The sequence below is a fragment of the Salmo salar genome, chromosome 13 (genome assembly GCF_965601325.2).
Source record: "Salmo salar chromosome 13, fSalSal1, whole genome shotgun sequence".
In the NCBI taxonomy this organism is placed as follows: domain Eukaryota; kingdom Metazoa; phylum Chordata; class Actinopteri; order Salmoniformes; family Salmonidae; genus Salmo; species Salmo salar.
The window spans coordinates 31932180-32220537 of NC_138303.1; the positions used below are offsets into that span (position 1 = coordinate 31932180).

At 42.4% G+C, this 288358-nt stretch overlaps 12 protein-coding genes and 3 long non-coding RNA genes across 27 annotated transcripts; 10 read left to right on the forward strand and 5 right to left on the reverse strand.

Moving 5' to 3' along the window:
- Positions 1–1385: 1385 nt before the first annotated feature.
- On the forward strand, positions 1386–33105 carry epha2b (eph receptor A2 b). The gene is made up of 17 exons (XM_014135356.3): positions 1386–1576; positions 2349–2428; positions 3630–4281; positions 16157–16312; positions 16566–16925; positions 17143–17270; positions 17569–17740; positions 23798–23897; positions 24494–24549; positions 24642–24767; positions 25483–25668; positions 25823–25884; positions 26023–26232; positions 26434–26583; positions 27338–27531; positions 28531–28686; positions 30020–33105. The coding sequence occupies exons 1-17, from the start codon at positions 1495–1497 to the stop codon at positions 30126–30128; spliced, it is 2979 nt and encodes a 992-aa protein (XP_013990831.1). The 5' UTR covers positions 1386–1494; the 3' UTR covers positions 30129–33105.
- A 3436-nt stretch (positions 33106–36541) lies between these two features.
- fam131c (family with sequence similarity 131 member C) lies at positions 36542–66301 on the forward strand. Its single transcript, XM_082959719.1, has 5 exons — positions 36542–36601; positions 61773–61863; positions 62806–62988; positions 65533–65631; positions 65831–66301. The coding sequence occupies exons 1-5, from the start codon at positions 36542–36544 to the stop codon at positions 66103–66105; spliced, it is 708 nt and encodes a 235-aa protein (XP_082815845.1). The 3' UTR covers positions 66106–66301.
- clcnk (chloride voltage-gated channel K) lies at positions 66296–84719 on the reverse strand. Of its 5 annotated transcripts, none has more exons than XR_001319956.3 (19): positions 84554–84719; positions 82913–83044; positions 82600–82728; positions 81800–81939; positions 81572–81649; positions 81411–81486; positions 81041–81166; positions 80393–80477; positions 76324–76425; positions 76066–76150; positions 75723–75884; positions 74871–74940; positions 74472–74582; positions 73880–74096; positions 72895–73028; positions 72203–72313; positions 72032–72112; positions 71813–71899; positions 66296–67960 (listed from the first exon to the last, which is right to left on the reverse strand). XR_001319956.3 is itself a non-coding variant. In XM_014135360.3 (19 exons), exons 1-19 carry the CDS (start codon positions 84717–84719, stop codon positions 67922–67924), a joined length of 2091 nt encoding a protein of 696 aa, XP_013990835.2. In that variant the 3' UTR covers positions 66296–67921. The 5 variants fall into 5 exon arrangements, 3 of the variants coding, with proteins under 3 accessions (XP_013990835.2, XP_013990834.2, XP_045549083.1); XM_014135360.3 differs by having other exon boundaries at positions 72243–72313; XM_014135359.3 differs by having other exon boundaries at positions 71996–72112; positions 72243–72313.
- A 4682-nt stretch (positions 84720–89401) lies between these two features.
- hspb7 (heat shock protein family B (small) member 7) lies at positions 89402–91358 on the forward strand. The gene is made up of 3 exons (NM_001141294.1): positions 89402–89786; positions 90660–90793; positions 90927–91358. Exons 1-3 carry the CDS (start codon positions 89621–89623, stop codon positions 91104–91106), a joined length of 480 nt encoding a protein of 159 aa, NP_001134766.1. The 5' UTR covers positions 89402–89620; the 3' UTR covers positions 91107–91358.
- Positions 91359–91994: 636 nt separating this feature from the next.
- On the forward strand, positions 91995–100907 carry zbtb17 (zinc finger and BTB domain containing 17). Of its 2 annotated transcripts, none has more exons than XM_014135365.3 (15): positions 91995–92161; positions 93864–94093; positions 94348–94527; positions 94723–95040; positions 95132–95221; positions 95421–95695; positions 95862–96004; positions 96395–96695; positions 96833–96920; positions 97464–97580; positions 97764–97884; positions 97970–98100; positions 98516–98788; positions 98978–99067; positions 99323–100907. In XM_014135365.3, exons 2-15 carry the CDS (start codon positions 93889–93891, stop codon positions 99694–99696), a joined length of 2706 nt encoding a protein of 901 aa, XP_013990840.1. In that variant the 5' UTR covers positions 91995–92161; positions 93864–93888; the 3' UTR covers positions 99697–100907. The 2 variants fall into 2 exon arrangements, with proteins under 2 accessions (XP_013990840.1, XP_013990839.1); XM_014135364.3 differs by lacking the exon at positions 91995–92161 and adding an exon at positions 92598–93466.
- A 355-nt stretch (positions 100908–101262) lies between these two features.
- On the forward strand, positions 101263–106608 carry ddost (dolichyl-diphosphooligosaccharide--protein glycosyltransferase subunit (non-catalytic)). The gene is made up of 11 exons (XM_014135368.3): positions 101263–101545; positions 102112–102222; positions 102332–102418; positions 102531–102634; positions 102840–102934; positions 103048–103141; positions 103273–103421; positions 103558–103705; positions 103887–104007; positions 105702–105808; positions 105974–106608. The coding sequence occupies exons 1-11, from the start codon at positions 101311–101313 to the stop codon at positions 106121–106123; spliced, it is 1401 nt and encodes a 466-aa protein (XP_013990843.1). The 5' UTR covers positions 101263–101310; the 3' UTR covers positions 106124–106608.
- A 298-nt stretch (positions 106609–106906) lies between these two features.
- On the forward strand, positions 106907–132332 carry plekhm2 (pleckstrin homology and RUN domain containing M2). 4 transcript variants are annotated; one of them, XM_014135369.3, is made up of 20 exons: positions 106907–107414; positions 108488–108594; positions 108705–108814; positions 109256–109355; positions 109460–109547; positions 109797–109962; positions 110426–110479; positions 113473–113746; positions 120053–120901; positions 122094–122163; positions 122770–122860; positions 124650–124714; positions 125491–125579; positions 125849–125981; positions 126293–126483; positions 127404–127469; positions 127800–127965; positions 130239–130418; positions 131364–131480; positions 131638–132332. In XM_014135369.3, the coding sequence occupies exons 1-20, from the start codon at positions 107355–107357 to the stop codon at positions 131773–131775; spliced, it is 3114 nt and encodes a 1037-aa protein (XP_013990844.2). In that variant the 5' UTR covers positions 106907–107354; the 3' UTR covers positions 131776–132332. The 4 variants fall into 4 exon arrangements, with proteins under 4 accessions (XP_013990844.2, XP_013990845.2, XP_013990846.2 ...); XM_014135370.3 differs by having other exon boundaries at positions 127800–127959; XM_014135371.3 differs by lacking the exon at positions 110426–110479.
- Positions 132333–132573: 241 nt separating this feature from the next.
- Positions 132574–145098, reverse strand: LOC106566866 (tripartite motif-containing protein 16). Its single transcript, XM_014135373.3, has 8 exons — positions 144356–145098; positions 139981–140076; positions 139415–139648; positions 136853–137003; positions 136626–136685; positions 136482–136544; positions 136312–136365; positions 132574–136196 (listed from the first exon to the last, which is right to left on the reverse strand). Exons 1-8 carry the CDS (start codon positions 144968–144970, stop codon positions 135646–135648), a joined length of 1824 nt encoding a protein of 607 aa, XP_013990848.1. The 5' UTR covers positions 144971–145098; the 3' UTR covers positions 132574–135645.
- On the forward strand, positions 140535–149930 carry LOC123723845 (uncharacterized). 2 transcript variants are annotated; one of them, XR_006758550.2, is made up of 5 exons: positions 140535–140962; positions 146394–146578; positions 146805–146912; positions 147001–148702; positions 148841–149930. It is a non-coding gene; the product is annotated as an uncharacterized LOC123723845 (long non-coding RNA). The 2 variants fall into 2 exon arrangements; XR_014380028.1 differs by having other exon boundaries at positions 146805–148702.
- Positions 149931–151411: 1481 nt separating this feature from the next.
- ano11 (anoctamin 11) lies at positions 151412–169674 on the forward strand. 3 transcript variants are annotated; one of them, XR_014380027.1, is made up of 9 exons: positions 151412–153463; positions 153761–153852; positions 155144–155240; positions 158100–158234; positions 163813–163950; positions 164326–164422; positions 165059–165531; positions 166129–166232; positions 166317–169674. XR_014380027.1 is itself a non-coding variant. In XM_082959992.1 (9 exons), exons 1-8 carry the CDS (start codon positions 153218–153220, stop codon positions 165508–165510), a joined length of 987 nt encoding a protein of 328 aa, XP_082816118.1. In that variant the 5' UTR covers positions 151412–153217; the 3' UTR covers positions 165511–165531; positions 166129–169674. The 3 variants fall into 3 exon arrangements, 1 of the variants encoding a protein (XP_082816118.1); XM_082959992.1 differs by having other exon boundaries at positions 165059–165171; positions 165442–165531; positions 166129–169674; XR_014380026.1 differs by having other exon boundaries at positions 166129–169674.
- Positions 169675–179072: 9398 nt separating this feature from the next.
- arhgef19 (Rho guanine nucleotide exchange factor 19) lies at positions 179073–206717 on the forward strand. 2 transcript variants are annotated; one of them, XM_082959991.1, is made up of 16 exons: positions 179073–180548; positions 193559–194218; positions 194431–194886; positions 195072–195213; positions 195358–195443; positions 195690–195946; positions 196348–196508; positions 201799–201951; positions 203457–203586; positions 203774–203848; positions 203995–204084; positions 204365–204528; positions 204742–204900; positions 204992–205071; positions 205298–205402; positions 205615–206717. In XM_082959991.1, the coding sequence occupies exons 2-16, from the start codon at positions 193561–193563 to the stop codon at positions 205770–205772; spliced, it is 2874 nt and encodes a 957-aa protein (XP_082816117.1). In that variant the 5' UTR covers positions 179073–180548; positions 193559–193560; the 3' UTR covers positions 205773–206717. The 2 variants fall into 2 exon arrangements, with proteins under 2 accessions (XP_082816117.1, XP_013990851.3); XM_014135376.3 differs by having other exon boundaries at positions 179075–180833.
- Positions 206718–206837: 120 nt separating this feature from the next.
- On the reverse strand, positions 206838–217159 carry LOC106566871 (pleckstrin homology domain-containing family N member 1). Its single transcript, XM_014135379.3, has 11 exons — positions 216693–217159; positions 214536–214635; positions 214053–214196; positions 213843–213929; positions 213633–213711; positions 213323–213459; positions 211071–211217; positions 210525–210611; positions 210236–210311; positions 209981–210057; positions 206838–209733 (listed from the first exon to the last, which is right to left on the reverse strand). Exons 1-11 carry the CDS (start codon positions 216785–216787, stop codon positions 209626–209628), a joined length of 1137 nt encoding a protein of 378 aa, XP_013990854.2. The 5' UTR covers positions 216788–217159; the 3' UTR covers positions 206838–209625.
- Positions 217160–224589: 7430 nt separating this feature from the next.
- Positions 224590–232617, reverse strand: ttll10 (tubulin tyrosine ligase-like family, member 10; the record flags this gene model as incomplete). Its single annotated transcript, XM_014135380.3, has 10 exons — positions 224590–225592; positions 225908–226001; positions 226122–226238; positions 226441–226581; positions 227121–227292; positions 228071–228257; positions 231495–231580; positions 231870–231990; positions 232206–232324; positions 232439–232617. Coding segments are annotated over 10 exons (2052 nt in total), but the record flags the coding sequence as incomplete, so codon positions are not given.
- Positions 232618–250008: 17391 nt separating this feature from the next.
- Positions 250009–257996, reverse strand: LOC123726206 (uncharacterized). The gene is made up of 2 exons (XR_006758552.2): positions 257556–257996; positions 250009–255074 (listed from the first exon to the last, which is right to left on the reverse strand). It is a non-coding gene; the product is annotated as an uncharacterized LOC123726206 (long non-coding RNA).
- On the forward strand, positions 254756–264939 carry LOC123726207 (uncharacterized). The gene is made up of 2 exons (XR_014380029.1): positions 254756–254880; positions 264340–264939. It is a non-coding gene; the product is annotated as an uncharacterized LOC123726207 (long non-coding RNA).
- The last annotated feature ends 23419 nt before the right edge of the window (positions 264940–288358 follow it).

Genomic DNA, 288358 nt, shown 5'->3' on the forward strand with positions numbered 1-288358 from the left:
TACCCAGCCGCAACAACACACAGCAGCAGCAGTAGAAAGTGTGGACCGACCAAGGGAGCATGTGTGAGAGCCTCATCTGTTAGTCTGATTACCTCCTAATACCCTACAGATTTGTAGCATCGGCAGGTAGCCTAGTGGTTAGAGTGATGGGCCAGTAACCGAAAGGTTGCTAGATTGAATCTCCGAGCTGACAAGGTAAAGATCTGCCGTTCTGCCCCTGAACAAGGCAGTTAACCCACTGTTCCTAGGCCGTCATTGTAAATAAGAATTTTTCCTTAACTGACTCGCCTAGTTAAATAAAGGTTAAATAAAAAAATCTACAGATGTCATAAATAAGCCAACTTTGATCAATTCTTTCTAATTATGCTTTTAGATACAAATGTCAAATATATGCCAACAATCCTTCCTGCAAAGGACTATTCCACGGATTACATTTTGTGAAAATTCCCAAAACCATTGTGTTTTTTGTCTGGGTTTCATGAGGAATCACTCTTTTGTGGCATTTCATAAGGCTCCAGGCATTCTCCCTGGTGTGAGAGGGCTTTATGAAACCAGAGCCCCGGGGTAAGGGGAGGTCGGATGGGGAGGTCGGATTCGCACATGGCTGGGGCCCGTCTGCCGGGGAAACAGAGAGAAGCCCAATCTTTTCCCACAGAGTTGGGCCCACAGGTGTGACCCATGCAAAATCAATGTCATACTGTATTGTAATAATTTATTGTGAAGACAGCGCAATCAATGGTAAACATTTACCAAGAAAATCTAACAGGTTGACAAAATATTCAGGAGGTTTTTAGTGAAAACTACAAGATACAGATAAGCACTCATAAATCACATAGTTACACTGTACAACAAATAATGACGGTGACAGGTTGACTCCCAAATTCATTTGCGAAAGAGTTGCTAGGTGATTGATTATTTAATTTCCTATGTTCATACTCATACCAGCACACCCTCCCACTCCCCATTCTCCCACCTCTCTATCTTTCCCATTGAAAATACAGATGTTTCACTTCACTTATATTCATCAAGAGTATGGTATTTCAAATTCTAAAGCCAATTAGTACAATTATTTGCAATTTTATTTCTCTTGACTTTATGGATTCAGTTGTCTTTGCTTCAGATTCTAGATTATATGAATATGATAATAATGTGATTGATAAACTTGTATCATGAGTTTCATGCAGAATTCTCTCTTCTTATTTTTGTACACAAAAAAAAAGAATCAGTAAAAGGTAAATAGGCCAACATTGTATTGATATCTGCTTTTCTTGTCGCTAAGGTAAATGACTGAGGCCATCAAAACCATAATGCCAATGTCACTTTTCTCTTTGCCACACCCCCTCCTTTATGGAATTGATGACATTCCAACAGGCGGCGTTGGTGACGTCCTCATTTGTGAATGAGGCTTTCGCGAGCTCACGGTTTAGTTGAGCAACTGATGAGAGCGTGGAAGGGTCCCAACCAAGCTTAGAAATAAGAAGAAAACATTCTCAAATGGATTCCCGTGGAATTAAGCGCTTGTTGTTTTCCTATGTATTAATTAACGGTATATGTATTACACTGCAAACTAAAGAAGGTAAGCGAAAGTCTTGACTACTTTTCAAACTTTGGCAACTATTTGAAATCAAAATGTTCCTGTTGCAAGAAGTATATACTACTCTGTTCAAGAAGTGGATGTTTAAAGCACAGGGCAAGAACATGGGCTATTGATACAATGTCGCAACTTGTAGAAGTTTTTAAGTTTGTTGATTTTTGACCAGAAACTGTTTTTAATGCAACCCCTTATACTTTTTTTTTTAGATGTTCAAGTTTCGCCCGCATTCGATTCAGTATCTATGCTGATCTCTTTATCAAGATGAGGGTGTTGAGAGCAGTCTTGCTACATTATAGAGTGCCACTACCTGTTGGAATATTGAACTTTTATATTGTCTCCTGATCAATAAGATTGCAATAAGATATTGTGAACATATTAAATATAACAATATAAAATGAATAATTATCTGCATGGTTGGGCTGAATATTCATGCCTGGTACCACTTATTGCGCAGAAAAGTTGAATGATGGGAAAGTTAGGATATTCCATCTCAAGTTACTGATTACACCCTAAGCTTCCTTTTTAATTGTGAAAGTCACTAACATAGGCCTATGTTTGAGCCTCACTTGAGGAAGTGTAGGGGATTTAGACAATTACTTTTCTTGGGGTAAGATATTAGAGTTCAAATGATAATTTGCTTCTTTCTATTAGGTATTAACTTCAAAATGTACATGTCCCAGCTTTCTGTGGTAAGTAAATCACATTTTAGTAGGTTAAGACCTGTTTGATTTAATTTTACTTTTCCCCTCTGCAGAGGTGCTGTTGGATATGAGGGCATCAGGGAGTGAGCTAGGCTGGCTGACCTGGCCCTATGAACAAGGATCCAAGCAAGGGGTCAGTATCCATCTATTCTTTCCATTGCCCTGTCTCTGTACTCTTCTCTTTGGGGTAGTATGGAGAGGGTAGCACATAGTATGCCATGTCTGACTTTCTTACCTTCACACAACTTTAACAACTCTTATTTGCCAGTATCTACTTTTCTGGGTGCTATAACTTGGTGCTCATGCATAAACATTACTAAAAGTGTAACGTTCAAGTTGAATATGTGAAAGGGTCACATTATTCTAGTGGGGGTTGGATTTTAGATGGCAGCATGTCAGGACTATTCCAAGGGAGAAAATGGTAGCTATAGCAAGTGTGGTAGAGAATACTTGTGGTTTTAAGTCCCTCATTTCAGAATTGTATGTAAGGGTGCAATTGACCTAAAGTTTGGAGCACATAGTGCTTTTTGGGAAATGTAGATGTAGTGAGTTAAATTGGCTATCTTTTTCTCATGAGGAGAAAATGTGTTGTCTTTCGTCACAGTAAAACACAACAGATTATTGTTTTTTGCTATCGTGTGCTTTTGTGTAGTATGTGTGCTTGGGTCCAATTTTGTTTAATTTACATTTGAGTGGTCATTCACATTTGTCTCTCCCTTGTTCAGTAGAGTTATGGAGGCGCTCTCTCTCCTGTTGCATGCCCCCGTTCATGTGATGCCACACAGTCAGCCAACAAAGCACATTCCTTTAATTAATAGCAGTGGTAACATGCAGAGAGAACCCCGCTGTGGACACATGTATTTCAGCAGTCACTATTAAGCTGAACGTTGAAGACTTCTCACTAAAATGTCGAACTTCTGTGGCAGCAAGAGTTGGATACATGGATCAACATATGTTGCATAAGATGTTGACAGACATTGTTGACAGACCTCTGTTATTTCAATGGCATTGTCAAAATCAGCTGGCTTCAATCCTTTGCTAAGGCCTCGTCTTATCTCGCCACTCTTATGTCTTAATATGTTCCTTTGGGGTCTCCCTCACTCTCTCTCACGCTTTCCCTTTGTCTCCTGTGTTCAAATTACAGGAGGGCCGGGGGTCTGGGAACTCATATAACACATTAAGGCACACCATTAGCATTTAAGATGTCAACATGGGCAGTTGGGCACCCCCCCATAAGCATTGAACATTTTAACTTTGTTCCAGCCCACTATTAGTCATGTATCCCCAGAGTCAGTATGTGACTGGAGTCCTGATGGTCTGTCTGTGTGTTTCAGTGGGAGGTGGTCCAGAGGAGTCTGAATGGCTCCCAGTTGTACACCTACAGTGTGTGTAATGTGGGCGAGCATGAGCAGGACAACTGGCTGCGCACCACCTTCATCCAGCGCCGCCCATCGGCCTCTCGCGTCTTCGTGGAGCTGCAGTTCATTGTGCGTGACTGCAACTCATTCGACGGCTCGTCGCTCACCTGCAAGGAGACCTTCAACCTGTTCTCCTCTGAGTCGGACGCCGACATCGGCACCAGCTTCCGCAAGGGCCAGTTCAAGAAGGTGGCCACAATCGCACCGGACGAGATCACCAGCCGCAACGAGCTGCGCATCAACACAGAGACGCGGGTGGTGGAGAGCCTCAGCAGGAAAGGCTTCTACCTGGCCTTCCAGGACATTGGGGCCTGCATGGCGCTGCTCTCTGTCAGGGTCTACTACAAGACCTGCCCGGCCACCATCAAGAGCCTGGCAGCCTTCCCTGAGACAGTGGCGGGTGGGGGGGTGAACCAGGCCCTGAGGGAAGTGGCGGGGGCCTGCGTGAAGAACGCGGTGAGTGAGGAGTCGCCCCGCATCTACTGCACGATGGACGGAGAGTGGGTGGTGCCTGTTGGACAGTGCCAATGCATGCCCGGCTACGAGGCCGTCAACGACACATGTCGAGGTAAGGTATAATGTTCCTGTGTTCTCTTGGCTCACTGACAGCTGGGCATTCTGAGAGCTGGCCTCTATCCTCTCTAGCATCATGGACTCTAATGCTGTGTTTGCCCGTGCGTGCGTGTGTGAGCTGACGTGAGTCTACATAGAGATATTTAACAGAAGGTGTTTACCATTTGTGTTGGTTATAAAACATGCATGTCAGTACATTATCCCTGACCTTGAACCCAAACTACAACTAAAAAAACATTGTAACAAAATTCAGCTACTCGTAGGCCATGCATGTGATGTGATATCAAATGTATCAAGATAAAAGTACTTTTTATTATACTTTTAAGTCAGACATTTTCCTCTTAACTAAAACGGGTTTGTGAGGTGCCCAGTTTTGGGAGTAGCCAAGCTTATCAGGACCCTCGTAAGCTAGTTTCCTACTAATTTGTCATTCATTCTCTTTTGTAAGATACTCATAGGTAGTCTTACCGTCACTCAACCCCTGGGCTTCGTAGTTACATTGCAACCATGTTGGATCTCCTCATCAGGCCCTCTAGCCTATATTCTTCTGAGTCCTGACAAAATGACAGATGTTGATCAAAGATGGGAGGTTCACAAGGCAAACTCAGAGACTATACTGGTGATGAATTTACTTCTTCTAGGTGGCAGGGGAGGAGGATGGGAAACAACCCCCTCTGGTTGTCTCTGACTTTGTTGGTTACATGCATCAGAGAAATATGCATTCCTTAAGCCATTGGGCATGCTCTCTCTCTCTCTCTGTCCTTCACTCTCTCCTTCACATTCCACTTTTCACTCTCTCTCTCTGCTGTGAGAGACGAGGTTTCAACATTTGAGGGTTTTGTGAGGTACTGCAGCAGGGTGTGTGAGAGAGTGTTGGCATGCTCAGGCCTGTTGGGAGCTGTTCTGTGATGGAGCGCCACAAAACTATCATCACCTGAACACTAGGCATGTTACTGCACCACTGATTTTGGAACACACACACACACACACACACACACACACACACACACACACACACACACACACACACACACACACACACACACACATTTTCTCATCTTCCCCTCCATTGGTATGGACATTTCCTGTCATTTTATTTCTGTCAGGTCATAGTTTTAGATGAAAGGATAGTGGGGTGGGTGAGTGAGAAACACTCGCACACAGAGACTGAGAAAAGTTGTGATAAAAAGGTGAGGAATAGAATGTAACGGCAGAACAGGGAGGTGCAGTGTTGAGCTGAAGGCACTGGCTCCCCTTGTCCTCCCCTTCTTCTCCACTGCATTCCTCTTCATTTTCTGAGGAACCTCCCAGATTACTGCAGGTCTGAGGAATTCCTTAGGGAGGACTCCTGCAATGCATCCCAAATGGCACCTTATCTAATATAGTGCACTACTTTTGATTACAGCCCTATACATGGGGAATAGAATGCCATTTGGAGTGTACTCCATCTTACAGGACAATGAATTGAAGTGTTGGATTGAGAAAGGGAGTGGATAGAGTCAGATGGATATATTCATTCCATGGGAGGTTGAATACAGACAGCTGCAGTGTAAATTGAATGAGCTTGGCATTTTGAGATGAAAAAACATGGATACAACCATGCATGCTGTACACACACACACACACACACACACACACACACACACACACACACACACACACGCGCAAGCAAGCATGCCTACGTATGCATGCATACACACACACGCGCATGCACGTACCCCCCCCCCCCTCCTTTTCCCCCATGCTATGTGTTCCAGTTGACTCACTGTTGACATTGACACACTTTTCCTCCTTTAAAAAGAACGCCCTTCCTTACACAATCTGCACAAAAGTGCACATACCTTGTGTTACCACAGAAAGATAAACATTTGGCCCAGCTGCTCCTTGGATTGTGTTGAGCTGTCCATGCCCACACCCTGTCACCCACAGTAAGGCCGTGTGCACACTCATCCCGGAGCTGGGCAAATATGACTTAGGACCAACTATATGTGTTCCAAATTGCAACCTATGGTCAAAAGTAGAGCACTATATTGTGAATTGGGATGCACACTCAGTTTCCAAATGCTCGTGTTTACACACAGTCAATGTTGGGCTCTTTTTTTTTAGAATACTTTCTGTTGGAAAAATCCTGATAGAACCAGTAAATGAGTTCTGGTAAGGTTATTTTCTCCCAAAGGAGGAGTTCCCTTTTCCAGTAATCTAGGCCTAGCTTTCTTCCCCCTAAAGTGATGTCAAGTTAAACTGTCGGTGACACTGAAGCTGAATGACTGTGCCTTCTATGTGATGAGTGATTTGTGTGGGTAGTAAATTACTTGGGTGTGTGTTTTATGTGCAGTAAGTACTGGTACTGCCTGCATCTTTGTCTTCCTGATAAGATAAGAGTATCTTAAATAAGACGTCTCAGTCATTCTTATTCCCTTGTCTGTTCCTACTAGCACTGACTTTGCTGATAACTTCTTTATTGAGGAAAAATGTACTTACTACAACTGTGATATGTGGTAGTCTCACCTAGCCATCTTAAGATGAATGCTCTAAATGTAATGTAAAATCCTGCCTCCATATTTATTTTGCTCCTTCTGTTGTTTTTTCTTTCTTTCCCCCTCATTCATTCATTCTCCTCTCTCTACATATGTTGTTGCTCCCAGGCTCTACCCCCCCTCTTTTCGCATCTCCATTTTCAAACTCTCCTTTGAGTTTATGATCATAAGCAACATCATTACTGAGTTTTTATTGTAACCAGCTACAAGATGACCACATTCCTTCTTGTTTTTCTATTGCTCTCTGAATGATGGTTTTATTATGGTTGGCCAGTGTGCAGGTCCTGAATGTGACACTATTTGAATCGCAACATCCCGTTTCACACGACCCATATGTGACTGACTATTTAGACTTTGCTCTGTTCTGTGTATGCTAGTAAACAAATACGTTTTTTTGCTTATTTGACAACTGTCTCTTAAAACGATAAACAGACCCTAAATTTGAACAGTATTCCATATATGTATCCCACAGTTTTGGGTGGATACACTTACATGCAGCAAAAACTGTTGCCATTCTTCACATATTGACCAAGAAACATAAACCTATAATCCTGATAAAATGTGAACTGAAATATTTTAATGTTTTGAATATGTTTATTGGGATTACAGCCTTGATATATGACACAGACGATTCAGTGAATACGTGACAAAACGAGAGGATTCACCCCAGTTTACTCCCTGGAGAGTCATTATGAAGAAGACCAGCACAATTGTTATTTTGGTGCAACATAATATCAGCAGTGCAGACTCTGTTGCTGGAGCCAAGGAAGGAAACCTCTCTGGGAAGCTCTCTGAGACTGGTTTGTTGTGACATTTTGTTCCTGATCAGATGGGGTGCATACGCCTACAATGTTACATACACTTTATGTCCCTCCTTGCGATCCATAGCTTAAGTCATCATTATGGATACTGTGGATTTACTAGATTTACTTGGCCTATGATCACATTGTGTTCATAGTCCAAGAAATCATTAAGGATCTTCTTATCAGACTAGTTTTGCACTTTCAGCATGCTCATATCAAAGCGCCTTTCTTTCTTACCCTTTGGAAATGGGGAATGGGGAGGTTTCGGGAGATTGGCTGTGATTACTTTTAATGTGATTCTGTGATCTTGTGCCAAGTTGATGTTGACCTCTCACATGGAGGTTCAGAGCGTGGGCTAGAAAATGGAGGGACTGAGTAAATTGCCTCTCGACAGTGTCGTGCACTATCATGTTGAATTTTGTGCCCATTATAATTCAATGAATTCTATAAGAGATGACAGGAAACTGAGTAGTGGCCAATATTTATCTAAATTGTGCATTTCAAAATGTTTTACTGATTTTTGAATTGATGGAGCAAGTTTAGCCTTTTGCTTTAGAATTCATTCAATAGGCCTGTATGTTGTGGTTGCAATGTCATATGTCAAATCCTATTGCTTTTCTGATCCAGACGTACAGTTCATAAGTAAATAAGGGTTATGGTTAGAAAATCGTAGGAAGCACTTAATATGGCATAATAGCATTGGCTAGTCATGAGGATGCGCAAAGCTGGCTCTTCTCTGGGCATATGTAGGCCAAAGAGAATCCTACTTTCTGGTATGGCTGACAGTGCAACAGCAGAGTAACTTTAACAAAACACAGAGCAATAAACTTTTGGTGTCTGTCTCAGTGTTCTCATTCAAAGACATTTGTGCCATTTATTATAACAGTATCCAGACATACAATTACTCCCAGGTGGCATGTAGCTCCATTTCCCCCTATGTTGGTACTTTGCTGAAAAAGTATTCCGGGGCATGTTTTTGGTGCATATTTCCTCTGTATGGCATTCCTGTGCAACGTGGTTGGGCCGTGGAGATTTGTGTATTGTGCTGCCGGTGTGTGAGCTCAGCTCTTTCCGTCCCCCCACCGGACAGGACGGGCTCCAACGGAAACCGGACGCCACCTAATCCTCAACCACTCTCCAACCTGTTGGCTCAGGGCTTTCTATTGTTGCGCTGCAGTCAGTCCCCCCCTTTCACTCCTTTGGTTTTTGCGGCCCACGGATAAGTCATTTTGTTTATTGGTTCATTAATTTGGCCTCTTAACAGGAAGCAGACACGTTGGAATCCAGCTTGCGTGGCCACCTGGATGTGTGGCCTTGACTTTTAGGAAAGGCAAAGGAAGTGTGTCCTAGATGACTGTGGTGGCTGTTGTTGGGCAGGGTAGTCGAAGGCCAGGACATGAATAGAAAGGAAAGAAGAATATTATTTAATCAGACCATGACATCTGTTTTGTGTTAGACCTCTTTGTTGGTTTGTGTGACGGTTGTTTTAATGCATGCATTGCTGCTTTCTCACTGTTTGTACCCCTTTCTCATTCCCATTTGCACTCCTCTCACTTCCCCTGTTCTCTGTGAACAGCACGAGGGAAGAGGAGTGTGAAGAAAAAGATATTAGGGAATTTATTGTGTTTTGTTGACAACCAGATGAAAGCCTAAGTGGAATTGTAAAACAGATGTAATTCCCTTACAGCTGCTCCATCGGTCACCTTATCCTTTTGACTAATGTCCCCCCACACCTTAACCCCCCCCCCCCCCCCTCTCCCTCTCCGCCCCACTCCTCCATCTGTGACCCCATGGCTTCATTTTACCACTACCCCTCCCCCGTCGGATACACACATTGTTCTACTCAACCACCCCCAATACACCTATGACAAGTTGTCCTGCACATGTAAACATGGCATTAGTGACATCACATGGGAAAATGGGAGCAGAAAATACATTTTAGCAGATGCTGTTTTCCAGAGCAACTTAAATAAGTGCATTCAACCAAGGTATATGAAACTACCACATATTACAAACATTGCAAGTAAAACCTGCTTCAAAATAGCCGATACCTGCAAAATCTGATGGATGCTGACTTTTCCCTGGATATCTACAATTAGTCATGATAATGATCTCAACATTGTTGCTTTTCTGGAGCTTTATTTTTATACCCTTTTTTTGTCTACTCCCCCTCCCTGCGAAACAAGCTGTGGTTTCCCCTTTCTTGCTCCTTCCTTCCCCCTCTCGCTCCTTCCTTCCCCCTCTCGCTCCTTCCCTCATGTCTCTCCTGTTTGTTTTAGTAGGCCATCAACTCCCTGTAGTCGAGGACAATTTTACTACTACCCTGGAGCAGACATGACCCCCCCTCTGCTTTAAAACCAAAAGAGCCCAGGACTTGACTTAGGCTTTTTGTTTTGCTCCTCTCCTCTAGCGCACCCCCACTTTATTCAAGGGCTTGAGGGCTTTCTGTTGTCCGGCTGCTGTGTACCCATTCATCCATCCATTCGTCCGTGCATTTATCACTATCTCCATCTCATCCATCTTAACTCCGGCTGACAAACCAGCCCACTCAACTCCCAGAATCCACCAGGACCCGCCAGTCACTCACTATAAACAAACGCACAGGCTCTTTAGGCCCAGGGCCTCTCATGACAAACAGGGCCTACATCCCAGGGGATCCCAAAGGGCAAAAAAAGGAGGCATTCTCACTTAGGTTTCTCAGCTGTCTGACTCTTAAAGAGGTTGACAGACTTTTATTTACTTGAGAAATGCACCAGGTTTTCCTCAAGACTCTTACTCCCTGTTCTGTTCTTTGTCAACAACATTTCAGCTCACTCCCCTAATTTTTCCCTGGACTCAATCTGTGGCCTTCTTCCCTCGCATACTTTGATTGGCTGCTGGAGGAAGGAAGCTCAGCGTCAGCCTCGCGCTTCCTGCTTCCTGTTGTGTCCAACAGCAAAAGACGAACCACTCTCTCACTTTCAGAGGAACATTCCTTTACCCTTCTTAAGTTCCTATTCCTCCTCAAAAACGAATCAGCTGGTTGTCACCGATACCTCTTGATCACATTCTTTGGATTCATTTCCTATGATTGTGTCAGTTTACACATGTGCTGACCTTTCTAGAGAAAGGCAGTAAAGGAAATGGGCATGAACTATATGGTCTCCAGGCTAGAGGTCTTCACGGGTCCAAAAAGTTGCCTTTCCCACCCGACCTGATATGCATAAATATATATATTTTTAAACTGAGACACGTTCCCGAAATGGACCCGAGTACAGTCAGACCCGTGGGAAACACTGGGAAATGTTCCCAAATAGACTCGTGCTAGTTTCAGCTCTCTCCCCTAATTTTTCCCTGGACTCAATCTGTGGCCTTCTTCCCTCGCATATTTTGATTGGCTGCTGGAGGAAGGAAGCTCTGAGAGTAGAAAGAAACCTGGCGCTGCCAGCACCATCAATAAACAAGCGGCATTGGCCAAATGATCCACAGTTGCGTGTTCTTAAACTGCCTATATATAACAAATTACAAAAACGATTCGATGTGTAGCATATTAAAAACATTATAGCCGATTTATTTTTTTATTATTATTTTTTTTAGTTATGAAACTGTTTCCTCGCGTTTCAGCTGCCTAGTTTCAGAGATTTGAGCGCTAAATGCATCAGGCCATTGCCAAGGCCTAGGGCCCGTGGACTAGGCCTGCCCTGGCCATACCACGATATTGACGTCCGGAAGGGAGCTAATTTGTTAATTTTCTATCCGAATATGATTCATAAGGACAAGCCTTATATTGTTCGATTAAAGGAGTAACTCTGGTAGGCCTAAAACATTCTTCCTCACCTCAAGTTCAACTGTCGGAGTCCGATGGAGTGCCGGTGCTCACTGCCTTCATAGGCCTGCAGTAGCTACATCAGACAAAAGTTTATTGACTTTATTAGGGTAATTTCAAAAGAAAGTAAAGTAATTGTTTATAGGGAAAATACGAAGAGGTTATTATATTGCAGCATTAAATTAAGTTTTGCATCTTGCCCTCTTTGGTTTTTCCTTTTCATGGTTTGAGTGAAGGTAGCATAGTAGGCCTACCGGTATTTATATTATTGCAGCAAACGCCTTTACAGCTGCAACTTAATTTGGCTAACGAAAATGTCTAAACAGAATGAAACCTTTGATTTGAACAGGCTAGCCTATATTGCAACTATTACCAACAAATGTCCTACCCAACAAATAACATCAATAGGCTAATGCTATTTATTTTACAACAGACCAACTTTTAACCTAATGAAGCTCTGTCTAATTGTTTTGTTTAACAAATGTCTTAACAAAATGAAACAAAGCACTCTTTACATGGGCTATTTAAAGAACTGGTTTAAATTATTTAAATAGGCCAATAATTAGTAATAATAATGACCAAACAATTGATAATAAATACGGAAATGTATAAATGAAAGGTAACTTCTCATCTTTGTCCACTAAAACTTGTCCCCAAGGACATTCCTCTTGTCGGCTTCTTTTCACAATACAGTTTTTCCTCGAACTTTTTTTGTTTGTTTTATTTCAAAGAAAAAAGTCTCCCATCTTCAACAGTAGTCTGGGCCAAGGCTCCTTTCACTCGCTCTCCTCAGCAGCAGGCACGTGATGCGAGCAGCCAGAACCAGTTTCAGCTGGACATAAGCTATACATTTTATTGAGTTGCAGTTGGCTGAGACAGTTCTCATCACACAAACACTAACGGTCCAATCGCGTCCAGCCGGTAAATCAAATTAAGCATTTCTCGAACAGCAGCACACAATTTTTCAGCATCAGCACACAGGCCTAGTAACGTAGCACATCCGTTGGTGTGAATCTACTCCTCTCCCATTCACCCGGCTTGGGGAGAAAGGGGTGCTAATTGCACATCCAGAGACCAGTGGCAATTATATCAGACCTGAGCCAGATCCGAGACAAACGTCAGAATTTAGTACAGTCCCACTCGGGTCCCGGGTCGGCTCTCGGAATTTTGGGTCAGTTGAAACCGTGAAGACCTCTATTCTAGGCCCATGGGCCTCCCGTTGGGTGGTGAATTCTGGACTGCTTGTTGATTACAGAGTCTGCCTCTTAGTGTAAGGCCATCTCACCACAGCCCTGACCATACGCATTGCAGCCACTTTTTTATTTTATTTTTTTCTGCCGCTGCTGTGCAAAAAGAGCATATTCTCCTCTATTCAGTTGCCATGTGGCATTTCTACTATTTGTAACAAGTGTTTTTTTTTTTTCTTCCCCTCTCTGGAGTTTAATGGCCTGGCATTCTCCTGCCTGCTGGTTGCTAGTGAAAGGAGATGCTAATGGCTTAGCTGGAAACCTTTGGTGAGGCTGGAAGGGAGTAGCAGAGAGGACAGAGGAATTTGGGGATTATGAGAGGGGAGGCAGAGGCCTATGAATTGGGGTTCGAGACAGCAGCTGTTTTGTTTGCCCACTCAATGCAATTCTCCTCTCACTCCCCCTTTTTCTTCTTAAGTCTCCAGCAGGATTCGATACCCCTGTCTTTCTATCAATCTACTCCCCTTCTGTTTCTCTATCCCTCCATTTCTTTTTTGCCTTCGAGGTGGTGTTAATGAGTAGTTGTGAATGTTCTAGAAACAGCATGCAGAGAAAGAGAGAAGGGTAACATGAAAGAATGAGCAACGTGCAGGCTGCATGCAGGACATCAGTCACAATCCAAATTCTTTTCATGCTAGGAATTCTCTCAAACAAAGATTGCACCACGTTTGCTGTAATGTATATCCTTTGTTCACCTCCTATTGCTGACAAATGGCTTGACCGCAACTTGGAGGCCCCAGAGAGACAAAAAACGAATGGAGCAAAGGAAGGGGAATGTCTCAGTCACTTGAGTTAATACCCTCAAAATAAATAAAACACAGGCAGTTTCTTTCAGGCAAGTGTGAGGTTACTTGCAGTTTCCAAGTAAACTTCAGTCAAACTTGACCACAACTAAGACGGCAACTGAACAAAGCTGATATTTTTCTGAGAATAGACATCTGTTTCTTTCTCGACTTGTCCCTGTGTTGTCTTTTGGATGCACACACTGAAACCATCTGTCATTTATTCTTGACATATTTCACCTTTCTCAGGTCATTCCTCAATTGCCTGTAAACTCTCTTTCATTTTAGCATTCTCTCGCACACACACACACACACTCCAACTGTCCTTTTTTCTAACACCTTGTTACCTACTTTGCACACAGTCGCTCACATCAAACATATCATCCATCTACATGATATCGTTCATCTATCCATCTGTCTTAAATTAGGGCCTCAGACTCTTCATGTCTGATAAAGCAATGAAGTCAACCTAGGTAAAGGGAGCTGGCTAAGGAAGAGCTGCTATTTGAGATTATTGGGACACAGCCCTGTACCGCAGGACCTGGAAATAGAAGAACCAAAGTAAGGTGTGTGTATGGTGAAGAGAACAGTAATCCTTCCACTGAAGTCAGATTTCCTCTCCAAGTGTGTGTGATCATGTAAGGGGATATAGCAAGGACATGACCAGCAGCCATTGGAATGTTTTTTGAGCGTTTAAGGGTGGCCTTCTCATTTTCACTTTCCTCCATGAGACCCTCAGAGATTTCACGCCGTCTTACTCTGATTCCCCTACTGTTGGTGCACAGCTGGAGCCTACCTACAGCTCTCCCACTATATTCTCCCACGTGTGAAATCAGCAGACATCTAATCTAAGTGATACTGTTTCATATCTGCACAGGGGTCTTTTTAAAAGACGGTTGAATTATGCACATAATGGTTCCGCTCAGTTTTTCATTTTCTATCTCTTTCTGCCTTTTCCCACTTGATTCTGTCTTGCTCTCTGTTTTCTCTCCTCGTGAAGTATTGATGGCTGACATACTGTCCTGGAATGTGGGACGACCAGTTGTATTAGTTTAGAGCAATGGAGAGCGAAGGGGGATGGTTTAAAGGAAGTGTAGGAGTTCAAAGTACACTGAACAAAAATATTAACGAAATAATGTAAAGTGTTGGTCCCATGTTTCATGAGTTGAAACAAAAGATCCCAGAAATGTTCCATACACACAAAAAGCTTTTCTCTTAAATGTTCTGCACAAATCTGCTTTCCAAGATAATCCATTCACCTGACAGGTGTGGCATATCAAGAAGCTGATTAAACAACATGATCATTACACAATAAAAGGCCATCCTAAAATGTGCAGTTTTGTCATACAACACAATGCCACAGATGTCTCAAGTTTTGATGGAGTGTGCAATTGGCATGCTGACTGCAGGAATGTCCACCAAAGATGTTCCCAGAGAATTTAATGTTCATTTCTCTACCATAAGCCGCCTCCAAGGTCGTTTTAGAGAATTTGGCAGTACGTCCAACTGGCCTCACAACTGCAGACCACGTGTAACCATGCCAGCCCAGGACCTCCACCTCCGGCTTCTTCACCTGCGGCATGGTCTGAGACAAGCCACCCGGACAACTGATGAAACTGTGGATTTGCACAAACTGTCAGAAACCGTCTCAGGGAAGCTCATCTGCGTGCTCGTCGTCCTCACCAGGGTCTTGACCTGACTGCAGTTTGGTGTCGTAACCAACTTCAGTGGGCAAATGCTCACCTTCGATGGCCACTGGCACGCTGGAGAAGCGTGTTCTTCATGGATAAATCACGGTTTCAGCTGTACTGGGCAAATGGCAGACAGCGTGTATGGCGTTGTGGGTGGGCGGTTTGCTAATGTCAACGTTGTGAACAGAGTGTCCCATGGTGGCCATTTGGTTATGGTATGGGTAGGCATAAGCTATGGACAACGAGCCCAATTGCATTTTATCGATGGCAATTAGAATGCAGAGATACCGTGACGAGATCCCGAGGTCCATTTGTCGTGCCCTTTATCTGCTGCCATCACCTCATGTTTCAGCATGATAATGCACGGCCCCATGGCGCAAGGATCTGTACACAATTCCTGGAAGGTGAAAATGTCCCAGTTCTTCCATGGCCTACATACTCACCAGACATGTCACCCATTTGAGCATGTTTGGGATGCTCTGGATCGATGTGTAGGACAGCGTGTTCCAGTTCCCACCAATATCCAACAAATTCGCACAACCATTGAAGTGGGACAACATTCCACAGGCCACAATCAACAGCCTGATCAACTCTGTGACTGTCTCGCTGCATGAGGCAAATGGTGGTCACACCAGATGCCGACTGGTTTTCTGATCCACGTCCCCTACTTCAAAAAATATATCTGTGACGAACAGATGCATATCTGAATTCCCAGTCATGTGAAATCCATAGATTAGAGCCTAATCTGCACCAAAACTCCTACTCAGATGTAGGAAAACACTGTATTAGTCATCTACGTAACAATGTTGTGTTTGTGTCCCAAATAGCACCCTATTCCCTTAGTGCGCTACTTTTGACCAGGACCCATAGGGCAGTGCATTATATAGGGTGCCATTTGGGTCATACACTGCATGTTTTCCTTGCCATATTTTCATTTGCAGTTTCTCAACTAGTTCCCCTCAGGTTCTCATGAAAGTCTCCCCTATCTGTGTGTTGGGTTTTCAGATTGTCAGCCAGGCTTCTTCAAAGCATTTGTGTCCAACGACGCATGCGAGCTTTGTCCTGTTAACACCAAGCTGCTGAGCTCCGGGGCACTGCTGTGTCTGTGTGCAGATGACTTCTATCGTGCTCCCGATGACCCAACTACAGGGCCCTGCTCAAGTGAGGACATTTTGGAAAATTACTTTTTAATGCACTGTCAACATTGGTGGATCCTACAGTGAAAACAAATGACAGATTTACTTTTCATTGTGCTCAGTGCTCTCTTGACCAAAAAATAATGACACTAAAAAGATTAGAATGACCGTAAGCAAGAGAAAGTCCCAGAATGCTACAGTTTTTAACATAATGTTAACGACGACATTAATCATACATGAACTAACATGCTTCTATTTTCCTGCTCCCGTTTTCTCAGGCCTGCCCTCAGCACCGCGAGAACTGGTCGCCACGACCACCCAGCTGGCGGCGGGCAAGCTGCAGCTGTCATGGAGTCCGCCGGAGGACACGGGCGGCCGCAGTGACATCAGCTACAGTGTGGAGTGCCGGCGCTGCGAGGGCACCGCGTGCCAGCCATGCGGGGAGAAGGTGCGCCTTGAGCCGGCCAGCTCAGGCCTGATGGACACCAGGGTGGAAGTGAGCGAGCTGGAGCCCCACCTCAACTACACGTTCACCGTGGAGGCCCACAGCGGAGTGTCGCTGTTCGCCAGCCAGGGGGCGCCACGCTCCAACAGGCCCCCATCCACCAGCACATTGACCACTGCCCTGCACTACACAGGTGGGTCACTGTACTTGGGGGTAATATTGGTGGTGGTAGTAGAAACCTTTTATTATGCATCAACTGAAATGTAGTTGTATGGCCTTATACAAGCACGATCGCTAAATACTCCATCAAACATAATACAGTGAAAGCATTTCAAAAGCTCTTGGTTAAACTTGTGAAGGACATTGCACAGTCTCTGAAATTGTTAATATCTCTCCCCCTCCCTCCTCAGACCCTCCCAAGGTGACGTCCATGCGTCTGGACGAGCGGAGCCTCACCAGCCTTTCCCTGTCCTGGGCTGTAGCCCCCCGCAGGCCCATGCCCCAGCCCACCCGCTACAAACTCACTTACCGCAAGAAGGTACAGTAAACCATCCATGCCAAACTAGCTGGTGAAAGTGTTTGCAATGTTCTATTTACATATGTCTTTTGATACATAATATAACTTAAAAAGGGAATTTTGTGGTAGTGCATGAAGAAAGGGGGGGAAAAGGAAAGAAAGAAAATGAGGGGTTTCGGGGATGATAAACACCACAGGGGGAGCAATACCGCATAACAAAACAGTGTACCTTATTATTATGATTCCTTACCAAAAGGCATGTTGGTTCACTGTGTTCTCATCTTTCAATTCCCCACCCCTCCTTCTCCAACTCTACCAGGATGACAATCTGGATGTGACCACGTACACTGTTCTGATTCTGGAGAAGAGCTCTGTGCAGATCAGTGACTTGTCCCCAGGCACAGCCTACCTATTCAGGGTACAGGCCCTGAGCCCCGAGGGCAGCCCTGGAGAATCCAGCATAGAGGATGAATTTGAGACCCTGACTGAAGGTAAGGAAGATGGCCATATATCAGGTTAATAAGGAGAAGGGAGAATGAAGGGATGCTAGAGTATTTGAGATGATTGGGACACAGCCCCATACCTCAGGGCCTTGAAATGGAAGAACCAGTGTGAGATGGTGGACCAAACCTGATGTAATTTAGAATTAAATTAAGATAAATCCACACAACTAAATAAATGGGCAAGGGAATACAGAAATACTGACATGCATTCGTTTTCTATACATATCTACATATATTTCTTTTTTTGTATTCAGTTGAAGTCGGAAGTTTACATACATTTAGGTTGGAGTCATTAAAACTTGTTTTTCAACCACTCCACAAATTTCTTGTTTAACAAACTATAGTTTTGGTAAGTCGGTTAGGACATATACTTTGTGCATGACACAAGTAATTTTCCAACAATTGTTTACAGATTATTTCACTTATAATTCACTGTATCACAATTCCAGTGGGTCAGACGTTTACATACATTAAGCTGACTGTGCCTTTAAACAGCTTGGCAATTTCCAGAAAATGTCATGGCTTTAGAAGCTTCTGATAGGCTAATTGACATCATTTGAGTCAATTGGAGGTGTACCTGTGGATGTATTACAATGTCTACCTTCAAACTCAGTTCCCCATGCTTGACATCATGGGGAAATCAGCCAAGACCTCAGGGGGAAAAAATGTATACATCCATAAGTCTGATTCATCCTTGGGAGCAATTTCCAAACGCCTGAAGGTACCACATCTGTACAAACAATAGTATGCAAGTATAAACACCATGGGACCACGGAGCCGTCATTCCGCTCAGGAAGGAAGAAGTCACTGCTCCAAAACCGCCATTAAAAAAAAGCCAGACTACGGTTTGCAACTGCACATGGGGACAAAGATCATACTTTTTGGAGAAATGTCCTCTAGTCTGATGAAACAAAAATAGATTGGTTTGGCCATAATGACCATCGTTATGTTTGGAGGAAAAAGGGGGAGGCTTGCAAGCCGAAGAACACCATCCCAACCGTGAAGCACGGGGGTGGCAGCATCATGTTGTGGGGGTGCTTTGCTGCAGGAGGGACTGGTGCACTTCACGAAATAGATGGCATCATGAGGTAGGAAAATTATGTCTTGAGATGTTGCTTCAACATATCCACATCAGTCAGGAAGTTCAGGCTTGGTCACAAATGGGTCTTCCAAATGGACAATGACCCCAAGCATACTTCCAAAGTTGTGGCAAAATGGCTTAAGGACAACAAAGTCAAGGTATTGGAGTGGCCATCACAAAGCCCTGACCTCAATCCTATAGAATATTTGTGGTCAGAACTGAAAAGGTGTGTGCGAGCAAGGAGGCCTACAAACCTGACTCCCTTACACCAGCTCTGTCAGGAAGAATGGGCCAAAATGCACCCAACTTATTGTGGGAAGCTTGTGGAAGGCTACCAGAAACATTTGACCCAAGTTAAACAATTGAAAGGCAATGCTACCAAATACTAATTGATTGTTTGTAAACTTCTGACCCACTGGGAATGTGATGAAAGAAATAGAAGTTGAAATCAATCATTCTCTCTACTATTATTCTGGCATTTCACATTCTTAAAATAAAGTGGTGATCCTAACTGACCTAAGACAGGGAATTTTTACTAGGATTAAATGTCAGGAATTGTGAAAAACTGAGTTTAAATGTATTTGGCTAAGGTGTATGTAAACTTCCGACTTCAACTGTGTATCTATCTATAACGAGTAAAATAGTCATGTTTGTATGTGGCTGCTATGAAAGTGAACTGTCTTTGAGGGAAATCAGTGGTGTATTCATTCTGCCGAAAAATGTTTCTTAAACGGAAGCAAACAAAACAGGCATCAACATACCTGAATTTGTCCAATAGAAACCTTTCGTTTGCAACTGTTGACGGATGGAAATTTTATACATGTGCTTTCCTGAAAACGAATTTCTGTGTTCTATTCATGTCCTGTTCTATAAACCAATTTCTGTGTTCATGCAAGTGGCTGACTGAATGAATCTTCACTATGAGTAGCTGCAATTTGGCAGTACGCCCAGACCTTGTTTTTAGAGCGACGGTTTCAAGGTCTCAGCTTCGAGAGAAGAAGCCTCATGAGGTATTGGTCGGCCACATGAATGAAACGAAATGGTAACAATTAATTAATTATGCTAAATCATGCAAATATACCTAGTCTGTGTATAGCCGTATATAAGACAACTGCTGGGACTGCCCAAGCAGAGCTCCTGATTGACATGTGTACTATGGTGCATTGAGTTGGTTGGAACCTTTCCAGCACGCTGACAAATAAAGAATGATTAAATTAAGAATTTCTACACAGACTAATGATTACACCCTAGATCAGCTAGATGCAGGCAATATTGTGCAAGGCGGTATTGAATGTGTTAATGTCTATCACCTTCATAAGTCAAATTCTTCCCTCGACCTGTGCACGTACATTGAAAACTTTCATTAGGTTGTAGCAACCTCATGATGGGTTTTGGGAATATTTGAGTATCATGTAGTAAACTAAAGCTATCAATGTTACATTGAGCTGGGTGAATGGAATTTGAATGACAGTCATTCAATATGCTGTAATAGAAATAAAGCCATGCTCAATTTTAATTTGATTTTTCTGCCTCATCTTAAACGGCACTGACCGCCACTGGTACTGTAGGCTGATGCATATGAATCTTGTATCCATTAAATGGGGTAAGGCTGTACATTGCAATATGAATGTCCAATACGCATAATGGACTGACTGGGGAGATGATTTCCCACAGTCAAAGCCCTGCAATATGAGCTACAACGATAATATTTGGTAATCCCCAAAATGTTGCCTTTGAAAGCCTTGCTAGTTGCATCCTTACTCCGGAAACTGTCTGCTGATAGCTGACAACAGGGTGGCAGGTTTTCCTGATGTGCTGCACAAGAGTTCCATAGCCCAGCAGACTCACCTAGAGGAAAGTGGGATGGACACATGTTAGTTTTGTCTGGGAGACTCTTACAGGGAGGAGAGAGCATGAGTACAGTAAATCCAATCCAACCAGTGGCTATGTGTAATATGTCATCACACAGGCAGACTGCCGCAGTGAAGGAGATTTACATGGTGCATCAGGTATACTATTCGGAGTGTAGCTCGCTTCTCTGAGCTCTGGAGAGATCGCAGGTAGTTGGTCAGAAGGCTCTGGAGGTCCTTTGACCATTCTGTCTCTAGCACCTGGAGAGAGATGGATAGAGGTAGTCAGTGCTAGAAAGAAAGCCCCGACCTCCCACTGGCCCAGGGCCTCCTGCCTAGTATCGTGCAATGTAAAGGAAAACAATATCATGACTTACTGACAGTGCTGCATGTTCCTGCTGGTAGCAAGCCTCAACATGGATGCAGAGGAACTCTGGAGCTCTGTCAGAGTGACCATTGCGTTCTTAGTCACCTCCCTCGATTGCTCAGTTTGGCCGGGCGGCCAGCTCTAGGAAGAGTCTTGGTGGTTCCAAACTTCTTCCATTTAAGAATGATGGAGGTCACTGTGTTCTTGGGAGACTTTCAATGCTGCAGATTATTTTTGGTACCCTTCTCCAGATCTGTGCCTCGAAACAATCCTATCTAGGAGCTCTACGGACAATTCCTTCGACCTCATGGCTTGGTTTTCGCTCTGACATGTACGGTCAACTGTGGGACCTTATATAGACAGGTGTGTGTGCCTTTCCAAATCATGTCCAATCAATTGAATTTACCACAGGTGGTCAATTTAATCAACCAAGCACTGTATGTACATAACAATAGATCGGATTTAAAAGTATGCATGCCATTTTGTGACAACAGCTATGACAAATTACATGGCATACATGTGAATTTATAGCTAGCTAAGATATTATTTTAAGTTATGGCACCACATCTCACTAACAATTGCTAAGGAGAACAGCAAATTACACTGTGGCTAATCAGTATTGTGGCTAGCTTCACATAGGTGACTTATTTCATCATGACAACGTGCTCCTCCTTATTTGACTGTAGTTAGCTAGCTTATTAAGAATACACTTGCTTAGCTAGCAAACATGCATTGCGTATGTCATGCCACGATCCTGCTTGCTTTACATCTGACAGATATTTAGTTAGTTAGCTAGCTAAGAATGGTTTATGATAATTGCAGTTTAGTTCATTATCTAGCTAGCTAAGTGTAAAACTGAGAGTCTGGCTGTAAAATGCAGCTAGCTAGCCAACTCGACTTTATCAGTTGTAGCCAAGCTAGCTAGCTTGATACTCAGTAATGTTAGCTTACCATGCTGTTCTGGCCAACTGGACATTCCTCTCGCCCATCGCGGTCGACTCCTCCTTGCCTACTCCTGTCTCTTGGTCTTCTTCTAGGTTCAAAACTATATGGCTGTAGTCCGGTGGCTTATTGTCAAAAGCAACCCACTGCTAACACAGGCACCTGGTACAGGAAGGCAGCCAATGGCTCAGTGTTTCAAAACCTTTCACCTGTTTCTATGTCGAGCAAGGACAATGTTCCATTAGTTATTTTTGTGTGTTTTTATGATGCGCGTGCGGCGCAGCATATAATTAAGCAATAAGGCCCAAGGACGTGTGGTATATGGCAATTGTGGAGGCCAGGTCATGTGATGCAGCACTCCATCACTCTCATTCTGGGTAAAATAGCCTTTACACAGCCTGGAGGTGTGTTGGGTCATTGTCCTGTTGAAAAAACAAATGATAGTCCCACTAAGCCCAAACCAGATGGAATGGCGTATCACTGCACAATGCTGTGGTAGCCATGCTGGTTAAGGGTGCCTTGAATTCTAAATAAATCACACAGTGTCACCAGCAAAGCACCCCCACACCATAACACCTCCTCCATGCTTTACGGTGGGAAATACACATGCCGAGATCATTCGTTCACCCAGACCGCGTCTCACAAAGACCTGGTGATTGGAACCAAAAATATCCAATTTGCACTCCAAACCAAAGTGCACATTTCCGCCGGTCTAATGTCTATTGCTCGTGTTTCTTGGCCCAAGCAAGTCTCTTCTTATTCTTATTGGTGTCCTTCAGTAGTGGTTTCTTTGCAGCAATTCGAACATGAAGGCCTGATTCACACAGTCTCCTCTGAACAGTTGATGTTGAGATGTGTCTGTTACTTGAACTCTGAAGCATTTATTTGGGCTGCAATTTCTGAGGCTGGTAACTCTAATGAACTTATCCTCTGCAGCAGAGGTAACTCTGGGTCTTCCTTTCCTGTGGTGGTCCTCATGAGAGCCAGTTTCATCATAGCGCTTGATGGTTTTTGCGACTGCACGTGAAGAAACTTTAAAAGTTATTGACTTTCCATATTGACTGACCTTCATGTCTTAAAGTAATGATGGACTGTCGTTTCTCTTTGCTTATTTGAGCTGTTCTTGCCATAGTATGGACTTGTTATTTTACCAAATAGGACTATCTTCTGTATACCACCACTACCTTGTCACAACACAACTGATTGGCTCAAATGCCTTAAGAATGAAAGAAATTCCACCAATTAACTTTTAAGAAGGCACACTTGTTAATTGAAATGCATTCCAGGTGACTACCTCATGAAGCTGGTTGAGAGAATGCCAAGTATGTGCAAAGCTGTCATCAAGGCAAAGGGTGGCTATTTGAAGAATCTCAAATATAAAATACATTTTCATTTTAAACACTTTTTTGGTTACTACATGATTCCATATGTGTTATTTCATAGTTTTGATGTCTTCACTATTATTCTACAATCTAGAAAATAGTAAAAATAAAAGATAAACCTTGAATGAATAGGTGTTCGAAAACTTTTGACCAGTAGTGTACGTTTGCTTTGAGGAAGAAATGTAGTAACATAAACAAAATTAAAGTGGGATGAATTATTTAAATAATTGTCTGTGTGCAATCGTTCATCCATTTATCTATTTATGTGTATTTATTTATTTGTGCATTTAATTATGCATTTAATTCTAATTACGGCAGCTTTTTTCTGTGTGTGTGTGTGTGTGTGTGTGTTAAAATCAGTGGTGCAGCTGTGTGTGTCAGTGTGTTACCATTGTGTAAGTGTTTATTGTTGTTGTGCCACAGTGCCACTGTCCCAGAGCAACACGGGGGTCATATTCGGAGCAGCAGTTGGCGGAGCAGCCATGTTGATGATTGTGGTGGTCGTCTTGCTCATACGCAAACGGTCAGCAACAACCTCCTTTTCCCCCCTCAGCGCCTCATCCTTTTTTAAAGCACATTCATAACACCCCTTCACTGGTTTCCTTTCTCATTCTTTTTTCCTTTGTCAATGCTTCAAATGGCCTTTCTTTCCTTTTAACCACCTCTCCACCCCTCTCTCCCCTTTTACTTTTGCTACTCTCACTCTATCTGTTATCCAGCACTCACTAGGGGAAAATTAGTGTTGAGTGTGGCTTGTCATTGCTCAGTGAGTGTACTCTAACAAGTAGGGATTTAAATTGAAGCGGGCCCAAGTGGCACATTGTTTTAGGATAAGAGCTGGTCGGCTCTTTCTGTAGAAGCTAGAGGTGACCCTGCTCCTTCAGCACACCGCCGTCTGTGTCCGTTGGTCCTTCAGGTCTGTCTCTGACACAGCTTAGCAAACACAGACAGGCTCCAGTCCTTTATCAAAGTGTTCCCTCCGTGAATCGAGGTGGCACACACCAATGACTTAGGCACCTTTTGAAACTAGCTGGAAATGAAAGGATAAAAAGAGAAACTGACCATTTTGGGGTTTTAAAGTGAGATGATAATTACTGATGTTTCTTTTCTGTTATTCAGGAGAAGGCGATCTCATACAAGACAAGGACCAGAGGATACTTACTTCTCTAGCTCAGGTAGACAAAAGAAAATAAGTACCCCCCCCCCCCTGTCTGTCATGTATTTGTATCGTTCTTTCAATAATGTCCATCTTCGTATTCTTCTCCAGAGCAACTGAAGCCACTGAAGACCTACGTGGATCCGCACACGTACGAGGACCCCAACATGGCCATCCTCAAGTTTGCCAGTGAGATCCATCCCAGCCATGTGACCAAGCAGAAAGTCATTGGAGCAGGTGAGTGAGAACCCAGTTAAAACGATGTGCTTAGGACAAAGGTGTTAAAGGGTTTTTCAATCCCGTAAATCTGTTTATTTTCAGTTGCATTAGTGCTACAGCTTGAGCTCTTGAGTGACAGTGGGTAGACCATCCAGATTAGTATCAATGGATTAAGTCCCTCACCATGCATGTTTAGACATAATTCGGTGTGGCAATTGCTTGGCTTCAGGGACCAGTGCTTTGTCTCAAAAGACCCAAATCCACAATAATAATTAAGATAAATACTCAGTTTCTGCTCCAGATACTTCGTGTTTAAGAGGCTATGCTATACTTCCTTGGGCCCAAACTCCTACTTCTCAGATGATGGGTTTATTGCAGTGTGACCACATCTGCCCTTTGAACCCCCAACCCCCCCCCCCTTTCCCACGACTGTGCTTGGCCTTCCCCTGTGTGACAGCTGATTCCCATGCTCCCAAACACGCCACATGTGTCAACCGATGAGACTCATATTTTTTTTTTTTTTTTTACACAATCCCACAATAACACACCTCTGTGAAAGTCCCCGGGGCAAATCTGCTCATGACCCCTTCCTTGTTTACTTTCCCCTTAACTAATTTCCCAAACGCCTGAGACTCGAGAAACACTGCAAGCCACATCCCTATAAAGGATAGTGCTTGAAATATTGCTCAATCTTGTCATTGGGTTTTAAAACCATTTTCCTCACCGCCTCTAGGGGAGTTTGGAGAGGTGTACCGTGGTATTCTGAAAGCTCCAGGGCGGAAGGAGGGGGCGGTGGCCATTAAGACGCTGAAGCCGGGGTACTCAGAGAAGCAGAGGCAGGACTTCCTGTCAGAAGCGAGCATCATGGGACAGTTCTCCCACCAGAACATCATTCGCCTGGAGGGAGTCGTCACCAAATGTAAGAAGGCTCTGTTAGCCTACTACCTGTACCAAGAATAGTATTCTCCTGTGAAGCATTCACTTTACCTGTCTATATATACATTCTATATGTATATATTTCCTGTCTGTTTTGTGCAATAGTTAACAGTATTTATGCCCTTTTTTGGTTCCAGTCAAGCATGCCATGATTGTGACTGAGTATATGGAGAACGGCGCACTTGACAAGTACCTAAAGGTGACTAGGCCTACAGTACATCGAATGCAAGTCACCTTTATAAGTGAAAGACATTGACTTACTACAGGTCAAGTTACCACAGCTTCAAAATATTTCTCTCTAACAGTATGTGTGTGTTACAATGTGTTTCCCCTTCAGGATCGTGATGGCGAGATGCCCTCCTTCCAGCTGGTGGGCATGATGCATGGCATCGCTGCTGGCATGAAGTACCTGTCTGACATGAGCTACGTTCACCGGGACCTGGCTGCCCGCAACATCCTGGTCAACAACAACCTGGAGTGTAAGGTGTCTGACTTCGGCCTGTCTCGAGTGCTGGAGGACGACCCTGAGGGCACCTACACCACCAGCGTGAGTTAACATTGCATGTTACAACGGTTGGCTTTACTCAGCTCTTGCTAACACTTTTGCCTTGTTAGCACTGTATTTCAGTGTAAACTGCTCAAAGAGGACTGTCATTGAATTAGATGTACCTTAATTGAATTGAACAAAAACAATGTCTTTTTTGGGCTCTGACCTGAGTGTATTGTACACTTGTTTCCCCTCCAACAGGGTGGTAAGATCCCCATCCGCTGGACAGCCCCAGAGGCCATTGCCTACAGGAAATTCACCTCGGCCAGCGACGTGTGGAGCTTCGGCATCGTCATGTGGGAAGTCATGGCCTTTGGCGAGCGGCCCTACTGGGACATGAGCAACTGCGAGGTACACTACAATGCTAATGCTAACGAAGTCAAACAAGGCAGGAAGCCTTATAGTTCCACTTAGAGCCACACTGCTAACACTAACCCATGAAGTAACAGCTAACGGGAATGCTAGTGCCGACTATCATAACAGCTCAGTGAACCTCAATTCAAGTGTGGGATCTCAATGACCCACTGCCGCACTTCAGATAGTCAATTCTCTATTAGATACAGAGGTACCATACTCTGGAATTATCTTCACATTGCCAAAACATCATCATCCCTCAGTAACTTCAAGCGAAGACTGGGGGTCAGCCTGATGAAACGAACTACTCAGTAATCTCCTCCATATAGCCTAATGCTCACACACACATATGCGCGCACACGCACTTACTTTTGATACTTAAGTATATTTAAAACCAAATACTTTAGAAATGTTACTCAAGTAGTATTTTACAGTAATAGAAAAATGACTAAAGTATCTTTTACTTATTGGGTACTTTTTCCACCACTGCTTTAAAAAATATATAATGTTTTTGTGGATTACTAATCAATTAATTTATACATTTATAATTAGTAGGTTTTATCTGTTTTAACAAACCTTTATTTTTGTACTTATGTATTGTATTTTTTTTTTGTGGTGTGGTTTTCATATCAGCCCTTGGGCTTCCAACCACACCTGCACACCGTTTAATCTTTTTTGTTTTTTTCCGTATTGTTGTCTTACTTGTTTTCCTTAGTGCGAATAAACTAAACCTCTAGCCTCTGGTTGTCAGGTGATGAAGGCCATCAACGAGGCGTTCAGGCTGCCAGCGCCCATGGACTGTCCATCAGCTGTCTACCAGCTCATGCTGCAGTGCTGGCTGCAGGACCGCTCCAAGAGGCCCCGTTTCCCGGACATCGTCAGCCTGCTGGACAAGCTGCTCAGGAGCCCCGAGTCCTTGAAGGCTATCGCAGACTTCGACCCCCGGTATAAGTCCTTTATTCTCTAGAAGGAAATTACACAGCAAAGTAGATCCATGAAACGGTGAAACCGAGTGGAGCACAAGAAAAAGCTAATTATTAGGAGGATAATGTGTGCATGTTTAATAATCATTTGTTGGGTGCTTATATTTGTCCAATTTCACACATGTACAAGTGTGTATTAACACTCATCTGTGAATTGGAAATGTGTTTTTTGCATATCCCATCAGACCTACTTTGGGCTCCCGAGTGGTGCAGCAGTCTAAGGCACTACATCTCAGTGCAAGAGGCATCACTATAGTACCTGGTTCGAATCCAGGCTGTATCACATCCGGCCATTATTGGGAGTCCCATAGGGTGGCGCACAATTTGGCCCAGCGTCGTTGGCGTTTCTTATTTACAATGACACAATTGGCCCAGTGTTGTCCGGGTTTGGCCGGAGTAGGCCATCTTATTTACAATGACGGCCTACTCCAGCCAAACCCCGACGACGCTGGGCCAATTGTGCGCCGCCCTATGGGACTCCCAATCACAGCCGGATGTGATACAGTCTGGATTCGAACCAGGTACTATAGTGATGCCATTTGCACTGAGATGTAGTGCCTTACAAAGTTCTGTTGCCTAGTTAAATAAAATAAAAAATCAACGGCAACTCTGGAGCAATTGGGGTTAAGTGCCTTGCTCAAGGGCACATTGATAGGTTTTTCACCTTGTCGGCTCGGGATTTGAATTAGCGACCTTTCGGTTACTGACCGAACGCTCTAACCACTATGCTACTTGACGTCTCTGTATGTGTGCTGGTGTCTGTGAACATGTTTTAGACACAAAAGACCAAGATCTGTCAGGTTCCTTTGTCAGTTTCCCCATAGCTGCACCAACCGTTTTTTTTTTATCTCACCGTTTCCTATCTCACCGTTTCCTCGCTGGATAATCACAGTCGTCTCTGTCTATTGTCGGGCAGCTGGTGATGATGATCGCTCACTCTGCCCTACATTCCCTCCTCCAGCGTATCCATCCGCCTGCCCAGCACAAGTGGGTCGGACGGCTCACCCTTCAGGTCGGTGTCAGAGTGGCTGGAGTCCATCAAGATGAGCCAGTACAGTGAGAACTTCACCTGCGCTGGAGTGGTCACCATGGACCAGGTGCTGCAGATGAAGAATGTGTGAGTAGTGTTTTTTTGTTTTTTTTAAAGCTTTTTATTAGATTTTTGTGGGACATTGTCTGTTACTTAATGAGATGATGATCATCAAAACAATTGATCACAAACAAGACAAATCTAAGATTGGATGAGCCTATAGGAATATATTAAATAGAGATGTATAAACTATTTGCACAATGTAGAACAACTGGTTCCCAAGCTAAGTCCTTAGTTTTCCAAGTGTTTGGGGTTTTTGATTTTGAAAAAGGAGCTTTCGACAGCCAGAGAACCGTTTACGGACAATATAAACTCTGGCCTCTCTACAACTCAAGAAAACTAGTGAGGTAGAAAAAATAATAGAGTGTGAGAAGGAGCAGGCTCGTTTGCGGTGGCCTTGTGGTGGTGACTTGTGATTTGCTCACTCCCCTCTCTCCCTCCCTTCCTTTTTTCAATTATTCCTCCATCCCTCCTTCGCCCACACCAGCAGCCCAGGGCAGCACTTCTGCAGCAGCCTGAAACCGCTAGTACTGGCTGTGTAGGGCAAAGGCCCTCATGGCTTATGCAACAGGAAAGGAGGAGGAGGAGGAGGAGGAGGATGAGAAGAGAGAACAGCCACTACACTCAGGGCAAGGTGGAGATAAGGGAAATTAAGAAAGCGTAGCACATTTGTGGATAAGGAGAGGACTTTGGACCAACGCACACCCCAAAAAATTAACAAAATACCCAGGCGAAGGCACTGTAACCAGAAATATATCACTCATTCAATAAACACAGTATTTGGGAGGTAGATAGTCTACAGAACATGTCTACAGAACATATCTACCGACGAGGCTTTCCTTTTAATCCTAAGAAATAGGGCTGTGCGGAAACGGGAAACCTCTTTTGAAGTGTGCCATATTCCATGGTGAGATTTTACGGTCCCATGCTCCATCTCTTGTCATCTGGAAGCACTCGACTGAACTATTTACGACACTCCCTCTGCTCGCCAGGCAACTGATTCATGGGCGAGATGGAGAATCTTCATTAACTAATTAAGACTGTAATTAAACCTGGAAATGAGGGACTTGGATGTGGCACGCCTTCACCAGATTCTGTCACGTGTGCCTGTCTGAGGGGTTTGCCTCATGTTTGCCCTTTCTTGAAAATGAGAAACTGTCCTCCTGGCTAGTCCCTAGAGGTTATTTTCAATAGGGTACTAGCTATGCTTTCACATCCAGTTTCATATATATTACCTAAAGGAAGGGAACACTGAAGAATGAGTTTGAAGGGAATCCAAACCAGGTCAAGGCATGAATTCCTCCGTTGCTATCCTGTGGCTCTATATCTGAATTGCTTTCTTGTGCTTCCTTTTTCACAGGGATATCAAGAACATTGGCGTAAGACTGCCTGGCCACCTGAAGAGAATTGCATACAGCATCCTGGGCTTGAAAGACCAGACCAGCACCCTGAGTGTATTTGCAGTGTGACCCAATGCTAGTGGGGCAGGAATTTAAGTTGGGCAGCACTCTGACTGAACTTTGAATTCTGTATTGGACTGGACTGGAGCGGAGCTGCGGGGACGGCTTTGGACAGACAAACTGAAAACTTCTTAGGGGCATGGTCTAGCCAAAAGAGACTGTACAGTACTGTCAATCTTAAAGATTTCTAACAGACTTGTTAAGCGTATCAACAACAAAAAAAGGAATGGAGTATTTTTACAGCAATAGATGTATTGATTAGACTGTGTATATATTATACTGTATATATGTTGTATTATCCATGTCAGTTGTACAGATACAGTTCAATCCACAATCTTTGTTAATATTTTGTTTGCATGCTTCCCCTCTCTCCCCTGAAACTAATCAAGTGATAAAGTCTTGTAATAGCTTGTACCGAGGTTGTCTCTTGTTTCCATAGCACCTAATATTGAGAAGAGAAAATTAAGAAGTCACAAAACCACTTACACCAAAGCAATTATTTGTTTGAAGTGGACTGCTGTGGCCTTTTGGGTATGAGTCTGGCGGTGTTGGTGCCAGTGAAATGCATTGTGGTCCATGTAATCTCTTGCTAAACTAATGAGAATGGACTCGAAGCAGAGAGTGTGTCTTAGTCCAGTTTGGGATGTTGTTGGCTACTTTTGTGCCTAATCTGGGCTTGATTTAGATGTTAAGCTATCATATGAATTTGAGTTTATATGAAAATAACGTGAAAAGATATGAGGTACTCATCATGTTCAGTTTAACTGGCTGCAAAGGGTTGTGTTAATTGATTGTGATCAAGAACATCACTTATATTGAAGCACTTAAATAAGTAATAATTGGGTTGAGTTGTCTCATCTAAAACATCTATCTTCTTGCCATTATTATTATCATCATGCCATAGGAAGATCATTTCAAATAAAATGAGGCAGCTGAAAGAATTTGTTTATATTTGGGTCGTTCCACGAAATGAGGTTCTTTTCGTCCCTTTGATATTTTAAGTAGACATTGTCAACAAATAAAAAGCATGTTATATTTAATATAGACCACATGGAAAATACAACAGATCAGATTTTTTTATGTGAACGAATACTTGCTAAAGTGCCAAAACACATAATTTTGACATGTCCCTCAGTTTATCCTCTTTGACTCCCTAGGAAGATTTTAACTCGCATAACCCCAACATTTGTCCAAATGTTTACCATCATTGTAAACCCTAGTTATTTTGTGGCTTTGACAGTCATTTCTGAAGATTATTATTTATTTAATGTCAGTGATTTCATTTTTTATTCTTATTTTAAAAAATGTATAAACACCTGTCCCTTATTTTATGGTAAACCCTATTATGTGAAATGAACTCTCGTTTTAATATGGTGAAACTATTCCATGTTGGAAAAAAAATTGTTTCAAAAGAGACCTTGAACATTTAATAGTAAAATCTGAAAGCAGGTGAGCTAGTTCTACTCATTTTGGCCGTTTTGTGTTGGAAAACTGATTGGGTCGAGTATAACACGTCAACCCTGTTACCCATGGATAGACAGGCAAGAAATCTTTTAACAATTTCATTGTTTGTGAAACTTGAATTCAATTGCCACTGCTGCTCACAAGCTTCGATTCCCTCTGTCACAAGGGGATTTATGGCTGCTTTAAGATTAAGTCGTCAACCCTGTTACTTTATTTGGCACTTAGTAGGCAGTTACTATAGTATTTTTTTTAATTTAACCTCTGAGATGGGTTTTAAAAAAAAATATATATATATATATTTATAATTTGAACATGTGCTCTTTATGACAGAATGTTATAATTATGTGAAATAAAACATTTATTTTCACCAAGTTACGCTACTCAAAAGGTACCTATTTGGTGGAACGACCCATTTTAATGATGGATTTAATTTTGAAAGGTATTGTGTCAAGTTTTATCAAGTCAGGATTACATGCCTTTTTTCAAAGTTGGTTGAAAATACAAATGCCCATTTTTTAATTAAATAGATGATTTAGGATTAGAAATGCTTGTTGCGATGATTTCAGAGAATGTAAAGTGTAGTTTGATATGCAATTTCAATGTGACAGTAAAAGTATTTTTTTTAAATCACAACTTAGATTTACTATTCTTTTCTTGTTCCAATTGCTTTATCCATATTTCTTATTTGGTGTTTAGTAACAAGTGTTTTATGGGATGAAACGATTTGCTTTGAGAATGCAGATACCATTACACTCGGTGTATTATTTTTCCTCTCAATGCATTTCATTGATAAAGTGCCTGTTTCTGGTAATGCCAAGAAAGTATCAGTTTTCTTCAGTCTTCATTGACCAGCTCATCCATATCCAATAGTTTTCCCAGATCAGAGCACAAACAGATCTGGTACTAACCTATATCCAAAAGACAGTGTGCATCATTTATCCCAATGCTCTAAAAAGATGACGGTTTGTTACTGACTCTCTCTTCACTACTTGACTTTTTGCTGTAACTTTTATGGACTGTCTTATTTCACATCTTATGCTCCTTGTTTCATATATGAATATAGAAGTCTATAGATTTTTTATATTAGTTTACTAGATTTCCATTTGGAAAAGGGATTTTTTTTTTTGGGGGGGGGGGTAGGGGTTTATTGCCTTTTGTATAATTGGACTTTGTAAGCATATTTTACTGCTTTTTCTAGGAAAATTACAAATTCTATGTTCAATTTAGGTAACTTTCATCAAAGGGATGTCCACTCTTACTGTAGCTGTCTTACAGACAAATTAACAATTTCTTGATTTCAAAAGTAAACTCTTTGTTTTATACTTTATTTAATAGTCTATTTATTTATTTTTTACTTTTATTTATTGACATAATTACACAGAGCTGGGATTTATTCGTAATTGAAGGTTGTCTTTGTCACAAACTTTTCGTTGCCTTTCATTCATATTTGATTCCATTCGTTGCCGTTGACCAATGATTGACGCGCCAAAAAACACCACTTACAATAAAGCCTGAAGTTTGATTTCCTTTTGCATTGTTCACTTATTGATTGTATTTTACACACACACAGTACTAAGGATTTCGACTTTCTGTATCCATGTTTTTTCTCCCAGATTGGCTACATGGGAAAGGATGTGTAAACTAAACCTGGATAGCATTTGAATGTGGCTGTTTACTCATTTTGAGTCACAAACATCTATTTGCTTATGTTAGAGTAGAGCATTACAATAACTTAATTCCAGTATTGGATTGATATGAATGCAGTTCGTGCCAACATCACTGAAATAATTTGAGATAGAAAGGACATTAGATTATCATAGCAAACTAACAGTGATGTAAAAAGCTAGACTTGATAACGGCTTAATCACAGTTGGTGCAAACGTTAAACATTCTCAATTTCTTGACGATTATCTTGTGTTTTTGTTTGTTTCAAAAGAGATGATATCTTGATCTACAATTAAATTACTTTCCCCATTTGGGAAATCACCAGCGTAGTATCAGAACTTCTCCCAAGAACTTTAGGCTTCTGTTAACTCAACATAATAAGACCGATCATGCCACTTACTCAACTGGCGTCATTGACTTTTCGAGATTTAAGATCTGTAATGAGTCCGGGTCAAAATGCAGATGACTGAAAACCACTGTGCCATGCAGTAAATTTAAATTGCACTTTGTGGTGTTGACCAAGCCTCTCCTAATCTCATTCAGGCTGACCCTGGGTCTGGCGCTGTCCATTTTGAATTAGCTGGGATTGATTAATGCAGGTAACAAAGTCTATAATGCCTTCCATAGATAAGATGAACATAGGAGAAAAGTTATGTAAATATTTAAATATGGAATTAATATAGCTGGGAAAGTCGGCCAACAAAGAACTAACAGGTAGACCGAGCATGGGAACAGTGATAGTCATGTAAGCATGACCTTGTCGTGGTCTTTGTCCTTGACTTAGCCTAGAACACAATGTGGGTTCTAGGACTCTTAGGTGAATGCAATGCCTAGAAATGGTCAAGAAAGTCTACCATTTTCCATCCTTAGGGTTCTCATATGTGGTGGAACCTTTTTTTTAAATGGTTCCAGAGGGAAAAACAAGAGCAGAACCACAAGCTATTTCTTTGTTAAATGTGTGTATCGATGTTTGTGTGGGAATCCATGTCAATGTATTTAAGCCAACAAACAGTTGCTGTGGCTACACAGACTGAGTTGACCTTATGTATTTGTTTTCTTATTTTTGTGCTGTGTCTGTATACTGACAGGGCCCTACACACTACGCACGCTGATACTCCAACACACATACAAACACTCACTTCATCATTTGCTCACACACACATAATATGCACATGCATTTATAATGACTCTACACACACTCACATACAATCATCATATATGGCGGCAGGTAGCCTAGTGGTTAGTGTTGGACTAGTAACCGAAAGGTTGCAAGATCGAATCCCCGAGCTGATAAGGTAAAAATCTGTCGTTCTGCCCTGAACAAAGCATTTAACCCACTGTTCCAAGGCTGTCATTGAAAATAAGAATTTGTTCTTAACTGACTTGCGTAGTAAAATAAAAAAAATATACACTGCTGCTACTCTGTTAATCATATATCCTGATGCCTAGTCAACAAACCCCTTTACATATCTACCTCTATCCATCCAGTATCCCTGCACATTGTAAATATGGTACTGGAACTGACCCTGTACATAGTATGCTTACTTACTTTATTGTGTTTTTCTTATTTTTATATCGTGTGTTTTTGATCTACCTTGTTATTTTTAGTATTACATTGTTATTGATTAGTGTATTCTTGGGTTTGGAGCTTGCAAGAAAGGCATTTGACTGTACTTGTGAAATGTGACATTAAAACTTGAAAGTTGTCAGTGACGGTAGAGTAATTTCATTGTGCGTTCGTGCGTGTGCGTGCGTGTGTGCATGCATATATTTGTGCGAAGCTTAGCTGCAGGCCACAATAGCATGTGTGGTGATTGTGATGAAGGCTGTGAGTCGATGCCTGCGAATGGGACACATGGTTAAAGTAAAGCCTACCCTGTGGATTCTTCTCTGTGGTGGCCCGCTGTGGCTTTCACTCTTTTTAGCTGTCCTCCTTTTTGTGGCTTTAAAGATGTCTCTGTACTTCTGGAAAATGGTCATTGTGGAAAATAAACGACTATGCTACTGTTCATGTATGACTTCTCCCGTCCACTCCTTTTTTGTTCTGCGTAGCTCTCATTTTCATGTGTGGATTCAAAACCGGCAACACCGTGGAATTTACATCCATACTAATTTTAGAGATGGGTTCCTGACCAAAAACACATCCTCCAATTTGTGTCTATATTGGTCTTCCTTCTTCTTTCAGCTCTCCCTTCTTTCCCTTACTCTCATGCTTTTGAAAATTATTCTCTTAAGTCTTTTCCCAATTTTCCAGTTTTCTTTGCATTCTCATCTAAAAAGTCCTATAAGATTATTGCAGTGTTTCCGATTGCATACATTTTTTGTGGTACTTTTACCCCTTTTTCTCCCCAATTGGTAGTTAGTCATGTCCAATCGCTGCAACTCCCCTACGGACTCAGGGGAGGCATGCATCCTCCAAAGCACAACCCTGCCAAGCCGCTCCGCTCACTTAACCCGGAAGCCAGCCGCACCAATGTGTTGCAGGAAACACCATCCAGGCAACTGAAGTCAGCTTTCAGGTGCCCAGGCCCACCACAAGGAGCGATGGGACAAGTGAATCCCAGCTGGCTAAACCCTCCCTTAACCCGGATGAGGTTGGGCCAGTTGTGCGCCGCCTCATGGGTTGCCCGGTCACGGCCAGCTGTGACACAGCCTGGGATCAAACCTGGGTCTGTAGTGACACTTCAAGCACTGCAATGCAGTGCCTGAGACCGCTGCGCCACTCGGGAGGCTAGTGTTTCTGATTGCTAGCACAATTAATGATTTAAATGGATGTCTGAATACTGAAGGTAAAAGCTACTTTTTGTCTCTGTTTTCTAGTACTAGGCTCGTGCCCCAGAGACACCTTTCCATACCGGGCGCGATACCAGAAAACAGAAACAAAAGGTGTCAGTCTGTGCTTCTGAAAAAGTCTTCACTCAAGAACTTCTTTTACCTATTTTACAGAATACCGTTTAAATGCCGTTTATATGTCTGTGGAGTCTCATTGGTGCTCCATCGAAGGAGGATTTTGCTCTGCAAAAGCTTTTAGATTTTAACAACACTCAGCCTGGGTGGTATAGTCTTAAATAGTTGTACATATGAGGTCCAGGTTCGGTCTAAATGATTTCCAATTTGGATTAGCCATTTAACCCCCTGGAGTTGATTGACGCACCATCTAAGTAAGTAACCCACAAAAAAAATCCCCATCAAAATCTGTCTTCTCACGAAAACGTCTGTATCGTCCGAACGCTTTGACCTACAAACTATTATGATCACCACTCTATGGAAAGGGGAGAGAGACTCTCCCAAACATGACGGAGTTCTCCGTTTCGCTCTGCGACCACCACAAGTGTCACGGGACTCGTCTGAAGGTAACCGGTACCGGTTAAAAAAAATGAAAGGAAGTATGAAGATAGTTTTGAGCCTACCCAAAAAAGGGGTAAAATGTATGTAAAGAAATAAAAATATATTTCCTGAGCTTTCTTATATCGCCTAGATATAGGACAGAGACTTCAAAACTTTGTTTCTTATGATTTATATTTTGACTGTCTTTTTTGCCATTTATGAATGTGTTATTCAGTGCATTTCTCTAAACTATAGTAGTAAAGGCCTAATTCAATATTCTATCAAATACATGTTTTATATATATATATATATATATATATATATATATATATTTTATGCCTAAAGGGGTCCTAAAATTCAAAATCAAATAGCTAAATGATTCATAGTATGACCATCTTAAAACAATTCCATATGTCAGCTTAGAACCCCCCACCCCTCCCCCAACAGTTTAGACTTTTAAGAATTAAGCCTCAATATTATTCACTCTCTCCAGTGTTGCTACCTCTGGATATAGGAACCTTCAGGGTTTAGCACATTTCACAGAAAACAAAGAAACACAAAAATTATAAAACCATTCTTCCATTTCTCTTGGTCCATAGTCTTGCGCAACTCCCCCCCCCCCCCCCCAATTTCCTCCTGTCTACATATGTTTTGGGGGCCATTAATCGTTGGTGCACAATGTGAACTCCACCAGATAATTACAGTCATTAAACCAATTAGGAGGCAGATGGAGGAGGAGGCTTCGTCTGGCCCTGAGGCCTCCTATCCCTGTTATCCAGGACTGAGCCTCGGCTCTGGCATCGCTTTAAGAACCAAGGGAAATTACTTCAGCCCAGTTTTGGATTAATGCAATTTCCTGACAGTGCAGCCAAAGACCTTGCCAATTTAGCTGCAGGCAAGGCATCATAGCCCAAAAGCCCACGCTTTTGAGGACAAAACGGCCATTTAGGCTTGTGTCATCGAAACGTGTCGTGCGGAGCTAAAAGTGCTACCCGTAGTTTTGGAGAGAAAGGGAAAAAAAGGGAGAAGTAGATTAGGAAAGACAGGAGAAGGGGGAAAAAGAGAGCAGTCAATTCTGTCCACGTGAGATAAGCCCCTTTTTTATGGCGGTATATGAGAGAGTTTCTAATTACGTGAGGCTTATTTGATCGAATAGAAGTTTCATAATGTTTAAGCTGTTACAAATGTACTGATATAAGTGGATGCACGTTGAATTCCAGCAACTTTGAGAAAAACAACTTAGTTGTGTCTGTTGTTCACACTCGCATCTGCGCTCTCATTGGCTAGAATGGTCCCACGTGATCTCACCTGTCTTCCATCATTGAGGACATGTATTCAAGCGGTCACTTGAATATCTTGTCAATATAATAGATAATCTTTCCAGTGGTTTTCAATTCCATCCTGCAATCGTTGAGTCAATGTTTTGGTTTCATTGTGCTAGGAACAGTAGGAGCATTATGCATGTTTAGGAAACACGGTTCTAAGCCATCAGCGAGTCAAATGGGGTAAAACTCTCCAGTAGCAATCCACATGTTGGGACAGCCACAGACACCTCCCTGTAAATCTTAGTGGGGCAAAAAGAAAGAAAGTGGGATGCATGCCAGCGAAGCCAGTACACAACACAGCATTAAACAATACATGAATTGCACTATAACGGTGATGAACGGTGCCCACAAACGGTTAGGGCCTACATAAAGCTGTCCCAACAACAGTCCCAACATCTTACCGCTGCTACACCTGGCTAACATAGGAGCTTTGTATGGCAGCGAAACAGTTAATTCAGCCTCATTTACTGCATTTTAAAAAAACATAGCTGCTATGACTGACTTGCTTAAACAAATGTGGTTTCTAATGACAATTGAGATGTACAATCTATGGCATAAGGGGACGACAAGCAGATAAGAGCAATACGTAATTTCGATTAAGACATTAATGAGTGAGCAAGGGCGGACATAGTCAATATAACTATTTGTATAGCACTTTTGAAATGTACAGTGACAGAATTCAAAACATGGGCCGTTCTTACAGTGTTCTCCCTGTACACCAACTCAGAACTGTAGGATAAATAAAGGGGGCACATAAGCAGACAATGAAAGCTCTTACAATATTCGATGATTACATTTCTCTAAAATGGGTTATAGGCTACATGTGCACCACCAAGTCAGAACAGTAGGCGAAATTAAGAGGGGTAAATAGACTAAATTATTAGGGTGAGGCACATGGGCTACTAACATCTTACTACACAACATACACTTAGTATTACTCTCTTGACTACAGTATACATATATCCCTGGCATATTAACATTATTTATGCAGCAGTATACAATATATTTTTGTATTCACCTTGTTGTGCTGTGCTCATTTGAACAGGAAGGTGGCGCTGCGGTCCTTCGTGGCCAAACTTTATCATCAAAGTCTGGCATTCTCTGGATTTATGGTACTTTCAAAACAACTGGGAACTCTGAAAAAAACAAGGTTGAATCATGATGACGTCATTGATCTTCAGGTCGTAGCTCTTGAAAGAGGCCGGATTTACAATTTCGAGATGGATGACCGTTCAAAATGTATTTTCCCAGTCAGAGCTCATTTATTCCCGACTTCCCAGTTGTCTTGAACTCACTGAAGTCAAGTTTTCTCAGTTCAGAGTTAACAGTTGTTTTGAGAGTGGCACAAATCATGCTTCCTTGACAGCATGGTCAATGTTGAATGTTTATCATTTTAAACACGGAAAATAGCCCATTAATCCCAGATTTGGGACCAAACAGCCACTGTCATTGATTCCTTCCAAACCACTCATTGTTGAATTTGCAATTTCCAACTTGTTGTGTAATGTTTATGTCCTATGGATGATGAGCACCGATACGTTTTATCTATAATTTCTCTTCATGTGACATGGATTAAAAAGGATTTGCCGACTTTATTCATGATGATGACTGCTAGCTAAGATTTTGAAAGTATGATGTTGACATGTATGATGTTGTCAGTCCAATCAAAGCTACTGTACATATAAAGTGATTTGACGTAATTTTATCTGTGGCCAATGACCTTGAACCTTCTTGGATGTGCACTTCTAATGTAAGTCTATGGCAGCACCCATGGGGCGAGAATTTCAATGTCTCCACTTAGACTTGGCGGTGACATTGTGTCCCCATGGGTGACAGAACACTGAGCCAATCATGGCGCAATGCTCAGTATTTTCTACTGGCTTGCCCCACCACCACAGAAAGCACTGAGCTAGGCTGAAACACATGCATTTTGGAGCTGCCTTACTTACTTTTATTTATTTTTATTTTAAAAAAATTGCAAAAAATGTGGGGTGTGTTGCTACTGTATGTTGGACACGTATCTGTACCCTTCGTTGTTTCAGTCAAATGTTTCCCAGTGGTCATATTGTTGTGCTTGGCCTATGTGTCGGTGAACTCTGAAAAGAGTGCAGTTGTGATGTTAGCAGATTGAGCAAATAACGGTCTTCATGGACAGTGTTTTGAATTATAGAACTTTTTAAATACAACTAGTAGATGGCCCCGACAGAGATGGTCGCCTCGCTTCGAGGTTTCGAGTCCTTAGGAAACTATGTGTTATAATTCAAATGTTATAATTCAACTTTCTCAAACATACAACTATTTTACACCATTTTAAAGATACACTTCTCCTTGATGTAACCACATTGTCCGATTTCAAAAAGGCTTTACAGTGAAAGCAAAACATTAGATTATGTTAGGAGAGTACATAGACAAAAATAATCACACAGCCATTTTCCAAGCAAGGACATGTGTCAAAAAAAAACACAGCTAAATGAAGCACTAACCTTTGACGATCTTCATCAGATGACACTCCTAGGACATTATGTTACACAATACATGTATGTTTTGTTCGATGAAGTTCATATTTATATCCAAAAACAGAATTTTACATTGGTGCCTGATGTTCAGAAAATGTATTCCCACCAAAACAACCGGTGAATGTGGACATCAATTTACAAAAATACTCATCATTAACGTTGACAAAATATATAACAATTATTTAAAGAATTATAGATAGACTACTCCTGGATGCAACTGCTTTGTCAGATTTTAGAATAGCTTTACGGAGAAAGCACATTTTTCAATATTCTGAGTACATAGCTCAGCCATCACAGCGAGCTATACAGACACCCGCGAAGTTCGGGGCAACCTAAACTCAGAATTAGTATTAGAAATATTCTCTTACCTTTGCTAATCTTCGTCAGAATGCACTCCCAGGACTGCTACTTCCACAAGAAGTTTTGTTTAAAACTAAATAATACATATTTATGTCCAAATACCTCAGTTTTGTTCGTGCTTTCAGAGCACTATGCAAAGGCATAACGCGCGAGTGCGGTACCAGAGACGAAAAGTCAAAATGTTCTATTACCATACTTAGAAGCATGTCAAAATCCATACTTAGAAGCATGTTTAAAATCAATCTTTATGGTATTTTTAACGTAAAATTGCGATAATATTCCAACCGGACAATAGCGTATTCATTCAAGGAGAAAAAGAAGGAACGGCGCGCTCGCGGGACCAAGCATATCCAATCCCTTTGTTGCCAGGCAGTCCACTCAGTAACTGAGCTCCTATTATCTGCCCAGTAACAGGAGAAGGCTGAAACAACTTTCTGAAGGCTTTTGACAGCCAATGGAAGCCTTAGAAAGTGCAACGTAACCCCACAGATACTGTAGTTTCGAAAGGGACTAGAAAGAAGAACTACAATTCTCAGATCCTCCACTTCCTGGTTGACTTTTTCTCAGGTTTTTGCCTGCCATATGAGTTCTGTTATACTGACAGACACCATTCAAACCGTTTTAGAAATTTCCGAGTGTTTTCTATCCAAATCTAATAATAATATGCATATTCTAGTTTCTGGGCCAGAGTAGTAACCTGTTTAAATTGGGTATGTTTTTCATCCGGCCGTGAAAATACTGCCCCCTAGCCCAGACAGGTTAAAACCTAAACTAACCAGAAACCATGGATAGAAGCCGGCATTCGCGCAAAACTGAAAGCACGAACCACCGCATGTAATCATTGAAAGATGTCTGGGAATATACCCGAATATAAACAGTGTCGATATTCCCACCGCAAGGCAATCAAACAAGCAAAATGTCGGTATAGGGACAAAGTGGAGTTTCAATTTAACGGCTCAGACACGAGACATATGTGGCAGGGTCTACAGGCAATGACGGACTACAAAAAGAAAACCAGCCACATCACGGACACCGACGTCTTGCTTCCAGACAAACTAAACACCTTCTTTGCCCACTTTGAGTATAATACAGTGCCACTGATGCGGCCCACTACCAAGGACTGCGGGACCCTCTCCTTCTCCGTGGCCGATGTGAGTAAGACATTTAAACGTGTTAACCCTCACAAGGCTGCTGGCCCAGAAGGCAACCCTAGCCGCGTCCTCAGAGCATGCGCAGACCAGCTGGCTGGTGTGTTTACGGACATATTCAATCGCTTCCTATCCTAGTCTGCTGTCCCCACATGCTTCAAGATGGCCACCATTGTTCCTGTACCGAAGAAGGCAAAGATAACTGAACTAAATGACTACCACCCCGTAGCACTCACTTTTGTCATCATGAAGTGCTTTGAGAGACTAGTTAAGGATCATATCACCTCCACCTTACCTGCTACCCTTGACCCACTTCAGTTTGCATACTGCCGCAACAGGTCCACAGACAATGCAATCGCCATCACACTGCACACTGCCCTATCCCATCTGGACAAGAGGAATACCTATGTAAGAATGCTGTTCATTGACTACAGCTCAGCATTGAACACCATAGTACCCTCCAAGCTCATCATTAAGCTTGAGGCCCTGGGTCTCAACCTCACCCTGTGCAATTGGGTCCTGGGCTTGCTGACGGGCCGCCCCCGGGTGGTGAAGGTAGGAAACAACATTTCCACTTCGCTGATCCTCAACACTGGGGCCCCACAAGGATGCGTGCTCAGCCCCCTCCTGTACTCCCTGTTCACCCATGACTGTATGGCCATGCACACCTCCAACTCAATCATCAAGTTTGCAGATGACACAACAGTCATGGGCTTGGTTGCCAACAATGACGAGACAGCCAACAGGGAGGAGGTGAGGGTACTCAGAGTGTGTGGTCAGGAAAAAACCTCTCTCTCAACATCAATAAAAAAGAGATGATCGTGGACTTCAGGAAACAGCAGAGGGAGCACCCCCCTATCCACATCGACGGGACAGCAGTGGAGAAGGTGGAAAGTTTTAAGTTCCTCGGCATACACATCACGGACAAACTGAAATGGTCCACCCACACAGACAGTGTGGTGAAGAAGGCGCAACAGGAGGCTGAAGATATTTGTCTTGTCACCTAAAACCCTCACAAACTTTTACAGATGCACAGTTGAGAGCATCCTGTTGGGCTGTATCACCGCCTGGTACGGCAACTGCACCGTCCTCAACTGCAAGGCTCCCCAGAGGGTGGTGCGGTCTGCACAACGCATCACCGGGGATAAACTGCCTGCCCTCCAGGACACCTACAGCACCCGATGTACAGGAAGGACAAAAAGATAATCAAGGACAACAACCACTCGAGCCACTGCCTGTTCACCCCATTATCATCCAGAAGACGAGGTCAGTACAGGTGCATCAAAGCTGGGACCGAGAGACTGAAAAACAGCTTCTATCTCAAGGCCATCAGACTGTTAGACAGCCATTACTAACACAGAGAGGCTGCTACCTACATACAGACTCAAATCATTGGTCACTTTAATAAATTGATCACTAGTCACTTTAAATAATGCCACTTTAATAATGTTTACATATCTTACATTACTCATCTCATATGTACAGTATATACTGTATTTTATGCCATCTATTGCATCTTGCCTATGCCGCTCGGCCATCACTCATCCATATGTTTATATGTACATATTTTTATTCCATTCCTTTACATTTGTGTGTATAAGGTAGTTGTTGTGGAATTGTTAGATTACTTGTTAGATATTACTGCACTGTCTGAACTAGAAGCACATTGTTTAGCAACAAAACCAAAGTGTGCGCAACTATGGGGCAAAACAGATGGGGTTGGCTTAGACTGTTGATAACAAGTAAACTGTATTTAGTCTCTAAATATTTATTGAAACACAAATACCTTTGCACAATGAGCACTTGTCTCTAAAATACATGGTTACAGTTGTTGGTTCGCTAGCTAGCGAATTTTAGCCATATTAGCAAAGACACTTCAAAACAAGACATGGTATAAATAACAAGATACAATGATTTGAAATGAGCCACCTACAATTCCCCACATGGCAGTTTCTTGTCATTGTTGCTAACTATCTGACGTTGTCCGCCAACCCGTCTATACACAAATCAAAGTCTATGCTCTATGCAAGTTCTATTATCATCAACAAAAAGTATCATTAGAAACTGAAAACAGTTTGTACTATCTCATTTTGGGGCGACAGATAGCCTGAAGCGTTGGGCCAGTAACCAAAAGGTTGCTGGATCGTATCCCCGAGCTGACAAGGTAAAAATCTGTCGTTCTGCTCCTGAACAAGGCAGTTAACCCACTGTTCCCCGGTAGGCCATCATTGTAAATGAGAATTTGTTCTTAACTGACTTGCCTTGTTAAATAAAGGTTAAATAAATAAACTTACATAGTAAGTCCCATGTTTACACTATAAGTGTAGCCTATCACCTCTTTGTGTTTCATAGTTAACATAGTTTTATAGTATCATGAAGTGTTTGAACAAGCTCCACATCAGACACCTAATTAAAAAAAGCATATTTGCTATTCACATCAGTACTTCACAAAGGCATGGTGCTACTCTGCAGATGTCTATGTTTATCTCTGACTCTCCAGAGTCAAAACCACAAAGTCTCTTTTAATTAACTTACTGATTAATTTGTGTCCATTCATTTGTGTTGTTTTTGGCGTCAGAAGCATGTCAACACACTGGCGACAGAGAGGAACATGGAGAGTCAATTCAAGCTTCTCAGTAATAACACACTCTGACAATAGAAAGTTGTTGATTTAGGCACTGGATTTGAGAATAGTTATTTATCTACGCTCCATAGAAAGAGGTTTACAAAAGGCGTGGGGTTGAGACAGGTTATGGGATAGAGGGGAGAGGACATGAGGAGAGTTGAGGGCCAGGCTAGTGCACTCCAGGGAATGCAATGATTGACACTTCTGGGATTTCTCCAGAAAACATATTCTTCTAGTGTATGTTTCAAGTAGAATCCTTGGCATAAAGTTTGGTGACGTGTGTGTGTGTGTGTGTGTGTGTGTGTGTGTGTGTGTGTGTGTGTGTGTGTGTGTGTGTGTGTGTGTGTGTGTGTGTGTGTGTGTGTGTGTGTGTGTGTGTGTGTGTGTGTGTGTGTGTGTGTGTGTGTGTGTGTGTGTGTGTGTGTGCGTGTGAGCGTGTGGTTATTTAATTTATTCAGTGTTGGAAATGCTGCACTTTTATCTGAATACCAGCAGAGGTCAGGCTCCTCCGACATACTAATCTTCCTCCTCTTCCACTCAGATAATATAACTTAGCCATATCGCCTTCAAAGCTTTGCTGCTTTAATCTTGCTACTTTAAAGGATATCTTTGCAGGCTCTTTTCAGTTAGCTGATCCTAGGAATGCAGGAGATTGTCAGTAATTACTCAATTTATCACAACTAATCTAGTTCTCCATCTTCAAATACATGTCATCACACATTCACCTCCTCCCTTCTTACCCAACTAGCACAGGAAAGCTGGAACACATAGAGTAGGGGGTTGTCATGGGAACAGGATTTTCCCAATGAGGAGGATTCAACCATTGCAGGGGATGATGTCATCACATGGAGACCCAGTTAGAACATTCTAAGGGTTTGTTGGCACTTTGATGGGTTGAGACAAAGTAGACAAAAGGAATATAACATGTTGGTCTTGTGGTAATTTCGCTCACTAGATTTTACAGCTATGCAACACTTGGATCTAGGAGTTTAGTATTGTGTAGACAGACACCATAAAACTCTATAATCTCAATTGGCAATCGCGGCTACCGTCATGGTTGCATGTGTATGATACATTACTGATACATTTGGCACTCAAATCCAATGTATGCTCATGGTCAATGTGTCTGAACTTTATTATTTTTGTATTTATTTTTTATTTAACCTTTATTTAACTAGGCAAATCAGTTAAGAACAAATTCTTATTTACAATGACGGCCTACCAGAAGACAAAAGGCCTCCTGCAGGGACAGGGGCTGGGAAATAAAAAATAAAAATAAAATAAAATATAGGACAAAACACACATCACGACAAGAGAGACAGCACAACACTACATAAAGAGAGACCTAAGACAACAACATAGACCTATCAAGCATATTGTCTGTGGCTAGATACTAGTCTAATCATATCACCACACCACAGTAGTGTTGTGAGCATAGCTCTATCTCTATATGTCTCCTCTCTCCATAAGTCAGAGGTGGAAGTGTGAGTGTGAAAGAATATTTCAGGATACACTCAGGTGCCTCAGCAGCCAAAGGGTGCATAGAGAATAAAGAGAGGGGGAGGAGAGGAGTGGAGGGGAGGGGAGGGACACCAAGGCGGCAGCAAACGGGCATTCAGGCTTTCCCTCATTTCACACTCTCCTCTCTCTCTCTCTCTCTCTCTCTCTCTCTCTTCCTCACTGTCTCGTTCTCCCTCCTCTCCAGTACGAGAGATGACAGGCAATGCTTTGGCATACTGCAAGAAATAGACCTGGCATATCATCCCTCTTTAGTTTACTTTGTTCTCGCTGCCCCTCAGCTTCTTCCTGGACCAGTCGTCATATTTGGTTTGTTTCTCTCTCTCTCTCTCTCTCTCTCTCTCTCTCTCTCTCTCTCTCTCTCTCTCTCTCTCTCCCCATATCCCAACATCCCTCTGACATGATGGTAAACCGATAACTGACCGGCCGTCTCGTCACCATGGGTGCCTGCCTATGCAAAGGTCACAAAGGTCAGTGCCTCTGTATGTCTGTCCCTCTGTGTGTCCGTCAGTCCCTCCTTCTGTCTATCCTCTCTGTCCAGTGATCTGTGTTGACTTATCTGTGCTGACTTGATATAAGGGAAAGGGGGATACCTCGTCAGTTGTACAACTGAATGTATTCAACTGAAATGTGTCTTCCGCATTTAACCCAACCCCTCTGATACCTAACCTTTGTTGGGAACGTCACAGTACAAATTTAGCTTTTTCGGAGATCAACGGCACTTTGAAAAGGAAATACAGACTTAACACTGTAGCTACTAGGTATGGTTATTTATATATATATATATATATATATATATATATATATATATATATATATATATATATATAAACACACATATACATACATATACAGTGTGGGAAAAATGTATTTGATCCCCTGCTGATTTTGTACGTTCGCCCACTTACAAAGAAATGATCAGTCTATAATTTTAATAGTAGGATTATTTGAACAGTGAGAGACAGAATAACAACAAAAAAATCCAGAAAAACGCATGTCAAAAATGTTATAAATGTATTTGCATTTTAATGAGGGAAATAAGTATTTGACCCCTCTGCAAAACATGGCTTAGTACTTGGTGGCAAAACCCTTGTTGGCAATCACAGAGGTCAGACGTTTCTTGTAGTTGGCCATCAGGTTTGCACACATCTCAGGAGGGATTTTGTCCCACTCCTCTTTGCAGATCTTCTCCAAGTCATTAAGGTTTCGAGGCTGACGTTTGGCAACTCAAACCTTCAGCTCCCTCCGCAGATTTTCTATGGGATTAAGGTCTGGAGACTGGCTAGGCCACTCCAGGACCTTAATGTGCTTCTTCTTGAGCCACTCCTTTGTTGCCTTGGCTGTGTGTTTTGGGTCATTGTCATGCTGGAATACCCATCCACGACCCATTTTCAATGCCCTGGCTGAGGGAAGGAGGTTCTCACCCAAGATTTGACGGTACATGGCCCCGTCCATCTTTCCTTTTGATGCGGTGTCCTTGTCCTGTCCCCTTAGCAGAAAAACACCCCCAAAGCGTAATGTTTCCACCTCCATGTTTGACGGTGGAGATGGTGTTCTTGGGGTCATAGGCAGCATTCCTCCTCCTCCAAACATGGCGAGTTGAGTTGATGCCAAAGAGCTCCATTTTGGTCTCATCTGACCACAACACTTTCACCCAGTTGTCCTCTGAATCATTCAGATGTTCATTGGCAAACTTCAGACCGGCATGTATATGTGCTTTCTTGAGCAGGAGAACCTTGCGGGCGCTGCAGGATTTCAGTCCTTCACGGCGTAGTGTGTTACCAATTGTTTTCTTGGTGACTATGGTCCCAGCTTACTTGAGATCATTGACAAGATCCTCCCGTGTAGTTGTGTGCTGATTCCTCACCGTTCTCATGATCATTGCAACTCCACGCGGTGAGATCTTGCGGCCCCAGGCCGTGGGAGATTGACAGTTCTTTTGTGTTTGTTCCATTTGCGAATAATCGCACCAACTGTTTTCACCTTCTCACCAAGCTGCATGGCGATGGTCTTGTAGCCCATTCCAGCCTTATGTAGGTCTACAATCTTGTCCCTGACATCCTTGGAGAGCTCTTTGGTCTTGGCCATGGTGGAGAGTTTGGAATCTGATTGATTGATTGCTTCTGTGGACAGGTGTCTTTTTTACAGGTAACAAGCTGTGGTTAGGAGCACTCCCTTTAAGAGTGTGCTCCTAATCTCAGCTCGTTACCTGTATAAAAGACACCTGGGAGCCAGAAATCTTTCTGATTGAGAGGGGGTCAAATACTTATTTCCCTCATTAAAATGCAAATCAATTTATAAAATTTTTGACATGTGTTTTCCTGGATATTTTTGTTGTTATTCTGTCTCTCACTGTTCAAATAAACCTACCATTAAAATTATAGACTGATCCTTTCTTTGTCAGTGGGCAAACATACAAAATCAGCAGGGGATCAAATACTTTTTTCCCCCCACTGTACAGTGCCTTCGGAAAGTATTCAGACCCCTTGACTTTCTCCACATTTTGTTCCGTTACAGACTTATTCTAAAATTGATTTAAAAAACAATTTCCCCAGCAATCTATACACAATAACTCATATTGACAAAGCGAAACCATGTTTTTAGAAATGTTTGCAAAATTATTACAAATAAAAACAGAAATACCTTACTTACATAAGTACTCAGACCCTTTGCTATGAGACTCAAAATTGAGCTCAGGTGCATCCTGTTTCCATTGATCATCCTTGAGATGTTTCTAAAACTTGATTGGAGTCCACCTCTAGTAAATTAAAATGATTGGACATGATTTGGAAATGCACACAACTGTCTATATAAGTTGACAGTGCATGTCAGAGCAAAAACCAAGCCATGAGGTCAAAGGAATTATCCGTAGAGCTCAGAGACAAGATTCTGTGGAGGCACAGATCTGGGGAAGGGTACCAAAAAATGTCTGCTGCATTGAAGGTCCCCAAGAACACAGTGGCCTCCATCATTCTTAAATGGAAGAAAATTGGGAAAACCAACATTCTTCCTAGAGCTGGTTGTCCAGCCAAACTGAGAAATCGGGGGAGAAGGGCCTTGGTCAGGGAGGTGACCAAGAACCCAATGGTCACTCTGACAGAGCTCTAGAGTTCCTCTGTGGAGATAGGAGAACCTTCCAGAAGGACAACCATCTCTGCAGTACTCCACCAATCAGGCCTTTATGGTAGAGTGGCCAGACAAAAAACACTCCTCAGTAAAAGGTGCATGACAGCCGTCTGGGAGTTTGCCAAAAGGTACCTAAAGCCTCTCAGACCATGAGAAACAAGATTCTCTGGTCTGATGAAACCAAGATTGAACTCTTTGGCCTGAATGCCAAGTGTCACATCTGGAGGAAACCTGGCACCATCGCTATGGTGAAGCATGGTGGTGACAGAATCATGCTGTGGCAATGTTTTTCAGCGGCAAGGACTGGGAGACTAGTCAGGATCGAGGCAAAGATGAACAGAGCAAAGTACAGAGAGATCCTTGATGAAAACCTGCTCCAAAGCTCTCAGGACCTCAAACTGGGGCGAAGGTTCACCTTCCAACAGGACAACGACCCTAAGCACAGAGCTAAGACAATTCAGTAGTGGCTTCAGGACAAGTCTCTGAATATCCTCGAGTGGCCCAGCCAGTGCCCGGACATGAACCCAATCGAACATCTCTGGAGAGACCTGAAAATAGCTGTGCAGCAACGCTCCCCATCCAACCTGACAGAGCTTGAGAGGATCTGCAGAGAAGAATGGGAGACACTCCCCAAATACAGGTGTGCCGAGCTTGTAGTGTCAGAGCCAAGAAGACTCGATGCTGTAATCGCTGCCAAAGGTGCTTCAACATAGTACTGAGTAAAGGGTCTGAATACTTATGTAAATGTAATATTTCAGTAGAATTTTTTTTTAATTAGCAAAAAATCTAAAAACCTGTTTTTGCTTTGTCATTATGGGGTATTGTGTGTAGACGGATGAAGGGGAAAAACAATGTAATCTAGTTTAGAATAAGGCTGTAACGTAAGAAAATGTGGAAAAAGTCAAAGGGTCAGAATACTTTACTTTAAACAGCTTGGGAAATTCCAGAAAATGATGTCATGGCTTCGGAAGCTTCTGATAGGCTAATTGACATCATTTGAGTCAATTGGAGGTGTACCTGTGGATGTATTTTAAGGCCTACCTTCAAACTCAGTGCCTCTTTGCTTGACATCATGGGAAAATCAAAAGAAATCAGCCAAGACCTTAAATAGTAGACCTCCACAAGTCTGGTTCATCCTTGGGAGCAATTTCCAAACGTCTCATATTGTGGGGGTACTTTGCTGCAGGAGGGACTGGTGCACTACACAAAATAGATGGCATCATGAGGGGAAAAAATTATGTGGATATATTAAAGCAACATCTCAAGACATCAGTCAGGAAGTTAAAGCTTGGTCGCAAATGGGTCTTCTAAATGGACAATGACCCCAAGCATACTTCCAATGTTATGGCAAAATGGCTTAAGGACAACAAAGTCAAGGTATTGGAGTGGCCATCACAAAGCCCTCACCTCAATCCTATAGAAAATTTGTGGTCAGAACTGAAAAAGTGTGTGCGAGCAAGGAGGCCTACAAACTTGACTCAGTTACACCAGCTCTATCAGGAAGAATGGGCCAAAATTCACCGAAATGATTGTGGGAAGCTTGTGGAAGGCTACTAGAAACGTTTGACCTAGCAATTTAAAGGCAATGCTACCAAATACTAATTGAGTGTATGTAAACTTCTGACCCACTGGGAATGTGATGAAAGAAATAAAAGCTGAAATCAATCATTCTCTCTACTATTATTCTGACATTTCACATTCTTAAAATAAAGTGGTGATCCTAACTGACCTAAGACAGGGAATTTTTACTAGGATTAAATGTCAGGAATTGTGAAAAACTGAATTGTTTGGAATGCGCGCAGAGGATTCATCTAAAATGCAGCGATTCTAGCTTTGGACATGGGGTCAATGAAGCTTACCGTTGCTGTCGGTGTGCTGTACCCGCGGGGTATGTGAGCATTGAAGGTGGAGTGGGACCAGAGTACTTACCGAGGGTGGAGAGTGCACCGGAGGAGGGGGGTTCCACAGTGGAGCGGAGGCAACTAGAGGCAAGTGACGGGGGACACGGTGGTGAGGACGATGGAGTGGCACCTGGGGAGGGGTGCTCCATGGCGACAGAGAGGCCACCGGAGGCAGGGCAGTGGGAAGATGGCAGCGCAATGGGAGGCGAGTTACAAGTGGATCGGGAATTCAATGAGGCCTTTGGGAAGAAGGGCTTACATTTTGTGCACTTAAACGTCCGAAGCCTACTACCGAAGATCGATGAGATACACCTGTTGGTTTTCAAATCAGAGGTGGGTGTCTTATGTTTTACTGAGACATGGTTGGATTCATCTGTTTGTGACTCAGAAATTGAGATAGGTAATTACTCTGTTGTCAGGAAGGATCGGAATCGGAACGGTGGGGGAATATGTGCGTTTGTAAGATCAGACATTGCTTTTAACGTCAGATCGGATTTAAACGCTGATCTGGAGATTGTCTGGCTGGATATCTGCCTTCCCAAAACCAAGCCGATTTTGTTGGGGGTGTGTTATAGGCCGCCCAAGCAGAATGCTTTCTCTGAAGGTCTTGAAATTGTGTTGTCAAACTGTAATGATTCCCTGTTGAAGGAAATAATTTTGTTAGGGGATTTCAATACTGATGTCTGCAAAAAGAATAGCCCAACCAACAATGTATTTATGCACTTTTGTAGATCACTTGCTCTGACCCAAATGATAAAAGATCCCACCAGGATATGTGAAACAGTGCAAAGTACAATTGACTTAATGTTGGTGTCTGATAAATCTAAAATATCGCAGAGTGGAGTAATAATCTATGGAATCAGTGATCATTTTATTACATTTTGCACAAGGAGGATTTTTAAAGTTATATTTAAGTGTCACAAAACCGTTAGAATCAGAGGACTCCAAAAATACTGTGTAGAAAAGTTTAGGGAGGAAGTGGGTAAAATTGACTGGTCATCTGTGCTAGATAGTGTAGGGGTAGACAGTGCCTGGGAAGCCTTTAAATGTAGATTCCTTGATGTGGTGAATGTGATGGTTCCCATTAGACGGGTCAGGGTAAAGCAGAGATCTAGCCCTTGGTTTAATCATGAGATTCTAGAATCTAGCCAAGCAAGGAATAAGGCCTTTAAAAAATGTAAGAACTCTCAAGAGCAGCATGATTTTGTCCTATATAAACGTCACAGAAATGAAGCAGAGAGCCGGATGGCTGAAGCTAAGAGGGATTACTTTGCTGAGAAAATCATTGAAAACAAAAATGACCCTAAAAAGCTTTGAAAATCATTTAAGGAACTAGGCTGTAGTAGTACTACCAAAAACAAACTAAACAGTATTGGACTGAACATGAAAAGGGAGATGGTCTATGAAAAAGCAGAGGTTGCCAATGAATTCAACTCTTTTTTTTTTACTTCTGTTGCCAGCAAGCTGGTTAGCCTGTTAGGGCTAGGGGGCAGTATTGACACGGCCGGATAAAAAACGTACCCGATTTAATCTGGTTACTACTCCTGCCCAGTAACTAGAATATGCATATAATTATTGGCTTTGGATAGAAAACACCCTAACGTTTCTAAAACTGTTTGAATGGTGTCTGTGAGTATAACAGAACTCAAATGGCAGGCCAAAACCTGAGAAGATTCCATGCAGGAAGTGGCCTGTCTGACAAGTTGTGTTTCATCTTGGCTCTTTTTATTGAAGACTGAGGATCTTTGCTCTAACGTGGCACTTCCTACGGCTCCCATAGGCTCTCAGAGCCCGGGAAAAAGCTGAACGATATCGAGGCAGCCTCTGGCTGAAACACATTATCGCTTTTGGCAAGTGGCCGATCAGAGTACTATGGGCTTAGGCGCGTGCCCGAGTCGACCGAATGCTTTATTTTCTTTCGTCTGTTTACCTAAACGCAGATTCCCGGTCGGAATATTATCGCTTTTTTATGAGAAAAATGGCATAAAAATTGATTTTAAACAGCGGTTGACATGCTTCGAAGTACGGTAATGGAATATTTAGAATTTTTTTGTCACGAATTGCGCCATGCTCGTCACCCTTATTTACCCTTTCGGATAGTGTCTTGAACGCATGAACAAAACGCCGCTGTTTGGATATAACTATGGATTATTTTGAACCAAACCAACATTTGTTATTGAAGTAGAAGTCCTGGGAGTGCATTCTGACGAAGACAGCAAAGGTAATAACATTTTTCTTATAGTAAATCTGACTTTGGTGAGTGCTAAACTTGCTGGGTGTCTAAATAGCTAGCCCTGTGATGCCGGGCTATCTACTGAGAATATTGCAAAATGTGCTTTCACCGAAAAGCTATTTTAAAATCGGACATATCGAGTGCATAGAGGAGTTCTGTATCTATAATTCTTAAAATAATTGTTATGCTTTTTGTGAACGTTTATCGTGAGTAATTTAGTAAATTCACTGGCAGTGTTCGGTGGGAATGCTAGTCACATGCTAGTCACATGCTAATGTAAAAAGCTGGTTTTTGATATAAATATGAACTTGATTGAACAAAACATGCATGTATTGTATAACATAATGTCCTAGGGTTGTCATCTGATGAAGATCATCAAAGGTTAGTGCTGCATTTAGCTGTGGTTTGGGTTTATGTGACATTATATGCTAGCTTGAAAAATGGGTGTCTGATTATTTCTGGCTGGGTACTCTGCTGACATAATCTAATGTTTTGTTTTCGTTGTAAAGCCTTTTTGAAATCGGACAGTGTGGTTAGATTAACGAGAGTCTTGTCTTTAAAATGGTGTAAAATAGTCATATGTTTGAAAAATTGAAGTTTTTGCATTTTTGAGGTTTTTGAATAACGCGCCACGGGATTACACTGGCTGTTACGTAGGTGGGACGATTTGGTGCCACCTACCCTAGAGAGGTTAACAAGCTGCCCACCAGTTCTGGTTTGTATGGAAGCAACCAAGTCAAGAAGTATTATGTAGAGTTAGGGGTTCAGCCAAACTCTTTTTCTTTTGCAAAGGTAGCAACAGCCAAAATAGTCAGTGTGCTGGCAGAGCTTAAATGCTCCAAAGCCACAGGCCTGGATAATATTCCTGCAAGGTTTCTAATAGATTCTGTTGAGCAAATTGGCCCTTGTATTAAGCATATTGTTAATCTCTCTCTTGAACAAGGCACCTTTCCCAGGGACATGAAACAAGCTAAAGTTATACCTCTGTATAAGAAGGGGATAAAGTCTGACCCTGGGAATTATAGGCCTGTATCTATCCTCTGTGTAACATCAAAGATACTGGAGAGAATTGTACATGAGCAAATGTATGAATATGTTAACAAACAGGGTCTAATGTATGATTTTCAGTCGGGTTTTAGAAAACCATACTCCACTGATTCATGTCTACTTTAGTTGACTGACTTCATCAGGAAAGAGATTGATGAGGGAAATCTGTGTGGAATGGTACTGCTTGACCTATAGAAGGCCTTTGATACAGTTAACCACTGTCTCCTAATCTCCAAACTGGAGGCACTGGGGTTAAGCAGTATCCCTCTAGGCTGGGTAAAGTCTTATTTATCAGGAAGGGAGCAAGTAGTAGAGGTTAATGGTTCACTGTCTCAGGCAAATCCAATGAGTTGTGGCGTTCCGCAGGGGAGCGTGCTTGGGCCTCTGCTGTTTTTATTGTATATTAATGATATGAAAGATGCTTGTTCTTGCCGTCTTTTTCTTTATGCGGATGACTCTACACTTCTGGTGTCTCACAAAAGTAAAACTATGTTGGAGAGCATACTTAGTACAGAGCTTACTAACATTAGCAAATGGCTTGGAGATAATAAGCTATCTCTGCACTTAGGGAAAACTGAAGCAATTACTTTTGGATCCAGACCTAAGTCGTGTAGGTCGTCTGAAATCAGAGTGGAGTTAGGGGGTGAGGTGCTGTTGACTACTAAAACCTCTGTTAGCTACTTGGGATGTATCCTTGATGGAAGCTTGGGAGGTGTGAGCATGGCCAATAAGGTGCTAGGGAAGGTTAATGCCAGGACTAAGTTTTTGTCTAGAAAGTCCAAGCTGCTTGATAAGGACTCCATGAAAGTGCTAGCTACTGCCCTCATTCAATGCCATTTTGACTATGCTAGTACTTCCTGGTTTGGGGGCTTATCTAAACTTTTGAAGGGGAAGCTCCAGATAGCCCAGAATAAGCTGATCAGGGTAGTATTGAAGGTGAGTCCACGTACTCACATAGGCAGGAGCTGCTTTCAGGAACTAAACTGGCTGCCTGTTGAGGCTAGGGTGTACCAAATTAGGCTAGGTTTGGTTTACAGGAATATTTATGGTCCTGCGCCCAGATATCTGAGTGATTACTTTCCTTGTGTTAGGGATGCACACAATCACAGCACCAGATCAGGTGTTGCTGATGTGTGCTTATACAGGTTCAGGAGTAATGCTGGGAAAGGTACTTTCTTGTGTACTGGAGCCTCAGAATGGAATGAGTTGCCTCTGCCTATAAAAACAACGTCCTCTCTGGGCAGCTTTAAAAATAAAGTTAAAATATGTTTAATGTCTTCTGTGCCCATATGAATAACCCCTATGATGTAACTGGAATGATCAAATCAAAATCAAATCAAATGTATTTATATAGCCCTTCTTACATCGGCTGATATCTCAAAGTGCTGTACAGAAACCCAGCCTAAAACCCCAAACAGCAAGCAATGCAGGTGTAGAAGCACGGTGGCTAGGAAAAACTCCCTAGAAAGGCCAAAACCTAGGAAGAAACCTAAAGAGGAACCAGGCTATGAGGGGTGGCCAGTCCTCTTCTGGCTGTGCCGGATGGAGATTATAACAGCACGTGGCCAAGATGTTCAAATGTTCATAAATGACCAGCATGGTCAGATAATAATAATCATAGTAGTTGTCGAGGGTGCAACAAGTCAGTAACACAAGAGTAAGTGTCAGTTGGCTTTTTCATAGCCAATCTTTGAGAGTATCTCTACCACTCCTGCTGTCTCTAGAGAGTTGAAAACAGCAGGTCTGGGACAGGTAGCACGTCCGGTGAACAGGTCAGGGTTCCAGCAGGTCTGGGACAGCAGGTCTGGGACAGGTAGCACGTCCGGTAAACAGGTCAGGGTTCCATAGCCGCAGGCAGAACAGTTGGAACTGGAGCAGCAGCACGGCCAGGTGAACTGGGGACAGCAAGGAGTCATCAAGCCACGTAGTCCTGAGGCATGGTCCTAGGGCTCAGGTCCTCCGAGAGAGAGAAAGAAAGAAAGAAAGAAAGAAAGAAAGAAAGAAAGAAAGAAAGAAAGAAAGAAAGAAAGAAAGAGAGAATTAGAGAGAGCATATTTAAATTCACACAGGACACCGGAAAAGACAAGAGAAATACTCCAGATGTGACAGACTGACCCTAGCCCCCCGACACATAAACTACTGCAGTATAAATACTGGAGGCTGAGACAGGAGGGGTCAGGAGACACTGTGGCCCCATCCGATGAAACCCCAGACAGGGCCAAACAGGTAGGATATAACCCCACCCACTTTGCCAAAGCACAGCCCCCACACCACTGGAGGGATATCTCCAACCACCAACTTACCATCCCGAGACGAGGCCGAGTATAGCCCACAAAGATCTCCGCCACGGCACAACCCGAGGGGGCCAACCCAGACAGGAAGACCACGTCAATGACTCAACCCACTCAAGTGACGCACCCCTCCCAGGGACGGCATGGAAGAACACCAGTAAGCCAATGACTCAGCCCCTGTAAAAGGGGTAGATGCAGAGAATCCCAGTGGAGAGATAGATGTTCTTCTTCTATATTTTTGTTTTATTATTTCACTGCCATACTGTGTTTGATCTTGTCTAGCCATCTTGTCTCAAGAGGACCACAATGGAAATAAGTCCCAGACTTTATTCAAATTTCAAATCAAACATCAGCTGATATTCTCAAAGTGCTGTACAGAAACCCAGCCTAAAACCCCAAACAGCAAGCAAAGCATGTGAAAGAAGCACGGTGGCTAGGAAAAACTCCCTAGGAAAAACTCCCTAGAAAGGCCAAAAACCTAGGAAGAAACCTAGAGAGGAACCAGGCTATGAGGGGTGGCCAGTCCTCTTCTGGCTGTGCAGGGTGGATACTATAACAGAACATAGTCAAGATGTTAAAATGTTAAAATGTTCATAAATGACCAGCATGGTCAAATAATAATAATCATAGTAGTTGTCGAGGGTGCAACAAGCACGTCCGGTGAACAGGTCAGGGTTCCATAGCCGCAGGCAGAACAGTTGAAACTGGAGCAGCAGCACGGCCAGGTGGACTGGGGACAGCAAGGAGTCATCATACCAGGTAGTCCTGAGGCATGGTCCTAGGGCTCAGGTCCTCCGAGAGAAAGACAGAAAGAGATAAAGAGAGAATTAGAGAGAGCATATTTAAATACACACAGGACACCGGATAAGACAAGAGAAATACTCCAGATGTAACAGACTGACCCTAGCCCCCCGACACATAAACTACTGCAGCATAAATACTGGAGGCTGGAGACTTTATTGTGTGTTATCCTCGATGATTTTATTCATGAGCATGTATGGCATTTAAGTTTTATGTGTGCTTGTTTTTTAAAATGGTCGAATTAATAAACTAAACTAAACTAAATCCCAGACCATTTTATTTGTAAAATACACGGAAATGTAAAAGTTTAATTTTTTAATGATCCAATACATAATGTAGTACATCATTTGGTTTTAATCCAGAGAGGTTAGAAAAAGTATCTAGATCCTCTATGAGGCTGTGGAGGAATCCAAACTGTGGATTTAAAAGAAAACATGAAACATCAGCGTAAAATGTTTTGTTTTTAAGCTCTGGATTTATAACCCCTTAATATTATTGTTGGATCTTATTTTAACAGCCAACATTTCAATGGCAATAATAAATAGATATGCTGATAGTGGACAACCTTGTTTTTCACCTCTTGACAGTTAAAACATTTCCGAGAAGTTGCCATTATTTAACATTTTACACCTAGGTGTCACGACTTCCGCCGAAGTCGGGTCCTCTCCTTGTTCGGGCGGCGCTCGGTGGTCGGCGGTCGGCGTCGCCGGTCTTCTAGCCATCATCGATCCATTTTTCATTTTCCATGTGTTTCGTCTTGTTTTTCCTCACACCTGGTTTCAATTCCCTCAATTACGTGTTGTGTATTTAACCCTCTGTTCCCCCCATGTCTTTGTGTGGGATTGTTTAGTGTAGTGCTTGTGCACGTTCCCCGTGAGCGCACAACGGGTTATTTTGTGCGCCTATTTATCTTGTTGTTCTGGAAGCCGTTGGTTTTGCTTAATAAATCTCTGGTTACTACCCAGTTCTGCTCTCCTGCGCCTGACTTCTCTGCCGCCAATTACGCACCCCGCTACACTAGGGTTACTATACATAACTTTAACCCATTTTATAAGAGATTCTCCAAAATTGAAATATTCCAGGCATTTATATATAAACTCCAGTCATGCTTTATGCTTTATCAAAGGCCTTCTCAAAGTCAGCTATGAATACCAGGCATGGTTTCCCAGATTTTTCATAGTGTTCTGTGTTTCCAATACTTGTCTTATATTATCTCCAATGTATCGTCCATGTAAAAAACCTGTCTGATTAGGATGATTAATATCCGACAATACCTTTTTCATTCTATGCGCCAAGCATTTTGCTAGAATTTTTTTGCATCACGACACTGAAGTGTAAGAGGCCTCCAATTGTTTAGGTACATTAAAGAGTCCCGCTTCGGTAATACAACATACTTTGGGAAAATAACTGCAAGCACAAATATAAGACCCTCACAGAAGACTGCAAAACAGCAATTCCAAGTAATGTTCAAGAAAAATATATGGGAGACTGAGGTTGGTTGTCTCACGGGTTGATTGTCACAGTGCTAATTACTGTGTAATATTTTTAAGGTTAAAATGTGTAAATTCTTTAAAAGAATTCATCCACCTAGTCAATTCTTTGAGGTAATTGGAATTTGTGTTTTTCATAGGTGAAAGTAAAAAACAAAATTGTTGATATTTTCTTTTTAAATATTTGAATTATGGTAGTATTCATGAACATATGTAAAACCTAAATCTAGGTCAAGCCATGTAGTAACTAGCATCTTAATTGGGGGGGGGTGGGGGGGTGATTGTCACATGCAATATGGGGGTTGGTTGTCATTATCGACTGTGTGTCTTTTTTGCAGTATGTGTGTGTGTGTTTGCATCTGTATGTGTGCGTGTGCGTGCGTGTGTTTGTGTAGTCTAGGGGGCATCTTGAGGGGACATCTACAGCAGTGGAGGCTGCTGAGGGGAGGAAGGCTCATAATAATGCCTGGAATGGAACAAATGGAATGGCATCAAACACATGGAAACTATGTGTTATATGTATTTGATACCGTTCCAGTGATACCACTCCAGCCATTACCACAAGCCCGTTCTCCCCAATTAAGGTGCCGCCAACCTCCTGTGAACTACTGTCCAAAATGTTTTATTGTCTCATACACCGGATAGGTGGAGTGAAACGTGTTGTTATACAGGATGAGTCATAGTAGTACGTCACCCCTGGAGCAAATTAGGGTTAAGTGCCTTGCTCAAGGGAACATCGAAAGATTTTTGACCTTGTCGGCTCGGGTATTCAAACCCTGGCCCAATACTCTAACCGCTAGGCTACCGGCTGCCCTCCCCACTTGCCCACAGACACTTCACTTTCCATTACTAGTGGGGGATGCAATTTGACCCCACAAGGACAACAGACTTGCTATTGGCTTCAAAGTGTAAACAGCTCCTTATAGAGTGTGATAGAGCCCATCTGCCTGTATGGATGGATGTGGGATAGATTTGTAAATCTTTGATCCAGCTGGGAGCGATTTGTTTATGCGTGTTTGTGTGTGTTTGTGTGTGCGTGTGTGTTCGTGACTGAAGTAAATTGATTGGGATCACTCTAATTCTCCTGCTCCCATGTTTCCATAGCAACAGCCAATTGTCTTGACAACAACTCCTGGGGGATCCCCAAGTGTGTGTGTGTGTGTGTGTGTGTGTGTGTGTGTGTGTGTGTGTGTGTGTGTGTGTGTGTGTGTGTGTGTGTGTGTGTGTGTGTGTGTGTGTGTGTGTGTGTGTGTGTGTGTACCATCTGATTACACAGACCCCAGAGAAAAGACTAGGACCGTATTAATTCATGTCCCTTGTAGATCTCATCAACATCAATTAACCAACACAGAGGGACCATGTTAAAGATTAACATTGTGCCAAGTGTCTATAGCTAAATGACTACATGTAGATTCAGCGCAGCTACCTCATCCTCTTCACAGGTACTCCACACGCACACATGCACACACGCCATAGATAACTGCTGAGGGGAGGACGGCTCATAATAATGGCTGGAACGGAGCAAATGGAATGGCATCAAACACCTGGAAACCATGTTTAATGTATTGGATACCAATCCACTCATCCAGCCTTTAACATAAGACCGTCCTCCCCAAGTAAGGTGCCACCAACCTCCTGTGACGCACACACACAAACACATAACACCAGTGTGTTTTGATTCCCTACAGAGTTCCAGAGTGGTCCCCAGCATCCCATGGAGGTACTGCAATACCAGCCTGTCAAGGTCTGTTCTCACACCACTGCTTAACGAAACAACATTGTTATTCCCAGACTATTTTCTGATAGCCATTATTTAACTACTGAAAGTTTAAAGATTGTTCCAGTCTAACATAGAATAATATCACCATAGAAAACGTCCCAATATTGCTTAAAAAAAGCATTCAGAATTCACTCTAGTCAAAGCCCCAGTGTCTGTCCAATGTCTAGTCGTGTCTTGTCATTGAATATCCATGAGTATTGATGTGTCTATTCCTCATTTTATATTTTGGTTGAGTTTTTGTTGCAACAATTTAATTGGATCACACTCACTTTTACGTGTTAGCGGGAGTGCAGATTAAGATCTTTAACTGTCACTTGTTTTCCTCGTTATCACCTCTTCCTCTGGGAACTGTGTAGCTTGGGTGTCTGTGTGCATGTGCGCTTGTGTTTGTGTGTGTACTTCAGTGGAGGCTGCTGAGGGGTGGATGGCTCACAATAATGGCTGGAACGGAGCAAATGGAATGGCATCAAACCATATGTTTGATGTATTTGATACCATTCCACCTATACCGCTCCAGCCATTACCACGAGCCTATCCTCCCCAATTGAGGTGCCACCAACCTCCTGTGGTGTACTTGTATGTATGCCTGTGTGTGTGCATGCATGTGTCTGTCCTTGTCAGTGTCTGTGTCTATTTGAGTGTACAGATGTAGGATCTTAATTTGACCACCCTGTTGTTGCAGGAAATGTCCTGCATAGCAGGAAATGCAAACTTATAGTGTATTCAAGGCTTATAAAATTGTAATTTCCACTTTAAAATGTCAGACTTGATTTGCCCTAACAAAAAATGTATTCACCCCTACAAAAATGTATATTAATTATAATCCACACTATAATTCACATTTCCTGTTGCTGCAGGATTATTTTCCTGCTGTGAGAAACTGGTCAAATTAAGATCCTACACCTGTAAGTATATTTGAGTGCATTTGTGTATTTCTATATGTGTGTATGTTCTAGTATGAGTGTGTGTGCCTTATGCATTTGTGTGAGTGCCTAAAGTTGCCCTGGTGTATTGTGTTGTGTTGTGTGTGTGTAGGGCGGCCACGCTCCTTCCAACGGCAATATGTCAGAGAAGAAGAGCAGCAGTAGTTATGACATTGGGGAGTTGGCCACTTCCTCCCTGATGGGTGAGACATGCTCAGATTGACTTGTCTGTTTATGCTGTTCTCAAGCTCTGTTTAGTTTTCATTATGAATCGTTCATTTGAGATGGAAAAGCCAGCCAGTCTCTCTGGGAGATTGCTAATGTAATTTCACTCGCCCCATGTGTCATATCTCTATCTCTATGCATGCACACACACACGCACACACTCACATACACACTCACAGACACACTCTCTCTCTCGCACTCTACTTTCCTAGTCTTTCCTCCCTTTGTTCTAAACTCCTTTACCCTTTCAACTGTTTACTTTTGCTTCACCTCTCCAGACTCTCCTGCTAGAAGGTAATCATTGTGGCTAATGTGTTCTGGCTTTCTGAACTTTTTCTCCAGAGAGAGCCCCCTTTAATCTTTTATAATCATAATATATTAATATATTCAATAAATAGAATGCTGAGGGGCTACTGTAACTGCTGAAAGGTTAATAGATTTTCCCTCTAATGAAGACTGCTTTCTTTGAGAAAAAGCAGAAAATTGCTTTGCCAAAAGGCTCTCTCAACTAATAAGAATTCATTAAATAGTTTTTGTAAGATCACCAGTGTCAGGTTGAATTTGAAGACGTATTGTATCATATTTAGGTTACTGGTAACATTCCCTCCCTTTGTAACCTTAATCATACTACAAAGTGAGGATATTGTAGTAGCTTCAGTCTTGCACTGTGAAAAACATTTACAGTCTCCATGGCTTCTGTCTTCGTTTCACCTTCATCTATTACTCTTCTTGAAATGCTCTCCCATTCTCCCCTACATGCCCTTTCCATTTTGACATCTTTCCTCTCCCACTTTTCCGTCCCATCAAGCCTTTCCACCTTTCCCCCTTATGTAATTTCCATCATTCCCTTCCCTGGTTCTCTCCCTCCTTTTTCTTCCCAAATACCCTTTCACCTCTCTCCCTCTCTCTCTCTCTCTCAGGACTGGTGGCGATGATCAAGGAGCACATCACCAAGCCCACGGCTATGGCCCAGGGGCGTGTTTCACACCTCATAGAGTGGAATAGCTGGGGGGGCAGGTGTGAAAGAGGGGACGACTTTCAGGAAGATGAGCAGCTCTATTCCCACCTGACCGACGAGATCAAGGAGGCCCGCTTCGCCGCAGGTTAGCAGAGAGGAAACAAAGCCTTGGGTATGTCCCAAATGGCACCATACTCCCTATATACTACCCTGGTCAAAAGAAGTGCACTATATAGGGAACACAACCCTTACATTTCAAGCTTCTGCCTCTAACCTTAGGAAACTCAGGACATAGACATACCTGATATGGGCAGAAAGCTTAAATTCTTGTTCACCTGCTTAGGATAGGGGGCAGTATTTTCACGGCCGGATAAAAAACGTAACTGATTTAATCTGGTTATTACTCCTGCCCAGAAACTAGAATATGCATATAATTATTTTATTTGGATAGAAAACACCCCAGAGTTTCTAAAACTGTTTGAATGGTGTCTGTGAGTATAACAGAACTCATATGGCAGGCCAAAACCTGAGAAGATTCCATACAGGAATTGCCCTCTCTGACCATTTCTTGGCCTTCTATAGCCTCTTTATGGAAAATAGAGGATCTCTGCTGTAACGTGACATTTTCTAAGGCTCCCATAGGCTCTCAGAAGGCGACAGAATGGGGAATGATGACTCTGCAGTCCCTGGGCGAAAAACAGTAGGGGATTTGGAAAGTGGTCGATCTGAGAACAATGACACGGGTGCGCGCGTGCATGTGACGACTCCATTTGACTTCTTTCAGTCTTTGAACGGATACAACGTCTCCCGGTCGGAATATTATCGCTATTTTACGAGGAAATCGCATAAAAATTGATTTTAAACAGCGTTTGACATGCTTCGAAGTACGGTAATGGAATATTTAGAAATTCTTTGTCACGATACGCGCCGGCGCGTCACCCTTCGGATAGTGTCTTGAGCGCAAGAACAGAACGCAGCTATTTGGATATAACTATGGATTATTTGGAACCAAAACAACATTGGGTGTTGAAGTAGAAGTCCTGGGAGTGCATTCTGATGAAGAACAGCAAAGGTAATCCAATTTTTCTTATAGTAAATCTGTGTTTGGTGAGTGCCAAACTTGGTGGGTGTCAAAATAGCTAGCCATGATTGCCGGGCTATCTACTCAGAATATTGCAAAATGTGCTTTCACCGAAAAGCTATTTTAAAATCGGACACCGCGATTGCATAAAGGAGTTCTGAATCTATAATTCTTAAAATAATTGTTATGTTTTTTGTGAACGTTTATCGTGAGTAATTTAGTAAATTCACCGGAAGTTTTCGGTAGGAATGCTAGTTCTGAACGTCACATGCTAATGTAAAAAGCTGTTTTTTTTTATATAAATATGAACTTGATTGAACAAAACATGCATGTATTGTATAACATAATGTCCTAGGAGTGTCATCTGATGAAGATCATCAAAGGTTAGTGCTGCATTTAGCTGTGGTTTTGGTTTTTGTGACATTATATGCTAGCTTGAAAAATGGGTGTGTGATTATTTCTGGCTGGGTACTCTCCTGACATAATCTAATGTTTTGCTTTCGTTGTAAAGCCTTTTTGAAATCGGACAATGTGGTTAGATAAAGGAGAGTCTGTCTTTAAAATGGTGTAAAATAGTCATATGTTTGAAAAATTGATGTTTTGGGATTTTTGAGGAGTTTGTAATTCGCGCCACGCTCTATCATTGGATATTGGCGAGGCGTTCCGCTAGCGGAACATCTAGATGTAAGAGGTTAATCTAATTGCACTGTCCAATTTACAGTAGCTATTTCAGTGCAATAATACCATGCTATTGTTTGAGGAGAGTGCACAGTTATGAACTTGAAAATGTATTAATAAACCAATTAGGCACATTTGGGCAGTCTTGATACAATATTTTGAACAGAAATGCAATGGTTCATTGAATCAGTCTAAATCTTTGCACATACACTGCTGCCATCTAGTGGCCAAAATCTAAATTGCGCCTAACTTGTAATATTACATTTTGGCCTTTCTCTTGCATTTCAAAGATGATGGATCAAAGAAATACAATAAAATGCATGTTTTTTCTTTGTATTATCTTTTACCAGATCTAATGTGTTATATTCTCCTACATTCATTTCACATTTCCACACACTTCAAAGTGTTTCCTTTCAAATGGTATCAAGAATATGCATATCCTTGCTTCATGTCCTGAGCTACAGGCAGTTAGATTTGGTTATGTCATTTTAGGCGAAAATGTAAAAAAAGGGTCCAATCCTTTTAAGATGAATACACTAACTGTATGTCGCTCTGGATAAGAGCACCTGCTAAATGACTGAAATGTAAATGTAAAATGTAAAACCACAGGTAGACCAGTGTCTCTTGTTCCTGGTTCACTTTGTCACTGATGCAGGGGCGCAACTTTGGTTTTAGAAGTGGGGGGGGCATATATAGATTTTTTTTAATCCTGTCGGATAAACACTCCAAACAGGCTATCTGACCACTCGGAGGTGTCCGCATGGTCCTAAAGCACACCGTTGCTTTGTTTTCCTATCACATTCCAATGATAAAACTGGGGGGACAGTTTTACCCCCGTCCCCAGTAAAAGTTGCGCCCCTGCACTGATGAGGGATGGAGCCGGGAAGCCAGCGGGCAGTCTTCTTACCCCTATGTCCCTTGGTTTCTCAGGAGTAGCAGAGCAATTTGCCTTGGCTGAAGCGGCCATGAATGTTTGGTCGATTTACGAAGGTCCAGAACAGCTATCCTCCAGCTTAGACCCTCTGCAAGGTACTGACCATTCACTGACCAGTTCCACATCAAAATAATCCTTGTCAAATGTGGAGGCTTCTTGTATTTAGTTAAATACCATTTCTAACCCATCTTTCCACTTCTTTGTTTCACTAACTGTTTTAGCCCATGTTGTCATGTTCTCTCATGTAATAACCCCTGAATGACAATTTATGTTTTGTCAACTTCCTGTCCCCAGACAGCCACGTCGTGTCTCACTTTCTGTTAGACGTTGGCAGCGTTGGGCTCCCTCAGCAGCTGTACAGTATCCACACAAAGGCCAACAACAACTACGATGCTGGCTACCTGGGGCCTCCACACCCAGTCTTTTCTGTTTCCCTCATGTCTCCCCCCTCTCAGCCAGACAGTGAGCGGTGCCCCCCAGAGGACGGGAGGACTGGAGCTTCAGAGGCCACCACCGTTCAACACGTAGACAGCAGCTCCCTATATGATGATGAGGTTTTTTACAACTAGCAGAACAGAAGAGAAGACACTGTTTGGCGGACACTTCCATCTCCACCTTTAAAAAGGGAGATAAAACAGAAGCACTAATTTTGGACCGGTGACTGATCAAAATTCATGTCTTCTAAAACACAAAATGAGGAATAGTTCTCAGAAAGGAGAGGAATAATCCCACCGCAAGGAATTGGGACGTAGCCATATCTGAGTGAGACTTTTTATTTTCAGTTGAAATGTACAGTTTTTAGACACAGATACACTGTACGTAGAACCACCTGTAGCCTTCGATAAACTTTTTTGAATGTACAACATTGTAAATTGTCAAATCATGTGAACCATGGAATTGTACATAGGAAAATACATCAGTAAAGAATCACTATTCTTCTTTGCGTATATATTGTGTACATTGTACCATAATACATTCAATTATGTGACAAGTATGGTGGAGTGGCTCGAACACATTGCAGTTTTTGATTGAATCCAATTTCAATTAGATGGACTGAAAAGATAGATATGGTAATCAGAAAAATTTGCCACAATGAAATGTCAAGCTTGAATTAGCGTTACACTCCAGAATGTCTCCATTCAGGGTCTTCCTATAGCTCTCTTGAGACAGGAGAGAGGGAGAGAGAGTAGGGTGGCAGAAATAATGTGTGTAGCCAATTATCTGAGTCCCCATCTATGATTAGCCATTATTCACATTTGTCTGCCAGGGAGAGAGGGAAGAGGGAGCAGAAGGAAGGATCCAGGGAAAAGAGATAATGAGAGAGAAAGAAGGAGAGAGAGACAGGGAGATAAAGGGAGACTAGAATATTACCGTTATCTCGCCCCTTGTTCTTTCAATGGACATTTACACAATGCTGTATTACACATTGGCTCTGTGCTTTTGTTCCCCTGTTGCAGCCATACAATGTACAATTGCGGAGATGGCAGAGGTGTAACTGTGTTAGAGCTGTCAAATCACTGAGCAGCTGCTTGTGGGGTCATTGTCACTAAGAAAGACCCGTCCCACTCGCGTTAGAAGTTCAGAACGAGAAAGTGTAGGCTATATATCAAATTGAAAATCATTAAACAAAATAATGAGGATTCCTATCAGCCTAATTGAGGTGTAGATTCCAGTGTTCAAACTTGTAAACAAGGCTGCATGGGATTTCTCTTAATGCGACTCCATTTAGCCAATGGCAATGTCCACTTTAGGTATAACACCGGAAGCCGCTTGTGGATTTGATAGCTCTAACACAGTTCCATCTGCTACACCGCCAAAACAACCACTATGTGTGTGTCAGCTACCGTGGATCTCATAGAATCTAGCCCTAAATCAGACCTGTACAACAATAATGGGTCCTTCTGCTCAAAGCGAAAAAGGACGTGAACAGAAGGGAGAAAATTGCTGTGAGCAACAGATAAGTAAATAATGGCCTGAAGCAGAAGAGAAGTTGTTTGCGGCATCACAGAATCCACTATTGGTTGAAATTGCTCTAACTCACAATAAGGCATAAGAGCACATGCTATATTCTGATAAATAACACACTAAGGCTAAGGGATGTTCTTGGGCACGACGTGTAATTACTTTGAATATCACAGTGTCCTTAGAGATATCTCTGGGTCAGTAAACAAGATAATCCAAAACAGCAAGGGAGTTACATCTCCTAACGACATATCAATAAGCTCTAATAACTGTTATGAAAAAGCCTTCAGCAGAAAATAACATTGGTGATTAGCAAAAAGCTTATCATTACAAAATTAAGACAAAGTATCATTATTAGTATTATGAGAATCAATATTGTTTGGCGTAGTTAGGGATAGGTCCTTGTTGGGAGTAGGTAATAGCTTAGAGGTCATCAGCCAAATCTGCCATCATTCTCTTCATCTGTGAGAAAGATATAACGAGATAAAGAGAAAGAGAGAGAGGGAGAGAAAACAAGAATGAGAGCTGATGGAGATGTACTGTATATGTATTAGTATGGCTGTGTATGGAGAAAACATACAGTACCAGTCAAATGTTTGGACACACCTACTCATTCAAGGGTATTTGATCATTTTTTTAAACTATTTTCTACATTGTAGAATAATAGTGAAGACATCAAAACGATGAAATAACACATATGGAATCTTGTAGTAACCAAAAAAGTGTTAAACAAATCAAAATATATTTTAGATTCTTCAAAGTAGCCACACTTTTCCTTGATGACAGCTTTGTACACTTGGCATTCTCTCAACAAGTTTCATGAGGTAGTCCATATTAAGTAAGTCCATATTATGGCAAGAACAGCTCAAATAAGCAAAGAGTAACGACAGTCCATCATTACTTTACGACATGAAGGTCAGTCAGTCCGGAACATTTCAAGAACTTTGAAAGTTTCTTCAAGTGCAGTCGCAAAAACCATCAAACGCTATGATGAAACTGGTTCTCATGAGGACTGCCACTGTCACACACCGATCTGTTTCACCTGTCTTTGTGCTTGTCTCAACCCCCTCCAGGTGTTGCCAATCATCCCCATCATCCCCAGTCTATTTATACCTGTGTTCTCTGTTTGTCTGTTGCCAGATCGTTTTATTTCGTGAAACCTACCAGCGGTTTTCCCATTGCTCCTGTCTGTTCTAGTTCTTGTTTTCTAGTTTTTCCCAGTTTTGATCATTCTACCTGCCCCTGAGCCTGCCCGCCATTCTGTATCTTTCTGTTGGGTCCAGAGACCAAGGCGATGGAGACCTACAGTGAGGGAAAAAAGTATTTGATCCCCTGCTGATTTTGTACGTTTTCCCACTGACAAAGAAATGATCAGTCTATAATTTTAATGGTAGGTTTATTTGAACAGTGAGAGACAGAATAACAACAAAAAAATCCAGAAAACCGCATGTCAAAAATGTTGATAAGTTGATTTGCATTTTAATGAGGGAAATAAGTATTGACCCCCTCTCAATCAGAAACATTTCTGGCTCCCAGGTGTCTTTTATACAGGTAACGAGCTGAGATTAGGAGCACACTCTTAAAGGGAGTGCTCCTAATCTCAGCTTGTTACCTGTATAAAAGACACCTGTCCATAGAAGCAATCAATCAATCAGATTCCAAACTCTCCACCATGGCCAAGACTAAAGAGCTCTCCAAGGATGTCAGGGACAAGATTGTAGACCTACACAAGGCTGGAATGGGCTACAAGACCATCACCAAGCAGCTTGGTGAGAAGGTGACAACAGTTGGTGCGATTATTCGCAAATGGAAGAAACACAAAAGAACTGTCAATCTCCCTCGGCCTGGGGCTCCATGCAAGATCTCACCTCATGGAGTTGCAATGATCATGAGAACGGTGAGGAATCAGCACAGAACTACACGGGAGGATCTTGTCAATGATCTCAAGTCAGCTGGGACCAAAGTCACCAAGAAAACAATTGGTAACACACTACGCCGTGAAGGACTGAAATCCTGCAGCACCCGCAAGTTCGCCCTGCTCAAGAAAGCACATATACATGCCCGTCTGAAGTTTGCCAATGAACATCTGAATGATTCAGAGGACAACTGGGTGAAAGTGTTGTGGTCAGATGAGACCAAAATGGAGCTCTTTGGCATCAACTCAACTCGCCGTATTTGGAGGAGGAGGAATGCTGCCCATGACCCCAAGAACAGCATCCCCACAGTCAAACATGGAGGTGGAAACATTATGCTTTGGGGGTGTTTTTCTGCTAAGGGGACAGGACAACTTCACCACATCAAAGGGACGATGGACGGGGCCATGTACCGTCAAATCTTGGGTGAGAACCTCCTTCCCTCAGCCAGGACATTGAAAATGGGTCGTGGATGGGTATTCCAGCATGACAATGACCCAAAACACACGGCCAAGGCAACAAAGGAGTGACTCAAGAAGAAGCACATTAAGGTCCTGGCCTACCATGATTCCTGACGTCTCCGCTTTCGTCGCCGCATGCACGATCTGTGCACAGAACAAGACTCCTCGGCAAGCTCCGGCTGGTCTCCTTCAACCTCTGCCTGTCCCTCACGGTCCCTGGTCTCACATATCCCTGGACTTTGTCACAGGTCTCCCCCCGTCTGATGTCTACACCGCCATCCTGACTGTAGTGGATCGGTTTTCCTAAGCCGCCCACTTCATTCCTCTGCCCAAGCTACCCTCTGCCAAAGAGACGTCACAGCTGATGGTGCAGCACGTCTTCCAGATCCATGGACTGCCAGTGGACATGGTCTCCGACCGGGGTCCTCAGTTCTCATCCCGGTTCTGGAAGGTGTTCTGCACACTCATTGGGTCGTCAGCCAGCTTGTCCTCCAGGTTCCACCCCCAGTCCAATGGCCAGTCGGAGCAAGCCAACCAAGACCTGGAGAGGACTCTGCGCTGCCTGGTCTCCGCCAACCTCACCACCTGGAGCCAGCAACTAGTGTGGGTCAAAAACGCCCGCAACACCCTTCCTTGCTTTGCCACGGGTCTATCACCCTTTGAGTGTTCCCTGTGGTATCAGTCCCCGCTCTTCCCTGAGCAGGAGGAAGAGGTCAGCATACCTTTGGCCCAGATGTTTGTCCACCACTGTTGTCGTACCTGGAAGAGAGCCTGGTCGGCCCTTCTCAAGACTATCTCCAGGTATCGACGACAAGCGCATCGCCACCGGACCCGGCTCCCCGGTATCGTCTCAGGCAGAAGGTATGGATGTCCACCCAGGATCTTCCCCTCCGGGTGGAATCCTGCAAACTCTCCCCCTGGTTTATCTGCCCTTTTCTCATCTACAAGGTCATTAGTCCCTCTGCTGTTCATCTTCTGTTGCACCATACCCTCCATATACATCCCGCTTTTCATGTTTCCAGAATTAAACTCATGTTTCACAGCCCTTTGTCTCCTGTTTCCATTCTGGACCTTTTTGCAACCTACCTGGATTACTGACCTCTGCCTGCCCTTGACCTGTTGTTTTGCCTGCCCCTGCACTTGTAATAAACTTTTGTTACTTTGACACTGTCTGCCTCTGGGTCTTACCTGAAATGTGATAGCCACAGGAAAGGAAGACCCAGAGTTACCTCTGCTGCAGAGGAAAGGTTCATTAGAGTTACTAGCCTCAGAAATTGCAGGCCAAATAAATGCTTCAAAGAGTTCAAGTAACAGACACATCCCAACATCAACTATTTAGATGAGACTGTGTGAATCAGGCCTTCAAAAGGACAATGACCAACACACCTCCAGGCTGTGTAGGTGCTATTTGACAAAGAAGGAGAGTGATGGAGTGCTGCATCGGATGACATGGCCTCCACCATCACCCGACCTCAACCCAATTGAGATGGTTTGGGATGAGTTGGACCGCAGAGTGAAGGAAAGGCAGCCAACAAGTTCTCAGCATGTTGCGGGAACTCCTTCAAGAGTGTTGGAAAAGCATTCCAGGTGAAGCTGGTTGAGAGAATGCCAAGAGTGTGGAAAGCTGTAATCAAGGCAAAGGGTGGCTACTTTGAAGAATCTAAAATGCTAAATATATTTTGATTTGTTTAACACTTTTTTGATTACTACATGATTCCATATGTGTTATTTCATAGTTTTGATGTCTTCACTATTATTCTACAATGTAGAAAATAGTAAAAATAAATAAAAACCCTTGAATGAGTAGGCGTGTCCAATCTTTTGACTGGTAGTGTATGTCTCATAGAATGTGTACCTGTCTCCATTCCTCTAAGTAGGAGTGGTAATGTCTATGTGTGTGTGTGTGCATGCGTGCGTGCGTGTCGGGAAGCACTCGTCACCTCTGGCCATGTGACAACACCAGATAGCCTCCCCCTTTCAGTCACAAACAAGCTCTCGCCACACAGCACACTGAGGATGCCATGAGCCTGACACAAGTGAGAGAGAAGAATTCACTGACAGATGAAACTGACACACGTCCAGCTGAGACGGAGGCTGGCCTTATATTGACACCAAACACCTACACAGATGACAAGTGTGTGTCTCCTCAAACTCCTCACCTCCTGGACAGTGGTATCAGGAGAGAGCTGGACAGAAACAGGCTGAATAGAACACATATCCACCAACTGTTTCTTCAATACCTGAAAAATAAAGTAATGGTTTGTCATGTTTAAAAACAGAATGTGACATCTTGTCAATTTCAAAACACCTAATAAGAGTGATAGACTTACATAGCATTCCTTGGTTTCCTGGCTGAATCAATCCACTGACCTTATTGTGGTTGTGGCATAGAAATGTCTGCAGGTCCGATCTGTTAATTGATCCCAGCAGAATCTGTGAGTCTTCAAACCAAGAGCGAAGTATGGGACAGGGACGAACACAATTAGTTATACAATACTGCAGTGTTATTAACTGCAGTATTGTGTAGCTATGAGAAACACAATACTCTTTCAAATGAATACAAATGAATACATACAAATGCCTCCAACTTATTTCATTGCTGTCATACATCTCATCTGACCTGATGGACCTTTTCTCACTTATTTCTTCTTTCCCCATCTCTTTTCCCAGCACTGTCATATCAAACTGAGACAGTAAAAGCTTTTACATAGTTCATCATTTCTATCTCATGCCCATAGCAACATGGCGACTGCCAGTTGACGTATAAGTGATAGTCGGGTTGCCATTAACTAATGTGGAATATTGTCACACTGACCCCGACTGTATGTAGGACAAAAAACCTTCCAACTAGGTTTAATTAAATGTTGTAAGTCTGTCCCAGTAAACAAGGCAAGGGAGGGCAGCTGTCGTTTTGCCATCAGAATCCCCCATGCGGCAAACTGCTGTTCTATCACCATCAGGTTGACAGGGGCTTGCCGCTATGCTAATTATCTCTACTAGTTTTTGAAGTGGGTACACTCACCCAGTGTGTCAACCACAGGGATCTGTGTCTGGCTGCAGGTGTTGAGAACCTGCTGAACCTGCGTTGGCCCAGCTGCCCTCTCCAGCACTGGACCTCTAGGACCCAGGACCTTCCCTATTGGGACAGAGGAGAGCCTGGGGGAAACAAAAGATCTCTCATGTCAATAACTGGGGTATTTAGTTTGATTTACTTATGAAATGCTGTAGTCCAATCATTTAAGGAGGAGCCATTAACGTGTGGGTAGCTGTAAAATGTTTGAGCGGTTTGAAAACTGTCATGAGAATTTTGAATCCCAATGATAATAACTAACAATCAATAAGCTTGGACTAATCCCCAAGGTTTGTAAGACACTGGGTTAATAATAATTAGTCAAAGACTCAGCTTCTGCAAAAGGTGCGTACAGTTTATTCAGAGAACGTTCTGAAGTCCATAATACAAAGACATCCATTTTATAGTTCACTCCCTACTTACGCACATACATACACACAAACAGTAGGTGGGATGTATCCCTCCCCAGAGTTCTCACCACTGTTTATCACTACCCAGCGCTGTCAGTTCCATTCCCCCGAGATTAGAGGAACCTTGAAAATGACTCCCTGTCCTATCATAAGTTTCTCAGAGTTCTAGCCAGGTCAGGTCATGCATAGTTCAATGGTTCTTGGTCTCTCCTTAGTCACACTGAAGCTTACCATTCTAATTCATTATACATGTTACAGAATCGAATGATTACTTTCAGGGTGGAATTTGTTTAGTCATTACCTTTAAGCAAATAGTTCCCTTATCAAAAACGTGTCTCCTTGATCAAATATTTGGTTTTCACATACACTTTCTGCAGTGCTTGTTGTTGAGCTACTGAGCTAAAACATTTTGTTGACAGAAAGTTGTGTTAAAAAAGATGTCATCTTTGAATAACCAAAATAACATTTTTAGGGAATGTTATGATAATGTTCTGTGCTAGCTGGGTAATGTGTCCTGTGTGACTCACCTTGGGCAGACCTTGAGCAGGGAGGGTAAGTGCGGGAGCTTCTTGCTGATGGAGAGGGCATCGTAGAAGGATGGCCGCTGCCCAGAGCGTGCTAGGGCATTGGCCACCAGTGTGGCGAGGAGAATGGGTGCGGCGTGAGTGGACTGGCCGGTCAGCTCCAGAGCCAGGAGAGCAGGGGACAGAGTGTGTGTGACCGCCCCTGAGAATGCTGCTGCACCTTAGATGATACAGCATGGACAATACAGTATAACTCATTGCCCATGCTTTAAAGGATGGAACCTTATGTCATCCATGTTTCTATCTCTATTTGACAGGTATGCTGAACACCCCAAACTCTTAATTTAGATCAAACAAATTAGAACTTAGCCCAGTCTGTTTGTCCTCTCTGGCCAAATCCTTATGGAATTGTCATGGCAAACATGTTTGGAGTGACAACAGATGCATGTAGGAGTTGGCAAGAGAGAACAAACAGAATTTCCCTTCTGAAATTATTAGTTCATCATTCTGTTTCCATCTGCTAACCATGTAAATAAAGATACCATTGTTTATATTTATCAATTTCAAATGACATGTCTGTATACAATTAGTTTACCAGCCAGTGCATAGCCTCCAGGGTTGATTGGATTCCTGTTCTGGTCTAAATAGACACCATTTAGGGACACATATGCCAATCCTTCCCCGAATAAACGTCCTATAGCAGCACCTGACCAGCAGCAACAAATACAGGGACAATTGTTAACATCAAAAATGTAAATGAACACACATTATTTAGTATTGGGTGGCGATACTCATCGGCAGTTTGGTCACATGTTTGGCCACATGGTTTGGTTATTCTCCCCTAGCCTAAGTGCCAGTCTGTTTGTGCTATCATAACATGGCTTTAACTATGGCTTGACAATGACATGGCTTGACAATGACAGCAATGGAGTTGTCATTAGCAAAAGAGCACAAACATATCTGGGACCAGGCTGACTTAACCCCTCTCACTTACCATAGATAAAGACAGGCATAAAGTATCCGGCTGGCAGGGGCAAGGTGCAAGCCAACACCAGCATCCACAGCTCCACAACAGAAACAATGAAAGACAGTGGAAGTCAAACATTCTGCTCAAATATTCAAGTGTTGCATTTCAACTGTCAGAATGACTGTAATTATTATGATATGAATAAGTCATAGGAATCTGTATGAGTGTGAAAATTGCCTTGAGAATCAGCTGAAATTTAACTATTTAAATGAGCTTTCCACAATTGAACCATTTAATTGAGCTTTTCCACAATTTTTTCCCCCCACATAAAAGCTTTTTCACACAGATGTACTGATTCACAGTCCATGTACAAAGCCAGAGTAGTGCATAACGGTCAAATTAATGTATAGTGCCAACCCCAAGGTCCGCCAGAGGGCGTAATTATGTCTTCTGTCGTTTTCTCCTATGGCGTTCCAACTTGATCTGCCCAGACGTGATACACTCGCGACGAACAGACACATAAAACATCCTCCATTCAGGCTGTAAATGTGTCAGTTTCCTCCTAAACTATCTTTAATTTCGAGCAGCCCTAAAAAACCTGTGAAGAATATGCAGACACTTAAGATAATGTTTTATGTGGCTGCTTGTCGCAGGGCTACACTAGTGTATAACCAGCTGGGCAGATCAAGTTGGGACGTCAGAGGAGAAAATGACTAAAGGAATAATAGCACCCTCTGGCGGACCTTGGGGCTGATATATTTGCAATTTGTTAACAGCATCTCTCGTGAATTCAAGATAAAGGTTTTGCAAATGTTTTCACATTATTCATATATAGATTCCTCTTTCAATTCTATCCATTATTATTTTCCTCCCATGTACCTTCATGAATAGGAAGAATCCCAGAGTGAGGTATGGATTCCCTGAAGAAATCCACTCTGACCAGGGACACAAGTTTGGCTGCAAAACCACAGAGGCATTGTGGGATTGAGAGGTCCACTGCCTGCTGTCCAGGAGGGAAGAGAGGAGCTGCTTAATGGTGAGCTGTGGTAGAAAAACAAAGCACCTTCCTTCAGCAGGGTTCACAGAAGAAGAAGAAGAAAAAGAAGAAGCTGGAGACTGGGAAGTAGGAGCCTTCCAACTTATCCATTCAAAATAACAATCCTGCGACAATACTTTCAATGTCATGTCTTGTCAATGTTGTCTCATAAAAAATCCTCCTCACCTTGGAAGCCATATATTGACCAGCAGAAAGAGGGAAAGTCACAGATGCCAGAAGGAACACCACCATAGCGGAGTATAGGGCCTTCCTGAGAGAGAGAGAGAGAGACATCCAAACAGCATCTTATTATTTCATGGAATGGATCAACAGTTAGATCAACATCCAACTTATCATCATGCGGTTATATGTTTTTGTGTAATATAAAATGGCTGATTCACAGAAAAATCTACAATGGAGTGTTTCTAAACACAGGTTGCTCACTCAGTCGACAAGACTTTGATTAGGATTTTGTTTGTCTTTATGAACAGCAGTATCCAACGGTGACAGAATAGGTAGACACAGCTACCTGCTCCGCACAGAAGCCTGATTGGGGAGATAAAGAAATACACAGTTAGAGCTGCAGGAGCATACAGTACCAGTCACAAGTTTGGACACACTTACTCATTCAAGGGTTTTTCTTTATTTTTTACTATTTTCTACATTGTAGAATAATAGTGAAGACATCAAAACTATGAAATAACAAATATGGAATCATGTAGTAACCAAAATAGTTAATATTTGAGATTCTTCAAAGTAGCCACACTTTGCCTTGATGACAGCTTTGCACACTGTTGGCATTCTCTCAACCAGCTTCATGAGGTAGTCACCTGGAATACATTTCAATTAACAGGTGTGCATTGGTAAAAATGTATTTGTGGAATTTCTTTCCTTCTTAATAAGTTTGAGCCAATCAGTTGTGTTGTGACAAGGTAGGGCTGGTACACAGAAGAAAGCCCTGTTTGGTAAAATACCAAGTCCATATTATGGCAAGAACAGTTCAAATAAGCAAAGAGAAATGACAGTCCATCATTACTTTAACCTCTATGGGACCGGCGGGACGAATTCGTCCCACCTACGTAACAGCCACTGCCAGCCTGTGGCGCGATTTTCAAAATCTTCAAAATCCTATTACTTCAATTTCTCAAACATATGACTATTTTACAGCCATTTAAAGATAAGACTCTCGTTAATCTAACCACACTGTCCGATTTCAAAAAGGCTTTACAACGAAAGCAAAACATTAGATTATGTCAGCAGAGTACCAAGCCAGAAATAATCAGACACCCATTTTTCAAGCCAGCATATAATGTCACCAAAACCCAGAAGACAGCTAAATGCAGCACTCACCTTTGATGATCTTCATCAGATGACAACCCTATGACATTATGTTATACAATACATGCATGTTTTGTTCAATCAAGTTCATATTTATATCAAAAACCAGCTTTTTACATTAGCATGTGACGTTCAGAACTAGCATACCCCCCGCAAACTTACGGGGAATTCGCTAACATTTTACTAAATTACTCACGATAAACGTTCACAAAAAGCATAACAATTATTTTAAGAATTATAGATACAGACCTCCTCTATGCACTCGATATGTCCGATTTTAAAATAGCTTTTTGGTGAAAGCACATTTTGCAATATTCTAAGTACATAGCCCAGGCATCACGGGCTCGCTATTTAGACACCCGGCAAGTTTAGCACTCACCATAATCATATTTACTATTATAAAAATGTCATTACCTTTTGTTGTCTTCGTCAGAATGCACACCCAGGACGTCTACTTCAATAACAAATGTTGGTTTGGTCCAAAATAATCCATCGTTATATCCGAATAGCGGCGTTTTGTTCGTGCGTTCCAGACACTATCCGAAATAGTAAAGAAGTGTCGCGCGCTTGGCGCAATTCCTGACAATAAAATTCAAAGTATTCCATTGCCGTACGTCGAAGCATGTCAACCGCTGTTTAAAATCAATTTTTACGTCATTTTTCTCGTAGAAAAGCGATAATATTCCGACAGGGAATCTCCTTTTCGGCAAACAGAGGAAAAAATCCCAAAGGCGGGGGCGGTCGGGGTCACGCGCATAAGCTAGTGTCTCTTGATGGGCCACTTGAGAAAGGCGATAATGTGTTTCAGCCTGGGGCTGGAATGACGACATTCTCTTTTTTCCCGGGCTCTGAGAGCCTATGGACGACGTGGGAAGTGTCACGTTAGAGCAGAGATCCTTAGTAAATGATAGAGATGGCAAAGAAGTTCCAGAAATGGTCAGACAGGCCACTTCCTGTAAAGGAATCTCTCAGGTTTTGACCTGCCATTTGAGTTCTGTTATACTCACAGACACCATTCAAACAGTTTTAGAAAATTTAGGGTGTTTTCTATCCATATGTAATAAGTATATGCATATTCTAGTTACTGAGTAGGAGTGGTAACCAGATTAAATCGGGTATGTTTTTTATCCAGCCGTGTCAATGCTGCCCCCTAGCCCTAACAGGTTAAGACATGAAGGTCAGTCAATGCAGAAAGTTTCTTCAGGTGCAGTCGCAAAAACCATCAAATGCTATGATGAAACTGGCTCTCATGAGGACCGCCACAGGAAAGGAAGACCCAGAGTTACCTCTGCTGCAGAGGATAAGTTCATTAGAGTTACCAGCCTGAGAAATTTCAGCCCAAATAAATGCTTCACAGAGTTCAAGTAACATCAACTGTTCAGAGGAGACTGCGTGAATCAGGTCTTCATGGTCGAATTGCTGCAAAAAAAACACTACTAAAGGACACCAATAAGAAGAGACTTGTTTGGGCCAAAAACACGAGCAATGGACATTAGACGGGGGAAATCTGTCCCTTGGTCTGATGAGTCCAGATTTGAGATTTTTGGTAGACTAGGTGAACGGATGATCTCTGCATGTGTGGAACTTACCGTAAAGCTTGGAGGAGGTGTGATGTGTGTGGGTGCTTTGCTGGTGACCCTGTCAGTTATTTATTTCGAATTCAAAGCAGACTTAACCAGCATGGCTACTGCAGCATTCTGCAGTGATAGGCCATCCCATCTGGTTTTCACTTAATGGGACTATCATTTGTTTTTCAACAGGACAATGACCCAACACACCTCCAGGCTGTGTAAGGGCTAGTTGACCAAGAAGGATAGTGATGGGGTGCTGCATCAGATGACCTGGCCTCCACAATCATCCGACCTCAACCCAATTGAGATGGTTTGGGATGAGTTGGACCGCAGAGTGAAGGAAAAGCAGCCAACAAGTGCTCAGCATATGTGGGAACACCTTCAAGACTGTTGGAAAAGCATTCCTCATTAAACTGGTTGAGAGAATGCCAAGAGTGTGCAAAGCTGTCATCAAGGCAAAGGGTGGCTACTTTGAAGAATCTCAAATCTAAAATATATTTTGATTTGTTTAACACTTTTTTGGTTACTACATGATTCCATATGTGTTATTTCATAGTTTTGATGTCTTCACTATTATTACACAATGTAGAAAATTTTAAAAATAAATAAAAACCCTTGAATGAGTAGGTGTGTCCAAACTTTTGACTGGTACTGTATGTATTTATATAGCCATAGCACAGACAGCAATGGGCAGTTGGAAGTCATTGAGAGAGAGGAAAGAGTGAAATGGAGGAGTCTACCCAGAGAAAAGGTATGGTGGAGAAAAGCTCATAGGTATAATGGTAACATATGGAAGCAAGACAAAGTTGAACATTTGCAATCTAATGAAAGGTGAACGACATCACTTACTCTGATGCAACGATTACATGAATAACAATGATTTTCAACCCTGTAGATGAACTATAGATATAGAACATGTAGGGCGGCACAGCCCCCGAAGTGACTCATCAACTGTATGCAAGGTTTCCTTTGTGTTGTCTTAGGAATGCTGCATTATCTCTCCAACCCCCATTTTGCCACATTTCTGTGATGCAGAGGTTTTGTCGTCTTTCAATCATGTAGGACTGATATCTGATTGGGAGTTGACTCACTTAACAAGTCAGATGCTTATAAAAAGTTATACGCTTCATTGTCTCCCTCTCTTTCGTTCCTGACCTGTGTTGGTGAGATACACTCTCTCTCTTTCTCTCTCCACCCCATGGACTCTGGTGGCATGGCCTTTCAGGCTATGACTTCTCTCTCTCTCTCTCTCTCGCTCTCTGGTCATGCCTAGAATAATGCTTTGTAATGCTTGTTAATGCTTTGTAACTTAAGCTTTATGCCTTGTTTGGGATTTCATTAATTTTACAATGATTTTAAACATCTGCCTTTGATATAGACAATTCATAATCCCTTCTTGATAGTCTATTCCTGTAGCTCTTTAAGAGTATTGGTTGCATATCGCTAAATCATTTTATGGAGTCAGATCATTTTTTGAATATACTTTGTCATATTAACTTTATAGTCGTATTATGGGTCTCGTGTGAGGTATACAGTATATATACGCATATCAAATATTACCCCACTACAGAAGATTCACCAACATGGTGACAAAACAGACTTACCCCAATATTGCAAAGACCGGAATCTCCAGTGGGTAGAATGGCAAATCATCTGAGAAGCTGGTTTGAAACAAGGCCTGAAGAGTCTCTGGAGGAGGCATAAAACACAATCTGCTACCCTATCACTCTATACTACTGCACACAACTCTCCCTTGGCCTTTCGTTATCAAATCACTATATAATGCATAAACAGATTCAGTACTAAAACAATTCCATTAGGCTTTGACCCTCATAGACGGGCTAGCTGAGAACGCCACGAAAATGATGCTTCAGTGGGGCAGAAGGCCGTGTGTTGTTGTGATTCTGGATGCCAGATAGTGATGACAAGAAACTTGTGGGGAATCATAAGTAACTCGTTTCAGTTAGTTTTATCTTGGTCTTGATACCATGTCTTGTTTTGAGGGGTTTTGACTGATGTCATGTCTATGCTAATATGGGAAAAAAATTCTAGCTCACTAACCAAAACAGTAACGATGTATTTGAGAAACAAAAAGTGCTCATTGTGCAATTTTATTTATGTTTTCAATAAATATTGGAGATGACTAAACAACCAATCAGTCTAAAGCTCTAAGGTATGGTGATAATGGAAGCCATCTTGGTCAGGGATACATTCCAAACATGTATTCGATTTAATTCTATTGGTCACCTCACCTTGCTCGCCGCTCCACATGGAGAGCAGATGGAAGGTGAGCGCTCCACAGGCTGCCGCAAAGAAGCATGGGCAGTAATCTTTAAGGGCGAAGTGAGAGCTCATCACCTCCACACTAAACAACACACCTAGGGGAGAGGAGGGAGTGAGACAGGGGAGAGGGTGTGGGGGATACGGGACAGAAAGAGAAAGAGGACGAGGATGAGCGAGAGGGGAAAGCGAGATGGGAAAGGATCGAGAGGAGAGATGTACATGTCAATTTCACACCTCAGAGAGAGACAGATGATGTGAGGAGATACATTTAAATAAAAGATACTGGAATTCTAATACTCTATGCTTGATACTGTATGGTAATGTGACTTCTATACACACCACTGATAGGGGCCCCGAAGCAGCTGGCTACTCCGACAGCAGCAGCCACGACCAGCATCGCTCCTTCAGTTCTCTCCTATAGAAAAAACATGGAGAAGAGGACATGAGTACACAACATATTGCCCATTTGTGGATTTTTTTCTTCTGTAACACAGTATTACCTCCTTCTCACCACGGAGAACAGTGCAGAGTTGGTTCAGATAGGCTCCCACCATGGTGGAGAGATGCACAAATGGACCCTGGAAGTTGGAACGGGGAAATAAACTTAGAAAAACCCAGGAAATGAATAGAGCGGGAAAAACATTATTTGTGTCTGTGTGCATGTGAGAGGAGAGCGAGAGGAGAGAGAGAGAGAAAGTAAAAAATAAGAAAAAAGAGGAGTATCATACCACTTTTCCCAGGAAGACAGTGCTGCCGGCTGCCAGTGTGCAGATGAGACCCACGTATTTGGCAAATAGGTTGGTGAGGGACAGGTAATGTGGCATGTCCACACCAGACAGTATGGTCCTCACCTCTGGAACCCCAGAACCTAAAGGTGGAAAGCCAAAGACAGGAGCCAACCAGGGGCTTAGACCTTTAACCTCAGTGGACCTGTGAGGTATCATTTTTTCCTACCAACATTTTTTCCCTACTCTGCACATTACTGTGATTTTGTACAAAAATGCAATATCATTATTCTTTTAAAGCCTGTTGCACAATGATATTTTACAGTTTTCTACTTGTGTTAGGACATGGTAGCAAAATGTTATACCAAACAAATGATGACAGACAAATTCTCAAGTGTTAGTTTGAATCTAAGCAGTCCTCATATAGCCTATAGGAGATGATGAATAGCTTGTCAATCCCTCAATCCCTAGGACAATGCCACTAATTATTTCAGGGTAGGTTGATCAATTCAATGATGTTTGACTTTTTCTGCCTGCCAGACGTATTGTTTCATAGGTTCATCGAATAGAGTGTTTGACTTTTCTGTTTGTCACTAATTATTTCATAGTTGGTTAATCGATAAGATCATGTTTGACTTTTTCTGTTGGCTACATCGCTCTAAATGTCATTCTGTGGATTTGGAAAATACCCCAATTATTTTATTTTCCTGTCAGTTAACGTTTATGTAACTTGGATAAAAACACCATGTTTTGACTTTGTTACGTTGTCATTAACAGGGCGGGACAAATGTTTCAACTCCTACCTGCTGAGAATGGACAGATGCTTTGAGAGAAAGATGTGGATAGAGCAGAGAGTGAGACTGGGTACAGGGTCCAGCACAGGAACTGCAGGAGACAGTGGCCCTCCAGCTGACTATACAACCACTGGTGAGCTACAATGAGAGAGAGAGAGAGAGAGAGAGAGAGAGAGAGAGAGAGAGAGAGAGAGAGAGAGAGAGAGAGAGAGAGAGAGAGAGAGAGAGAGAGAGAGAGAGAGAGAGAGAGAGAGAGGAGCATCACTCACACAGCTACATACTCTATACTGAATGTTTGTGTATATGTGTGTGTGTTTCTAACCTCGAAGCAGCTTTGCCACACTCAGGTCCATGAGAAAACTAAGGAAAGCGGTCAGAACCCCGAGAGTAGCGAAACAGTACCACTCCATACCCATCAGGGAACCCATGACACATCTGACCCTCACCAGACACTCTAGACAAAGAGCAGCATGTGTTAACTTAGCAGACTTACCACAGACAAAATGGTAACAGAACATGAAATAAGAGCGGATTACCCTTGAAGTAGGCACTTACAGTATTTCTCAATCCCGTACAAGCATTTTTTGGAACAATGTTGTCGATTTTCAAAACAGACTCCACAAGACATAGAACTCTGTGGTCTTTTGCAAAACAGTAAATGTGTTTCAAAATATACTTGCCTCAACACATAAATACATCATAAATAATCAAAACTGTATTATACTGTCAAAACTGCAAATACATTCAACAAAAGAACACAACTGCCTGCAAAAAGATTAATGCAACCATACTTACAGCATCTCCAGAGTCCAAGCAGACAAACCAGAAAGTTAGTTTGACTTTTAAAAATCCCAGTAGATCAATAAAAACAGTTTGCAGTCAGTAAATCAACATGATCAAAATTGAAAGTACAACTATCCAAAGTTGCAGAATTATGGGCAATTAGCCTAATTTTATGCGTATTTCACCAAACTATTTCATACACATCAAATCAAATATTATTACTTGTAAAAAAATATACAAAAAAGAAGCACATTGTGTGCAGGATTTATTCATAGGTATCATAACATTCCAATTCCATGTATTCAATACAAAGGCTGGTTTGCTAATAGTTTTGTAGACTTTCCATTGGCGCACAGAAACACAATCCACAATAGAAATAAGGACAGGTGAATACAATGGAGGAACACAACCAATATGAATTTATAGGCCTCAGCAAAGCAAATCTCTTTAATGGAAGGTCACAATGTTGGAGATGATGACTTAGGAGTAGGTCAAGTTACTTAGAAGTAACCAACTTTCTCTGCATTTCTGTATGTCCACAATATTGTAAAGAATCATAAAAATAAGACAGTCCCTATTGCCTAGATCTTTCCCTATATTGTACATTGTATGACACTACTCAAATGTGGTGATTTAGAATTTATTAAAGTAGTGTCGGAAACAGTGAACACATTTACACATATTTCTCTTCTGATGAAAACAATGCGTTAATATTCTGTGAACTAAACACTTAACAGTGGATTTTGTATTCACTGATGACATTTGTATTTTGCATAAGGTGAGCATTTGGGGCAGCAGGTAGCCTAGTGGCTAGAGTGTTGGGCCAGTAACCAAAACGTTGCTGGATCAAATCCCCTGGCTGACCAGGTAAAACTCTGTTGTTCTGCCCCTGAACAAGGCTGTTAACCCATTGTTCCCCGGTAGGCCGTCATTGTGAATAAGAATTTGTTCTTAACTGACTTGCCTAGTTAAATAAAGGTTAAAAAAACATGAGATATGCAAAGCAGTTACAAAGACAAGAAAATGATTTGATCTTTGCTGTTCTGCTATAGATACGTTTCAATAGAGATCCAAAAATTGCTTGTACTCAATTGAGAAAAACTATAACATTATATAGATGGGTTTAGCATCGATCGGCAGTAAAACATTTTTTTAAATGTAATAATCCCTTTTGCCTGACCTTTTACCCAGGAGCGGGACCGTTTCCATGGTTTCCACGGCTGCTCATCGGTGAGGATTAGGAGTCTTTGTCCCTCTATCGATTTGTCCCTTTGATTTTGTAGCTCTACGTCCTTTTCGTCTCCTTCATTGACTTTTGCTGAGTCAATATGTTGGATGCAGTCCATTTGCTTGAAGCTGTTTGTGGAGTTGTTTAAGTTCCACAAAGGTGTTCTGAATTTTCTATTTTATACAGTTGCCTGGGTATTTCAATGGTTAAACTGTGTATCTGTCATTTTATCATGTCATTTAATTTTAAACACCTGAACATTTCTGTACTAATATATATTTGAAAGAAAATGCATTTACCTAATTCACAAGTGTTCTGTGGACTAAAAGAATAACCAAAATCAAGTATGTCACATCAATTGAATAAAAATACAGAGGACTTGCCTTCAAGATGCCTGTGTGGTATTGGTGTGTTCTATTCACAAATTAGACCACTTCTAATGAATTACCATACTGGTCATGGGTGGAAGGCCCCATTTGGAATATATTAACAATTTGAAAGAACTCAATGTTCTCGTCCCAAATGGCACCCTATTCCCTTTATAGTGCACAACTTTGAGCAGGGCCCATAGTGCTCTGATCAAAAGTACTGCACTATATAGGGAATAGGGTGCCATTAGGAATGCCCTTCACCTGCCATTGCTGCAGGGTGTGTATTTATGTGGGAAAGGCAGTTTTCCTGAGTTTTTATTTGCAACTTTTGTACTTGATTGTTTCATATGCTTATATTATTCTAAAAGATTGTTGAAAACAGAACTAGCCTCACAGCGCTAACTAAATATAAAAAATGGTTTATACCTAAAAAAATTGGTTTATATGTTCTATCTCAATATGACTGAGACACACTGAGACACATGGCCAATGGGTATTATGTGTTTGGAAAAAGTCATATTTGCAACATCTAATATGGGTAACACTTCTTATGAAATATAATGCCTTCTGTCGTCTCACAGTATGACTTGCTATAAGCATTTGTAATAGCCCACAGTCCTTATCAAATCAAATCAACTTTATTTGTCACATGCGCCGAATACAAGTGTAGACCTTACCGTGAAACGCTTACTTACAAGCCCTTAACCAACAGTGCAGTTCAAGAAGAGTTAAGAAAATATTTACCAAATAAACTAAAGTAAAAAGAAATTTCAAGTAACACAATAAAATAACAATAACGAGGCTATATGCAGGGGGTAACAGTACCGAGTTGATGTGTGGGGGTACAGGTTAGTCGAGGTAATTTGTACATGTAGGTAGGGGTGAAGTGACTATGCATAGATAATAGACAGCGAGAAGCAGCAGTGTGCAAAAACAAATGGGGGGGGGGGGGGGGGGGGGCAGATGTCTCATAGCATAGAAAGTGTTACATCCAATATGACCCTCACGTTACCACTGGTGAGACTGTGAGTAGTAGAGCCAGGAAGTTATATGGGAGACAGTTGGAGTCTGGAGAGAGGTGATAGAAACAGAACACCTTAGCTGACCATCCGTATGTGTCTTGTTTGTGCATATAAAAGACTGCTGCTTTAAAGCTCCTCAGATGTCACAAGTCACTTTCAACATGAAAGAATGTGCATGAGAAATACAGGAGCCTTCGTGTAAAAGTTTGGTTTCGGGTCACCTGCTTTGAAATTGTTACTGGAATTTATTCAAGCAACCTGCCAATGTCTCTTTCTCTTTTCTCTCTCTCACCTCTGCTCAAGGTGACCCCCCCCCAAGGTGACACACACACTCAATGTTTTTCTTCCTCTTTCCCTTAAGCCCCCTTCAGTCACCCTTTTCCTTTAGTTTTCAATGAATACTCAGCAGTCAGTGTTATTTTACAGCTACCAGTACGTATGTGAATGACACGCCATTCTGATTTCTCAACAACTCTATACTGGTCTCCATGGAAACACCACCATGAAGTGAACATGAAAACTGATATTACAAGTTAGTAACTTTCATACATTGGTGTTTTTAAATAATTTATGAAGATTTTTAAGGCTGATTCCCTACCTGTCAATGTTTTTAATTAGCTGTTTTATGATTTTGTTATACTCTTGTGAATTCAGTTTTTTTACTAGATTACCTCTAGTTTTTCATGTTGTCTGTCTGTATTTGTGTAATGACTTGGTGCTGCCTATCTTGACCAGGACGCTCTTGAAAAAGAGATTTCAAATCTCAATGAGCTCTTCCTGGTTAAATAAAAAATATATATCATCTTTGTTGGAGCTCTATTGCTCTCTTCTATGTTTCGGGACCAGAGTCAGTCAGACACACAGTGGGACAAGGAGAATGGGAGCCTTACTGTATACACTAAGTATACAAAACATTGTTCTTTCCATGACATTGTCTGACCAGGTGATTGACGTGTTAAATTTCCCTAACCCACCTCCGCTCAAGGTGAAGGTAATTATTGGTCTGATGCATATGCAACCACACACACAAAGTTAATTTGTATCTTCCTCTTTCCCTTAAAGAGCATCTACCCCTAAAAAACAACTTCTCATTCAGAAAACAGCCTATGTGGCATCAATATAGTCAGAAACATTTATTCTACTGTCAAAATTGACTACTCATCCAAAACAGAGTTTTGAAGGTTTGTTTAAATGAAGGTTGGGTTTGTTTCAATCCTGCCCACATGCCCACAGCTGGCAGAACACAAGTAATCATCAATTTAGAGTGCAGCAGCACGTGATCCAATCATAATGCCATGGTACATTTCTTAATGAACCAAATCTAAAATGAGGCCAAATCAGGAAGTGCAGTTGCACTTTAAGCCCCCTTCAGTATTATTTTACAGCTACGTATGTGAATGACACCCTATTCTGATTTCTCAACTACATACTGGTTTCCATGGAAACAACACAATGAAGTGAATGTGAAAATTGATATTACAAGTTAGTAACTTCCATACAAATCCATCTTGGTTGGAACTCTAGTGCTCTAATCTGTTTCCGGGACCAGTGGCAGTCAGTCAGTCAGACACACAGTGGGAGAGTGAGAATGGGAGGGTTATATAATACATGGCAGCTGAGACAAACACAACCACATGCCCAAAAATAGGAATGATATTTGTGTGTGTGTGTGTGTGTTTATATGTGTGTGTTAGAATGTCTATGGGTCTATGTGTCTGTGTCGTGCACATTTCCCACTATCTAAAACACATGCCTTGTGCTGGTCATAGCTAATGGCGTCAGTGACCTCTCCAGAAGTGACTCAATGTCACTGATGAGACACATGAGTTACTGGGCTGTGTGTATAAGGTTCACTTTTAATGTGCGTTCCCTCTCTTAATGCCTCAGAACAGCACATGCTGAGAACGATAACACTCCCTCCCTCCCTGTCTTTTGCTCTCTCCCTCCCTGTCTCTCTCTATCTTCCTCCCTGTCTCTCTTTCTTTTTCTCTCAATCAGTCCTTCTCTGGCAAACTGCTCTTTCTGTCTCTGTTAGTTTCTCTTCCCAAATATCTCCCTCCATCTTTTTCCCTGTTTCCCCCACTCCCCTCCCCCTCTCTTCTCTCTCTCCAACTCTCTAATCTGTCTAGAATAGAAGCCCACTCAGACAGGTCTCTTGACTGGTGACATGGTCAGTCTCTGTGGGGAGGTGGTGAGTTGCTGAGCCGGATTTAGACGATTAGCAGTGGACTTAGCATTTACACTGATAGGATGGAATATGATGTGTCACTGTGCAGTAAATTATATAATTGGAATCACTTCTACATGACCTTAAAGGACAGAGCAAGAGACCATACAGAGCTTAACTTTTATTGCCCTTGATTCATGCATTATTTTGGGCTTCTCCTCATGGATTAAGGAGCAGTGAAGCTGAGAAAAGTAAGTCAATTAGTTAATTAATTGCAGACTGTTATTTACAACCATTTCAGTGGACAATGTTGATTTTTCAGGCATCATCAACATTGACGAGTGGCTCAAAGAGACTCAATCAGGAAAATGTTCCATTGATGTCCTGAATTCCCTACAGATATTAATAGCTACTGTGCCCTCCCAAACAATGTCACCTAATCCCTGGTGCAATCATCAGTCCTCCACCAACAGCTTTGTTTTCAGGCACATTCTTTCCACCTTGGCTCTTCTCTGAAGTAAAAAAAACAACCCATTGAAATGGGTAGATGAACAGTGTAGCCTACATACTAAGAAAAAAGGACAGGAATACAACAGGTTAGTTGCACTTTATTAATTAATTAGAAACAGCATATTTAGAAACTGATACACAGTAGTTACTTCATTTAGATATGAACCCCAAGTACTAATTGGTTCAAATTAGTTACCACTAGTTTTGTAATAGTAATTACTTGAAATAAGTATAATAAAACCAATTGTAACCAATATGTGGGCGAATAGCAGGCAACAGAAGTTTTATGGCCAAGAATACATGTTATGTAACCACTGATCCACAATATGATAAAATGCCATGACAAAAAAGGGAAGCTGATGCTTACAGAGAAAAAAACAGATAGAGGGAGAGTAGAGGAAAGAAGTAGATAACTATTTGGGGTATTGAGTGTCTGGAATGCCAACTGTTGACTCATCCCCTTCTCTTGCCTTCCTCTCCCTGTCTCTCTCTCTCTCTCTTTGTCAGAGCCCCTCTCTCTCTCTTAACCTCAAGCCCTCATCGCCCATAACTTTTCAGACCCCAGACCCGCTCTCTCTCTCTCCCTCACATGATAAATATAGCTCACTGTTATCCTTCAGAAACGCACACGTGACCCCCACCACACACAGAAAAAAAAAACATAGCTTGGATCCAAATATATAAGAGCCTGTATGTGAGACTGACTGGCTATGCTCGTGGACACACTTAACCGACACACTTATCCAAAAGACAGACACACATTTTTAAACAGTGGGAAAGTAAAGATAGCATTTTACGAACTACCCATAGATCTGCCCATTATCCACTTTCCCTCTGATGTAAACTGAGTGGACTGGGCCAAGACTGAACAACGAAGATATCTTCCCTTTCTCTCGCTCTCGCTTTAAAAAGCGGATCCTTTTCCCACCTCTCAGGCAGACAGCCATCAATGAGTGTGACCAACTCCTCTGCCTACCGATCGGAGCGCAGCTTCCAGCAGACCTCTTCCTCCTCCTCATCCTCCAACAACCCATACATGGAGAAGAGCAGGGGGCTCTTTGCAGAGGACTTTGGCTCTTTCATGCGTCCTGGAACGGATGCCTTGGGATTTCCCAGTGAGTTGATTTTACATGAATTCCCAATTGTGGACCAGCATAACATATATATATAGCTATACATGATATATTAGGTTGTAATATTCTACTTATTCCATACATATAGTATCAAATGCCATTACTGAATGAATTTGTCTGTGGATAATTCATGCTTTATTAGATGTGTCTCTTTGCCAGAACGTGTATTCATGTGTGTAGATTGCCTGCTGAACTCTCTATAAGGCTCTGCGGCATGTGCTTCCATGTGTTTGACCCGACAGCTTCTCAACAGGACAACACAGGGCAAATGGGAGGGTTGTTTGGTGGGTAGTAGCATTAGGGCAGGGCAGGGTATTTTAGTGCTGTGACTGGTATGCCCGTGCCTCCGGAAAAAGGAGGAGGTGGCTGTCGATGGAGGGAAGACAGGACTGGATGGGAGGGGGGATGTTGGACACACTGCCAGCGCCGTGACCTCACACACAGAGAATGACTGGGATGAGGCCTAGGAGAGGACGGGCCAGACTGGTGCATATCAACCAGCATACACACACACTGTCAAACTGGCCATCATGTTGTCAAAGCAGACAAGTAAGAGGCACCCAGGCAGCTCACACAGCGGAATGCTCATTTCACATTTGGGGACACACGTTAACTAATTTACATTCTAACACAACACTTTTTTATAATTAATGCATAGACGGTAAACAGGCCAAACCTTTGGACAGTGTGTGAATTTATTTTACATATGAATGTTTTTGAGGTGCATCTAAGGTTAAGTAAGAATGATAATCTTAGTTATTATCTAAGGATAAGAGTGATTGGGCTGCACTCAACCAGTCAAGAATGACTAGCTCTCAGTAAGCACATTACCATATGTCTTGGTTGTGTTTCCAGGTCGGACAGGGACAGCAGGGAAGATCAAGACAATGGGAGACAGCTACCAGTTCACAGTGGACGTCCAAGACTTCTCTCCAGAGGACGTCATTGTCACCACCTCCAACAACCAGATCGAAGTACATGCAGAAAAGGTGGGCATATCTCTTTTTAGTGACAACTAAATTCTCTGTGATTTTGAGAATTTTTTATCTAAAATACTTGAGAAATATTTGAGATATGAAAAATATCTTGGTCATTTTCTCATGTCTATCTTCACTTCAACAGTTGGCGGCGGACGGTACAGTGATGAACACTTTCACCCACAAGTGCCAGCTGCCTGAGGATGTGGACCCCACCTCTGTGACATCATCATTGGGCACCGAGGGAACGCTAACAGTCAAGGCCCGTAGAAACCCATCCAAGCATGAGCTCACACAGACCTTCCGCACTGAGATCAAGATCTAAGAAGACAGACTGGACTCTCCCATGAGCCATGACCCCTGTTCCCTCACTGCCTGTATTTTGTAATGCTATATTCTGTTTTCCTCATTTCATGTCGTTATCATTATATGTTCATTCTGCCCTTTAAGCTGGATCGTTTTTTTAAACGTCTTCCTCTTCTGCCATACCACATCCTCAAAATACCACATCCTCCAATAGCTGCCTTGGATTGACAACAGTTAGCCTCATTTGTTCTTGTGTTTTCCCAGTTACCAAACATCACCTCCACACATCACCTCCACACACACACACACAATGGAGAACGCTGGGGGGAGGATGACTCATAATAACGGCTGGAGCTGTGTGAATGGAATGGCATCAAACCATGTGTTTGATGTATTTGATACCATTCCACCTATTCTGCTCCAGCCCTTACCACGAGCCTGCACACACACATCCATCCATCAACTAAGTATTGCTTCTTCTACTGAACTCTGCAGATACTGCTACCATTGTACATTGTAATAGTTGTGTGAATAAAGTAGTTGATTGATTTTTCATTTAGAGAATATAAACGTTTATGTCCATCAATGTATGATGTTTCATGTTTGTCAATTCATTGCTCAGTAGACCTTGGCCAGTGTCAGAAAGAAGAAAAAGTGCACACCACACAATGGCCATCGCTAAATTTCTATTTTCTTACCCCTTTCAAACATTTACACCTAAGCTGTCCATTGTTTTTAGCATGTCATTACGAGAATTATAAGAACATATACAAGTTGAGGCACAACGTAGTAGTGAAAGAAGTTCTTACTGTGAGAACCATCTTGAATACGATCAGGTTTAGTGCGCCATCACATGGCCATTTTTAACACCATTCCACTGCGCGTGCGCATTATGTAAACTATACACCCGGCCACTATCAATCGATCAGAGAGTGGAAGATGGCGGTGAATCGAGTCTGTGGGGCTAGATCGATCACCGAAAAACTCGATTGAACGAATTCAACGGATTGTGGGAAAATATTACGAAACAACATAACAAGCGTTTGGAGCGGAGAACTCTGCGATTCTCGAGAGGTAATTTTAATGCACTCCTTTTGAAAGATGGCGTATGCTTAAAGTACAGATCGAGGCTCTAAGGACTAGCAGAAAGAAAGGCCTCTCTATAGCCAAACGCCATCTTGTTTGTCCAAAACATGCATGTCTAGACACGCTAAATTAATCCCGGATAGCGAGGGTAGAAGGATATAGGATTCGTAATCAATCTTCTGCATCGTCAAAAAATTAATTCATGATATTACTTAAATGACAAATTATTTGCGCACCATTTGTATAAACAGTCTGTCGCATCGATGGTTAAGCGAGGACTTTTAAACTGTCAATTGTCGATATAGGCCAACTCTGGCTTTTTTTGATAAGTTTAATATTGCATTACTATAATTTTTATAAAACAACAACACCATAGAGTACCACAGTATGAGCCATAATACCCATAAAACCTAGCAGTCAAACAGGGAAATGGTTCCAATCGTTTTCCCACCATTCATTTTTCCCCATAGTGGATTTTAGAAACATTTCAAATAAGAGCTGTGATTTGTGTAGGCTTACCCAAGCGTGACGTTTTGATAACTGTGGAAATCTCTCTAAGGTGCCTTTTATAAATATATTCGCCACCCAAAAAATAAATGCCAATTAGCTGCTAATGGGGCTATCATAAACTACAAATGCCATGATGATCTGGATGAGACTACCAAATCAAGGCAAGAATATCTGGATTAACCATCTAATGTTACCTACATTTTGTAATTAATAAATTGGCAAAACATTTTTTTATTGACAATTCTGAATGGTCTTGTGCAAGTTTTAAATGGACACAATACCTGTTAGCAAAGGTGTCAGCTAGAGATGATGTGTAGTTTTGCATGATGTCTACTTTGATGCTAATTAGCATTTTTGAATCTAAGAGTAAATAGAGATGAATATATTGATAAGAGTCACCTTGTCTGAGAGAGATTTACATGGTTATCAAAACATCACGCCAGGGTAAGCCTACACCCCTATTTGAAGTGTTTCTGAAGTCCCTTATGGGAAAAAATGAGTGGTGGAAATACAATTGGAACTGTTTCCCTGTTTGACCGCTGGGTTTTATGGTTATTATGAAACCTCCACTGTGGGGCTCTATATCTTCTGAGCCCCCAATTATTTAGTTGTCAGGAAATGTCAAATGAGTACAGATCAATCACCACCTTCCGGAGACACCTGAAACCCCACTTCTTTAAGGAATACCTAGGATAGGATAAAGTAATCCTTCTAACCCCCCCCCCCCCCCTAAAAGATTTAGATGCACTATTGTAAAGTGGTTGTGCCACTGGATATCATAAGGTGAATGCACCAATTTGTAAGTCGCTCTGGATAAGAGCGTCTGCTAAATGACTTAAATGTAAATGTAAATTACATATGATAAATGCACTGAGGAATAAACCAACCGTGAGTGATTATATCATAATTATTAGTCACATTTTAAGTGAGAATCAAATTGTATTTGTCACATGCGCCAAATACAACAACTGTAGACTTTACCGTGAAATACTAACTTTCAAACCCTTTCCCAACTATACAGTTAAAGTAAGAAAACAAAATAGTAACACAATAAAATAGCAATAACAAATCCCCTCTCCAGACATGTTTTTGTTTGAAGTTCCAAACATGTAGGTTAGTTTGACAGTGGTAATGTGTTGCCTCACCTGCTTGACTAAGTCCAATACAACTGTGTCAATAGCTTCCCAAGGCGCCCACTCTCCAGGATGGACTTTCCCTGGCACAGTGGCAAGGTTTTGGAACAGCTCAATCATCAGCGTCAGCTGGGCCTACTTTGTGACTGTACCTTCGTGGTGGACGGGGAGGACTTCAAGGCTCACAAGGCTGTGCTGGCTGCCTGCAGCGCCTACTTCCGCACCCTCTTCCTGGACCAGAAGGATGTGGTGCACCTGGATATTAGCAACGCAGCAGGTACATAGGCCTTTCCCAGGTTGATGAGTTAGGATGTCTGCAATAAGTGGATGTCTGCTGTTGCCCCTAAAAGTCTTGTTTGAAAATGATAACACTATTACAAATGATCGTATTCCCCACCTAAGACAAAAATATATGAAGGGAAAACCCTGAATTATTTGCTTTACCTTAACAAGACCATGTTCAACATCATGCTTAGGTTATCTGCCTCAGTCACAGCAGAGCTCATGGATCCATCCCTGTGTATTCTGCAGGTCTGGGCCAAGTCCTTGAGTTCATGTACACGGCCAAGCTGAGTCTGAGTCCTCAGAATGTGGAGGATGTGGTGGCGGTGGCCACGTTCCTGCAGATGCAGGAGATAGTCAATGCCTGTTCTGCCTACCAGTCTCTGGCAGTCTCCACATCATCCCAGATAACACAAGACTTAATTGACCGTGAGTACAGTACAGATCAGTTCACAAACAGTGGTTATTAGTTCACAGTCATTAGCATGTTCGCTTTAACAAGACCACTAATGTTATCAGTAAATTTTTGGGGGACAGCTGAAGCAAGCACACTGATTTTCTTCAGGAAATTTACCTTTTCTGGTTAATATTGTTCTCGCCCATAATTTCTTCCAAACCATAAAGACAAGATTGAGGAAGGAGAGCAAAACACGGAGAAGGAGCCATCAGAGACAAGTTCACATGACGAGGAGATCCCAAACCCCTCAGCAGAGGATGAAGGGCCAAAGGGCGTTCAGGAGGACCTGAAGGAGACCACCCCTGACGATGGGCTGATTTCCAGAAAGACCCCAGACAAACAGACCCCGGGGAGAGGAAGACCCCCCAAAACCTCCACCCACGCCACACAGAGAAAAGCTGCAGCTGAAAGTGAGGAGGTGGAGAGCGTCGCCAAAGATGTGCCTGAGTTTCAGGATGACCCCTCGGATGTGGACTACACGCCCAGTATGTGAATAATTTGTCTTCATACTTTTCATTGATGATCTGTATGTTTGATGTGCTGATGTGCTGATGAAGATTTATTTTGTACTTACAGAGTTGCCATTCAAGTCTGCAGCCGGTAGGTCTTACATGAGCACCAGGAGAAGAAGGACAAGGAGAGCTCCTCGGCGCAACCTCTCACAGGGTAAACAAACAGATTGACTGACCTTCCTAGGAGTAATTACAGATCTGCCATGACTGGATAGGTTAAAGCTACCTTGCTTTCTCCTATCCAATCATGTCGGATCAGTGACTACTTCAAGGGAGGATGGAAGGCTATATATTCTAAATATTTGACTGCAGTGGGCCGCAGTGTCTGATGGTTATGCAATTCCTATTCATAGATAAGGACTCCAATGAGGAGAGTAGCGCACCAAAGACAGTAAATGAAGAGAAAAAAGAGGTGGAGGAGGGCGAGATGGAGGAGGAGGAAGAGGAGGAAGAGGAGGAAGAGGAGGGAGGTGGTGAAGAAGAAGTAGAAGAGCAGGAGGATGAAGGTGATGAGGGAGAAGATGGCCAGGGGACGGAGAGCGGAGAGGAGAGGAAGCAGCTACGGTTGGGTGCTGTCACTGACCGCACCGAGTCACGGTCCTACGGCTCTGTGACTCACAAGTGTGAGGTGAGAACCGTGTGCTTGTTTATGTGTGTGGTTACTTTACACACTCTGATTAAACATGGAAATTATCAGCTTGAATGTTTTTTTCCTATCAAATAGAGGATATTGCATTTACACTCATGTAATTGGGGGTTGTGCATTTCTAACTTACGTACTATTTATTTTCTAGGACTGTGGAAAGAAGTTCACCCACACGGGGAACTTCAAGAGACACATTCGCATTCACACAGGAGAGAAACCTTTCAGCTGCCGTGACTGCCACAAGGCCTTCTCAGACCCGGCTGCCTGCAAGGCTCACGAGAAAACACACAGGTTCGTATCAAGCTCATCACCTGTCATTCTCATGGGCATAATGACAAACCAATCCCTTTGTCCTATTTCTGGGACCTTGTTGATGTTCTCTTTGCAGATCTGATTGGTTTACTTTCTCATTTTAGATTTGCTTGAAGAGATCTACCCTCTCTTAATGTTCAAAAACAAGACTTTGTATGACCGAGGCGATTTGTGCAACACATCCCCTTGTAACTTGTTGATAATAACGATGATCAAATTGATAGTGAATTAAAATCAAGACAGTCATAAAAATCACAGTTTCATTACATCAACATCCTCTCGAACCTCTCAGCACCTGAGTAAGTATAAGTAAATATAAGTAGCTATATCTTATTTAAATATATCTTATGTCTCTCTCTCTCTCCGTAGCCCCCTGAAACCTTACTGCTGCTCCTCATGTGGGAAGAGCTACCGGCAGATCAGCCTGCTCAACTTGCACCGGAAGCGTCACACGGGCGAGGCCCGATACAGTTGCAGGGACTGCGGCAAGCTCTTCACCACGTCTGGCAACCTGAAGCGCCACATGCTGGTGCACAGCGGCGAGAAGCCATACCACTGCGACTACTGCGACCGGGCCTTCTCTGACCCCACCGCCAAGATGCGCCACCTGGAGACCCATGATGCCGACAAGGGCCACAGGTGTCCGCACTGTGACAAGCGGTTCAACCAGGTTAGGACCACTACTAAAACACGACTACACTGATAGATGTTGTAGTGTTTTTGTACAACTCTGTAAATAGTTTCTCTCTATCCTTGCATTGAAATGTTGAACTGTACTCTAACCTGGCTAGTCCTCTGTTTGGACAGACTGGGAATCTAAAGGCTCACCTGAAGATCCACATCACAGACGGCCCTCTGAAGTGTAAAGAGTGTGGCAAACAGTTCACCACCTCAGGTAACACCAGACTAGACGAGAGGTGGACTTCTGGGCTTGTAGTCATTAAGCGTCTCAGAGAGTAGGAGTTCTGATCTAGGATCAGGCCCTCACTGTCTATGTAATCTTATTAATTATGATCTAAAAGGCAACACTGATTCTAATGAATAAGATTACTTGGACATGGGGGGATCTGATCCTAGATCAGCACTCTTACTTTTACACACTATGAACACAGGCCCTGGTCTCTCTCTGTGTTGATTTATATATATATATTTTTATATATATATATATATATATATATATATATATATATATATATATATATATATATATATTTTATTATTATTATATATATATATATATATATATATATATATATATTTTATTATTATTATATATATATATATATATATATATAAATCAACATTTTATATATATTATATATTTTATTATATATATATTATTTATATATATATTATATTATATATTATATATATATAATATATATATAACTAGTCTCTGGTCTTCATATTGGTATATAACTGTAGTTTTGTTTCCCAGGGAACTTGAAGAGACACCTGCGTGTTCACAGTGGGGAGAAGCCCTATATCTGTATGCACTGCCAGAGAGCTTTCTCCGACCCCGGGGCGCTACAGAGACACGAGCGCATACACACAGGTAACAGTCCTAGAAATTGATTTACATGACTGTTCACATGTACCTCTTACTTTGTACTGTGTAGCCTTAACATGTGTGTAACATAAACGGGTGCAAAAATAACAGCAAATGCCTGTGCAGTGCATCATAGGTTAGAGACTGTAATGTAACTGTAGTGTGTGTGTGTGTGTGTGTCTCCTGTAGGGGAGAAGCCGTGTCTGTGTCTGATCTGTGGGAAGGGGTTCACCCAGGCCAGTTCACTTATCGCTCATGTCCGCCAGCACACCGGAGAGAAGCCCTATGTCTGTGACCGCTGTGGTAAAAGGTAAACACACACACACACACACACACACACAGTATGATCCTATTGATATAACATAGAGCCGTTTATGTCCTCTCTCCGACTTCAGGTTTGTCCAGTCCAGTCAGCTGGCCAATCACATCCGTCACCATGATAACATCCGGCCACACAAGTGTCACATCTGCAACAAGGCCTTTGTCAACGTTGGGGATCTCTCCAAGCATATCATCATTCACACAGGTAGGAAGTACCATTGTGAGTGAGCAGAAAGTGAGGTTCCCTGGGAGTAGTGGATATTAATGCATATTCACCCCAGAAAGCTGTTTTTTTTTCTGGTTTTCAGGGATACAGTATTTTCAACTTCCGTTTTCCCTGAAAAATGGAAGTTGGGACTCTGCTCAGGCGTCTTTCTATGTCTGCTACTGTACATTAGGTTAATGGATAGTCAAAAAATATTATATAATTAAATATAATAAAAAAAATTGGAATATAGGTATATTTTGTGTATATTTCCAGTGAAGAAAACAAAGCTGTTGGGTATGTGGGTACATTATATCGCCTCTGTCTTTAGTGTCCCTCCAACCTCCTTACCCTGAGGTATAACATTAGTCTACATTCACCCTTCAAGTCATTTTTTCATTCCACCATCCCCTAGGAGAGAAGCCCTTCCTGTGTGACAAGTGCGGCCGCGGGTTCAACCGCGTTGACAACCTGCGCTCCCACGTCAAGACCGTCCACCAGGGTAAGGCCGGGATGAAGCGGCTGGTGGTTGCCGGGGGCGACAGCGACGACGGGGGTGACGGGTTTCACGGTGGGTCGGCCTCGGAGATGGACGACAATGAGATCAACATCGTCACCGTCACCACCGAGGACATCGTCACCCTGGCGACAGAGGCCCTGGCTGGCAGCGCTGTGGCCCAGCTGACAGGTCAGACTGATAGCATGCTGGGTAATGAAGTTCAGATAGGGGGAGGAGAATGGTGGTATGCAATGGATGTGACTGTAATAGGAATGAGATGAAAGGAATGTGGCTGTGTGAGAGTAAGAAAGAAATGGACTCGGAATAATTAAGAAAATTCTCCTGTTGTGCGTTTCTATGGATTCTGTCTGTTTCCAGTGGTGCCTGTGGCTTCATCGGTCTCAGCAGACGAGACAGAGGCTTTAAAAGCAGAGATCACCAAAGCTGTGGAGAAGGTGCAGGAAGCAGGTGAGACTGGCCAACACAGCATTGATCAGCTATTACTATTCATCACTTGGATAACACGGAATGTAATATCAGTATTTTTTTTGTTTATTAATTCGACCATTTAAAAAAAAACAAGCACACATAAAACTTAAAAAGCCATACATGCACATGAATAAAATCATCGAGGATAACACACAAAGTCTGGGACTATAGATGATACTTCCTTTTAAACACATACTGTACATCCTCACCATCAGTCTTCTCTGTCCTTCCCAGACCCCAACACTCAGATCCTGTATGCGTGCGACTCGTGCGGTGACAAGTTCCTGGATGCCAGTTCGCTGGCCCAACATGTGCGAATCCACACTGCCCAGGCCCTGGTCATGTTCCAGGCTGACTCGGACTTCTACCAGCAGTACACCGCTGCAACAGGAGCCACTGCCGTGGGGGAAGTTGTTACCACAACCTGGCAACCCACCTCTGAGCAGGTCATCCAGGGAGGGGAGCTCGTCTTCCACACCCGTGAGGCCGAGGAGGAGGAGGAGGGGGGAGGAGAGGGAGAGGTGGTGGCCCAAGCTGACACCCAGCCAGAGGGGAAAGATGAGGCTGTGACAGGGGGAGATGAGATGGAGTGTGAGAGTCAGGCTTAGGGAAGAAAAGTACATTGAAGAACTGATTATATCTGGTGTGCAATGACACCCCAAGTAACAGTGCGTTGAGTGAGTAATTAGTCATCATTTTTGACAATTTCCTGCCCTGTGTGGGAAAACGACAGTGAGATTTCTAATCACGAGTTTACATAATCATTAATAAACTGTCATTTGTAGAGATTTAGCAAAGCATTGTCAGCCTCATCTGACATAAGTTCCCCTAATTCTAGAATCTCTTTAGACGGTAGCAGTAGTATGTAACATGCTATAGTCAATTTTGCACTGTATGTTTAAAATGTATATTATGAAATATAGAAATGGGCTATTCATTTAGAAAATCTAAATGCAGTATATCCCAAGGTAGGTTGATACATCACACCACTTTTGTTTTTCTTCTCCCTGACAGTAAAAAACAGATAGGTAGTAAAATATTGCCTACAGATTCCTGCCTTGTTTTACTGAGATAGTGTAAATGTTCCTCTCTTAGTTTAGGTATTTTAGTGTACTTCATTGAAGTATTTTCATTAAAAGCACAAGTGTACATAAACTATTGATTGACTACTTTGTGTAGTGCTACTAGCATTTTGAGTGAGAAGGACTTGCTAAGTCTGTGCTAGAAATGTTGTATCTCTTTCACATTGCACGTCCATGGTCGACAGGCAAACAATGTAAATGCTGTGCACGTTGACGTTTGTTCTATTTCCTACTAACATATTATAATTACTCTTTGTGGAGAGAACTAGAAAACTGAAATCACTTCCTATTGGTGGGATCCATATGAGAAATGACAAGTTGTGGATTCATTCCACAAGTTGACAAGATTATTTTCCAATTGATCCCTGTGTAAAGCATGAAACAGCCCTGCACTGTCATTTTCTCAATGATTTGTAGCACTGACTTGGCAGGTATTAAGAAGTCATTAACTGACTATGTATGCTAGCCTATATTAGCATAAAATATGTTTCCTTGAGAAAGCTTAGTATAATGGCAGCAGGAACTCCTAACATTGCATACCAATGTGTGTAGATTTTGATTATATTCAGTCCTGGTTGATACTAGTTCATGCAAATCTTTTTTGTTGTTGAACAATACAGATTATGACATAGACCTAATGTTTTAAATTAAATCAATGACTGATTAAATATGGGGGGAGGGGGAGAATGTATAAAAACTACCAACTGATCAATAAACACGGTTACATCAAAACAGAACTGAGCTGCTCGTTTTTTTTCTTCACTGTTAAATGTATGTGGTTGAACCTAACACCACACGTGTTCCTTGGGGGAATAAAAAAAGTTCAGTAACACTTAAAACTGACCAGCATAATGCATTATATGTTGCATATTGGGACAAGAATGTCTGACCCACTTGTGTCTTTTTATTATGATTATGCACAGTACTGCAGATCATTTATTGACCAAAAAAATACAAACAACTAAGTATTCGCACAGATATTACAGAAAATCACACTCCCTCATAATAAAATAAAAGTGCACTGATCATGTTCATTGTCAAACTTGAACGTACGGTGGACGCGTTCTTGTGTGCGATTGGCTGAACCTTGAGGCCAAAGGTTGGTCTACTGCTAAAGCTGACGTCGGCTTATTTCCCAAAATGGCGACGCGGACATCAGACATACAAACGAGCCGGGGTAGTTCTACGTTATTATCCAATAAACGGACCGTAAGCATGGCTCAAACAAAATCCAGACTGTTGGGAAACAATTGTATTTTCTTCTTAACAATATCGTCTATGATGCACATGGCATTGGCTGACGGAAAGACACTCGTTTTGTTGGACAACCTCAACATCAGAGACACCCATTCAATCTTCTTCCGCAGTCTGGCAGGTGAGAAGGAATACTCATGCTTTTCTCAATCATTGATACTTAGGTAGCTAGTGGTTTCACAATATTACATTCAATAACAACGTGTTTTCATTAATTGGTTTTCGTTCAGATATTAATCTAAGTTAGCGCTCGTATCTGTCCACTACTAGCTAGCTAATCTTAGCTAGTTTTGTTAACGTTGCATAGGAAAATGTGTCACTGCTGGGGCGTGTGGCATTGATTTTGGTCAAATAGTAGATGGCTAGCTAACTCTCATTGTCGATGTTGAAGACGAAGATACGCGCTATCTGTCCACCTGACGATGTTAGGTTTTTGCACTAATTGTGATTGTAGTGTACTGCTGAGCTACATCCTGCACATTTTGCAGACCCCACTGCGCATGTGCTGTTACATGACGTTTCCCAAATGTACATCCAAGTCAATACACATTTTTAATACAAGCATCCCTCAAAGTAGTGAATTGTTTATATGCACTAGAAATGACTGGTTAACAGCCTGTCCTAGGGGATCAAATGTGTAAAGCAAATACATTTGCAGCGGGCTGATGTAGCTGTTTCTATTTGTAGATCGTGGTTTTGACCTTTCATTCAAGACTGCAGATGATCCGTCACTTTCCCTGATCAAATATGGCCAATTTCTCTATGACCACCTCATCATCTTCTCCCCATCTGTGGAAGGTTAGTTAATTAACATTGCAGTTCAACATTTTAGTGGCATTTCATAACTTTCCTCAGTGACTCTTGTTACAAAGTTTAAACTATTTAATGCATATTTTTTTCCTTGAAGACTTTGGTGGCAACATCAATGTTGAGACCATCACATCATTCATTGATGGTGGAGGCAATGTCCTGGTGGCTGCTGGCTCTGATATTGGTAAGTGCAAAAATGGATTATTCTTCCATGATGTGTGTAAAACCACACACTTGGGTTCTTCTTCATTTACACTGGAACTAGTGCCATTGTCTTGTCCTCTCTTTTGCCCTAGGTGACCCTCTTAGAGAGCTGGGCAGTGAATGTGGGATTGAGTTTGATGAGGAGAAGACTGCTGTAATTGACCATCACCATTACGATGTGTCGGACCCTGGTGAGGTAAGCAGAAGAGCTGAAGATAACATTCTAATGTAAACCTTTAAGCTGAAGTTTTTGCAATTGCTTATAGAGGCACAATGTATTTGCACACCTGTCTGGTAATGTAGACTTCTCAAGAAAAGATGTGGATTGAGTGTCCATTTGAATTACAGAGCACTTGAGGTGGGTTATGATCATAAGATGTAAATGTTTTTCCTTCCCCTAGCATACCTTGATTGTTGCTGATCCAGAGAATCTGCTGAAGGCTCCCACTATTGTTGGGAACCCCAATGACAAACCCATCCTCTTCAAGGGTGTTGGGTGAGTCTACCATTACAGTGGAGAACAATTATTGGCTCTTCTAAACAAGGGTTATAACTACACTGGTATTGGGTTGTTTCCCATGGTAAAGGATTGTCGTCATCTTCTCACAGCATGGTGGCAGACCCAGATAACCCCCTGGTCCTGGACATCCTGACTGGCTCCTCCACCTCCTACTCCTACTTCCCTGACAGACCCATCTCTCAGGTAATACCAGCACTGTTTCCTTCCTTATCAAACATTCTCCTTTGACAATGTAATAACTTATGTGCATGTATAAGGTGTTTATCCCTGGAACATTATATTTTGGTTGACACTATGTTCTCCTTTCTGGACAGTACCCCCATGCTGTTGGAAAGAACACTCTTCTGATTGCTGGACTCCAGGCCAGGAACAACGCCCGTGTGGTATTCAGCGGCTCACTGTACTTTTTCAGTGACGCCTTCTTCAACTCAGCTGTGCAGAAGGCCACACCTGGCTCCCAGAGGTAACACTCTCTCATAGTGCTTTTCATCATCTGCTCTGCAATTGCCTGCCCTACTTTTTTACTTTAATTGTCCAATAATCACCCTTGTATTTCTAGAAACGGAACTGTTTTAATTCCTGTCTTGCACCTCTTGAAGGTACGCTCAGACTGGGAACATGGAGTTAGCTGAGGCTCTGTCCCAATGGGTGTTCAAGGAGGCCGGTGTACTCCGGGTGGGAGCTGTTACCCATCATCCTGTGGGCGAGAGCACCCCTCCTGCAGCCTACACCATCACAGACCTTGTGGTGAGTCACTTAAGGCCATGATTTAATCTATGATGACAGTATTTAGCAATTTTTATGTTCATTTAACGGAACATTCAAAGTTGAAAATATGCCCGTTGAGCTCATGAGTGAGCATGAAGATATTAGTTTTTAGCTCAATCAAGTGGCATGGCATTGTTTCTGTCCCTTACTTCCGACACAGGAGTACAGCGTTGTTATTGAGATGCTGTCCAAGGGCAGCTGGGTTCCCTTTGACGGGAAAGACATCCAGCTGGAGTTTGTGAGAATCGACCCCTTCGTCAGGACCTACCTCAAGAAAAATGGTATGAACATTTCAGACATGACCAATGTTCTCTTTAAGCAGTCCATGAAGAAATCTCAAAATTCAACTTCTCTGAACTTGACTAGATTTTCACCCTGTTAGTTTGCAATATCTTTCAGATCAACGTTTCCCTCTACTGTGGGAATTGTGATCGAATCAACATATCAGCCCCTTTCAATGCAACATACCGAAATAAAGCAAACTATAAAATACTGTTTTTGTTGTAGGGGGAGCGCATCGAAATTAGGATTCTGCAGGCATTAGCGATTGCAACTCATGAGTAGCCTAGATGCGCTTGTTTTGACATCAAGGTGCAGAGCCCGTGTGCACATTTGTTGATATTCTTTGCTAGTTAGTGAGTTATTAGCTCGTTTTTGGTCCGCAATGGAGTGATTGCTGCCTACAAAATGCACAAAATGTGTACATTTCTAGACATCTTTGAAAAGCAAGTCCGGTTAAGAGGGACAGTATTGTATTTTGAGACAGGCTTGAAGAAGCTAATGGGCAGAGGGTAGCATACATTTTTGTCTGATTCTCTGTAATAATGGTATGGAAATAATGAATACAAGGTGGTTTCTTGCATCATACAATACATTTTGGCTAAAAAAAGTTAATGTCAAGCTCTGCATAATGTTTTTAAAAAGTCTCATGGAATGTAGGCCTACATTAAACACCACACATTGGCGGCTACTGTAGGCTGTGTCAGAGAATAGCTGTTTTCCATGTGAAAATGTTATGGGATGCCTTTTCTGTTTTTGATGGTAGGCCATTCTGTTAGACTTACATTATGATCAAATAGCCACCGTAGCTTAATTTGCCACTGTTAAAACGGTAACTTAAAGTGGGTACAGGCTCAGTGTAAACGCATGCAGGACGTTGCACAAAATGTTCACATTCAAGTTTCCGCTCAGCAGACCTGAAATATGCTCAGTGCACCTGAAATATGCTCAGTGCTGGCAAAAAAATAGAGGCAACATTGGACATAAAAAATAAATAAAAATCCATGATTATTTACATAATTACACATTTTTTGTTGTAATTCTCATGAGGCAGAATAGTTTTCCAATAACCCAAATCAAAGAATTGTGTGCATCCTTAAACCCTCAAAGTTCTACAGCTGCACCATTGAGAGCATCTTGACTGGCTGCATCATTGCTTGATAGGGCAATTGCTTGGCATCCGACTGCAAGGCGCTACAGAGGGTGGTGCGTGCGGCCCAGTACATCACTGGGGCCTAGCTCCCTGCCTTCTGGGACCTCTAGGGCCTTCCTCTGGTGGTGTCAGAGGAAAGCCCTAAAGATTCTGACTCCAGCCACCCTAGTCAGACTGTTCTCTCTGCTACCGATACATCAAGTCTGGAACCAACAGGACCCTGAACAGCTTATACCCCCAAGCCATAAGATTACTAAATAGTTAACCAATAACTCCTCACATATGGTGCTGTTACTGTTTGTCTATCCTGTTGCCTAGTCACTTTATCCCTAACTATGTGTACATATCTACCTCATACCCCTGCGCATTGACTCGGTACTGGTGCCAAGTTAACGTTACTCATTGTGTATTTATTCATCATGTTATTTCTGCATTGATGGGGAAGGGCATGTAAGTAAGCATTTCACTGTTAGTCTATACCTGTTTACGACTCATGTAACTAATACAAATAGATTTGAAATGCTATTTTTTTTCCCTTAACAGGAGATAAATACAGCGTCCAGTTTAAGTTGCCTGACGTGTATGGAGTGTTCCAGTTCAAGGTGGACTATAACAGGCTAGGCTACACACACCTGTACTCCTCCACTCAGGTGAGGGAACTGTTACATTAAAACATGTGTTTTGTAATGGAAGGCTCTTGAATATATCAAGGGCTACACCAGCTAATTCATTGTACCTATCACACTCTAAGAACACAGAATATAGTACTGAATTGTAAGAGGCTCATTTGCTAATGTATACATCCTCTCCCATAGGTGTCGGTGCGACCCCTGCAGCACACCCAGTATGAGCGCTTCATCCCCTCCGCGTTTCCTTACTACGCCAGTGTCTTCTCTATGATGGGAGGACTCTTTGTCTTCAGCATAGTCTTCCTTCACATGAAAGAAAAGGAGAAGTCAGACTAGGGTGATAAGTGTATTAAATTGGGAGGGAGGGCTGGTAGATAATGGGGTGAAGGTTCTTGGTTGCTTAAATTGTCTGTCAGCCTGCAAAAAGATTTGACAGTTAAAATTGTTGCTTCTATATTGGTTGTGGGGGCATTTAATTATGGCTTTGCAGGCCAACTTACTCAGCTTTTGTACTAAAAAAACCCCAAACTTTCATGTATAAAATAATCACTCAATTGATCTGTGAGCATTCTAAAATTCAGTTGGGAATTGTTGCTTCAAGATCTCAATATCAGGTGGAGCACTTGTTTGGAAACATTCTATGAATTATTCCCCCCCCCCCCACCCCCACCCACTTGTATGAGGATAAAAACATCTTGATGTGGAAGTGCACTGAATATTTTAGTTGTGTCTGATAAAATCTGTTTCTAGGGTAAGCCTAACATGTTTTCAACTACAAGGAAGTTAAAGTCCTTGAAAGCTACAATAAAATGTTGCCATGACATTATTAGTCAATAACATATCCTGCAGCTGGACAGAGCATATATTACAATTAATTTTGTTACGAAAGTATATCAGTTCCCACATCTGGTTACCATAATTTTGTTGGTGGTGACGTTGGTATGTCACGAGCTCATTTACAGGCGGTTAGTGACGTAGAACTTGAAATGGCTAGCTGCTGAGCTTATCATTGTCAAGAACTTATTCCTCCACTGGAATAAACATTAAGCCTGAACTTGCTCTCGCAATTTTACAATGATTAGTTTATCTACAGTAAAAGTACGTTTAAAGGACAATTCGGATATTAAAATACTGGGTAGCTAGCTACACCGAAAGTGTAAGCAACCTATGACAGCGGGAGATTCATTCTCTAGCGTTAAGGGTAACGCGTTGGCTAGATAGCTAGCAAGCTAACGTGTTAGCCAGTTTAGTTGAATTGTCTTTCGAATCGTTTCCGAGGCTAGTAATGACACCGTAGCTAGCTAACGTCAGCTAGGAAACTAGTCAACGTTAGTAGCTAGCACTTGCCATTGTCTTGTGTCCCAGTTTAAATACGGTAACGTTATCGTTACCTAGCCAACTGGTTGCTTGATGTTTTATGTTGTATGCTAGCCAATTACTGTACCAGCGTTAAATATATATGGCTAGCTAGCTCAGCTATTAGTTGTCTAGCTTTGAGAACATCAACAGACCACATCGAGACTTCTGGGAATCAGCTGACAGCTGCAGGCAGCTAAGGAGACCAGTGATGGATCAACTCAAAGTCAAGGACAGAATATTGGAAAACATTTCTTTGTCTGTCAAGAAGGTAAGACTGATATTAAGTGTCGTATGAACACATTCATCATGCTAGCATGATTAGCTAACTAACTTATTTGAAGACAGTAAACATGAGTAATACCCTAAGTTACGTAGTAGGCGTAAAAATAAACGCATGCTAGGATAAGTAGGCCTGGTTCATGAAAGAAAAACAGTTGATGAATATAAGGTCCTTGAAGCTTGTTTAGTTAGCTAACAAATATGGATTAAGTATATCAACATGGGTGTTTTGTTTACTGGCTAACGTCACTAGTATTGTATTGGTTAGTCGAGACATTCAATGGCTGGTGAAAACAAAGCACAGCACCACTAACTCTGCTGCTGCCTGACTGCGCATATCGATACTGTCATGTAATAAACTGTTGCTTCTAAAATTCTTTGTCATGGTCGATTCAGCAACCCTTAGGTAGCTAGCTAGGTCTATTTGAAGGACAACATATTGTTGCTAATTTTCTAAACACATTTCAATATACTTAAGATAAACATGAGTACTGTGAAAACATTGACATTCAGTATTTGACTTCTGGGTGTCTTCATAAATTAGGCTGAACCCTGTTTGAATGTTGACATTCATCCTTTGCATAAACCTGTGCAGTGTGGTAACATTGAGTCCCATCCTTCCAAAGTATTTGCACTGTGCCAGACGGCCACTGCTTTATAGGCCTTGCCTGATATGATATTCAAATCATCTCCTCCCTATATTTGGTTCATTCCTGTCCCCAGTATGTCTTGTGGTCACATTACCATCAGGGGACTGGAATTTATTACATTTCTACATTCCTGTATATTCAGTCAGTGCTGTTTCTGGTCTTTTCTGAGGTGACAAACAAATGTCTGATTTAAGTTAGTCATGGTAATACCGTTTAGGGGATCAGATATACTGTAGCATTTAACCAATTTCAGGCTCCATACTCCCATCAAAGCCTATACTGTCAGCTGTCAATATTTGATGCATGTGGTACTCTGCTCAGGGTCTCATGACTGGGGAAGAAATCACCATATTTCTCGTTTGGCTGTGGGCCTACTCACATCACTTCCACCTGTTTTGTGCCCTGACTGCAGTTGCAGAGTTACTTTGCTGCCTGTGAGGATGAAACTCCAGCCATCCGGAATCACGACAGGGTCCTACAGCGGCTGTGTGAGCACCTCGACCATGCTCTGCTCTATGGGTAAGAAGACAGAGAGAGACAAATCTTCTCAGTACATCCTAACTCTGACATTGTCTGTGATTGTACATTTTGAACTATGTTCTTCAACTCTCCTGTTTTGTGCATTGCAGGCTGCAGGATATATCCTCAGGTTATTGGGTCCTGGTTCTACACTTCACCCGCAGGGAAGCGGTCCAGCAGATAGACGAGCTCCAGCACATAGCAACCAACCTTGGGCGAAGTAAGAACACAACAATTTTCACCACATCTTACGCACACATTCACATCAGTCTTGTGGGCAACTTAAGAGACAAACATTTCATAGCAGTAAACACTAATACACACATGCATGCCATTACTGTTAGTAAATTCATTCTCTTCCATTTACTGTCATAATGTGAATGACATTGTTAGTGGTTTGGCAAATGTAAGTTCCTCTTGTGTCACATGCCAGAAATGTAGCACAAGACTGCTGTTATTTGAGGTCAGGATTACAGTAATTACCACTGTGGTTTGCACATATTTGTTTCTCTTTTTACAGAGAGGTTTCTTTGTAGGCCTACTTGTTTGACTTATTTGCAAGTTCAGGCAGGAAAGAAAGAATAGAGGGTGCTTGTAAAAATTATCTATTTATGCCCATGTCCCTCGTACTGAGCAATTCTTTTTCTGTTTTTCTGTGCAGGTCGTGCCTGGTTATACCTAGCACTGAGTGAGAGCTCCTTAGAAAGCTACCTCCGTCTCTTCCAAGAGAACCAAGGATTGCTGCAGAAGTATTACTTCAAGTGAGTCTTCTGACCTAAAGAGCATCATATTATGCCTTTTGACTAATGCGTGTAGCTAGTCTCCTTATTTTAAATACACCATTTGCTTTGAATCTCTCCCCCAGAAATGCATTGGTATGCAGCCATGATCACCTCACGCTCTTCCTCACGTTGGTGTCGGGACTGGAGTTCATTCGTTTTGATCTGGAGTTGGTCAGTATTAGACAGTTGTTTGAAACCATTAGAATTCACATCAATACCCCTAATTTACAAAAGTCCAACAGTTCAATGTTCAGGCTTTATTGTAACAAAAGAAGGTACAACTAGGCTTAACCAAATAATGTAAACAGAGTACATGGTTGGTGTGTAAAACCAATAAATAATTCAGTCAAAAAAGAGACATGTATAATGTAATATCAACAACACTCTCAAACCTCCATTGTTTTGTTTTCTGGGTGTTAGGATGTCCCCTACTTGGACGTGGCCCCCTACATGCCGGAGTACTACAAGCCTCAGAACCTTCTGGACTTTGAGGAGCGTCTCCCAAGCTCGGACAGCCTGTCTCTGCACTCTTTCACCTCCACCAACCTGGAATGGGATGACAGCGCCATCGCCCCGTCCAGCGAAGGTCAGGGCCTCCACCTTTCTTTTTCTTTCTTGCTTTCTCTTTCTCCACCTCGGTTTCAGTCTCCACCCACTCTCCGTCTTATGCGGTGCATTAGCCTAATTCATAGGCCGGTGTGTCAAGTAATGGGGTGTTGATGCTGAAGTTGGATCGATCAGGTAAACCCATTGTGGCTCATGGGTTATTACGTAGAAATAATAGTCTAGTGCTCACATTGAAGTGATTTTCATTGAGCACCAAACACAGTATGGTGTGAATGTTTTCATACAGTATCTCTCATCACTTTCCACAAACCATTGAGTCTTCATTTTTTTATTGTAGTTTTCTGTCTGCCTTGCCATACCTGTGTCTGTTATCAACATGTGTATCATATTTCTCTCATATGTCATGTTTTCAGTTTGTGCCATTGTCTCTTCTCTCTCGGGCCTTCCTGTTCTAATGTTGAGTCTTATCCCTCCTTTTTTAGATTATGATTTCGGTGACATCTTCCCCGTGTTGCAGCCAAGTGCAGACTGGGAAGGTGGGACATGGTTACCCCTCCCCTATCCTCTCTCTGTCTCCGTCCTCACCTCTCCTGCCACCCCCTTCCCCGTCTCACAGCATCATGCATGTCCTCCATCCCACTGTATGTGCTGAATGCATGCTGGTCCTCCGGTGTGTGTGTGTGTGTGTGTGTGTGTGTGTGTGTGTGTGTGTGTGTGTGTGTGTGTGTGTGTGTGTGTGTGTGTGTGTGTGTGTGTGTGTGTGTGTGTGTGTGTGTGTGTGTGTGTGTGTGTGTGTGTGTGTGTGTGTGTGTGTGTGTGTGTGTGTGTGTGTGTGTGGCCAGTGGTTTAATTGAAGTATCTTAATTGCAATATCAATACTGATAAAGAACAAGCAGCTAGCTAATGCTAAGAGGGAATGGTAGAGAAAGGAATCAAAGGGCTTTTGATTAATGTACTGCTAGTTTCTTGGGAAGTAGGCCAAATGGATTGGTAATGCTTTTACACTTGTCTTTGAAGACACCACTGAATCAAGCATCACTCCTCAATATCATTACATTTGTAGAGTACGACAGGATGAATTGCATAATGATGCCTAGATGTAAACATTTTATTTATATATATATATATATATATATATATATATATATATATTACACTGCTCAAAAAAATAAAGGGAACACTAACACATCCTAGATCTGAATGAATGAAATAATCTTATTAAATACTTTTTACTTTACATAGTTGAATGTGCTGACAACAAAATCACACAAAAATAATCAATGGAAATCCAATTTATCAACCCATGGAGGTCTGGATTTGGAGTCACACTCAAAATTAAAGTGGAAAACCACACTACAGGCTGATCCAACTTTGATGTAATGTCCTTAAAATCAAGTCAAAATGAGGCTCAGTAGTGTGTGTGGCCTCCACGTGCCTGTATGACCTCCCTACAACGCCTGGGCATGCTCCTGATGAGGTGGCGGATGGTCTCCTGAGGGATCTCCTTCCAGACCTGGACTAAAGCATCCGCCAACTCCTGGACAGTCTGTGGTGCAAGACATGCGAGACATGATGTGCTCAATTGGATTGGGGTCTGGGGAACGGGCGGGCCAGTCCATAGCATCAATGCCTTCCTCTTGCAGGAACTGCTGACACACTCCAGCCACATGAGGTCTAGCATTGTCTTGCATTAGGAGGAACCCAGGGCCAACCGCACCAGCATATGGTCTCACAAGGGGTCTGAGGATCTCATCTCGGTACCTAATGGCAGTCAGGCTACCTCTGGCGAGCACATGGAGGGCTGTGCGGCCCCCCAAAGAAATGCCACCCCACACCATGACTGACCCACCGCCAAACCGGTCATGCTGGAGGATGTTGCAGGCAGCAGAACGTTCTCCACGGCTTCTCCAGACTCTGTCACATCTGTCACATGTGCTCAGTGTGAACCTGCTTTCATCTGTGAGGAGCACAGGGCGCCAGTGGCGAATTTGCCAATCTTGGTGTTCTCTGGCAAATGCCAAACGTCCTGCACGGTGTTGGGCTGTAAGCACAACCCCCACCTGTGGACGTCGGGCCCTCACACCACCCTCATGGAGTCTGTTTCTGACCGTTTGAGCAGACACATGCACATTTGTGGCCTGCTGGAGGTCATTTTGCAGGGCTCTGGCAGTGCTCCTCCTGCTCCTCCTTGCACAAAGGCGGAGGTAGCGGTCCTGCTGCTGGGTTGTTGCCCTCCTACGGCCTCCTCCACGGTCTCCTGATGTACTAGCCTGTCTCCTGGTAGCGCCTCCATGCGCTGGACACTACACTGACAGACACAGCAAACCTTCTTGCCACAGCTCGCATTGATGTGCCATCCTGGATGAGCTGCACTACCTGAGCCACTTGTGTGGGTTGTAGACTCCGTCTCATACCACTAGAGTGAAAGCACCGCCAGCATTGAAAAGTGACCAAAACATCAGCCAGGAAGCATAGGAACTGAGAAGTGGTCTGTGGTTACCACCTGCAGAACCACTCCTTTATTGGGGGTGTCTTGCTAATTGCCTATAATTTCCCACCTGTTGTCTATTCCATTTGCACAACAGCATGTGAAATTTATTGTCAATCAGTGTTGCTTCCTAAGTGGACAGTTTGATTTCACAGAAGTGTGATTGACTTGGAGTTACATTGTGTTGTTTAAGTGTTCCCTTTATTTTTTTGAGCAGTATATAATTTTAAGGGGATTTTGTGCTCACCTTTATGCAATAAATTATGATGTGGCACTATTGTCAACATTTAATACGATTTATGGCCAGGTAAGTTATTTTCTAAGCAGAAATTTCTATGCACTGGTGAATTGTTAGATGTTGTCAATCATGTTTTAATGAACCACGCAACATGTTTGTCTTTGAAGATGTGATCCTAAAGCTAACGCAGCATTGATGTGGAATATTACTAATGAGAGCTGCATTGCCTGATGCAAATGCTACTCACTCTGTCTGGTGTCTACTGGCATATATGTGGAATGGTCTCTCTTTCTCTCTGTGGAAACATTGGAATGCATGTATTTGGTCTAGGTTCAACCCAGCCTTTATAGCTTTTGTCACCAACTGAAGCGTGTAGCACTGCATTCATTCACTTGACATAGGTTAACTAGTTTAATTTAAGTATTATTTCTCAAAGCAAGTCCTAGTATGTTGCATTGATTGACTTCAACAACATCAATTAGGCACCTAATTTGAACAGATAATGAAACATCCTAAATCAATTTAATAAACACTTGTGCCCTTATGTATACTTTATGAACTATATTGTACAGTAAGCTATGGTAGGATGGTTAAGCCAAGGCTTTTGCCACTTGACAAGCTTATGTCTGTCTTCCTGCCTGTGTGTCCTTCTCACGCTTGTGTGTCCTTCTCACCCCTGTCCCAGCCAAAGCACCAGTATCTATTCTCATTCATTTAAACCCAGAGTGTGTTCAGTAGCCTGTGGCATACTGTATGTGTGACTGTTCTGCTATTCATTTGACTGTCTGTGTGTCCCTCCACAGAGGGTGACCTCACCGACCCAGTCAGCTGTCCTCGCTCAAACGCCTCAGACCCTCAGACGGTCTTCAGTGATTCTGTGATTCTCCGGGCAGCCGCTGCCGTCATCACAGTGAGGGGAACGCCACCGCCCCGCAGCCCCACCTTTAGACACAACCCCTTCAATGAGTACTCGGACACCAACACCTCGGCCGATGTTACACCCGTCCACACAGCCAGCTGCCACCACGACACCAGGGACGACATGGAGAGCACCAGCAACGAGCTAGAGGTTATCAGGTACAGCACACACCCCTAACATTAGCCTCTGTGGCTAAAACTACATGGGAATTAGCCTAGTTAGGTGGTTATCAATTTGTTACCCATACTTTTCTCAGCCTCAACACAGAGCTTGGAGTTGTTGAATCCAATTGGCACATTATCACTTAACTTTAGCTTACAGACATCGAGATTATCAGATCAACAAAGCCCTCAGACACCCGACAAGGCCCAAATCCCCGTCATTCGCATGAAGAATACACGGAAATATCAGCGACTTAGGTCGGGTTTCCTTGTGAGGATCCGACGGCGAGTTGATAATCTGCCTCTAACATCAGTCCTATTAAATGGATGAGCTCCAATCAAGACTATCCTACCAACGGGACATTAAAAACGGTAATAACTTATGTTTCACCTAGTCGTGGCTGAACGACGACATAGATAACATACATCTAGCTGTGTTTTTGGTGAATCGGCAAGATGGAACAGCTGCCTCCGGTAAGACAAGGGGTTGTGGTCAGTGTCTATTTGTAAATAACAGCTGGTGCACGAAGTACCAAGTACTTAATATTAAAGAAGTCTCAAGGTTTTGCTCGCCTGAGGTAGAGTACGTCATGATAAGCTGTAGACCACACTATTTACCAAGTGTTTTCATCTATATTTTTCGTAGCTGTCTATTTACCACCATAAACCGTTGCTGGCACTAAGACCACACTCAACAAGCTGTATAAGGCCATAAGCAAACAAGAAAATGCTAATCCAGAGGTGGCGCTCCTAGTGGCCAGGGACTTTAATGCAGGGAAACTAAAATCAGTTTTACCTAATTTCTACCAGCATGTTACATGTGCAACCAGAGGAAGAAAAAAAAAACTCTAGACCACCTTTACTCCACACACAGAGACGCGTACAAAGCTCGTCCTCCATTTAGCAAATCTGACCATAATTCTATCCTCCTGATACCTATTTACAAGCAAAAACTAAAACAAGAAGTACCAGTGACTTGCTCAATACAGAAGTGGTCAAATGATGCAGATGCTAAGCTACAGGACTGGTTTGCTAGCACAGACTGGAATATGTTCTGGGGTTCTTCCGATGGCATTGAGGAGTACACCACATCAGTCACTGGCTTCATCAATAAGTGCATCGCACGTACATACCCCAACCAGAAGCCATGGATTACAGGCACCATATGCACTGAGCTAAAGGGTAGAGCTGCCACTTTCAAGGAGCAGGACTTTAACTCAGGCGCTTATAAGAAATCCCACTATGCCCTCCGACGAACCATCAAACAGGCAAAGCATCAATACAGGACAAAGACTGAATCGTACTACACCGGCTCCCTCGCTCGTCGGATGTGGCAGGGCTTGCAAACTATCACGGACCACAAAGGGAAGCACAGCCGCGAGCTGCCCAGTGACATGAGCCTACCATATGAGCTAAATTACTTCTACGCTAGCTTTGAGGCAAGCAAAACTGAAGCATGCATGAGAGCATCAGCTGTTCCGGACAACAGTGTGATCACGCTCTCCGTAGCCAATGTGAGTAAGACCTTTAAACAGGTCAACATTCACAAGGCCGCAGGGCAAGACATATTTCCAGGACGTGTTCTACAAGCATGCACTGACCAACTGGCAACTGTCTTCACTGACATTTTCAACCTGTCCCTGACCGAGTCTGTATTACCAACATGTTTCAAGCAGACCACCATAGTCCCTGTTTCCAAGAACACCAAGGTAACCTACTTAAATGACTATCGACCCGTAGCACTCACGTCTGTAGCCATGAAGTGCTTTGAAAGGATGGTCATGGCTCACATCAACACCATTATCCCAGAAATCCTAGACCCACTCCAATTTGCATACCTCCCCAACAGATCCACAGATGATGTCATCTCTATTGCACTCCACACTGCCCTTTCCCACCTGGACAAAAGGAACACCTATGTGAGAATGCTATTTATTGATTGACTACAGCTCAGCGCTCAACACCATAGTGCCCTCAAAGCTCATCACTAAGCAAAGGACCCTGGGACTAAACACCTCCCTCTGCAACTGCATCCTGGACTTCCTAACGGGCCACCCCCAGGTGATAAGGGTAGGTAACAACACGCTGATCCTCAATGCAGAGGCCCATCAGGGGTGCTTGCTCAGTGTCGTCCTGTACTCCCTGTTCACCCATGATCGCATTGCCAAGCACGACTCCCAACACCATCGCTGACATAACAGTGGTAGGCCTGATCACCGACAACGATGAGACAGCCTATAGGGAGGTCATAGACCTGGCAGTGTGGAGCCAGGATAACAACCTCTCCCTCAACGTGATCAATACAAGGGAGATGATTGTGGACTACAGGAAAAGGAGAACTGAGCACGCCCCCATTCTCAGCGACAGGGCTGTAGTGGAGCAGGTTGAGAGCTTCAAGTTCCTTGGTGTCCACATCACCAATGAACTATCATGGTCCAAACACACCAAGACAGTCGTGAAGAGGGCACGACAACGCCTATTCCTCCTCAGGAGACTGAAAGATGTGGCATGGGTCTTCAGATCCTTAAAAGTTCTACAGCTGCACCATCGAGAGCATCCTGACTGGTTGCATCACTGCCTGGTATAGCAACTGCTCAGCCTCTGACCGGAAGGCACTGCAGAGGGTAATGCATACGCACAGTGCATCATTCGGGCCAAGCTTCCTGTCATCCAGGACCTCTATACCAGGCGGTGTCAGAGGAAGGCCCTAAAAATTGCCAAAGACTCCAGCCACCCTAGTCATAGACTGTTCTGTCAGGTACCGCATGGCAAGCGGTACCAGAGCGCCAAGTCTAGGTCCAAAAGGCTTCTACCTCTAAGCCATAAGACTCCTAAACAGCTAATCAAATGGAAATCCGGGCTATTTGCATTGTTGTTGTCCCCCCCATTTGTATGCTGCTGCTACTTTCTGTTTATTAGCTATGCATAGTCACTTTACCTACATATTACCTCGAACAACCTGTGCCCCCGCACATTGACTCTGTACCGGTACCCCCTGTATATAGCCTCGTTACTGTTGCTGTTTAATTATTTTTTATTTTTCCATTTTCTTTTTACTTCAGTTTATTTTAGTATATACTTTCTTAACACTTATTTTTCTTAACTGCATTGTTGGTTAAGGGCTTGTAAGTAAGCATTTCACTTAGGGATGCACGATATATCGTTGAGCATATCGGAAGATATTAGCTAAAAATGGCAACCTCAGCATCGACCCGATATCTAGTTTAACGCCGATGTACAAAACCGATGTCAAAGCTGACGTGTATACCTATACAACGTAGGTAGATGACGTAATGACGCCATGAAAAGCACAGCGCTACACAGAACAAAAGCAGAAAAATACTAAGCACACACTTCCAACAACTAAACAAGTTCAAGTCGAGCAGTCATTTGAAAGAGTAAGAACATTTCTGCAAGACAACTCAAAGGTGAAATCCATTAACGCCAAGATAATGGAATTCATTGCCCTTGACAATCAACCGTTCTCTGTCGTGGATGATGTTGGCTTTCGTCGACTGGTCGAGCACCGGTACAGACTACCAAGTAGGTGCTATTTTTCAGATGTTGCCCTACCGGAGTTCTACAGTATTGTTGAAACGCATCCATGAGCTACTTGCTATGGGCGTCCCTGCTATTATCTTCACGACTGACATTTGGACCAACGATGTCAGCCCCATGAGCATGCTGAGTCTGACAGCACAGTGGGTCGACGAGGATTTCGTACTGAGAAAAGCCGTATTGCATGCTTAAGAATGTGCTGGTTCTCATACCGCTGCTGCCATTTCAATGGCATTTGAGAGCATGTTTGAAACTTGGAAACATGAACATATATAGTGAGGGGAAAAAAGTATTTGATCCCCTGCTGATTTTGTACGTTTGCCCACTGACAAAGAAATGATCGGTCTATAATTTTAATGGTAGGTTTATTTGAACAGTGAGAGACAGAATAACAACAAAAAAATCCAGAAAACCGCTTGTCAAAAATTGTATAAAATGATTTGCATTTTAATGAGGGAAATAAGTATTTGACCCCTCTGCAAAACATGACTTAGTACTTGGTGGCAAAACCCTTGTTGGCAATCACAGAGGTCAGACGTTTCTTGTAGTTGGCCACCAGGTTTGCACACATCTTAGGAGGGATTTTGTCCCACTCCTCTTTGCAGATCTTCCCCAAGTCATTAAGGTTTCGAGGCTGACGTTTGGCAACTTGAACCTTCAGCACCCTCCACAGATTTTCTATGGGATTAAGTTCTGGAGACTGGCTAGGCCACTCCAGGACCTTAATGTGCTTCTTCTTGAGCCACTCCTTTGTTGCCTTGGCCGTGTGTTTTGGGTCATTGTCATGCTGGAATACCCATCCACGACCCATTTTCAATGTCCTGGCTGAGGGAAGGAGGTTCTCACCCAAGATTTGACGGTACATGGCCCCGTCCATCGTCCCTTTGATGCGGTGAAGTTGTCCTGTCCCCTTAGCAGAAAAACACCCCCAAAGCATAATGTTTCCACCTCCATGTTTGACGGTGGAGATGGTGTTCTTGGGGTCATAGGCAGCATTCCTCCTCCAAACACAGCGAGTTGAGTTGATGCCAAAGAGCTCCATTTTGGTCTCATCTGACCACAACACTTTCACCAGTTGTCCTCTGAGTCATTCAGATGTTCATTGGCAAACTTCAGACGGCATGTATTTGTGCTTTCTTGAGCAGGGGGACCTTGCGGGCGCTGCAGAATTTCAGTCCTTCACGGCGTAGTGTGTTACCAATTGTTTTCTTGGTGACTATGGTCCCAGCTGCCTTGATCATTGACAAGATCCTCCCGTGTAGTTCTGGGCTGATTCCTCACCGTTCTCATGATCATTGCAACTCCACGAGGTGAGATCTTGCATGGAGCCCCAGGCCGAGGGAGATTGACAGTTCTTTTGTGTTTCTTCCATTTGCGAATAATCACACCAACTGTTGTCACCTTCTCACCAAGCTGCTTGGCGATGGTCTTGTAGCCCATTCCAGCCTTGTGTAGGTCTTGTCCCTGACATCCTTGGAGAGCTCTTTAGTCTTGGCCATGGTGGAGAGTTTGGAATCTGATTGATTGATTGCTTCTGTGGACAAGTGTCTTTTATACAGGTAACAAACTGAGATTAGGAGCACTCCCTTTAAGAGTGTGCTCCTAATCTCAGCTCGTTACCTGTATAAAAGACACCTGGGAGCCAGAAATGTTTCTGATTGAGAGGGGGTCAAATACTTATTTCCCTCATTAAAATGCAAATCAATTTATCAACATTTTTGACATGCATTTTTCTGGATATTTTTGTTGTTATTCTGTCTCTCACTGTTCAAATAACCCTACCATTAAAATTATAGACTGATCATTTCTTTGTCAGTGGGCAAACGTACAAAATCAGCATGGGATCCAATTTTTTCCCTCACTGTACTCCTAGCGCCAACAACTGACTGGAGAAATAAGCTGATCAACTACGTCTGCAGCAGACGTGATACCCTCTGTCATGGCATTGAAACTCCTGCTCAACAAAACTGCCGACACCAACCGTGGGGTTAACTTACAAAAGTACTCGAGGCTGTGAACAAGCGATTCGGTGGCATTCTCTCTGAGCCTCTACTGTGTCGCCACCATGCTTGGATCTAGGTACAAGGACAGCTACTTTGATGCAGACAAGAAACAGGGTTTACGTGAAATGTTACATACACAGCTGGACACGATGTAAACGGGGGACATACGTCAATGCCAACAAAATACGTTTTTGGTGTGTGTGTGTGAGACCTTTTATTTAACTAGGCAAGTCAGTTAAGAACAAATTCTTATTTACAATGACGGCCTACCCTGGCCAAACCCGGACGATGCTGGGCCAATTGTCCACCGCCCTACGTGACTCCCAACCACGGCCGGATGTGATACAGCCTGGATTCGAACCAGGGACTGTAGTGACCGCTTTTTGCCCTGAGATGCAGTGCCTTAGACCGCTGTGTGTGTAAGATAACTTTTTTACTGTACTAGAGTGCTTAAAAGGCCGCAAAAATGTTTCATATCTGTTATTGGTATCGGTTTTCTTTTGGCAAGGAAAATATCAGTATCGGCCAAAAATGTCATATCGGTGCATCCCAAATTTCACTGTTAGGTCTACACCTGTTGTATTCGGCGCATGTGACAAATATTTGATTTATTAGCACACACATACAGGTCAGCAAGCCTTGTAGCTCTATGGCTTGGGAAATGTGATTAATTTATCCAATGGGCCCAGGAAGAGTACACATGAACTACTCATTATGACGTGGTTGTTTCTTTTTCCACCAGGATGGCCAGACGAAGGAAGCCATCCAAGAAGCGCTGTAGCGTGAAAAGCTCCACGGTGAGCGGTGACCAGAACACAGTGGCCTTCGAGCAGGCGGAGGCAGACGAGAGAGCCCCGGCTGGATGTGAGGGACCAGAAGGAGACACCTGGAGCCCCTCTGTGGGGTTGCTGCAGGGCTCAGGGGCCGAGACGGTGAGGAGGAGGAGGAGGAGCAGCAGGAGGGGGGAGGAGGAGGAGTCAGAGGGCCTCCTGCGGCTGCCGGAGATGACCGACACCTCAATGGACAGCGTTGGCCAGCCCCTACGTGACGTCATGGACCGGCTCAACGGTGCTCTGGATGGGGGTAAGACCTGGGGGCGACCAGCTGGAGAGGAAGAGGAGGGGGAGAAAACCCAGCAGAGTTCCCTCCCCAGAAGGCCCTCCTCCGCCAGCCTTGAAGCCAACCCGCAGCCCTTTCGAGGGAATTCGATGGGTGAGCCGCCTGACCCGGAAGCCAGGGTCCCCCCCCTGCTGCGCCCTGCTCTGGCCCCGAGTCCCAACTTCCTGCAGGCCCCCCCGGCTCCTGCAGACTTTTACTGCTTTACCCCCAACTGTCCAGACGCTGCTGCCCTGCGTAGTGGCCACCATGACACTGCAGGGCATGGCCAGTCGCAGGCTAGTCTTGGTGGCCATGAAGTTGAGGCAGAGGCACCGCCAGGACAGGACCCCTCCCTAGAGGAGGAAGAGAGTGATGAGGAGGAAAAGGATGAGGCAGTAATGGTTGAGAATGGATTGGCTGCTGGAGAAACTGAAGAGGAGATGGAAGAGGACAGGTTCAGTCCAACGGAAAACTCTCATCCTGCAGAATTCAAGTGAGTTGAGGGTTACGTAACACATTTTTAGGTGAACCATGAATGAAACCTTTTTTTAATGGTGCAATATGTCGAATTTAGCTCACCTAATTTCTGGTTTCTAAAATGTTTTAATGTCCGCCTGATTTCAGTTTGTGACATAACAAGCAATGTATAGTAAAGAGAATCATTGTACCATCGAAACTACTTAGAAAAACATTTTTAATAACCAAAAATATTGTTTATAATATTGCTGTATGAAGTTGAAATGACATCCAGCCCCTAAAACTAGTGAATACCTCATGCTCTGCATTGGCTCGGGAATTGAACCCTGGTCAACTGCTTGGAAGGCAGCTATGCTCACCACTAGCAGCTCATTAGCCACATGGAGACATCGATTCATATCCTGACTGTCATTTTTGTGGAAAGCGAAAATTCTTTGACCAAACAGATCGTTGCTATAGGTGTATGATTATGCCTTAGGGTGCGAGAGGTCCCTGGTTAAAAATAATTGATCATTTTAATCAGTACCGGTTACCTTCAGATTAGTCCCGTGACACTTGTGGGGAACGTATGGCAAAACGGAGAACATTGTGACAAGTGGGGTCACATTAGTTTGTAGCCTAAAGATTTTTGGATTCTACAAACAGAAGTTGGCACATAGACAGTTCGGACTTCAGACGAGTACCCTCACTCGTGAGGGTCTCCCCTTTCCAGAGAGTGGTCATACGATTGTGTAGGTCAAACGGTTCGGAAGCTACAGATGTTTTTGTGAGAAGACCGATTATAGGTATGTCTCATGGTTTGACAAACACCGCTCTAGCTCCACCACCTTTCACTGCAGATGCGGAGGTGTAACATAAGCAGTTATGGAGGATTGAGACGGATACGATGCGTCTCAATCTCTCTAATTGAAAACTGATTGATTTTAATGGGTATTTGTTTACATTCATTTACTTTGATTCACGTACTGATGCTTAAATTGACTCAAAAGAAATTAGTTTCATTCTTTTTGAAGTCTTAAGCCTTTTGAGCAAAATGAAAGTAAAATGAAACTTACGGACGGGAAGCAATCGTAATGAAAGATGTATAATTCACATTTTTATCTGAAATCAGTCAGGTCGTACACCAAATTACACAATGGACCTTTAAGCCAATTTTTTTGGCAATTCTTTAGCCACAGTGGTGTGCTGATTCTGTGTGGCCGTTTCAGGGTGGACAACAATCACCTGCTGCTGCTCATGATCCACGTCTTCAGAGAGAACGAGGAGCAGCTCTTCAAGGTAGGCCTCTGTTTCACTGTGGTATATTATGTTGGGTGGGGGGGGGGGGGGGGTGTGTGTGTAAAGGCCATACAGTGTTATCATTTGAGCTTGTGCTCTGGATTTAAACACTCCCTTTCATGGATTTAACAATAGTGGAATTTCCCTCCAGCCAATGCTTCCCTCCAATACAAAGCATTTAAATCCTTGAATGGGAGTGTGAAACTGCACACTAGGAGAAGCATGGAGAATCGGGACGCTGCCACAGCCTCACAACCATGTCCATTCTAAATACATATCTGGGAAAAAATTATTCAAATATATTGGTGAATAAACAAGTGATATTAGTATGCTTTGCAGTGTATATTTTAAATTGAACCTTTATTTAACTAGGCTAGTCAGTTAAGAACAAATTCTTATTTACAATGACGGCCAAACCCTAACCCGGATGACGCTGGGCCAATTGTGCGCCACCCTATGGGACTCCAAATCATGGCCGGTTGTGATACAGCCTGGAATCGAACCAGGGTCTGTAGTGACGCCTCTAGCACTGAGATGCAGTGCCTTAGACTGCTGCGCCACTCGGGAGCGGTGCAGTCCTGAGTGTTTAGTTCTGTCTGTTCCCAGATGGTGAGGATGAGCACAGGTCACATGGAGGGGGACTTGCAGCCTCTCTACCTGCTGCTGACTGACTGTTACATCTACCTGCTGAGGAAAGGTGAGGGTTTACTGCTCATCACGCTCTCAGATACTCTCTTTTTTACTGTTTCTATCTATCTCTCTCTCTCTCTCTGTGTCTCTGTCTTTGTGTGATGGTCATTACATTTATTTTTAATGGCTGCCTTTGACTTTGCTTGTCATGCTTGTCATGCTCTATCCTATCTATCTACAGTACATTTGGAAAGTATTCAGACCACTTTACTTTTCCACATTTTGTTACATTACAGCCTTATTCTAAAATGTATTAAATACATTTTTTTTCTCATCAATCTACACAATACCCCATAATGACATAGAAAAAACAGTTCTTTATCAAATTTGCAGAATGTATTTAAAAAAAGTAACAAATACCTTATTTACATAAGTATTCAGACCCTTTGCTATGAGACTCAAAATTGAGCTCAGGTGCACCCTGTTTCCATTCTACAACTTGATTGGAGTCCACCTGTGGTAAATTTAATTGATTGGACATGATTTGGAAAGGCGCACCTGTCTATTTAATTTCCCAAAAACAAAGCCATGAGGTCAAAGGAATTGTCCGTAGAGCTCCAAGACAGGATTGTGTCGAGGGACAGATCTGGGGAAGGGTACCAAAAAATGTCTGCAGCATTGAAGGTCCCTATGAACACTGTGACCTCCATCATTCTTAAGTTAAAGAAGTTTGGAAACACCAAGACACTGACTAGAGCTGGCTGCCCAGCCATACTGACCAATCGGGGAGAAAGACCTTGTTCAGGGAGGTGACCAAGAACCCGATGGTCACTCTGACAGAGCTCCAGAGTTCCTCTGTGGAGATGGGAGAACCTTCCAGAAGGACAACCATCTGCAGCACTCCACCAGTCAGGCCTTTATGGTAGAGTGGCCAGATGGAAGCCACTCCTCAGTAAAAGGCACATGACAGCCCACTTGGAGTTTGCCAAAAGGCACCTAAAAGACTCTCAGACCATGAGAAACAAGATTCTCTGGTCTGATGAAACCAAGATTAAACTCTTTGGCCTGAATGCCAAGCGTCACATCTGAAGGAAACCTGGCATCATCCCTAGGGTGATGCATTGTACGGCAGCATCATGCTGTGGGGATGTTTTTCAGCGGCAGGGACTGGGAGACTAGTCAGTGTCGAGGGAAAGATGAACAGAGCAAATACAGAGAGATCCTTGATGAAAACCTGTTCCAGAGCGCTCAGGACCTCAGACTGGGGCAAAGGTTCACCTTCCAACAAGACAACGACCCTAAGCACACAGCCAAGACAACACAGGAGTGGCTTCAGGACAAGTGTCTCTTATTGTCCTTGAGTGGCCCAGCCAGAGCCCAGACTTGAACCTGATCTAACATCTCTGGAGAGACCTGAAAATGGCTGTGCAGCGATGCTCCCCATAAAACCTGACAGAGCTTTGAGAGGATCTACAGAGATGGGAGAAACTCCCCAAATACAGGTGTGCCAAGCTTGTAGCGTCATACCCAAGAACACTCAATGCTATAATTGCTGCCAAAGGTGCTTCAACAAAGTACTGCGTACTTTCCAAATGCACTGTAGATAGATAGGATAGAGCGTGACAAGCAAAGTCAAAAGGCAGCCAGCCATTAAATATTTTGCTCTGACTTGTGTAAATGTGATATTTCAGTTGTTTTTGCTTTGTCATTATAGGGTATTGTAATCAATTTTAAAATTAGGCTGTAACACAACAAGATGTGGAAAAAGTCAGGGGGTCTGAATACTTTCCGAATGCACTGTAGCTGTCTGTCTGTTCATCCCACACTCAAACGCTCACTCTCTCTTGCTCTTTCAGGTGCAGCGGAAAAGCCCTATACAGTAGAGGATGCCATCTCATACAATGAGTTGGACTTTGTCTCTGTAAGTTGTCTATACTGCTGGGATATGTTGTCTAGTGTCAGGATTGTCTGTGACTGGTTTCTTGTAATGTTGAATGGCTGCAAAGACACAATAGTTTTTCTTCAAGTTTTATCTTTAGGGTTGTCTTGGTCAATGTTTAGCTTCAGGGTCACAGTGTCACAACGTTCCTGAGGTCAGATGGTTCATGATGAGTTTACAAGGTTCACGTTGTCCCAGTCATTGTTTATGGGAATTACAACATGGCCGGCAATCATGCAACCAATTTGAAAACCTTTGACTCTGTGACTTTCTGTCATTCAACTATCTGTCATTCAAATGTTCACATGCAAATTGTAGTAGATCTTTTATAGGCATATGTGCAGCGGTAGCAATTTACCAAAAGTAAAATTACAATGCTTATTTTATGGACTAGACTCTTGTAATGAGTTTGATTTTCCAAATAGGGTTGATGCCACCATATAATGTTAGGCTATCAAGTCCTTTGGACTGTATGAGGGAAGTGCATGAAAGAAGCCTTGAAGGGATACTTTGAGATTTTGGCTATGAGGCCCTTTTATTTACTTCCCCAGAGTCCGATGAACTGACTCTGGGGAAGTGACCGGAAGTCTATGGGTATAAAAAATGAAAAGATGGCTTTTATATTGCACATTGCTGCAACAAGACCTCCACCTAAAAAGCTGATAGACAGAAGAGGGGAAAACGACAAGAAGGAAGAGTTACTGTCAATGTCCAGTCCACTAAGTTGTGCTGTGTTATTGTCTATGTCCGTCTCTCAGGTGGGCTTGGACCAGCAGACATTCCTGCTGGTGTGCACCAACAGAAGACGGCAGTTCCTCCTTGACACGGCCGACTCATCGCTTACTGTGTGAGTGCCTCCTGTCCTCTGCTCTCCCTCCTTCTCCCTGGCGGCATCTCCATAGTCTAAAGTGGCTTCCTCTCCCCATCTCCTTTCCTCCATCTGTGCTAATTCTAAAGGACTGGACTGTGGAAAGCAACTTCCTAGTTGGCATGCTCTCACTTATGTTTCCATATCAGTATGAGTGAAGGAGAAGAGAAGCAGAATAAGTCACTCTTTATCCCTCCCTCTCTCTTTGAACCCACCATCCTCTTTTTTTTTCTCTCTCTCTTCCCCAGCTGTTTTTTGGCAGCCCTGACGTCGGCCATGATAAAGGGGTGCAGGGAGCCCCCCTACCCCTCTGTGCTGACCGACGCCACCATGGAGAAACTGGCCCTCACCAAGTTTGTCTCCCAGGAGTCCCACTGTGAGGTGAGGACCACCAATTTTTGCTGTCTCACCTAGCTGGGCCTGCACACATCCATAATTTCTAAAATATATAAATAAAGACATTTCATTTTTAAAGAATGCCTGTATACTGATTTTATGCTCTCATGAAGTGAAGTCTTATTTTGATTGGAATCACATTACAATACACACTTAACTCTCATCAATTATGGATCTTATGGAGTGGTTATAGGCATAGCTATGACTAGCCACAGACATCACCAACTCAACACATGTACAACAATGTGTAATAGACAAGGGATACAATTGTGTAATGACGCGTTGTGTCTGTGTAGGTATCTCAAGTGATCATCCGCCTGTATTCTTTGGTCCACTGGGAGGACCCCATGGATGTGACTCTGGCCACCCAGACAGCCCTGGTGGGCACTGGGGACTCGTCCAGCACTAAAGAGGGCCCCCTACTCTACAGAGCATGCACCACCTACCTGGGCAAGGAGCTGTGGAAGAGCTGTTACCTCGTACTGAGGTATGTATTGGCAGCCATAGGCTTTTAGAGGAGCAATATGCTGAAATCACTCTGCCATTGCCTGGTTGCTAAAGTTCTAAACTGATTGCCTAATTTCTGTTTATGTGATTAAACAAGCAGTGTAGAGAACCATTGTAACGTCTAAAACTCTGTGTAATATATTTTCAATAACCAAAAATATTGTATCTTTAGCTGTTTTGAAGCTGGTGTAGAAAACCGAAAGTAAAAAAAAAAAGACGCAAAAACAAAAGTTAAGGACTGTAAGCATAAAAATAACGCCCATAAAACAGATCTATCGCATATAAGACTTTCAATAAGAATGACGGATCTATAATTCACATTTCTGTGTGAATTTGGTTGGTTTGCCCACAAAGCTACATATTGCACCTTTAATATAACCCTTATAATAAGACATCGTACTTACTTATAACAAGTAATAAAGCGTTATACCTGGATGCGTTTACCAGGAAGTGTTACTGATATATCTGCCTTCTATTACGTTTGTTATAGAATGTTATGTGTAACTTTACTTGAACAGGTTGAAGCACAGCTACAGTACCCATATAACATGTTACACATTCCTGTTCTTATTTTAATGTAGCTGCAATATTCAATGTACTAATATAATTATACATTTGCACATCTCATTGTGCTCAAAGCAAGATTATAAACTGGGTTGTTCAAGCCCTGGATGCTGATTGGCTGAAAGCCTTGGTATATGAGGCCATATACCACGGGTATGAAGCAAAACTACTTATTTACTGTTCTAATTACATTGGTAACCTTTTTAAAATGGCAATAAGGCACCTCGGGTTTGGGGGGCTAATGGCTTAGCCGTAGTATATTGTCCATATACCACACCCCCTTGAGCCTTATTGCTTAAATATATTTCAGTATGTGTTCCTCTTGTCCTTGTTCAGCAAAGGGGTTCTCTACCAGTATACAGAGAAGACTGATGGGACACCACTGATGTCCATCACTATGGGGTAAGGCATGCATGCTGTGTTACTGCAACATGTGTGTTGTCTGTTTATGATGGGATAATTTCCACAAGTGAATGGATCTGTGACTAGAGCTTTTATGGATAAAGTTGTTTGGACAAATGCACTTGGTTCAAACATAGGTGATTGCATTTATTTTGCTGAATTTTCCAAAGTCATAATTTTACGAAATACCAATAGGTCGGTATCTATCGCTATGAAAATATATATTTTTGTAAATAGTAGGCTATGATTGACTTTTCCTATTTTCATTGTTGTTTGACCATCTTCTGTGTGCTCTCTCCCACCCTTCCTCGCTCTTCATCGCTCTCTCAGGGGTGAGTACTGCGGAGGTTGCCGGCGCTCCAACAGCACAGAGCAGCCTCATGCCTTCCAGGTGATCCTCACAGAGCGGCCTCCTCTGGAGCTGAGCGCCGACAATGAGGGAGACATGGCCGACTGGATGCTGGTGCTCTGCCAGTCCGTCTCCAAAGGGGTGAGGGTGAGGGCATACACACATGCACACACGCTGCACTCTGACACAGATACACACTGCACCGTGAGAATAATGAGAGTGAGCATGGCCAACCGTGCAGATTTTGCCATGCTATTGCCATGAGGGGAAGAAAACCCTACTAGATTAAAAACATATTTTTGCATGAACTGTCCCACACCATGTCATTCCCTATCTCCCTACATTGAGTTCAGTTCCTCCAGGTTCAATCAAAGATTCACTGCAGAAAATTGATCTTTCTCTGATTTTTAAATCAGAAATATGTTTGTTTTCATTTAGGTCAGGGGTTTTTCTGCATATAATTTTTAAATTATTATTTTATTTATTTTTTTGTATCGTCTATGTCCAAACTTTTTTTTAATATTGTTTTTATATAAACATTTCCGGGATAGAAAAAGGTTTTCAGTGTAACCTTAAAACCTCTTACATCTAGATGTTCCGCTAGCGGAACACCGCTCCAATATCCAATGATGGGGCGTGGCGTGAATTACAAACTCCTCAAAAATCCAAAAACTTCCATTTTTAAAACATATGACTATTTTACACCATTTTAAAGACAAGACTCTCCTTTATCTAACCACATTGTCCGATTTCAAAAAGGGTTTACAACAAAAGCAAAACATTAGATTATGTCAGCAGAGTACCCAGCCAGAAATAATCAGACACCCATTTTTCAAGCTAGCATATAATGTCACAAAAACCAAAACCACAGCTAAATGCAGCACTAACCTTTGATGATCTTCATCAGATGACACTCCTAGGACATTATGTTATACAATACATGCATGTTTTGTTCAATCAAGTTCATATTTATATCAAAAACAGCTTTTTACATTAGCATGTGACGTTCAGAACTAGCATACCCACCGAACACTTCCGGTGAATTTACTAAATTACTCACGATAAACGTTCACAAAAAACATAACAATTATTTTAAGAATTATAGATACAGAACTCCTTTATGCAATCGCTATGTCAGATTTTAAAATAGCTTTTCTGTGAAAGCACATTTTGCAATATTCTGAGCAGATAGCCCGGCCAGCATGGCTAGCTATTTTGACACCCACCAAGTTTGGCACTCACCAAACTCAGATTTACTATAAGAAAAATTGGATTACCTTTGCTGTTCTTCGTCAGAATGCACTCCCAGGACTTCTACTTTACACCCAATGTTGTTTTGGTTCCAAATAATCCATAGTTATATCCAAATAGCGGCGTTTTGTTCTTGCGTTCAAGACACTATCCGAAGGGTGACGCGCCGGCGCGTATCGTGACAAAAAAATTCAAAATATTCCATTACCGTACTTCGAAGCATGTCAAACATTTTCTCGTAAAATAGCGATAATATTCCGACCGGGAGACGTTGTTTTTCGTTCAAAGACTGAACATGTAAAATGGACTCTTCACGTGCACGCCCGTGTCATTGTTCTCAGATCGACCACTATCCAAATCCCCTACTGTTTTTCGCCCAGGGACTGCCAGAGTCATCATTCCCCGTTCTGGCGCCTTCTGAGAGCCTATGGGAGCCTTAGAAAATGTCACGTTACAGCAGAGATCCTCTGTTTTCGATAAAGAGGCTATAGAAGGCCAAGAAATGGTCAGAGAGGGCACTTCCTGTATAGAATCTTCTCAGGTTTTGGCCTGCCATATGAGTTCTGTTATACTCACAGACACCATTCAAACAGTTTTAGAAACTTTAGGGTGTTTTCTATCCAAATCAAACAATTATATGCATATTCTAGTTTCTGGGCAGGAGTAATAACCAGATTAAATCGGGTACGTTGTTTATCCGGCCGTGAAAATACTGCCCCCTATCCTAAACAGGTTAAACGATTTAAACCAGATATAAAGTATGTTGAAATCATAATGGACCTAATATACTTTTTCAAAAAGATCTTTGAGAACGAACAATATTTTTGTCATGGCAAGGGCCCCCATTGATTTTGTTATGTTTGAGTCACTCGGATAGCATAAGCCATGGCAAAATGTGTAGAATTGCAGGAAATTAGCTTTAAAATAGCACATTTTCTCTCGGCCCCATGGAAAGATCTGTAGAATTGCAGGAAACTTGCTTTAAAAGCTACATTTTACAGCCAAGAGGAGGGCGTCTAAAACCGCGTCATTGGCCACGACCCTGCCACGCCCACCACCTAAGCCAGATTTTGGTCCAGAAAAAAACCTGTCGTTTTAACAGTAGCTCTGAACTACATAGGCTAAGTATATCTGTGTTTTTATCCATTAAACCTCCCTTCTGTCTTCAGGTGATCCCCCAGGGCGTGGCCCCCACACCGTGTATTCCTTGTTGCCTGGTGGTGACGGACAGGAAGCTGCTGACATGCCACCAGGACTGCCAGACTAGCTTCTTCCGCTCGCTGGGCGGAGCTGATCTATCTGACGTCACTGCTGTCAGCCTGGAGGATGACAAAGAGTACTGTGTTGTTGTGAGTCACCTCACGCCTGCCTTGTCCTCACTTGCCTGTGCCCTCTAGTCTTTTCTCTTTGTGTCTCAATTAAAATTGAATTTGTTCTATTGAACATGCCACCACTATAAAAGCATTTTAATTATATGAAGAATCTTGTAGATCAGTGGTTCCCAAACTTTGTTTGTAGTCCCGTACCCCTTCAAACATTCAACCTCCAGCTGTCTACCCCCTCTAGCACCAGGGTCAGCGCACTTTCAAATGTTGTTTTTTGCCATAATTGTAAGCCTGCAACACACACACTATTCGATACATTTATTAAACATAAGAAGGAGTGTGAGTTTTTGTCACAACCCGGCTCGTGGGAAGTCACCAAGAGCTCTCTGGGCACAAATAATAATAATCAATAATTTTGCTCTTTATTTAACCATCTTACATATAAAACCTTATTTGTTAATCGAAAATTGTGAATAACTCACCACAGGTTAATGAGAAGGGTGTGCTTGAAAGGATGCTCATAACTTTGCAATGTTGGGTTGTATTGGAAAGTCTGTCTTAAATAATTTTCCACACAGTCTGTGCCTGTATTTAGTTCTCATGCTAGTGAGGGCCGAGAATCCACTCTCGCATACAGTTGAAGTCGGAAGTTTACATACACCTTAGCCAAATACATTTAAACTCCGTTTTTCATAATTCCTGACATTTAATCCTAGTAAAAATTCCCTGTCTTAGCTCAGTTAGGATCACCACTTTATTTTAATAATGTGAAATGTCAGAATAATAGTAGAGAGAATGATTTATTTCAGCTTTCATTTCTTTCATCACATTCCCAGTGGGTCAGAAGTTTACATACACTCAATTAGTATTTGGTAGCATTGCCTTTGAATTGTTTAACTGAACACTCTCTTATGCTCTACTCTCTCTCTGTATCTCTCTTGCCATAATTATTATTATCTCTGTGTATAGGAGTTTGCAGTGGACAGGGCTCAGTTCCTGCCTCCCTGGGTGTTGTACTTCAGCGGATGTGAGGAGAGAGACCGCCTGCTGGGGGCGCTAGAGAGTGCCTGGAGAGACATTTTCCAGGTAAGGGAGAGAAGGATCGAAGAGGAAGGGTTTTGAGACAGGCAAGGATCACAGTAAAAAAGGATCAGCTCAATAACATGATTTCCCTATGTCTCTATCCCTCTTTTGCTCTTTGTCTCTCGCACTTTCTTTTTAACCCTCTTTTCATGTGATCCAGGTGTGTCTGCCTCGTAGGAGGGTGTCAGAGTCGTCGGTGCAGAAGCGTTGTGGCGAGGCCTTGGCTCTGATGAGGAGCGCCTGGCAGAGAAGTGACAGTCTGGCCCGGGGACGTGCCCAGAGAGAGCCCTGGTGCTGACAGACAGACAGGTGGATGGACAGATAGGACAAAAGGCTTTCACTAATTCTCCTATCTATTCCTACTCTACACATCAGGGCCGTAGTCAGTTGCATTCAAATGTTATCAATTCTGCAAGTGTATAGAAAATGTACCATTACTTTCTATGTGGATTTGTTCAATTGTCAAATTTAATTTCAACTGGGTGACTGAATTTGAATGGAATTCACACCAAACCTGTTACATATAATTATGACAACAGCCATATAGATAGAGGGAAACACACTCTCCGTTGTGCGTACATTATGAAGAGTATACGGTAAGTTAAGCATATGTGGACGTGTCTTCATGGGATGTTGCGAGACAGACAGCAGTTTGAATCTCCGTTCACACTCCTGGCCTTGCACAAATATGTATGTAGGGCAGTGACAGTCATGGCATTTTGGATGACGGTTATTGGTCAGGCAAATGACTGCGGTCACTGTTATAATCGTTTGAGTAGCAAAATGTTTTTTATATATTTTAAAAAAAATTCAAAAAATTCTCCTCTCCTTCGCTCCTGACTGCATGTGCTGTTGCTGCAGAGGGGGGGGGGGGGGGGGGGGTCATTGCCTAGGCAACTAAAGACTGTTGCTAAAACGTCTTGCTTGTTTCAGCAAGGAGCAACAAAGTTTCATCATGTTGTAAAGAGTCCATGTTACCTCTGAAACGGACTCAACTGCACAATGCCTGTGGTCCTGTCTTCAGTCAGCTCATTCAATGTAAAAAATACATTTTCTTTAGCGTTATTTTCATGACTGTCTTCATCCATAATCGCCAGTTACACGGTAGTTGTGCCAGCCATGTATGTATGTATGTATGTATGTTCTGCTTGACTTTCCTCTTGTCGTTGAGTCGGCCGTTAGGGGAGGAGGTGCACTCGTTATAGAATAAGACGTTCACTCACATATGAGGTTCTTTTGAACCTTAACCACCACACTACATGTATAGTGCGTATGTAAAGCGCGGTATAGTATTGACTTATATTTATATCAGTCCTTACGCAAATGTACATTGCCCATCTCTCCATGAATCCAGACCTACATTGATTTCGTCTTATAGGTTTGTCTGTTGTCAAATACCTCAAACAAAACCCTTCTCTCCCATGCAAAGGTTGTGATAGTTATTCACTTGAAGTGACATACACTATTAGTTACAGCACACATCTCTTGCCTTTGTTGGCCATCTTGGTTTACCATTGGGTTTTCCACCTTTTAGTTATGTCAGGTTGGATGGTCAAAGTTAGTATTAAAGTATCAGAGCGGAGAATGTTCTAACCTAGCATGGATACACTTTTAACAAGGATGAGAGGAGAGAGTAACTTGCTGTTGAATGCGAGATTGCACATTGCTTTTGGGTTTCAGCTGTGGTGGTTTTATTTGAGGGTACTGATAAGTTCATTGGGGTTCTGTGCGAAGTTCATGTTCAGTGGTGCTTTTAAATTTAAGCACAAATGGGAGCAAATAGTTGTTCATTTGAAACACGACTTATGTGAGTCTAATTGTATGCAATTTATAAAGGGGATATATTTGCTTTTATTTTTGTGTGGTTTGTTCTAGTCATTTGGCACACACCTCTATCTTTTATGAGGGGAGTATCTGTCATTGCACTGTATGTGTTGCAAGTGGCCTGGTCAAGATGTGGGATATGTCAATGTTAGTGTGTTCTACAACTAGTGGAGGTATCAGTGCATCCCTACTTTATTGCACAACCTGTAGTTTTATTTCTCTGGAAACTCTGTTGCGCAATGACAGACCATTGCTTTTAGTCCAGTAGTTATAGTACAACCAGTCCATATGCATTAGTAAATGAAGAAAAATCAGTTTGACTAGAGATGACACTACTTTATTCATATGACTTGTCATCGGATTAATCCAATTTACCCCTTACAATGTATCCCCCACATAATTTAATGCAAATCCTCACATTCATTTGTTTGACAATGTAGCTAATTATTTATGTTGACATGTTATGTGAAAGTAAGATTTTTGTGTTGCTGTTGACGAGGGGAATTTACCCAATGCTATGGCTATCCTGGAATTGCTCAAGGGCAGAGTGATGCTAAGACTCAGATTTGTTACTTTAAAAAGAATGCCAAACAAAAACCAGTGATTGCAAAGTTAAACAAACCATACAACTCTGCACAAGGACTACTTTTAACTATTTCCACAGAACATTTGACAAAAACACATCTACTTGAACAGTAAATGTGTTTGTCAAATTTTCAATTAACATTTTTAAAAGTTGTGGTTTGTTTAATTTTGCAATCAGTTTTTTGTTCACCATAGATTTTTTTCAAGTGAAAAATCTGAGTCTCAGGATCACTCTGTTACTGTGGAATTTCCCTCAATCATCAGGAGAAGGTTTCTGGAGGATTTCAGTTTCATTGCCTGTTGCTCCTAATAATCATGTCCTTTTTCATTAACTTAATTTGATTAGCGATAATGGCCTCAGGCCTTGTTTTGACCAAATAAAGCACTACTCTTGAATGTGGCCTTATACTGCTGCTGGCTTCTAATCGAACATGATTAAGAATCAGTGAAATTAATTTGCTGGGTTGTGAATACACACTCAATGTGTGTGTTCCCTGTCCTCCATTTGCATTATAGTAATAGGCGGAATTACTAAACATTCTCTGCTTTGAGCATTTTAAGTGCCACGTGGTCTTGCCTCTATTCTACTGTTTCTGTAGGCGTGGGAAGCCGACATCCCAGAATTTTGCATCTCAGGTTAGAAATGTTACAAATAATTTAAATGTAGTAGCCTAGATCCCATGCAGAAAAGACCCAACACCTCAAGCCAGAGAAACCATGTCCTCCATTTTAGTTTCAACTGACTTATGTCATTTTATATCCCATTTTTTTTGTTGGTACTTATCCCTTAGTTTTCTAAACAGTGGAGTTAGAGAGCTCACTGGAAGTAAGAATGTTGAAAATTATGTTCTAGAGAAATGTACAATTGCGATACTTAAGTCTTTGAAAAGTTTGTCAATATTTGATTGAGGAAAGGAAATATGAAGCATCTTGGATTCATATCCAGAGTTAAGTGAAGTTTGTCTTTATGAACAGTAATTTAAATGTTGGACATTGCTGGCCAATGGTGAATTACTTCTTTTGATTGACTACTTGTGAAAATAAAATCATTTTTACATTTGTTTTTATATCTATATATATTCTTTGTATTATGTTTAGCTGTCTTTTAATAATTTTTTTTAAATGTATAAAACTAATGGGATTGCTCTATTGTATGATAACCCGTGATCATCACACTAAAACCTGCATGTATTTGGTGTTTTTACATTGCTAATAACGACTGTACAAAAAAAGACTTGTGAATAGAACAACATGAATAAAGAAATTCAAACCATAGCTTTTCAACAACTAATCTTTGTTTTAATGACCTTAACACAGGTGTTCTAAGTTATTGAACAAAGTCCCTGCCGTCTGTGGATGCCTGGCTTCTAACTGTGACTATGGAGAGTAAGGACCAGGCTATTCTCTTAGCATCCGTTTTTTGGTTTCCTGTTTTGGTTCGGTTTAATTTTGCTGTGTTTTTGTTAGGATTTTAGTTTCTTTGAAATTAATATAAGGCGTCTTTGGAAGCGCTATCTATGTACCGGAATGTAACAGTTATTAACTGTGGTTACAACACCATGAGGGATACCATGTCCAGAAGCCCCCATAACCCCTTGGCACTTGTAGATCAGAAAGGATTGGATAGCTAAGGATAAGAAATATGGCACTGAGCAGCTTCATACAAAACAGATTGGGATCATTGTAGTTCTGAATGCAAAATAGCCTAATAATATGTGAAACAATCTTACAAGTCAGTTGCAAAGAGTGATTGGCATGTCTATGTCCTCAATTGGCAAAGTATCAATGAGGATTGTACCCCAACACCAAAACCAGGATACAGTGGCTCTGAGAAGTCCTCTGACAAAAAACTATGGAGCAGAATCATGGAGGAGTCAGAGATGCTGTAAAAAGACAGAGTTCCTGCTTTGTGATCTAAATAAACCCCTATTCTAGGGGATGAGACCTTGGCAGTGATCTTGGTTTCAATGTTATCGTGCCATGCTGAGTAATTGGTGTCAGAGCACTGTAAGCTCCATGACTTTACATTGTACCCCAGCCCACACTCTAGTCCCCTGCCTCCCCTCTGAATGCTCTCATAGGTCACTCCAATGAACACTCCTTTGCCTCTCCAATCTGCCTCCCAGTAGTAACGGGCACCGGTCAAGCCCTCCCAGCACAGCACTTGTTCCCAGAAGTCAAAGGTCTTCGGGAGACGTGACCTGGTCCTGGATTTACCTCTGGACTTGACCAGAGTCACCTTGCGGTTCTGGTCAGAGAAGCACAAGTTGTGGTGTGCTGTATCAGTGTCTAGAGTGAGTTGAAAAGCATCTGAACAAAGAGAGACAACAGTCTTCACTGTTCAGGTTATTCTCTTTCACATTCCTTCTTGTTATAACTAGCCTTACTGTACATGCAAAGCCATAACTCTGTCACAATGACTCACAGTGTAAGAAATCGGGTCTGGTCTTCGGAATTCCAAATGTGATAGCTCTGCTCACTGGAGAGACGAGTGTTAGTATTTTAGTTAACAGATTGGGCATTCGACTACTTTAGGGTCCACATTCAATAACGATAAGGATCCTTATTCTGCAATGAAAATAAAGATACACTTACTGCTCCATGCTCTTTGCAATGGCACCGGTGGCATTGGCTGGCATTCAGAATGGGCTCTCATCACTTGAAGAAAAAGTGGAAAATCCATGATTTTATTTTCATTCTTTGCTGTGCAGGAAAAAGGACTAGAGGCAAATGTCTTACCTTGCCTGCCCTGAGGTTTGGTCATGGGTACAGGAGATTCCAAAATGTCCACATTTGCAACTGCGAAGAGGATCAAGAAATGCCCAAATAGGTTATTGTAAGTTTGTATTCTTATATTATCTTTCCATTTAAACAGAACCTTCCGGCATTTGAAAATTCATAGACTGAAGAAAATTTCACCGCTGCCACCAATTTCACAAGTAAAACGTTTAGGTTACATTACTAACCTGCTTGTTCAATCTTTTCTAATAAGTCAACATTCATGTCCTCAAGCAGCTCCTTGAATTCAGTGATAATTGACATCACAGGTCCAAATGAATGTCTTTCACTGATAACACTAGGTTCACGATCCGGCAGCAGGCTGATGGGTTGCCACCTCTACAGAGACCAGAGAAGCATTAATCAATAAGTTATGTATTTTTTCTTTTGATATAATTTCAGTTTTTGGTCTCGTACCTTCCTTATTATGTACTGTTACGGAACCAATAACGGGCCTGCTAATATTGTTGCACTCACAAAGTCTAGAGTTCTTAGTTAACTGTCTGTAACCTGATTTGATGTGTGCATACATGTGAGAAGTAAACGTATGTGACGAGGTGTTGAATGTACAGTCGTGGCCAAAAGTTTTGAGAATGACACAAATATACATTTTCACAAAGTCTGCTGCCTCAGTTTGTATGATGCCAATTTGCATATACTCCAGAATTTTATGAAGAGTGATCAGATTAATTGCAAAGTCCCTCTTTGCCATGCAAATTAACTGAATCCCCCCAAAAAACATTTCCACTGCATTTCAGCCCTGCCACAAAAGGACCAGCTGACATCATGTCAGTGATTCTCTCGTTAACACCGGTGTGAGTGTTGACAAGGACAAGGCTGGAGATCACTCCGTCATGCTGATTGAGTTCGAATAACAGACTGTAAACTTCAAAAGGAGGGTGGTGCTTGGAATCATTGTTGTTCCTCTGTCAACCATGGTTACCTGCAAGGAAACACGTGCCATCATCATTGCTTTGCACAAAAAGGGCTTCACAGGCAAGGATATTGCTGCCAGTAAGATTGCACCTAAATCAACCATTTATCAGATCATCAAGAACTTCAAGAAGAGCGGTTCAATTGTTGTGAAGAAGGCTTCAGGGCGCCCAAGAAAGTCCAGCAAGCGCCAGAACCGTCTCCTAAAGTTGATTCAGCTGCGGGATCGGGGCACCACCAGTACAGAGCTTGCTCAGGAATGGCAGCAGGCAGGTGTGAGTGCATCTGCACGCACAGTGAGGCGAAGACTTTTGTAGGATGGCCTGGTGTCAAGAAGGGCTGCAAAGAAACCACTTCTCTCCAGGAAAAACATCAGGGACAGACTGATATTCTGCAAAAGGTACAGGGATTGGACTGCTGAGGACCGGGGTAAAGTCATTTTTTTCTGATGAATCCCCTTTCCGATTATTTGGGGCATCCGGAAAAAAAGCTTGGCCGGAGAAGACAAGGTGAGCGCTACCATCAGTCCTGTATCATGCCAACAGTAAAGCATCCTGAGACCGTTCATGTGTGGGGTTGCTTCTCAGCCAAGGGAGTGGGCTCACTCACAATTTTGCCTAAGAACACAGCCATGAATAAAGAATGGTACCAACATATCCTCTGACAGCAACTTCTCCCAACCATCCAGGAACAGTTTGGTGACGAACAATGCCTTGTCCAGCACGATGGAGCACCTTGCCATAAGGCAAAAATGATAACTAAGTGGCTCGGGGAGCAAAATATCAATATTTTGGGTCCATGGCCAGGAAAATCCCCAGACCTTAATCCCAATGAGAACTTGTGGTCAATCCTCAAGAGGCGGGTGGACAAACAAAACCCCACAAATTCTGACAAACTCCAAGCATTGATTATGCAAGAATGGGCTGCCATCAGTCAGGATATGGCCCAGAAATTAATTGACAGCATGCCAGGGCGGATTGCAGAGGTCTTGGAAAAAGAAGGGTCAACACTGCAAATATTGACTCTTTGCATCAACTTCATGTAATTGTCAATAAAAGCCTTTGACACTTATGAAATGCTTGTAATTATACTTTAGTATTCCATAGTAACATCTGACAATATCTAAAGACACTGAAGCAGCAAACTTTGGAAATTAATATTTGTGTCATTCTCAAAACTTTTAGCCACGACTGTACATGCGCCCATGAGACTTTAGGCCCAGGGCCAGCTCCTTCTTGACCTCTTGGTCGGCCAGTCCAAGCTGATTATTATTTGTTCAGATGGTGACACAACATAAATATGTACAAAAGAAAAAAACAAAGGCATGCCCATAGAACCAGCAGCCTCAGCTGTTCCAGCTGGAAAACTGACTGATGCTGCGTTTAGGTGAGTGATGCAAAAACCGTCATATCAGTCAGCATGGGGGACAAGAAAACAAGAGAGGGTGGCAGAAAAAGCAAGCCAGCGTGACGGTACGCGTTGCTATGGTGATTTCCGTTAAACAGTGCAAATCAACATCCAGCAGAAAACAACGCTACAGCAGAAGTTGAAATATTTTAACTCTGGCGGCAAATCCCGTCAACCGTGGCGGCTGACGGCATTCACCGCCAGCCTCAACGGCATTTACCGTCATATTCTCATTGAGAACAATGTCTACCTCGTACCATCTAAATGCAGCCTTAATTGCGTGCACCTGTCGGCTTATAAAGACTTGGCTCAGCATTGAGACCCGGTTGGCACTACCACCTGGGGGATGGAGGTGTGTGTGTGTGTGTGTGTGTGTGTGTGTGTGTGTGTGTGTCCCAAAGAGAAGTTACCTGGATAAAAAGTATGCTGTCTTGTGTTTGGGCGAGTTTCTCCAGATCGCTGTTTCTCCTTTGCAGTGTTGTTATGTCCTGTCTCAGTCGTGTCTCTGCTCTTGCTGCCTGAGCAGCCAGAGTCTTCTCCCTATTGTTGATGGAGTCCCTCACCTCTGCTCTCCTCTTTTCTAGGGAGTGGATCAGCTCAACGAAGATCATGTCACTGACCTCCATTGCAGCTTGTGCAAATCCCTACAGGGAGTGGGAGTACAGTATACAGTCAGACATGGGCTCTATTCCAATATCCACTCTACCATAGTACTACTTAGCAATGGTCCGGGCATGCATTCTAAGTGAAATGTTAGTATGAGAATGGGAACCTACATATCATATTCTGTTGAGTCGACAGCATCCTAGTTGTTTAGTCAATTATTTCATGTCATCATCAAGGCTCTATTTTGGAACATAGGGTATGTTAATGAGGACCATCCTCCTGCCTGGACAAGAATCCACTGGCACAGCATGCCGAAGGGTGGCAAACTGAATGGTGGCTCAGTAATGTTGTCTACTTTTTTGTAACTCACTTTAAGAGATCCCGCAGCATCTCCCAGTTGTGTCAGCAGCTCCTCTTTCATCTGGAGTTTACTGTTGGATTTTCTCTGTTCCACTGCCAGCAGTGCCTTAAGGCACAAACCCATACATTTCAGTTAAGAAGGTCATAATAATTCTCACCCCAACATGCAATATGGTAGGCCATACTGACCTAAGAACAGTAGGTTTGAGTTAGAACTGTATTCAAAACATTGCATACTGTCCCACACCTACCACTCTAGTTCCAACAGATCATACTTTAATTTACTTTAAATGTTCCACTTGTGCATATCTAGAGGTCTTGTTCATGGAGCTACTCATTGACAATATTTATCTAATTATCCACATACAAATGAAAACCCACCTGCTGCTTGACTCGTTCGGGCCTCAGCGGAGACAGTTTCGTGGCTTTTGTGTTCCTTGAGAACAGAAACACCCCTCAAGTCTGCAGTACATGTCCAGCGGTTTGTCATGCTGGGAACACAGCTTCTACAACTGCAGCTCATTGACCACCACACCCACCAGTGTGCTTACGGGGATGCAAACTAGTCACTTTTCGGCTGAAATTCTCCGTTTTGAATCCAAAATAGGTGACCTACGTGATTCGTGTAGATCCGATGAGAAAAGTTTGGGCGAGCGGGGTGTTGGATGACTACTGGCTGTATGCGAACGAGTGATGAGCGTTGGGAACAATACTGGCTGTATCCAAGGCTCAGCCAATCGTTCACATAAACAACAGAATGCAGCACGCGACTGAAGAGACAACCAATTTGCTGGTTACAGCATCAATGCGCGCTCTGGAAGACAGCGGGAGAGTGAAAAGGCAGTTTGTCGGTTAACTTACAGCAGCGAGTCTATCTGAACGATAAAGAAGAGGTAGGTGAGAAGCCTGACCACGGCGACCGGGGTGAGAAGGTGATGAAGCGTACTTCATGAGCTGTAACCGGAAAACCACTGGCATTTGGAAAGTTTTCGGTGAGGGAGAAAGTGTGGTGTACCAAGTATTGTTAGCATTGTTAATTCGAACCAGCTAGCAAGATACGTATCTGATAGCTAGCCAGAGAAATTATGAGCATTAGCCAACTTAATTGATCAAATAATTGAGTTTATGTTGTGAATATTAGCTGGCTAATAAAGTCAGACAGCTAACGTTACAACATCAGATGAGGTAACGTTAGTAACCTAACCAATTCGCTATGACTCCTTGCCGTTCCTCAAGTTTTAAAGCGTTAGTTGCTTACTGGATCTTGGCAATCTGTGTGAAATGTTAACTAGTTATAGTTAGCTAACGAACGAACTACTGTGAACAAATGTTTTCCCTCTACAGTATGTGGTTAATTTTCAGAATGAGAGAATTCGGTGAAAATGAGGCGTTGCTTGTTAAACAAGTGTAGCTGGAGCTGGGCCTTGCTTAAGCTGGATGCCACTATAGAAGTGAAAGGAACACCACACACTTTTTCAATACTGTGGATAAAAAGGGGTATGCCAGGTGTACTCTCTGCCTGAAAGAGATCAGTTATGCCAACAAAGGGTATCATGCTCTGCGGGCACATTGTAGAACAGATGTCCACAGACAGAAAGTGTGCAGTGTAGCCCAAAGATATTGCTTTTGTGTTGAATTTGACAGTAACGTGTGTGTGTGTGAGGGGGGATTATTAAATGTTTTACTCAGTGAACGTTATTTTTGCACACATGTAGCCTTGTGCACTTGATCGATGTCTAGTGGCCACTATTATAGAGCAAAAATAGAATGCATATTTGTTTCATTCTATTTCTACTTTAAAATGTTTTTTTCAATTTTTTATTTTACACAGAGACTGATCATGTAAATCATATTATTTTTTGTTTAATTAGTTAAAACCTGCATTTCCCCCAAGCAGGGATTTTTTTTTTTTTGCATGTTTCCGTGATCTTTTTGAGCCCTCAGCAGTTTGCATCCCTGGTGCTTCTGTAACAGATGGTTATCCAGGTGGACTCTAAGGTGAGGCTGGCAGTAGGACAGCTTACACTCCCGACAGGCCTTGACAGCCTTTGCCTTCCTCCCAGCCTCTACAAGAGTACTACACACCACGTCTTCAGTCAAGCAAAGAAATCTACTTTAGCTTCTCCACCATCTTTTCCAGCATTGAGTTCTTAGTATGGGGCGCCTGCAGAATGTCTCTCGACAATAAGGACAGAAGGAAACCTTGTTGCTGCTGCTGATACTACCACTCTCATCCAAGCATTTTCTGATACAGTCGAGACAGAAGTTGTGTCCACATGGAAGAGTTGTAGGCTCTGTCAGGGTGTTCAAACAGACTGGACAGCTAATGTCCTCCCTTGTCCACGGCTTAGAGGCCATTTTGTCACAGTGTATAAAATATATATATACACTGCTCAAAAAAAATAAAGGGAACACTTAAACAACACAATGTAACTCCAAGTCAATCACACTTCTGTGAAATCAAACTGTCCACTTACGAAGCAACACTGATTGACAATAAATTTCACATGCTGTTGTGCAAATGGAATAGACAACAGGTGGAAATTATAGGCAATTAGCAAGACACCCCCAATAAAGGAGTGGTTCTGCAGGTGGGGACCACAGACCACTTCTCAGTTCCTATGCTTCCTGGCTGATGTTTTGGTCACTTTTGAATGCTGGCGGTGCTTTCACTCTAGTGGTAGCATGAGACGGAGTCTACAACCCACACAAGTGGCTCAGGTAGTGCAGCTCATCCAGGATGGCACATCAATGTGAGCTGTGGCAAGAAGGTTTGCTGTGTCTGTCAGTGTAGTGTCCAGAGCATGGAGGCGCTACCAGGAGACAGGCCAGTACATCAGGAGATGTGGAGGAGGTCGTAGGAGGGCAACAACCCAGCAGCAGGACCGCTACCTCCGCCTTTGTGCAAGGAGGAGCACTGCCAGAGCCCTGCAAAATGACCTCCAGCAGGCCACAAATGTGCATGTGTCTGCTCAAACGGTCAGAAACAGACTCCATGAGGGTGGTATGAGGGCCCGACGTCCACAGATGGGGGTTGTGCTTACAGCCCAACACCCTGCAGGAAGTTTGGCATTTGCCAGAGAACACCAAGATTGGCAAATTCGCCACTGGTGCCCTGTGCTCTTCACAGATGAAAGCAGGTTCACACTGAGCACGTGACAGACGTGACAGAGTCTGGAGACGCCGTGGAGAACGTTCTGCTGCCTGCAACATCCTCCAGCATGACCGGTTTGGCGGTGGGTCAGTCATGGTGTGGGGTGGCATTTCTTTGGGGGGCCGCACAGCCCTCCATGTGCTTGCCAGAGGTAGCCTGACTGCCATTAGGTACCGAGATGAGATCCTCAGACCCCTTGTGAGACCATATGCTGGTGCAGTTGGCCCTGGGTTCCTCCTAATGCAAGACAATGCTAGACCTCATGTGGCTGGAGTGTGTCAGCAGTTCCTGCAAGAGGAAGGCATTGATGCTATGGACTGGCCAGCCCGTTCCCCAGACCTGAATCCAATTGAGCACATCTGGGATATCATGTCTTGCTCCATCCACCAACGCCATGTTGCACCACAGACTGTCCAGGAGTTGGTGGATGCTTTAGTCCAGGTCTGGGAGGAGATCCCTCAGGAGACCATCCGCCACCTCATCAGGAGCATGCCCAGGCGTTGTAGGGAGGTCATACAGGCACGTGGAGGCCACACACACTACTGAGTTTCATTTTGACTTGTTTTAAGGACATTACATCAAAGTTGGATCAGTGTGGTTTTCCACTTTAATTTTGAGTGTGACTCCAAGTCCAGACTTCCATGGGTTGATAAATTGGATTTCCATTGATTATTTTTGTGATTTTGTTGTCAGCACATTCAACTATGTAAAGAAAAAAGTATTTAATAGATTATTTCTTTCATTCAGATCTAGGATGTGTTGTTTAAGTGTTCCCTTTATTTTTTTGAGCAGTATATAAATACTGTTGTTTTATAACACCGGTATAGCATGAAGTTTTGTGACTAATGTTACCTATCAGGAAGTATAACATTCAGGACTCATGAGGGATGAACCAGTTTGAGACTTACTGGAAATAAGGCGCTCCTGACACGAATGAATGCAATGCTTTTAGAATGCAGTTGTACTGTGTACGTTTTTGCTAGTTTCTTCATTGTTGGCTGGTGGTTGGTGTCATGGTAACTGTATAAAGGATGACCTCGTAGTTTTTTTTTTTTATGCGCACAAAGGATCTGTCGTTCCTCCTCTTTTGTAAAAGCATGAGACCCAGCATGAGTGGCACTGACACTGTCTACCCCTCTCCCCATCCTATCCCTTTCTCAAATCTAGAAGCTCACTTACAATATTTATTTAGTTATCCACATACAAATGTCCTTTGGTTATGAAAACCTACCTGTTTCTTGGCCCGTTCAGTCTCAGCGGAGACAGTTTCATGGCTTTTGTGTTCCTCAACTGCACACAGAGAACAGATACACCTCCTCTCAAGTCTGCAGTACATGTCCAGTGGTTTGTCATGCTGGGGACACAGCTTCTCCAGCTGCAGCTCCTTGACCACCACACCCACCAGAGTGTGCTTCTGTAACAGAGGGATATCCAGGTGGGCTCTAAGGTGAGACTGGCAGTAGAACAGCTTACACTCCAGACAGGCCCTCACAGCCTTTGCCTTCCTCCTGGACCCTAGAAGAGTACACACGTCACACAACACGTCTTCAGGCCCGTCGTACGCATACCCAGGAGGTGTATCGAGTAAAGTAATCTTTAGCTTCTCCACCATCTTTTCCAGCATTGAGTTCTTAGTCAGTGTGGGGCGCAATCTGAATGTCTCTCGACACTGAGGACAGCAGGAAACCGCGTTGCTTCTGCTGCTGATACTACCACTCTCATCCCAGCATTTTCTGATACAGTCGAGACAGAAGTTGTGTCCACATGGAAGAGTTGTAGGCTCTGTTAGGGTGTTCAAACAGACTGGACAGCTAATTTCCTCCTTTGTCCACAGCTTAGAGGCCATTTTGTCCAAGTGTATAAAAAATAATAAATCCTGTTGTTTTATAACACCGGTTCAGCATGAAGTTTTGTGACTAATGTTACCTATCAGGAACTGCGGCAGCTTGTAACATTCAGAACTCCTGAGGGATGAACCAGTTTGAAACTTACTGGAAACAAAGAGCTCCTTTTGACACATGAGAATGCACTCATCACTTTTAGAATGCAGTTGTACTGTGTAAACTTTGGCTAGTTTCCTCATTCTTGGCTAGTGGTTGGTGTTATGTTTTAATGAGCACAAAGGATCTGTCGTTCCTCCTCTTTTGTAAAAGCAGGAGTCCCAGCATGAGTGGCATTGACACTGTCTCCCTCTCTCCTCCCATCCCCTTCTCAAATCTAGAAGCTTCCAAGAAGCTCAGCTTTATAACCCCACTCTGGCGATTTGTTAATATTTCACACTACCCCCACCCCCCTTCCACCTCTCTCTCTCCCTATGTTGTGACTGCGGTAATGGGGGAGGGGTAGAGATGAATCAGAACTTCTCTGCAATTTTGGGGCATGAAAAATCTATCCCCATCCAACTAATAAAGCCCCACCCTGGTCCCTTATGGTTAGACCGTATCTATGTACTGGTGTATTGGCACATTTGGCAATACTGATAAGTGACTTGGCTGTGAGAGAGGTGTGGCCAAGCTGAAGGGGCTGGGCTTCTTCTAATGGCAATAATTTATTATTCAGGAGTATGTGCGAGAACCAATACACACATTGTGTGTATTAATGAAGACTGGGGCAGTACACTACGACAGGAAGATCAGAAAACTCCCCTCCCATCTCATATGCCCTACAGCACTCGCCACCCCTAAGATAATGCTGGTCCTCTCCCTACCCTTTAAAATCTTACTGAGTAGGTGTTACATTATTTACTGGTGTAAGGGCATGTTTCTTCTGTTGAAAGGGATGGGGAAAAACTCTGCTGCTTTTTGGCTGGGAGGATTATGGTATACCACTCTGTTCGGCTCTGTCCCTGTGGAGGGAGGAGAGAATGATGCAGAGAGAGGAGAGAAGGCAGAGATTACTGCAGATCCACACATTCTTCCCTCCCATTCCCAGCCCCCTCCACGGAGGTAGAAGTATTATAATTTCCTTTCCCTGCTCCACTCCTCCATCTCTTGCTGGAATACCAAATCCATTCTTCCTCTTCATTAACCCCAATCTATCTCCTTAATGCTGAGTGCTAAGCAGAAATGCATTGGATTCCAGTTTTGCGGTCTTTGGTATGACTCGTCCGGAGCTCGAACTCCCAACCTTCCAATCTCAGGGTGAACACTAACCACAAGCCCACTGAGTTGGTCCAGATCCATGGTAACAGACAGTATAAAGAAAATGCCACCAATCAAATTGTAACCCGTGGCTTTGTCTGGCTGAACCTGAATCAGACTTTGTTCTAGTGTGGGAGGTGAAACAGAGAAAGCGTTGCTCCAAAAGAGGGGGAGATTGGAGACCCAGCAGTCGGAGGTCGGGGGCGGGCCAGAGGAGGAGAGAAGCAGGTCTGAATGGAGAAAAGGTTCAGCTGGCTCGATGGAGGGACAAATGAACCCAAAACCTGCAGATTGCCGGCCTGCTGCTGGAAAAGGTAACATTTGATGTACACTAGATCACCTAGCTCAACAAGAAGTAGTTAGACCTAGTTCCTACTTTCCCAATAACATTATATTTGCATGTTACCGTAGAGAGGACAATTGTTCCTTAATGCTAATGCTCTGACAGTTCTATGGTCAGTCTAATAATGCTTATGTGGCATACTGTACTAAATAATTCATTATTTTGTGACTGTTCTGTAATGATTTTTTGGCATTAAGAGGAGACAGCGAGAGAGGAAAAAATCCATCCATTATCTGAAACTTAGCGCCCCCTGGGATGTGTTGGTTTATTACGCAGAGGAGCTCATTCTAAGAGTGCCCCTACAGGTCAGTGCTAGTGCCAAATACAGTAGTATAGAATACGGTAATCCCGATACTATGGTGTGTTATGAAGAACATTGTTTTTGTGTCTCAGGCCCAACCAAACCCAGACTTCAACACGTCTGACCGGATCCTTCGGAAGCTATGCATTCCCAACATCATGGCTGAGTCCATGTCCAGCAGGCCACTGGACTACTACACTTGTGCCTTTCGCAAGTCATAATCTGTTACTGTATGTGTGCAAATGACTACAGGTTTAACCTGTTGAGGGTAGGGGGCAGTATTTGCACGGCCGGATAAAAAACGTACCCGATTTAATCTGGTTATTACTACTGCCCAGAAACTAGAATATGCATATAATTATTGGCTTTGGATAGAAAACACCCTAAAATTTATAAAACTGTTTGAATGGTGTCTGTGAGTATAACATAACTCATATGGCAGGCAAAAACCTGAGAAGATTCTGTACAGGAAGTGCCCTCTCTGACCATTCCTTGGGCTTCTTGACTCTTTTTATTGAAAACTTAGGATCTTTGCTGTAACGTGACACTTCCTACGGCTCCCATTGGCTCTCAGAACCCGGGAAAAATCTGAATGATGTCGAGGCAGCCCCTGGCTGAAAAACATTAGCGCCTTTGGTAAGTGGTCTATCAGAGGACAATGAGACTGAGGCGCGTGCACGATGAGACCCCATGTTTTTATTTTCTCTTTGTACCAAAACAGGGTTTCCCGGTCGGAATATTATCGCTTTTTTACGAGAAAAATGGCATAAAAATTGATTTTAAACAGCGGTTGACATGCTTCGAAGTACGGTAATGGAATATTTAGATTTTTTTTGTCACGAAACGCGTCGGGCGCGTCACCCTTCTTTACACTTCGGATAGTGTCTTGAACGCACGAACAAAACAGAGGACATTTGAACATAACTATGGATTATTTTGAACCAAACCAACATTTGTTATTGAAGTAGAAGTCCTGGGAGTGCATTCTGACGAAGAACAGCAAAGGTAATAACATTTTTCTTATAGTAAATCTGACTTTGGTGAGGGCTAAACTTGGTGGGTGTCTAAATAGCTAGCCCTGTGATGCTGGGCTATCTACTCAGAATATTGCAAAATGTGCTTTCACCGAAAAGCTATTTTAGAATCGGACATAGCGAGTGCATACAGGAGTTCTGTATCTATAATTCTTAAAATAATTGTTATGTTTTTTGTGAACGTTTATCGGGAGTAATTTAGTAAATTCACCGGAAGTGTTCGGTGGGAATGCTAGTTCTGAACGTCACATGCTAATGTAAAAAGCTGTTTTTTGATATAAATATGAACTTGATTGAACAAAACATGCATGTATTGTATAACATAATGTCCTAGGATTGTCATCTGATGAAGATCATCAAAGGTTAGTGCTGCATTTAGCTGTGGTTTGGGTTTATGTGACATTATATGCTAGCTTGAAAAATGGGTGTCTGATTATTTCTGGCTGCGTACTCTGCTGACATAATCTAATGTTTTGCTTTCGTTGTAAAGCCTTTTTGAAATCGGACAGTGTGGTTAGATTAACGAGAGTCTTGTCTTTAAAATGGTGTGAAATAGTCATATGTTTTAAAAAATTGAAGTAATAGCATTTCTAAGGTATTTGAATATCGCGCCACAGGATTACACTGGCTGTTGCGTAGGTGGGACGATTTCATCCCACCTTCCCTAGAGAGGTTAACCTGGCTCTGTTTGTCCCTTCTCAGGTTCCTTGGCTTTGAGGACCATGACACCTACTTCACTAACACACAGAGACACCGTATAGTGAGTGCATCCATTTACTTTTTTATATCTTTACACGTGTTGTGTAACGATGGACGTACCCCAGATATACACCCAGAGCGTACAAAACATTAAGAACACCTTCCTAATATTGAGTTGCAACCCCCCTTTTTCCCTCAGAACAGCCTCAATTCAACGGGGCATGGACTCCAAAAGGTGTTTAAAGCGTTCGACAGGGAGGCTGGCCAGTGGTGGAAAAGGTACCCAATTGTCATACTTAAGTAAATGTAAAGATACCTTCATAGAAAATGACTCAAGTAAAAGTGAAAGTCACCCAGAAAAATACTACTTGAGTAAAAGTCTAAAATTATTTAGTTTTAAATATACTTAAGTATCAAAAGTAAAAGTATAAATCATTTCAAATTGCTTATAGTAAGTAAATCGGACAGCACCATTTTTTTATTTTTTATTTATGGATAGCCAGGGGAACACAACAACACACGTACATCATTTACAAACGAAGCATTTGTGTTTAGTGAGTCCTCCAGATCAGAGGCAGTAGGAATGACCAGGGATGTTCTCTTGATAAGTGAGTGAATTTAACCATTTTCCTGTCCTGCTTAGCATTCGATATGTAACCGGTACTTTTGGGTGTCATGGAAAATGTATGGAGTAAAAAGTACATTATTTTCTTTAGGAATGTAGTGAAGTAAAAGTAGTCCAAATATATAAATTGTAAAGTACAGATACTTTAAAAAAAATACCTAAGTTGTACTTTAAAGTATTTTTCCTTAAGTACTTTACACCTCTGATGCTGGCCCATGTTGACTCCAATGCTTCCCAGAGCTGTGTCAAGTTGGCTGGATGTCCTTTGGGTGGTGGACCATTCTTGACACGCATGGGAAACTGTTGAGTGTGAAAACACAGCAGCGTTGCAGTTCTTAACACAAACCGGTGCGCCTGTCACCTACTACCATACCCTGTTCAAAGACCATTTGTCTTGCCCATTCACCCTCTGAATGGCACGCATACACAATCCATGTCTCAATAGTTTTAAAAATATTTATTTAATCTGTCTCCTCCCCTTCATCTACATTCTACACTGATTGAAGTGGATTTAACAAGTGATCTCAATTAGGGATCATAGTTTTCACTTTGTCAGTCTATGAAATGGAAAGCAGATGTTCTTAATGTTTTATGTACTCAGTTTAGGTGGACATACAGTGGGGGGAAAAAGTATTTGATCCCCTGCTGATTTTGTACGTTTGCCCACTGACAAAGAAAGGATCAGTCTATAATTTTAATGGTAGGTTTATTTGAACAGTGAGAGACAGAATAACAACAAAAATATCCAGAAAAACGCATGTCAAAAATGTTATAAATTGATTTGCATTTTAATGAGGGAAATAAGTATTTGACCCCCTCTTAATCAGAAAGATTTCTGGCTCCCAGGTGTCTTTTATACAGGTAACGATCTGAGATTAGGAGCACACTCTTAAAGGGAGTGCTCCTAATCTCAGTTTGTTACCTGTAAAAAATACACCTGTCCACAGAAGCAATCAGATTCCAAACTCTCCACCATGGCCAAGACCAAAGAGCTCTCCAAGGATGTCAGGGACAAGATTGTAGACCTACACAAGGCTGGAATGGGCTACAAGACCATCGCCAAGCAGCTTGGTGAGAAGGTGACAACATTTGGTGCGATTATTCGCAAATGGAAGAAACACAAAAGAACTGTCAATCTCCCTCGGCCTGGGGCTCCATGCAAGATCTCACCTCGTGGAGTTGCAATGATCATGAGAACGGTGAGGAATCAGCCCAGAACTACACGGGAGGATCTTAAAAATGATCTCAAGGCAGCTGGGACCATAGTCACCAAGAAAACAATTGGTAACACACTACGCCGTGAAGGACTGAAATCCTGCAGCGCCCACAAGGTCCCCCTGCTCAAGAATACATATACATGCCTGTCTGAAGTTTGCCAATGAACATCTGAATGACTCGGAGGACAACTGGTGAAAGTGTTGTGATCAGATGAGACCAAAATGGAGCTCTTTGACATCAACTCAACTCGCCGTGTTTGGAGGAGGAGGAATGCTGCCTATGACCCCAAGAACACCATCTCCACCGTCAAACATGGAGGTGGAAACATTATGCTTTGGGGGTGTTTTTCAGCTAAGGGGACAGGACAACTTCACCGCATCAAAGGGACGATGGACGGGGCCATGTACCATCAAATCTTGGGTGAGAACCTCCTTCCCTCAGCTAGGGCATTGAAAATGGGTCATGGATGGGTATTCCAGCATGACAATGACCCAAAACACATGGCCAAGGCAACAAAGGAGTGGCTCAAGAAGAAGCACATTAAGGTCCTGGAGTGGCCTAGCCAGTCTCCAGACCTTAATCCCATAGAAAATCTGTGGAAGGAGCTGAAGGTTCGAGTTGCCAAACGTCAGCCTCAACCTTAATGACTTGGAAGATCTGCAAAGAGGAGTGGGACAAAATCCCTCCTGAGATGTGTGCAAACCTGGTGGCCAACTACAAGAAACGTCTGACCTCTGTGATTGCCAACAAGGGTTTTGCCACCAAGTACTAAGTCACGTTTTGCAGAAGGGTCAAATACTTATTTCCCTCATTAAAATGCAAGTCATTTTATAACATTTTTGACATGCGTTTTTCTGGATTATTTTGTTATTCTGTCTCTCACTGTTCAAATAAACCTACTATTAAAATTATAGACTGGTCATTTCTTTAAGTGGGCAAATGTACAAAATCAGCAGGGGATCAAATACTTTTTTCCCCCCACTGTATATAGGCCTACCTACAGTGCCTTCAGAAAGTATTCAGACACCTTTACTTTTTCCACATCTTGTTATAGCCTTATTCTAAAATGGATACAATAATTTTTTCCCCTCATCAATCTGGACTATTAAGCGCATTTTTATTTTATTTTTATTTTGAACATAAATAAGCTGTACATGTCTATAAGCCGCAGGTGCCTACCGGTACATTGAAAAAAAATTACTTTACACAGGCTTTAACGAAACACAGCTTGTAACAAAAATAAATAGGCTTTAACGAAACACGGCTTGTAAAAAAAATCAAAAGTAAATTAGCAGTAAGCTTTAGTTGTCTTTTTGCACTGAGTCAATTCCTCACGCTGCTGTTTCCAATGTCTTATCATCGACTCATTAAGACCAAGCTCCCGTGCAGCAGCCCTATTTCCTTTTCCAACAGCCAGATCAATCGCCTTCAACTTGAAAGCTGCATCATATGCATTTCTTCATGTGTTTGCCATGATGAGGGTGACAAAATGACTACCGTAATCAGAATGATGAAGTTTGAGAGCACTCGATTTAATCTAAACAGTAAACCAAAAATTTTTTGACCTTAACCCGTTCGGCAATTTCATTGGTCTAATGAAAGCTTCATGCCGCCAAAAAACTGAGCATGTCACAGAATGTGATTTTTTTTTTGGGAAAAAAACAAATTGAAAGCGGGAAAAATCCATATATTAGCCGCGTCATTGTTTAAGCCGCGAGGTTCAAAGCCTGGGGAAAAAGTTGCGGCTTATAGTCCGGAATTTACGGTACACACAATACCCCATAATGACAAAACGAAAACAGGTTTTTAGAAAATTTAGAAAAGGTATTAAAAATAAACGGATAACATTTACATAAGTATTAAGACCGTTTACTCAGTACTTTGTTGAAGCACCTTTGGCAGCGATTACAGCCTTGAGTCTTCTTGGGTGTGACGCTACAAGCTTGGCAGACCTGTATTTGGGGAGTTTCTCCCATTCTTTGCAGATCCTCTCAAGCTGTGTTCGGTTGGAGGGGGAGCGTCGCTGCACAGCTATTTTCAGGTCTCTCCAGAGATGTTCGATCGGGCTCTGGCTGGGCCACTCAAGGACTTTCAGAGACTTGTCCCGAAGCCACTCCTGTGTTGTCTTGCCTGTGTGCTTAGGGTTGTTGTCCTGTTGGAAGGTGAACCTTCGACCCAGTCTGAGGTCCTGAGCGCTCTTGTAACAATGTGCGCTGAGAGTCGGAAGCAAGTTCAGGGAGTGAGTGTTTTAATAAATAAACACAGCATAATACAAAATAAGAAACACGAACAACGCACAGACATGACACAGCAACAGAAACAATAACACCTGGGAAAGGAACCAAAGGGAGTGACACATATATAGAAGTGATTGAGTCCAGGTGAGTCTGATGAAGCGCATCTGCGCGTAATGATGGTGACCGGTGTGCGCCATAACGAGCAGCCTGGTGACCTAGAGGCCGGAGAGGGAACACGCGATACGGCTCTTTAGCAGGTTTTCATCAAGGATCTCTATATTTTGCTTTGTTAATCTTTCTCTCGATCCTGACTAGTCTCCCAGTCCCTGCCACTGAAAAACATCCCCACAGCATGATGCTGCCACCACCATGCTTTACCATAGGGATGGTGCCAGGTTTCTTCCAGATGTGATGGTTGGCATTCAGGCCAAAGAGTTCAATCTGGGTTTCATCAGAAAAGAGAATCTTGTTTCTCCTGTCTGAGAGTCCTTTATGCATGATCTTGCATGTTTGTGTGTGCGGCAAGTGTGTTTGTATGTGTGCATGCGTGGATGCGTACGTGTGTGTGTTTCTCAGGGCCCCTTTGAGCTGCCAGAGTATGAGATGTGTCCAGATGAGCTCAACCAGAGGCAAGTCTTGTTCCAGTATTGGGCCCGCTGCTCTAAGTGGTACAACTACCAGCCACTGGACCACATCAGAGAATACTTTGGAGAGAAGATGGCCTTTCACTTTGTCTGGCTGGGTAAGCAGAATTCTTCATAGTACATCTGATACAATACCATATTTTAATTCTGTACTGTTTATATGGTTACACTTGTTGGTGAGGGCGTTCATGAAACTGAACACATCCAAAAATCTGAGATTTACACATCATACTCAAGAAGACTTCATTAAATTAATGCTACAATATATATTCTCTCTTATACCATGTCCATTTTTGTTAAGATATGTGGTCAATTTACCACAACAGTACAGTTTTGTGAGAATTCCCCACTGTGTTGTGAGAGAGAGGTTTTTGTCTCTCTGGTCCTCTCTGTAGGCTTCTACACAGCCTGGCTGCTCCCAGCGGTGGTGGTGGGGACCTTTTGTCTTTGTGTCAGGAGTCATGTCCATGGGCACCAACACTCCTGCGTGAGTCCTGAAACTCCATCACTTACAATGCTTTTCTAACACATTCATTTCTTTGCCTGTAATCAAGGTTCATGGTTTGAAAACTGTACAGTATAGAGCTCTTATTATAATTATCTTTACTACAAATCGAGACCAAAAGATCACTCAAAGGGGTGTTATTACAATATAATTACAGTATAATTTGAGCAACAGAGTGGCCTAGTGTAAGTCGTAGTCTAGAGCTCTGCAAATGTACAGGCTCAATTTAGTTACGCAGGCTGCCTGTACCAGTCTTAAGACATAATGTATTGCTTCGCTGTGTGTGTGTGTCTTCTTATAGCAACATCACCCAGAATGCATCACAAACTATACAAATTACATAATTGACAATTAACTTCAATAAAGGCATGAAAAAGGTAAACCAAAACATTTAGGAAATATATTACACATGATACATATCCACACATCAATCATAGTGGTAAACCATGTTTTAAACTTCAATACAACACAGGAATATGAACACATGCTTTAGCCTCCCCGCAACACTCAAACTATGCGCTCTAACGCACCCACTGTTTGACCATCAAACCTCAACCAGAAAGTAAGGCGTGTGTGTGTGAGAGAGAGTGAAAGCGTGTGTGTGTGCGCGTGCGCATGCTTGTGTGTCCGTCTATGCGTGTGTCAGGGGGAAAATAATAATATACTATATGCCATTTAGCAGACACTTTTATCCAAAGTAATGCGTGCATACATTTTACGTATGGGCGATCCCAGGTATCGAACCCACTACCCGTGCGTTTTAAACAACATGCTCTTCTAACTGAGCTACCATGTCTTGTCAATGTTCCCTGTGTCTCCAATGTGTTTCCATGGCAACTGCTGACCATTGTTTTCTCAGTAATCTCCGTTACCCAGTAGTAAAATGTGTGCATAACTTTGTCACTTGTTTTCTCAGCGTTTGTTTACACTCAGAATCTGTCCACGAGAGAATACTTTCTCAGGACCAGTGTTTGATGGCTTGGTGTAGACTCAGTCGATTTACCAGGCCATAAAGATAGGGAGTCTAAAGATCCAATAACAGAGCGAAGGAAGAAAAGCATTGGTCTCTTACAGGCCCAAAGACATTAGTGTAACTCTTCATGTGGATTAGAAATATCAATCACTGTATAAAAGCCAGAGAGCCTCTGGTGATGTACTCTGTAGCAAGCAATCAAGGGATAATAATAATTCAAATGTGTCTGAAATCGCACTCATTTCACTACTTTTGAGTGGTGAATTATGTGTATGTGATTCTGTGCCTGACTGTCCACAGCAAGGAGATCTGTAGCAGTGGGAACAGCTACCTGGTGTGTCCTCTATGTAAGACCTGCAAGCCCTGGAACATGTCTGATATCTGCCCCATGGCTAAGGTACTGTTTATATTTAGACCTAGGTCTCCTTTACAAATGTGCCCTGTATATGCCCTAACTATATATAAAACATCAAATCACCCAGAAAAACGGTTACATTCCTCCACAAATAAGTCCCCAATCAATACTTTAAATTACCCAAGCGGAACCAGAACATCAAGATGTAATGTATTTAGAATTTGTTCCAGGAATACGGTGCATTAAAACTAAAAGCAGATCTACCTAGCTTGGTGGAGACCCAAGGAACCTCGATTTATCCAATCCCGTGAACGGGTTACGCAACTCGGGTGTCTATACTTCAACAGCAAAGTTAGATAAGACTGAAGTTTATGAAGTAGGGAGGGCCTAGTAAACAAAAAGGGAGTAATGTAGAGATCTACGGGTCTTTAGGGAAGTCCAGCCAACCTTTTGATACAGGATGCAGTGATGAGGATCAAAACTGTCACCTGTCAAGAAAACCAAGGGTACTATGGTAGATGGCATCCAAAGGTTTAAGCAGCTGCACTTTAATAAATAATATCACCATAATCAAGAACAGATAAAAAGGTTGACTGAATAATCTGCTTCCTACTGCTTAGAGAAAGGCACAATCTGTTTCTGTAGAAAAATAACAACTTTAAATCTTAGCTTCTTAACCAGCTCATCTATGTTTTATAAATGTCAAATCCATATCGATCCAAATGCCTATAGTATTTATATTTACGGAAACACGTTCGATTGGAGAACCATCTAATGGCTAGTAGTAATGTAGTTAATCTTTAACATTCTTACGAGAGTTTGAAAACAACATGTATTTTGTTTTGCCTGTATTAAGCACAAGTTTTAAATCAAAAAGGGATTCCTGCATAGCTTTAAAATCTGACTGTGTAAGGACCGACGCCAGAGACGAGAAGCAGGTACGGGGAGTTAACATTTAATGAAGAACAGACATGAAACAAGACAGGCACAGCATCAGCACACGGGCAAAACAACGACATTCGACAATCAATGCAGCAGCGGGGAACAGAGATGGGGAACTGACATATAGGGGAGGTAATAAACAGGTGATTGAGTCCAGGTGAGTCCAATAATACGCTGATGCGAGTGACGTGGAAAGGCAGGTGTGCGAAATAATGGTGGCGTGACAGACTGTAGTTTTGACACATCCCGATCAACAATCGGGGCAATAGCATACATAATAGTATCATCCGCGCATAGATTAAGTTTACAATATTTAACAAATTGACCAATGGTGTTTAAATGGTGAAGATAGTAGGTCCCAAAAAGTGGTACACTATCATTGTGAATAGGCTTAGAAGTTCTTACAATGCCTCAATTGATTGCATTCTTTCCGTAATGATGCCAACTAATTTGTTGTGGCAGAGAGGAGGAAGTAAAACCCATCAGGAATTTGACAGTTTTCCAGAATTTAGCAGGGTTCCCATTACAATCCGAAAGACCGGTTACTTAATCAGATTTAGACTTTATGATTTGTCTTACACAATGATTCCTCAGTTGCTTAAAGCATGCCAGTTCAGGCCTAAGCTTCTGTTCCTGACCTTGACCCAAGCATCGTCTCTTTTATGAATGACTTCTGATAATTCTAAAGTGTACCAGTCATTCCATCTACTTTTAACCCTTCATTTTTTGAAGGGAGCATGATTATCCAAAAATAGTATTGAATACATCTGAAAAAAGGCTCAAAGCTAAATCAGGTTCAGGGATAGCTGAAAGACAATCAAGGTCACTAGAATAAAGATAATGTTCACTTAAAAAAGCCTGTTCACTTAAGTTTTTAAATTCCTCTTTTTGATGTGACAAGGCTTCGTTTTTTTTTTTGTGTTTTCACATCTCTGACACAAACAACTGGGCAATAATCATTAATGTCTTGGGTGAAGACACCAGTAGAAACATATTTCTCTGGTGTATTCGTTAGGATAAGATCAATCAGAGTTGACTTTGAAGGATCTTTAGGGTTGGGCCGTGTAGGCTTAGTCACCAGCTGGGTTAGGTTTAGATTGGGATTTTCAGGCTTCAGACAGACAATCATAATTTAGGTCACCCAGGATAATAACTTCTGATTTAATAAACTTGTTAACTCCTCGAGTGCATAAAGGTTAGCGGAGGGAGGATGGTAGACCCCTATAACAGTTCGATTTTTTATTTTTTTTTCCCCAGACAAAGGTTTAAATATAGCAGCAAAACTATTTGGGGAAGGGAAATAGTTTTCACTATAGAGACAGTGAAATGTTTGTCAGCTCTGAACACATAACACTCAATATAAAATATCAGAGTTCAGAATGTCCCCAGAGATCCAAGTTTCAGTCAATACCAGAATGTCCGGATTCATCTGCATAGCCCAGATTTTGATGTAATCCAGTTTAGGAAGTAAGCTCCTAATGTTCAGATGCATCAACCCAACTCAAACAAGCTACATTTAATAGGAAGTAACAAGATATGACACTGTCTGATGTGCTTATCTAAATCTTTTCAGAATACATACATTCACCTCTGCCAAATGTGTTGCTTTTATCACATTAATGAACAATCGTTATGGATATTTTATTTTAGCTGTCCCGCTAATAAATCCATAGATGGCAGGTCGTTGTGTGTAGGGTGCCGTCTCTGGTCACTAAAGATCCCATGGCACTTATCGTAAGAGGAGGGGTGTTAACCCCGGTGTCCTGGCTAAATTCCAAATCTGACCCTCATACCATCAGGGCCACCTAATCATCCCCAGCTTCCAATTGGCTCATTCATCCGCCCTCCTCTCCTCTGTAACTATTCCACAGGTCGTTGCTTTAAATTAGAATGTGTTCTCAGTCAACTTACCTGGTAAAATAAAACATGTAAATACATGTGGTGTGTCTGTGTTGGCAGGTGGGCTACCTGTTTGACCACCCCGGGACACTCTTCTTCAGTGTGTTCATGTCGTTCTGGGCAGTCACCTTCCTGGAGTACTGGATGGCCACCCTGGCTCACCACTGGAACTGCATGGACTTCCAAGAGGAGGAGGTCTGGATTAGAGCCAATTCATTAAAGGACTTTCATTTATTTCAATTCTATACTTTTGTAATTCTGTGATGTGTTACCGTACATACTGTAAAAACAGAGCTCAACGGCTAGCGGTCATCAGCTAACCTTAGCCTGGTCAACTCCTGCCAGTCTGCACAGCACTTTTCAACCCAGAGCTTACCGGACTGCTCTTTCTCCATCTCCAGTTTCCTACCGCAAGCTCTGAACCTTTTCACCTGGATCATCGCAGCTAGCTAGCTGCTATCTGAGTGGCTACCCCCCTGGCTAACGTCTCTGTCCCGAAGCAAGCACTAGTGAGCCTGGAACTAAACTCATGCTAGGCCCAGCCCCCGGCTAGCTTAAGAGGTCCATCAGCCACTCCTTTGGCTACAATACATATTTTGCCAATTGGCCCGGACCCCTTTTACTGCCGACATGGAGCCCTGCCGATTACACCATGACTGGTCTACCGGCGTAATCCGCCCGAGGGGTGTCAACAGGCTCCTCCGTCGCGACGTTCCCTGAAGGCCTATCCGCTAGCCGTGGCCCGCTAGCCATCTAGAGCATATCGGACTGCTAGCTGAAGAGGACCATTAGCCAATTTCTCGGGCTACAATACCTATTTTGCCAATTGGCCTGGACCCATTTACTGCCTACACGGAGCCCTGCCAATCCAACACGACTGGTCTGCCGACGTAATCCGCCCAAGGGGTGTCAACAGGCTCCTCCGTCGCGACGTCCCCTGAAGGCCTATCCACTAGCCTGCTAGCCGCGGCCCACTAGCTTTCTAGGGCAGAGCTGAAGAGGAACATCAGCCAATTTCTTACAATACCTATTTTGCCAATTGGCCTGGACCCTTTTACTGCCATTTCTTCCGGCGCCATTTTACCTTAGCTAGCCCTTTTGTTTCAACTCCCACACATGCGGTGACCTCACCTGGTCTAAATGATGTCTCTAGAGACAAAACCTCTCTCATCGTCACGCAATGCCTAGGTTTACCTCCACTGTATTCACATCCTACTATATCCTTGTCTGTACATTATGCCTTGAATCTATTCTTCCACGCCCAGAAACCTGTACCTTTTAGTCCTTATAGCCTTTAGCCGTACCCTTATCCTACTTCTCCTCTGTTCCTCTGGTGATGTAGAGGTTAATCCAGGCCCTGCAGCACCTAGCTCCACTCCCATTCCCCAGGCGCTCTCATTTGTTGATTTCTGTAACCGTAAAAGCCTTGGTTTCATGCATGTTAACATTAGAAGCCTCCTCCCTAAGTTTGTTTTACTCACTGCTTTAGCACACTCTGCCAACCCGGATGTCCTAGCCGTGTCTGAATCCTGGCTTAGGAAGGCCACAAAAAATACTGACATTTCCATCCCTAACTATTAACACTTTCCGACAAGATAGAACTGCCAAAGGGGGCGGTGTTGCAATCTACTGCAGAGACAGCCTGCAGAGTTCTGTCATACTATCCAGGTCTGTGCCCAAACAATTCGAGCTTCTACTTCTATAAATCCACCTTTCCAGAAACAAGTCTCTCACCGTTGCCGCTTGTTATAGACCACCTTCTGCCCCCAGCTGTGCCCTGGACACTATATGTGAATTGATTGCCCCCCCCCCCATCTATCTTCAGAGTTCGTACTGTTAGGTGACCTAAACTGGGATATGCTTAACACCCCGGCTGTCCTACAATCTAAGATAGATGCCCTCAATCTCACACAAATTATCAATGAACCTACCAGGTATAACCCCAAATCTGTAAGCACAGGCACCCTCATAGATATCATCCTGACCAACCTGCCCTCTAAATAAACCTCTGCTGTCTTCAACCAGGATCTCAGTGATCATTGCCTGTGTCCGTAATGGGTCTGCGGTCAAGCGACCACCCCTCATCACTGTCAAACGCTCCCTAAAACACTTCAGCGAGCAGGCCTTTCTAATCGACCTGGCCCGGGTATCCTGGAAGGATATTGACCTCATTCCGTCAGTAGAGGATGCCTGGTTATTCTTTAAAAGTGCTTTCCTCACCATCTTAAATAAGCATGCCCCATTCAAAAAATGTGGAACTAGGAACAGATATAGCCCTTGGTTCACTCCAGAACTGACTGCCCTTGACCAGCACAAAAACATCCTGTGGCGTACTGCATTAGCATCGAATAGCCCCCGTGATATACAACTTTTCAGGGAAGTTAGGAACCAATATACACAGGCAGTTAGGAAAACAAAGGCTAGCTTTTTCAAACAGAAATTTGCATCCTGTAGCACAAACTCCGAAAGTTTCTGGGACACTAAAGTCCATGGAGAATAAGAGCACCTCCTCCCAGGTGCCCACTGCACTGAGGCTAGGAAACACTGTCACCACCGATAAATCCACGATAATTGAAAATTTCAATAAGTGTTTTTCTACGGCTGGCCATGCTTTCCACCTGGCTACCCCTACCCTGGTCAACAGCCCTGCACCCCCCCACAGCAACATGCCCAAACCTCCCCCATTTCTCCGTCACCCAAATCCAGATAGCTGATCTCTGAAAGAGTTGCAAAATCTAGACCCCTACAAATCAGCTGGGCTAGACAACCTGGACCCTCTCTTTCTAAAATTATCCGGCGTAATTGTTGCAACCCCTATTACTAGCCTGTTCAACCTCTCTTTCGTATCGTCTGAGATTCCCAAAGATTGGAAAGCTGCCGCGGTCATCCCCCTCTTCAAAGGGGGAGACACTCTAGACCCAAACTGTTACAGACCTATATCTATTCTACCCTGCCTTTCTAAGGTCTTTGAAAGCCAAGTTAACAAACAGATCACCGACCATTTCGAATCCCACCGTACCTTCTCCGCTATGCAATCTGGTTTCCGAGCTGGTCATGGGTACAACTCAGCCACGCTCAAGGTCCTAAACGATATCATAGCCGCCATAGATAATAGACAATACTGTGCAGCCGTATTCATCAACCTGGCCAAGGCTTTCTCAACAGCCTTGGTTTCTCAAACTACTGCCTCGCCTGGTTCACCAACTACTTCTCAGACTGAGTTCAGACTGAGTTCAGTGTGTCAAATTAGAGGGCCTGTTGTCCGGGCAGGGTTCAATAATCGGGCCGACTCTTTTCTCTGTATACATGAATGATGTCGTTCTTGCTGCTGGTGAGTCTCTGATCCACCTCTACGCAGACGACACCATTCTGTATACTTCTGGCCCTTCTTTGGACACTGTGTTAACTAACCTCCAGACGAGCTTCAGTGCCATACAACTCTCCTTCTGTGGCCTCCAACTGCTCTTAAATGCAAGTAAAACTAAATGCATGCTCTTCAACCGATCGCTGCCCACCCGTCCAGCATCACTACTCTGGACGGTTCTGACTTAGAACATGTGGACAATTACAAATACCTAGGTGTCTGGTTAGACTGTAAGCTCTCCTTCCAGACTCACATTAAGCATCTCCAATCCAAAATCAAATCTGGAATCAGCTTCCTATTTCGCAACAAAGCATCCTTCACTCATGCTGCCAAACATACCCTCGTAAAACTGACTATCCTACCGATCCTTGACTTCGGCGATGTCATTTATAAAATAGCCTCCCAACGCTCTACTCAGCAACTTGTATGCAGTCTATCACAGTGCCATCCGTTTTGTCACCAAAGCCTCATATACTACCCTTTGGCTGGCCCTCGCTTCATATTCGTTGCCAAACCCACTGGCTCCAGGTCATCTATAAGTCTTTGCTAGGTAAAGCTCCGCCTTATCTCAGCTCACTGGTCACCATAGCAGCACCCACCCGTAGCACGCTCTCCAGCAGGTATATTTCACTAGTCACCCCCAAAACCTATTCCTCTTTGGCCGCCTTTCCTTCCAGTTTTCTGCTGCCAATGACTGGAACGAATTGCAAAAATCACTGAAGCTGGAGACTCATATCTCCCTTACTAACTTTAGCATCAGCTGTCAGAGCAGCTCACAGATCACTGCATCTGTACATAGCCCATCTGTAAATAGCCCATCCAACTACCTCATCCCCATATTGTTTTTTTTTAAATAATTTTTTATATTTTTTTGCTACTTTGTACCCCAGTATCTCTACTTGCACATTCATCTTCTGCACATCTATCGCTCCAGTGTTAAATTGCTAAATTGTAGTTACTTCGCCACTACGGCCTATTTATTGCCTTACCTCCCTAATCTTACCTCATTTGCACACACTGTATATAGATTCTTTTTTTTCCTATTGTGTTATTGACTGTACGTTTGTTTATTCTATTTGTAACTGTGTTTGTGTCGCACTGCTTTGCTTTGTCTTGGTGAGGTCGCAGTTGTAAATTAGATCTTGTTCTCAGCTGGCCTACCTGGTTAAATAAAGGTGAAATACATTTTTTTTTTTTTTGAACCTCATTTCAAATAACTGGTCACATACAGTATAATCCAGTTCTGTAACAAGGCCACATTTTTAAGTTTTACTATAGTATGCTGCAGTTCACAGATATGGAGACGACTGCTGTGCTTCCATACAGTGGGGTCGAAATTATTGACACTCTTGATAAAGATGAGCAATAATGACTGTATAAAATAAATAATTCAAATACTGAGCTACAGAATATTGTATGCTAAAATCATTTGGGAAATTAAATGATTTCTTACTAATACAACTACTCAGAGAAATAGACTTTGTTTAACATGTAATACTTTTTTCTCAAAAAGGTAGGGGTCAAATGATTGACACCCCTAAAGATTCATATAGAACTAGTCAAAAGTTTAGTATTTGGTCCCATATTCCCAGAAAGCAATGACTACAAAAACCTTGTGACTCTCCAAACTTGTTGGATACATTTTCAGTTAGTTTTGGTTGTTTCAGATTATTTTGTGCTCAATAGAAATTAATGGTAAATAGTGTATCGTGTCATTTTGGAGTAAGTTTTATTGGAAATGAGAATGTGGATGCTACCATGATTATGGATCATCCTGAATAAATTGTGAATAATGAGAGGGTCAAAAGATCATACCCCCAAGAGATGAGAACCTCCCCTGTTATTGGTAGTGAGAGGTTAGCATGTCTTTGGGGTGTGATCTTTGACCCTCTAACTTTCTCACTCATCATTATTCACAATTTATTCAGGATTATCCGTAATCATGCTAGCATCCACATTAATGTAGTAGTGCTCATAAAGTATTCTTATTTACAACAAAAGTGACTCTAAAATGACACAATACATTATTTACCATTTCTATTGGGCACAAAATAATCTCAAATACAACCAAAACGTACTGCAAATGCCTCCAACAGGTTTGGAGAGTCACATTGCATGCTAGGAATGTGGGACCAAATACAACAATTTTGACCACTTTATAAGAATCTTTAGGGGTGTCTATAATTTTGACCTGTACATTTTTGAGGAAAAAGGTATTGTTAAAAAAATATATTTCTCTGAGAAATTGTATTAGTATAAAATAATTAAATTTTGAAATACATTTGGTGCATCCATTATAGCTTGGTATTTGAATTATTTATTTTATATAGTCACTTTTGCTAATCTTTATCAATGGTGTCAATCATTTCAGACGCCACTGTATGGTGCATGGCATGTTTTTGTATCTAGAAGCGTCCGCGGCCTGAGTTTGCGGCCATGGCTCCGGCTATGGAGCACAACCCAGTGACGGGAGTGAAAGAGCCCTACTTCCCAGAGAAGGCCTGGCTGTCCCGCATTCTCACTGGCTCCATGGTCAGTATCATCATGGTAAGACACTGAGTTTTACTCTCTTCGTGTCCTTTGCTCTGTGTTTGACACCAGGGGTAGCCGGACCCCAGATCTGCCACTGACATGACAATGACAAAAGGAGTTGGTGTTATGGCACAAACAGATTTTGAGCAGTTATTCATTATCATGTGACCTGACCAGTTAACATTCAAAACCCTCCTTATAGACTAATGCAGAAAGCCTGAAGTTGTTCATAGCCAGGCCACACAGTCAGGGAAAACGTTGCACCCTAGTGATACAGAAAGGATGCCATTTTAGTGTACTGTATTTGAATGTGGATAAGGTGTAGTTGGACTAATGTTAATCTTATTCACCTCACTCCTCTTTCCTCTGTCTACCCTTGTCTGTCCCCAGTTGTGTGTGGTGATGATCTTCCTGGTGACAGTGATCATGTACCGTGGGATAGTGAGTGATGATGTACCGCACAGGCAGCGTTGTGCTGCGCACTCAGGTACAGTACAATACACTCTGCTCTGATGAATAAAACTGCTGACACTGGATCAGAATACCCTTCAAAACACCTGACAGTGGGTGACATCCTCCATTTAGCTAATGCCAGCAGATACGTTAGCTCAGATTGATACATTAGCTCAAATTTGCTGTGTGTGTTCCCTCAGGCAGGGAACATTGCCAATATCTCCAGCAGTTTGGTGAATCTGGCCCTGATTCTGCTGATGGGGCAGGTTTATACTGCGTTGGCACTGCAGCTCACTAAATGGGATAAGAACACAGACCTCAACCACATCCCTGTCTGCCTCAGCCAATGCACTACCAATCAATACATCTACCTACAGGAAATCTACTTCCTTGGGTTTTGATTAAGCGTCTGCGTCTATCCCAGTGGCCTCAAAGAGAAAACAGTGTCTATCAAATAAGTGTGAAGACTATTTAAACACAGCAGTATATTGAAAGTGAAGGTGTATTGTCCAAGATTCAAATGCCATTACAGTACAGCAGGTACATTTTGTTAAATGTTGTGCATTTCATGTATATTCCTACCCTCAAAGGTTTTTACCTTTCTCGTAGATTAAGATTTGTTTAAAGATTTTTTATGGATTGATTTGATTGTTTTTGGATGTTTGGACAGAGATGCACAGAACACAGACCCAGTACGAAGACGCGTTTACCTTCAAGGTGTTTGTGTTCCAGTTTGTCAACTTCTACTCCTCTCCCTTCTATGTGGCATTCTTCCAAGGGAAGGTGAGAATGGAAGGTACTGTTTATTATTGGATGATGTTACTGGTATCTGGCTGGTTTGACACTCCTGAAATGGCCCAACCAGTTGTATCAATTCCAATGGCAGGTTTGTGGGTTATCCTGGACACTGTGGTACCTTGCTTGGTATGAGAAATGAAGATTTCGTTTTCAGAAATGACAACCCATATTTGCATACACAGAACACACCTTTTCACGTTACCAGAATATTTATGTTGGGTGGATTTATTTTTGTCTCTACTTTGTGTGTTTCAGTGTGGTCTAGGGGGTTGTCTCATTGAACTGGCTGAGCAGCTTTTCATCATCGTGGTGGGGAAACAGTAATGTTCAGGAGTTTGTCATCCCGTAGGTTTCCTCCCTGACTCTCCTACTATTAACTTGAGGGCAAATCCTAGTTTCCACTTAGGTCGAATTTTCACTTATCCTAACATTGACATCATTAGATTACTAAGTGAAATTAGACTTAAGTGTAGGATTCGCCCCTCACTGATTCTGTCATCCTTTATCTCACTCCTTTGGCATGAGTGTAAATAGCCTGGTAGCACAATCTGCTTTGCTTTAGCCAACCGTTCTGTTGTCCATATAGCATTACAATGAAGATTGGGCTTAAGGACATATACATTTGGCTTGTAGTGTTTGCCTCTGATGTTGTTTCCTTGTGTGAGAGTCTGCACTGTCTCTGTATAGTGATAGGAACTCTGTGGGTGGTACAATGTGGCTTTAGTATAGCTATAGTGGTGGTGCTGAACAATGCTCTCAGCTATAGTGGTGGTGCTGAACAATGCTGTCAGCTATAGTGGTGGTGCTGTAGGTGCTGAACAATGCTCTCAGATATAGTGGTGGTGCTGTCTGCTGTAGGTGCTGAGAAATCCCTCTCAATTTGATTGTTCTTACACCCCTCTTCTCTCCTGTCCTCTTCTCTTCCTGTCCTCCTCTCCTCAGTAAGGTGAAGGCATGGCAACAGAAGAGGGCGCTGAATAAGGTGTGCGGAACGCAGGCATCCCAGGAGCCTCGGCGGTGGGAGGAGGACTATCAACTGGTGGCGTGTGAGGGCCTGTTTGAGGAGTACCCCTCATTTCACCTTCCTCGGTAGGGTTGCTAACCTCTGACATTCTCCATCTGTCCCACAGTGCTCCAGTTTGGCTTCATCACCATCTTTGTGACAGCGTTCCCCCTGGCGCCGCTCTTTGCCCTGCTCAACAACAGGGCCGAGATGTGCCTGGACGCCCACAAGTTTGTGTGCGAGTACAGGAGGCCCGTGGCCGAGCGTGCGCAGAACATCGGCGTGTGGTTCAACATCCTGGAGGCCTTGTCGCACCTCTCCGTCATCATCATCCGTCATCCTCATTTCTGTGCGACCCAGACTGAGGGAGAATCACTGTACTGCTAACTGCTGGACCGGTTCCATTTCACATCGATACAATGCAATCCATGTGCGCTGTTGGCCAGATAACTGATCTCTCTGCCTGCCTTGTCCCCGCCTGCCCTGGTCAGTCTCTCCCATTCTTGTACAGGTGCCCTTGCCACTCTCTCTCTCTCTCTCTCTCCCTGGAGCTTTGTTCGCCTACATCATACACATACATCGCTGACTTTTTATTGATCAGCGGTTGGGCTATTTGATTAGTGACTTTTAGGGCAATAAACAAACATGATTCTGTTGTTCATTTTGCTGGTGTCTACCCTTGGCTTTTACAATGTTGCCGATACTTTTCGAGCCCGTTGCACTGTGAATGAGGAAATATATGATTGTTTCTCCCTCGAGTATTGTGAAAAACCCCACGCTTGCTTCGGAAATGCACGCGAGAACTATGCACATTTCTCCTAAACAATATGGGAGAAATCGGACTCTTGCGCTTACATGTCAGGACTGTTCTCTTGGTATTAACCATGTCTCTGGATTTTACACATCTCCTGAAATATGTGGTGTTAAAGACTCTGACTATGGATTCTCATTCAAGTGCTCTGTCAATCCAAATGTTGTAACCCCCGATTTAGACTTATCAAGCCATTATCTTGCTGCTTCTATTGTCTGGAAATGTGCAGTTTAACCCAGGTCCTGACATTCTTACCCCTGCCGAATTAAGTAGTCAGAGTAGCCTGAAGTTTTTGCATATGGAGTCTTCTGCCGAAGCTTGATTTTTGTGAATATATGGATAAAAACTGCCGACCCTGATGTATTTATGCTTTCTGAAACCTGGCTTAAAAAAATCTGTTACAGACAAAAATATTAGCATAAATGGTTCCAATGTTTTTCGTACAGATTGTAAATCTAAGGGTGGTGGTGTTGCTGTATACGTAAAAGACAAGTTCTCGGTGGTCGTTCTGACTTCTGTTACTAAACCTAAGCAATTTCAATATCTGTCTTTGAACCTAAACCTTGGCTCATCTTTAAATATTGTTGTATCTTGTTGTTATAGACCTCCATCTGCTACTGTTGGCTCTCTGGATTGTATTTTCGAATTATTACAGAATGTCAATTCTGAGTTTGTCCTGATGGGTGATCTGAATCAGGACTGGTTAACGTCTAACTCTGATCAACTCAAAATTCTATGCAATACCTATAATCTCACTCGGACTGTCAACAGTGTAATGAGGTTGATATAAAATATCCTCTGATGTCCTCTTTGATTCGTTTGATCTTAACCAATACTCCTCATCGTTTTAATGCTTCTGGTATTTTTTCAAATTACGTAAGTGATCACTGTGCTATTGCCTGTGTGAGAGATGGTCAAATTCCTAAGGAATCTCCACGTGTTATTACAAAAAGAAACTGGAAGTGGTTTGATATTCAAGGTTTTTTACATGATGTATCTAGCATCGAATGGAATTAATCCCTCCCCCTTAACATGTATTTTTAACCTCACGCTTGATGTTAAGGAAATCCCCAAGTTATGGAAATCTGCTTTTGTACTGTCTCTCCTGAAAGGTGGAGATCCTTCGCTACTTGACAACTATCGACCCATATCAAAATTGTCTGTACTGTCAAAGGTCTTTTAGTTAGTAGGCAGCTAAAGGCCTACTTCCAAGAAAACAACATCTTAAATAGAATGCAATCAGGTTTTAGGTCTGGCTACAGCATTGTTTCAGCAACATTGAAGGTTTTAAATCACATCCACTGTGCTCTTGAAAAGAAGTTACATTGTGTGTGTGTGTGTGTCTTTATTGATTTGTCGAAGGCTTTTGACACCGTGGACCATGCTGTGTTAGTGCAAAGGTTAAAATGTTGTGGAATTACTGGTCATGCTCTAGATTGGTTTATAAATTACCTATCAAATCGTACACAATGTGTACGATGGTTGTAAATCTGAGTCCATGGAGGTGTGCTCAGGTGTTCCGCAAGGTTCTATTTTGGGCCCACTGTTGTTCATTTTGTATATCAACAACATTGGGGATCTTATTGAAACAGCGAATGTTAATTTTTATGCAGATGATACTGTTCTTTATTCAAGTGGTAATAGTTTATCTTTTGAAAATGCCCAAAGATCATTTAACATCATACAACAGAATCTGTATGATTTAAAGCTGGTTCTAAATTCAGGTAAAACAAAATGCATGGTATTTTCAAGTGCCAATCATGTTACTAATCATGTCATTGCTACATTGGCTGGACATACTATAGAGCAAGTTAAAGTGTACAAATATTTGTGTGTGTGGGTTGATGATAAGCTGAGCTTCACTGTGCATGTAGAGAACTTGATAAGGAAGCTCAAGCTGAAAATAGGTTTTTATTACCGGCATAAGGCTTGTTTTTCTTTTGAGGCCAGGAAGGAGCTGGTACGATGTACATTACTGGCGATTTTAGATTTGAGTGATGTTTTTTTATATTTATATATATATATGCAGGCCTCAACCACTACCCTGAGAGCGCTTGATTCAGTATATCATGCAGCCCTCAGGTTCATTACCGATCAAAAATGTCTAACACATCATTGTGATCTCTACAGCGCTGTTGGCTGGTCGTCATTGACCTTGCGTAGGCTTAAACACTGGTATACACTGATTTATCAGGCCATATTGGGTAAAATGCCATTTTATCGCTGTTTTTTTTTTTTTTGTCAGGTCGGTAAATAATTATCAATTACGGTCCAATTCTCATTTGCTTTTAACAGTACCAAAAATTAGAACAGGTCATGGTAGAAATAGTTTGTTACTTAGCTCCGTGGTTCTGGTATTCTCTCCTGAACATTTAAACATTTGATGATCTAGTTTCATTGGTGGAGTTTAAACTCTTGATCGATGTATATATCATAGAAGAGTGAAATTGTTTTTAGGCCAGCTGTTTTCAGTAGACTCGTGTTTTTAACTTAAAATGTTTATGTTGTACTATATGTGTGTTTATAGTTTTGTTTACTGTTGTTTTAGTGTATGTAAGTTGTTTTGTCTGAAACGTTGTTCCCCTGCTGCTATTGGACCAGGTCTCTCTTGGAAAAGAGATGTTATCTCAATGAGGAAAAACCTGTATAAATAAAGGTAAAATTAAAAAATCAAGTCGCATAGTGATGACCTCATCACCCGTGTGCTGTATTTTTTTCAATTCCAAAATTGGTCTGGAAATATTTGGTCTGATAAACTTACATTTTGTAATGTCCTTTTAAGCAGTATATTGAAAGGATTATAATATTATGTAGTGTTTTTATCATTTCTGTTCATTTTAATTTACTGTGCCATCTAAAATGCTTTTGTATGTCAATCTACCCCTTTCAGGCTTTCTTGATTGCCTTCACATCAGGTTTCTTACCGCGACTGCTTTACCAGTACAAGTTTGACAACAATCTGAACGGATACGTTAATTTCACTCTGGCCTATGCTCCGCCCAGCTACACCAGCCATCCTATGTGCAGGCAATAGTGATCATAAATACACACTGGAACACACTATAGTAGATATAGTATAGCTGTTGTATATACTTTAAGGCATAGTTCATTGAAATGTTTACTTATGTGATTCCGTAGCTTGACAGCGGTCTATGGAAAAGAAGTGACTGCAATCCACACTTTAGTTTTGTTAGACTAGCCACTGCCAACAAATGCTTATATTAGGATATTTATACCAATCCCCCATGCAAGTCAAACTCCCTTGTTTTAGCATGTTTTACATTTCATCTCAAGTCTTTCCAGTAGAGGGCAGAATTGGTGACGTTGACAATCCTGACTTGTTGTTGACAACCATGAATGTGTTGTCTGTAGATTAAAAGCCTTTAGGGACAACAATGGAAATTACACTGGTTTACTGGGAACTCCTGGCTGTCAGGTTAGGCTTCATCATCGCTTTCGAGGTATGTAAGGAACTGACTGTCTGTCTCTCTGTCATTATTTGCTTTCTACTTGCTCCTCTATTTAACCTGTGCCTTTTTGCATTCTCTCCTTATACTGTGCCCTGTCTGTCTTTCTATTCATTACTTGTTCTGTCCACCCCCTTATCTACTACCTGTGTATGTTATTTTGTACCTGTGATCATTTTAAACTTGCTAATCTTTGCCTCCCAGGCCTTCACATGGTATTTTACTATTTTATATTTTATCACCTTTACTCTATTGATACTACTCTCCTCAGAATCCCTCTTCTTCCGCTGAGGTTTCTGTCTAATTTCACCCTGTCTTCTTTTCCATCCCTCTGTCTCGCTATCTATCTATTTATCCTTCTTTACCTTCCTGTCACCCCCAATGTATGCTCATTTCCCTCCATCCCTCTCTCCAGCATGTAGTGTTTTTCTTCCTGCAAGCGATAGACTGGATGGTGCCGAATGTCAGTGAGTCTCTGGAGCTGAAGATGAAGAGAGAGCGCTACTTGGCTAAGCAGGGCCGACAATCAGGAGGCCCTGTTGGTGAGTCAGCATGCCCCGGCCTCCAGCCCAGGTCAGTGGAACATAGCGATGCTCACACCCTCACCACACACCCACTTCTTTCCTGCAAAGAATCATTGTGGTGGTCAGGTTGTTATTGCAAAAGAAAATGTGTTGTCATTTGTCATGACTTACCTGGTTAAATAACGTTGTGCCTAAGAACAGCCCTAGCCATGGTATATTGGCCATTTACCACACCCCATCGTGACTTATTGCTTATGTATAACACCCTTTTCCTCCTTCGGTTCAGTTATATTATGTTAGTGGTTACTTATTAGCTAGGGCTCCTGTTCATTTGAAACTACACACACATAAAGTGAGTCAATAAGGATATAAATTGGCACCCTATTCCCTATGTAGTGCACTACCTTTGGAAAGGGGACCCATAGGGATCTGGTCAAAGTAGTGCACTATATATGGAATAGGGTGCCATTTGGGTCACAGTCAGTATCTCATTGGATCCAGTGTACATTTCCTGGATTATTAAGGGTGGTGAAACCAGAGAGAGACATGAATTTATTGATTCTAAAGCTGCTGTATAAGTAGTGCAAGCAGTGGTGTTAATAAGTTACGTATTACATTACTACAGAAACCGATTTGATCTTCATAAATGAATTCCAAACTTTATATTCTTTTATAGACTTTATAGCCCCCCCGCACACAAACACAAAAACCCCTGGGCCTTAACTCAATAACATTACACTGCTCAAGTCAGCAGCAGCTAGCCTGTTTGCTCTGTGATTCATACTCAGTAAAAACACATGCATAATGTTTAAAGACTGGGCTCACTACAACAGTCATAATATGGCGATAGAAATGCTAAAGTGTTCAAAGCCAGACCCATATAACCTTAACCTAAGTTATTGCATCCATAAGACTTTTCCCATGGCATGTGTAGCCTCTCTCTCTCTCTCTCTTCGCATCCCATCAGCACAAGACTGGTGCTTGCTTGCCCATTGTTTCTCGTTGTGGTCCTTTTAAGTGGTGTGGTGGTGGGTGTGCATCCCCGTGTTCTGACCATGCCATTGTGGGAGTTTTGTTTCTTGTCGTGAACGTCCTAGATGGGGTGAGTAGAAATTCTCACTAATGCAGTCTGTTAAGCTTCTAAGTTATGTATATACACCGCTCAAAAAAATAAAGGGAACACTTAAACAACACATCCTAGATCTGAATGAAATAAATAATCTTATTAAATACTTTTTTCTTTACATAGTTGAATGTGCTGACAACAAAATCACACAAAAATAATCAATGGAAATCCAATTTATCAACCCATGGAGGTCTGGATTTGTAGTCACACTCAAAATTAAAGTGGAAAACCACACTACAGGCTGATCCAACTTTGATGTAATGTCCTTAAAACAAGTCAAAATTAGGCTCAGTAGTGTGTGTGGCCTCCACGTGCCTGTATGACCTCCCTACAACACCTGGGCATGCTCCTGATGAGGTGGCGGATGGTCTCCTGAGGGATCTCCTCCCAGACCTGGACTAAAGCATCCGCCAACTCCTGGACAGTCTGTGGTGCAACGTGGCGTTGGTGGATGGAGCGAGACATGATGTCCCAGATGTGCTCAATTGGATTCAGGTCTGGGGAACAGGTGGGCCAGTCCATAGCATCAATGCCTTCCTCTTGCAGGAACTGCTGACACACTCCAGCCACATGAGGTCTAGCATTGTCTTGCATTAGGAGGAACCCAGGGCCAACCGCACCAGCATATGGTCTCACAAGGGGTCTGAGGATCTCATCTCGGTACCTAATGGCAGTCAGGCTACCTCTGGCGAGCACATGGAGGGCTGTGCGGCCCCCCAAAGAAATGCCACCCCACACCATGACTGACCCACCGCCAAACCGGTCATGCTGGAGGATGTTGCAGGCAGCAGAACGTTCTCCACGGCGTCTCCAGACTCTGTCACGTCTGTCACATGTGCTCAGTGTGAACCTGCTTCATCTGTGAAGAGCACAGGGCGCAGTGGCGAATTTGCCAATCTTGGTATTCTCTGGCAAATGCCAAACGTCCTGCACGGTGTTGGGCTGTAAGCACAACCCCCACCTGTGGACGTCGGGCCCTCATACCACCCTCATGGAGTCTGTTTCTGACCGTTTGAGCAGACACATGCACATTTGTGGCCTGCTGGAGGTAATTTTGCAGGGCTCTGGCAGTGCCCCTCCTGCTCCTCCTTGCACAAAGGTGGAGGTAGCAGTCCTGCTGCTGGGTTGTTGCCCTCCTACGGCCTCCTCCACATCTCCTGATGTACTGGCCTGTCTCCTGGTAGTGCCTCCATGCTCTGGACACTACGCTGACAGACACAGCAAACCTTCTTGCCACAGCTCACATTGATATGCCATCCTGGATGAGCTGCACTACCTGAGCCACTTGTGTGGGTTGTAGACTCCGTCTCATGCTACCACTAGAGTGAAAGCACCGCCAGCATTCAAAAGTGACCAAAACATCAGCCAGGAAGCAGAAGAACTGAGAAGTGGTCTGTGGTCACCACCTGCCGAACTACTCCTTTATTGGGGGTGTCTTGCTAATTGCCTATAATTTCCACCTGTTGTCTATTCCATTTGCACAACAGCATGTGAAATGTATTGTCAATCGGTGTTGCTTCCTAAGTGGGCAGTTTGATTTCACAGAAGTGTGATTGACTTGGAGTTACATTGTGTTGTTTAAGTGTTCCCTTTATTTTTTTGAGCAGTATACATACATGCATACATACATACATACATACATACATACATACATACATACATACATACATACATACATACATACATACAGTACCAGTCAAATGTTTGGACACACCGACTCATTCCAGGGTTTTTCTTTATTTTTACTATTTTCTACATTGTAGAATAATAGTGAAGACATCAAAACTATGAAATAGCATATATGGAATCATGTAGTAACCAAAAAAAGTGTTAAACAAATTAAAATATATTTGATATTCTTCAAAGTAGCCACCCTTTGCCTTGATGAGAGCTTTGCACACTCTTGGCATTCTCTCAACTAGCTTCATGAGGTAGTCACCTGGAATGCATTTCAATTAACAGGTGTGCCTTTATTAAAAGTTAATTTGTGGAATTTCTTTCCTTAATGGCTTTGAGCCAATCAGTTGTGTTGTGACAAGGTAGGGGTGGTATACAGAAGACAGCCCTATTTGGTAAAAGACCAAGTTCATATTATGGAAAGAACAGCTCAAATAAGCAAAGAGAAACGGCAGTCCATTACTTTAAGACATGAAGGGCAGTCAATTTAGAAAGTGCAGTCTCAAAAACCATCAAGAGCTATGATGAAACTGGCTCTCATGAGGACCGCCACTGGAAAGGAAGACCTAGAGTTACCTCTGCGGCAGAGGATAAGTTAATAAGAGTTAACGGCACCTCAGATTGCAGCCCAAACAAATGATAGTCCTACTAAGCACAAACCAGATGAGATGGCGTATCATTGCAGAATGCTGTTGTAGCCATGCTGGTTAAGTGTGCCTTGAATTCTTAATAAATCACAGACGGTGTCACCAGCAAAGCACCCCCACACCATCACACCTCCTCTATGCATCACGGTGGGAACGATACATGCAGAGACCATCCGTTCACCTACTCTGCATCTCAAATTTGGACTCATCAGACCAAAGGACAGATTTCCGCCAGGCTAATGTCCATTGCTTGTGTTTCTTGGCCCGCAAGTCTCTTCTTCTTATTGGTGTCCTTTAGTAGTATTTTCTTTGCAGCAATTCGACCATGAAGGCCTGATTTCACACAGTCTCCTCTGAACAGTTGATGTTGAGATGTGTCTGTTACTTGAACTCTGTGAAGCATTTATTTGGTCTGCAGTTTCTGAGGCTGGTACCTCTTATGAACTTATCCTATGCAGCAGAGGTAACTCTGGGTCTTCCTTTCCTGTGGCGGTCCTCATTGAGAGACAGTTTCATCATAGCACTTGATGGTTTTTGCAACTGCACTTGAAGAAACGTTCAAAGTTCTTGAAGAATTTCAGTCTTAGAGTAATGATGGACTGTCGTTTCTCTTTGCTTATTTGAGCTGTTCTTGCCATAACATGGACTTGGTCTTTTACAAAATAGAACTATCTTCTGTGTACCACCCCTACCTTGTCACAACACAACTGTTTGGCTCAAACGCATTAAGAAGGAAAGAAATTACACAAATTAACTTTTATCAAGACACACTTGTTAATTGAAATGCATTCCAGGTGACTACCTCATGAAGCTGGTTGAGAGAATGCCAAGAGTATGTAAAGAATCTCTTTGTTTAACAAGAATCTCTTTAAAAATAATCTCCTTGTTTAACACTTTTTTTGGTTACTACATGATTCCATATGTGTTATTTCATAGTTTTGATGTTTTCACTATTATTCTACAATGTAGAAAATAGTACAAATAAAGAAAAACCCTTGAATGAGTAGGTGTGTCCAAACTTTTGACTGGTACTGTATATAAAATATTTTACAGTAAAGTTAATCAATCCATTAAAGACGTCTCGTAAAACGAGTTTAATGCTGTAACTCAGTAACATAACATGATAGAGCAAGCACCTTTGTGTCTACCGTCTGTCTGCTTTTGTGTGCTACGATTTTTCTCACCAAAGCTGTACACATGTTGTCTCTCTTTCCCCGTCCAAACTGTACTGTATGTCTCAAAGCAAGCGACGCGTCTTTTGGCAACATGAGTTAGGACTGCAATGCATAACTTATTTTCCAAGAGAAGCGGAACAGATGGGGAGGAGAAGGGAGGAGAGGTAGAGTGAGATAAAATAAAAATGTGTTTCCCTGTTGGCTCTCTGTCTATCCACTATGGTCAGTGTTTAGGTTTGTTTACAGCAGGGGTGGTCAAACTTATCTGCAAAGGACCGGTGTGGTTGCAGGTGTTTGTTCCAGCCAAGTGGTAACACACCAGATTCAAATGATCAATTTATCATAGTCTTTCATTAAGACTTTGATTAGTTGAATTAGCTGTGTTACTGCTAGGCACCTACATTGGCCTTTTGCGGGTAATATTGTGGTTTGCATCTGGTTTACAATATGTGAGAGTTGGTTTGTATTGTTACGTTTTTTTGTTGCTTTTCTATGAGCTGATGACTTGATTTCTGTCCTTCAAATATGATGATTTGTGATGTTGTTGTAATGTGTGTGTGTGTGTATATACACACAGGTATACTTACATATTTACATATGTGAAACTGGTCCTGCTTTTCTACACTATCACTCTATATTTGTAATGAGATAGACCTGAAACATATTGGGAATCTTGTTGGTACTGTACTATACGATTGAAGTCTTTCTACAAGTGTAACACGTTTTGTGCAAGCTGTTTTGCATTTCAAATTTTGTAAAATAACTCTGGTTGGATGAATGAGATACAGTACCAATAAGGTGTCAATCTGAAATAAATTCAAGTTCAAGATGCCAGAGAACTTTGTTGTTATCTTACCGAAAAATCTGCTCCCCTTTCCTCCCCACGCCCTCAGAAACGTAAAGTCCCCTCAGAAAAGGAGAACTCCAGCCAGATGAAATCCCTCTGATTTATTAGGAGTCAGAGAGAGACAGGTGTTCTGTTAATTAATTCTCTCCCCTCTTTTCCCTCTGCTCCTACCCACCCTTCTGAAATATTCCTGTGGCCTTCGGCGACTTCTCTTTCCTCCTTTCTCTCGCTCTCTCACCCCTCATTCTCTTTCTCTACCGCTGTAGCGTTCATCTTTTTCTTGCTATGCTTGCTGTGAGTGTGTTCCTCTGCCATTCAGCCTGCAGGAAGTGTGCGTTAGTACATGTCAGTTAGTGGAGTAAGGTATGCAACGCGGTCATAGTCTTCCACAGAGACTGTGCATTCCAGATGGCACCCTATTCTCTATATAGTGCGCTCCTTTTTATAGGATTCCGTAGGCAAAAAGGTGCTATTTGGGACATGGACATTGTACTAATGGTTCTCCCATTATACCTCAACATCACACTTAAAGTAACTGTCCTTTGAAAATCTAACTTTAAAAAGTACATATTCTGTTAACTCATACCCACATAATGTTGTTGACTCTTCCTATACTCGTATTTGTGGCCAAAGCAAACTTCTATGTCAAACTGCTGGCCAATCAGCTGTCTACTTGCATGAATATTTTTAATGACCGGTATACATCCACACCATTTAAACACAGAAAAGCTGCTTCCTAAGCTTCTTAACATACTTAATTAACCTATTTGGAAGAAATTATTTCACTCATTTTGTAATTAATTATAGGTCATATTTCATAGAAATCTGGAAACACTGGACATTTACTTAAATAGAGTGGGGAAGCACTCAAAGGCAGGGAGCGAGAACCCATAACACCACCCATTGTAACCTACTGAAAAGTGTCAACTTGTCAGCAGGGTTGGGTAGGTTACTTTCTAAACGTAATAGGGTTACATTTACTAGTTACCTGTCCAAAATTGTAATCAGTAACTTTTGGATTACCCAAACTCAGTAACATAATCTGATTACATTCAGTTACTTTTAGATTACTTTCCCCTTAAGAAGCATTAAAAGAAGACAAACATGTATGTTACCAATTGAACCACATCTATTGCAGGATAAATCAATGTTAACGTTTACATAGCTGGCCATATATGGATGTTACATTTTACTTTATGGGTTGGTTATGTAGGCTTCTTCTAACCCATCGCTTTCTATTACATATAATAATATGATTAAATGGTATCTTTACATTAAAAACCAAAGTCTATCAGAATTCCGGTCACGGGCCTCCCGAGTGGCGCAGTGGTTTAAGGCACTGCATCACAGTGCTAGCTGTGCCACTAGAGATCCTGGGTCGAGTCCAGGCTCTGTCGCAGCCGGCCGCGACCGGGACACCCATGGGGCGGTGCACAATTGGCTCAGCGTCGTCCAGATTAGGGGAGGGTTTGGCCGCTCTAGCGACTCCTGTGGCGGGTCGGACGCATGCACGCTGACACGGTCGCCAGGTGTACCTTGTTTCCTCCGACACATTGGCGTGGCTGGCTTCCGGGTTAAGCGGGCATTGTGTCAAGAAGCAGTGTGGCTTGGTTGGGTTGTGTTTCGGAGGACACACGGCTCTCGACCTTCGCCTCTCCCGAGTCCGTACGGGAGTTGCAGCGATGGGACAAGACTGTAACTACCAATTGGATACCACAAAATTGTTGATAAATACCAACAACAAAACTAAAAATAGAATTCCAGTCATTCCAATAAATGTTATACCCCTTGGTCTTCAAGAACAGGACTTGGAAGTATAGATTAGCCAAATTGTTTTACCTGAGCATCACACCCAAAAATAAGGACTTATTAGCCAGCCCTACTCTGTTGTTTATGATTTTGTTGTCATGGAGGACTGATTGGGCTCATTTGATTCGAGTTGAAAAATAAATGCTGCGTTCATGTAAATAGCACAACTGAAAAGTACTATTTACATGTGAAAAATTAATGCCATATGCTGCATTTGCTATAACCTTTTGTTGGTGACACTTTGATATCTTGATAATATGCAGCTGTTTAAAGGGAAAATCCACAGATGAAACAATAACAAAATTGTCGCCCACCTCTGTTTTGGTAAAAAGCTGAGGGATGGGCCTGGAGAAATGTAACCACTCTCAGATTAACAGAGCTATGGATGCAAGGACTGACCATCCATGATATCAAAATTGTTTTAACAATGTTATGAGGCTATACAGTGTTTTGTTTACATTTTACAAAGTTTACAAACATTGGAGAAAAACAAGCTTATATTTTGGGGTGTCATGGCGTGTGACAGTTGAACTATGAGGCTCATGAAGCATTTTAGTTATATTCTTGAAAAATCTCAAATATGAAATATATTTGTATTTGTTTAACACTTTTTTGGTTACTACATGATTCAATATGTGTTATTTCATCGTTTTGATATCTTCCCTATTATTCTAAAATAGAAAATAGTAAAAATAAAGAAAAACCCTGGAATGAGTAGGTGTCAACTTTTGACTGGTACTGTGTGTGTGTGTGTGTGTGTGTGTGTGTGTGTGTGTGTGTGTGTGTGTGTGTGTGTGTGTGAGTTTGAACATTTGTCCATTAGGGCTATGGATTAAAAAATGGAGCAATAAAAGCCCTACTTTTATTCCATAGGCTGGGATCTGCGCTGTGCAAGAGCCATTTTTCACTGGTTTCAAAAACAATGATTGATAGGCAGCTTAAACTTCTTGAATTGAACCATTATTGGGTTCAAATATACGTTTAGATTTGTGAACAGCCATCCACAACAACCACAATCTGTAAGTCACAAATAGCTAAATGAGAGAGCAGCAGTGTGATTCACATCAATTCACTATGTAGATATCAATAATAAGTGATATCCGTATCGCCGTAGACTAAACCACTGCTCTCATCCTTACCTCCAAGCGTTTATTCAAATTTGATAATCTTTGGATGTCGACAGCAGTCCTACCATTGGAAAACATCGCTTGGACTGTAGCCTACAAAAGCCTATTCCTGCTTTTTTCCCGCGATCCATCAAACCCATTTGGTGTGTCATCATAGTGGTCTCTGACTTCTGGTCAGACTCACTCAGGTGGAACGAATTTAAACTTGCGCCTTTTTTCAATGCTGATTTGAATGTCATTGAGAAAACAACAGACGTTTAAAAAAAAAATGTTTTGCTAACCTCCTTTCTGAATTTAAAAGTATTCATCTAGTTTTTCAAAAGTATCTGTAATCTGATTACAATATTTTTGCTGGTATCATAACGGATTACAGTTAACATTTTTTTTTGTAATCCCTTACATGTAACAGATTACATGTAATCCAATACTCCCCAACCCTGCTTGTCATGTAACCACAAACAAGTTGCCATTGTAAGATGGGATGTACAATATTGTGTAGAGTTTTTATGATAGCACATAAACTGGCAACTGAGTTTTATTGGTAAAATCTGGAAAACTGTTCAAATGAGGACAATTACACTTTCTCTCACTACTGCTGAGAAGAGGGTTGACCGAGGTAACCATTTTTTATGTTTAATTAGGGAGTTATAATGCTTGGGAGAGGGAGAAGCCAAGTAGTTCAGTATTTGCAAAGGCATGCTTTTCTTTCTCCAAACTGATACTTAGCTACTTACTTAATTGCATGGGCGCACACGCATACACACAGACACACGCCTGAGTGCACACCCTGTCTACTTCCCACCCCTTTTCCCGTCCTACTTGCCTTCTATCCACTTTCAGTGCATTTCTGTTGACACACAAGGATCCGACCCATGCACACACACACACAGACAGACAAACTATCACACATATTCACAGAAAGGAAAACATTTTCTCTCACGCAGATGGCTGCTTGCGCACTCTTCTCTCCCTCTCTTTCTATAAGCAGGTGTTGAAATGCAACACTAACTATTAGAGGCCGAGAGGGGGAGAGGGAGGAGAGAGAACGGGAGAGAGTGCACTTCCCCAACTGTAGCAGAGAGAGAGAGGGGACGAGAGGGATTGTCAACGAGGAGAGGGAGAGCAGAAGCCTAAAGAGGGATCTGCATGGTAAGTAACCAGACCAGTGAGCACTTTTCTTCGTTTAAAGTTCCTGTTTTTTGTTGGAGGGAGAAGAAAATAAAGATACAACGGAGGAGTCGGGACCGGGTCCCCTAGTTCCCCTTTCTGGACGAGTGGAGTAAAAATCGGAGGAAGACCCAAAGGGAAAGAAGCTGGGAGGGACACAAGGCAGTCATGGATAGCACATAGAGCCTCAGCCAGACGCTAGGATGGCCTGGATTCACACACTGTCGCTGGCAACCATCCAGTTCAGAAGCTACTGATACCCATGAGGTAGTACAGCCCATCTATCCATACATATTTGTGTATATCGCTCTGTGTGCAATGCAATGTTGAATTCAGTGAAGTGTACACTAACCAAGTGTGTAGCGTTGTTAGTTATTGTGACCTTCAGGTAAGGGGGGGGGGGGGGTGGATTTTGATGTTGCATATGAAAGTTAAGCTGTCCTGTTTGTTGGGGGGTGAGTCAAAACAGTGCCATGGTGCTGCTTTCAGACTGCGTTGCTGCATGTCAGATGCACAGATTTAGAGGTAGATGAAAACAAATAAACAAAAACACCCTCAATTTGACATTATATTAATATAATGTCAACTTGAGGGTGTTTTTGTTTTATTGTTATTTTCATGGCAATTGTCCTGGGAGTGTGTTCCTCCAATGTGCAGTCTGTTTCAATTACACATGGTGTGCCGTTGGAGTGAGACAGTTTGTGAGAGTTCAAGGGTACATTTTGAGTATCATAGGGGGTGCATTCTATACTATTTCACTGTTATGGAAATTAAACTTTATTTTAAAGTACATTTAACATCTCTACACATAATACAGTAAACTAGGCTCAATAAATAATAACAATCCCTGACGTGCACTGTAATCCAGAGAGACTGTAGTGTAGGTCTGCAGTATACGGATACATAATACATGTAAAATACACACGCATCTGTCAATGCATGGAGATACTTTAGAAACACCACACGTACAGACTATATTCCATTGGAAGCATTGTTTGCATCAATAATAGTTCCCTATCCTTGGGCATAGCATGGGAAATGAGGCTTTGCAAGGCTTTGAGGCTGGAGTGTAATGGTTACAGTAGGAGCTGTGATTAGTTGCAGGGCAGGTAAGTGCATGTTTGGAATATGTCGGGGGAGAGGATTGTTAAAAAAAAAAAACTGCACGGCGCCGCAGAGCGCACACACTCCTTTCAAGTCTTAGTCTACACCAGATCAGTTGGAGGCCCTCTCCATAAACCTTCAGGATCTTTCAAGTGACTGCACTGTAAACTGAGGAGCAACCATGTGTGTGTTTTTCACAGCAGTGTTTGTGCAGGGAGAGTGTTTTTCTCTCCCACGCTCTGCCTTCAGGTATGTTTGTTTGCCCATTTAACTCAGTGTCTCATAGGAACTGCAATCTAGCTAAGCTGTTTACACACCATCATGAGGAACAAACAAATGACTCAATACTGACATTCAACAGTTCAGCGATATAACTGTTTAGTGCCTGCCAGATTATGGTGTGCCTCCCAAATGGCACCCTATTCCCTATGTAGTGCACTACTTTTGACCAGAGCCTCTGATCAAAGCAAGTGTGCTACATAAGGAATAGGGTGCCATTTGGGATGTAAGCATGCTCTTATCTGCTCTGTTTCCCGAACTAAGTTTGATTTAGGCCATGTCCTCAAAGACTTCTAGTTTAGATACAGATTGATGTAGCACTAACGTATTATATTATTAATGGCTGTAGCGAGAGAGGGTGAACCAAGGTGGTGCGCGTAGAGAATACCCACAAGTCATTTAGTCTGTCTCGCTTATGACTAAGTGCATTGTCATTGGGAAAGGGCTGTGTTTGTGTGTGTGTGTGTGCGTATGTCTGAGTGGATGTGTAAGGGTATATATCTGAACCTGTGCTACTGATTTGCCTACAGACCAATAGTATTTCTCTGCTTGTGGAGACTGCTGCCTGTACAACAGCTGCTACACTCCAGGCCTATACGATGATCTGTACAGAAAAATTAAGAGCCAATGAGCCACGTTACATAAGAAGGTTCAACAGGTACTGAGTATACCAAACACTAGGAACATCTTCCTAATATTGAGTTGCAATCCCCCCGCCCCCAAACAGCCACAATTTGTCGAGACATGGACTCTACAAGGTGTCGAAAGCATTCCACAGGGATGCTGGCACACGTTGACTCCAATGCTTCCCACAGTTGTGTCAAGTTGGCTGGATGTCCTTTGGGTGGTGGACCATTCTTGATACACACAGGAAACTGTTGAGCGTGAAAAACCCAGCAGCGTTGCAGTTCTTGACACAAACCGGTGCACCTGGCACCTACTACCATACCCTGTTCAAAGGCACTTAAATCTTTTGTCTAGCCCATTCACCCTCTGAATGGCACACATACACAATCCATGTCTCAATTGTCTGAAGGCTTAAAAATCCTTTAACCTGTCTCCTCCCCTTCACCTACACTGATTTGATGTGGATTTAACAAGTGACATCAATAAGGGATCATAGCTTTCACCTTGATTCTCCTGGTCAGTCTATGCCATGAAAAGAGCAGGTGTTCTTAATGTTTTGTATACTCAGTGTAGATCACAATATTGGGTTTGTCCAAGTTGAATCTAACTTTCTTCAGGAAATTAAACAAATCTCTTGATAACATAGAGCCCGATTCGGACATAGGAAATCGCGCCTTTCTTACACACACCTTTCCTACGCACTTCTCAGTAGTTGGTATTAAGACTTACCTTGTGCAGCTGAGCAACGGGCTTTGCAGGCGTGGTTCCCTTGTGTGCCGCTAAATAAATGTAATTCATCCGCTGAAAACTCTCCCACTTACTGGCCAACAGATTTTCTTGTGGACTTTTCACTCAATAGGGTTTTCAGTACATTTATCTTAAGCCATCTCTTTCAAAACGGTGGTAACTTTTAGTTAGAATTTTGTCCAGACTCACTAGAATATATCTAGAGAACGGGTTCATAAAGAAAGGAAAGGGGGATAGTGAGTTGTACAACTGAATGCCTTTAACTGAAATGTAGAATATTATGGATCAATGAAAGAAAGCCATCTAAAATATATGCATAACCGTCTCAGTTTCAGCACCAATTGGTAGATTTAAAAATACTCTGATCTTGTAGATTATTTAGTGTTAGGAAAGTATTTATGAATCATAAACTGGTGAGCAGAGCCTTTACGCACAAAAGAAAGAAAATGGTGGTTTGATTAATTCTGAAAATTGCCACACTCAGTTCTTCAACCAATGGTAATGTAGGAAGAATAGTGTACAATAGTAGGTTATACCGTCGTCTATTGTCTGCACTAACCATGGAACTGTGATGACACAGCCAAGTATTGCACCATGCGTTGGGTTCAAACTGTTAGGGCTTGGTCTGTGCTCCACTCCATAACGTTTTAGTTAGCCTTTTTGGTATATTATCGACTGTTACTAATGATCCTCAGCAACAACCATATGGCCTTGACATAATTTACAGAGGAACCAAAGGTAAACAAAACAGTGTAATTAAATTGAATGATAATGTAGGCTATACCAACTGAAGGGAACTAACAGTAAATTGGCAGTTGAATCTGTGTGGGTATTAGGCCTACTGACAGTCTACTGATAGTGGCTAATATTTAACATGATAGAAATAGGAAACAGAAAGTTGGGGTAGCCTATAGTTAACACATTCGAGACTGCCCATCCCTGCAAGTTAAAGGCTGTACAATTTAAATGATGCATAATGGCACAGCATTTCATAAACTTTTGTGTGGGAAAGTTGATATGTTGATATGCTTCAGGTTCTGCCATATGACTGGTTTCACATTTGTCACCAGCGATTATAAGGTAAAATATATCTAAAACAAGTGTCATTGATATTTACAATTCCCTTATCCAAATGGATTACTCATTTACCTAGCTCTTATCAATAGCTCTTACCAAGATGTAAATTATAGTGCATGGAGAATGGTGTTATTTATATTGAGGAGAAAAATTAAGTAGATGCTATTTCCACTTGGAGCCGGTAGGCTCGCTAGACCTTATTCATGGTTTCCTCGCGCATAAAGGTGGTGGAATTATGAGAGAATTAAGTCAAGGTCAGAATACAGTGTATCTGTAGACACACCTCCGCCACACCTTCATTTATTAGATCTCTACCCCAAATGAATAGCAGGTGAATAGCATGCTATTCTCATGCTTTAAGTTCAAGGTCAGAATTCGCATAGAGAGAAAAGTGGATAAAAAAGGGAAATGCGCTTAACTTTACGTGCGCTTTTACGTGCGCTTAACTCGGGTCGGAATCGCCCCCTCAGTGTTTTGCTCCTAAGCATGCAATTTTAGCACTACAATTTATCGTTGCGGGAAGGAAAGTATTGACATGGTAATTTCACCATATAGGCAAATATGCTAAAATATACCATAACAAATAATCTGTAAAGTTGAGAGTGACTAAAGTGCTCTTTGAATCAGACCATAAATGTCAGCCCTCAGTCTGGATAGTCACAGCCATATAGTAATGTTTGTTGTCTGGGAGAGGTGAAGGAGACAGCCATAACTTGACTGACTCAGACTCCACAGACAACAACACAGCTGTGGTGGAAACCTTTCACAGTATCAGAGTGTCTATTTATGTGAATGCAATGGCAGAAGTACAGTAGCACATGATCCTTGCGTTTTCAACCAAATATTCCATTGATGTTCAACGTAGGTATGTTGACTGATAGAATATTGGTTCAACATATTTTTGCCTTTATCACTGATCATTGAGTCAGTGGTCAATTGTTCCTTCAAAATTACCTGTGTCTTACTATGAACTTAGTATATCCACATTGGTTAGTTATCATGTTATGACTATGTTAATCTAAGGTTTTCTTGCTGTCAGTTAATAGTTAATATCACCTCCTTGAGTGATAGTGTAACGAGTGCGCTGAGAGTCGGGAAGCAAGTTCAGGGAGTGAGTGATTTAATCAATAAATGAAACATAATACAAAACAAGAAACGCGAACACACGTGACAGTACCCCCTCCCCGACGCAAGGCTCCAGCCACAGTAAGCCGACCAAAATGATGGTCCCAGGGATCAGGAGCTGACCGGTCACCTCTGCTAAGGCGCGGGAGCACGGTGACCTAGAGTGCCGGAGAGAGAGCATACGTGACAGTACCTCTTCGTTGCGCGGCTCCAGCAGCAGGACGCCAACCACAGGGACGATCCCAGGGAGCGGACTGGTCGCCTCCGCTAAGGCACAGAAACCTGACGAACCGGCTGAGACGTGAGAGCCTGATGAGCCGGCTGAGACCTCCCCGGTTGCCTCGGTTGAGGCATGGGAGCCCATCGAACCCGCTGAGGCAGGGGAGCCCGTCGAACCCGCCGAGGCATGGGAATCCGACAAACCAGCTGAGGCCTCCCAGGTAGCTCCGGTTCTGACACCCGGACCTGACATCACCACCAAAACAAAAATAACAAAAAAACAGTTCCTGACGCTTCCCTTAGGTGAGGTGTCATAATGTGAGAGTCAGGAAGCAAGTTCAGGGAGTGAGTGATTTAATCAATAAACGAAACATAATACAAAACACGAACAACGCACAGACATGAAACCGAAACAATGACGACTCGGGAAGAAACCAAAGGGAGTGAAATATAAAGGGCAGGTAATCAAGGAGGTGATGGAGTCCAGGTGAGTGTCATTATGCGCTGATGCGCATAACGATTGTGACAGGTATGCGCCATAACAGCCTGGTGACCTAGAGGCAGGAGAGTTTGCACACGTGACAGATATATATATATTTTAATTCGAGAGTGATGTGCCTTCAGATTTAAAACTCTATTTACTGCAGTACACCCCTCCACCTCTTCGCCCTCCCCTCCAGCCCGTTCCTTCACCTTACCTCCATACTCCCCTGTCCTCCCTCCCTCCATCTCTCTGAGTCTGGAGCATCTGCCCCATCACCTGTCACTCAGATTGTGTGCGTTGTGTGCACTTGTGCCTGAGTGTACACATATGCATTGGTGTGGGTGGCTGGAGGTGTATCTGACTGTGCATCTACATGCACTGCCACTGCAGGGAAGCCAGACAGGACGCTGTACCACATCCTTCCCATCCATCCATCCAACTGCTGCATGCAATCCTAGCTGTATGGCTAGCCCTTAGACACACGGTCTGGCTTTGAATTAGGAGAACTGAACATGAGAGGGGTAGGGTGGTGAGACCTACACAACTTTGTGTATTATGTTAAATGCTTTGCCCTCACTATTTGCTTTGACCTGGTTTCCAAAATGACATTTGTTTGATGAACTCTGAGAAGACAACCCACCCATAAAATAAATGGAGCAGGCGAACCATTTTCTTATCCTTTGGCTCAGTGGCAGCTCTTTTTTCTGTTGCATGTGGAAAGTCCAGTCCCTTTGCTTGTCTCCTGTTGCAGATTACTGAGAAATGTTAGAGGAATGACGAGAGCCTAGCTATTCAGGGAATGTGAAAAGTGCCTGCATTTGTCAAAGGTTCTTGTTTGGGGGCTGGTCGGTAATGAATTTGGAAGTTAACTTGCTGGCCCTCATCTGTCAGAGCATAAAGCAATCAGTAGTCGAATGTCTCTGTCATGTACATATAATACAAAAAATATAATTGAAGTTTTGACACATTTTCTGTAGTGAAATCCTGTTGATGCATACATTGATCAAACTTGGAAGGGCGGGAAGGATACATCTAAACATTCATAACATAAAACAACCAAACAGTGTGTTCCTTTTCCCTCGATGATATCTCATATTTTGAAAGTATTTGAAAAGATTAGATTCACAAATGAGCGTGAGCAGTGGGGCCCTGGGGCTGTGTGTGAAATGCCCTTCCTAACAGTGTTGCTTGCACACCTGTCTAGAGCTGAAGCCTGTAGGCTGTTCCAAGCACTGAGTTGGCTATGGCCCCAGCCCACAGCATCTAACATGGTATGGGGCAGGTTTCACACATGCACAAGAATACATTTCTGTCCCACAATAAAATTCAACAGGTTTTTTTTTATCAAAGAGAGATGTACAGTGTTCTTCATGAGTTAATCCCTTCACTTTTCCCTGTTAGGATTCTGTTAAAAAATTAACCCCAGATATGGCTGCAAGGTACAGCATCTAATTTATATGCCAACTTGGGAGAGGACTATAGAGTACTTTGTCCTCGCTCCAATTCACCTCCTAACCCTAATGATGCTGTGCTTTTTCCTTCTGTTTTTTAAATTCATTTGTAGCTTCGCCCCACAGGCAAAAGCAAATATTCCTGCAAGACCTACTACATGGTCAACTTCGAGGTGGGTTCTCTACCTAACCTGATCATGTTTCAAAACAAGCAGCCCTCAGTTGACTTGTCCATACCTGTCCAGAAGATAAAGGAGAGGGTAGGACAAAAAAATGCTGGCTTGGTTCCAAACTGGAGCAGAGAAAGAAGGAGAAAACAGACACAGGGAATGAGAGAACAGGAAGTAGATGAATACAAGCGATGCATCAGCATAATGTTCAAAGTATGTACCGTGGCCCATGATCAGATCATCAAACGATCTTTGATTGACAGTTTGGGTGCAGAGAACACATTCAAAGCTGTTTGAGTGGATCTGACAAAAGGTTGTTGAAAAGTACAAATATCTCAGGCCTTCCGTTTGCTTTGTGATGACTGGTCTGTAGTTCATCAGTAGCCTACTTTTTATATCTGAATTGAGTGAAGAAACAAGTGTACTTCCTTTCATAAACTCAAATTCCTTTTGAAATCCTTCAAATACTTTGAGGGTTTGCTTTAGCCTGCCTGGAGTGCTAGGTGGGCTGGATTACACTTTTGGACTTTTTTATTGGTTCATTGCAGCAGGGAAGCTCTGTTGCAATGAACAGCTCAAGTTTTTTAAATGATTTCAAATAGTATTTGAACCCAGGTCTAAAAACTCATCCCTCTGACTAAACTGAGTATGTTGCTCTTCTTCCCTCACCCAGTCTGTCTCTTTGGTGGGGGGAGGGGAGGTGGTATTGTGGAGGGGGCAGGGTGTACTGGTGCCCGAGAGGGGGAAGGCAAAGCTGCACATGTCTTGTCATTTACATGCGATATTCTCCACATTTTTGTGGGCTTTTAAATAATATATTGTTGTTTGTGCTGTCTGTTAGCTGGAATCCCGACTCTCGAGCAAAACAAGTCCGAGTTTGTCGAGGGTCATATATTTAAAAGGACACCTTTCTAATGTTTTGTCTCTTTCAATCAAAGACAGCTGAAATCACTCTCTCGCTAGGCTCAGGTGTGTCTGTCCCCCAAGGTGCTCCTTGTATGTCCATTGTTTGTGTCAGGGTAAGCCAGGTTGTCAGTATGTCTTAATAGGGAAGGAGTAGCTGCCCCAGGCTCTGAACAGGATTAGGACCCACACCAAGTATCAACATTAATGGGGATTTCTTTCTGCTCCATGGCCTCAGAGCCTAACCTGTGGGTCTGGAGCAGACAAATGAAAATCTGAATGCCCCTTTTTAAAAACATCTATCCAGCCTTTCATGTCTATAACTAGACACTTTAGTCTTTTGATTTTGAGGAAATGGTTGCAGTAGGTGGTTCCGAGTGTTTGAAGTTGCAATCGCTTTTCAGGTGAGGTTCCAATGTAAATACATTTCATGTAATTTTCATCTCAGTATCTTCTTGCACCCAGGTGATATTTCCAATCACAAATTAATCTCCTCACATTCTCAGTGCTAGTGGAGGAAAAGTTTGAGAATCTCCTCCAGAGTGCTATACCCTCAGTTTGTCCTACTGTCCGATACCACTTTGCGCATAGAAGTATAATTACTATAACTTAACTTGAATGGGAATGTGCTATGCTGCCTCACCAGCATAGTGCAGAGTCTAATGGTGTGACATAATATATATATACAGTATGTCTATGGCATAGTGGCAGAGTCCCCCAGTCTACTACAGGGAAATTAGTGTCCTGATGTGACAGGGCTTCACTGCCTTCTCACACACATACAGGATGGGGTCACACCACACCGCCAGGCCACTCCACTCCGCCTGCTCAAACACACACATCCCATAACAGACCCCTTAACTCTGGATGAGAGACATGAGGGAGAAGACGCACATCTTCAGGACAGGTCTCTGTCTGTCCCCTGACTTATGGTTTCCCTTTGAAACTGGAAAGAGATAAAGAGAGATTTATGCAAATTGTTCGAGATTGAGGAGGACGGACTGTTGAAAGGCTGTTGATCAATCCCAACAGTGACACCAGTCATTATACCCTATTATTATTATTATTATTATTATTATTACCACTTGAAAATTGTGACCGTCACAATGTGTTTTGTTTATCTGCAGTGAATCCCATGATTCCCATGCCAGAGTGAGTGATGTATGACTATGACTAGGAATGAAAGTAACTTTCAATAAATTCCCTGGTTTTCCTTAAATCCCGGTTGGAGGTAGCCCGGAATCAGGAGGGAATAAGCAGGAAATCTGGAATCCTCCAACCAGGATTTCTGGAAAACCAGGGAATTTATTGAAAGTTCCCGGAATTTTGCAACCTTAACCATGACATTATTACCAAACAGTTCAAACTATGCTAACATGCTAACTTAAAGTGGCTGATGATACAGGCATGGAGACTTTTTATAATGATGCATCAAAATTGATTTTATGGTATCCATGTTATGAGTCTGATAAGGGATTATGCCACACATAAAAAAATGACGAACATTGTTCTTTAATCAAAACTGTTATAAAAGAGATTCCAGTGTACTAGCTACTCATTAACGATGTAGACATTCTTTCTTATTGTGGCCTACTAAAATTACAGTGGAAACGCCTACGCCAAAGTCCATAACACTCCCAAATAACACTATACAACCAAAGGCAAATGTTAAGCCTTTTGAATGGAATACATAACTTACTCTAATGCATTTATGGAGATGCCCTTGTTGGTAGTTCTGAGTAGATTAGGTGTCTAGATGGAATGGGCAGACATTGCAGGGTTGCAAGGTGTTACATGTTTTTCTGTATGATAGTAGGGACACAGTGGTATGGACTGGATATGGACAGGTTATAGACCATAGTATCCAGTCCAAGTCACTCTTTCTCTGTCTTATTGTACCTTTATCAGTGGCGGTCGGTGCCATTTAAGATGAGGGAATACGATTATTTTTGTTCATGAGCATGGCCTTATTTCTATTACAGCAAATTAGATGACAGTCATATTCCATTCACCCAATTCAATGTAACATCAATAGGTTTATACTACATGATACTCAAATTTTCCCTATACCCATCATGAGGTTGCTACAACCTAGCCTATGAATGAAAGTTTGTAACGTGCACACACGTCGAGAGAAAAATCATTAGGCCCTAATCTATGGATTTCACATGACTGGGCAGGGGCACAGGTATGGGTTGACCTGGGAGGGCATAGGCCCACCCACTGGGGGAGCCAGGCCAAGCCAATCAGAATGAGTTTTTCCCCACAAAGGGGCTTTATTACAGACAGAAATACTGGGCTGGTGTGGGCTCGCGAGTGGCGAAGTGGTCTAAGGCACTGCATCTCAGTGCTAGAGGCATCACTGCAGACCCTGGTTCGATTCCAGGCTGTATCACAACCAGACGTGATTGGGAGTCCCAAAGGGCAGCGCACAATTGACCCAACGTCGTCTGGGTTTAGCTGTCATTGTAAATAAGAATTTGTTCTTAACTGACTTGCCTAGCTAAATAAATGGAAAAAAAGGCCGGTTGGACATACTGCCAAATTCTCTAAAACAATGTTGGAGGCGGCTTATGATAGAGAAATTAATATTAAATTATCTGTCAACAGCTCTGGTGGACATTCCTGCAATCAGCATGCCAATTGCACGCTCCCTCAAAACTTGAGACATCTGTGGCATTGTGCTGTGTGACAAAACTACACATTTTAGTGGCCTTTTATTGTCCCCAGTACAAGGTGCACTTGTGTAATGATCCATGCTGTTTAATCAGTTTATTGATATGCCACACCTGTCAGGTGGATGGATTATCTTGGCAAAGGAGAAATGCTCACTAACAGGGATATAAACAAATTTGTGCACAAAAATTGAGAGATATTAGCTTTTTGCATATGGAACATTTCTGGGATCTTTTATTTCAGCTCATGGGACATGTTGCGTTTATATTCTTGTTCAGAAAATATGCTTTTTCCACTTGGAACTGACAGGTACACGTAACCTTATTAATTGTTTCCTCACGCGTTCAGTTGGTAGAATTATTTGTCAATTAAGTCAAGGTCAGAATACTGCATATGTAGACACACACATTTCTTTGATCTCCTCCCCAAATGCGTACCGTACCTTGCTGGCACTGGCATTTCCCCATGCTTAAGTTCAAGGCCAGAATACGCATAGAGAGAAAAGTGCTTTAGTTAGATGCATGTAACTCCAGTCTGAATTCCCCCCAATTTGTTTATAGTAAGTAACACTAGCATAACGTGCCGACCTAATTTTCATGGCTCAGTGGGGGAATCATTTGTGGGTCACTCTCTCTTTTTCTCTCCCTCAATCTCTCAGAATCGCTCTCCCTTCTCTCGGTCGCTCTGAATCTCTAGACTGCTGATCATGTCATAACATTCAGGTTAAAGATTAAACACTGTGAGCGATAGATGGGTCTATATTGTCAGGTGAAAGGTGACGAGGGCTGAATATGTAGTCTCACTTGGTGTGGGCGCACGTTGAAGGGTTATGGCTGAATGTGTGTGGGTCTGGCTCAGCATGCCATCTGTAGATAAAGGAGGGTGTGTGTGTGTGTGTGTGTGTAGGGGGGTTAGGTAGAGGATAAGTACAGGGGGCTGAGAGCTGTGTGTGGTGCAGTCTTTAATTAGAGCAGGAAGACACGGCTCAGCAGCCGCACAGAGCCAGACCTAGAGGAGAGGGGATGGGGGGTTTCATGCGTCCATGTTCAACCGCCATTTTGCTCCAATGAACAGACATCTTCCTTAGCGAGTATACAGTACATCTTTCACACTGCCCACAACAGATTGTTACACAATCAGAGAGAGAGAGAGAGAGAGAGAACTGAAAGTTTTTCAGGAAACATACTATTTGATAACAGTATACATTACAAAACCATGACAATTATTTGTGAAGGGGACCTGATTGGTTTGTTTTGGCATACATAAACTATAAACTAACTAGCGGATGAGTCATTTGGTACTTGGGCTACAGCAGGTTTGCTTTATGTACAACAGTAACACCTTCCATATAAGGATATAACTGTCTCCACCAGTGGTTAATAGTTGTCTCACTCAGTTTTTCAATTTAACATATCATGTCTCGTATAGAGGGAAGCCTGAATGAGAGACCAAATGATGAAGTGTTCCTTTAATAGTGATAAGTGAATACAATATAGCCTAGACTGAGTGCACACATCATTCGATATTAAACGAATTATGGCACTTAGCCAAGTATGGAAATAGTCATGTAAACACCTTACTCTGCTTGTCAAAATCGAAGTAAGCATACGTCGATAAAAACACCTGGTTTTCTTTTTTCTTTCAAATTATTCGACATGTAAACAGCTTAATCAGTGGTCCGGCTGTGAATTCGATTTGCACATGTGCCAGCATCTGTAGCGCAAGCCTCCCTTTTATGCGCGAGTGAAGAGAGTTTAACATGCAAGCTTTATATGTCCGAACACAGAATCAAATACCCGTCGCAAAAATAACATGGTCACTGTGGTAAAACATTTATTTTCATTGCCGATTTTCTGCATTTATTTAAGTCCCATCAGGTAGCCTGATTTCAAATATGTCCATGTAAACAAGATTATTAGGGAAATGGTTATTCTTGCAAAGCATGTAAACATTTTAAACACACTATTATATTAATCTGACTATCCATAATAATCATATTATTGTGTGCATATAACCATGCTCAGTGGGTGCTGTTTTACCAGATATGGCAAGAGGATACTATGTTAGCATATTGAAGTTTATTGCAAAAACTTTTCTCCTTTCTTCTGCATTTCCCATGTGTTCTCTCAGTCATGCTTCCCGGGTATGGATTCTCCCCTCTCCCTGACTTCCAGCCTCACCTCCATGCCTTCCGTTGCCGAGGAGAGTGCCCCAGCATGTGGTTCCCGGTCTCAGACGAGTCCCAGGCTTTGAGCGAGGCCCGGGATGACAGGCCTCTCCTGCGGCAGTGCCAGCACAACCACATCGCCGTGTGTCAGCAGGAGCTGCAACCGCCTGTGACCCCCAGCGACAACGGCCATGGATCACCTACTGCAGACGCTCAGCACTCCACACCGTTGCCTCTGAATCATCGCAAACACACAAGGACTGAAGCAGAAAATGGCGGCTGGAGGAGTAACCCTGATCAAGACACTGATACGGACCTGAGTTCAGACTCTCAGATGTTAGGGGATGACGTTGAGCTTTTTATCCGGGAAGATAGGACTGACCCTCCAGGGCAAGAGAAGTGTGAGAGACCCATGGTGGTGTCGACGGTGTTTCGTCCCCTCCACACAGCCCTCAGCCTGCCCCTGTTCCTCCCTCTGTCCTCCCTGTACAGGGACACAGACTACTGTAACTCTCAGCCACCTGGCTCTCCATCCTCACATGAGCCTCCGGAGCTGCAGACCCCAGACACTTGTCGACCCCAGAGGAGGACGTCACAGGGCTCACTCAAGGAAAAGTCAATCCGTAAGTACAATATCTATCCATTCCACTTTGTCAACTCTGTTAGTCCTCATCAGGAGAATGTTTCTTTCCCCCTTCATTTTGTCATCTGTAGGACATCAAAATCACACTTCAAATCTTATTTCTGAAATATTTTGTACAAGGCCATATCCAATATGACTGGCTGTAGTTTGCAGAGAAGTCTTCACCTCAGTCTTTTTTGTGTTGTGTCCTAGGGCGTAAGATGCGAGTGTACTCACCAGACAGCCTGAGCGACGATTCTCTGGCCAGCCCCATTCTGGATGGCGACTACCTCTTCCCAGGACCCTTCGATTCCTTCCTGGAGGAGGACATCGGGGGAGACCCTGTAGATGCCACGAGTCCCTCATCAACAGAGGGGACACGCAACCCTCAAAAGACTCCACCTTTTTCCGCAGAGCCGCTGCAGTTGTCAGAGCAGTCATCTGTCTTGAACTGTGGGGCTGTAGAGAATTCCTCGGCCACCGGAGGAAGCTCTTTAGCCCGCTCCAGTATGGCGGAACACGAGCGGCGGCGCTTCTCAGCCTCGGAGCTGATCTCACGGCTACAGCTTTCCCAGAGAAAGAACTCATTCACACTAAAGCTTGGCAAGTCGCTGTCAGCTCGCGTGGCCTCCCGCGACAGGCAGAACCCCAGCAACCTCAGCTCTGACTGTGAGTGTCCTGCTTCAGGGTTGAGCACCACTGCAGTATCATGTGTTAGACATGAGGTTTTTGACAGCAAATGCTATAACCAATTTTGCAAAGCTGTTTTCTATGTAAGAGGATGTTTAAACTTGAGACAACGTTCTGTAGTGGTTGTGTGTCCTTCCACCTCCATCTACTTTCTTCCTCTCTAGATAAGTCCACTTCCAGGCATCGTGGCTCAGGTGGTGCCAGTGACAGTGTCCCCCATAGTCCTGTAGGACCTGCACCGCAACTGCCATCTGCTGACAATAACACGCAACAACATCGACGTAGCACCGGATTCACAATCAAAAAGTGTGTTTTAACAGCTAAAATGGATGTATTATATCAAAGTTAAACTCACAAATTTTAACTACAAATCTTAGCTGGAAGTGGGTTGTAAAGTTGTCCACTGTGAATAACACTGTTATAACGACTATAAATACTACTTTCCCACAGTTTGAGGAAGAAATCCATTGAGGAGGATTGGTGCACTCCTCCCACAGTCAGCAGATCCAATCGTCTGTCACGCTTTCTCCCCAGTTGTGAGTCTTACTTTCCACTTGTGTCAAAAATTTGGTTCATTCCACCTGCCTTCTCCACCTCCATTATCAATGGTATTTATATGGCATAGCAATGGTATCCTCACTCGTTCAACCACATGCTACATAACAACATAATATCTGAAAGTATTTTTTTACGTTCTACAATATTGATTTTAATTCTCAATCACCCCTAAGTACTCTTCTTACTCAATATTCTCATCTCTCTCTCTCTTTCTCTCTCCTCAGCAATTCTGTACCAGGAGTACAGTGATGTTGCAATCAACCGAGAAATCCTGAGGCAGCAGGGGGAGGAGCCAGGTGCTGAGGAGGAGCGGCTAAGGGAGGAAGGGGCTGGGGAGACTCCATCTCCATCTAATCTGTCTCCATCCAGCTCCTTTTGCTCGTCACGAGGCTCCACCTTCTCGCTGTGGCAAGACATCCCTGATGTCCGGACCAGCGGTCAGCTGGACAACTTCAGCAACGTGGAGCGCAAACTACAGGAGGTGAGAACATGAGGATGACATCAAGCCAGATTGGGATTTGGGAAGCACTCATAGAGATGGATAGAAGGTGTGCCCGATGTCCTATCTTTTGTGGAAAGTGCAGCCTCTATCCATATCTATGGCAGCACTACAGGATTTTAGCATATCCAGTTGTTTCATCTATGGGATGGATTACCCATTTTGTTAACATATTTTGATATAACATTTGTGGTCATAACATTAAATTCATAGATTTATTTTAACTCTGTTTCCCCATAATGTCTCATGATAACGTAATGATTTTAATATTTAGATAAGTATTTAATTTTTCATATTTAGATAAATAAAGTATCATGTTTTTAATTGTGAGTGAGAGGTGTACCTATTGCTTCCTAAAGGCCCATAATGTCTCCTCATCACAGGCCAAGTTTGAGCTGGTGACGTCAGAGGCGTCGTACATTCGGAGCCTGACCATCGCAGTGGACCATTTTATGCTGTCCCAGGAGCTGGGGGAGTGTCTGGGGGCCCAGGACAGACAGTGGCTCTTCTCCAAGCTCCCCGAGGTCAAGGACGTCAGTGAGAGGTACAGTATAGTAAAATGAATGTATGTCATGAGATTCTGTTTTTTCTGTCTTGGTTTTTCTTATTCTTCTGTTTCTCTTCAAATCAAATTTGATTTGTCACAAACAGGTGTAGACTAACAGTGAAATGCTTACTCATGGGCCCTTCCCAACAATGCAGAGAGGAAAAAAAGAGAAATAATAGAAAAATCACAACACAAGGAATAAATACACAATGAGTAACGATAATATATACAGGGTACCAGTACCAAGTAGATGTGCAGGGGTACGAGGTAATTGAGGTAGATATGTACATATAGGAAGAGATAAAGTGACTAGGTAACAGGCAGTGGTGTAAAGTACTTAAGTAAAAATACTTTAAAGTACTACTTAAAGAAGATAATATACTTTTTACTCCATACATATTCCCTGACATCCAAAAGTACTTGATACATTTTGAATGCTTAGCAGGACAGAAAAATTGTCCAATTCATGCAATTATCAAACGAAAATGCCTGGTCATCCCTACTGCCTCTGATCTGGCAGACTCACTAAACACAAATGCTTTGTTTGTAAATGATGTGTGAGTGTTGGAGTGTGTCCCTGGCGATCCATACATTTAAATAAAAAACATTAAAATCACGCCGTCTTGTTTGATTTAATATTAGGAATGATGTATACTTTTACTATTGATACTTAAGTATATTTTAGCAATTACATTTACTTTTGATACTTAAGTAGATTTAAAACCAAATAATTTGAGTTTTACTCAAGTAGTGTTTTACTGGGTGACTTTCACTTTTACTTGAGTCCTTTTTTATTAAGGTATCTTTACTTTTACTCAGGTATGACAATTGGGTACTTTTTCTACCACTGGAAACAGGATGGATAACAAACAGTAGCAGCAAGGAACTCACAGCCAAGGTAAAAATACACGATTCCAACATGGATTGTCTACTCAGGGAAAACAGGGTGATAAAGGAGTTGCTACTAGACATACAAAGTCGTAGCATGCGTGAAAATATTTTTTTTCCCTCAATAATCCAGAGGGCGCGATCAGAGAATTCATGCAATCCACCTTGAAACTTCCTATAGAGACTGTAAACAAGGTGGCTTTCCACCGAGTACAAAGACTTGGAGCTATGACTGACAAGACCAAGGGTCCCCGACCGATCATCGCAAAATTTGAACACTACCAACAAAAGGAGCTGATCAAAAGCAGGGGAAGGGAGCTTAAAGGGACCAAATTCGGTCTCAATGACCAATTTCCAAGGGAGATAAACGAACGTCGTAAGAGACTGTATCCGGTACAAAGGCAACAATGGGAGAAGGGTAAAAGTGAATGAATTCTAAATATCAGACATTTGAAAACTCTAGTTTTGACCGTCATAATACCTCTGATGGCAGTAACTTTAAAAGCACTCATTATGGTCAATTTAGACTGAGAATAGTATCTAGTTATGGTAAGGGGTGAAATAAGTATAGCCAGTTATAATTATAACAGTTTAGCAGATTGTAAAAAAAGATCAGTCTTTACATGGCTAAGAGAAAAGGAATATAACATATACTGTTTACAGGAAACTCACTACATCCTTAGATGAAGTTGCGTGGAAAAAGGAATGGGATGGTGGAATAATTTTCTGTCATGGACAAAGGAACTCAAAAGGTGTGGTGATATTAATTAACAAAAATTTTGATCTGAATGTGCAAATAGTCAGGAGTGATTCGCAAGGAAGGTGGATCCTTTTGAATATGCAAGTGGACAAAAAAGAGATTTGTCTCATTAATCTATATGGTCCAAATCAGGATGATCCATACTTCTTCAAAAACATTTATACCAATTTATTGAACTTACAGGCAACAAATAATCAAATCATTATGGTAGGAGACTATAACACAGTGTTAAGTACCTCATTGGACCGTAAAGGTAATCACTCTACAAACTATCATCACCGTGCTCTGAAGGAAATCACAAATATTATGGACACATTAGAAATAGTGGATATTTGGATACTAAAAACTAGTGAGATATACATGGAGGAGACTTAATCAAGCTAGTCTACTTTCTTTCTCTCTTGCATCGAAGGTTAAAAAAGTTTTAATAGGAGACAGAATGCGATCGGATCATCATCTAATTGGCATTCACAAAACTTTTATAGTTTTTCCACGTCGACGGGTATATTGGAAATGTAATCAAAGTTTACTGGAGGACATCTTAGTTAAAAATAAGACAAAATAATTTATAACAGAATTTTTCCAGTATAATATAGGTTCAGCAAATCCCTTTATTGTTTGGGATACCTTTAAATGTACCTTCAGAGGTAATTCAATATTCATCAATAATAAAAAAGCAGTTTCTGGCTAAAGAGACAAGACTAACAAGGGAAATCCATGAACTAATAGTACAGGTAGTTAGCAATAAAAACGATACTACAGAGATACAAAATAAGTTAGAGGAAAAACAAAACGAACTTGGGGAACTTATTCAAGAATGATCTAATGTAATCTATTACAAAAATATAGCAAACTAGATGGAATATGGAGAAAAATGCACAAAATTCTTCCTGAATCTCCAATACAGGAACGCTAACAAAAAGAATTTGCAGAAACTCGTTACTCAAGACGGAGTCATCTATGATTCTCTGAATGATATTTTAAAAGAGGCAGCTAACTATTTTAGGCAGATGTTCTCTTTTCCGTATCATCCTCTCCCACTGAATGAAGATTACGGTAAGGAATTCTTTCCAAATAATATAAAAAATGGAAAATTAACAAATTTACAAAAAGATCAATGCGAAGGCCAAATTACAGAGGAAGAACTTTTTGTAGCTATTAAATCCTTTCATTCTGGAAAAACCCCAGGGCTTGATGGCATACCAGTAGAGGTATATCAAGCCTTTTTTGATATTCTAAAAGCGCCATTGTTAGATTTGTTTTAACTACTCCTATAGAAATGGTAGTCTGTCAGGTACTCAGCAGGAAGGTCTTATTTCGCTATTATTAAAACAAGACCCAGATGGCAAATATAAAGACCCAGTCTATTTAAAAAAAACTGGAGGCCCCTTACACTTCAATATTGTGATGCAAAAATACTAGTGAAATGCATAGCACTCAGAATTAAAAGGGTTTTACCAGGTATTGTTCATCCTGATCAGACAGGGTTTTTACATGGACGGTACATTGGAGATAATATACGACAACTACTAGAAATAATAGAACATCATGAAACATCTAAGAAGCCAGACCTGGTATTTATAGCGGATTTTGAAACGGCATTTGATAAAGTAAGACTGGATTTTATTTATAAATGCCTGGATTTTTTCAATTTCGGTAATTATCTTTATAAAATGGGTAAAAAATAATGTATAGTAGCCCCAGGTGTAAAATAGTAAATAACGGCTACTCTCAGAGAGTTTTGAATTGTCAAGAGGAGTTAAACAAGGCTGTCCTCTGTTACCATATCTATTCGTTATGGCAATCAAAATACTAGCTATTAAAATCAGATCCAATAACAACATTAGAGGATTAGAAATCCAAGGCTTAAAAACAAAGGTGTCCATGTATATCGATGACTCAAGTTTTATATTAAGTCCGCCAGCTAGATCCCTGCAATGTCTCATTGAAGATCTAGCTAACTTTTCTGTACTTACTGGACTAAAACCTAATTATGATAAGTGTACAATAGTATGTATTGGATCTTTAAAAAATACAACTTTTACATTACCCTGCAGTTTACCTATAAAATGGGCTGATGGTGAAGTAGACATACTTGGTATTCATACCACAAAATATATAAATAAGCTCTCCACAATGAATTTCAATAGAAAACTTGTAAAAATAGACAAGATCCTGCAACCAGGAGTTGTCTATTTATGGAAAAATTGCCCTGATTAACTCCTTAGTCATATCTCAGTTTACTCACTTACTTATGGCGCTGCCTACTCCTGATTATTCGTTTTTCAAATCATATGAGCAAAAAATATTTCGCTTTATCTGGGACGCCAAACCAGACAAAATAAAATGTGCCTATCTATATAATGAATATGAATTGGGTGGGTTGAGATTATTAAATATAAAAGCACTAAACCTCTCTCTAAAAGCTTCACTTATTCAAAAGTTTTACTTGAACCCTAAATGGTTCTCAAGGAGATAACTAAGAAAAGCTCATCCATTGTTTAAAAATTACCTTTTTTCCTTTGTGCAGATTGCCATGTCTCATTTTCGTTGAATTGAAAATGATACTTTGAAAAAAGTATCTCACTTTTTATCATGTTTTATTTTGTTTGAAAAAGAATGTTTAAATGACACTGAGGGGCAGTGTTTTTACAACTAATGCCGGTTTGCATGAGGCTGATGCCGTGCAGGTGTTTGTACACACTCTCATTCAAATAAACGCATACAAGAATACACACATACATGTAATAGTGCCAGACATGCACACAAACATATACAGTTGGCATTGCTGTTATGATTTTAGTTATCCTTGATGTCCTTTGTTTTAAATGTATTATATATATATATATATATATATATATATATATATTTATTTATTTTTTGCATCGTTTGCTGTTTTCTTCTGTCTTTTCTTTTTTTCTCTTTAATTGTATATATTTTTTTCTTCTTCTTCTTGTGGGGGGGGTGACTGTGGGAGGGGTCTCGAATGGTTGCGGGACAGGTATTGGGGAACTGTGGGGGGATCTTGGAGGGTTCGGGTTCACGTTTTTTGGCCTGGTGGGAGATCTGTCAATGCGCCCCTTGAGCAGGGCATTGAACCTGGATGCTTCTGTGTGTTGCTCTGAATGGGAGTCTGTTGGATGATTGGTCTGATGTAGTTGTTGAGCGGCTTCACTGCAAGTATATTCTATGTTTTGGATATTCGATAATATATATTTTTTATTTTTTAAGTAGCAGCAGCATATGTGATGAGTCAAAATAGTTAGTGCCAAAAGGGTCAATGCAGATAGTCCAGGTAGCTATTGGTTAACTATTTAACTTACTATTTAGCGGTCTTATGGCTTGGGGATAGAAGCTGTTCAGGGTCCTGTTGGTTCAAGACTTACTGCATCGGTATTGCTTGCCGTGCAGTAGTAGAGAGAACAATCTATGACTTGGGTGGCTGAAGTCTTTGACCATTTTTAGGGGCCTTCCTCTGACACTGCCTGGTATAGAGGTCATGGATGGCAGGTAGCTTAGCCCCGCTGCTTTCAATATCCCTCTCTGTTTCGATCCCACGCTAGATTTTCTCTGAATCTTTCACTTTCTTTTTTACTCCCTCTCTTAATTTCTCTCTCTTCCTTTTACCTCTCTCTCTAGGTTCCTGCAGGACCTGGAGCACAGGCTGGAGGAGGACATCTTGCGTTTTGACGTGTCTGACATCGTCCTGGCCCACTGTCCCGCCCTGCGCAGGGTCTACCTCCCCTACGTGACCAACCAGGCCTACCAGGAACAGACCTACCAGCGCATGTTGTGAGCAGTCTTACTTTGTGTGTAATCTATTTTGCTTTGTTGCACATTTGAGACCGTAAGTATAATGCAAATTATGTTGCTCAGTGCCTAGTACACACGTCCGAATTGTCACTTTATACATATGGATATTGACGGTGTGCAGGTTTCTGTTCCAGCCCAGCACTAACACACCTGGTTCAACTAATCATCAAGACCAAGTGCTGGGTTGGAACGAAACCCTGTAGCTCTTCAGAAACAGGGTTCATGACCACAGATATATGTGAACCAATTCAGGAAACTAGGCGTATGTTGCAAGTCATGACTTCACAGGAGAGCCGTTTGAACTCCAAAAAAATGTTGTTAGCTAGCTAATGACAGCCTAATGTTAGCTAGCTAACATTGAACCTGGTTGGTTATTGCCCAGCACTGTGGTATTGTTGGCACCGTTCATTGTTGTTTAACTAGCTAACGTTAGCTGGCTGGCTTGTTAGCTAATGTTACGTGACGTTGTTTGAATTTACACTTTGTTTATATAGCTAGGTTCATTGTTTACCTAGATAGCTATATGTCTTAAGCTAAAGTGCTAGCTAGCTAACATTAGTTGGCTGGCTCCTTAGCTGACGTTATTATTCATATTCCAGAGCCATTTGCTTTTATAGTTAGAGCCTAATGTTAGCTAGCTAACATTGAACCTGGTTGGTTAGCTCCCAGCACTGTCGGCACTGTTTATTGTTGTTTAACTAGCTAATATTAGCTGGATGGCTCGTTAGTGTAACAGTGTAGGTTCCGTCCCTCTCTTCGCCCCAACCTGGGCTCGAACCAGGGACCCTTGCACACATCAACAACTGACACCCCACGAAGCATCGTTACCCATCGCACCACAAAAGCCGCGGCCCTTGCAACGCAAGGGGAAACCCTACTTCAAGTCTCAGAGCAAGTGACGTCACTGATTGAAATGCTATTAGCGCGCACCACCGCTAACTAACTAGCCATTTCACATCGGTTACATTAGCTAGCCTTACGTGACGTGTGTACAACACCCATTGAATATGGCCAGTGTCAGTAAACATCTGCAAAGAAGTATAATGAAATTGTTGGTTAGGCTGGTTAGGCTGTTTTCATGTTATCAATCATTCGCTCCGACAGCGAAACGAGATGGGTGGGGCTAAAGCTTAAGAGGGTGTGAACGATGCTGAATGGGTGTAGACGAAGAGCTCTTCACTAGATGCCAAAACATTCAAAGGCCATTTTCTCAAAAGTGAGTTTACAAGTTGATCAACTTTAAAAGCAGAATTACTTTCCATTTGTTCTTCAATGCAGTGTATGATATACCATTTTGTAGCTCTGAGTCTCTACTTTTATCCAATGTAAAAATTTTTAAAAAAAAACACAATTTTAAATTTTGCTACATAAGACCGAGTCCAAGTGGTGAGTCACATATATACACATATAGCTCCAATTCATACCAGTGAAGGTTTTTTCTGACCATATTGCTAGATTTTAAGTGATTTATTTTTTCTCTGTAGACAGGAGAATGCTCGCTTCCCAGGTATCCTGGCTCGTTTGGAAGAAGACCCCATCTGCCAGCGTCTTCCCCTCGCCTCCTTCCTCATACTCCCCTTCCAGAGGATCACACGGCTCAAGATGCTGGTGGAGGTACGATAGAGCACCCTTGTTCACCATAGAATTAAATTATTCATGACTGGCTGTAGGGACAAAACAATTACTCTACCTTACATCAAGTTACTGACCAGTGAATAGGCAAATATACAGCAGCAGGCTTTGCAGTGTCCTGAGGTGAAAGTTGAGATCCAAAATGTTCTACCTTCCTTCTGTCTTATAGAATATCCTAAAGAGGACAACACCAGGCTCTAGGGATGAGGACACAGCCACCAAGGCCTTCAATGAGCTGAAAAAGGTAGCATAAAATATCAAATATACCAAAAGTTGAAGTTTGGTAAATTTTTGGTTGTTATACAAAATAAATAATAGAGAAATGATTAAACTTTTTACTAATAGACTATATTTCCTAAAACATTGAAATAACCGTTCTTATCACAACAGATTATAAAGGAATGTAACTCCAGTGTGCAATCAATGAAGAGGATGGAAGAGCTCATTCACCTCAATAAGAAGATCCACTTTGAGGGCAAGGTAGATGAAAACATCTCTCATTAGGAACAACCTCATTCATTCTCAGTACACCTACTGTATATTCATGTACAGTATATTCCCCTTTCCCCTATCCACTGCTGGGAATCAATGGTTTTGGACAACAACAAATCCTATTTCTTATTATTGCCATAGTATGGATTAACCATATAATGTTTGCCCATTGTAGTTTGCAAGTAAAGAAACCACATGCCTCTAACCCCAGTAATAATTAAATAACTGTTCATTCATGCTCATTAATCACATACATCTCCCCTTTTAGATATTCCCTCTGATCTCCCAGTCTCGCTGGCTGGTCAAGCATGGAGAACTGCTGGAAGTGGACACACAGACCATGAGTATTTCTGGGTCAAAGTTCAAGTTGCCCACAAGGCCTGTGTACCTGCATCTGTTCAATGACTGTCTTCTGCTGTCCAGGAGGAAGGAGTGAGTACTAAAGATGTACAATGTAGAGGGAGAATAGAAAGAAAACAGTGTTTTATATGTATGGCGTTATGCCATGCTACAGTATGCTGAGTTATGCTATGCTCTGCCACACTATGCAACACTATGTATGGTGTTACTGTATGTCATAAATGTTGGTTGATTGAGTAATGCATGCCATACATTGACAAATTTCTGTCTCTGGTCTGTCTGCAGCACGTGGAAGTTCATGGTGTTTGTTCACGCTAAGATCGGGCAGCTGAAGGTGAAGGACCTCAGTCAGAAGCTTCAGGGCATCTCAGGTTTCATCTTCCACCTGCAGCTGTGTGAGGGCCGGCAACTCAAACACCAGATCCTACTCAAGGCCCACACTGAGTGAGCTACTATACATACCACTATCATGATATGTAATGGTTGTGATAAAGTAGGAACTGACAGCATCTATGTGGGTTTTGTTTCTTCCCAGGAGTGGGAAACAAAGATGGATCACAGCCATGTTCCCCTCTGATCCATTGGAAGATATTGAGCAGGCCACTGAGAATGATGGTAAGTAGCTGCTTTATCAATAGTCTGCATAATCACATCTTGCAGTGCTGAATAAGTATTTCAATGACTTATAAACCAACTTCAGTCATGTCACTGAGCTTCTATTGTTTCATTTACTGTAACTTGGAAAATATTGCATTACGTGTTAAAATATTTTTAAAATAGATTTTAACGGAAGTACAGCCTTTTCAGTAATATATAAACCTTTGGTTGTTTCTCCTCTCAGATCTTTCCCAAGTTCAATGCATCAAGAGTTACCAGGCCCAAGAGCATGATGAGCTTACATTGGAGAAGGCTGATATTCTTCAAGCCAAGACCATTACAAGTGACGGTGAGAAACTCCCTTTGACAAGCTCACATTAAACTCTATCATCATAAGTATAAACTTTAAACAGCAACTTCAGTAAAATAAAATAACACTTTACATTTTCTCCTTTAACCTAAAAGTAGTTACCCTAAAAGTAGTCTTAAACATGTAGACCACCCCAAGTGATAATGTCACTGGGTGTGTTTTTGTTTGCTGAGGTTATTGTGTATCCACAGGCTGGGTGGAGGGCATTCGGCTGTCAGACGGGGAGCGGGGCTGGTTCCCCAAAACTAATGTGGAGGAGATCACAAGTCGCAGTGCGCGTCTCCGCAACCTCAGAGAAAACATCCGCATTAAGTTTGTCACACAGAAACTGGAAGAGGAGCTCTTTTAAGTGTCCTTTCCATCCTGCAGCTTTTCATTTACACTTGGAATGTCCAATCAAACAGGGCAGCAACTCTCAACCCGTATACATTAAATCCAGCTTTTATGCAACACGAGTTATACAATAGCTGAGCAATTTTAGATGATCTGGATGTGGGAGTTTTATTTAGTCTGCAGGTGCTCATAAGGACATTATTTTTGGCATAGCTCGAGCATGAACAATATTCTTAAGAAATATGGTTATCCAGCTGCATAGCAGTAATTTTCTTTCACTCATGCTTGCTATGACTGCATATACAGTACAACTACTGTAACACAACTACTGGAATACTGTATCAGAAACCAAGTATTTTTCTTTGCCCCCAAGAACTGTAATAGGAATAAACATAATTTCAGACATCACTTTCAACAAAACATTAAGAACTACAGTGTTTGTACATCTTCCCTGTCTTTTGACTTTCACTGTTAGTTACAGCCTATTGACAATAAGAGTTGTTTATGCGTAGACAGAAATTAAGATAGTAGCACATTATATTATTGATCAACCACTACTACCATCTACATGCAGATGTTCACCATTCCAGTGACACATTAAATATTTTTTAAATATAGTTTAAAAAAAAGTTGTTAGTACTAATGTTTGCTGTTGTGTATTTGTTTATGCTCCTATAGCTGGTTATTCTCTATGGAGATAATGATATACATTTACATAGTGTAGATGTACTTGTTTAAATGAATAATGGCTAATTTACTATTATGACTGTAATTTATGAGGGCCAGGGTCTGCCAAAAATATGCCATACCATTTTAACTAATCTTAGAACTTATAGTAGAGAAATATAAATAACAAAAGACTAATAATACATGAGCTGCTTGAGATTTCTGGTTGTGAACACAATACTTTAAATGTTTTACCCCTGAAATAAATGCACATACTTTTCAGTGTTTTATATGACCACTGCTGAAATTGTTTCATATAATAATATGTAGGTGAAGCCTGAATGTTTGTGACCATGACATAAAGTTTGAGTTACTTGTACTGTACATATAAGTATTGTACATAATAAGAACACAATTTGGGAAAGGTATTTAGTTACTTTTTATTGAGTCCGTATATTTCAAGAACAATCATAACAAAGTATGGGAAAGGTCATAAACAGCACTAGATTTTCTATTTTGGTTCACAGAGATTCTACGAAAAATATTGTACAATCAGTTCACTAAAAATCAACTCCCTATTCAGCCTATTCATTGCTATTACAGTCACTAGTGAAGCAGAGTACTACAGACAGTAGCCTACAGCAGAAGAATGTTCACCTGAATCTCTTAATTTCATTGTATCAGACTGAATATTATATACATATACAGTGCCTTCAGAAAGTATTCACACCCTTGACTTTTTCCACATTTTGTTGTGTTACAGCCTGAATTTAAAATGGATTAAATTGAGATTTTGTGTCGCTGGCCTAGACACAATACCCCATAATGACAAAGTGGAATTATGTTTTATAAAGTTTTGAAAATTAATTCAAAATGAAGAGCTGAAATGTCTTGAGTCAATAAGGATTCAATGCTTTGTTATAACAAGCCTAAATAAGTTCAGGAGTGAACATTTGCTTAACAAGTCAAATAAGTTGTATGGACTCACTTTGTGTGCAATAATAGTGTTTAATATGATTTTTAAATGACTACCTCATCTCTGTACCCCACACATACAATTATCTGTAAGGTCCCTCAGTCGAGCAGTGAATTTAATACAGATTCGAACACAAAGACAAGGGAGGATTTCCAATGCCTCACAAAGTCTACCTATTGATAGATGGGTAAAAAAAAAAAGCAGACATTGAATATCCCTTTCAGCATGGTGAAGTTATTAACCCTCTAGAGAGTTAAGAGACTCTAAGCCCAGTCTAAACTGGGGTAAGGGGCGTTCTACTAAGCTAACTTATGGAATTGTTTTAAGATTGTCATACCAAGGATCATTACACTATTTGATTTAGAATTTTAAGACCCCTTAAGGTATAAAAAAAAAAATCTATACAAAAATTATTAGATGAAACATTGAATTTGGTGTTACTGTTATTAGCCCATAGAAACGCATTGAATAACAGATTCACTACATGGATCAGATAGTAAAAAAAAATATATATAAAAATGAAGTTTGTTCTTTAAGTGTCTGCCCTATATCTGAGAGATATAAGAAAGCTCGGGAAACAATTGGTACCGGGGACCTTCAGAGTCTTGTGAGGCTTGTGGGCGTCCTACAGAGGGGTCATATTAGTGTGTAGACCAAACTTTTCGGACGCTGCAGACAGAAGTTGGCAGAAGAGGCTGTACCGACTTCAGACGAGTCCTGTGAAGCTTGTGGAGATCGGAGAACATCATCGTGAGAGTCTCATCTTTCATAATAGTTTGTATGCCTAACCTTTCAGACGCTTTAGACCTTTTCTCGAGAAGACAGATGTTCCGGATGTCTTATGGTCTGCCACCTTTTACTGCCACCTTTTACTGCATATGCGGAAGGGCGATATTTGCAGATACAGTGAATTGAGACAAAGCCCTAGCTTAAACAGACGGATTTTGATGTACATTTTTTTTATTATGTTAATTTGATTTCCACAGGGCCACGTAAATTGTAGGAGAAGGGTTAAATACACTTTGGATGGTATATCAATACAAAGATACAGGGGACCTTCCTAAGTCAATCAATCAAATGTATTTATAAAGCCCATCTTACATCAGCTGAAACCCAGCCTAAAACCCCAAACAGCAAGCAATGCAGGTGTAGAAGTCAGTTGCCAGAGAGGAAGGAAACCACACAGGGATTTCAGCATGAGGCCAATGGTGACTTTAAAACAGTTAGAGTTTAATGGCTGTGATGGGAGAAAACTGAGAGTGGATTAACAACATTGTAGTTACTCCACAATACTAACCTAAATGACCGAGTGAAAAGAAAGAAGCCTGTACAGAATAAAAATATTTGTACAATAAGGCACTAAAGTAAAATTGCAAAACATTTGGCAAAGGAATTAATTTTATGTCCTGAATACAAAGTGTTATATTTGGGCCAAATTCAACACATCACTAAGTACCACTCTTCATATTTTCAAGCATGGTAGTGGCTGCATCATGTTATTGGGTGTCCTTGTCATCGGCAAGGACTAGGGAGTTTTTTAGGATAAAAATACATGGAATAGAGCTAAGCACAGGCAAAATCCTAGAGGAAAACCTGGTTCAGTCTGCTTTCCAACAAACACTGGGAGACAAATTCACCTTTCAGCAGGACAATATCCTAAAAGATAAGGCCAAATATACTCTGGAGTTGCTTAGCAAGATGACATTGAATGTTCCTTAGTGGCCTAGTTACAGTTTTGACTAATTGGCTTGAAAATCTATGGCAATACTTGAAAATGGCTGTCTAGCAATGATCAACAACCACTTTGACAGAGCTTACATTTAAAAAAAAAAAATAATACAATCCATGTGTCAACGCTTAGAGACTTACCCAGAGAGACTCACAGCTGTAATAGCTGCCAAAGGTGATTCCAACATGTATTGACTCAGGGGTGTGAATGCTTATGTAAATTAGATATTTCTGTATTTCATTTCCAGTAAATTTGCAAACATTTCTAAAAACATGTTTTCACTGTAAGCTATGAGCTATTTTATGTAGATTGGTGAGAAAAAAATATACGTTTAATCAATGTTGAATTCAGGCTATAACACAACAAAATGTGGAATAAGTCAAGGGGTATGAATACTTTCTAAAGGAACTGTATACATGATATCCACAAATATCGTGTCTATTAATGAAAAGAGGCATGAGTCTTCTATTTTGTGAGGCCATTGGTCAGTTAGTCTCATTAATGTGCAATTATCATTGGTTCCTGGGACTCCTTTCTGCTCCTCTGTTTTTTTGGCATGAGGGGTGGAGCCGGGTGGTTTGAGGTAGCTTGGAGGTTTGTTTCCGGCTATTGAGAAAATAAATAAACACTACTGAGTCGTTTTGCAACTACTTTTTGGGACTTTTTTTTCTGTAAAAAACGTTCAAGACAAAGAACTTATTTTTAACATCCTGCATCTTCACAAAATAGATGTACATGTATGGCTCAATTGGAATCAATAGACACAGGCAAAAAGGCTAGCCAACCAGTTTTCCCGATCCGTTTGTTTTGTTCCATCTTTTCCCATTTTAATGGGACTGTAATGGTACTTTACCTGTTGTAGCTGGAAGATCCAGTTGTGATATTCTTCAGGACAGGTGCAAGATACCTGCAGCGGCTCAATCAGTTCACCTGAGCCACACAATATACAATAGAAGTACAGTGCTCTTTACCAATACATACAGCAACACTTGATACAGTGGAATTGATACAGATTTCTTTGCAGGTTGGAGGGTCAATTTACAGTCAATTTCCCTCAGTATACAAACATGTTAGAGCAGTATAACATTATGTCTGTTTTGTATATAACCTGCTAACTCGAACTCCAGCCTCCCAGGTAATGCTGACCTCTCCACGGCTGTGATGCTTTTCCGAGGCAATCTACCCTAAAATGTTATGAAATACAGGTTGAAGTGCCATTTATCTTGAATTGAGAAAGGTTAGTATTGGATCACCTCTACATCTTCTAAACTGTATATCATAGTATATCACACCAACATCTACTCTATAGCGACAATTGGCAAATGTGGTAAGTCACGAGGTTCATACTGTAGGAGTTCCAGTGAAATTGTTTCCTAGAGAACATAATTTGACTGTACCTCATATATGACACTGAGGCTCTTGTTATCCACAGAGAGCAGGAGGACATCTTGAGGGAAGAGTACCAGAAGTTGCTGATGGATTCCCTGCAAGAATGGATGAACATTATCACACTTTTATTTGATCTGAAGTCCACTATTATAATTATCATTAGCATTATAATATTAGCATAATCAAGTATTATTATTAGGCCTATGATCATTATTGTTTGATTACCATATTTATTTGCATTAGCATTATTTATATTTTCTGTCTTTATGTAGCAGATACTAGTGATGAAGTATTGGACTAGTGTAGGATTATTTTCTGAGTATTTGTTTCCTTTGCATGGCATGTATACCATGTGTTGAATCTGTTTTTGAACATACCTGGGGTAATTTTGCCACCATTTCCACATAGTTTTGCCTTTTTCATTCCAGTACAACATTCATGCCTATTTGAATCGTTTAGCATGTCTGACATGGCAGCTATCAAGCTATCAAGACCCCTTAAAATGGACTTTAGAGTACTGGTGAGTACACAAGTTACAGTGCGGGTTGTGTTACCTGTCTCTGTGTGTTGATGATGTGGACCATGGATATGTATACAGGCTGGCCCATGTGCTGGATGGGGGCCCCTTCCCACTGCTGTATTGGGGCTTGCAGTAAATACGTTTTCAGTTCCTCTTTCTTCCAGATCTCATCGCAGGGTACCTACAGTAAGTGACAACAGACACGTAGCTTCATATTTGGAGAGTTTCGCCAATGATAATGATTTGCAACAAATGTCCTTTCATAATGATTCCTTTAGCTCATTAGTGTAATATACGGTTGAAGTCGGAAGTTTACATACACCTTAGCCAAATACATTTAAACTCCGTTTTTCACAATTCCTGACATTTAATCCTAGTAAAAATTCCCTGTCTTAGGTCAGTTAGGATCACCACTTTATTTTAAGAATGTGAAATGTCAGAATAGTAGTAGAGATAATGATTTATTTCAGCTTTTATTTCTTTCATCACATTCCCAGTGGGTCAGAAGTTTACATACACTCAATTAGTATTTGGTAGCATTGCCTTTAAATTGTTTAACTTGGGTCAAACGTTTTGGGGAGCCTTCCACAAGCTTCCCACAGTAAGTTGGGTGAATTTTGGCCCATTCTTCCTGACAGAGCTGGTGTAACTGAATCAGGTTTGTAGGCCTCCTTGCTCGCACACGCTTTTTCAGTTCTGCCCACACATTTGCTATATAATTGAGGTCAGGGCTTTGTGATGGCCACTCCAATACCTTGACTTTTCTGTCCTTAAGCCATTTTGCCACAACTTTAGAAGTTTGCTTGGGGTCATTGTCCATTTGGAAGACCCATCTGCGACCAAGCTTTAACTTCCTGACTGATGTCTTGAGATGTTGCTTCAATATATCCACATAATTTTCCTCCCTCATGATGCCATCTATTTTGTGAAGTGCATCAGTCCCTCCTGCAGCAAAGCACCCCCACAACATGATGCTGCCACCCCGTGCTTCACGGTTGGGAAGGTGATCTTCGGCTTGCAAGCCTCCCCCTTTTTCCTCCAAACATAACAATGGTCATTGTGGCCAAACAGTTCTATTTTTGTTTCATCAGACCAGAGGACATTTCTCCAAAAAGTACAATCTTTGTCCCCATGTGCAGTTGCAAACCGTAGTCTCGATTTTTTTATGGCGGATTTGGAGCAGCGGCTTCTTCCTTGCTGAGCGGCCTTTCAGGTTATGTTGATATATGACTCGTTTTACTGTGGATATAGATACTTTTGTACCTGTTTCCTCCAGCATCTTCACAAGGTCCTTTGCTATTGTTCTGGGATTGATTTGCGCTTTTCGCACCAAAGTACGTTCATCTCTAGGACACAGAACGCGTCTCCTTCCTAAGCGGTATGACGGCTCCGTGGTCCCATGGTGTTTATACGGCAGGTAGCCTAGTGGTTAGAGCGTTGGACTAGTAACCGAAAGGTTGCAAGATCAAATCCCCGAGCTGACAAGGTAAAAATCTGTCATTCTGCCCCTGAACAAGGCAGTTAACCCACTGTTCCTAGGTCGTCATTGATAATAAGAATTTGACAGAGAACGCGTCTCCTTCCTGAGCGGTATGACGGCTGCGTGGTTCCATGGTGTTTATACTTGCATACAGATGAAAGTGGTATCTTCAGGCGTTTAGAAATTGCTCCCAAGGATGAACCGGACTTGTGGAGGTCTTGGCTGATTTCTTTTGATTTTCCCATGATGTCAAGCAAAGTTTGAAGTTAGGCCTTGAAATACATCTCCAGGTACACCTCCAATTGACTCAAATGATGCCAATTAGCCTATCAGAAACTTCTAAAGCCATGACATAATTTTCTGGAATTTTCCAAGCTGTTTAAAAGTCAACATACAGTCAACATAGTGTATGTAAACTTCTGACCCACTGGAATTGTGATACAGTGAATTATAAGTGAAATAATCTGTCTGTAAACAATTGTTGGAAAAATTACTTGTGTCATGCACAAAGTAGATGTCCTAACCGACTTGCCAAAACTATAGTTTGTTTTAACAAGAAATTTGTGGAGTGGTTGAAAAAAGATTTTTAATGACTCCAACCTAAGTGCATGTAAACTTCCAACTTCAACTGTATGTAATATGTGCAATTCATATGTGCTATTAGATGTTCAAGTTGTGATCAAGCAAAGTGAACCTCACAATTGTTCAGACAGTTTAACAATTTGCAATGACATCTGTTAGGATCTGTAATTTACTTTATAGGGGGGTGGTTCTTATGGGGGGGGGGGGTTGATTGAATACCTTACCAGGTAAGACAGTGCACAGTGGGAGGGGCTTAGCAGTTGGCTCATGGATTTGTATTTCCTCTCATCCATGTGGTGTATCCATTTGTTCATCTCTGCTGCACTGGCACAGGTGAATACTTTGGAGTCCACCATTGGACCTAGAATGGGGAGGGAGATGGTAGCCGTGTTACAATACAATAATTAAACCATTTACTGTTGGCTTCGCGTCACACCTATGACCGTAGCACAGCCGTGATAAACCACAATAAATAATATAACCTTGTCTATTAATGCTTTAATGAACTCACTGCATAATCATAATAGAACTCACCACTGATCTGGAACATGGTTTGCGAGTTGGAGGCTAGTGAGGTGGCTTGGAAAGACAGTCCAGAGAGAGGCAGCATGCCCTGAGAAAGAAGAAGCAACACATTGACTAGCTGGCCTTAGGTGAACGCATTTTACATTCAAGTGAAATGTTCAACATGCAAGCATCTGCACAGTGTCATTACAGTATTTCCCCAATTGTAAAGGAACCAACCTCATAGATAAAGCCATGGTGAGAGTGGTCCAGAGATAGGATCAACAAGTGGAAGGAGAAAAGCACCAGATAGTGTTCACGTGTCTCCTATAGGAACATAAACAAACACATGAACAGAACATCAATATAGCAGTACTAGAGTCGGGACATAGACAGTGAGTGATGGTTGATCTCTACAGCCTATCTGAGCATGGTGTAGTGAGATGTTACCTGTGTGTAGCTGTTGTGGAGAGACACCAGGGAGGAGTGCACTATCTCTCCATACATGTGTATAGGTTGGCCCTCCCAGTCACGTATGGGCTGGTTGTAGATTATGTGGTGTAGCTCCTCTCTGCTCCTGCCCCATAGCACAACCTAGGGGAATAGAATAGAATACTTCACCTGTCTCATTTAAAATGAGATGTAGTGAGGAGTTAACATTAGCATACATGAGTATCCCTTTATCATTAATGTGATATAACAACTTTGACATAAAATAGTATGTTGATGCACCCTTGACACCATGCATTCACACTTGCAAGTGCCAATATGTGCACTCGAAGGGTGTAACCCACTGTTGTTTCCTGTGTGATAAGTGCATGGCAGAACCTTTTCAATTTCTGTATCTTAGTGTCATATTCATACAGATGGCCACTCTCTTTCGCTCTCTCTCTCTCTCACACACACAAACACACACTTTCATCCTCCACTGACCTCCTGGTTGAGGTGTCTCACTGAAGGGTAGCGAGAGGGTGGACCGTCTTTTCCATTCCTCACAGAGATCTGAAGCCTGCTCTCTCCTAGACTCCATATCCTGAAACATTAATCATTGGTTTTTGCTCGGACATGCACTGTCAACTGTGGAACCTTATATATATACAGGTGTGTGCCTTTCCAAATCATGTCAAATCAATTGAATTTACCACAGGTGGACTCCGATCAAGTTGTAGAAACATCTGAAGGATGATCAATAGAAACAGGATGCACCTGAGCTCAATTTCTAGTCTCATAGTAAAGGGTCTGAATACTTACGTAAATAAGGTATTATATTTTTTTTATAACTTTTTTTTATACATTTACTAAAATGTTTTTTTTTTTTATTTTTTTTTACTGTTTTCACTTAGTCATTATGAGGTATTGTGTGTAGATTGCTGAGGATTTTTTTAACGTCCATTTTAGAATAAGGCTGTAATGTAACAAAATCTGGAAAAGGTCAAGGGGTCTGAATACTTTCCAAAGGCACTGTATATCAGCAGTCAACCCCATATCACATTAACCACAAAACCTTCTCCCATTTATCCCACACTACTGTAACATCTCACAGAACTGTAGACCAATTTGCCCACCTCATTTACGAGCCAGCCATCTTGCCTGAGCCCCCTTCACCCAACGGTGTCCAGACATAAGCAGATTAAAGTGTGGAGCAGACACCCACCATCTGACCCCCTCACATAAAGACATGTTGCCCACATTCACCCATTTATCTGGTAGTAATACAGTAACTACACACCCCTAAAACATTCCCAATGTGTGTCAACAGTTCTGTCACATTTGTGTTTGTGCTTGAGTGTCTGTCTCTGTGTGTGCATGTGTCCCTTTGTATTTGTGCATGCACACATGCGTGTGTATGCACTGTTTGAATGCAGTGTGTGTGAACCTATTCATGCGGGGGGGTGGTGTGTGTGTGTGTGTGTGTGTGTGTGTGTGTGTGTGTGTGTGGTGTGTGTGTGTGTGTGTGTGTGTGTGTGTGTGTGTGTGTGTGTGTGTGTGTGTGTGTGTGTGTGTGTGTGTATACATTCATAAGTGTGTCAATGTGTGTGCGTGGACAAGCATCCTCGCACGTGTGCACAGTATGTGTTGCTTGTGGCTGATCCCTTGTCTTCTCACAGTTTGGGCATGTGAAGTCTGTGAGCTGCTATTGTGATTAGCTTCTCGTTTCCCCCACTCCCCACATTACGGGATTTAGAGGCCTGGCCAGTGTTAGACCAGACTAGACAGGAGGGAGAGACGAGCGGTAGCATTGTCTGCTAATTAGAGAGACAATATCACCGGCCGCTCATGTCCTAATCACATCAGTGCCGCTTCAGTGAGGATCAGTACGTTTATGTCTATTAAAACGTTTATGTCTCCAAACTAGCGTTCCGACTCTGTATGTACTTTTGTGTGTAAATTAAAATTACACAGATGCATTATGTTTCATGTTTGATAAAATATGCCCTCAAATTTCATTGTTTCTTTCTCAAGGAACTGAAGTTCTGAAGTGGTTGAAACTGCTAGCACACTTGTCAATGTGTGCTCTGTTTTCACCACTCACCCCAAGGCAAAGCGACACCACTTCCTCTCAATACCTCGTCAACCAAACACTCCTCGTTCTTATTACCAAAACCCAACAATAGGTGTATTTAATAGTATTGCTTCAAACTTTCTTACAAAGCCAAGAGGCTCAGTATTTTACTGCTTGTTTTATCTAGATTCAGAGAAGTTGATATTGTGAAGCGTATCTATTCGGTTGTGACCATGCTTGATAGTCTTAGATGCTGTCATGTGTCATCAACATATTTAAAATCTCCACAGTCATTACATTTACGTCATTTAGCAGATGTTCTTATCCAGAGAGACTTACAGGAGCAATTAGGGTTAAGTGCCTTGCTCAAAGGCACATGGACAGATTGTTCACTTAGTCGGCACAGGGATTCAAACCAGCGACCTTTCGGTTACCGCTAGGCTACCTGCCGCTTATGTTTCCGAATGAAATTAAAATGTGATTGTGAGGTTGTAAAAAGGCAAATGGCAGTCTATCAAACTCAAACAGACCACTCCCATGAGGGATTGATAGGGTTCATGGTCTTCTGTTAACAAAACCAGACTCACCCTGAGTTGTCAATCTCCAGGAGCTCGATCTCGTCAGGGCCCACATCGTCAATCCCGGAATGCGCTCCTCTCTGAGTCACACTACAGCATCCCATGACCAGCTAGCACTCTCCTCTCTCAGCCTAGTCCAGTCCAGCGAGACACAGAACTCTTTCCTTCACCCTCAGTTCCTAGTACACTAACTATACTGTACCATCTGTCTCCGTCTGCATTCATCCCCACAGCTTCTGCACCACGCTAAGACCAGACGGAGGATATGTAGAGAGAGGGAGGGGGGAAGGAGAGGAAAAGAGGACCGGCACAGTGCAGAGGGAAGGGAGGGCTATGTCGCTTAACTTCTCAGTTCTCCATTTCTTCTAAAACACAATATCACTATCCCTGAAATATCAAGAAAAAGGTGGCAAAGCTTCTGAGATGAGTTGAGTCAAGAAGCAAAAAGCTGTGAGCAGCGTCACAGTGCATTCATTCTTCCTTCCTGTCAGTTTGCATGCAGAGAGCCACGCAACTTCCTCAGTGGCCTTTTCACTTTAACGGTGTCACAGAGCAAATTTGAGTTCTTCTGAAGCCTGTCTGCTTTCCCTTTGGAGAATCATGCAGATGAAGCAATTGATGGCAGAGGCATTGAGAAACAAGAGACGCTGTTGACCATTGTTGAAATAATCCTCCTGTTTACATGTGCAGTGCTTAATAAGTACAGAGGCATGATAATTATGTGTTTCACAGCTGAGAGACAAAGGGCTGCAGTCATAACAACAAGCCAAAGCTTCAACACAGTTGTGCGGTGTGTTGTAGTTGTTGTTTGTACAGTTGGATTGGTGTGGGCACTGTTGGATTGGTGTGGGCAATTCCACAATAACAGAGTGATGCTGAGACACAGATTTTCCACTTTAAGAAGTATATGGACACCCCTTCAAATTAGTGGAATCGTCAATTTCAGCCACACCAATTACTGCAGGTATATAAAATCGAACACACAGCCATGCAATCGCCATACACAAACATTGGCAGTAGAATGGCTCGTACTGAAGAGCTCAGTGACTTTCAACGTGGCACCGTCATAGGATGCCACCTTCCAACAAGTCAGTTCGTCAAATTTCTAGAGCTGCTAGTGCTGCCCCGGTCAACTGTAAGTGCTGTGAAGTGGAATCGTCTAGGAGCAACAACGGCTCAACCGCGAAGTGGTAGGCCACACAAGCTCACAGAACGGGACCACCAAGTGCTGAAGCGCGTAGCTTGTGAAAATTGTCTGTCCTCGGTTGCAACACTCACTACCGAGTTCCAAACTGCCTCTGGAAGCAACGTCAGCACAACAACTGTTCGTCAGGAGCTTCATGAAATGGGTTGCCATGGCCGAGCAGCCGCGTACAAGCCTAAGATCACCATGCACAATGCCAAGCGTCGGCAGGAGTGGTGTAACGCTCACCTCCATTGGACTCTGGAGCAGTGGAAACGCGTTCTCTGGAGTGTTGAATCACGCTACAGCATCAGGCCATCCGACGGACAAATCTGGGTTTGGCAGATGCCAGGAGAAAGCTACCTGCCTAAAGTTTGGTGGAGGAGGAATAATGGTCTGGGGCTGTTTTTCATGGTTCGGACTAGGCCCCTTAGTTCCAATGAAGGGAAATATTAACGCTACAGCATACAATGACATTCTAGATGCTGTGCATCCAACTTTGTGAAAACAGTTTGGGGAGGGCTCTTTCCTGTTTCGGCATGACAATGTCCCCATGCACAAGGCGAGGGCCATACAGAAATGGTTTGTTGAGATCGGTGTGGAAGAACTTGACTGGCCTGCACAGAGCCCTGGCCTCAATCCCATCGAACACCTTTGGGATGAATTAGAACATTGACTGCGAGCCAGGCCTAATCGCCCAACATCAGTGCCCCAACTCACTAATGTTCTTGTGGCTGGATGGAAGTAAATCCCCACAGCAATGTTCCAACATCTAGTGGAAAGCCTTCCCTGAAGACTGGAGACTGTTATAGCAGCACATGGGGGCCAACACCATAATGCACATGATTTTGGAATGAGATGTTCGACGAGCAGGTGTCCACATACTTTGGGTCATGTAGTGTATGGCAAACAAAATCCAATGATTGCAAAGTTAAACAAAACTCAAACTCAAATCAAACATTATTTGTCACATGCGCCAAATACAACCGGTGTAGACCTTACAGTGATAGACTTTAAGAAGTTAAGATTTTTTTTTTTAAATAAGTGTTAAGTAAAAAATTGAAAATAGAAAATAAAAGTAACAAATAATTAAACAGCAGCAGTAAAATAACAAGCAAGGCTATATACAGGGGGTACCGGTACAGGGTCAATGTGCGGGGGCACCGATTAGTTGAGGTAATTGAGGTAATTTGTACATGTAGTTAGAGTTAAAGTGACTATGCAGAGATTATAAACAGAGAGTAGCAGCAGCGTAAAAGAGGGGTCTGGGTAGCCCTTTGATTAGCTGTTCAGGAGTCTTATGGCTTGGGAGTAGAAGCTGTTAAGCAGCCTTTTGGACCTCAACTTGGCGCTCCGGTACTGCTTGCCGTGCGGTAGCAGAGAGAACAGTTTATGACTGGAGTCGTTGACAATTTTCAGGGCGGCCTTCCTCTGATACCGCCTGATATAGAGGTCTTGGATGTACTGATGTACTGGTGTAACGCCCTGGCCATAGAGAGGGGTTTTTGTTCTTTATTTTGGTTAGGCCAGGGCGTTACATTGGGTGGGCGTTCTATGTGCATTTTTCTATGTTGGTTTGTTTCATTGATTTTGGCCGTGTGGCTTCCAATCAGGCACAGCTGTAGAGTGTTGTTGCTGATTGGGAGTCACACAAGTGCCTGTTTTTCCGTTGGGGTTTTGTGGGTAATTGTTTCTGTTAGTGTTTTGCACCTGACAGGACTGTTTGGCTGTCGGTTTTCTTATTTTTGTATAGTGTTCTTTCGTCTATTAAATATTCAATGATGAACACTAACTCTGCTGCACCTTGGTCTACTCTCTCTCACGACAGCCGTTACAACTGGGCCATACATACTGCCCTCTGTAGTGCCTTGCGGTCGGATGCCGAGCAGTTGCCTTACCAGGCAGTGATGCAACCAGTCAGGATGTTCTCAATGGTGCAGCTGTAGAACCTTTTGAGGATGTGAGGACCCATGCCAAATCTTTTCAGTCTCCTGAGGGGGAATAGGTTTTGTCGTGCCCTCTTCACAACTGTCTTAGTGTGTTTGGACCATGATAGTTTGTTGGTGATGTGGACACCAAGGAACTTGAAGCTCTCAACCTGTTCCACTACAGCCCCGTCGATGAGAATGGGGGTGTGCTCGGTCCTCCTTTTCCTGTTGTCCACAATCATCTCCTTTGTCTTGATCATGGTGAGGGAGAGGTTGTTGTCCTGGCACCACACGACCAGGTCTCTGACCTCCTCCCTATATAGGCTGTCTCATCGTAGTCGGTAATCAGGCCTACCACTGTTGTGTCATCGAGAAACTTGATGATGGTGTTGGAGTTGTGCTTGGCCATGCAGTCATGAGTGAACAGGGAGTACAGGAGGTGACTGAGCACGTACCCGTGAGTGGCCCCCGTGTTGAGGATCGGCGTAACGGATGTGTTGTTCCCTACCCTTACCACCTGGGGGCGGCCCGTCAGGAAGTCCAGTATCCAGTTGCAGAGGGAGGTGTTTAGTCCCAGGGTCCTTCGCTTAGTGATGAGCTTTGAGGGCACTATGGTGTTGAACGCTGAGTTGTGGTCAATGAATAACATTCTCGCATACGTGTTCCTTTTGTCCAGGTGTGAAAGGGCAGTGTTGAGTGCAATAGAGATTGCATCATCTGTGGTTCTGTTGGGGCGGTATGCAAATTGGAGTGGGTCTAGGGTTTCTGGGATAATGGTGTTGATGTGAGCCATGACCAGTCTTTCAATGCACTTCATGGCAACAGACGTGAATGTGTAAAATTGTATTTTATACTAAAAGCTATTCCTATGGAGTAAAATAGTAACGTTTTAAGCGCTGTGTCTAAAGAGCAAAATACTTTTTTTTCAGTTTTCGCCTAAAATGGCATACCCAAATCTAACTGCCTATAGCTCAGGACCTGAAGCAAGGATATGCATATTTAAATAAAATCTAATTTTATTGGTCACATACACATGGTTAGCAGATGTTAATGTGAGTGTAGCGAAATTCTTGTGCTTCTAGTTTCCGACAATGCAGTAATATCTAACAAGTAATCAAACTAATTCACAACAACTACCTTATACACACAAATGTAAGGTATGAATAAGAATATGTACATATAAATATATGGATGAGCGATGGCCGTGCGGCATTGGCAAGATGCAGTAGATGGTATATAATACAGTATATACATATGAGATGAGTGATGTAGGATATGTAAACATTATTAAAGTGCCGTTATTTAAAGTGACTAATGATAGGCATAGGCAAGATGCAGTTGATGGTATAGAACAGTATATACATATGAGATGAGTGATGTAGGATATGTAAACATTATTAAAGTGCCGTTAATTAAGGTGACAAGTGATACCTTTATTAAGTCCATTTATTAAAGTGGCCCGAGATTTGAGTCTGTATGTTGACAGCAGCCGCTCTATGTTAGTGATAGCTGTTTAACAGACTGATGGCCTTGAGATAGAAGTTGTTTTTCAGTCTCTCGGTCCCAGCGTTGATGCACCTGTACTGACCTCACCTTCTGGATGATAGCGTGGTGAACAGGAAGTGGCTCGGGTGGTTGTTGACCTTGATGATCTTTTTGGCCTTCCTGTGACATCGGGTGCTGTAGGTGTCCTGGAGGGCAGGTAGATTTCCCCCGGTGATGCGTTGTGCAGACAGCACTACCCTCTGGGGAGCCTTGCGGTTGAGGGCAGTGTAGTTGCCATACCAGGCGGTGATACAGCCCGACAGGATGCTCTCGATTGTGCATCTGTTAAAGTTTGTGAATGTTTTAGGTGACAAGACAAATTTCTTCAGCCTTCTGAGGTTGAAGAGGCACTGTTGTGCCTTCTTCACCACGCTGTCTGTGTGGGTGGACCATTTCAGTTTGTCCATAATGTGTACGCCGAGGAACTGAAAACTTTCCACCTTCTCCACTACTGTCCCATCGATGTGGATCGGGGGGGGGCCATCTCGTCGTTGTTGGTAATCAAGCCTACCACTGTAGTGTCGTCTGCAACCTTGATGATTGAGTTGGAAGCGTGCATGGCCACGCAGTCATGGGTGAACAGGGCTGAGAACGCACCCATGTGGGGCCCCAGTGTTGAGGATCGGCGGGGTGGAGATGTTGTTTCCTACCTTAACCACCTGGGGGCGGCCCGTCAGAAAGTCCAGGACCCAGTTGCACAGGGCGGGGTCGAGACCCAGCGTTTCGAGCTTAATGACAAGTTTGGAGGGTACTATGGTATTAAATGCTGAGCTGTAGATAAGGAACAGAATTCTAACATAGGTATTCCTCTTGTCCAGATGGGATAGGGCAGTGTGATGGCGATTGCATCGTCAGTGGACCTATTGGGGCAGTAAGTAAATTGGAATGGGTCTAGGGTATCAGGTAGGGTGGAGGTGATATGCTCATTGACTAGTCTCTCAAAGCACTTCATGATGACAGAAGTGAGTGCAATGGGGCGATAGTCATTTAGTTCAGTTACCTTAGCTTTCTTGGGAACAGGAACAATGGTGGCCATCTTGAAGCATGTGGGGACAACAGACTGGGATAGGGATTGATTGAATATGTCCATAAGCACACCAGCTGGCCTGCTCATGCTCTGAGGACGCGGCTAGGGATGCCGTCTGGGCCGTCAGCCTTGCGAGGGTTAACACGTTTAAATGTTTTACTCACATTGGCCACGGAGAAGGAGAGCCCACAGGCTTTGGTAGCGGGCTGTGTCAGTGGCACTGTATTGTCCTCAAAGCGAGCAAAGGAGTTGTTTAATTTGTCTGGGAACAAGACGTCGTTGTCCGTGACGGGGCTGGTTTTCTTTTTGCAATCCCTGATTGACTGCCACATACGTCTCGTGTTTGAGCCGTTGAATTGCGACTCTACTTTGTCTCTATACTGACACTTTGCTTGTTTGATTGCCTTGAGGAGAGAATAGCTGCACTGTTTGTATTCGGTCATGTTTCCAGTCGCCTTGCCATGATTAAAAGCGATGGTTCGCACTTTCAGTTTTGCGCGAATGCTTCCATCAATCCAATTAGGAAATGTTTTAATAGTCACAGTGGGTACGACATATTCAATGCACTTGCTAATAAACTCGCTCACCGAGTCAGCGTATACATCAATGTTGTTGTCTGAGGCTATCCAGAACATATCCCAGTCCACGTGATCGAAGCAATCCTGAAGCATGGAATCCAATTGGTCAAACCAGTGTTGGACGGACCTGAGCACGGGCGTTTCCTGTTTTAGTTTCTGTCTATAGGCTGGGAGCAACAAAATGGAGTCATGGTCAGATTTGCCGAAGGCAGGGCAGGGCTTTGTATGCATCGTGGAAGTTAGAGTAGCAATAATCGAGAATGCTAGCAACCCGTATCTTGCATTCGATATGCTGATAGACTTTAGGAAGTCTAGTTCTTAAGGTTAGCTTTGTTAAAATCCCTGGCTACAATAAAATCAGCCTCAGGATGTATGGTTTCCAGTTTACATAGAGTCCAATGAAGTTCTTTCAGGGCTGACGAGGTAATTGCTTGGGGGGGATATACACGGCTGTGACTATAATCGAAAAGAATTCTCTTGGAAGATATTGCGGTCAGCATTTGATTGTAAGGAATTCTAGGTCAGGTGAACAAAAGGACTTACATTCCTGTATGTTGTTGTGATTACACCATGAGTCGTTAATCATAAGGCATACACCCCCACCCTTCTTCTTACCAGAGAGATGTTTGTTTCTGTCGGTGCGATGCATGAAGAGCCGGGTGGGTGTACCGACTCTGACAACATATTCCGAGTGAGCCATGTTTCCGTGAAACAGAGAATGTTACAATCTCTGATGTCTCTCTGGAAGGCAACTCGTGCCCTAATTTTGTCCACTTTGTTATCTAGAGATTGGACATTGGTGAGTAATATGCTCGGAAGGGGTGGGTGGTGTGCTCGCCTTCTGAGTCTGACCAGTAGGCCACTCCGTCTGCCTCTCCTGCGGCGACCGTGTTGTTTTGGGTCGACCTCTGGGATAAGATCCCATGTCCAGGGTGGAGGACCGAACAAAGGATCCGCTTTGGGAAAGACGTATTCCTGGTCGTAATGTTGGTAAGTTGTCATTGCTTTTATATCCAATAGTTCTTCCCGGGTGTATGTAATAACTCTTGAGATTTCCTGGGCTAACAATGTAAAAAATAATACATAAACTAGTACATAAAAAAAAAACAAATAACTGCGTAGTTTCCTGAGGACCAGAAGCGAGGCGACCATCTCTGTCAGCGTCATCTTGCTGTATTCTTGATACCATTTGAAAGGAAACACTCTGTGGAAGTTTGTGGAAATGTGAAATTAATGTAGGAGAATATAACACATTAGATCTGGTAAAAGCTAATACAAAGAAAAAAAATGCCTTTTTTTCATTGAAATGCAAGAGAAAGGTCATGAGGTACTATTCCAGGTTAGCCGCAATTTAGATTTTGGCCACTAGATGGCAACAGTGTATGTGCAAAGTTTTAGACTGATTCAATGAACCATTGCATTTCTGTTAAAAATGTTGTATCAAAATTGCCTAACTTTGCAATCATTGTTTTTTGTTTATAATACATTTCAAGTAAAAAGTCTTAGTCTCAGTATCACTCCGGTAGCGTAGATTTGCCAGTGTGCTATTTCACCAGTTGTCATAGTGTTGTGCAATTGCATTTTCGAAGTAACCTCAAAAATTTCAAGCATCAAAAGACAGAATCATCAGGTTTTTTATCAGGGGATAAACATACTTTATTCATTTAAAATATTATGTAATAAAAAGCTAAGTAGGATTCCTTTCATGGCGAGGTTCCAACCTCACCCATACATATTGTTACCCACAAACCAAAATGATTAGCATTAAGTCGTCTATACTTTGACAGGTGTGACTGTCTCAGTGTGAGTATATCACAGCTCCTCCCTGTGCTCTTTGTCCTCTTTCTCTTCCTTGGCTGCACTCTGTGTGTCTACACCGGGCTCCTGGCCCCCCTCTCCCTCCTGTTCCCCTTCCTTGTCCTGTTTGTCTGTCCACACGGGGCCGCTGGTGCCGGGCTTGGCCAGGCGGAACTGGGTGGGCCTCAGGGAGTAGCAGAAGGATGGTACCTGGTCGGGGTGGCAGGCTTTGGTGGCCCGCAGGCGTCTCACAGAGAGGCGTGAGCCCTCAGTCAGAGCCGGGGTAGACAGGGACTTGAAGGTATTCTTCACCCACAGGAGATCTGGGGGCTTGCGATGTTCCGAGTTCCCCGATCGCCGCTGCCAGGTGCACTTGCTGAGCTGGAGCTCCACGCGCGCTTGGGCTGGCTTGAGGGGCCGAGGACTGGGTTTGTGGATGGGATGGGGTCTGGGGGCCCCTCCTGGGCCTGTGGGTCGGTTGGGACCGGTTTGCAGGGATGGATCATTGTGTGTAGTGACAGGGGCAGGATGGTCAGTGGCATCAGTGCCAGTCAGGGGTACCAAGACAGCCGTCATGGCTACAGGAGAAAATGTATTTTCACTCACTGACTTCTCCCGAGACACTGATGCTACAGACTCGGTCTTCTGAGTCCTGCTGGTGGTGAAGATCATTTGGGTGGAGGCACTCTTTGGGCGCTGGGCTTGGAGGGGTACTGCTGTTTTGCTCCTGCGGCTAAGAACAGGGACATGGGCAGTCTCGCCATCATACAGTAGCACAAAGTCCCTCTGACTGGCCAATGGCAGCAGCTTCAGTCCACAGCGACACTTGTTGAAGATCTCCAGAGTCAGATCTACAGGAGATAAGGCATAAGGCTGTAAGGCCTGATTAACCTACAGCTGGGTACTAGCTATCACACATCAGGCTATTTTCAACCCTCCAATAGAAAAACAGAGAGAAGCCACACACAGGCAAACTAACAAATTAAAGGGGAACTGGCGACACTTCATCTCGCTATCTTGAATTGCAAAGACAAAAAAAGTATTTCCGAACTGTGTTTATTTCTGAGATCAGCTGCATTTGAGGATATCTTGTCAAATTCTTGAGGTAATATCATAGTCCAACAGAACTAATTAAGCCAGTCATGTGAAGGGTAGTGTGTGCTCACCCAAAGTTTCCACAACAGTACTGGGAATCACTTCCTTCAGGGCCTCACAGTTGGTGTGGAGGGCTGGGTTACAGTTCATCTCCAACAGCCACACCTAGATGAGGACAGACAAAGGCACAGCAAGCACATCAACTGATAATTTGACCAACCGCTCACAAATACTTTTAAACTCACACACACTTTACATTAAAAACCAATGAGGTGTTTTGCCGACCTTAAAGTCATCGTCAATCATGAAATCACAGCCAATCAGGTCAAAGTACCCCAGTTTACGATATAGCTTGGCTTTCACAGCGAAGAAACACTGGATCATGATCTGCTGCATTCGCTTCTAATGAATGGATAACAGACATAGGGCAAGACAAACAAACAGACAGACACAAAGGTGTGGGTGGAGCGGATGTCGTTTGTAGTCTCTCCCAGGAGTAAAATCACATCACTTAACTATAAATAACACCAATGATGCTTTCATAATTGGTCCCTGAAGGGTTAACTTAACCATGATGTAAACCTAAAAAAAAACTACAACTCACGGCGAAAGCGCCAAGCACCCAGTCCCTAGGCAGGCCCTTGGCAACACTGAGCTTGTCATTGACGTAGGTGTTGAATCGATCCATGGACCAGACAGTCTCCTCCTTCAGCACGCTGTAGAGAGGGTTCTTCTTCTGCATGTACTGTGGGGAAACAAAAGGAGGACCAGGATACACATGAATGGCCAGAGAGAGGAGTTGTTACAGGGCCAACAGTTTGAGACTTGATTGGTACCATTATTTTATGACCTGGTTTCTGGTCTATTTTCACGCAGTATCCTAAGGAGATGCATCTGTTGACAACCTGATTCTGAAATAGTAATACTCTGCTTATATGACTAAACTTGCAGGTCAGGGGAGCAGGTTGACGTTTATTGTCTTGTCCTGGAGCAGAACTGAGCATTTTCCCTTTAGACAGGCCAACTGCAACATCAAAATTGCCTATATTGTAAAGATTCATTATATTTTTTATTTTACTTTTTGTCTTTATTTAAGGTTAGGGTTAGACATTAGGGTTAACAGTGTGGTTAAGGTTAGAGTTAGAGTTTTGGTTTAAAATCAGCTGGTGACCACTCTGCAGAGCTGCCTCCAGAACAAGATTCATGACGAAAAACACTATCCTGCTCAGGGGAGGCAAAATAATTTTGTAAACCATGAAAGAGAAGCATATTTTTTCTACTAACCTGATTGGTCAAATGGGAAGAGAGGTTGGGGGAGTTGGGGTCATAAAGGTCGCAGGTCAAGCGCACGTAACCATGGCGAAAAAATACCATGTAGGGTGAGGTGCAGGCAATGAGGAAATAGGAGCGCACATCAAACTTTCTCCCCTTTAAGAGCAGAGGGTTCTGGACATACCTGAGGAAACATTAGATATACATTATAATCCACTTGGCTGATCTAGGATCGTCCCCGCAGTCCAAATAATTGTATTCATAATGATAAGGAAAAACAGATCCTAGATCAGCATGCATACTCTTTCTGAATACAGGCCCAGAGCCTTGTATCAATAGATACAAGGCTCTGTAGATACAATAGATACGCTGAGAACGTCACGAAAACAATGTGCACGCTTCAGTGGTGCAGAAAGCCATGTGTGGTTGTGATTCTGGATAGCCAGATAGCTAGCAACAATGACAAGAAACTGCCATGTGGGGAATCGTTGTATCTTGTTATTGATACCATGTCTTGTTTGAGGTGTTTTGACTGATGTTTCGTCTATGCTAAATGTCTCAAATTCATGAGCTAGCTAAGCAACAACTGTAACGATGTATTTGAGAGATGAGGTGCTCAATGTGAAACTTTATATATAGTTTACATGTTGTCAACAATCTATGCCAACACCGTCTGTTTTGCCGCATAAACCAACCTGTCTAATACATGGCTCTTTTAAAAACAGATCTTACATTCCCTCTGTTGGTAGAAATGTAATAATATATCCAATTCGTCAACTGAATATGGCAAACAATGGCAGCTTTGCAATTCATGGAGAATTACTACAGTATAACCACATCGAATAAAATCAGAATTATAAAATGTATTTGATGATCATATAATCTGCAATTCCTTTTGGCTTTGCAGACACAGTACTGAACGTCCTTATAAAGTAGCGTTCACAGCCCTACTGTTCACCCACTGCTGCACGATGCGTGCCTGGGGCAAGCGAAAAGGCAGCGTCCTGTTGCACTGGCTCTCTGCGATGTTCTGCAGCTTGAGTCTGAAGGCCGAGACGTCGTCCTGGCTCCTCAGGAGGAAGATGCCTCGCCCCTGGTTGAGGCCCGTGGGCTTACAGATCCACATGCTTGTCTTCTCATCACACATACCTAGCAACGCAACATGGTTTTATTAGAATATCTAACGTAAACTTGAATGAAACTACTGATACGAGCAAGAGCAGTGTGCTTTCTTTTTTCGCATTATTCCCATGCACCTGCAACAATATAACTCAGATGTGGGAATGATTTTTTAAATGTCTTATTAGAATATCTCCAAATAGTGACATTTAATCATTGTAGTTATATGTGAACTATGCAGACAAATTAGTTATATGTCACCTTTGCTGACTACATTACCTACAGTACCAGTGAAAAGCTTGGACACACCTACTTATTCATGAGTTTTTATTTATTTTTTACTATTTTCTACATTGTAGAATAATAGTGAAGACATCAAAACTATGAAATAACACATGGAATCTTGTAGTAACCAAAAAAGTGTTGAACAAAGAGATTCTTCAAAGTAGCGACCCTTTGCCTTGATGACAGCTTTGCACACTCTTGGCATTCTCTCAACCAGCTTCATGAGGTAGTCACCTGGAATGCATTTCAATTAACCTTGTTAAAAGTTCATTTGTAGAATTTCTTTCCATCTTAATGCGTTTGGGCCAATCAGTTGTGTTGTGACATGGTAGCGGTGGTATACAGAGATTGCCCTATTTGGTAAAAGACAGAGTCCATACTATGGCAAGAACAGCTAAAATAAGCAAATAGAAATGACAGTCCGTCATTGCTTTAAGACATGAAATTCAGTCAATCCAGAACATTTCAAGAATTTTTAAAGTTTCTTCAAGTGCAGTCACAAAAACCATCAAGCGCTATGATAAAACTGACACTTATGAGGACCGCCACCGGGAAGGAAGACCCAGGTTTGTAACTGCTGCAGAGGATTAGTTCATTAGAGTTACCAGCCTCAGAAATTGCAGCCCAAATAAATGCTTCACAGAATTCAAGTAACAGACACATCTCAACATCAACTGTTCAGAGGAGACTGAGTGAATCAGGCCTTCATGGTCAAATTGCTGCACAGAAACCAATACTAAAGGACACCAATAAGAAGAAGAGACTCGCTTGGACCAAGAAACACGAGCAATGGACATTAGACTGGTGGAAATCTGTCCTTTGATCTGATGGAAAAATTCCAAATTTGAGATTTTTGGTTCCAACCGGTGTGTTTTTGTGAGACGCAGAGTAGGTGAACGGATGATAGGAGTGGCAGGTAGCCTAGTGGTTAGCACGTTGGACTAGTAACCGAAAGGTTGCAAGATTAAGTCCCCGAGCTGACAAGGTAAAAATCTGTTGTTTTGCCCCTGAACAAGGCAGTTAACCCACTGTTCCTAGGCCGTCATTGAAAATAAGAATTTGTTCTTAACTGACTTGCCGAGTTAAATAAAGGTAAAATAAAATCTCTGTGGTGTGGTTCCCATCGTGAAGCATGGAGGAGGAGGTGGGATGGTGTGGGGTGCTTTGCTGGTGACACTGTCAGTGATTTATTTAGAATTCAAGGCACACTTAACCAGAATGGCTACCAGAGCATTCTGCAGCGATACGCCATCCCACCTGGTTTGTGTTTAGTGGGACTATCATTTGTTTTTCAACAAGACCATGACCCAACACACCTCCAGGCTGTGTAAGGGCAATTTGACCTAGAGAGGAGAGTGATGGAGTGCTGCATCAGATGACCTGGCCTCCACAATTACCCCACCTCAACCCAATTGAGAAGGTTAGGGATGAGTTGGACCGTGGAGTGAAGGAAAGCAGCCAACAAGTGCTCAGCATATGTGGGAACTCCTTCAAGACTGTTGGAAAAGCATTCCAGGTGAAGCTGGTTGAGAGAATCCCAAGAGTGTGCAAAGCTGTCATCAAGGCAAAGGGGGGCTGCTTTGAAGAATCTAAAATATAACATATATTTTGATTTGTTTAACACTTTTTTGGTTATACATGATTCCATGTGTTTTTTCATAGCTTTGATGTCTTTACTATTATTCTACAATGTAGAAAACAGTCATAAATAAATAAAAACCCATGAATAAGTAGGTGTGTCCAAGCTTTTCACTGTTACTGTATGTGTCACAATAATGAGTTATTTATGTCACCAAGCAGACTAAACCTTATTGTTGTCATTATGCATGTTATTATATTTCACCTGATTGTTGTAATTTTGCCGTAGGCTTGAGAGATGCTGTTTCAATTGATAATATGCAGATGTATCATTGTCATCCTCTTAACTTAAAGGAACAATTATAGGATTTTCAAGAAGCAAAGTGTCAGTTGCCACACCATTATGATGATGCAGTTTGCAGCATGATGATGATGTGGCAAGTGGCACTTTGCTTCTTGAAAGTCCAATATCCTGAAAACTTGACTGCTGACATGCAAAGATTTGGGGACTGTATTAACAATGGACTAATGAAAAAATACCAAAATATCGTTTTTGAGTGGATTTGTCATTTAACTTTTAGAATTAAAGTTACTATTAACTTCATGATGATGCACATTGAAAGTTATACTGCATCCTTCTTCTATGGCAGCTGAGTCATAAGTCTACTTGTGCTATTGGTGTGGGAGAACTGGGAGAACTGACTGTGTCATGGTTTCTTCTTCAACCCTTCTGCCTCTTTAACAAACCTAACTGCAGAAGGTGAAATTAACAGGTTTCGAAATGCCTTGAGGCCAATATGTAAAGCTTAATAAAGAGCAGTGATACTAGCAAGAGCAGTGTGCAGGTTTCTTCTTTTTTCTCATGTTACTCAACTGTTACCATGCACCTGCAACAAAGAAAGCTCAGATGTGTGAGTGCCTTTTGAATTTTGAAATGAACAGCTTTGAAATGAGGTGAGGAGCAATGGTGGAAAGCCTGCTGCAGTAAGGCGGTAGCCAATGTTAAAGGACTGTGGGTGTCATGGCTTTTCACTACGTCTCTCTCTGTCTCTCAGACATGCCCTCTGCCAGCATTTCTCTATAGCAACACAACAGGTTTCTCTTGTGATTTTATCACAATAGCCTACTAGGAACTGAAGTGCTGTACCTTAACGTTCCAACATAAAAATAAATAAATAATAATACATTAAAATCGCCAGGACAACTATTGTGTCACGCAAATCTGTCAGTTACGCATGATTTGTTTTCATTATCTTTGCCGTCATTGTCTTTTCCATGAAGCACAAGTTACTTTCTCAACTGTAGCCCGCTACAGAATCTTGTTGAACCTGTATTGTAGTGTGCAAGTATTGACATGTTATCGTGTTACTGGAGGCGTTGTATTTGACTTAGGCCAATTTTTACCTTCCTGCTGGGCAAAGAAAGCCTCTCTCTCATCTCTCATGTCCATGCGGAAGGTGGTGGGGAAAAACTCCTCAATTTTCATCCTCCTACAAGGCAGAGAAGTATTGCCATTAGATGAAAGGTCACTGTATTACTTAAAGGGATAGTCTTATCTTATTTTCAATACTGGATTTAAAACGGATCCAGGAAAATCAATACCCTAGTGAAGTAAAAAAAATAAAAAAAAATAAAGGGAGCTAACATAAGTTATAGAAGTAGCCATTAGATGAAGTAACCATTGGAAGTAGACATTAGTAACTACTCTATAGAGATACAGTATTTTACAGGACTATAATGTGAGAGGCCTATGCACCTTCTTTGTCTCAGATGCCTCACCTCAGTCCCCGACCGTGGTTGACCTTGCTGCTGAAGCGGTCATACTCCCTTAGGCTGCTAAGGAGGCCGATCTTAGTGGTCAGCACCTTGTTGTTGGGGATCTGGAAAAGGAGCTGTTCACCTACGACATGATGACATATTCAAAACCATTCTCCTTCATATAGTCATTTTACATCTGTTGTCTTCTACAAAAGAGACATGATTTCAAACACTGAACCCAGATATATATTTGCCGCTTATTATGAAATATTCAAGACTGAATTAACATTTTATGTAACTGTAACTGTATTGATACCTCTGTGGAGTGAACCATATGAGCTTGTATAGTACAGTTACCTTCTTTGAAGTTGTAATAGGTGACTGGGGATTTGATCTCACACCACTTGAGTTTAAAGTCCTCTCTAGTCTTGTCATAGATCCGTTGCCATCCTCTGCTCTCACAATAGGAGGTTACTCTACATTGAATAAAAGTAGTCAATACAAAAAATGGCTAGACTCAAAAGATTGAATTAAGGCCTAAGTTGAATTGTCTTATCATTTCACTTCGTTGGAATAGGGGAGTGACTTACATGGAGGCTCCGTTCCCTCCTCCAAAGAAGAAGAAAGACCCTGGGCCCCTGGGCTCCTCTGTCCGCCTGTCCCTCTCCCTTTCTGGATATGGTAGTAACACCACCCCCCTGGGGGATGACCTCCTCCTGCTCCCACTGAAGCACTGCTCCTCCAGACACACACCTGCCGCACCCAGAGATATGGATTAAAACACACACTCATACACACACAAGTAAACGCACACATGCGTACACTCGTACAGAACATGCACGCTTACACACTTGAACTGCTGAGTGCCAAATTCTATTCAAAAAGTGTCAATATGTACTGTAACTAAAATGGTGGCAACTCTAGATAGGAAAGTCTTGTTTACTAAACCATAATAAATAATATTGCTTTTATCAGCTTTGTAGTTCCTGAGTGCTGATTTTGAACATGCCTTTTCATTTCAGTATTCTAGCTTTTCTTTTATCTTTGTTCACTAAAGCATATAAGAACTGTTTTGCACTGTATGACTAACTGGACGTTTATATGCCTCTCCTGTTACTTATTATCGGAAAACTTTAGCAGACAAATTCGATTTTTAGAACCTGATGAGAAAAAAAACTGAATTGAACCACCAGAATACCACCATTCTCCACACACACCTGGCCCTCCATCCTCCCCGCTCCTCCGTGCTGCAGACATCCCCTGGTTACCTCTGAGACCTGTCTGTGGGTCCTCCTGCAGTTGGCCTGCCCCTTCACTGGGTTCTGATGTCACTTCCTGTATCTTGTTGTTGTGGGCCAGGGACCCGCTGTCTCCCACCTCCTCCTGTGTCCCTCCCTGGCTCTGTCTCTCCCGGGGCGTGTTGTCTCCACAGGCCAGCTGGGCTTCCGGCAGCCCTCTCACCCCTGTCTCGCCCTGAGGGCAGGGCTCAACCAAGTTCTCAGATGACATCACTTACCACTGATGCTGACCCAGATCGTGGGAGTAGTGGAGTACTGTAACAGGAGGAGTTTTTCCATTGGGAATGGCACCTGGACCGGACCACCCCTCTCCTTCTCGCAGTCTGTGACACTATGGATAAGATTCAAAAGGATGGCTGTTTAATTGTAGTTTCTTGCATGTTTGTTATTCTATTTTTTATTGAGAAATACAATTTTCTAAATGTAATCACAAAATGCAATTTAATCTCAATGTCAAGCAAATTGTATTTTACTGTATTCATAGCCTTGAACATTTGCCAAATTGTTTTATTATTTTATGCTTTATAGCTAATAAAATGTTAAGGACAAGTAATTAGATTAATTAATATATCACAAAATGCATTAAATGTAGTCCTATTGAGCAATTTGCAGAATCGAGTGTTTAGCAGAAGTAGATAGGCAGTAAGTGATGACCTCTGACCTTATCTTAAGCTGGTCTTGTTGCGCACTGATGCCTTTAGATTTCAGCTATGCATGCAGCTATTTAGGTCCAAAACAACAGCTTTTTCTTTGTATGCATTTCATCCAATGGTCCACATGAGGCCCTGAAAAGGAGAAAAAATTGCCCATGCACAAATGAGATAGTGTAAGTCAATATGCTGTAATTCAGTGTTAGTCCATGTAGGTTTTGGTCTGTATAAAATACTACTGGCACACTGGTAGCCAGCTTAGCCAATGCAGGACAAACTGATTAGGAAAGTGTGTAAACAGCCACTGGTTGCCTGGGAAATGGGTGCCTTGGCAACAGTTGCTAATTCTAGATTGAATCTTGCAACAATATCACCACAAGATATACTAGTCAAGGATATGAATCCCACATGCACCCCACCTCCAAGTTTAGTTTCATTCAATATTAATTGCCAGTAAGCCTGTGGTGTGACTTCTATAGTAATATGATAACAGAGTGTCAACCAAAATGGATTTGTCAGTTTTCCAATGCATTGTATCTAGCAAAAGTGTAAAATAATATTTTCTGGAGGGTGCACACATCAAAGTATCCAGGGGGCATTTCTTTCCTTTTTTGTTGTAATAATCTTCACACCTTGTCTTGGGTCTTTGTTCCATAAATGTCCACTTCTTTCCAGATTCAATTTAATAAGTACTGATCTAAAAATAAACATGTTTAATTTGTATTCATTTTATCACTGAGTGTGTGTTTGCGGGGGATCATGGCAAATACTGGTAGGTAGTTAAGGAAACATTTTCCTTTTTTCTCTCCCCCATAAAATTTGCCTGCCCCTTTTTTAAATCCAGTAATCACTCCCCATCTCACCCATTTGCCTACAGACGACCCACCCAGTCACAGTTGGCAATTACCACTAATCCTCCCTCTACCTCCGAACACCATGATAAATTACTGGGAGTGGTGCCGTTGCATCTAACAGCCATGCAAACCTACAATATACTGTTGTCTGATTGTGGATTTGAATGTTATGAGGGTCTTTCCACAAAATGAGTGCCTTTTGCGGCCCTTTGATATTTGAAGTAGAAATTGTACACCAATATTTAATTTTAAAAGCCTGTTATACCTGGGGTGGCAGGTAGCCTAGTGGTTTGAGCGTTGGGCCAGTAACCAAAAGATTGCTAGATCAAATCCCAGAGCTGACAAGGTAAAAATCTGTTGTTCTGCCCCTGAACAAGGCAGTTAACCCACTGTTCCTAGGCTGTCATTGTAAATAAGAATTTGTTCTTAACTGACTTGCCTAGTTAAATGAAGTTTCCTTGAATATAATATACTGTGACCACATGGAGAATTCAATCAATCTGATTTTTATAGGAATAAAGATATGGTGAAACTATTATTTTTGCCTCTTTTTTTCATAAGAACAATTGTACATTTTATAGTCAAATCATAGTGTAAAAGCAGGTGAGCTGGTTCTACTCTTTTTGGCCATTTGCTGGTGTTTTGTGGTGTAAAATTGAGTGGGTTGAGCATAACACGTAAACCCTGTTATGCATTCATTAGATAGACAGGCTAGAAATGTTCGAACTATGTCTTTTTTTTAAAGCTTGCATTCAAATGCCACTCCCTGTTGCACAAACTGTAAAACAGGATAAGTTCTGGCTACTCAAACATTTTGAGGAAACTGATTACCTAAAATACAAATACGGGCACTTTTGGATGTTGAATGTTATTGAAAATGAAACCTCTTGAAACTGCTTTTATCTATCTCAATATTTTTCTTCACTTTGTCTGGAAACAAGATCTAAGAGTGGTTGAGACTATACTATTTAAGAATATAAAGATTTTTATTGATTTCCCCAAAAAGCACCCGATGTCACAGGGAGGCCAAAAAGATCATCAAGAACAACAACCACCCGAGTCACTGCCTGTTCACCCCACTATCATCCAGAAGGCGAGGTCAGTACAGGTGCATCAAAGCTGGGACTGAGAGACTGAAAAATAGCTTCTGTCTCAAGGCCATCAGACTGTTAAATAGCCATCACTAGCACATTAGAGGCTGCTGCCTATATACATAGACTTGAAATCACTGGCCGCTTTAATAAATGGAACACTAGTCATTTTAATAATGTTTACATATTTTGCATTACTCATCTCATTTGTATATGCTGTATTCTATTCTACTGTATCTTAATCTATGCTGCTCTGACATTGCTCGTCCATATATTTATATATTCTATATATATTCTATATTTTCTATATTGATGTGCTAAATACATGTTTCTGAGTATCATCAAGGCATATATGGACATTTAGACATGACAATGATGAATACATATAATTAAGAAAACTTCAAAATAGTAAAAAAAACATGATTTAAAAAATAATAATGTAAAATGTTATATAAAATACCTTAGACACAATTTCTGTCATTTCATTTTCAACTAAAATAACACATTTTATGAAATGGTGGCAATGACGTTTCCCCTCGGGTATTTTAAATCAAATAAAATCAAATCAAATGGTATTGGTCACATACTGTACACATGTTTAGCAGATGTTATTGCGGGTGTAGCGAAATGCTTGTGTTTCTAGCTCCAACAATGCAGTAATATCTAACAAGTAATATCTAACAATTTCACAACAATACACACAATACATAGAAATCTAAGTAAAGGAATGGAATTAAGAATATATAAATATATGGACGAGCAATGTCAGAGCGGCATAGATTAAGATACAGTAGAATAGAATACAGTATATACAAATTAGATGAGTAATGCAAAATATGTAAACATTATTAAAATGACTAGTGTTCCATTTATTAAAGCGGCCAGTGATTTCAAGTCTATGTATATAGGCAGCAGCCTCTAATGTGCTAGTGATGGCTATTTAACAGTCTGATGGCCTTGAGACAGAAGCTGTTTTTCAGTCTCTCAGTCCCAGCTTTGATGCACCTGTACTGACCTCGCCTTCTGGATGATAGTGGGGTGAACAGGCAGTGACTCGGGTGGTTGTTGTTCTTGATGATCTTTTTGGCCTCCCTGTGACATCGGGTGCTTTTTGGGGAAATCAATAAAAATCTTTATATTCTTAAATAGTATAGTCTCAACCACTCTTAGATCTTGTTTCCAGACAAAGTGAAGAAAAATATTTTGACTTGTTTTAACAAAATTTAGCGGTAGGTTTCTGAATTCCTTTCTCTGCATGTTGAACAAGTGGATTACTCAAATCGATGGCGCCAATTTATTTGAATTGCACGCCCTCCAATTTCACCAGAAGTTGTCGACAGGGGACGCCTTGCCCTAAGAAGGCGGGACGCCTAGCCCTAAGAAACCAGTGTTTCTAACCCTGTACATGTGTTTCTGCCTAATGCATTGAATCCCAAAATTGTTCAAAAAGATGCTTAAGTTATTGAGGCATGTTTCTTTGTTTTTTTAGGTTTTGAATTGTGTGTTCTATATCTTCAGTATAATTAAACATGTACAACTGTGACATTAAAATGTTTAATGGCATTTTCATTAGTTGTTTTATATGAAATGTAATTTAATCCTCAGGTTCCCTAAAATGTAATTAAACTATAATATTTCATACGGAAAGAAGTATGTTCAATAGGAAAACGATATTAGCAGGTACGTGCACAGACTGATTTCCAACTGAGTCCCAGTACTAAAACTCATAATTCTTCCTCGTTTTGGAAGAAACAAGCCTGAAACCTTGAACAAAGACTGTTGATATCTAGTGGAAGCCATAGGAATTGCAATCGGGGAGCTGGATTTGGATATGCCCTTATACTGGCCATTGTAATAGCATGGGCTTCTGGGCCTGAGCAACAGGCAGTTTGCTTTGGGCACGTCAGTCAGGTGGAATTTCAGAAAAAAGGACCCTAGCCTGAAGAAGTTTTAACAAATGATTGTTCACTGGCTGCAGTCTATTGATACAGACTCATGAGACAGGTGTGTGCTCACTCAAGATTAGGTTTTTCCCTTAATGCACTCTATTGCTTAACGAGAGAGTAAATGTCCTCCCAGACTGTGCCATCAAGCATCATATGTCGTTTTGTAGCTGGATGTGGCTCACGGACAAGCCCAAGCACATTCTCTGGTTGGTACCATATAATGTCCTCTTTCATTGGCCAAAATAATTGGTTGGCTCCCACATAACTCATCATCTTGACTAGAGCATAGCTCTTTGCATCAACATTATGTATAATACCAGGGTAAGGGTCTTCATCATATTTCACAACACACCACTTTCCAATCAGTCCCTCATGTATGTCTGCAATGTGCTGTATTGCGCTAGGAGATGGCTGTGGTGCTGTGCAGGTGGAAGGATGTGCTTTGTCTGCCTCTATTTGTTGAATTATCACGGTTTGTGCATGGGCCAAAACAATCACATACAGTAGATGTGGAGTCATTTGAAGGGCAGTTAGGTCATCATTCTGTAGCTGTAAGACTTCAGGTGAGTGTGGTGGTGTGTTCCTTTACAGGTATGACTCCATAACCACAATTTTCTGGATAGTTGATCTTCTGTTTCTTTTTTTGTTGCTGGGAAAGTTGTGAGATGGATTTCAGTTCACCACTTTATTTTCACTTGAGTTATTTTTCTTTTACATACACCTTAGCCAAATACATTTAAACTCCGTTTTTCACAATTCCTGACATTTAATCCTAGTAAAAATTCCCTGTCTTAGGTCAGTTAGGATCACCAATTTATTTTAAGAATGTGAAATGTCAGAATAATAGTAGAGAGAATGATTTATTTCAGCTTTTATTTCTTTCATCACATTCCCAGTGCGTCAGAAGTTAACATACACTCAATTAGTATTTGTGAGCATTGCCTTTACATTGTTTAACTTGGGTCAAACGTTTCTGGTAGCCTTCCACAAGCTTCCCACAATAAATTTGGTGAATTTTGGCCCATTCCTCCTGACAGAGCTGGTGTAACTGAGTCAGGTGTGTAGGCCTCCTTGCTCGCACACACTTTTTCAGTTCTGCCCACAAATTTTCTATAGGATTGAGGTCAGGGCTTTGTGATGGCCACTCCAATACCTTGACTTTGTTGTCCTTAAGTCATTTTGCCACCACTTTGGAAGTATGCTTGGGGTCATTGTCCATTTGGAAAACCCATTTGCGACCAAGCTTCAACTTCCTGACTGATGTCTTGAGATGTTGCTTCAATATATCCACATAATTTTCTTACCTCATGATGCCATCTATTTTGTGAAGTGCACCAGTCCCTCCTGCAGAGAAGCACACCCACAACATGATGCTGCCACCCCCGTGCTTCACGGTTGGGATGGTGTTCTTCGGCTTGCAAGCCTCCCCCTTTGTCCTCCAAACATAACGATGGTCATTGTGGCCAAACAGTTCTAGTTTTGTTTCATCAGACCAGAGGACATTTCTCCAAAAAGTACGATCTTTGTCCCCATGTGTAGTTGCAAACCGTAGTCTGGCTTTTTTATGCCGGTTTTGGAGCAGAGGCTTCTTTCTTGCTGAGTGGCCTTTCAGATTATGTCGATATAGGACTCGTTTTACTGTGGATATAGATACTTTTGTACCTGTTTCCTCCAGCATCTTCACAAGGTCCTTTGCTGTTGTTCGGGGATTGATTTGCACTATTCACACCAAAGTACGTTCATCTCTAGGAGACAGAACGCGTCTCCTTCCTGATCGGCATGACGGTTGCGTGGTCCCATGGTGTTTATACTTGCGTACTATTGTTTGTACAGATGAACGTGGTACCTTCAGGCGTTTGGAAATTGCTCCCAATGATGAACCAGACATGTGGAGGTCTGCAATTTTTTTGGGCTGATTTCTTTAGATTTCCCATGATGTCAAGCAAAGAGGCACTGAGTTTGAAGGTTGGCATTGAAATACATCCACAGGTACACCTCCAATTGACACAAATTATGTAAATTAGCCTATCAGAAGCTTCTAAAGCCATTACATAAGTTTCTGGAATTTTCCAAGCTGTTTAAAGGCACAGTCAACTTAGTTTATGTAAACTTCTGACCTACTGGAATTGTGATACAATGAATTATAAGGGAAATAATATTTCTGTAAACAATTGTTTGAAAAATTACTTGTGTCATGCACAAAGTAGATGTCCTAACCGACTTGCCAAAACTATAGTTTGTTACAAGAAATTTGTGGAGTGGTTGAAAAACGAGTTTTAATGACTCCAACCTAAGTGTATGTAAACTTCCGACTTCAACTGTATGCAAGTACTACATTTAAGTTTAGAAGACCACAAATCTCTTTAATAAGACAGTGTAGTGTCTTTTGTCAGTGCTTGGTGGGACATTGAAGACACTCTAAGCATTAATTCTTACATGGAACCCTCCCATATACTTGTGTAAAAGTACTTTCTGTTTCGTTAGTGTTCAGCCAATGTCAGCCACACCTTGATAAAGAACCGCCATCTGATAGACAGTCTGTGCAAAGTGCTGCATGGGTGGACAAAGAGAACAGGTTTGAAATACAGCCTTGTCGATCCCTTGGCTCGCCATCTGCCAATAGTGGAGAGAGTGTGTGTGTGTGTGTGTGTGTGTGTGTGTGTGTGTGTGTGTGTGTGTGTGTGTGTGTGTGTGTGTGTGTGTGTGTGTGTGTGTGTGGTGTGCATGCATGTCACTGGCTGGAGACAGTGGAAGGTGTGGATATTTGCCCATTTCCACATCATCCCAACTGCTTCCTGCACCAGGAAGTACTAGGCAATTGTAGTGCACCCTTTAGTCATGGTGTCTCTACACAACCCATTATTTGGAGGGATTCTCCTTGTTGAGGTGTTATAGTGGAAGGGAAGGAGTTAAGTTGTAAAGAAAGGTTGTTTTCAATTGCAGTCTCAAACCATTCATGATATCCACAGAATTACAGTGAGAAGGGGGGCTCTGGGAGTAAGTGTGTTGTCATGCTTTTCATTTTTTAAATTTAACCAGGCAAGTCAGTTAAGAACAAATTCTTATTTACAATGACAGCCTAGGAACAGTGGGTTAACTACCTTGTTCAGGGTCAGAACAATAGATTTTTACATTGGCAGCTCGGGGATTCAATCTAGCAACCTTTCATTTACTGGCCCAACACTCTAACCACTAGGCTACCTGCACTCAGGATTAGGGTCAGATCCATTCCACCGAGGGGGGAGACATACAAGATGGGGAACCCTTTAACATTTCCTGTGAAACATCTTTCTTTTGGGGGGAAAATAGCAAGAGCAGTAAAGGCCAATATGTTGTTAATATATTGTATGAGGATAAGGCTGTATTCTGCGATAGAAAAGCAACATGTCTTAAATTGTGCTTTTGTAAGTGTGTCTGTTACACAAGATCATCATGGGATTCTGAGGGTGATAGAACTACCTCCAATAGGTGTTGGCTGCTTCCATGTCAAAATATACAACCAAAAAATATTCCAATTTATTTATCCTTCAGGGCTTCTGTTGGAATCCTGCCGTTCATCATCGTAAAGCTGTATAATAAACTAAAAGTGGCATGTCCCAAATCCAGCATATGCTCCCACCCAATTTAACCCCTTCTTGTAATTCCATTGACATACTTGTACACTCAAAAAAATGCTGGGTTGTTTGGATGACCCAACTACTGGGTTACAGGCATTGGGTCACTTAGTTGAGTTGTTTTCTTTAAAAAGAGCAAGGTTGGGTTGTTAATGCTGGGTTATTGATGTAGGGTTATTGAGATCATATGACCCAGTGGGTGTGTTAATTCTCCCGCCAAATTCAGAAGATCAAAGTGATCTGGCAAGCTCCTGAATGAGGATTTTTGCAGCTGTGTAGCAAGTGAGTAAAAGGCTAGCTAGCTAACATTACTAATTATTCATTCAGGAATAAATGACCTAGCTATCATAATTACATATTATCTCAGTCATTGGCAATTTTAGATAATCTTAGCTAGCAAGCTAGCTAGCAAACAAACCCATGCAAGCTAACTCGAGCATTAGGTAGCTACTTTGCTAACATATGCTAACTTAGCTGGCTAGCTAGCTAGCAAGCTATTTCCAGTGCTGTGTGTGATAGCAAACATTTTAGATTTTTGTTAAAGTTGTGTGAGCTAGCTAGCTATGTCAGTGCCTGTTGAAAGCTTGTCTTCTGTTGAAAGCCTAACATTAACATTACTGTGTGGTGAATTTTGTCAAATCAGGTAGATAACTTGGTTTAGCTAGCTTGCTAAAACTAGGTTTCTCACCTTATTATGCTAGCTAGATTTTACTAAGCTAGCTAGGCCTATTCCTTGTCTCTGTTAATTTAACATGGCTGAAGCTAGTTGGCAAACTTATAACTATGGTGGTTCAGATACTGTATGTTTTTTTGCCTAATTGTTTCTAATTGTTTTAGCTATCTAGCTGTTACTTTAACATTACATTGAAATTAAAGGAGTGTCTCAATTGTTCATCCAAGTTTAGACTATCCATTTTGACTCTCCACTTAATCAAATCAAATCAAATGTTATTTGTCACATGCTTCGAGTACAACAGCTTTAGACCTTACAGTGAAGTGCTTACTTACAAGCCTTAACCAACCCTTAACCAACAATGCAGTTTTAAGAAAATACCCCCCCAAAAAAGTAAGAGATAAGAATAACAAATAATTAAAGAGCAGCAGTTAATAGCAATAGCGCCGATATACGCTGAGCTGTAGTCAATGAATAGCATTCTCACATAGGTGTTCCTTTTGGGCAGTGTGGGCAGTGTGGAGTGCAATAGAGGTTGCATCATCTGTGGATCTGATGGTGTGGTATGCAAATTGGAGTGGGTCTAGGGTTTCTGGGATGAGGGTGCTGATGTGAGCCATGACCAGCCTTTCAAAGCATTTCATGGCTACAGACGTGAGTGCTATGGGTCGGTAGTTATTTAGGCAGGTTACCTTAGTGTTATTGGGCACAGGGACAATGGTGGTCTGCTTAAAACATGTTGGTTTTACAGACTCAGACAGGGAGAGGTTGAAAATGTCAGTGAAGACACTTGCCAGTAGATCAGCGCATGCTGTACACGTCCTGGTAATCCGTCTGGCCCTGCGGCCTTGTGAATGTTGACCTATTTGAAGGTCTTACTAACATCGGATGCGGAGAGCGTGATCACATAGTCATCCGGAGCAGTTGATGCTCTCATGCATGTTTCAGTGTTCCTTGCCTCAAAGCGAGCATAGAAGTTATTTAGCTTGTCTGGTAGGCTTGTGTCACTGGGCAGCTCTCGGCTGTGCTTCCCTTTGTAGTCCGTAATAGTTTGCAAGCCCTGCCACATACGACAAGAGTCGGAGCCGGTGTAGTATGATTCGATCTTAGTCCTCTATTGACGCTTTGCCTGTTTGATGGTTCGTCGGACGGCATTGCGGGATTTCTTATAAGCTTCCGGGTTAGAGTCCTGCTCCTTGAAAGCGGCAGCTCTACACTTTAGCTCAGTGCAAATTTTGCCTGTAATCCATGGCTTCTGGTTGGGGTATGTACGTACAGTCACTGTGGGGATGACGTCCTCGATGCACTTACTGATAAAGCCGCTGACTAATGTGGTGTACTCCTCAATGCCATCGGAAGAATCCCGGAACATATTCCAGTCTGTTCTAGCAAAGCAGTCCTGTAGTTTAGCATTTGCTTCATCTAACCACATTTTTATAGACTGAGTCATTGGTGTTTCCTGCTTTAATTTTTGCTTGTAAGCAGGAATCAGGAGGATAGAATTATGGTCAGAATTGCCAAATGGAGGGTGAGGGAGAGATTTGTACGCGTCTCTGTGTGTGGTGATCTTGTTTTTTTTCTTCCTCTGGTTGAACATTAAACATGCTGATAGAAGTTAGGTAAAACTGATTTAAGTTTCCCTGCATTAAAGTCCCCGGCCACTAGGAGCTCCGCCTCTGGATGAGCATTTTCCTGTTTGCTTATGGTGGTATACAGCTCATTGAGTGCTGTTTTAGTGCCAGCATAGGTCTGTGGTTGTATGTAGACAGCTACGAAAATACAGATGAAAACTCTCTAGATACAGTTGAAGTCGAAAGTTTACATACACTTAGGTCATTAAAACTCGTTTTGCAACCACTCCACAAATTTCTTGTTATTAACAAACTATAGTTTTGGCAAGTCAGTTAGGACATCTACTTTGTGCATGACACAAGTCATTTTTCCAACAATTGTTTACAGACAGATTCACTGCATCACTTATAATTCACTGCATCACAATTCCAGTGGGCCAGAAGTTTACATACACTAAGTTGACTGTGCCTTTAAACAGCTTGGAAAATTCCCAAAAATGATGTAATGGTTTTAGAAGGTTCTGATAGGCTAATTGACATAATTTGAGTCAATTGAAGGTGAACCTGTGGATGTATTTCAATGCATACCTTCAAACTCTGTGCCTTTTTGCTTGACATCATGGGAAAATGAAAAGAAATCAGCGAAGACCTCAGAAAAAAATTGTAGACCTCCACAAGTCTGGTTCATCCTTGGAAGCAATTTCCAAATGCCTGAAGGTACCACGTCCATCTGTACAAACAATAGTACGCAAGTATAAACACCATGGGACCACACAGCTGTCATACCACTCAGGAAGGAGACGCATTCTGTCTCCTAGAGATGAATGTACTTTGGTGCGAAAAGTGCAAATCAATCCCAGAACAACAGCAAAGGACCTTGTGAAGATGCTGGAGGAAACAGGTACAAAAGTAAAAAGTAAAATGAGTCCTATATCGACATAACCTGAAAGGCCACTCAGCAAGAAAGAAGCTTCTGCTCCAAAACCGCCATAAAAAAGCCAGACTACGGTTTGCAACTGCACATGGGGACAAAGATCATACTTTTTTGGAGAAATGTCCTCTGGTCTGATGAAACAAAACTCGAACTGTTTGGCCATAATGACCATCGTTATGTTTGGAGGAAAAAGTGGGATGCTTGCAAGCTGAAGAACACCATCCCAACCGTGAAGCACAGGGGTGGCAGCATCCTGTTGTGAGGGTGCATTGCTGCAGGAGGGACTGGTGCACTTCACAAAATAGATGGCATCATGAGGGAGGAAAGTTATGTGGATCTATTGGAGTAGCATCTCAAGACATCAGTCAGGAAGTCAAAGCTTGGTCGCAAATGAGTCTTCCAAATGGACAATGACCCCAAGCATTCTTCTAAAGTTGTGGGAAAATGGCTTAAGGACAACAAAGTCAAGGTATTGGAGTGGCCATCACAAAGCCCTGGCCTCAATCCTATAGAAAATGTGTGGGCAGAACTGAAAAAGCATGTGCGAGCAAGGAGGCCTTCACACCTGACTCAGTTACACCAGCTCTGTCAGGAGGAATGGGCCAAAATTCACCCAACTTATTGTGGGAAGCTTGTGGAAGGCTACCAGAAACGTTTGACCCAAGTTAACCTCTCTTGGGTAGGGGGCAGTATTATCACATCCGGATGAAAAGCATGCCCAAAGTAAACAGCCTGTTACTCAGGCCCAGAAGCTAGGATATGCATATAATTGGTTTCTAAAACTGTTAAAATGATGTCTGTGAAAATAACAACGGATATGGCAGGCGAACCCCCGAGGACAAACCATCCCAAAAAAAATAATAATAATCCTTCTACTGTTTCCAATGGCTTTCATGTTTATTATGAGGCGAAGTCCTCCCAGATTGCAGTCCCTAGGGCTTCCACTAGATGTCAACAGTCTTTAGAAAGAGTTTCAGGCTGGTCTTTGGAAAAATCAGTTAGAAGTTGTAGTTTTTCTAAGTGGCTCCCATTTTGGGTGTAGTGTTTCCATGCGCGTGGGTGAAAGCTTGTTCTTTGTTATTTATCTCCAGTAATGAACATACTATTCTCCGTCTTAAATTGTATCATTTATTTACGTATTAGGGTACCTGAGGTTTGATTATAAACGTTGTTTGACTGGTTTGGATAAGTTTATTGGTAACGTTTGGGATTCATGATGTATGCATTTTGAAGGAGGGAAAACGGTGGATTATTGAATGAAGCGCGCCAGCTAAACTGAGTTTTTATGGATGTAAAGAAGGACTTTATCGAAAAAAGGACCATTTGTGATGTAGCTGGGACCTTTTGGAGTGCCAACAGAAGAAGATCTTCAAAGGTAAGGCATTTATTATATCGCTATTTCTGACTTTCGTGTCGCACCTGCCTAGTTGAAAAATGTTTTTCATGTTTTTGTATGTGGGGCGCTGTCCTCAGATAATCGTATGGTGTACTTTCTCCGTAAAGCCTTTTTGAAATCTGACACAGCGGCTGGATTAACAAGAAGTTAAGCTTTATTTTGATGTATAATACTTGTATTTTCATGAATGTTAAATATTTATATTTCTGTCATTTGTAATTCGCATTCTGCAATTTCACCGGATGTTGGCCAGGTGGGACGCTACCGTCCCACCTGCCCATAAGAAGTTAAACATTTTAATGGCAATGCTACCAATTACTATTTGAGTGCATGTAAACTTCTGACGCACTGGGAATGTGATGAAAGAAATAAAAGCTGAAATAAATCATTCTCTCTGCTATTATTCTGACATTACACATTCTTAAAATAATGTGGTGATCCTAACTGACCTAAGACAGGGAATTTTTACTAGGATTAAATGTCAAGAATTGTGAAAACTGAGTTTAAATGTATTTGGCTAAGGTGTATGTAAACTTCCGACTTCAACTGCAGATAATGTGATCTACAGCTTATCTTGAGATACTCTACCTCAGGCGAGCAAAACCTCGAGAGTTCCTTAGATATCATGCACCAGCTGTTGTTCACGTATATGCATAGGCCCCGCCCCGTGTCTTACCAGAGGCTGCTGTTCTGTCCTGCCGATGGAGTGTATGTTCATAATGTCGTCGTTCATTCATGACTCGGTGAAACATAAGATATTACAGTTTTTAATATGCCATTGGTAGGATATACGTGTGTTCAGCTCGTCCCATTTATTTCCCAGCTATTGAACATTAGCAAGCAGGACGGAAGGCAATGGCAGATTAGCCACTCGTCAGCTAATCCTCGCTAGGCACGCCTGTCTTTTTCCACTAAATCTCCGTTTCCTTCTCCGGCAAATCACTGGGGATCTGGGCCTGGTCGGGTGTCTGTAGTAGTATATCCCTCCCATCCGACTCATTGAAGAAGAACTCTTCGTCCAGTTTGAGGTGAGCAATCGCAGTTCTGATGTCCAGAAGCTCTTTTCGGTCATAAGAGACGGTAGCAGCAACATTATGTACAAAACAAGTTACTAACAACGCGAAAAACAAACAAAATAGCGCGATTGGTTAAGAGCCGATAAGACGGCAGCCCTCCCCTCCGGCGCCATCGTTCAGTCCTAATCTTTGTTAACGTTATGTTTTTGTCCCCACTGCCAAGATACTAGAGGCTGTATGACCCTGAGCACTATCCCACCACCAGTTTATCCATTTTGACTGTCCCCTACAACTTAGTCATTGTCCCCATGTCACGTCCTGACCAGTATAGAGGATATTTTGTTATTGTAGTTTGGTCAGGACGTGGCAGTGGGTAGTTGATTTATGTATTACGGGGTTTGTTGGTCACTGGTTTATGTTTGTATTTCTATGGGTATGTTCTAGGTTCGTTTTTCTATGTGTAGGTTGGGTGCTGGACTCTCAATTGGAGGCAGGTGTTTCTAGTTGCCTCTGATTGGGAGTCCTATAAGTAGGTGTGTGTTTTGTTTGTCACTTGTGGGTAGTTATTTGTTAGCAATGCTTTTTGTTGAGCCTGCTACTCTGTTCCTGTCGTTAGTTTGTTTATTGTTTTTTTTCGTGGTGTTCTCATTTTTATAATAAATATGTTGAGCACGCAACCCGCTGCGCCTTGGTCCCATTCTATCTTCTACGACAGCTGTGACACCCCCAGATACTAAAGACAACATGGTCCTGAGAGTACTTCTCCCACCACCAGTGTACCGAGCGCATGTAGCTCGGTACATATTGAAATGAAAATAGTGTCTCAAAAGTTCATCCACGTTTATCCATTTAGGCTGTCCCCTAAAAGCTTGTTATGTCTTTGTCCCTCGATACTAAAGATGACATGATTCTGAGAGCATTTTTCCCACCACCAGTGTAGCGAGCTGGAAAGAAGTCTGCCCACCCAAGCATTGATGAGGTCTGAAAGGTAGCCTAGTGGTTAGAGTGTTGGGCCAGTAACTGAAAGGTTGCTGGATTAAATCCCAGAGCTGACAAGGAAAAAAATCTGTCTTTCTTCCCCTGAGCAAGGCAGTTAACCCACTGTCCCCCGGTGCTGAAGACGTGGATGTTGATTAAAGCATTCAGAGGGGTGGGGTTAAATGCAGAAGACACATGTCAGTTGAAGGCATTCAGCTGTACAACTGACTAGGTATCCCCCTTTCTCTTACAATGTAGCTTAAGTATACATGTGGAATATTGAATACTTTTTAATATGTAATACTGTAAACCAGAGGTAAGAAGTAACTAATTACAAATACTGTCGTTACTGTAAATGAGTAGCTTTTCCAAGTACTTGTCCTTTTTTTCAGTAATTTTACTTCTACCTGAGTAGGCTATTTCAGTACTCTTCCCACCCCTGCTGTAAACCATGCAAAGTGGCTGGACTCAACTCAATGCAGATTAATGTCCTGCACACAGCAATAGACTGTATAGAGTACCAGAGTATAAGTCATAATACCCATAAAACCTTAAGGTCAAACAGAGAAATGGTTCCAATCATTTTTCCACCATTCATTTTTTCCCATAGTGGATTTTAGAAACACTTAAAATAAGGGCTGTGTTTCATGTAGACTTACCCTGGCATGACGTTTTGATAACTGTGTAAATCTATCTAGGACAAGGTGACACTCAATGAAATAGTTATGAATTGATTGCTCTTTCTGTAAGTATCATAGTTTAAGTTCAATGACCAGCAATTGATCTAGAACAGAACTAGATTTCATTTTGGGTTTCAAAATACAACGAATATGAACCAGCTATGGCACAATATTGTAAATCCTTCTAGGTGTTCCACCTATCTGACTCACTCCACTGGAGTTCCCTCCCTGTGCGTGCGTTTGTGTGTGTGCTTGCATGTGGTTGCATGCAGGTTTATGTGTGTGTACACGCATACGTGTGTTTGCGTGACAGTTATACAGTACGTCAGCAGCCTGTCGGCATGTCATAGCCGTTTAAACACAGCCCCCGTGCTTCTGTTATGGGGACGTTCCACCTCAGCGGTGAACCCAGGTGAACCTCACCCTCTGCGGTAACTTGCAGGAATCTAGTTGGATGGCATCAAAGCATGTTCAGACCGGCGCTGGAATCCTCACTCCGCCAAGTACTGTATGGGCAGTCTGGAACTGGAATTCTCCTGTGATGTCATGCAAAGCCAAGATGTCCAACTAGTTGACTACAACCCCCCCCCCCCCCCCCCCCCCCCCCCCTGAAGGCCATTCAGGTTCAAGAAATGTGACCTGAAGTTTAATCATTAAATAGTGTTTTTACACATTTTATGTAGATAGCTTTTGTATATTTTGTATGTATTGTTTTGTGACCCATATACTCCAAAATCACATGAAAAGTGGGTGTTCAATCAAAGCATTAAGGGAAATAAAAACACAGTTCATTCATTGCATAGCATGTCAGTGATGCAGTAATTTGGCTAATTGTTAAAAAAATACATATTCATTAACATTGGAAAACCCTTTCATAGTAGTGAGGGATGAAGACAATTTCCTTTGAACCCTTTAACTTGCTCATTACATGTTCTGCATGGGAGATCAGGTCCAGGGCTTGTTTCAGTAAATGTTTAAATGAACTCTGTGTTTATGTTCCTCCTGATACAATCAGAGCTCCAGTGAACCCCTCAGAGCTCTAACAGCTTTAATTAAACAGCGATGGGGCTGTATTATTTGTGTGTATGTGTGTAAGAGACCTTAAAATCTGTGAAAAGTGGCCCTATGCTTCTCAGCCTAGCAACGAGACACACTGGGCAGCCTGTTATGAGCTGCTTTAGAGCAGGAGTCAGGACACAATGAGGGCTTGGCTGATAGGGGACCTCATGAGTAAACTGAGGGATTTAAAAAGGTGCTCTGTTCAGATGTAACCTGATCTCCACCTGACTGGGGCCAGGCATTCCGCTCGGTGAAGAGTCCCCCTGAACACAATGACCAGAGCACACATCGATCACATTTACATTCTTTCATACAAAACTATGTGACTAGAAAGATCATTAAATGCATTCAGACAACACTTTATTAATCACAGTCAAAAAGGACGGGGCAAAGTCAAATATTGTTTTATTTCAAGTTTATTTGATATTGTCATGTCATATTACATAACATTGGCGAAAATATATATGTGTATCTATCACTTGGTTGTAGTATAGACAGTATTTATAGATAAATTAGATCAATAATGGATTTATTTATGTTTTTTTAATTTACTGTACCTGGAGAAATGTCAAATTCCAGACAATGTTCCTATTTGGAATTTAGTAACCATGACACCGTGACGAACACACTAATCTTTCTTTTAAAAGTTGAATAAATGCTGTTCTAAATGCTTTATTACATGAAGATAATATTACATCCGTTTAAATATAAAAGATTTGATACAGTATATTTATGGACACACACACACAGAGAGAGAGAGAGAGACAGAGCGAGATTTAAAAGCACCTTAAAGCATTTGATTTACTTATGGCATCACATATGTGTATATTCCAAAATGCTGTATTTCTTTGGCCAACCTGGGCCGTTGCTCAAGGAATAAACTCTGAGACATGGCACATGGAAGAGCACTGACAACTGAATCAATCTTCCAGTGCACGGTTCATAGTTCCTGTATAGTCATTATCTTCATGACCATAGTGACCACATCCCAATCCATCTGTCACGTCAACCAATGTGTCTATGCAGTGGTCATATACACACACACAAACACACTGTATACACACATTAATATAGAGGAAGCCTAAGAGGTCAGACACACCAAGAAAACTGACGGCCAAGCTCAAACTTCTGTACAAGAAGGAGAGAGGAAAAAGAGAAGTTAACGCCATTCAATGGACGGCATTACCAGACAGTATTAGACAGGGATAATTAGATCTAACCATGTCTGGTAAGACGCCAATCAACAGGCTAGGGAGCTAGGACTGAAGGACGCTCTGAACCAACCGTCCACTGTACGCAGAGGGAGACAGCTGAAAGAGACAGGATGAGATACAGGAAGAGACAGGCTGAAAAGATACAGTATGTCTGTCTGTCTGTCTGTCCGTCTGTTTGTCTGTCTCACACACAGACAGGGATACTAGTCTGTCTTTTTCATATTCTCAAAGACTCTTATATGGACTACATTTACAATGATTTTCCATGAATAAAGACAAACTAGATCCTGTTGGTTGAAAGTTCACATCAAAACGTGGTGCCCTCTCACCTCAAATTAAATCCATATGCCACATTCGGGTTCAGTACAACATCAAATCGTCTTTTTAACCGTTTGAAAAGGAGAGGGAAAGGGAAAAAACATTGAACCATTCCGTGTGTCTATGTCATAAATAAAGGCAAACAACAGGAGTTGAGCCAATAAATGTATGGTTCAATATTTGCGAGGTAATTCTCTCTCCTTAAACAAACATTTAGGCTCTGCCAGCTCCTTTTATTATTTGCCAATGTCTGTGCTGTCTGTTTGAAGGTTTTACCTATTAAATTGGGATGTATTTTTCTTCCTGGAAGACGACATGGAACGGGGTAGTAGTCTGCCATAAGGGATCAACCTATTTAACTCTATGGCTATTTATCATTTGTTTATGATTTATTTTTTTACAGAATTCTAATTGGAACAAAAGTTCTCCAATGAAGCCTTGTAAAACAACAAAAGGAACTACAGATAGAGCTGTGGGATATATTTAGCTGTGATAAAAAAAAGAGTAATCATTCATATGAAGGGATGAGAGAGGGGTGAGGCTGAAGGGGAGTGGTAAGGAGTCAAGGAGGATGTTGTTGACTCTATTTTTATCATAAGTGCTCAGGTGAGCTTGTGTCAGTTTCAGGATGTGCCATGTAGATAAGCAGTGCTGGACCAATCACGGTGACACAACACAAGCCACACGCTACAGAGGGGAGGGGATACAAAAATGAGTGGCGGTGCGACCGGTTGAACCGTGAACCGACTTGTATTCTTTAACACAGGTTGGGTGGGGCCACCCTAAAACAGGACAGGGAAGTGGAATACAAAGGCTGGGTGAGCTAGGGCCCCTAATGGTCTCCTCTACTCGTTCCCCAGGAAAAGGCAATTTCCAGTCGTGCCTCTAATCTTCTCCATTTGTTTGAATTGATTCTTAACTGAGGAACACTGAGATATTTCAATTACTTGGATTGCCAAAACACCACCACATGTGCCATACATTTTCCCAATACAATTCACAAAATAAGCACTTCATAGGCCTATCTTTTCTACAAATAAATGACGAGGTAAAATGGAGCTTCTTTCAGATGTATAGTTTTAGCTAGCGGAATAAAGGCATGTCAATAGAAGAAGATTTAAGACAATCTCTTACAGATAGATGCAACCCTAAACCAAGTCTTCTTATCAGTGATATCAGACCTCAAATTCTTGAAGAAAGATACAGAGTTCAAACTGGAGTCAAGTTCTATCACTACAGATAATCTGATCAGGTATTGTCTATGGTATGCTTTCATAAAGTGGTCACACCTGACCCTTTAATCACATCCTTAGCTGAGGTGAATCTCTGGAGGTAGGTGGGTCACCCAGGAAACATCGTTACCAGACAGTGTTAGAACTTTTTTGTACAATCCAGCACTGTCAGGTAAGATGGATCCTGAAAGCCATTTCAGCGTAAACCAGAGCATTTCATTGTGAGAAAAAAAATGGCCGCCAAGCTGAGGTAAAGTGTGCTTATGTAGCTAGCTAACGTTGTAAGTTGTGTGTTGTATACCACTGTAGTTAGCGGATGGCTAGCATCATCATTACCAGGCAGTATTAGAGAGATTGATGATATCCAATGCTGCCTTGTAAGATGGGGATGACCATCCAATACATGCATAGGAGACAAACAATGGGTCATAAAAGTGATTATTTTACAGATCACAATAAGTGTACGGATCGCAGTAATAATATTTTAGTCTAAGCATTTTACAATACAGGTTAATTTTGTTTAATGTGTTGTGTTATCTCCTGGTTTTGACTGACAAAAACTTGATAAAAGGCTTACCTTGCTTTGGGTAGGTTTGTGTGGGGATAAGCCCCACCTATGTGCATACATGAGACATCAGGAACATTCCACTATGAAAAGAAAGAGGCATACTAAACAGTAGGCAACCCTGACTGGTACTGCAAATTATCATTAGAAGGCCTGTCTTTCACATCTCTGAAGCTACATCTGTATTTACCACAGAAAGAAGGAGAAACTATAATAATATAAAATCAAGTATACTCCCTCCCCAGGCACACATGCACACACACAGTTAACTCAACAAATTGTGGCCTTGGGTGGACTCTACTATCTCAAACTCAAACTAACAATAGCAAGTTCAATATATCACCTAACCCCCAGGTCTTAAACAATAGATGAAGTTAAGGGAAACCACGTTTTTGAAACTCGCCTCGAAACAAAAAAATACAACTTGTTGTACGGCAGACTTTGTTCCAGTAGGTTAGGTTCTGGGCCACAGTGGATGTTAATGGTTGCCCAAAACTGTTCTGACTGGTCTCGTTCCACGAAACGGTAAGGCTGCTTTTTCCCCTCATTCTGAAAATTATATATATATTATCCCTGGTCATCCCTACTGCCTCTGATCTAGCGGACTCACTCAACACAAATGCTTTGTTTGTAAATAATATCTGAGTGTTGGATTGTGCCCCTGGCTTTCCGTAAATTTAAAAAACAAGAAAATAGTGCCGTCTGGTTTGCTTAATATAAAGAATGTGAAATTATTTATACTTTTTATACACAAGTATATTTTAGCAATTGCATTTACTTTTGATACTTAAGTATATTTAAAACCAAATACTTTTAGACTTTTACTCAAGTAGTATTTTGCTGGGTGACTTTCACTTGAGTCATTTTCTATTAATGTATCTTTACTTTTACTCAAGTATGACAACTGGGTATTTTTTTGACCACTGCATTTTAAACATCCATTCCGACAAAACCCACTGCATTTTTCATACTCAAAACTAAAGCAACAAGGCCTTGGGGTTGTTGTTCCGTATTCACATTTCATGTCTCTGAAGATGGTAGCACAGTTAGCACAATGTATGTCATGTCATATTCATTTCAACAGTCATTTGATGAAATGTTGAAAACGAAGGGGAAATTAATGCCTTCCTTTTCCTGTACCTCCTTTCTTTGTGTTTGTAGTGTGTTGAAAGCCTGGAGGAATGCTGGACTGACCTAGCCTGTGCCTATGCAGTGTGTGCAGAAGGTCATTGAGACAGCTTTTGTTTACTGAATAACGTGGGCTAGTCACAGGTACACAGTGTGAAAGCATCACACTCATTAGAAGTTGCGCAATGCTGCATGCAAATTATTTATATTTATGTAAGATAAAGACTCATATATAATATATACCACTATTCCTTAGTTAGTCATTCTATTTACATTGCCACTTAAAATAGTGACACAAGACTGATCAGCCACTCAAATATGTACATTAACTCAACAATCAAAGTGGCAACAAATTATTTGCATCGTGCATTGTCAAATAACTGCTATAACTCGTTCTAATTTTATTGAGACTTGGTACAGTAAGTCAGCAATAGTTATACTAATATTGATATATATTAATGTTAACTATTTTTTTTGCTATTTTTTTCTCTAAACCTTAAACAAAACTAGAATCAAGACAATCCTGTGTTCAGAGGGAAAGAATAGGTTTCCAGTTCCTGCAAATGAGCTAAATGGAAGAGTGTGAGTGAATGAGAAAGGTAGAGAGAGAGAGAGAGAGAGAGAGAGAGAGAGAGAGAGAGAGAGAGAGAGAGAGAGAGAGAGAGAGAGAGAGAGAGAGAGAGAGAGAGAGAGAGAGAGAGAGAGAGAGCGCATAAGGGAGGGAAAAGAACAGGCAGTGAAGAGAGGTGGAAAATGTACCTGTAACCTTACCGTCGTGAAAAGGAACCCAAAAGGAAACAATGCAACAAAACAAAGTGAGTAAAGGGGGGTGGGGGGTAAAAAGGAAAAGATCTTGAATTTTTAGCAGCCAGCGCCTGCGAACACTTCAGCTTCTTCCCGGTCAGTCAGTCAGGGCCCATGAAATGAGAAAGCCAAGCCGACCTGCTCTCACAGACTGCTACAGCCTCTATTTAGTTAATCATCAGCATTATACACCAGGGCTGCAGGCCTAAGGAGAAAGAGAGAGAGAAAGAGAAAAAAAAGATTAGGGAGAAAGAATGAGTATTAAAGCTTGTAGAATGAAGAAGAGGACAATGGAAATAAATGTATTTAAAGTCAAGTAGACCCTATAGTTTCAAGTATTTCCTGACTTCCTACTTCCCACGTGCTTGCTAGGCATTTCCTCAGTTATCTTTCCTTCTTTTAGGTTTGCTTAAGTTTTGTCCCTGAAACTCGTCCCTGTTTTGGATCTTGAGTGAAATGATTCCATTGTTGGAGAGATGGTTCATTCGGTGTGGTGTATATGGCTGCCCACGCTGTAGCCTTACTGAGTGAGTGAGGCGTGATCAGGTAACCCTGCCCTCTGCGTTGGAATGGGACTCCACTGTGAAATGAACCTGATAGGTAAACCAGCCTGGCCCTTAATCAATAGTTGGCGTCTTTGTGGAGAAGAATGTCGGTGAAATCCAAAACCTCACTTAAGGACCTTATCAACACCACTAATTGGCCCTCCAGACTACTGGAGAGTAAAGCTTAGTGGCATGATTCGTCGCTTTTCAGCTATTTCTCTTTGGTTGTTTCATTGTTTTATTTCAATATTTAATATATTGTTCAGTTCCCTCTGCTATTTTACTAAATGAAATTATATATTTACTATTCTACTATCTTATCATGGTTCATTAATTCAGTTGAGAACTATCACTTTTCATAGTTTACTTACTTTCTCTTTCGGTTTGAGTATTTCCAATGAATGAGTGAAATTTGTTAAGCAAAAAAGGTTTCTAGCCTCCCTCATGCATGGCACCTTAATTAAGTCATCTATTTGTCATTTTGGCTTGATTTAAGTATCACAAATATAATTTTGTATTTCCACCTCACATTACTTTTTTTTATTTCTTCGCTTCAATATTTAATATATTTCCATGATTTGTCTGAAAATGCTTTCCTTCTTAACTTGTCCTTGAAAAGGTAAAAAATCCCCCTAAAATCCTGTCAATGTTTCACATATTTTTATAGCAGCTATTACCATTGATTTATCTAGGTACAAAGAAACAGCATTCCACCAACATCAACCATAATGTTAATGGTTTAAAACAGTTATGGCAAAAGCTGCTTAGTCACAGTCATACCTATTTAAACTGCCTGTTCTTCAGTTCACAAACTCAATGTTTTTTTCCCTGACTTCTCACTTTATTCCGTGATTGGCATTACAGTTAACATAGTTAGCTTGTTCTTAGTTTCACATGTCTGTTTTCTAAGCTGTAAAAAAAACAGTAAAAAAAACAATTTTCAAATTTCAACCTCCATTTTGTATGGCTTACAAATCTCGTGAGTCACATTCTATGGAAATTCCCGACAGACCAGTTATGATATCTGTAATGCCCAACCCATAGTCAATCTTTAAAAAGCTATAAACAATTATGAATTACTCATTCAAAGAATTGAACGAATGTCTGTCTTTCCGCCAATGAAAATCTTCCACCTCACTCCTTATTCACTGCACTATTTGGTCAACATTTTCCCTCCATTTATCAACAACGCCTTTTAAACTTTATGAAAAAGATTAAATCAATCTTCTTGCAACATTCCAAAAACATAACCATCCTAATGGTTATTTTCTACTCCCAGAAGTCGAACAAAATACAACAAAAACCTACAGAAGAGTAAAATGGATGAGCAGACATTTTACGTTCAGCATACATCCACTATGTAAACCTTGTATTTCTCACATCAAAAGGTTAGGAAAAACAGAATATTATTTGAAATCTCTATCTATACATGCCAAAGGAAATAAGTAAGAACAGGCCTAGCCTAGGTATTTTAGTCTCCTTTTCTAGACACGCAACATCCTAAGAAAAGGCTGCGTTGAGACTTATTTAACAGGTAGCAGAGATAAGTTGTCAAAAACATGCCTTCGTTATTTTTTTTTCAAATCAGAATAAAAAAATTAAAAATATTTAAAATACATAAAAGTTTATTTTGTAAAATAATGAAAATATTTCACGTCAATTGGTTATCATCAGCTTTTGAGGTGGTACAATTATCAAAATGTTACCATAACTGCTTGAATGTTCTTCCAAATGTGCATTTCCAGTGTTACAATGGAGGGAAAAAGCTGCTGTCTTTATATCCTTTGACAAGTCTGTCTGTTTGCCTCTACCTGCCCCAACTGGTCTTTCCAGTTTAGGAATTAACGTTAGGCTCTTTTGTTTCTGTTTAAATGAACTGGAATCTGATACAGTTTATAATATGCTTCCCCCTAAACTCATGCTCTTCCTGTAACAGCATACAAGCACCAACGGTTTTATACAATGACCTTGTTTGCTTGCCATCCATTTCCTGACTATTACATAAGTATACATACAACTGGGCTTCAGTCTACCTGTAAGCTGGTGCGATGACAAAGCAAATGTATCACAAATAATGTCAGAGGAAATCGTACACGGACCAAAATGAAAACAAATAAGGAGGTATCATGTTGGTGGGTTACCCTGTCCTTCCCAGGTGTGGTCAAGTGAGCCAGAAAGAGGCATCATGTTGCCTGGCTGTGGCTGCTGGCTGCTGCCTCATAGATATGTCTTCCTCTTCCCTCTTCCCTCCTCCCACAGAGAGACCAACTCTTCGATGTTTGCTTGGAAAAAGTTGCCGCTCTCAGGCAGGAGAATTAGCTCGGCTTGACTAGACACCCAACGAGGAGGCGAAGAACCCCAAAAATCAACTCAACAGGTTTAAGTTGTTAAGACACGGCTCAAGTTTCCCGGAGCTCATGGCGACGCTACCTAGTTAAGCTCCTCAAGACGAGTAGACTGAATTTGTAAAGGGGATAGGTTTACATGTAGCCTGGCCTCCCTCCCCCACAGGTGTAATTTTCAGGTGGCAGCCAATCTCCTTAGCCTCTGGCGCTCACAGGTGTGTCCCCTGCGCTGCAGTGGCCAATCAGGTCTGAGACTAAGCCCAGTCCAACCCCCCCTGTCCCACCTCACCGGTTCACCTGCCCCCACCCAAGCCCGCCGCCGCTCCCACCCCAGGTACATTGTATGTGTTTATGACGTTAGCCTGAGCTCCTGTGGGAACGGCCTCAGTTCCTATCACAACACAAACTACACCAACATCATCCATGAGCCCCGGTCCACGCCCAGAAACAAACCAAAACCATATTGAGAGGAAAACATATAGATTGCAAATCTTGTAGAGCCTACCAAAAATCCTTTGTGAAAAAAACCACATGACCTCTGGCATACTTGTCAGTGTATATATGAAATAATCGTAACCTGAAATACCCTTTGCCCTTGTCTCTTTCAGTCTCTATTTTCTGTTCACAGAAGCCATTCCAGCCTCAGTGGCTAACAAAGCCCTACTGGTTTAAAGCCAGATGACAAGTGAACAAAGTACAGGTAGGTGAAACAGACAGACAGAGACACAGACGGTTTGAGGTGAGCCAGGTTAGGCGAGGTCGGGCCTAGAGCAGGGTATGATGGTCTATCAATCACTGTGGCTGATGGGAGTGAGGCTGAGCCCTAATCCCTGGCCAAGGCTGGCTAGCTGGCTGAGCAAGGCAGCCAACTTGGGCCTGGTGTAATTGACTTGATAATCTTCAACAAGGCAGGCAATGCCATATCCAGATCCTGTTTCATGGGAGGGGGCATGGCAGAGATTGCTGTGAAGCAGTTGACCAGAGTGGGGATTGTTCTAAGCAGCATGCCACAGATATACACTGGTTTGAGTGGAATTATGCAGAATCCATCTAGTCCATCTAATTTGAACATGATATCAGCTGTAAATTCAACCCATGGTAGAGTAGTCAGTGGCTTGTAATTTAGCAGATGCTCTTACCCAGAACGACTTACAGTCAGTGCATTCAACTAAGGTAAACAATATATATAAATAACACAACACAGTGGTTGTGAGAATGGAATGACTACTCAGGGAATAATATAATATGCCAGAGGAAGGCCAAAAAGATCATCAAGGACATCAACCACCTGAGCCACTGCCTGTTTGCCCCGCTATCATCTAGAAGGCGAGGTCAGTACAGGTGCATCAAAGCTGGGACCAAGAGACTGTAAAACAGCTTCTATCTCAAGGCCATCAGACTGCTAAACAGCCATCACTAGCAAATCAGAGGCGGCTGCCTATAGACATAGATTAGGAATCACTGGCCACTTTTAGAAATGGATCACTAGCCACTTTAATAATGTTTCCGTATCTAGCGTTACTCATCTCATATGTATAAACTGCACTCCACTCTATTCTACGATATCTCAGTCACTTTTAAATTGTGTTTACATATTGCATCACCCATTTCATATGTATATACTGTATTGTATTCTATACTACACCACTGACTGTTAAACAGCCATCTCCAGCACATCAGAGGCTGCTGCCTGTAGACATAGATTAGGAATCACTGGCCAATTTAAGGAAATGAAACACTAGCCACTTGAATAATGTCTCCGTATCTTGCACTACTCATCTCATATGTATAAACTGTACTATATACTATTCTATGGTATCTTAGTCACTTAAATTGTGTAAATATTGCATCACCCATCTCATATCTATATTCTGTATTCTATACTATGCCACTGTATCTTAGTCCAATGCCGCTCTGACATATATGTATATGTCACGACTTCCGCCGAAGTCGGCTCCTCTCCTTGTTTGGGCGGCGTTCGGCAATTGACGTCACCGGCTTTCTAGCCATCACCACTCCATTTTTCATATATCCATTTGTTTTGTCTTGTTCCATACACACCTGGTTTTCATTCCATTATCAACTGCATGTATTTAGTCCTCTGTTTCCCCTTGTCACGATTCCCACCGACGGTGGCGCCCCCTCCTGCTCGGGTGGCGCTCGGCGGTCGTCGTCACCGGCCTATTAGCTGCCACTGATTCCCTTTTTTGTTTTCCCCCTTTTGTGATTGTGTGCACCTGTTCGTAGTGGGGGTGATTAGCGGGGCTATAAGTATTAGCTGGTCCGCCTTCTCATTGTGCGGGATTGTCATTCCTGTTTGTGTGCTTGTGTTTATGCTTGTGCGTTAGTTTTGCGCCGCATGTGTTTTCCCCTGTGTTTGGGGCACTTTGTTTTGTGTGCGCGCTATTCGCTGTTTGGCGTGGCTTGTGTGTGTTTGCCTCTTGACCCATTTAAAAGCCACTACCCTGTGCTCGCTGCTTCCTGCGTTTTGATTCCTCACTCACGACGTCCGAGCCTTACACCCCTCCATGTCTTTGTGTGTAATTGTTTATTGTTATGTGGATATTGTTCAGGCGCTATACTTTTGTTACGTTCCGTGTTTTGGGCACGTTTATGTTTTTATGTGCTGTCGTTTTTGGACCGGAATTAAAGTACGCCTGTTTACTACACTCTGATCTCCTGCACCTGATTTCGCCTCCGTACACACCCCTAACAGAATTACACACCAGAACCATGGAGTCAGCAGGAACAGGTTCCCCGGTGAGAAGAGTTGAGGAGCGTGTCCAGGAACATTCTGCTATGTTACATCATCTTGGTACCATGATGGATCGCGTTGTCCAGATAATGGACCGCTGGGAGAGACAGGAAGTCTCCCCAGTGCCTCGACCAGCACAACCGGGGTTACCTCAACCCGTCCCGTCCGGAGCCAGACCCAGTGGGATGCGTCTCTCCCTTCCCAGGGAGTATGATGGGACAGCAGCACAGTGCCAGGGATTCCTGTTACAACTGGACCTCTACCTGGCCACTGTGCATCCAGCTCCCTCGGGAAGAGAGAGAGTGTCTGCCCTCGTCTCATGCCTCTCGGGGAGAGCTTTGGAGTGGGAAAACGCCGTGTGGGGAGAAGAAGACGCGGCGTTGGACCACTTCGGCTCTTCCATTTGAGGCAGGGGACGAGGAGCGCCCAGGAATTCGCCCTAGAATTCTGGACCTTGGCCGCCGGAGCAGGCTGGAACGACAGGGCCCTCATCGACCACTATCGGTGCAGCCTGCGGAAGGACGTCCGACGTGAGCTGGCCTGCAGGAATGCCACCATCTCCTTTGACCAACTGGTGGATTTGTCCATCCGGTTGGATAACCTGCTGGTCACCCGCGGACGTCCAGAGGGGGCTCTGTCGGTGCCAACTTCCAGTACCTACAATCTGGTGCCCATGAAATTGGGAGGGGCTACGCGTAGGGAGACTGGAGGAGGTGCCATCACGTGCACCATCTGTGGCCGCAGAGGGCACACTGCCGGTCGGTGCCGTGTCGGTTCCTCTAGGTGTCGAGGCAACAGGCAGGGCACTCTGGCGTCACCCCAGGTGAGTCTGCACCACACTCATCCAGAGTCCTCTGTTGACCACCTGTTTGTACCTGTTTGTTTCCCTGATTTTTCCCCGCATTCCCAGCATAAGGTGCTCGTTGATTCAGGCGCAGCTGGGAATTTTATTGACAGAGCGTTAGCCCTTAATTTAGGGATCCCCATTATTCCTGTAGTTAGACCTTTCACGCTCTGGATAGTCGACCATTAGGGTCCGGGCTAATCAGGGAAGCCACCATCTCCCTGGCCATGGAGACGCAGGGGGGTCACGTGGAGAAAATCAGTCTCTTCCTCATTGACTGTCCTGCGTTTCCCGTGGTACTAGGCCTTCCCTGGTTAGCTCATCATAACCCCACTATTTCCTGGCAACAGAGGGCTCTCACGGGGTGGTCGCGAGAGTGCTCGGGGAGGTGTGTAGGGGTTTCTGTTGGTTCTACCACGGTGGAAAGTCCAGACCAGGTCTCCACCGTGCGCATCCCCCCAGAATATGCCGATTTGGCTTTCGCCTTCTGTAAAAAGAAGGCGACTCAAATACCACCTCATCGACAGGGGGACTGTGCGATAAATCTCCTGGCAGATGCTGCGCTTCCCAGGAGTCATGTGTATCCCCTGTCGCAAGCGGAGACGGTGTTTATGGAGACATATGCCTCTGAATCCCTGCGTCAGGGTTACATTCGGTCCTTCACTTCACCCGCCTCCTCGAGTTTCTTTTTTGTGAAGAAGAAGGATGGAGGTCTACGCCCGTGCATTGACTATAGAGGTCTCAATCAAATCACGGTGAGGTACAGTTACCCGCTACCTCTTCTCGCCACGGCGATTGAGTCAATGTATGGGGCGCGCTTCTTCACGAAACTGGATCTCAGGAGTACGTATAACGTGGTGCTTATCCGGGAGGGAGACGAGTGGAATACAGCGTTTAGTACCACCTCAGGGCATTATGAGTACTTAGTCATGCCGTATGGGTTGATGAATGCTCCATCAGTTTTCCAATCCTTTGTAGACGAGATTTTCAGGGACCTGCACGGGTGTGTAGTGGTGTATATCGATGACATTCTGATATACTCCGCTACACGCGCCGAGCATGTGTCCTTGGTACGCAAGGTACTTGGATGACTGTTGGAGCATGACCTGTACGTCAAGGCAGAGAAATGCCTGTTCTTTCAGCAGGTCGTCTCCTTCCTAGGGTATCGCATTTCCACATCAGGGGTGGAGATGTGACCGCATTGCAGCCGTGCGTAATTGGCAGACTCCCACCACGGTAAAGGAGGTGCAGAGATTTTTAGGGTTTTCCAATTACTAACGGAGATTTATCTGAGGTTTTGGCTAGGTGGCTGCTCCCATTACCTCACTGCTGAAGGGGGGTCCCGTACGGTTGCAGTGGTCGGCTGAGGCGGACAGGGCTTTTGGGCAGCTAAGAGCTCTGTTTACATCGGCTCCCATGCTGGTCCATCCGGATCCCTCTTTGGCGTTCATAGTGGAGGTGGATGCGTCCGAGGCTGGGATAGGAGCCGTGCTCTCACAGCGCTCGGGTACGCCACCAAAACTCCACCCCTGGGCTTTCTTCTCGAAGAAGCTCAGCCCAGCGGAGCGTAACTATGATATGGGGGACCGGGAGCTGTTGGCTGTGGTTAAGGCATTGAAGGCATGGAGACATTGGCTTGAGGGGGCTAAACACCCTTTCCTCATCTGGACTGACCACCGCAACCTGGAGTACATCCGGGCAGCGAGGAGACTGAATCCTCGTCAGGCAAGGTGGACCATGTTTTTTACCCGTTTTGTGTTTACCCTATCCTACAGACCAGGTTCCCAGAATACGAAGGCAGACACACTGTCCCGGCTGTATGACACAGAGGAGCGGCCCATGGATCAGACTCCCATACTCCCGGCCTCTTGCCTGGTAGTGCCGGTCAGGTGGGAGCTGAACGTGGACATTGAGCAGGCATTGCGTACAGAACCCGCTCCCCGCCAGTGTCCTGTCGGGCATATGTACATTCCATCTGCTGTCCGTGACCAGTTGATCTATTGGGCCCACATGTCACCCTCCTCTGGTCATCCGGAGATTGGTCGGACGGTGCGCTGTCTTACTGGGAAGTACTGGTGGCCCACCTTGGCTAAGGATGTGAGGGTTTATGTTTCCTCATGCTAGGTGTGTGCCCAGTGTAAGGCTCCGAGACACCTGCCCAGAGGTAAGCTACACCCCTTACCCGTTCCACAACGACCTTGGTCACACCTGTCTGTGGATTTTTTAACCGATCTACCTCTTTCACAGGGAAACACTACGATCCTGGTCGTTGTGGATTGTTTCTCTAAGTCCTGTCATCTCCTCCCTCTGCCCGGTCTTCCTACGGCCCTACAGACTGCGGAAGCCCTGTTTACTCACATCTTCCGGCACTACGGGGTGCCTGAGGATATAGTGTCTGATCGGGGTCCCCAGTTCACGCCGAGAGTCTGGAAGGCGTTCATGGAACATTTTCACCCCGAGAGTAACGGGCAGGTAGAGAGAATCAACCAGGATGTGGGCAGGTTTCTGCGGTCCTATTGCCAGGACCGGCCAGGGGAGTGGGCGGCGTTCGTGCCCTGGGCCGAGATGGCACAGAACTTGCTTCGCTACTCCTCCACTAACCTCTCCCCCTTTCAGAGCGTATTGGGGTACCAGCCGGTTCTGGCGCCATGCCATCAGGGTCAGTCCGAGGCTCCTGCGGTGGACGACTGGTTCAGGCGCGCGGAGGAGACATGGGAGGCCGCCCGTGTTCACCTCCAGCGAGCCGCGCTTCGCCAAAAGACCAGCGCGGACCGTCACCGCAGTGAGACCCCGGGGTTCGCAAACGGGGACCGGGTCTGGCTCTCAACCCGAAACCTGCCCCTCCACCTGCCCTGCCGGAAGCTGGGTCTGCGGTTTGTGGGGCCATTCAAAGTCCTGAGGAGGGTGAACGAGGTGTGTTACAGATTACAGCTTCCCTCTGATTACCGTATTAACCCCTCGTTTCATGTGTCTCTCCTCAGGCCGGTGGTGGCTGGTCTGCTCCAGGAATCTGAGGTGCGGGAGGTCCCTCCGCCCCCTCTGGACATCAAGGGGGCCCCGGCGTACTCCGTTCGTTCCATCCTGGATTCGAGGCATCGGGCAGGGGGCCTTCAGTACCGCATGGAGTGGGAGGGGTACGGTCCAGAGGAGAGGTGCTGGGTCCTGGTTGCGGATGTTTTGGACCCCGAACTGCTGCGGGAGTTTCACCATCGCCGTGTCGGCGCGCCGCTGGAGCCGAGCATCAAGGGGGGAGGCACTGTCACGACTTCCGCCGAAGTCGGCTCCTCTCCTTGTTCGGGCGGTGTTCGGTGATAGACGTCACCGGCTTTCTAGCCATCGCCGCTCCATTTTTCATATATCCATTTGTTTTGTCTTGTTCCATACACACCTGGTTTTCATTCCATAATCAACTGCATGTATTTAGTCCTCTGTTTCCCCTCATGTCTTTGTGTGTAATTGTTTATTGTTATGTGGATATTGTTCAGGCCCTATACTTTTGTTACGTTCCGTGTTTTGGGCACGTTTATGTTTTTATGTGCTGTCGTTTTTGGACCGGAATTAAAGTATGCCTGTTTACTACACTCTGATCTCCTGCTCCTGACTTTGCCTCCGTACACACCCCTAACAGTATATATATATTCTAAATCCATTCCTTACTTAGATGTACGTGTATTTTGGGGGATATATTGTGAAACTGTTAGATATTACTTGTTAGATATTACTGCACTTTCGGAGCTAGAAGCACAAGCATTTCGCTACACCCGCAATAACATCTGCTAAACATGAGTATGTGACCAATAAAATTTGATTTGATATATGTTTCTTTTGCTGCATTTAGCAGACATGCTACTATGGTATAGGTAACTAGGTCCCCAAAGCACAGAAGTGTTGAAAAAAAAAAAATACTGCCTTTTGGGATTTTTACTTCTGTCTTAAGTTAGCCTTCCTCAAAGGGATTGGTGAATTGCCTGAATGGTCTGAAAGGTTTGCTTTGTTTAGTCTTTTCATTTGCATTCCAAATGAGGTCTAGGGTGTTGAGCTGGGGCACAACCTGAGCTCATTTGGGTATTGATGGGTATCAGGCTGGCCTGTCACGCATGGAGGATGTAAAGACAGCGTTAACGACGACTTCACACACACATCCACTAACACAAAAACATGCACACAACCAAAGACACAGCAAAGTCAGCAGCTGCATCATGAGGGCTAGTGCTCACGTCATCATAGCGTGGGGGGTTTTGTATTCCTTTGCATTTACACCCTGTTGTACTGACTTTCCTATTGTGTTTGTCCAATTTTATCCACGCCTTATTCTGTGACTATTCGTTGTTGATTTTGTGAGGTCATTAGATAGCCAGTGTGTTATGATGACAATTAATTTATGCAATTTTTTACAATTTTACCTAGCTACATGATTTTCCCCCTCTTACATCGTAAGCCAAGCCCTATCACATTATCAAGCAAGCAACTCACGAATGAACAAATACTTTAGATATCACTCCAGTTCTGTCAATGCTCATCAGTACTTGCCCTTCATTAGGCCAATATGTTGCATCTGTTTGTTCTCTGTTCTGTTGTTTCATCCACCTGTCTCCCTTTTGTCCTTCCGCTCAACTGACTGTGGGATAATTACAGAGATTGACACGTCTTACAGGAAATTGGAGGACTTAGCACAGGTGTGATGCTAAAAGGGCTCTCATTATCATGACCAGTGCTGAACCATAGATTTCTAGGAAGTCTCTCACCAATTACCTCCCTGTCTTCCCACTACTCAAGGTAAGAGTTTAGCTACCCCTGAGTTGACCAGAGATGAGCTATGAACGGGAATGAATGACTAGGCCTAGACACAGATATAGACAGACACATTTCATGTGATAGAGTACTGCAACCCGCATAACTCCATTTTGTGATGAGTTCCTATACGAAAGAGGTTTAGAAGTGATATGAGAGAAGTTCTGTGTGTGTGGAGCATTCACCTGGGGACTGCCACACACAAGCAGTCTAGCAACCACAGCCTTGCTCCAACTTGCCACCTTCTACCACCACCAGGTAATTGGGCCCCAATGATTGTGTGGGGGCAGGGTGTGTGTGAGTGTGTGTGTGCGTGTGTGAAGGAGAGACATTCCATAAGCCCCAATGGGGTTGTTGCCATAGTGACATGGGGAAGGGGAGTCAGGCATACCCATTATTAAAGCACCTTCATTCCACAAAACATCTGTTAACCCAGCCCAGTGCTTTATTTTATTTATTACATTCAATAGTACTCACCAGTCAAGAAAAAGCACTTTCAGGTGATCTTCAAGGCCTAAAGTTGAGATGTTTTATGTTGTTTTATAAGCACAAAATCCACATAGAGTAGGTAGGCTATGATATTCGCTCTCAAAAAGGATAACATAAAATGCTGGAAGTCACTTACTGGGCAATAGTCTCAAATTTAGAGCCTTAGTGATAGTTTAAAAAAAAAAAACTTTTTAGAAAAATAAATAAAATGTTTTGTCACATACAACGGATAGGTGCAGTGAAATCTGTTGTTTTTACAGGGTCAGCCATAGTAGTATGGCGCCCCTGGAGTAAATTAAGGTTAAGTGCCTTTCTGAAGGGCACACCGGCAGATTTTTTTACCTTGTCAGCTCGGTTAATCAAACCAGCAATCTTTCGGTTACTGGCTCAACGCTAGCTGGATATTTGGCAATAACAGGAATCTTCTGGCAAAAAAATTCTGAGAAGGCAGCGATGTTAGTGGAAATGGATTATATGGCGCAGCGGTCTAAGGCACTGCATCTCAGTGCAAGAGGCATCAATACAGTCCATGGTTCGATTCCAGGCTGTATCACATCCGACCGTGACTGGGAGTCCCATAGGGCGGCGCACAATTGGCCCAGCGTCGTCCGGGTTTAGCCGGGGTAGGCCGTTGTTGTAAATAAGAATTTGTTCTTAACTGACTTACAAAGGTAACAAAATTATTATAATAATACAAATATTAGTTAACAGTGCATTCAAAAACATGAACACTAACATATAATTATTTGATGTGATAATTTTTATTCAAACTTTACTTATACAGATTGTAATCTCTCCAATTTAATCATAAAGATAAAATTAAAACCCCACTACATTTTCTTATCTTAATATCTAATATCTAATTTTGAGTTCCCCCAATTTAAAGCATTTTCAACATTGAGAAAAATGCTTAATAACCCATTGCTCATTATCATTATTGACATTATGGTCATTGATCTCTTTATATATTTCAGCGAAACCATCACTTTCTCATCTGCACACATTAACCCATGAAAGGCCCTGCCAGGCCTGACCCCCATAGTCTATCAAACGCTCCTGGCCATCGGCAGCTCAGGGTCAAGATTAAGTAATGAGGGGTAAGCTACGCTCGGCCCTGAGGAGTTTGTTTAGGAGATGAGGCTAAATGTTGAACTCCAGGTCTCCTCTTTCACTGTACTCCTGCTAAAGAGCATGTCTGCTTGCATTGGATGCCTCTCAGGGTCTTGTCTAGTTGTGAAGTGGTTTGTGGGCTCTGGAAACAACATTATGGACTATTAGAACACACAGTCTTCAAACACACCTGTCTGTCTCCCTCACTAGAGAATCCTCTCCATTGTTCCTCACAGAATACCAAAGCCAGTTATGAATTGTTTACACTAGAACAATGCATCCATACACATGAACAAATAATCTTAAAGGGACGATACACTCCAAACGTTGGTCAAAACATTTCAGACCTCAAAAGTAGCTGGATCTATAAATTAGATGGCCTGAGATGTGGACTTATCTAAATGGAATCAAGGCTGTAACTACATACGAGGTCTGGGCCTCGGTTATTTTTTATAATTTATACAGTACCAGTCAAAAGTTTGGACACACATACTCATTCAAGGGTTTTTCTTTATTTTTACTATTTTCTACGTTGTAGAATAATAGTGAAGACATCAAAATTATGAAATAACACATATGGAATCATGTAGTAACCAAAAAAGTGTAAACAAATCAAAATATATTTTATATTTGAGATTTTTCAAAATAGCCCCCCTTTGCCTTGATGACAGCTTTGCACACTCTTGGCATTCTCTCAATCAGCTTCACCTGGAATGCTTTTCCAACAGTCTTGAAGGAGTTCCCACATATGCTGAGAACTTGTTGGCTGCTTTTCCTTCACTCTGCAGTCCAAGTCATCCTAAACCATCTCAATTGGGTCGGGTAATTGTTGAGGCCAGGTCATCTGATGCAGCACTCCATCACTCTCCTTCTTGGTCAAATAGTCCTTAACCAGCCTGGAGGTGTGTTGGGTCATTGTCCTGTTGAAAAACACAATGACAGTCCCACTAAGCACAAACCAGATGGGATGGCCTATCGCTGCAGAATGCTGTGGTAGCCATGCTGGTTAAGTGTGCCTTGAATTCTAAATAAATCACTGACAGTGTCACCAGCAAAGCACCCCCCACACCATCACACCTCCTGCTCCTTGCTTCTTGGTGGGAACCACACATGCGGAGATCATCCGTTCACCTACTCTGAGTCTCACAAAGATATGGCGGTTGGAACCAAAACAGATTTCCACCAGTCTAATGTCCATTGCTCGTGTTTCTTGGCCCAAGCAAGTCTCTTCTTCTTATTGGTGTCCTTTAGTAGTGGTTTATTTGCAGTAATTCGACCATGAAGGCCTGATTCACCCAGTCTCCTCTGAACAGTTGATGTTGAGATGTGTCTGTTACTTGAACTCTGTGAAGCATTTATTTGGGCTGCAATTTCTGAGGCTGGTAACTCTAACTTATCCTCTGCAGCAGACGTAACTCTGGGTCTTCCTTTCCTGTGGCGGTCCTCATGAGAGCCGGATTCATCGTGGCGCTCAATGGTTTTTGTGACTGCACTTGAAGAAAATGTCAAAGTTCTTGAAATGTTCTGTATTGACTGACCTTCATGTCTTAAAGTAATGATGGACTGTCGTTTCTCTTTGCTTATTTGAGCAGTTCTTGCCATAATATGGTCTTGATCTTTTACCAAATAGGGCTATCTTCTCTATACCACCCCTACCTTGTCACAACACAACTGATTCTGTATATCACTTTGTGACATCGGCTGATGTAAAAAGGGCTTTATAAATAAATTTGATTGATTGATTGGCTTAAACGCATTAAGAAGGAAAGAAATTCCACAAATTAACTTTTAACAAGGCACACCTGTTAAGAGAAATGCATTCCAGGTGACTACCTCATCAAGCAAATGCTCAGCATATGTGGGAACTCCTTCAAGACTGTTGGAAAAGCATTCCAGGTGAAGCTGGTTGAGAGAATGCCAAGAGTGTGCAAAGGTGTCATCAAAGCAAAGGATGGTTACTTTGAAGAATATAAAATATATTTTGATTTGTTTAACACTTTTTTGGTTACTACATGATTCCCTATGTGTGATTTAATAGTTTTGATGTCTTTACTACTATTCTACGATGTAGAAAATGGTAAAAATGAAGAAAAACCCTTGAATGAGTAGGTGTGTCCAAACTTTGTTGTTTTGTTTATTAGTATGTCCTGCATAGTTTCACAGTTATAATAATATGTGGAACGATACACACACTGTGCTTTGGTCCCATTCTTCAGACAACCGTGACAGAACCCTTTGGAATTACCTGGGTTTCTGCATAAATTGGTAATCAAATTTGATCTGATCTTCATCTAAGTCACAACAATAGACAAACCTAGTGTGCTTAAACTAATAACACAATTTATTACATTTCTTGTCTATATTGAATACATCATTTAAAGAATCACAGTGTATGTTGGAAAAAGTATGTGAACCCCTAGGCTATTGACTTCTACAAAAGCTAATTGGAGTCAGGAGTCAGCTAACCTGGAGTCCAATCAATGAAACAAAATTAATCTTGATGGTTGTACAGTTGTCTCAAATAAAACTGTGAAGGACCTCGGTGTTAATCTGGACCCTGATCTCTCTTTTGACAAACATATCAAGACTGTTTCAAGGACAGTTTTTTTTCCATCTACGTAACATTGCAAAAATCTGAAACTTTCTGTCCAAAAATGATGCAGAAAAATGTATCCATGCTTTTGTCACTTCTAGGTTAGACTATTGCAATGCTCTACTTTCCGTCTACCCAGATAAAGCACTAAATAAACTTTAGTTAGGGCTAAACACGGCTGCTAGAATCTTGACTAGAACCAAAACATTTGATCATATTACTCCAGTGCTAGCCTCTACGCTGGCTTCCTGTTAAGGCAAGGGCTGATTTCGAGGGTTTACTGCTAACCTACAAAGCATTACATGGGCTTGCTCCTACCTATCTTTACGTTTTGGTCCTGCCGTACATACCTACACGTACGCTATGGTCACAAGACGAAGTCCTCCTTACTGTCCTTAGAATTTCTAAGCAAACAGCTGGAGGCAGGGCTTTCTCCTATAGAGCTCCATTTTTATGGAATGGTCTGCCTACCCATGTGAGAGACGCAGACTCGGTCTCAACCTTTAAGTCATTATTGAAGACTGGTATGGTAAGTTGGTGGTTGAAGATATCCCTCTAGTGGTGTGGGGGCTGTGCTTTGGCAAAGTGGGTGGGGTTATATCCTGCCTGTTTGGCCCTCTCCGGGTGTATCGTCGGACGGGGCCACAGTGTCTCCCGACCCCTCCTGTCTCAGCCTCCAGTATTTATGCTGCAGTAGTTTGTGTCAGGGGCTAGGGTCAGTCTGTTACATCTGGAGTATTTTTCCTGTCTTACCCGGTGTCCTGTGTGAATTTAAGTATGCTCTCTCTAATTCTCTCTCTTTCTCTCCTTTCTCTCTCTCGGAGGACCTGAGCCCTACGACCATGCCTCAGGACTACCTGGCCTGATGACTCCTTGCTGTCCCCAGTCCACCTGGCCATGCTGCTGCTCCAGTTTCAACTGTTCTGCCTGAGGCTATGGAATCCTGACCTGTTCACCGAACGTGCTCCCTGTCCCAGACCTGCTGTTTTCAACTCCCTAGAGACAGCAGGAGCGGTAGAGATATTCTGAATGATCGGCTATAAAAAGCCAACTGACATTTACTCCTGAGGTGCTGACATGTTGCACCCTCGACATCCACCGTGATTATTATTATTTGACTCTGCTGGTCATCTATGAACATTTGAACATCTTGGCACAGCCAGAAGAGGACTGGCCACCCCTCATAGCCTGGTTCCTCTCTAGGTTTCTTCCTAGGTTCTGGCCTTTCTAGGGAGTTTTTCCTAGCAACCTGCTTCTTCACCTGCATTGCTTGCTGTTTGGGGTTTTAGGCTGGGTTTCTGTACAGCACTTTGAGATATCAGCTGATGTAAGAAGGGCTTTATAAATAGATTTGATTTGATTTTGATTTGATTGGAGATGTTGGTTAGGGCTGCCTTGCCCTATAAGAAAACACTCACAAAATTTGAGTTTGCTGTTCACAAGAAGAATTGCCTGATGTGAACCATGCCTCGTGCAAAATAGATCTCAGAAGACCTAAGATTAAGAATTGTTAACTTGCATAAAGCTGAAAAGGGTTACAAAAATTCTCTAAAAGCCTTGATGTTCATCAGTCTACGGTAAGACAAATTGTCTATTTATGGAAAAAGTTTAGCACTGTTGCTACTCTCCCTAGGAGTGGCCGTCCTGCAAAGATGACTGCAAGAGCACAGTGCAGAATGCTCAATGAGGTTAAGAAGAATACTAGAGTGTCAGCTAAAGACTTACAGGCTGACTACAACGCTCGCAAATGTAGGAATATATATTATTAAATTATTGCACCCACACTGCTCGCGCGCGCCAACGAGGGTCTGCGTTGCCAAGGGCTAAAATAGAAGTCAGTTCTATTTCTGACGCAGCTCGTGCTGCCAGTCCTGCCTCTTCCATCTCCTCATTGGTTTATAGAAGCAGGTACCAATGTGCCATCTCCTCATTGGTTATACCCACGTGGGTGACTGAAAGACGAAATAGGTCGGTGGTGGTAATGCACGTAATTTATGAAATTTGCCAATCGCAATATAAAGTCAAGAGAAGAAAAGGCCTGGAAGGAGGAGAGATGACTAGAAACGATTCGGTTGACCGTTGTATGTGTGGATTAATTGGTGGCGTAGAGGACATTGTGCATTTCAGGTAAAATAACAACTGAATGTTTATATCCCAGGACAAATTAGCTAGCAACAGCAAGCCAGCTAAATAGGACAAATTAGCTAGCAAGTGCAAGCTAGCTAGCTAAATTGCCATAAATGTTTAATGCTTTTCGACCTGTCCCCAAATTAATATAATTGGTACAGAGTTTGTTTTGATATTTTAACCTGTGTGTCGTGATCGCGTTTGGTGTGGGGGGACAAAATAAATGTATGCACGATGACGGACCCGCGCAGCTGGTTTGGGTTCCGTGTTACAGAAATCTCTGGAACATGCTAACATCTCTGATAAGCCTACGATACGTAAAACACTAAACAAGAATGGTGTTCATGGGAGGACACCACAGAAGAAGCCACTGCTGTCCAAAGAAAACATTGCTGCACGTCTGAAGTTTGCAAAAGTGCACCTGGATGTTCCACAGCACTACTGGCAAAATATTCTATAGACAGATGAAACTACAGTTGAGTTGTTTGGAAGGAACACACAACACTATTTGGAGAAAAAAAATGCTCAGCAACACCAACATCAAAACCTCATCCCAACTGTAAAGTATGGAGCATCATGGTTTGGGGCTGCTTTGCTGCCTCAGGGCCTGGACAGCTTGCTATCATCTACGGTAAAATGAATTCCCAAGTTTATTTTGCAGGAGAATGTTAGGCTTTCTGTCCACCAATTGAAGCTCAACAGAAGTTGGGTGATGCAACAGGACAACGACCCAAAACGCAGAAGTAAATCAACAGAATGGCTTCAACAGAAGAAAATACGCCTTCTGGAGTGGCCCAGTCAGCGTCCTGACCTCAACCCGATTGAGATGCTGTGGCATGACCTCAAGAGAGCAGTTCACACTGGACATCCCAAGAATAGTTTTGTAAAGAGGAATGGTCCAAAATTTCTCCTGATCGTTGTGCAGGTCTGATCCGCAACTACAGAAAAAGTTTGGTTTAGGTGATTGCTGCCAAAGGAGGGTCAACCAGTTATTAAATAAAAAAATTCACATACTTTTTCCACCCTGCACTATGAATGTTTACACGGTGTGTTCAATAAAGACATGAAAACGTATAATTGATTGTGTGTTATTAGTTTAAGCAGACTGTGTTTGTCTATTGTTGTGAACTAGATGAAGATCGGATCAAATTTTCTGACCAATTTATGCAGAAACCCAGGTATTTCCAAAGGGTTCACATATTTTTTTCTTCACACACCCACACACACACAGTGCATTAGGAAAGTTCAGACCCCTTGAATTTTTACACATTTTGTTTACAAGACAGCCTTATTCTAAAATGTATTTAAAACATTTTCTCAATCTAGACATAATACCCCATAATGACAAAGCGAAAACTGGTTTTCTGGATTTTTTGCAGTTATTAAAAACAGAAATAACTTATGTATTCAGACCCTTTGCTATGAGACTCAAAATTGAGCTCAGGTGCATTCTTTTTCCATTGATCATCCTTGAGATGTTTCTACAACTTGATTGGATTCCACCTGTGGAAAATTCAATTGATTGGACATGATTTCGAAAGGCACACACCGGTCTATGCATAAACCAAGTCATGAGGTTGAAAGAATTGTCCGTAGCGCTCCGAAACAGGATTGTGTCGAGGCACAGATCTGGGGAAGAGTACCAAAAAATGGCTGCAGCATTGAAGGTCCACAAGAACACAGTGGTCTACATGGTTCTTAAATGAAAGAAGTTTGGAACAACCAAGACTCGTCCTAGAGCTGGCCGCCATGCCAAACTGAGCAATCATCAGAGAAGGGCCTTGGTCAGGGAGGTGACCAAGAACCAGATGGTCACTCTGACAGAGATCCTCTGTGGAGATGGGAGAACCTTCCAAAAGGACAACCATCTCTGCAGCACTCCACTAATCAAGCCTTTATGGTAGAGTGGCCAGACAGAAGCCACTCATCATTAAAAGGCACATGACAGCCCGCTGGGAGTTTGCCAAAAGGCACCTAAAGCCTCTCAGACCATGAAAAACAAGATTCTCTGGTCTGATGAAACCACGATTGAACTCTTTGGGCTGAATGTCAAGTGTCACATCTGGAGGAAACCTGCACCATCCCTACGGTGAAGCATGGTGGTGGCAGCATCATGCTGTGGGGATGTTTTCAGCTGCAGGGACTGGGAGACATGTCAGGATTGAGGGAAAGATGAACGGAGCAAAGTACAGAGAGATCATTGATGAAAACCTGCAACAGAGTGCTCAGGAACTCAGACTGGGGCGAAGGTTCACCTTCCAATAGGACAACGACTCTAAGCACACAGCCAAGACAACACAGGAGTGACATCGGGACATTTTACATTTACTTTTTAGTCATTTAGCAGACGCTCTTATCCAGAGAGACTTACAGTAGTGAATGCATACATTTCATACATTTTTTCTGAGTCTCTGAATTATTTTTTTAATTTTATTTCACCTTTATTTAACCAGGTAGGCTAGATAAGAACAAGTTCTCATTTGCAACTGTGACCTGGCCAAGATAAAGCGTAGCAATTCGACACATACAACAACACAGAGTTATACATGGAATAAACTAAACATACAGTCAGTAATACAGTAGAACAAAAGAAAACTAAAAGTCTATATACAGTGAGTGCAAATGAGATAAGTTAGGGCAATAAATAGGCCATGGTGGCGAAGTAATTACAATATAGCAATTAAACACTGGAATGGTAGATGTGCAGAAGATGTATGTGCAAGTAGAGATACTGGGGTGCAAAGGAGCAAGATAAATAAATACAGTATGGGGATGAGGTAGGTAGATAGATGGGCTGTTTACAGATGGGCTATGTACAGGTGCAGTGATCTGTGAGCTGCTCTGATAGCTGGTGCTTAAAGCTAGTGAGGGAGATATGAGTCTCCAGCTTCAGAGATTTTTGCAGTTCGTTCCAGTCATTGGCAGCAGAGAACTGGAAGGAAAGTCGACCAAAGGAGGAATTGGCTTTGGGGGTGACCAGTGAGATATACCTGCTGGAGCGCATGCTACGAGTGGGTGCTGCTATGGTGACCAGTGAGCTGAGATAAGGCTGGGCTTTACCGAGCAGAGACTTGTAGATAACCTGTAGCCAGTGGGTTTGGCGACGAGTATGAAGTGAGGGCCAACCAACGAGAGCGTACAGGTCGCAATGGTGGGTAGTGTATGGGGCTTTGGTGACAAAACGGATGGCACTGTGATAGACTGCATCCAGTTTGTTGAGTAGAGTGTTGGAGGCTATTTTATAGATGACATCACCGAAGTCGAGGATCGGTAGGATGGTCAGTTTTACGAGGGTGTGTTTGGCAGCATGAGTGAAGGATGCTTTGTTGCGATATAGGAAGCCGATTCTAGAATTAATTTTGGATTGGAGATGCTTAATGTGAGTCTGGAAGGAGAGTTTACAGTCTAACCAGACACCCAGGTATTTGTAGTTGTCCACGTATTCTAAGTCAGAGCCGTCCAGAGTAGTGATGCTGGACGGGCGAGCAGGTGCGGGCAGTGATCGATTGAATAGCATGCATTTAGTTTTACCTGCATTTAAGAGCAGTTGGAGGCCACGGAAGGAGAGTTGTATGGCATTGAAGCTCATCTGGAGGTTAGTTAACACAGTGTCCAAAGAGGGGCCAGAAGTATATAGACTTGAACCCGATCAAACAACTCTGGAGAGACCTGAAAATAGCTGTGCAGCTCCGCTTCCCATCCAGCCTGATCTGCGAAAAGAATGGTAGAAACTCCCCAAATACAGTTGTCCCAAGCTTGTAGCGTCATACCCCAAAAAAGATGGCGTGGGAGGGGATGGTTGCCGTTTTATGGGCTCTGAAACAACTGTGCTATTTTGTTTGTTTTTTCCCATTGTTTGTAACTTATTTTGTACATAGTGTTGATGCTACCGTCTCTTATGCCCGAAAAGAGCTTCTGGACATCAGAACAGCGATTACTCACCTTGAACTGGATGAAGAATTTCTCTTTAATGAGTTGGACGACAGTGATTTACTCCAGACACCCGAACAGGCCCTCATCCACATCATTCGCAGGAGAAAGTGACGGAAAAGGTATCGCAAAAGGAGATCGGGTGCCTTGTGAGGATCCGCCGACGAGTGGCTAATCTGCCGTTGCCATCGGTCCTACTGGCCAACGTACAATCGCTGGATAATAAATTGGACGAACTAAAAGCACGTATATCCTACCAACGGGACATTAATAACTGTAATATCTTATGTTTCACGAGTCGTGGCTGAACGACGCCATGAATAACATACAGCTGGTGGGTTATACACTGTATCAGCAGGATAGACCAGGTGTGATGGTCTATGTATATTTGTAAACAACAGCTGTTACACAATATCTAAGGAAGTCTCGAGGTGTTGCTCGCCTGAGGTAGAGTATCTCATGATAAGCTGTAGACCACACTATCTACCTACAGAGTTTTCAACTGTATTTTTGGTAGCTGTCTACATACCACCACAGACCAATGCTGGCACTAAGACCGCACTCAATGAGCTTTACACCGGCATAAGCAAACAGGAAAACGCTCATCCAGAGGCAGCGCTAAAAGTGGCCGGGGACTTTAATGCAGGGAAACTTAAATCAGTTTTACCTAATTTCTATCAGCATGTTAAATGTGCAACCAGAGGGAAAAAACTATAGACCACCTTTACTCCACACACAGAGACACGTACAAAGCCCTCCCTCGCCCTCCATTTGGCAATTCTGACCATCATTTTATCCTCCTGATTCCTGTTTATTAGAAAAATTTGAAGCAGGAAGCACCAGTGACACGGTCAAAAAAAAGTGGTCAGATGAAGCAGATGCTAAGCTACAGGACGGTTTTGCTAGCACAGACTGGAATATGTTCCGGGATTCTACTGAATGCATTGAGGAGTAAACCACATCAGTCACTGGCATTATCAATAAGTGCATCGATGACGTTGTCCCCACAGCGATCTAACGTACATTCCCCAACCAGAAGCCATGGATAACAGGCAACATCCGCACTGAGATAAAGGTTAGAGCTGCCGCTTTCAAGGAGCAGGACTCTAACCCGGAAGCTTATAAGAAATCCCGCTATGCCCTCCGACGAACCATCAAACAGGCAAAGGATCAATACAGGACTAAGATCGAATCGTACTACACCGGCTCTGATGCTCGTCGGATGTGGCAGGGCATGCAAACTATTACAGACTTCAAAGGGAAGCATAGCAGAGAGCGGCCCAGTGACACAAGCCTACCAGACGAGCTAAATTACTTCTATGCTCGCTTCGGGGCAAGTAACACTGAAACATGCATGAGAGCATCAGCTGTTCCGGACGACTGTGTGATCAAGCTCTCCGCAGCCAATGTGAGTAAGACCTTTAAACAGGTCAACATTCACAAGGCAGCAGACGGATTACCAGGATGTGTACTCCGAGCATGCGCTGACCAACTGGCAAGTGTCTTCACTGACATTTTCAACCTCTCCCTGTCTGATTCTGTAATACCAACATGTTTCAAGCAGACCACCATAGTCCCTGTGCCCAAGAACACTAAGGTAACCTGCCTAAATCACTACCAACCCGTAGCACTCACATCTGCAGCCATGAAGTGCTATGAAAGACTGGTCAAGGCTCACATCAACACCATTATCCCAGATACCCTCGAACCACTCCAATTTGCATACCGCCCCAACAGATACACAGATGATGCAATCTCTACTGCACTCCACACTGCCCATTCACACCTTGACAAAAGGAACACCTATGTGAGAATGCTATTCATTGACTACAGCTCAGCATTCAACACCATAGTGCCCTCAAAGCTCATAACTAATCTAAGGACCCTGGGACTAAACACCTCCCTCTGCAACTGGATCCTGGCCTTCCTGATGGGCCGCCCCCAGGTGGTAAGGGTAGGTAACAACACATCCACCACGCTGATCCTCAACACAGGGGCCCCTCAGGGGTGCGTGCTCAGTCCCCTCCTGTACTCCCTGTTCACTCATGACTGCACAGCCAGGCACGACTCCAACACCATCATTAAGTTTGCCAATGACACAACAGTGGTAGGCCTGATCACCAACAACGACGAGACAGCATATAGTGAGGAGGTCAGAGACCTGGCTGTGTGGTGCCAGGACAACAACCTTTCCCTTAACGTAATCAAGACAAAAGAGATGATTATGGACTACAGGAAAAAGAGGACCGAGCACGCCCCCATTCTCATGGACAGGGCTGTAGTGGAGCAGGTTGAGAGCTTCAAGTTCCTTGGTGTCCATATCACCAACAAACTAACATGGTCCAAGCACACCAAGATAGTTGTGAAGAAGGCACGACAAAGCCTATTCACTGTCAGAAGACTGAAAAGATTTGGCATGGGTCCACTGATCCTCAAAAGGTTCTACAGCTGCACCATCGAGAGCATCCTCACTGGTTGCATCACTGCCTGGTAAGTCAACTGCTCGGCCTCCGACCGCAAGGCACTACAGAGGGTAGTGGGTACGGCCCAGTACATCACTGGGGCCAGGACCTCTATACCAGGCTGTGGCAGAGGAAGGCCCTAAATATTGTCCAAGAGTCCAGCCACCCTGGTCATAGACTGTTCTCTCTGCTACCGCACGGCAAGCGGTAACGGAGCGCCAAGTCTAGTTCCAAGAGGCTTCTAAACAGCTTCTATCCCCAAGCCATAAGACTACTAAACATCTAATCAAATTGTTACCCAGACTATTTGTATTGCCCTCCCCCCCTTTTACGCTACTGCTACTCTCTGTTATTATCTATACATAAGTCACTTTAATAACTCCACCTACGCATATCCATATAACCTCAATTACCTCGACTAACCGATGCCCTTCCACACTGACTTTGTACCGGTACCCCCTGTATATAGCCTTGCTATTGTAACTTTACTGCTGCTCTTTAGTTATTTGTTACTTTTATTTCTTATTTTTCTTTAGGTATTTTTCTTAACTGCATTGCTGGTTAATTAAGGGCTTGTAAGTAAGCATTTCACTGTAAGGTCTACACCTGTTGTATTCGGCACATGTGACAAATACAATTTGATTTGATTCGATACTGTATTCATTGCCAAAGGTGCATCAAAGGTTCTGAAGTAAAGGGTCTGAATACTTATGCAAATGTGATATTTCTTTCTTTTTTTGCAAAAATGTATAAACACCTGTTTTGATTTGTCAATATGCGGTATGAAAACGTAGTCTGGTGCTCTCTAATATGTGGATAGGCCACTGGGAGTAAACGGATACGGGCCTGCACTCTGGTCAAAGAGTGATGACAGATACAGATTCCCAGTCTAGGAGTTTAATGATGAAACAGAGTATATATGTGGTATTTGGTCAAAAACGCACAAATATCCCTGCAAGTGTAACAGTCTGATTTCCTTGAAAGCCAACCGAACTGAGAAATAAGTTTTGTTTTTAAATGAACAAGTGGTTGCCATGGTGAATAATAATAATTGGTAGGACACATGAAAGAAAACATCAAAAAGTTTACTGGAATCTCTAAATGAAAACATTGACAGATCAATCTGCCACAGCTTCTTCACATGGCGGAAGAGGCCATCTGAACGGGGATGGTGGAAGTGAACAGGCACTGTTGTTCTTTGCCAAAATTGGAGGGGAAGTTGGAAGGCCCTTGGAGTGCCAAACCAGATCTTGTGTTGTCTGCAACAGGTACATCTTGCACCCATGCGCACCGGTCCCATTTGTGTCAGCAAGTGGGGTGATCTGAACCGATCAGGACCAGGGGACTGGCCTTGGTGAAAGTCTTGAGGGGAAGACCTCGGAGATGTTAGTAATGCTTCTGCAAAGCCTCCACTGGGTAGGAGTACTCTGTGAGGACTAGGTCATCAGCAGTGAAGGCCTTGGTGATACCGAACTACTTGGACGGGTTGCACACTGGTGAGAGCTTAAAAGTGACTGAGTGGCCTTTTAACTGCACCACCTCTTGATGTACGGTCCTAAGCATCAGGGACTTTGCTTTCTTCGGCAACACCAGCTGTTGAACAGCAGAGGGAAGGACAATGGTACACTGTGAGCCTAGGACTGCATAGGTTTCGAGCGATCTGCAACCATTGTGGAGCCGGACTTTCACCACCGTTAGCATCACACGGCCAGAGTGATTTGGTCGGTCCATGTAGACTGTAGTCGGAGATATGCTGACCATCAGGAGAGTCTTATCATCTTCTTCAGCGAGGTCATGAAGGACAGTCAGGTGTTGCTCTTTGCAGACGTTACACGGCTTCTTTAGGGTGCAGGAATCATGCTGGTGTACACGCCCACACTGCCAGCACCTTGACCCACTGAGCTATTTGGTCTTTGGAAAGCTTCTTAAACTCCTCACAAGAACTGAGGTAGTGTTCTTGGTTCTTGCAGAAAGGGCCTTCCTTTCCTGCAGTGCTGAGGACTTCTTGGACTTTGGTGAAGATTCTGAATGCTAAGTAGTCTGGTCTGTGTTGTAGAGGTAGGCGGTCGACTTGTTCTTGTTGTGGGAAGGCGGGCGCTGTTCTTTAACTTCCTTTTCCTCTTTATGGTACAACTTGACGGCCCAACTGGAAATCCGCTTGGCCCGAGACTTGACTTGTAACCATGCAGTCAGGTCAGGTAGGGTGTAGGTTCTATCGACCCCTGTTTCTAGAATGCCTTGTTAAAAGTTCATTTGTGGAATGTCTTTCCTTCTTAATGCGTTTGAGCCAATCAGTTGTGTTGTGACAAGGTAGGGGTGGTATACAGAAGATAGCCCTATTTGGTAAAAGACCACATTATGGCAAGAACAGCTCAAATAAGCAAAAAGAAATGACAGTCCATCGTTACTTTAAGACATGAAGGTCAGTCAAGGGCGAAAAATGTAAGGAACTTTGAAAGTTTCTTCAAGTGCAGTCACAAAAACCATCGAGCGCTATGATAAAACTGGCTCTCATGAGGACCGCCACAGGAAAGGAAGACCCAGAGTTACCTCTGCTGCAGAGAAAAAGATAATTAGAGTTACTAGCCTCAGAAATTGCAGCCCAAATAAATGCTTCACAGAGTTCAAGTAACAGACACATCTCAACATCAACTGTTCAGAGGAGACTGGGTGAATCAGGCATTCATGGTTGAATTGCTGCAAATAAACCACTACTAAAGGACACCAATAATAAGAAGAGACTTGCTTGGGCCAAGAAACACGAGCAATGTACATTAGACTGGTGGAAAAATGTCCTTTGGTCAGATGAATCCAAATTTAAGATTTTCAGTTCCAACCGTCACGTCTTTGTGAGACGCAGAGTAGGTGAATATATGATCTACGCATGTGTGGTTCCCATCGTGAAGCACGGAGGAGGTGTGATGGTGGTTTGCTGGTGACACTGTCAGTGATTTATTTAGAATTCAAAGCATACTTAACCATCATGGCTACCACAGCATTCTGCAGCGATACGCCATCCCATAGGGTTTGCGCTTAGTGGGACTATGATTTGTTTTTCAACAGGACAATGACCCAACACAACTCTAGGCTATGTAAGGGCTATTTGACCAAGAAGGAGAGTGATGGAGTGCTGCATCAGAAGACCTGGCCTCCACACCTGACCTCAACCCAATTGAGATGGTCTGGGATGAGCTGGAGCGGAGAGCAAAGGAAAAGCAGCCAACAAGTGCTCAGCATATGTGGGAACTCCTTCAAGACTGTTGGAAAAGCATTCCTCATGAAGCTGGTTGAGAGAATGCCAAATGTGTGCAATGCTGTCATCAAGAAAAACGGTGGCTACTTCGAATCATCTCAAATATATTTTGATATATTTAACACTTTTTTTGGTTACTACATGATTCCATGTGTTATTTCATCATTTTGATGTCTTCACGATTAGTCTACAATGTAGAAAATAATAAAAATAAAGAAAAACCCTTGAATGAGCAGGTGTGTCCAAACTCTTGACTGGTACTACTGTTGAAGTCGGAAGTTTACATACACTTAGGATGGAGTCATTAAAACTAGTTTTTCAACCACTCCACAAATTTCTTGTTAACAAACTATAGTATTGGCAAGTTGGTTAGGACATCTACTTTGTGCATGACAAGTCATTGTTCCAACAATTGTTTACAAACAGACTATTTCATTTATAATTCACCTTCCAGTGGGCCAGAAGTTTACATACACAAAATTGACTGTGCCTTTAAACAGCTTGGAAAATTCCCCAAAATTATGTAATGGCTTTAGAAGCTTCTGATAGGCTAATTGACATCATTTGGTTCAATTGGAGGTGTAGTTGTAGATGTATTTAAGGCCTACCTTCAAACTCAGTGCCTCTTTGCTTGACATCATAGGAAAATCAAAAGAAATCAGCCAGAAAAACAATTGTAGACCTCTGCAAGTCTGGTTCATCCTTAGGAGCAATTTCCAAATGTCTGAAGGTACCACGTTCATCTGTACAAACAATAGTATGCAAGTATAAACACCATGGGACCACACAGCCGTCATACCACTCAGGAAGGAGACGCGTTCTGTCTCCTAGAGATGAACGCACTTTGGTGCGAAAAGTGAAAATCAATCCCAGAACAACAGCAAAGGACCTTGTGAAGATGCTGGAGGAAACAGGTACAAAAGTATTGATATCCACAGTTTAACATGTCCTATATCAACATAACCTGAAAGGCCGCTCAGCAAGGAAGAAGCCACTGCTCCAAAACCGCCATAGAAAAGCCAGACTACGGTGTGCAACTGAACATGGGGACAAAGATCATACTTTTTGGAGAAATGTCCTCTAGTCTGATGAAACAAAAATAGAACTGTTTGGCCATAATAACCATCGTTATGTTTGGAGGAAAAAGGGGGAGGCTTGCAAGCCGAAGAACACCATCCCAACCGTGAAGCACGGGGTTGGCAGCATCATGTTGTGGGGGTGCTTTGCTGCAGGAGGGACTGGTGCACTTCACAAAATAGATGGCATCATGAGGGAGGATAATTATGTGGATATATTGAGGTAACATCTCAAGATATCAGTCAGAAAGTTAAAGCTTGGTCGCAAATGGGTCTTCCAAATGGACAATGACCCCAAGCGTACTTCCAAAGTTGTGCCAAAATGGCTTAAGGACAACAATATCAAGGTATTGGAGTGGCCATCACAAAACCCTGACCTCAATCCTATAGAAAACTTGTGGGCAGAACTGAAAAAGCATGTGCAAGTTAAACAATTGAAAGGCAATGCTACCAAATACAAATTGAGTGCATGTAAACTTCTGACCCACTGGGAATGTGATGAAAGAAATAAAAGCTGAAATAAATCATTCTCTCTAATATTATTCTGACATTTCACATTCTTAAAATAAAGTGGTGATCCTAACTGACCTAAGACAGGGAATTTTTACTAGGATTAAATGTCAGGAATTGTGAAACTGAGTTTAAATGTATTTGGCTAAGTTGTATGTAAACTTCCGACTTCAACTGTATATAACACAAAGAAAATCAATTACGGGTCAACATCTAAATATTGCTCCCAGCGTTGATCAAAGCTCAGAGTGCGTATATTCTTGATCTGACAGTTCTAATCACGCCTGCTTCTTTGCAAATTAGTGGAGTCATGAACAGTGGTTTGTTTGTTATGGTCGCCTGCGCCCCCCCCGGATGAGCCTCCTGGATTTGCATTTTTAGCCTGAGATGTGAAACGAACTACCCCAGCTCCACAGGAGGTTGGTGGCACCTTAATTGGGGAAGACGGGCTCGTGGTAATGGCTTTAGCGGTATAGATGGAATGGTATCAAATACATCAAACACGTAGTTTGATGCCATTCCATTTGCGCGTATTATGAGCCATCCTCCTCCCAGCAGCTTCCACTGCCCAGCTCAAGTAAGCAACTTGAGACGCTGCCGATGGTTTGTTTGCGAGATGCTGGACCAAAGGCAATTTTTAAAAATGTCCGTGTCAATTGACATCCCCCAAACAAACAAATGACTCTTGGAGAATGAGTGCACAACTGGTAAATAGGCGCTTATAGATATGTCAGTTAGTCAGGTGGCTAGCTGCCAGCAGAGACTTCTATTGCAGTAACCTTGAAGGGCTCTGGATAGTATTAGCCAGCTAGAAGGGTGAAGTTAGAAGCTAATGTTAAACAGAGCCTACCTCAGCAGGAGCAAAAAACAGGCTTCTTAAGTTATCATAATAACTTTGCTGTACAGAGAGTGGGCTACTGAGACAGACAGTGATGTAGCGATTAGTGGTGAGAGAGACATGCATACAGGAGTAAGCAGAGCAGAGGAGCAAGCGAGCGAGAGGTTAGCACAGTGGTTCCCAAACTAGGGGTCATCCCCTGACAAAGTCTTTACTAATCTTTTCAAACATGTTAGGAATTTTAAAAACAATAATCAAAATGAACATCTCCACATGGCCCATCTTCCCTTTAGGCCTACATTAAAATGCATTTATATCGGTGGTTGTTCGTCTTATCTCGATCGCCCACTGGAGTTTAAAGTTTACCCATACCCAACTTGTTTTTATCACTACATCACTGATAACACAGAATCATAAGTAACATTATAATAATTCATGTGAATGTGACAATACGATCATCTGTGTGCTCCATTGTTTTCTGTTTGTGCAGAAGTTGATTAGTAATGCCTAGGAATACAAAATGCGAACGCTATGTAATTTGAGAAAAGCGATACCAATGTAAAGAATTGATGATTTTATGCAATTCATCATTACAACTGAGCAAACAGTTGCTGATGCTATGTGTCCGTGTGAATAATTTATAATATTTCCCCCTATTCAGGGTTATAACATTACAATTGTACAGCTAATAGGCTATGTGTTTGTAGATCGACCAAGAAGAATTAACCTACAGCATCCATGGTGATAATGGATGGGGTCTTTTTTGCTTGTTTTTGCTGTTCTCCAAATAGCATCGTAAAGTTTTTTAGTTGCATAGAAATGCAGTAAATTAACAACAATTTTTTTTTACAAAATGTGGAAATGGGGGCTTCTTAGTACAATGGCAGTGGAGGTAATGGAAGGGCATTCGTTGTACCATGGAGGTTGAGTCCCCTACTTGGCAACCAATCACTGTGGGAAATGAATTATTTTGGAGTATAATTTGATTTACTTAACTCACTGGCTGGGCACTGGATGTGTGGTATTTGATATGCATTATGAGATCTCCTGTACAACGGAATATGATAGTGCAAATAAATCTCTCCCATAGAATGTATCATCGGGACTTTTATTTTTTTTGTGAAGGATAACAGCAGGTCTAGATAATGATGTAAGATGTGTTTGTGATGAGGGCCCTTGAGGAGCTGGGCTCATGTGAAGATACAGTCATCGCTGGGCCCACAGGGATTGGTTGCGAAGGAGGGGATACAAACGACATGGTACACCTAACGCCCTTCCATTACTTCCACCTCCACTGTACTAAGAAGCCCCCAGGAACATTCTAAAAAACTATATGTGATTTAAGACAAACAAAGATGATACCAAGATCAATTGAAAGAAATCCTCAGTACATCTTTTAGCAGCATTACAGAGATATTAAATATAGATATTGGGGTAAAAATGATCATAAATCCAACTAACACTCTCAAACAAATGTTGTATAGGTAAAATAATAAGTACAACTCATGTTATAAAATACAAATACACAATGGACATAGGTGTCAGATATGTGGACATTTTAAAGCAGTCCAATATTGTCTTGACTATAACCTGTCTAGGAACATATTCTATATGTTCCTAGACCCCACTGATCCTCAATAAAAGCCATTAGCCAGAGGGTACAGCTGAATAAAACTGACTGCCTTAATACCTAAGTACATTTCTGAATTGAAATGATGGACGTGTTTGTTGCTGGCTGCACGGGACTCTTTGTTCTCCAATGAGCGGTGTAAAACAACTGGTACCTCTTCATGCTCAGTGACTAACATGATTTACTTGAGCACAGCGTTAAAGGTCCCAATTAAAAGTGATTTACTGAGAAATACTGAGAGCCCTCGCCAAAGAATACATTGGACCTAAGCACTATAGTGAGTAGGGGGAAACCAAGGTATTCATGAGGGAGTGTCTCTCATGAACAAATACATTTGAGGAACATGCACGGATACACACAATGATAAATATATGTGTTGTCTTTGATCACCTATTATAACAAGAAATATGATCATCTATACTCTTTCTTTCAAGTTTAACATTGTCCACACAGGCCTTCAGGCCGAGTAAATAATTTTTTATGATTCAGAAAGAAATTAGGTATCAAAGTCCGCGGACCTGCCTACGTATTATCTAACCATCATAAAACACTTTGTAGTCTGCGAGAGGGCTATACATTAACACATTTTGCAGTGGTTGTTAATAGAACAGGGACTGTTGCTCAACCCTGGCAGGGGGTTTTACGGCTTCAAACACACCCTTCGGTTTGGGCGCCACTCTGTCAATAAAGAGGTCTCCATGCACACCTTTGCCCAATCAAAACCCAGCTAGCCATAACACAGTCCCAGAAGGGCCTTTCAGGGAATGGGAGTTAAGGTGACCAGCAGCTGGTAATTCACGCTAATGATGCTACATGGTGCTACAGTACATGTATGGCACAGATGGCATAGTATTTGGGTTGGGCATGTAGCCTGGTCAAGTGAGTTAAGAGGTATCTGATAAGCATATCTTTTAGGGAAAAAATGATCTTTTGGTGTTTGTTTCATTAGTCAATTATTGATATAGTCCCAAAATGTTTTGCATGTCAGCAATAAAGTTTAAGATATCACTTTCAAAATACATAAATATTGCAGCGATGATGCAAAACACAGAATCATATGATGTAAAATACATCATACCGGCTGTATTCTCGAAAGTTATGTATCTTGAAAACTTGATTGCTGACATGCAAAACATTTTGGCACTATATCAACAATGAACTAATAAAACAAATACCAAAATGTCGTTTTTGGGTGGTTTTCCTTTGATGTAGCTATGCATCAGTACTCTGGTTTAACCTAAGAATTTCCTCTCACAGGTTGTGCTGACATCATTGAGGTTTGCCTTTATTGATACAAACATCAAAAACTCTGTTGTATGCAAACAAAACAAATATTTTGGTCCCTGACAATATTTGTATAATTTTTATTATATTTAGACCTATGAGCAAAATATTTTGAAGAGCTGGAAAGGAAGAGCTAACTCAACTTTATAAAACATTGTGAAAAAGTCTTATTTATCTAAAATACAGTATTTGGTACTGGTGTTGCAAGTACATTTAACAGAAATTTGAAATTACACAACAAACCATCAAGATACGGGTCATTCCACAAATAGAGTACATTTTGCATCCCTCTTATAAGTGGAAATTGTACACCAATATAGAATTTTCCAAGCCTGTTATATTAAAGTGCCCTTTAGTATAGACCACATGGAAAATTGAATAAGTCTTTATTCATATTATAAACCGGATTTAAGTGCCAAAAATCTGCATTTTGACATGTCCCTCATCATGTTTTTCAGACTTCTAGGAAGATTTTAACCTACTTAACCACAAACTGTATCCAAGTTTTCACAATCATTGTAAAGCCCTAGTTATGTTTTTACTTTGAAAGTGATTTCTGAAGATGATTATTTATGTCATGTGATTAATTAACATCGGTCCCTCATAATAAGGTCAACCCTGTTACGTGAACTGAACTCCCGTTTTATTATTTTGAAACTATTCCTTTTTAAATGATTTCCCTCCCCCCCAAACATTAATTTTTTTACATATTCAAATCATAGTGTAAAAGCAGGTGAGCTGGTTCTCTTTTTGGCCATTTTCTGGTGGTTTGTGGTGGAAAATTTTGCGCATCGAGTGTAACACATCAACCCTGTCACCCAAAGATAGATAGGCTCTAAATGTTGTTGTTTTTAATTGTGAAGCCTGCATTCAGCTGCCCTTTTGAGATAAAAACCTAAACTTTTAC

Coding starts and splice junctions, on each gene's coding strand:
- epha2b (XM_014135356.3), top strand. CDS start 1,495: ATGGATTCCCGTGGAATTAAGCGCTTGTTGTTTTCCTATGTATTAATT. Junction 17,271..17,568: donor AACTCACTTACCGCAAGAAG/GTACAGTAAACC, acceptor CAACTCTACCAG/GATGACAATCTGGATGTGAC. Junction 24,768..25,482: donor GCAGAAAGTCATTGGAGCAG/GTGAGTGAGAAC, acceptor CACCGCCTCTAG/GGGAGTTTGGAGAGGTGTAC.
- fam131c (XM_082959719.1), top strand. CDS start 36,542: ATGACGGAGTTCTCCGTTTCGCTCTGCGACCACCACAAGTGTCACGGG. Junction 61,864..62,805: donor GGCCACTTCCTCCCTGATGG/GTGAGACATGCT, acceptor TCTCTCTCTCAG/GACTGGTGGCGATGATCAAG. Junction 62,989..65,532: donor GGAGGCCCGCTTCGCCGCAG/GTTAGCAGAGAG, acceptor TTGGTTTCTCAG/GAGTAGCAGAGCAATTTGCC.
- clcnk (XM_014135359.3), bottom strand. CDS start 84,719: ATGGACTGCATCCAACATATTGACTCAGCAAAAGTCAATGAAGGAGAC. Junction 83,045..84,553: donor GTCCCGCTCCTGGGTAAAAG/GTCAGGCAAAAG, acceptor CTCTTTGTCTAG/AGTGTCTGGTGAGGGTCAGA. Junction 82,729..82,912: donor TGTGGCAAAGCTGCTTCGAG/GTTAGAAACACA, acceptor CTCTCATTGTAG/CTCACCAGTGGTTGTATAGT.
- hspb7 (NM_001141294.1), top strand. CDS start 89,621: ATGAGTGTGACCAACTCCTCTGCCTACCGATCGGAGCGCAGCTTCCAG. Junction 89,787..90,659: donor GGATGCCTTGGGATTTCCCA/GTGAGTTGATTT, acceptor TTGTGTTTCCAG/GTCGGACAGGGACAGCAGGG. Junction 90,794..90,926: donor TCGAAGTACATGCAGAAAAG/GTGGGCATATCT, acceptor TCACTTCAACAG/TTGGCGGCGGACGGTACAGT.
- zbtb17 (XM_014135364.3), top strand. CDS start 93,426: ATGCACTATTGTAAAGTGGTTGTGCCACTGGATATCATAAG. Junction 98,101..98,515: donor GCATATCATCATTCACACAG/GTAGGAAGTACC, acceptor ACCATCCCCTAG/GAGAGAAGCCCTTCCTGTGT. Junction 98,789..98,977: donor CGCTGTGGCCCAGCTGACAG/GTCAGACTGATA, acceptor GTCTGTTTCCAG/TGGTGCCTGTGGCTTCATCG.
- ddost (XM_014135368.3), top strand. CDS start 101,311: ATGGCGACGCGGACATCAGACATACAAACGAGCCGGGGTAGTTCTACG. Junction 102,935..103,047: donor ATCCTCTTCAAGGGTGTTGG/GTGAGTCTACCA, acceptor ATCTTCTCACAG/CATGGTGGCAGACCCAGATA. Junction 104,008..105,701: donor GACCTACCTCAAGAAAAATG/GTATGAACATTT, acceptor TTCCCTTAACAG/GAGATAAATACAGCGTCCAG.
- plekhm2 (XM_014135369.3), top strand. CDS start 107,355: ATGGATCAACTCAAAGTCAAGGACAGAATATTGGAAAACATTTCTTTG. Junction 109,548..109,796: donor TTCGTTTTGATCTGGAGTTG/GTCAGTATTAGA, acceptor TCTGGGTGTTAG/GATGTCCCCTACTTGGACGT. Junction 127,470..127,799: donor CTGATGTCCATCACTATGGG/GTAAGGCATGCA, acceptor TCGCTCTCTCAG/GGGTGAGTACTGCGGAGGTT.
- LOC106566866 (XM_014135373.3), bottom strand. CDS start 144,970: ATGGCCTCTAAGCTGTGGACAAAGGAGGAAATTAGCTGTCCAGTCTGT. Junction 139,649..139,980: donor ATGCTGCGGGATCTCTTAAA/GTGAGTTACAAA, acceptor CACTCCCTGTAG/GGATTTGCACAAGCTGCAAT. Junction 136,686..136,852: donor AGAAAAGATTGAACAAGCAG/GTTAGTAATGTA, acceptor TCCTCTTCGCAG/TTGCAAATGTGGACATTTTG.
- ano11 (XM_082959992.1), top strand. CDS start 153,218: ATGATCTTGCATGTTTGTGTGTGCGGCAAGTGTGTTTGTATGTGTGCA. Junction 163,951..164,325: donor CCATGGTCAGTATCATCATG/GTAAGACACTGA, acceptor GTCTGTCCCCAG/TTGTGTGTGGTGATGATCTT. Junction 164,423..165,058: donor GCGTTGTGCTGCGCACTCAG/GTACAGTACAAT, acceptor ATGTTTGGACAG/AGATGCACAGAACACAGACC.
- arhgef19 (XM_082959991.1), top strand. CDS start 193,561: ATGCTTCCCGGGTATGGATTCTCCCCTCTCCCTGACTTCCAGCCTCAC. Junction 195,214..195,357: donor ACCGGATTCACAATCAAAAA/GTGTGTTTTAAC, acceptor ACTTTCCCACAG/TTTGAGGAAGAAATCCATTG. Junction 201,952..203,456: donor CAGACCTACCAGCGCATGTT/GTGAGCAGTCTT, acceptor TTTTCTCTGTAG/ACAGGAGAATGCTCGCTTCC.
- LOC106566871 (XM_014135379.3), bottom strand. CDS start 216,787: ATGGGATGCTGTAGTGTGACTCAGAGAGGAGCGCATTCCGGGATTGAC. Junction 214,197..214,535: donor TGAGACACCTCAACCAGGAG/GTCAGTGGAGGA, acceptor CTATTCCCCTAG/GTTGTGCTATGGGGCAGGAG. Junction 210,312..210,524: donor GCCTCAGTGTCATATATGAG/GTACAGTCAAAT, acceptor ATAACATTTTAG/GGTAGATTGCCTCGGAAAAG.